At 38.0% G+C, this 288358-nt stretch overlaps 1 protein-coding gene across 1 annotated transcript; it reads right to left on the bottom strand.

Moving 5' to 3' along the window:
* Window positions 1–26781: 26781 nt before the first annotated feature.
* PARP8 (poly(ADP-ribose) polymerase family member 8) lies at window positions 26782–205587 on the bottom strand. Its single transcript, XM_047092789.1, has 27 exons — window positions 205393–205587; window positions 205204–205305; window positions 204173–204227; window positions 109711–109748; window positions 102100–102189; window positions 101436–101506; window positions 99192–99269; window positions 97326–97420; window positions 87511–87571; window positions 86920–87010; window positions 81273–81339; window positions 75005–75130; window positions 73911–74475; window positions 71896–71946; window positions 71698–71793; window positions 61778–61870; window positions 54746–54871; window positions 53408–53473; window positions 50811–50878; window positions 49035–49083; window positions 47831–47943; window positions 47523–47595; window positions 45978–46047; window positions 45357–45430; window positions 44127–44196; window positions 42946–43030; window positions 26782–31456 (listed from the first exon to the last, which is right to left on the bottom strand). Exons 1-27 carry the CDS (start codon window positions 205496–205498, stop codon window positions 31354–31356), a joined length of 2682 nt encoding a protein of 893 aa, XP_046948745.1. The 5' UTR covers window positions 205499–205587; the 3' UTR covers window positions 26782–31353.
* Window positions 205588–288358: the final 82771 nt, after the last annotated feature.

Consider the following 288358-nt stretch of genomic DNA (forward strand, 5'->3'; position numbering starts at 1 on the left):
ATTTATTTTGGGACAGAGAGAGAGACAGAGCATGAATGGGGGAGGGGCAGAGAGAGAGGGAGACACAGAATCGGAAACAGGCTCCAGGCTCTGAGCCATCAGCCCAGAGCCTGACGCGGGGCTTGAACTCACGGACCGCGAGATCGTGACCTGGCTGAAGTCGGACGCTTAACCGGCTGCGCCACCCAGGCGCCCCTAAATGTGACTTTTATATGCACTGGGAAACCAAAACCTTCATTTGACTTGCTTTATTGCACTATTTGCTTTATTGCAAGGGTCTGGAACCAAGCCCACAATGATCTTCAAAGTATAACCTGTATACACTTTGCACACTCACGAGCCTCCAGTGGGGTTCAATTAGTCCTATTGGATCAGGAGCCAAACTTGGCCTCAACTTGAGATCCTACATCAATTGACTGTGGTTTCCATTTTTCTGCCCCTCGATGCTGTAACTGCCCGTGAGACACTGTCACTCCGGCTCTGATGGTCCTTTTCAGCCCTTAATTGTACCTTTGTCCTCCAAAGGGGGGGGGGTGAGTAGGGTTTAGCTGTTTCTGCTCCTGTAAGGCTTCCTGTCCTTTAACTACCTATCCACCTGCATTGCTCCCTCAATGACAAAGACCCACTTTGTTCACACAGCTTTTCTCTGGATGCCTATGACTCCAGGTCCTTGAGTACCTAAGCTGGACTTTGTTGCCAGACTGCCTGTGTGTTAATACTGTCTCTGCAAGTATGAGCAGTGCCATCTTGAATTACTGAACTTCCTGTGATGGTGTCTCCTTAGCTGCAAAATAAGCAGAATGTCACCTACCTCAGAGGGAGGTTAAAGCATCTCTTACTGGACACTGCTTAGATCAGTGTCTGATGCAGAAGCATTTAGTGACTGTAGCTCTGGCTATCATTGGTGTTTTCTTTATTTTAATGACAGATTATCCCATTTAACTGTGTTTCTGTAACTACGGTGAAAGATCCTCCTCAAAAGCAAGTGCCACATACAGTGTTTCAAATTCTGAAATTGAGCTTAACTGAGAAAAGGGTGTACTTTCATAGATTATTATAAAACGGTCATGGTTATATAATCAGCATTCTTAGAGTTTGATGCAAATGAAGTTCTTTAAACTGACTTTTCCCATAAGGGCGCCAAAACTTGTAAAAAAAACAATGGTAATCAATCTATTGGGAAGCTTTCTAAAATACTCTTCTAAAGTATTTCCAGAATACTCTCCAAATACTTCTCTAAAATACTTGCTAACATGCTCAACCGCTCTCTAAAAGAGAGGCTACTAAATATAAATTAAATGAGTTTGACTCATTATTACTAATACAGACATCCCTCGCTGTGCAGTAATTCTGTTTTGGGACCTCTACACCTCTGTCTTGTCTGTCATTTCTCTTCTAATTGCATGTTCCTGGAACTATATCTCCCCGTAAGTCAGAAGGAGAAGATCTAAAGTCTATCCACTGGATAGAATCAACTTCCAAGTAAGAAGCTTGCTCACCAACACCATACTGAATGTGGTGGCCTTAGAAAGCACATAATTGGGTTTAGTGAAGAATGGAAAAATAGGTTGAGACCAATGAGGTTACGCATGAAGGATGAAACAATAAAGTGCTAGTTAGAGGGCAGAGGATTTGCAATAGCTGTTTCAAGTTATCACAGAGTAGTTTAGCTTTATTTTCTTGTTTTGGAACTGTGTTCTGAAGACTTGATATTGGCTGTGTGTGAACTATGTAATTCCTTACATTTACATTATGATATCAGTGTAATGACATCACATTACAGGTTGAGGTTGAGATTGGGGTGAGTAGTGAAGAAGCCACTTACACCCAAGAACTGTTATCGTTCCTTGTCATTGATCATTGTTTATGCTTCCAAACTTCATTCAAAGAAAGGGTTCAGAAACCCTCTACCTCCAAAATACGAACCATTGCTATAAAATTATGGGGTGGAAATCATGTCTTCTATGATATACAGGAGATTCAACATGTAGTACGGTTCTGTGCCTCAGGCAGTTGAACACTCACAATGCATACTCTTTCTTTGGGAGTGCCTTCTTGCACTCATTAGGTAGTTGTCCGTGGGGAAGAGATCGTTCCAGCACTGATCATTTCCACATTAAGATGGCTGTATTACAGATCAGTTGACATCACTACCTTCATTCGATGCCTAAGAGAGGTTAACTTACAGCAAAAACGTAAGCCATGGTCTTGGACATGGTGTCCACAATGAGCTGTCATCAATGTAGCCACCTGTGATGTTTAATTTTATGTGTCAACTTGGCTAGGCTATGGTACATGGTTGTTTGTTCAAACACCATGTGGCTAGGTGTGGCTGTGAAGGAATTTTTTTAGATGTGATAAACATTTAATTCAGTATACTTTGAGCAAGGCAGATTATCCTCCATAATGAGTGTGGCCCTCTTCCAAACAGTTGAAGGTTTTAAGAGAAAAGACTGAGGTCCCCAGTAAAGCAAGGAATTCTGTCTTGGACTGACCTTAAATCTAAGATGGCAATGTCAACTTTTCTCTGGATCTCAAGCTTACCAGCCTGCCCTGCAGACTTTAGACTTACCAGCCTGGCAATCATGTGAGCCAATTCCTTAAAATAAATAAAGGTAAATGACAGATGGATACATAGATGATACATAGATAGATACATAAATACCTAGATTTTCTATTAGTTCTTATTTCTCTGGAAGGCCCTAACACAGTCTAATATACAACCAAATCTAGCAGATAGCTGTTTCTAATCTGGCTTCTCGCTCTGGTTAAGTGTAGATCTTCCTTTACAAATATAGAAGTCTGTAAACTGGTGTGTTGCAAATAGCTAGAAGACCAAGTCTTCAATATCTGACCTTAAACAGTCCTCCCTGCTGGGGACACTCCCTTCCAAAAGTACAGCGTATCACTTGAAGTAAATCAAAATAAATCAGAACAGTAACACTATAGGGGTGCCTGGGTAGCTCAGTCCGTTAAGCGTCTGACCCTTGATCTCAGCTCAGGTCATGATCTCATGGTTGGCAAGTTCGAGCCCCCCATTGGGCTCTCCGCTGACAGTGTGGAGCCTGCTTGGGATTCTCTGTCTCCTCTCTCTGCCCCTCCTTCACTCGCGTGCTCTCTCTTTCTCAAAATAAATAAGTAAACTTAAAAAAAAAAAAAAAGAACAGTAACACTATACCTACAGGGTCCTCTAGGATACCTAAAGATATTAACCCATGCTAGGACAAAGAGGAAAGCTCTTCTAATTTCCAATGATAATGCCCCTCTTATCACAGATATGATAGAAAGGCTAATAGGCATTTTAATGTTTATATGAAGAGAAAATCAGGTCCTACTGATCTACTGTGGCTACTTGAAGAGGGCTCTACCAAAACACAGGTGTTACAGGCTGAACTGTGTTTCCCCAAAATTTATATGTTGAAACACTACCTCTAGTATCTCAGAATCTGACTTTATTTAGTGATAGGGCCTTTAAAGAATTAAGTAAAAATGAGGTTGTTAGGGTGGGCCTTAATCCAACATGACTTGTAAGAAGACGAGGTTTGGACACACAGAGAAACATTAGGGTACACACACCCTGAGGAGAAACCAGGAAAGAACACGGCGAGAAGACCAGCTGCAAGCCAAGGAGAAAATCCTCAGAATATACCAAACCTGCCGACATCTTGATCTCGGGCGTCTGGTCTCTACAACAGTAAGAAAGTAAATTTCTGTGGTTGAAGCCAGCCATTCTGTGGTATTTTGTAACGGCAGCCTTAGCAAACTAATGCAACAGGAAATCAAAAGTCTTATTTAAAACTCTACCTCTATAGAGCATGAAATACTTCTCTTGCTTTTGGTTTTTGGTTTTCACAAAGAGTTGCAATGTCCTTCTGATAGAATCCTGAGAATCTTTTCAAATGATGGAATATTTTGTTAGATAAGTGTCAACTTTTTAGATTGTATCTTCTTAGAATAAGGTGGAAGAACAATGTGGAAAGAAGTTATAATGCCCTGTTCCAAAAAGCTTGAGGTCTCCTCCAGAAATAGTGTACATTTGGACATGGAGGAGCAAATTGACCAAAGAAAGGTAGAGATTATGTGGTAGGGGAGGACAGGAGAAAAGAGAAAATAAAAGTAAGAAATTAAGATAAAGCTGGAGCAGAAAAGCAATCATTCATATCCATTCTAAATCTATATGCCTGTAAGCACTTAAAGTGGGTTGTTTTGTTTTGTGTCAGACCAGCCATCGAGACCATATTTCTTCTTCCCAAAATATGACCATCAGTTTTGTTACAAATCTCCAAACTATGCAAGTAAATGGTTGGGTGAATTTCATTTAATCATTTAAGGGTTTACGCTGAAATTCACTTCAGGCAGATAAGTTCGAAGCATAAGGATATGTCAAATTCTCCAGTGACTTATGATAAATTCTTAGAGTGTGAAACCACTCCTCTCTGTTGTTTGTAGATAAGGACTTTTCAAAGTGGTCTGTGCATTTGAGAAATAAAGTGAATGGAAAATTTCTCTAAGTAGGACATATTTCTGATGACTAAGATTGGTACATTATGTCTACTCCAAACTAAGTCAATAATGGATTGTTCCCAGATAAGCACACAAAAATGAATTATATGTAACTTAGAGCTGAAATAGCAGACATAAATTAACTAATTTAGTTCACCATAGAACTGGTCCAAAGAAACAAACAAACAAACAAACAAAAAAGCCTCCCAGAAGAACCAAAAAAATCACAAAGATAGCATGACTTTCATCAAGTGATCACATTAAGGTCATTAATAATTGCAGGAAATGACTAACACATTCATAGTTTCTGCGAAACAGCAAATGGTGTAGAATCTGAATTTTATAATGTCACTTATATTTTCAAGTTTTTTTTTTCATGATCCAGGTGAAAAATTGAGCACTCTTATGTGAGAGGAAAATCAACCTAGAGAATGTCATAAATTTATAGAGAGCTATATTGAAAAACACATCTTGAAAGTGACACAGGTATGATTGATGGGAAAAATCTCAAATTCGCTTGCAGACTGTATTCCATTAGAGATTTTTAAATCTTGTGACTTTGTTTTTAACAAAAGTGCTACTGTTTGTTTTAAAAAGCTCTCAGAGAATAAGAGTTTAAACAGCAACTTCAGAGAAATTGAATTCAAACCCAATTTTATCTGGCCTTGAAATCAGCATGGGATGTCTCCTGGGGAGCCCAAGACTGTGGGATCATGCATTTCTTTACATTTTCAACTATACGCATCCGCAAGTGCTAGGGCTTTTCAAAGTGCGCTTAAAATTATAAAATGGAAGCGGAAAAGCACAACCTTTGTCTTGTGCAAACAGCAGTCACAGCTTATTTGAAACTACGTCACTTAGAATGTCTAGGATGCTTGTTGACAAGAAAAGAGGGAGCTAGATTTTGGGGGCAGAAGGTGGGCAGAGATGAAAATAAGCGGTCTCTCTGCCCAAGAGAATAGTGCCTTCAGGAAACACCTCATGTTGTAAAAACCTGTTTCTAGGCCACCTCCTAGCATTGGCATAATTAGTAATCTAGAGAAGACCCATTCTCCTGAACACAAAACAGAGAAGTCAGGGGAGGTGTTCAAATTCTTGTATCCTAGCTCTGTCTTCTTTATTGTGCTCTTCCTAGGGAACCCACACCAGTGACTCCACATTTCTGTGGCTCCATATTTACATTGTCAAGGCAGACAGTATCCTGTCTAAATATTTTATTGAGGAAAAAAATTGAGATAACATATAACGTTAAAAAAACAGGTTACTTCACTGCAATATTTTATTGCTCTAATTTGTTATTCTAAAAACTTCCTGCATTTCAACAGTTATTTTGATCTTACAGTTTTTTGTTTTTGTTTTTGTTTTTTTCCTCACCTCAACAGCAAAGCAAATGCTCCAGGGGCTCCAATGAAGTACAGAAACTTCTCTGACAAGTTCCTGAATTTTCTACTCAATCATGTTCTATCAAACCAAGGTTGGGGCTCTCCGGGTGGCTCAGTTAAGTGTCCAGCATCAGCTCAGGTCATGATCTCACGGTTCATGAGTTTGAGCCCCGCATTGGGCTCTCTGCTGTCAGCACAGAGCCTGCTGCAGATCCTCTGTCTCCCTCTCTTTCTTTCTCTCTCTCTCAAAAATAAATAAACGTTTTTTAAAAATCCAGGTAAAATTGCTTCTGTGAAGTTAGCGGCACAATTAAGGAGGGTGTAGCCAAGTGTTGGAGTGAGATTCCGGATGGAGGGTTGTGCTCAGATGTCAAAGCAGCACAGGTCACCAGCAGAGCACAGGAAAATTCTCTCCACGGCCTCTTCACTTAGGACCTGTGTACAGCCGCCATGTCTAATTCATTCAAATCTCCTCAATGCATGAAGTTTAGGATGAGAAACAAAATTACATTGTCTTAGTCAAGGTTGACATATTTTCTAATGGGAAGCCACTGCTCGTCAAGGTGGGGCTGTGAGGGCTGGCGGAAATCTTCCAGTCCTGTCGTTTCCAAATGTTGTCAGTGCAAACTCTTCTTTTGTCAGATGAAGTCTTATCCCAAATCCTGTTATGTCAGACGGTCTGGAAGTGGCTCTGTGTTGGTGGAAGCCGGGAAGGAGGAGGTCTACGCACCCAGTTCCCTGCTTTGGAAACATTGTCCCATCTTCAGAAACATGAGGTCTGGGGAATGTACCTCGAAAATAACTAATCTCCTCTTTCATTTTACAGACAAGGAACGCTAACACGCTCTCCCGGTAGGAGGATTAGAGCCCCCCACCCCCACCCCCCCACGGACTGCATCCTGTGCTCTTTTTTATTACACTAGCCTTTTTTCTTCATTTCTTCTGGTTTCTTATTTCCTTCGGGGCACAACTGAGTGGGTTACCTTTGTGGGTATGTTCCACATACCTGGGGAACCTGGGTTGGGTGCAGGGAGAAAGACGGGGTTTGTGGATGAAATAGGAAAGGAGAATGTGATGTGTACCTCATAACTAAGAGTCAGCTACCCGAAGGTTCTTTACAGAAAGAGAGGATTAAATGAATGCAGAAGAAACTCAGAACAGTTCTTCAGATTCTTGGTTTCACTTCAATGTATTCAAAGCTACTGAGGGCTCCGAAAACCTTTAAGTCATATGGGCTTCATGTCTTGTAGTAACAAATACAACTGAGAAATTTCAAAATAAGAATGCAGTCATGTATTTAAAATCATGTTAACCATTACATAAATCATAATTAGTAAATTTTTAAGAAAAATAACTGTATTTTCCAAGTGAAAATAGCCATGGTAGGCTTGAACGGCTACGAGAGTACTGAAGGAAAGTGACATCTTAGTATCATTATGAAAATAGTTTTGACCTAACAGAGCTCACAAAAGGTCTCTGGGACCTGAAAGGTCTTCTCTGTCGATCTTCCACGCAGTGAGATCTCTCCCTAGAAACGGATGTGAAGCTTGAATCAGAACCTAGAATAACAATATCCGAAATGGTGTTTGAAATTCCAGATGGCCCAGGTGATCTGTACTGAGAAAGGGGGAGCTATGTTTGCCTTATTTGCTTCAGACTGTGTAAAGAGAGTGAGGAGTAGATAGCATAGAAAAATATCATTGCACTTAAACACAAACTAGGGCAAAGAGATATAGTTTATTATCACCAGTCTACTTGCAAAGTACAAGAAAAGGTTGTTATTACAAGGAAGTAAAAGTAGCAGTACATCTTACTGAAAGGCTTCATATTCCTTGAACGTCTCGGTTTCCTAGACCAGGCTAGGTTGCTATGATCCCAACATGGAATTGCTGTGAGCAGCTACTGAATTGATAAGAAATCTACTTTACTCAGGGAGACACTGAACTCTTTAAAGGGTTTTGTATTTTGTTATAACACGTAATCATTTTTCTGTGCTCTGTGCCTAGTACGTAAAATTCGATAAAATTCAAAATTCATTTCAGAGTGATCTGGAGGTCTGTCCGTGGGGACACAATAGACTGGACGCTATACATTCTGCCATTCTCTTCCCTTTCAAAAATGGGGTGCATGCTGAGCCGATCTACTGTCACCATTCTCTTAATGTTTCCTGCGTGTGCTCCCCACATCCAGACTCTCAAAGCTATACAGAGACAGGTGCCCACACAACAATCTAGAGAGCTCTGTGCGGGAGTACAGGTTGTGAACAACTCAGCCCAGGAATGCTGAACGCATCCCTAAACACACACACATAGACACAGGCTGGTCTTAGCCGCCTTAGGATGTTTTTATGTTTTGCGGAAAGAGTACTTTCAAAGTCCCGCTCAGTTCAAGAGAACAACTATAATGTGTTTTTTTTTATTATTATTTGATTTATTTATTTTTCAGAGCAGGGAAGGGGCAGAGAGAGAAGGAGAGAGAGAATCCCAAGCAGGCCCTATGCTGTCAGCCCGAGACAGGGCTCACTCTCAAGAACACTGAGATCATGACCACTGAGCCACCCAGGAGCCCCAACCACAATGCATTTTAAAATGAGAAACGTAGCCATGCTTTTTTTTTCTGAGCTAATGGCTAAAATGATACATATAGGGAATGACACTGTATTAGAAATTCAACTCATGCAACCCCAGGTAAGAAAAAAATCAATCTTATGAAACCATACCTATTTTTCAGCTTTTCCTTTACAAAGCACTGCAAAAAATATATCTCCAACATACTACAAATAATACCTTAAGGCAAATAAAAATAAAGGAAGAAAGAAAGGTGTGAGTGGGAGAAAAGTGCATATAGATAAAAACTTTCAAAACGATTTTTTTCTCTTGCTTCTACCTTTTTTCTTTGTAAAACCCACTTCAGCCAACAAAACAGTGAATGCTTTTAAAGTTGAAAGGTTGTAAGAGAAGTATCTCAATGGTTACTTCTGAAGCTTGAAGCCTCGAATACTTATTTTTACAATTTGAATGTTATTGTGACAGTTGCGACATTAACATTTGTTGAATCTGATGGAAGCACCAACAGTGGCATGATGCAAGTTCCTGCGAACGGAATGTCCCCTCCCAAGAAACATGTCAGGTGAACAGTGACACACAGCAGAATACCACTGGCATTTAGGGATTAGTGTAAATGGAAAAATAGTGAGGCAAGCAGAAAAAAAAAAAAAAAAAAAAAAAAAAGAAAGAAAAAAAAGGTTAGGTAAATGTGTCCTAGAGAAATGCTAGTCTGGAAAATTTACATTACCCTTTTCATTTTTCTAAACTAAAAATACATAGCGGAGTTTTACTGGAAAAATGTGCGTGCCTATTTTTAACAGGAGGCACTGGTGTGCCATGTAAATGACCCATCAGGGAACATGGATGAAAGGACTGGCTACAGAGTTAAAGTGACCTCAGTGGAAGCTGACACAACACAGAGGTGAGAATTCGCTGTGTTCTGTCATAGGTGCCCACTGATCACCACCAGAGGACTGTCCCCCTCCTGGGTAGTGCCTGGGGCAATGGCCCCTGAGTGGTCTTTCTTGGGGGGGGGTGTTTAAACAACTGGGAAAATCAGAGAGAATGATTAATGTTCTCTATCCAGAGGCATGGGGTCATGACCAGGACCTACTGTGGACCTAGTTTCTCCCTACTTCCTGTTCTGTTTTCTTTTTATACCTTGTTTGTCCCTCTTCTGGCTCCAGAGAGCTTTTTTCTTCTTTTTGCCAAATACTTTTAACATCACCCCTCCCTTCAGCTGTGCATCTTTGTGTATGTGGGTGTGTGTGTTTGGGTCGGCACCTGAATTCTCTCTTATTTTTCGTGTTCTACTTACGAAGCGTCAATCTTTGTCTTGTAACTATTTACATGTTTCTGTTCCCAGCTTGCAATAACTCCGGGACTTTGCTACCTGTTTCTCTTGTGAAGCATGAAACTCTCTTGCCGTTGAGTCACACACACGCACATTGCCCCAAGCCTGCACCAAAATCTGCCGTCCGGAGAATGGAATGCTTCTGGGGTGTGTGTGTGTGTGTGTGTGTGTGTGTGTGTGTTTCCCAAGTAATTCTTGGCATAGCTGAAGGCTCTAGTTGGCTCTAAAAAAATAAATAAATAAATACAGTCACCTGGGCTTCTTAGCAAGAGGCCTCTTTGAAAAGTACACCCAAAAGAAACAAACCTGTTCTGCTGATACTTTCTGGTTTCATCGTTTTAAACATCCCTCTCATATCTCAGACAGAACAGCTAAAGGGCTACTCTGGGAAGTAGCAGACACTCTTTACCTTGCACTCTCTTCTATCTGGGCACTCCTTATGAAATAGCAAAGAAACTTATAAAGTGCTATAACATTTGAGTTACTTTTAATCCACCTTTGGGTTGTGTAGCAATAAAAATGGAGGCAGTGATGAGGCAACGTTCAATACAACAATATTTCACTGCTATAGGAGGAGCCTATGTAAACCTTCATCCAAAGTCACTATGTCGGTAACCCCAGGGAACGAGCCACAAAGTACATCAAAGAAACTCCTGCTTTTTTATATCTTATATATAATATAATAACCCTTCCCTCAGTAATAAAAATTATGAAAAAATAAAATAAAAGTTATGATATAATGTGAGGATATCTCATATGTATGCAACATTATAAACGGTGTAGAAAAGAGAGAAAAACCCCCTCAAAGCTACTACCGCCATAATTCGAATTTATTCCCTAACATGGTGAGCAAACTATGTGCTTCTCATCTTGCTTTTTGCACTTAATGTCGCCCCAGAAATATCTTCTATGCTTCTATGAAGCCTTTATAATTGTCATGTTTAATAGCAGCGCTGATTTTTTTCTCACTTCGGCAATGAGATTCCTTTTATTTTTACTCTATTTCTGAGTTACCCTTGTTCAATAGAATTACGAGTTCTTTCTCTATAATTTGATGCATTAAGCAAAGAAAAAATCATTGTTTTATTCAGTCTATGGCTTTGGTGAAGACATAGAAGCACATACAAAAAAAGGAAAAAAAGACAAAGGCAATGAGCACTGAGGGATTTATTTTCAGTGGTGTAAGCACCACCACAGAATCTCTTCCTGATTTTTCCAGATGGTAACACCACACTGGCCCATTTGTACTCTGGGAGATGATTATAAAGATCCCCAGCCTCCAAAAGAGTGGCAAGAAATAACCTTGGGTTAGCCCTAGAATTCTTTTCTTTTTCTTCTTCTTCTTCTGGAAGACAGACAGAGAGAGAGCACACACGCAAAGCAGGGGAAAGGGGCAGAGGGAGAGAGAGAAAGAGAGAGAGAGAGAAAGAGAATCTTAAGCAGGCTTTATGCTCAGCCAACACAGGGCTCAATTCCATGACCCTGGGATCATGACTTGAGCCAAAATCAAGAGTTGGTTGCTCAACTGACTGAGCCACCCAGGTGCCCCAGCCCTGGAGTTAACAAAGACTAACATTTGTGAAGGAAAATGAAGGAGGTATAGTGCACACCTGCTCATCTTTCAAAGCATCCTTAATTTCAAGTCAAGATGCTTGAAGTAAATCACTTCATTAATATCTCAGTAGAGGTCATTTGTGTTGCTGGGCTTAGAATGCTATGTGGGGTGTTAGGAGACTTCGCAACATGGTTCAACCAGGATCCTCAGACCCACCAGCTCAAGACATCCACCATCATCCACACAGGGTTTCCGCATGGCCATCTTTCTGAGGGCGACATCTCAGGCAAAGTCCCCTTGCCCATCATCCTCAACATGAACTGAGATGAATGCAGACACACGGTGGAGAAGCACTGGAGCTGCTAACGCATGAAATACATCAATGATACCGTCTGTAGTTATTGTAGCAAGATTTTGTACTCGAATTGAGGATAATTGGGAACATTTTCAAGTCTCCAACACAATCAAGAATTCTTCCTCTGAAACCATAGTTCAAGGAATTTCTCTTCTCACGCTATAGAACAATATGAATTTTAGGTGGATGAAAGTGTGAAAAGTAAAAACAAAAAAAAGATATAAAGTTTTAAAAATTACAAATAGTCATCTACAAAATATCTACAAATGTTTATCTTATATTTGGATAGAGAAAGACTTTGTAAGCTTTATGTAAAGAAAACTTCACATGAAAAACTACCATATGGATTTGACTATCTAAAGATTAAAATTTCCACATGTCAACATTATAAACAAAATAAAGTCCATCAGAATATGGTAAAATATCTACAACCATTATGACATCGTTCATAATTTTAAACTATAACTAGGTAAGAAATAAAAAATAGCAATGATCATTCAATAGTTCAATATGTAGAAATCATAAGCAGAAAATTTATGGAAGAATAAAAACAAAAATCTCACAAAAACTGGAGAAGTGGACTTCTACTTCCCAAGAGATGAGGTAGACTTATTTTTCCTATTCTTCCACTATGTACAGCTGTAAACCTTGGCAGTCTATATAAAATAAACATAAGAAGTCTATGGAACATGGAGAGGAGGCAGCTAGACTGGCTAAGGACCTGGGGATTCAAGGGACAAAATACTGGTGAGTTCTCTGGGGGATTTTTTTCCTTGTATATTCTAGGCTTGGATCTGAGGAAGCCAGAAACCCCGGTATGTTAACAGATAAAAAGCCCCAAATAAAGCCTGCTCTCTCTAACCAAAGGACCAGGAAAGGGGCGGCCTAGCCAAGAGAAGTTTTAGACAATGATCACTGTATTGTATCCAAGCACCACAGAAAACAAAACACGCACACAAAACAACCAACCAACCGACCAAAAAAACCCCACAACTGGCTCCACCCTTGCCCACACCCGCAAAGGCCCAGTGGTTTTCTCACGGCCTGGTGGTAATGAGGGCAACCTCCTTCTGTGGTTTTCATGGAGGTCATGTAGGGAGCAAGTTACAAGGCACTCCTACTCCTGCTGACCTGCTAGACATCCATGGGGACCCATGGGGAACCATAACTCTCATTTGCACCCAACCGTAAGGAGGGATCCACTTGGTCAGAAATCTACAGAGGCTGAGTGGCGAACCAAGATTTCAACCCCTATCTGGCAACAAGGAGATGGCAGTCCAACATTTTTATCAGAGTCTCAAGGGAGCCAGGACCTAATGATGTTTAAACCACAGCAGTAACCTTAATGCTAAGATCACTTATGTTGATCCCTTACGCTGGCTTAACTTCTTTAAGCAGTTTCTTCCTTGTTACTGTTAGGATGACAGTTGGTGGATAAACTAGAATAAAAGACAATCATATAAGAAGTTGGAAAATTTTATCATGCAAATTTCTTGGTGAGGAAGCTGAAATACAATGGCACGAGTAGCCCGTGAAGAGCCAGTGAGAAAACCCCAGGGGGAGACAGCTGAAAGAACTGAACTACTAGTTTTCAATTTTTTTTCTTAATGCTTATTTATTTTTGAGAGAGAGAGAGAGAGAGAGAGACAGAGCGCAAGCAGGGGAGGGGCAGAGAGAGAGGGAGACACAGAATCCGAAGCAGGCTCCAGGCTCTGAGCCGTCAGCACAGAGCCCAACACAGGGCTTGAACTCAGGAACTGTGAGATCATGGCCTGAGCCAAAATCGGACGCTTAGCCGACTGAACCACCCAGATGCCCCAGAACCGGACAACTTGTTAGTGCTGAGGGAGAAATCATTGGTGATGCAGTGCAGTACTGCCCCAATGTGTGTGTGGCAAGGGAGGGAACGTCTGAGCTCCGTCTCTGACTCTAAACACGGACGATGCAGAAATAGCACCTGTCAGGAACCAGGAGGCGAAGGTGACCTGTTCCCATGAGCAATCTACAGTTAGGTTTTGAATTCCCATAAGGTATCGACCTAGGCATTTAAGCCAATTGTATCTAAAGTTCGAGGAGCAAGGAAGTAAGAAAATAATTGTAAAAATCCTTTCAAAGTTGGTGGTACACAGAAGCTATGGGCTTCGGAGATCCAAGCCATCACGACTTGCCCTTCCTTACTCCTCTGTGCGCACAGGTAATGGCTCAGGCGTTGCTTCCAGCATTTGGGGCTGTATCTATATATTAGCATACTTAGCAAAGGTTCCATACCAATATGGTTGTAAAAACACAGCATCCTGATACTCTGTAGTCTTCTCTTCTCATTTTTGGATAGTTCTTGATGTAGATGACATTTTTTGTGGGGTTTTAGGCAACTGGCACATGGCAGCCATCTGGCAGCCGGTAAGGAGGCACACCTCTGACATTGTAAGGTGATGCATCAGTGGTTAAAAACAAAACAAAGCGTGGTTGATGTTTATTCTAATGGAGCAGCGTAGACCCTGAGGTTCTTAACTCATCAGTATTCATGAAGGCATCTTCACATGAAGCATCCACTGTCATTGAAAATCATCTTTAACTAGACACAATATGTCAGCAACTGTTGCTTTTTGTGACAAAAATAAGCAATGGGCAAACAAAGAAAGGTAAAAATTAAGTAATCTGAAATGCTTGCTTTGTTTTTGAAATGGGCATATCAGGGATATCGAATTTTGGGGGGTGTTCTTGTAATTTCCTTGCTTGAAACTTGTTCAATGATTTTGCAGGATAAATCCAAAGTCTTTAGTTTGGACATGAGGTCTTTTGTGGTCTAGAGCTGATCATTTTTAATTTGATTTCCATAATTCTCAGTCACTTCACATCTCACGCTTGAAGAAATACTCCATAGATCCCTTCTCCTTACTATCTCTTTATCTCTCTTCCTGTAGATTCTGACTCTTGGAAAGTGCCTTACCTGTTGTTCACCTGAAAACTCCTCCTTCAAAACTCAGTTTCCCTAGATTCTCAAAACATGCCAAGCACTTCTTTTTCTGTTCTTGTGCATGTCCATCTTATCATACTTACGGTATATATTATAAACATCTGTACACTGGTGTCTCCCCCCACTAATCAGTTTGTTCATTTAACAAATACCGACCAATAAATATGTGTACTGCTCTGTTCTGAGCACAGGGAAGATAGCAGTTGTGTTAGTCAGGGGCTAAAATAGAAAGCACTGTGAGTATTTACAACAGAAGAGATTTAATTCAGGGTATTGGTTACTCGGGTGGTAGAGAAGATAAGAATCCAAACAAGGCAAGGGGACACAGTCCAGAAGTTAATAATACCAGGAAGGCACCATCCTGGGACTGGAGAGGCTAAAAGAGGGAGAGACCTACAAGATTCCGGGGGTGGAGGTCACCTTTCAGAAACTGGAACCACACAGCCTGGCCTGCAGCTGCTAGCTGGAGCCACGGGGGAGAGACAGCTTCTGCTAGAGAGGCCACCAGGGAAACAAATGGAAGGAGAAATTCCTGTCTCCTCCCTTCTGTTCCCCAGTCTCCTGCTAGTGCTTCCCATTGTCAAGACTGTCTGGAAGCCAGTCAAAACAGGAGCATGAGAAATCTAGGAGGTTTGGCTCCCACTGTGACACACAGCCGAGCAGTGGAAGGGTGCAAAATGAATCTGAGGGCAAAAACGCATAGGATTGGCACAGCAATGAACAAATTAAAAAATTTTTTTCCTGCCCTCATGAGTATAGGAGCATTTCATTGTATTTCACCTCTGCATTCCCAACTGTTTGCCTGGGGATTGCATGTAATACGTGGCCAACATCCATCCTCGATGACTTCATTGATGGATAAAAGATCATATAGATAAATAATCTTTATAATCTCATGGCTCCCTCCACAACTCTGACACACTGCTCCGTGAGAAAATACTTTGGATGGCAGCTCAATCTCTTGATAACCAAATACAGAGTATAGCCTCCACTTCCCATAGAGGTATCTATGAGTCCTATATACGTATTGAGTTTTCTGTGATGTTTTGCTTTGGACCTCATAAGTCTGATATTATTCCAAAGCTTCATAGTGCAAAGGATGATGAAGGTCACTGCACCCCAGGCCATGTGAGTTGGTACGACAATTTCTGGGTTTTATTCTGCTGCATTTTGCAGAACCTAGCCTGTTCCAGTGGCCCCTCGTGGAGATGCTCATTCAACATTCTGTGAACGGAGCATTTGATTTGCCAGCAGCAGCCTGGGCAGAGGATAGGGCACCGGAATTGATCTCAAGGCCTTCTAGAGCAGACATTCCCAGGATTCTGCTGAACTTGTTGGCAAAACTCTCTAAGTGTTGTGAGTAGCATTTATATTAGCAGCTGTTCTTTTCATTCCTGTGAGGTCCTCTCACTGGCCAAGGTCTTTTTCTGGGCCATTATAAATGCCAAAATTAATTCAAAAGGCATGGATAAAAACTTTTTATAAACACTGCATAAAAGTGATTCAGTTCAGCAAACCCTTTGGCATGTGGATTCTGTGCTTAGCATTGTGCTGATCAGAGAGAGGGAGACAAAATCACAGGGCAGATAAGTGTGAAGTCAAGTTGGATGGCCTTGGTTCCACGATTCAGTGAATTTGTGACCTTGGCCAAATCCCCGTGCCCTTTTGCCTCATTGTTCTAATATGTAAAATGGGATAATAATGGGATCAACCACAAAGCTTATTGTAAGTATTGAGAACAATGCCTTGTACGTAGCATTAATAATCATCATTATCATTCTTATCGATAAGGACCTCACAGACTGTATAGCCCTTCAAGGTGACCTCCTTCGTATCCACCCTGTGTCCAGCAGAGAACCTGAAGCATAGTTAGCTACTTACTTATTTTTTTTAGTTCTACTCAGTACTGAAATGCATCAAGTTGCTTATTATGTCCTATTAAAAAATTGCCTTATTTTCAGCCCTGATTCATTTTGCTGGGGAAAATCTATACCTTATGTACCACATAAGCATCTAGGGTGGTTAGATGGGTAGATACCCATCTAGGGTATCTCCTGGTTCTTTGGCTCTCTGTCTACCCTCAGTTTGCATTTCAGGATTATTGGAGTTTAAGAGGGAGAGTGGAGAAGATAAGGAAAGCAAACAGAGATGAGAAAGGCAAAGTCAAGGTAAAAGGAGGGGAGGCCAAAAGAAGACACAGCTCCAAGCACCAAAAGGGAATAAAATTAATGGAAAGCTATTCCCTTCCCCTGCACACTCACTCTGTTTCACTCTCGTGTGGCCCTCGTGCAGTTCCCCTGCTTAGAAGGCCTGCCTCCTCCTTCCCCCCCGCACCTGAATCCTTGGTCCAAGGATGTGTTTCTACTGGGCCCACTGGAGTATTTTCATCACAGGGCAGACTTCCCTGATCGGTGTGAGAGGCGTTGCTCAGAGGCCCAATGTGACCTTGCTGCTTTCACTCATGAATTCATGAAAGGCCCTGGGAAGTCGGCACGTTCACGAAGGCATACTGAGTGCCTACTCTGTAGCAGGCATTGGACTAGAGCTAATGAGGCAAATGAATAACATCAGGGCCTCAGTCTCAGAAGACATAAGGAGACATCAGTGTGAATGAATAGTTGGATCAGGGAGATAACTTTAGACGGAAGGACATATGGGTGCTGGGTAGACAAAGTAGGAACGACTAAGTAATGCTATATAGGACTTTTCTTGGCTACATATCCAGTCTTCCTCAAACCTCATTCTTTTCTCACAACACTCAATTATCATGGTCAATTATATTCAATAATTGTTTATTGAGTACCTACTGTATGTTAAACTTCGCAGAAAGCTAAAGTATACATGATATTTCCTTTCTTCTTGGGTCTTTACAGAATATTAGGCAGAACAAACCAAACCAAATCAAAACCAAAACAACCTCACGATGTATCTCTAAACAATACAGATCACAGCGTGGAAGGAGTTTATGGAGGAGACAGAGCTTAGCTTGGGCTTGCAGATATAGATTGGGATTGGTACCCAGGGCCTTCTGAGCAAGGATGGAAACTTGGGGCCTGAGAGCAGACAGGCTCATGGTCCGAGTGCCGGGAAAGGACAGCTAGTGGGCAATAAGGTTGGATTGATGGGAACAGTCAAATTATGCAGAGCCTAAAAATCCCAGGGTGAACAAGTCTAATTAATTAGAGTCTCCACTATGTATTCTGTGCTCAGGACCCCATTCTGCACTTTCTGGGAAAACAAAGGGTTGATGAAGGAATTACAGGCTTTTTTTTTTTTTTCCAATTAAACACACTAGATAGTTCTGTTGTGAAGAACAATTGATATCTTACAGCCTGGGCTTAATATTTAACTTCTTGCCTTTGCCAATCTTATTAAATGTCAGTCCCTGTCACTGCTTTTAAACCTCTTCACTTTGATCTCTCTGCTGTTGTGAGGTCTGCTGGTGGTTACGTGGAAAATGGTGGTTTCCTAGATTCCTAAATCGTGCTCACTTCGCTCACCGTTTGTCTGCAAGCTCCAAGAGGATGACAGCTTGTCAGCAGTGTCACAACCCAGTGTGGGCCAGCCTTTCACCTTCTCGCCTTCCAGACTGACGTTTCTGAAAATATGTCAGCACACATGGCTTGGAGGACGCTTGTGGAGGTGTGGGTAAAAGCTCAGCTGCAGTCAGGCTGAGGAAAGCACTTGCATACATAAATAAAATGAAAAACAGCAGATAGATATTATATATAACATATATTTATATTTACAATATAATTATAATATATAATGTTTATAATAATATAATTTGTAACATATAATATATATTTATAATATTTATAAATGAGATATATATATATCCATCTGAATAGCTAGACGACTTGAAAGAGGTGATGGTGACATTGCTACAAGCAAAACCCAACTAAGTGGGCATTTAAACAAGCTGAATATCATTTCTAAAAAGTAGCACGGGAAATAAGAGTCAGGGTTAACATGAGGCTTCTAGCTAGGGGGCTGGGAAATCAATTTCTCTTGAGACTCGTCTTGGGATCAGAGGGCTCCAAGATTGTTACCCCACTTTCCCTGCTGCTTTTGACCTGGACTCCTTTGCCCTGTTGGCTATGAAAGGAATGAAAGGCAGCTTCCTACCTTCCCTCCTGGTGCCCAACTCCTCAACCCACATCAACAGAGGAAAACACATGCCTAATCTTCCCAGATTCTCTGAGGACTCTCCCAACTGGGAAAGAGGACTTTAGCTTATTTGGGATCCCCTCCCAATCCTCTTTCTTTTTTGCCCATAGGAAAAAAAAAAAAGGAGTCCCAAGGATAATCAAAGGAATCAAGTATCTTCATCTAATATGGCAAAGGAAATTTCACTGTGTGTCTCCTGGGAATTTCATAAATGAAGCCAAAACAGTAAGTTTATCCCTACAGAGAATGAGAGGAGAGACAGCAGAGCCTGGGGGCTACAGTTCAGAGAGAAAGGAGAGTCTTATGGGTTTACCCTCCCTTTTTGTTTCATTTCTCTAGCCAACAACCACACTAATCCTGACCCCGCCTGGACGGGCTTTGATGCAAAAAAACAGGTGGTGAGGAAGGTATCAAGATAGCTTGTATTTTCAAGACAGAATAGGAAACAGAGAACCAGGATCCCAAGTTGAGGTTTAACTATTTTCCTTTTTCCTAGAGGGGATTTCTAGTTGTTAGGGGCACAAATAGCATCTTGTTGTATTGAATTTGTAAAACGAGATTTAGACATACTAATTTATCCTCAGTTCGTGGTTTGGTGCTATTGGGATGGATGGGCAGAAACTAGTTAAGGAAGTGCCCTTGGCATACAATACTGCTCTGCCACAGAATCTTCAAATTGTATGTTGTTATTCATTCAAAAATATTTGCTAACTTATTCAGGTCTTGGAGGATGCCAAAAAATAAACAGGGTGTGTGTGTGTGTGTGTGTGTGTGTGTGTGTGTGTGTGTGTGTGTTTTAATCTGGAGGAGCTTCCAGTCCAGTGGCAGAAATGAGGCAAGGCTATTGCTCTTAACTATAGCAGAATATGACGAGAAATGTTCAAACTAATGGCTGTAACATTATTTAGAAGAAAAAAGATTCATTGCATCTGGAGACAGGCTTCAGAGAAGAGGTAGGATTTCCTTTGAGATTTTTTTTAAAGTTTGCTTATTTACTTTGAAAGAGGAGGGGCAGAGAGAATTCCAAGCACTGACGGTGCAGAGTCCAACTGGGGGCTCGAACCCACAAACCATGAGATGATGACCTGAGCCTAAACCAAGATTTGGATGCTTAACCAACTGAGCCACCCAGGTACCCCTGCTTTGAGATTTTTAGAGATTAAAACCAACTGATGGGATGGTTGTAATGGGTAGAATGATTTGAGTCACAGGGAAATGGGGGTGAGGAAAGACATAGAATTAACAAAGTCCAAGGTGTGCTGGATTCAGGGATTAATGGGGATCCTGGTTTGATTGGAAATAAAAGTCATCTGAAGTGATACATATGTCCAGGTGGAAAACTGTTCCGTCTCTTCAGAGCTTGGATGCTGTGTTAGAATGTGTGGTCCATGCAGTAATGAGAAACTACAACATCTGGACAGGGCAGGGCAAGGGCAGGACAGGACCTTGACGAGGAGGTCTATGAGTCGATGAGAGGTTTCCTTCCATGTCCCCACCTGTCACATCGTGCAGCATCCTGAATTGTAACTGCCCCAATCTGTACTCTCTTAGTGATTGTGGACTCTTAAGGCAGGAACCACCTCTTGAAGATAAAAACAAGCATCTGGAGAACATGTGTCACAGAAACTGGCGTCCACACTGGGCTAAAAAATACGCGTTTTGAATAGATAAAGTATTAGAACTGATGAATATTGTTGCATTCCAGGGGAGCAGAGATATTTTGCATGGAGATTTGACAGTTCTTGGAGACTGAGTGGATGTAGTGGGCAAGGGAAATTGTTTTCGACGTGGTCACTTCGGGAATGGAGGCGCCTTGGACAGAAATAAGGTAGTCAGTGAGCCATCGGCACTGCTATCTCGATGGGAAAATGTGCTGGTGCACCATTCCAAACCCTCATTCTTAGAATTATGCAAGCTGAACTAGCATTCTTGATCTCTGGAAACAGATGTCACTCACACAATAGTAGAAAACAAAAATCACTGTTTATGAAATTTACTATCCGCTTACATACTTTTTAAAAACTTGTTTACTAAAAAGCAAATCATGCATTTGTCTGATGATTTTTGAATGTCTATATGTAGCTTGGTATCTTGCCTCATGCGTAACGTGTGACCAGTCCCTTTCACCCTCTACAAATTAAGGAAACTCCCATAAGGAGAATGGAAAGTGGTCGATCAATATTGTTCATTGTTATATTACGTAGCTAAATGGTAACACTGTGCTGTTCCTTCTCCCAAATCATCCCGGTTAGGTAGCAGAAGTGGAAAAGGTCTGATAGAAGTGGGGAGGGACTGCGGTCACCTTCCATCCAAAGTGGTGGGCCTCACTCTGTCACTTTCTTCAATAATGCTAGCAGAAATTTTAAAATGCTATTTAATTACAAGGCTTTATAAAATTAAACACTGAATGTTTACTAGATTAAAGTTAGGAAATTAACCTAACATTAGCAAAGAGGGACTAATGGTGGTGGTACCTAGAGTATGATGTTCAGGAATGCAGTTTTTTTTTTACACAAAAAGCACCAAAAACAGTGTTAACTATGTCAGTGCTCCAAGAAAACTATAAAGCATTGCAGGAATTTGGAGCAGGGAGACATCATTTATGGCTGGGTGATCCAGAAAGTATTCATGTACTTGAGGGTACATGAGTTTGGCCTTGAATTATGGATAGATTTGCAATAGGCATATACTCAGGGGAAAAGATTCCAAATAATAATAAATTGCAGAAAGCTACACTGCTTTACGGCTGCTGGAGCTCAGCACTAGAATATTGATTATGCTATAAGCCTACAACTATTAAGAAATACGTATCCCAGAAGTTAACCCAGAAACACATAAAGAATAGAAATGTTCCCAATTACACAGCTGCAAAAATTTAGTTAGATGTCACAAAGTAGTAAGTATAATAAAATTCAGGTTTGTTACAATTTATACCATGTTAGAAGCAAGCAATTCCTTTAGAAGGAACCTTATTTCACCATTGCCTTATAATTATAGATGTACTTAATTCCATCACTGATTTATTTTTATTGGTAATGAGGATTAGTACTTTAGCTTAAAGTATCTCTCTTCTATGTATGTCAAGTAGTTAATGACCTGTAAATGAACTCTTAAATATGCTAAAGAAGCTCATTATTTAAGGTAATTATTTAGCAAAGCAATGATCCTTTGATTATGCAAATTACTGACATTAAATTATAAATCTGCAAGTATCTGGTCTTCTGTTTCATTCTGGGGCCTCTAAATGACCTTCCAATCCAGGTATTGCTTGGTCCAAGGGTCTTGTCAAGGGTGACAAGAGAGAGTAGATGTTAGCAACATCCAGGGGTTTCTAGATTTTCTTCAGCTGATGGAGTTGGAGCGGGCGCCCATGATGACGATGATGACGATGATAACGATGACGGTGATGGTGATGTGGCTTGTTAGATTCCTCCTGCTGAGTAGCTGTTTAGACTTATGAATATATTATGTGCCAACTATAAGACATATTCTAAAGATTTTTGGCTTTAAGGTCACTGTATTTGAAGACGATCTTCATCAGATAGACATTTGTAAGTTAGTTTTTATGTACATACTAAGGCACCGAAAATAATCTGTGCCTGGTACCAAGGAAGAGGGGCGACTAGGGGGAAGAAGCAGGCAGTCAATAAACCTTTTCATTGTGTGCTAAGTGAGATAGATGAGCTCTGGTCAGATACTCGGAGATTTAGAAGAATCATCTGGTCCAGTCTGGGAGTAAGAGGGAAGGTGTTGAAAGAAGTGAGAAGAGATTAAAGCTAAGAGGGTAAAAATTGGAAATGGGGAATGTGGCTGTCTTGGGCAAAGAGAAAGCACGTGAGAGGAAGTGAGTAGCAATGGGCTGTTCTCTGGACTGCGTATAATTCAGTGTGGCTCCAGTGCTGAGTATAAGCATCGCAGGGGTGGTGGTGAAAAATGAGGCTGGAGAGGGAATAAAAAGAAGGGGTCAGTTTTATTTTGAAAGATATGTTAGGAGACGTTGAAAGATTTTAAGTAAAGGGCTTACAAAATCAAGTGTGCATTTTAGAAAGATCACTTTAGGGGCACCTTGGGTGGCTCAGTCGGTTGAGCGTCCGACTTCGGCTCAGGTCATGATCTTGCAGTTCGTGATTTCGAGCCCTGCGTCGGGCTCTGTGCTGACGGCTCAGAGCCTGGAGCCTGCTTCGGATTCTGTGTCTCCCTCTCTCTCTGCCCCTAACCCGCTTGCATTTTGTCTCCGTCTCTCTCAAAAATAAATAAACATTAAAAAAATTAGAAAGATCACTTTAACTAGAGCCAGTTGTGATATTAAAAGTATCTAGTAGCCTATTTAGCGGGGATCTAAGGGCAGGAGGGTCTGATGTTTCCCAAGTTAACTCTTCAGTTGCTTTCTCCAGACATGTGCCACTGGAGTCAGTGTCTATTTACTAACATACAGAGGTATTCAGTATCCTAGCAATCATAAGGCTGTACTCATATGTGCTGGCTGGATATCTGTTCTGGGTAGAAGGCACCAGATTCAGCGAAGGAGAGCCACTGGAAGTTACTGATATAACCCATGTAAAAGTGAACAAAGGAAGTCACAGGAGAGATCAAGATACTTGAACGCACTCAAGACACTTACAAAGAGAAATTAAATGGCTTGGCTATTAATTGGTGGGGATTGAGTGAAAGGGAGGGTAACAGGAAACGACTTGTCTCCCGGCTTGAGTAAACAGGTGGATGGGGTGGCCATTCATTGGTTCACTGAGGGAAGTCTGAAAGGAGAGGAGAATGGCTGGGGGGTGGGGACACCCGTGAGTTATCTCTGGAACACTGAGGAAGAGATGTTTGTTTACCATCATTTGATCCTACCAATTTGAAGCCCGGGAGAGAGACAGGACCAAGAGGTGCAGCTTAGGAATCATCATTACAGGTGGGAGTTGGAGCCATTCACGGTGGACAGTGTCTTCCAAGTGGAGCATGTAGAGGAAGGTACCATCATCTTGGGCAGTGAATCTTAAGTGAATTTCCTAGGATATAGTGCTTTGTACACACACACACACACACACACACACACGCAATTTGACAACATGCACACAATTCAATGGATCCAGGAAATGACATATCATACCAAACCAGATATGGGATTTATTAACCTACTGCAACTACTTACAAATCTCAGTATTTATAGGTTTCATAGGTGAAGGGTGAAGGGTGAAGTGCATTCACAAACATGCCCTCTTGTGGATCAGAACATCCTCCACACACACACACACACACACACACACACACACACCCTTCTTCACATGCAGGATATGTGTTTACAGACTTGATGTAGAGAGACGCTCTTGAGTTAGCTCTTCTCTCTTTCCCCAATACTAAAAGGAGTAGGAGAATCTTGGTATCTCCAATAAAAAATTCAGAGGAAAATGATTCTCAAGTTATATTAAGGTATGCTAACATGGAAACTGAACCTCTTGTTTACCAATTTACTGTTTTTTCCTAAGTCTTATCTCTTGTCTACCAATTCTTTCTCTCAGTTCCTCCTCTCAGGCCCTTGTACCTGTGAGAATTACTAAAACCAATTTAAAGCTTCTTGCTTTCTGCCTCTCTCAGAGAGCCTTCCGAACATGGCTGCCAGCATACTTCCAAAACCCCATTTCCATGATGTCACTCACCCAGAGCTGACAATGATTTTTCCATTTGCAATTACATTCAAGGGCAGACTTCTTTCCCTCCAGGCTCTCCAGAATAGGATCACACCTAGCCGATGAATGGTTTTAATGATTGCCTGGTAGAGTTCTTTAAGGCAATCAGAACTAAATCTTCATTGACTCACCCCCCCTGGTCTACTGAAATTCTTACACTTGTTTTCTGTTTTGCGGATCTGGGATCTCAGAAATAATAAACAAGGTTTATTAGAAAGAAAGAGCACAGAGAGGAAGACTCAGAAACTCTGATCCTAGGTTTGGAGCCTAGTGACCCATTTGATAGGCTATTTAATTTCTTATCTATAAGAGTTAAATCTGCTAACACATTTCATAGTTACTCTGAAGGGTAAGTGAGACAATCTACGTGAACGTGCTTTCTAAATTATAAAGTGCTAAAGCAAATCCTATTTAATCAAAATTTCTCTTAGCTGAAATTCAAGAATACATGATTTTTAAACTATGTATGTTTGATAGCTTTGAAATCTTCAGTGCTCTTAGATACAAGTTAGAAGTCACTACTATCTGAAATAATTAAAAAGAGAGACCTGGAGGTTGGGAACAGAAATAGAGGCCAAATAAATACTCAACAATCCTCAGGGACCCTCAACGTTGACTTTCCAAAAGAGCAGGCTTAAAGGGACTTTAAGTTAACCTAGGATGTAGAAATATACTCTTGCCAACTATATTCCTGTGACGAGGAATGCAGGTATGTGTCAGAGGGAATGGAAGCTCCAGAAGTCAGTAAGACTGAGAAGTCACAAGGAGATTATCAAAAATGTGAAGAATCGAAAGCTAAAATTTAAAAAAATGAAGTGCTTTCTAATACATGTATTAATTACAACAAAGAAGAAACAGACATGCAAGTAAATTATTATAACTTTGTTGCAAAAGGATTACAAAGAGTATCCGATGAATAAGTAAACAGAAATTAGTAATACACTACTCGTTAACACTAATGAAAGGATTCAAAACGTCACTTGCATTGCAGTTTTTAGTTGAATGGATTCAAGTTATTTGGGAGTTTTTGTAGGTTCACTCAAGACCCTTGCATCTGTAAGCCAACTTCTCATCATGTGTCAGTGTTCCTCTCCTTTTTGTTTTGAAAGGCTTGGCTTCGGGTTGGGGAAGGCCAATGGGATACTGAGGGGCCAGCTAACACCATGGGTCTCCCATGGTGGTTCCCCCGTAGCTATGATGTCGTTCATCTGTTCTTCTAAGTGGTGTTTGCATTTTGGTCTTTTTCATTCAATAGTGTTGTTTTTATGTGATTTGTGAATTATTTCCAAACATGTTTTTGCTTTTCACAAACAGACTGAAGGCTCCTTAAGGCCAACACAAATTCTAACGCTATTTCTTATAAGAATATTGTGACTGTGGGGGCGCCTGGGTGGCTCAGTCAGTTGAGTGTCTGACTTCGGCTCAGGTCATGATCTCATGGTCCATGAGTTCAAGCCCCACGGTCGGGCTCTGTGCTGACAGCTTGGAGCATGAAGCCTCTTTCAGATTCTGTGTCTCCCTCTCTCTCTACCCCTCCCCCACTCACGCTGTCTCTGTCCCTCAAAAATAAATAAACGTTAAAAATATATATATATATATATATATAAAAGAATATCGTGACTGTGAATATGCATCACAGACTCTTAACAAGTATTTCTAGAGTAACTGACATAAACAGAAGTTTGCTATCTATGGTTTCTCAGCTATAAATGTAACAGGAGTAAAAAAAATTACTTTATCTCTTATGAGAATATAAACTGAGTTCCTCATATTTACTATTAATGTGTTTAGAAAACCAAATTTGTTTATGGACTAAGGTCTTACTCAGTTAATGAGATGTATGTTACAAAAAGTAGTGGTTTAAAAATCATTTTCCAATTACTAATCAAGTCAGGTTAGAAAATTCAAGATAGTTCACGTGAAGTGCTCCTTTTGACAGTATGCTGAGGTGTTTACAAAGCATATATACAAAACGTATAAAACTCTTTTGTTTCAATCCTCTCTGTTTCTTGACAGAATTTGAAATTAACATGACCAATTAAATCTATCACGACTATCTGGGGCAATGCTGACAAGATGGGTTTTTTCTTTTATTCCCTCCTATTTTAGAAGTACTTTACAAGTGAAAAGGGCAACATCATTTTTAGAGTTTGTTGAGAACTTCAAATATCTAGTCCCCAGAAGCAAGATTCATCGTGAGGAGTAGCTAAGGTCTCACCGAGTTTTCAAAATAGTGCCCACATATACCGTACTTGTTGAACAAATTCAGATTTATTGAAAGTAAACATTTACATTGGCTACAATGTTAGAACTATTACAAAGCTGGATAAAAGAGGCTTAAGTAGCAATAGAAAGCAAGTGCAATAAAAAGTGAATAGAGAAAATATTTGGCCTTAGTGATCTCTTGGCAGTATTTACATTATGTACATATTGTTAAATATTTATAATAACTCTAAGGCACCAAAGGCTAAATAGCAGGTTGCAATACTATTTTGTGCACAGAAGTCAAGAAATTTATTGTAAAGAAGGCTGGATAGTTAAAGAAACATAGGCATATCTTAATGTTTACATAAAGGAGTGGCTGCATTTTTAAAAATCTCAAATGATACATTAAATATTGGGCAGATTGAAGAAAATATTTTTAGAACATTAAATTATGTTGACTATGTAAATAAGCACTATTTTTTTACTGACTTGCTGGTAAATGTGTAATGTAATCTATTCTTCAACACAGCTTTTTCACACTCATGGATATGTTTTGTCTAAAAACTACTTGAAATTCTTTCAACCTACAAAAACTTATCCTAATATATCATAGTGTATACAAAATCTCCAGGAAAAATTGACTGGACAATAATATACATCAAATTTATATTTCATCTGACAAAAATTTAGCAGGCATTCAATGCGAAAATAATTGAATATTCAGTCTGCCACTCTGGCAAAGCAGTTGAGTATGTTAATCCTTTAACTGTAAGTGGGCAATTGTTTGTAGCTTAGGTGAATGGACATAAAATTGGCCCATGGAGAAAACCAATCTTAAAGGGGACTACTTATATTCAGATTTTGCAGCTTGAAACCCCTTCACATAACTCACTGGGTGTTAGTTAGCTATGTCGTTCATCACCAGTGACTGAAATATCCGTATTACTGCACTGTCAAGAGGTAACTGACAATATCTATGTCCAGCACAGTCTTGACTGTTGAATTACTTGATAACTTCCATTTGCAAAATTTTATGCGTTCCTTATACTGGAAACCCAGTTTACCTTAACAAACGGTCTGTCAATTGTCTTGAGGTAGTGTTAGAATGAAGAATTCAGCGGAACAATCGAATAACATCCTAGTATTTTTTAAATGTGCTTCAAGTGCTACTATGAAATCCACATATTTAAGTGGTAGACAGTCCAAGGTTGAGTGGCCCTTCATGACATATTAAATCACTATCTGATGAAAGGCATCCAGACATTTACAAAGATGATGATTTTTCCTTAAAACTTTCTTCGACACCATGCCCTCTGGCAAGTTATGATACTACGGTATAAAGTAGTGCTAGAATTCTTTCAATGATATTAAAAATTTATACTGCGTATTAAAAGTTTCCCTTCTTTTAGCAAAGTGGAGAATAACTGAGAGATTTCTTTTTTAAACTCTTAAATTTTTCAATGAAAAATATTCAGAGCATTAGCAATAGTTTTTGGGTTGGTTTCTTACACCACATTAATGATACTAAGTTTAAGGAGGTGGCACTCATTTAAATTTTAAATTTAAAAACCACCTTCAAATCCAACATTTGACTGAGATTTGCTGAAGAAAAAATAAAAATAAAAATCATTTCAACATAATGCAATCTAAGGCACCCAAGGTACCTTACCATAATGTATTCTATAGCACTAGGTTTTAAGTATATTATTACTTTTTTCTCTTCTCAAATGTTCACACATTTTCTTGTTTTTTTCCCATACAGTGGACAATGAAAAGGACAAATCACTCATAGTGAAATGTTTACAAAAATCAGTAATGTAGGAAAAAGCAGAACTAATAAATTAAGGTTCTTCTTTCCCTACTTCAAGAATGAAAATAAATGATTACCTTTGCTCAGTGGGTTAATGCTAAGTAGTAATGACTACACAATTAATACAACTGTTACAAAGCATCAGTGAACAGACTTCAAATATTATATAAATACAATACAATATCACATGTTTGGAATCATCAAATATGTCAATAGGTAATATCTTAATGGGGTGACTGAATCAAGGCATGATAATGTTTAAACTTCTAAATCTTACAGACCTACTTGGAAGCGTGATTCATTTATTGATGAATATTAATGAATATTATTAATTAATTAATACTGAAATTGGATTATTTAAAAATAAAGGTAAGTACCAGTATAGTATAGTAACCCCAATATCAAAAACGTTCAATTAAAAGATTGGCTCTCATACTTCGAATATTTGCTTACAGAGATTCTGACACTTAATTTTTCAAAACAAACTTAAAATCTGTCATTTTGCACTGCAATAGCATTCAATTAGTTACTATTTGGAGACATCTTATTATCATAACAGATGTCCATTGTCTGTAATAGTTAGTGGGCATTAAAACTATCAACTGCTTCCCCTGCTCTAAGAGGTGAATCTACTTTTATTGTTTTCTTTTCATTTTTTTAAAAATTTACATCCAAGTTATATTCTTAAACTGGTGGTAGAGGTTTGCATTCTTCCAGTTTTTCCTCCCTAAAATACTCTCCCCTGAGTCCTCCAAGCCACCCATTCCAGTTCAGATTCTGATACTACACTCCTCGTAGATCACTCAACTGTTAAGTAAAACCTTAATGGATTAGGTCCGTGGTTCGAAAACTATGCTTGGTGGGGGGCGCTACAGGGCGTTTTTGGAGTTGCCTCAGTGCTGCCAGTGGCCACACAGGTGGGGTTCCAAGACCTCAACTTCCAAATCCTGCCATTACGTCTTCACAACTATATTATATATAGAACGTGCCACAAAATTAATTTGAAAATAGTAATTTTGACGCTTAAAAATGTTTTTAAAACGCAGTCAAAGGGATTTGGGAGACTTGGGGAGTCTTGGCAGAAAGAAGCAAGTCGTCCACTTGTCCCATGGAAAGTCTTCAAATATCTGGTCACAGAGTACTAAGTGACATGCTAGATCTATGCCCTCCTATGCCTCAGTCTGGCTTTGAGTTTGGAGGCCCAAGTCGGAATGGATCAATGTTTTAAGTGGATCCTATCACAATGATTAATATCTCAACCGCTTCAAGTCTATTTTTGCAGAAATAAGTGGCATTATCAATTATTTACAATATAAGGAAACAACCAATAGGTAAATACTTAAGTAGCAACCCTTAGCGATGCGTGTGACCTTTTTGCTCACCTTGTGTGCCAAAGGAAATAAACACAGAAGTTATAACATTATACTTGCAAATGACTATACATTTTTACTTTTTTTTTTCTTTCTAAATAAATTAGAATCAGATATGAGCCTTGATTCAGGGTCTGAATAGAGTGGCAGACTTGTTAATTAAACTGCTCTCATGAATGGCCTTATTCCAAAGATATCACGTAGGAAATAAAACACTGTCAATTAAAACTTATAATGAGCAAGAATAACTTCAGGACCCAAAGAAATAGAAATGATTTTGATGAGCACATGACTCTTGAAAGGAAAATGCTGAGAGCTGGTGCTATTATTCTCTATAAATCTATTTGTGTTCTTTTAATATAAAAGAAACTTCAAAGTTTGTCTTCTTTCTCAATACGAAAAAACATAAGCAGAGGTATTAGATGAAAAAATATAAAAATGCTGGTGTGGTATAAATAAATTGTAAAAATGTTCCATTGTAGTAAATAAAAAATATACACTGTTTGTTTAAATTCTGAGGCCCTTCTTTTAAACATATAATCATTTGAATATAGATTTAGTCCACCTGGGGCACCTGTGTTCCCCAAATTATAATTGTTAGAGAACATTATAAAAGAGTTGAATTTTAACTGAAGGAAAAATTATTTAAACAAATAGAAAAATTGTTTGTAAATATTTTCAGTGAATGAATGGTGATAAATTTGACTCATATCTTGGTTTATGTCCAGATTTCCTGCTTACTGAATATTATTTTCTTTTCATTAAATGGGAATGGAATCATGGAGCCATGCCATCTCTGTTGTCAATACACATATATGTGTATACACACACATATATGCACCATCACACACATTTTGATGCATGAATCTATAGATATGTACATTACATACTCTTGGGCAAAGCACTGCATCTAAGACCTAATTGTTTTTGTTTAAGAAAAAAGTAACAGGAGAATAGGAAACATCCCCTCCCCAAACATTTGAATGTTCATACCACTAATTAAATAGCACATCGGAATGTGCAAACAGACTTATTGCAAAGTATTGTATAGATTTAGACGTCATTATAAAATGTTCTCAGTTCTATTTTGGTAACCTAAAATGTCGGTATATAATACCAAATTTCCAATTAAAGAGTTTAATATAAAAATATCAGCACAAAACTGTTTTTTCAATCTGTTTATTGTGTGAGCAACCCAAACTTAAGTTTAAGTGCTGTTGTAATTTTATTACTAGATTCCATAACCCTACAATTGATAAATTGTATACCATTTTAGGTATGTTTAATGAGATACTTAGAAATACTAAGAAAAAAATCAGTATTCAAAGGGTTACTTTTGTTTATAATAACAATAAATTATTTTATCATCTTCTTCAGTTCAAAATCCAGCTTTGAACCCGAGGAAGGCTTTCAAATCACGTTAATTAAATGGTGGTCCTTTACCCAGTAGCGGTTTGATTACCAATTACTCGAAGGATCTCTTTGTGAATGCCTCCTTCTTGCGTGTTAATATTTGCATCTCCGACTTGGCCATCCTCATAGCTGAAATGCAAAAAAGAAACATAAGACATTTAAAAAGACGAAACATTCAAAAATCACTTAAGCCACCTTAGAAATGCTATTTGGCACCCAAAGTACAGCTGAAGGGAATCAATAGCGAAGGAGTCATTTCTCTGCTGGATTTAATAATGTGTCTGCATTACTAAACACATGATTATGCTCAATCGTGCCCCGATTTCCCCTTCCTTCCTTTCTTAATTTCAACTTTTTCACCCCCACATAAAGCACGGCTTGTGATGCCAGAAGCACCCGTGTCTCTGGCCTTGCAAGCATTTTCCCAAAGTGGCTGTTACACGAAGCCTACCGTGGAGGAAACACCAGCTTCGGCTTTACGTTCTTTAGCTTCTAAACTTCCCAGCCCCACTCCAGCCTCAATCATTTATTTATTTTCTCATCTGCGACACTCTTAGAAATGACTTCACTCTCTGCCACTGCTCTTTTGCCATGCCTGCCCTCTCATCATCACTCTGTTGTGATCAGTGCTGCATTTTCTCTCTTATCTCTGCCTGCTCTACGTAGTCTGACTATACAAGACGTTCTTACTCAATGCTGGTACTTCACATTAGAACGCAAGGGCGCCAAGTGTAGCTAAGCTGTAGAAGTGAAAATAGAACATTAAAGGACAGCAGTTGCAAAGTCCTTTAAAAAGAAATAATTGCGTTTTAGATGATTCTTCATTTCCTCAAATAAACTTACTTGGGCAATAAGAATTTTCCAAGAATGAATTTTTAAACTTCCATGATAACGGTCAGAAGTAGAATAGGTGATGAATTAATTTTATTTCATAAAAATGACTTCAAGACAGAAGCCTTAGAGAAGTGGTAATTACTTTAAAATAGATAACCAGGGCTGTAAGCAGTCTCAAAGATTTATGCGCACCACTGTCTTTTCCTAACCACATAAAAATTCTCCTGAAATAGCACAATACAGGGAAATGAAATGGAGGGCATACAGCAATGAGAACCCAGGTCCTTACATAACCCACTGCTTAAACACCTAGTGATAACTGTATTTATATCGAATGTAGACTCATAAGAACTGACCCACGGTTGCCTATCAACTTGTTTAATTCTTTCCGTATAAATATGTGTGTGCGCGCATGTGCGCGCGCACACACACACACACACACACACACACTCATAGTGAAACATCACCGTAAAGAAAAGAAAGGGGTATGTGGTATATAGCCAGTTATAATTATTTCGTCAGGAGATCAAACTGTAAGTGTTCTGTTAATTAAGTGGAAAATGCTCAAGTGAAATGCTTTAAGTACTGTCCAAATCAAATTTGGTGCGTTGTGGCAAACTATGTAAAAGATATATTTTACAGGGCAAGTAAAATACATTTTACTGGCTTTTACACAAATCCCGGCTACCCACAGGACTAAGGGTAAATTAAGCCATCCATAATACTGAGCCAAGGCTGGAGAGGCAAACTGGCTGGCAGGCTCGTTCCGAGGGAGATAATAGTGTTTACCAAGTCAATCCAGCTAGTTCCTCCAGGATCTGGATTTTGGAAAGCAAAGACACTGCCAAAAGGACAGTGGGAAGACACAAAGAAAACCATGGTACCAGTTACACATACAGTCCACATGTAGCTCTTCTCATTTTCCCAATATGCACTTATGTTTATTCTGGCTCTATGGCACCTGTAGTAGGGTCTAGACACCTACTGTGTCCTCTGTACACAGGACACAAAGTTGAATAGGGTATTCTTGGCTTAACTGAGACCCAGTCTACCTACTACAATCTCTATTCCTTTCAACTTAATGCTGACCTTTGAGATTTGTCTGTAATACCTTCTAACTTCTCATGTCTTCAAGCCACTGCAGTCATTCTTCTGATCCTACCACTCTACTGAGCGTACTGACAATGGTTGCCCACGGCCTCCTAGGTGAGGAATTCACAAGACTTTACCTGCTATGTGTGCAGTATGTGATACAGTGGACTGCTCTTTTTCCTAAAGTGATACTATCTCTTCACTTCCTCGTTGGCCCTGTGACTATTATTATTTAAAAAAATTTTTTTTCAATGTTTATTTATTTTTTGAGATAGACAGAGACAGAATGCAAGTGGGTTAGGAGCAGAGAGAGAGGGAGACACAGAATCCGAAGCAGGCTCCAGGCTCTGAGCCATCAGCACAGAGCCCGACGCAGGGCTCGAACCCATGAGCTGTGAGATCATGACCTGAGCCGAAGTCGGACGTTCAACCGACTGAGCCACCTAGGCGCCCCGGCCCTGTGATTATTAATTCTCAATTTCCTTCACCGCATCCTCTTCCGTGGCCTCCCATTTCAATGCTGATTTTATCCACAATTCACTCTCAGTGTTTTCTCTTCTCATGATCTGCAAAATCTCAATTATTTCAATCCCTCCCACTGCTTTAATTGTCACCCACATGCTGATTCCTAAACTATATCTCTAATCCTTACATCTTTCCCTAACTGTAATTTTCCCACAGAAATCACAAATCGAGTGTATTCAAAACTGAACTTAACTTTTTTACCCTGAAACTGCTTTTTTTTTACCCTAACAAAATCTCAATTTGGAGTACCATTGTCTACCCACTCTCCCAACAAGGTAACTTCAGTCCTTCTTGGTTCTTCCATGTGCCTGATTCCGGTAAGTCACCAAGTTATCTTGCTTCTGTTTTCTTAATTATCCCCAGTTGCATCTTCTCTCCATTTGATGCCATTACCTTCATTTAGTCCTTCATTATCATTAATCTAAATAAGGGATTTTCAAGTTTCAGGTTATGTACAATTAGCGGGTTCCGAAATTAACTTAGATTGTTCAGGCTAGCATTTTTCAATGAGATTATGATAGAATAAGATACAGAACACTGAATGCACCACACAAAGGACACATTGTTTTTTCCCAAGTCACGATGTCAAACACATTTTCTTCTGTAGTGAGAAACACTGACCTAGATGATTGTAATAACATTATAGCTGATCTCTCTGTCTCCACACTTACCCCATCATCTCTCCCCTAAGACTATTTTCTGCTCTGCTACAGTGATACAAATGGCCTCCACTTTACTTGCAGGACAAAATCCAATGAGACTGGCATGGCACACCAGGTCCTGCGGGACTCACACCAAAACTTTGTCTCCAGTCATGTCCCACTCCCCCGACACCCTATGTCCAAATGGAAGGGTCTGCTACCCCCAATACTATGTGTTCATCAACACTTTAAAAGCATATGTAGTTAGTGGAAAGGAGACGAGACTCACATTCTTTAAATAAATGCTAATAATTTAAGACACAAAGAGCACAGGGTGAGGGGAGAGCAAGAGTGAGGGACTGAGACTGAAAGTATTAAGAAAAATGCATGTTTTCCCACTGTCTGTGAATCCCACAAGAAAGCATAACCGCTGTGGGTTGGAAGGATAAAACTGGCCCAGGCATCCAGGTGTCTTAAACTATGAAGCATATATAATAATAAAGGAAAGACAAACTACCATTTGATTGGGTCAACTGGCAGAATTCATATCTATGTAATACTAGTAGCATTTGGGCACTTATTACAATATGGCATACAGAATACTTTGCAACTATTTATTAGTATTACAGACAAACACTCAGTTGCTAACAGTGAAGTTCATTTATGCCCAGAAAGCAACAAATTAAAAAAAAAAAAAAAGAAATGGAGCAAGAATAATATCATAGGGAAATGATATACTTGACTAGGGTTTTCTGAAGAAGGAAAAATGAAACCACCTAAAAGAAGTCTAAAATTACTTATGTTCCCAGGAATATAAGAAGATTGCTAAAATTTTAATAAAAAATAAACCAATCTGCCTAAAAAGCTATGAGAAGGAAAATAAGACAACAGATGGAATTTAGCTGTCTGGAACTCTCTGGGTATGTTACAAAATTTTGTGGATAAAAACTTTTGAATGTATTGACATGTTCTATTCTCAAACTGATGTAGCAGCCTTTGTGACAGCTTTAAAGAATGGAACACGTAAATTTGTTTTCGGGCTCCCTGAATCTGGAATACAGAAATGATAGCACTATTTTTCATTAGCAATAAAAAGAAGAAATTCACTGTGAATCGAATGATATCCAGCACTTCCCCAAAGTTCCTGAAGATACCTGATGCTGTAACAGCATTGTCTATGTCACAACTCATGTACAATTTCTTCATTACATTGGAACATGCAGTCTTTTGTCATTGCTTTCATTTGCTATGTGTTGTTTCTTGTGAACAGAATCTGCACTTTACGAGGGGAGATAATAAAGTTATGCAAATAACTGTAAGGCAGGCATCAAGGACAAGCAAATTTTATGACGAGCAAGAACGAGTAAAGGGGCACTTGGGTGGCTCAGTCGGTTAAGCATTCGACTTCAGCTCAGGTCATAATCTGGCGGTCTGTGGGTTCAAGCTCTGCGTCAGGCTCTGGCTGACAGCTCGGAGCCTGGAGTCTGCTTCTGATTCTGTGTCTCCCTCTGTCTCTGCCCCTCCCTTGCTCACACTCTGTCTCTCTCTCAAAAATAAATAAATATTAAAAAAAAAAAAAGAGTGAGTAAAACTTAGAGTAAAGACAGAAATCATGTCTGACTGGGATGTCAAGAAGACCCCTTGGAAAAGACCATGCAGTTAGGCTTGGAAGATTAGAGAAGGCTAAGCTGGGGAGAAGGCCCATCATTTGGACTGACGGAACAAAGGCACAGTAGTGGGAAAAATAATTCCAAGCTGCTCTCAAGAAACACCTTGGATAATAATTTTATTCAATCAGTGTTTTGTATGGATAATTGAGGGAAAGTAAAATGGTCCCTATGTTGCAGAATACCATGTTTTTGTTTGTTAAAAACGACCAGTCTGTATGAACAAGGTATAATCAAAACTCTGCTTTAGGAATATTAATGTGATATAAATAGTATGACCTTAAAATTTTATATGCATAGAAATGGAGACTATACACCAAAAGATTAGCTGTACTTAACTCCAAGTGGGGATATTACAGGTGATTTTCTTCTTTTTGCTTGCCTTTGATTTCAGTTTCTATACAATGAAGAGGTATCACTAGTCTAATCATCTTAATGTTTAATAAATCTGGCATTGTACAAGATAGATTAGGGGTAATGAGAAGCATGGAGAATAACTAGTAATCTTTTGGTGGACTCTGGGGCAGAGAATGATATATCCATGGAAACAAAGGTATTGAAAGAAGAAAACGGTAAAGGTATACTGGGAGCTGATGACTATAGCGCACAAGGAGAAAGAAATTAAGAACAAGAGCTCGGATTTCAAGTCTCTTTGATGTAAAATGACTGCAGAGATTGAGAAAGCCGAGAACTTGATTAGGGGATTTAGCAATAATGGGGTCCACTTTGTACACACTGATTTTAAGGTATGAGCAGACTTTTCGAGGGGAAATACCTAGCGAGCAGTTAAATGTGGGCATTTCATTCATTCCTTCTTTTCTGCTAAGCACTGTGCTGGGCACAGAAAGACAAATGAGCCATACAGTCCACAACCTCAAGAAGTATACAGAATAATGGAGAAGACCATGCATAAGGAAGAATAACCCAATGACAAAAACATGCCCACGGCATCACACAGTAACACTAAGGAGCGGTACAAAGGAGTCTAGGAAAGTTCTAGGAAGAACGGAAGGCATATGTTGAAATTTAAAGGATGAGTAGGAATTAGATAAATTACTTTGAGGGTAGAGAGGAAGAGAGAATCCAAGCTCAACGGAGAAAGGAAAGAAGAAAAGCATGAAGGTGTGGGAATTGTAGTGCACAGTTCAGGTTGTGACGCAGAACATCTGGAGGGGAGAAATTGTGGGCAATGAGATGTGGGGGGCATGAAGCTGGGGACTGGATCTCCTTGACTTTCTAAGGCGGTGGCGCTGAAGGAGGAACAAAGGGCTGGGGAGTTGTGTGGTTCCCTTTGTAAAAGGACATGGGATTTCGTCTTATAAGAAGCAAGCAGCTCTGAAAGAATCTTAAGCAGGAGAGTGATGTGGCAGTTTAAATCTTGGAAAGGGATCCGGGTTGCAGACAGAGAAATTGGATTTATTATAGGCTGGGGATAAAGCAAAGTTCCCGATCTTATCAGCTTGATGTCGCACAGCTTATGTCACACAGTGTCACTGAGCCATGACCAAATGGTTTGTCTTCCAACTTTATAAATAAGTTGTCTGTCTACTCACTATGTTCCCATTCAAACACTGTTTGTGGGTTTTGTTTGTTTTGTTTTGTTTTGTTTTGCAAAATCATGATGCAAGTTCTCTTTCTTTTCATTTAATGGCCATTATACAGTTCTTATTTTACAAATTTTTCTTGTATCTTCTTCTTTAGATATATTTCAAACTTTGACCAAAAGTAAAAACCATACATTAGTAATCCAAAATATTGTCCTTTTCAGCTTTGTTTTTGTTCATTCATTAAAAATGTACTGACAGGCGTCTCCGCATTGGGTACCTTGGGAAGTGCTTCAGGGCATGTAGGAGAGTAAAAGAAAAGCAAGAGTAGGGGTGCCTGGGGGGCTCAGTCAGTTAAGCTTTCAGAGTCTCGATTTTGACTAAGGTCTTGATCTCTCACGGTTGAGCTGCGTGTGGAAGCCTGCTTGGGAATCTCAACCTCTCCCTCTCTCTCTCTGCCCCTCCTCTTGTGCATGCAGGCATCTCTCGCTCTCCCCCTCTCTCTCTCCCTCTCTCTCTCTCTCTCTCTCTCAAAACAAAGTATAAAAAAAAATCTTAAAGAAAAAAGAAAAGCAAGAGCAGGGTCCGCCCTTTGGCAGTTGATAGCCTCATGGAAAAGCCAGATACAATGAAAAAACTGAATTTTAAATGGAAGTTCTGCAATGTGGGGTGTAAGAACACCAGGAAGGAAGATTAATTTTGACTGGGAGCTGCATGCAAGAGGTGATATTTGTGCTAGACCTTAGAAGATAGATTTTGCATAAGAATTCCTGAAACGTATTTAGCCCTGAGATCTGCTTGACTCAGAAACCTGAAAATACCCAATCCCTTCTCTGCAGACTTACCTGATTTGGTCCTTCCCGTTCTTAAGTTTCTGAACTTATTGGTATGTCTTGAAAAATAGGAGGGAGTGTATGTACCTTAACTTTATCTAATAGACAACATATGGAAACAATTCATTTGAAGATCTACCTGCTCTAAATCAAAGAAACACTAAAGCATGAAACAGGTTGTAACATCAAATAAGCAGGATATACAAACCTAGCAGTTCTTAACCTTTCCTGGGTCCCAGAGAGCGGAGGGAGAAGACATATACTCTTACCTCTAACAGCTGTCACTATGGCAGGATGGGGTGGGGGTGAGGGTTAGCCGGAGGGGGGGCCATGGCACTGGACACACCTGTTTACTTGCCAAATTATCACTTACCTTCTCCTCAATTTTATTATTTAATAATCCTAGTAATGGGAAATACCAATAGTAAATCTTCCTTCTCTTGCTCTAAAATTCCCCATTCACTGTGAAGCAGGCATGTTTGTTGCATATAACTAGAGTACAATACATCCATTTGGTTTTTGCATCTTCTGCTTCAGCGAGCCCAGCTTCTAGCCCCTTTTAAAAACTGCTGCCATATTTCTAAATATTGGCCTTAATGCCTTTGTGTACATGTGTCTCAAGCCCAATCAGAAATCAAACTTTATCAGGAATCCTTAGACACTTAAAATTGGTTACAATCTGTTCAAAACATCTAATTATTACTTTTTGCCTAAAGCATTAAAATTTGATTAAGTTCATTCACTTTGAAATTATCCAACAAAATTTTTTTGAACTTATTTTTTTTTTCTAAGTGATGTCTTCTTTTAAATTTTACTTTCAAAATTTTTTTTGATGTAGCAGTCTGTTCCCTAAAATATCCCCACAATTCTTCCTTCATTCTGTGTTGTTGTTTACTTGTTGGAAAGAGTATGAATAGGATATTAAATTAGTGTTTTATTATCTCCATTCTAGAAATCAGATTAGCATGGAAATTACTGAAATATTTTAGTAGTTTCACTTAATAATAGATAAAAAAGAAGGAACATTAATTTATATCCTACTATCAGGTCAGACTTCTAAATAAGGAATCAGATAATGTTAATAAAAAACCAGAATAAAATAATAAGAAAATAAGATTTTCTGTCCGATAACCGTATATTTGTGATAACTCACTTCTTTCTCCTCAATTTATCTTTTCCTAGATGTTACCACTCACTGGGGAGGCACATCACTCACAGAACTCTGTGATTATATCCTTTATAAAGAAGCTGATGGTCGTAATTAGAATGTACATTAATTAGTGAATGGATTCTCCTTTTGATGTGTTTGAATCTTATCAATTTTCCTTAATTAGTCCCTTCTTTCCTGAGGGTGCAGAAAAAAATGATGAAATCACATTTGCATTTATAAAGAAATGAAAATAGGGGGCACCTGGGTGGCTCAGTGGGTCAAGTGTCTGACTTCAGCTCAGGTCATGATCTCACAGTCTGTGAGTTCGAACCCCACGTCGGGCTCTGTGCTGACAGCTCAGAGCCTGGAGCCTGCTTGAGGTTCTGTGTCTCCCTCTCTCTCTGCTCCTCCTCCACTCATGCTCTCTCTCTCTCTCTCTCTCTGTCTCTGTCTCTCAAAAAATGAATAAACATTAAAAAAAATTATAAAGAAATTAAAATCATTATCTTAAGAGAATTTTTTTCTTTCTACTATTTGTAAAGTATCTAAATATACTAGAAGAATTTTGTTCTCTTTTCTTCAGGTGGTCTTTCCTCAAATTTTTCTTTTTTTTTTTTTTTTAATTTTTTTTCAACGTTTTTTATTTATTTTTGGGACAGAGAGAGACAGAGCATGAACGAGGGAGGGGCAGAGAGAGAGGGAGACACAGAATCGGAAACGCTCCAGGCTCTGAGCCATCAGCCCAGAGCCTGACGTGGGGCTCGAACTCACGGACCGCGAGATCGTGACCTGGCTGAAGTTGGACGCTTAACTGACTGCGCCACCCAGGCGCCCCCTCAAATTTTTCTTCTAAAAAATACAGATATCCTTCTCTCCAGACACACACATAATACACACCCAACACATATATCCCTACAGATTTATTTTACATATAATTTATGTAAAATTTCAAAGAAATAATGCTAGAATGCATACTTAAATATCTAAAGTTGTTTATTTGGCTCAATACATTTGACTTTTAGCAAGTTACTAAAAGGGATAAATTAACTAACATCAGGCTAAGGAGAGGACTTTGGAGTTACTTTCTAAATCCTAAGGCCACTCAATGAAACAACTTCGGGACTGGATGTGTCTTTGGGAAAGCCAATCTTCTAACAGAAGGTAACAGTCATAATGGTAAAGAAAGAAGAGGGGAGGGGCACCTAGGTGGCTCGGTGGGTTAGGCATCCCACTCTTGATTACTGCTCACGTCATGATCTCAGTTGTGAGACTGAGCCCTGAGTCGGGCTTCGCACTGAGCATGGAGCCCGCTTTGGGATTCTCTCTCCCTCTCTCTCTGCCCCTCCCCTGCTCATGTGCACACGCTCTCTCTCTCTCTCAAAAAAAAAAAAAAAAAAAAAAAGGGAAAATAAGTATTTAATGAGTGCCTTTCAATGGAGATCTGCATAGCACCAACTTTGTGCTCATAATAACCTTAAGCTAGCATGCAGATAGCTTCTCTAGGAACCTCCAGACCCACATGGCATCCTTGTCTACCTTGCATTCTGACCCAGGAGACCGATTTGTACGAACTCTATCAGTATGCTCCCTGACCCTCTACTTTCTGGTAGAGGAAATGGGGAGTCCCAGCAGGACCTTGGCAGGAGGGCAAAGTCCAGGTTTCCCTTAGCTCCAGATCCACAAGGGCACCTCGGGCTATGTGTAGACTTTCAAAGCTGCTGAACTAGAAAGGGTTCTCCTGCCAGGTCTGATAATTGTTTCTTGTTCTTGTCCTTTGGCCCTAAGTATATGTAGTAACAACAGCTGTGGTGTTACTAGATCCTGGTTACTACACTAGACCATGGTTCCCCTATAAACCACACCTTTTTAAGTAACTTACTTGTGGATGATAGAAATTATGGTATTTTGGGGGTGCCCGGGTGGCTCAGTCAGTTAAGCGTCCGACTTCGGCTCAGGTCATGATCTCAGGGTTTGTGAGTTTGAGCCCCGTGTCAGACTCTGTGCTGACAGCTCAAATCCTGGAGCCTGATTCAGATTCTGTGTCTCCCTCTCTCTCTCTCTCTCTCTGATCCTCCCCTGCTCAGGCTCTGTCTGTCTCTTTCTCTCTCTCAAAAATAAATAAATATTATTATTAAAAAAAGAAAAGAAATTACAGTATTTTTCATGGGCCACGGGTTTCCTGTTGGGATTCTGCCCCTTAAGGTAGATATATTGTGCTACCATATCTACTGATGATACTCTACTGTACCCACTGATGAAACTTAGGAAGGTTATGCAGCATGGTTAACACCATCTAACTGGTGAGCCTGGACACAAACTGTCTAACCAAAGCAGGCTTTTTCTACAACACTTATGGCTGCTTTGCCATTAAGAAAAAAATCTATAGATATATATATGTCTCACAATACATAACTTATGTATTAATGTCTATCAAAAATACAGAAGATATATAAATACATAATATGTAAATCAGTATCATAAGAAAGTCAGTTTTCATATTATCCAAAAGAAAACCAGGCAGTTCATAAAATTTCCATTGTCACCTGTCCATTAGGTAAGAGATCAAATGCTGTAGGCATAGCATCCTACAGATACATTATACATCGAAGCAATCTTGCTGCAGTCATTTTGACATGGCTTATAAAGCGACCCAGTGCATTTTTCCATCTTTTGTTTAGAAGACTACATAAAAGTATAAAACAGATATGCTCAATTCTTTCCCGAGGGGTCTCTTGTGATAGGACCATGGATGAGGAAGAAACAGGCAGGGGAAGGGGTTGGGAGTCAAACAAAGATGGGTGAAAATCAGACAGGTTTACTGGACTCATCATTTATTTAGGGCTGAAAACTAATGCTATTACATTTTCATACAGCTCTTTTGATACAGCTGTGTCAAAAACTCCACATCAGTATGTCCTGCATCAACTTTTCATAGGGACAGGGCATTCTCATTATTGTTTTCTTCATTCCCAGTTATCATATTTTTAAGTCCATAGATAAAGATATGTGTGTATGTGCGTGTATATCTATGTTACATCTATCTGTGTGTATGTATATATACACATATATACACGTGTACATACATGCACACATAGATGGTTAAAGAGACAGGATGTTTTCCTTCAGTTCTTCTAAATTAACATTTAAATATCACTCTGTTTTTTAGAGCTCATTAAAATAAAACAAACATTAATATAATGAGAAATTAGCTGTCTGTTATATATTGGCAGCTAAAATGACCAAAAAAAAAAAAAAAAAAGAAAGAAATGTAGTCACTACTATCTCATTCATGGAGAAGACAGTAAGACACAAATGTGAACCTTTACACTTACACAAAGAAGAATCGTGTGCAGACATGATCAGTATTGGGGACGACCCATATCTCTCCATGTTTGTGCAGGTCAGGTGAGGTGATCACTGTAAGTGGAAGATAAAAGTAAAGAACTATTTATTCTAAGTTACTATACCCCTGGCTCTTAGAATCTAAAAGCAAAAAGAACATGCACAGACCAGCATATGAAAAATTGTTTAACCTAATTAGCTGTCAAAAATGTAGTAAAAACAATGAAATGTCATGTAACAATTTTATGTTTTTTTTTTTTTTTTAAAGAAATCAACGTTTATTTATTTTTGGGACAGAGAGAGACAGAGCATGAACGGGAGAGGGGCAGAGAGAGAGGGAGACACAGAATCGGAAACAGGCTCCAGGCTCTGAGCCGTCAGCCCAGAGCCTGACGCGGGGCTCGAACTCACGGACCGCGAGATCGTGACCTGGCTGAAGCCGGACGCTTAACCGACTGCGCCACCCAGGCGCCCCATCAATTTTATGTTTTAAACACCATCAGCGTAACAACAGGAAAGCAATCACTTGTGTATTATCAAAAGCAAACAGTCCTGACTCGGGAACTATGTGGAAAACAACTTGGTCTCCCATATAACTATCAAGGGTTGAAAACTTAAAAGGCAGTTAAGAGTGGCTACTGAAAACTCTCAACACAAGGAAAAAATGCTTTTCTAGTCAAGGTCAGATTTTATAGCAAGAACAAAGAAAAGTGTATGATTTTCCAAATCACCTATCAATTTTTCTATCCCAAGTTCAGAAGAAATGAATAATTTCAGCGTAGAAACAGAAGACCTATTTGGGTTCTCTTGTTGGTGCTTGGTTCATCTTTCCAATTTTCCATGGCATTATACATTCAAAAGCCAACTTAAAGAGGAAGGTGGCATATTAACAGAAGAGATTAGTAATACTTGATCAGGAAAATATAATTACCATTCTGAGATATCTGCCAAGAATAAAATATAGCACTGTTTGAACTCTTGCCAGTGACACTTTGTTTTTCACCTTTAACGCTCTATATTGTACCTGTTTCCCATCTGTGCCCTTAGAGAAGGTCACGAGGAATAATGCTGTCACTAATGCATTATGAGCATTCTGTAAATATACTCAAATTCCTAAATACATATAACATAGAGAATTAATGCTACAAGGTTTGTAGAACTTTCAACGTACCTTCACATAAGGCGATGCATTTTAGGTTACGGCTTTGCAGGAATTGGGATTGTTGTCCTTTTTTCTGTGACTAAATTCCAAAAGAATTTAAAAATTAGACTGAAAATGGGGCAGTTGCTCAAGTGAAAAGAGAACTCATCATCGTTAAAAAATAATAGCCCCTGAGATAGCTCCAGATTAAAAAAAAAAGTGGGGGGGGGTGCTATCTAGACTAGCAGTAATACCCTTGAATTCTTTCTTAATGTCAAGCTATATTTGTTGTATCATTTAATTTCTGTACATAATCATTATCAAATCACTCTCAAGATAAGTGAACTAAAAAGGCTAAATTAAAGTTTAACAGCATCACATCATAGAATTAGAACTCAAATTTATTTTTACTGGAAGCCTGGCATCCTTGTTTCAAGGGAAACAAAATTAAAATTGCATGGTCTTTTTAAACATTAAAATCAGTTATTCCAGATCATCTAACTAACCTAAAACCAACCCATTTTTACAGCACCATTAACTTAAGCTGCAGGCGTTTCAGAAAAATCTCATGTAGAAAATCTGTAGTTTTGCTTTTGTTTTTAGATACTAAGTTAGCTATCCTTTTTTTTTTTTTTTTCAATTTAAAGTCACATTATTCATTGAGTAGATTTTTAATTGGTCCAGAATGGTTGTTTCCTCTGAAACAACAAGGGATCTGTGCTTGCTCTTTTCTCTGCCTGGAATGTTCTTCCTCCCATAGGGCTCATGGACTCACTGACTATAGGTCTCCACACAATAACCTGAGAAAGAGCACCCTTTCCTGACCAGCCCAGGGACAGTCACTCTGGTCCCATCTTCTATCTCACAGTATTAAACATCTCTGTTCCCTGATTTTTCTCCATTTTTCTCCACCACCTAGCATTCTATCTAAATATATATTTAATTCATTCACAGCCATTCAACAGAATGTAAGCTCCCAAAGGAATTCTCTATTGTTTTGTGATCTATTTTTTATCATCACTATAGCCCAATGCTTAGCAGTCTCTAAAACATTACAGGAGAAGCTTAATAAATACTTGCTGAATGTTTACTGAATAAAGGAGCTCTGATTATTACACGTGAGGGTAAGTTTTGTTCCTTCATGCGTAATGACTATTTACAATGACTCTGAAGACTTAAAAAGCCAGACTTATTGGTGTCCTGCTGGCTAATGAGGCTAACGTTCACTCATCACATCAGCCACTCGAGTCACTACAACACCTGTGATGTGCTGCTGCTTTTACTGCTTGAGGCCGGCTCGTCTTTGGCTGTCACCTTCTGCTTCTTGTTCATCCCTGAGGACACCAAGAAAAGAGTAATTCAGGAACAAAGCTGTATCATGCCCCTCAAATACAATCCCTTGACACTTTGCCTAAGATTTCATTGCATGGGGCACCAATGATCACGATGGGCTCCTGAAGGACCAGCTCCTGTGACTTGGGGTGGAAAGTCAGTGGGTTTAGAAGTCCTGACAGTGTTAGGAAGTAGAAAATACAGCTTTTTAAAAAAATTTGCATGGAAAATAGGGACAGGAAATTCTCTTGCTATATTTAGAAATCGATATATTTAGAAAATTCGTAAATTGGTTTTAAGGGGCGCCTGGGTGGCTCATTCAGTAAGTGTCTGATTCTTGATTTTGGCTCAGGTCAGATCTCAAGGTTGGTGAGATCGAGACCCGTGTGAGGCTCTGCCACTGACAGCATGGAGCCTGCTTGGGATTCTTTCTCCCTCCCTCTCTCCCTGCCCCTTCCCTGCTCACCTGCATGCTTGCACGCTCTCTCTCTCAAATTAAATAAATAAACTCAAAAAAATTTAAAAAGTAAAAATGAAACACACGCTTACCTGAGTAACCAAAAGATATGCTTGACATTGGACTAAGATAGATTCCACTTCCATACATTGCACCGTGGAGCTAAAAGGGGAAGAAGTGGGAGAGAAAGTGGGCAGCCAATGGTTTCAAAGGTTAATACTTTACATAAGAAAAATTAGTCTCTTGGGGTGCCTGGGTGGCTCAGTCAGTTAAGCGGCCGACTTCGGCTCAGGTCATGATCTCGCGGTCCGTGAGTTCGAGCCCTGCGTCGGGCTCTGTGCTGACAGTTCAGAGCCTGGAACCTGTTTCAGATTCTGTGTCTCCCTCTCTCTGACCCTCCCCTGTTCATGCTCTGTCTCTCTCTGTCTCAAAAATAAATAAACGTTAAAAAAAAATTAAAAAAAAAAAGAAAAATTAGTCTCATGTTGGAGCATAAATTCTTAGAAAATGATAAAGCTATTTCCTAAAGGACTAATTTGAAAATAGGACTACTAATATCTTTGTCCTCAAAATTCAGTGAGTTGATACATAAAAAGTGATGGCCAGAGAAAAAAAATCTTTAAAGTTTTCCACCTGATCTATGACAAAGTCAGTGAATTATTATAAAGTAACGTTTTTACCCAAAATATTCAACTCCAAAATACCGAAAACAAACCAGACTGCATTATATATGGTGAGGGTTTTGATTAGGACTCACATGCTAGTATAGCCACAAAGCAGCCTGTTGACATTTTCATTACACAACACTGTAATCCCGTTCTTATCTCCTCTAACCTTGCAGGTTACAGTTTCATTAACTGAAACTCTTCCACTGTTCTAAGAAACTACTCAGAACAATTAAAATTCTCTCTCATTATCCCTGTCTTCTAGAACCCCTGTGCCCTATTTAGTATGAACTGAATACTAATCGAATAAGTGTGTGTTTATGGACATTTACATTTAACTGTATCATCTCAACTGTCATCAGAGCGTGAGATCTGGCACAGGTGATGGGATTGAGCCTCTCATTTCCTGACCTCTTTCCATCCTCAGATGAAAATCAGCTGAATGAGAGTGAGGTAGGGTATTGGAGATGAAGGGAATAAATAAAGATGAGCACTATACCCGCGATATCCTGCTAACTCCCAGTGCTGCCCCAGAGACGGTAAAGCAGGCAACAGATAGCTCTTTGGTATCCAATCTCCATTTTGCTAACTCTTAGCCCTACTTTTTCTTAAAGTATTCACACGTGGGCAGTGCTCAAGAAATCTGTGTTGAATTAGCAACAGAATGCTTGTACACTTTTACTTTCTGCATGATAATTTTTCTTCTACTTAAGCTCAAAGTGACTTTACTGTTTTCTCATAGGGAATTCAATTTCTTTTCCTTTCCATCCCTATATGATGTATAGGTCAATTCTGCTTCAGTTATTTTGTGAACATTACTTACGCCTTTTAAAAATCCTATGTAATTTTTTGAATTTGTATATTTTTGAATCCTATGTAATTTTTTTCACATAAGAACAAAACACCAGGACTGCTTATTGAACTCTAACACAGAAGTATATATGGTCTTGGTAAAGCATCCAGAAAACTTACCTGCAGTCTAGTATTAGAAGCAACGACCAGACCATTCCTCAGAATAGAGTGCCAGTTTTCAATATGTGAGCCACTAAAGCACAGAGGAGGGGAAGGACAAAGTAAAACCAAACATTAATAATCCTCTAAAGTAGCCACAGTATGATAAATCATGTACCTTCAGAAAGTCCTGAATTTCCAAGTCAAGTATCAGGCACTGGACTACTTAGTGCTCACAGCCAACTACTACAAGTGAATGTTTTCCTCCCCACACATTTCTGGAAGACCGAGGTGAAGCTATATCCCCATCAGCGTTAAACCATACTCACTGAAATGCAAAGGTGCTTCCAAAGAGTTTTTTAGCAGCTCTAAAATTAGATTCTTTGGCTGGTGGACTGCTGAGAAGAAGGAACTGATGTGGAGTATGCATAAATTTCAGTTGCTGCCATTTAAAATAATGACAAATGAAAACATGTCAAAATTAACATAGAATCAGACTGATGACAATTTCAAATTTTACTGGCTTAAGAAATATCTAGATTCAAGCCACACGAATTTACACTAACAGGACCATTCATTAAAAAAAAAAAACCCTGCATAAATGATAAATCATATGGAGTTGCTGATAGGAAGGGTAATTCTTTAGGCTAGTGGAAAAGGAACAGGAGACAGACAATCCAAAGTCATTTATATTTAGCTTTGGAATACATTGTGTAATCGTGTCCAAGCAGATCTGCCTTCCTAATTATGTTTCTTTTTGAGGCTTTTATTACTGAATTCCCTAAGTATCCACTAGCTATTCAACTGGGGAAATATCTGAGTTTGCTAAGCAGAAAAGAAAAGTTAGTTCAAGATTTTAAAACTGCAAAAATTACCATCGTCATGCTTTATTTGCATATGCTTATAAATCTGGAAATTGCCTACATTCACATAGAGTTTCCCCTTTGTTCATGGAAAGAAATTAAAACAGAATCTTTTGAATTAGTTGCCTGACAAATTTTCTAATTGCTGCCCTTTCACTTAGGAATGTATTTGTATAGGAATACAATATAAAGGAACCTTGCAGTTTAGAGACTCACAGACAGGAGAGCTGAGATTCTGGATACTGATCTCCTTAGGTAATGATCAGAACTGAAATCAGTCCATTGGCTTTTCATTTATTTTGTAAGCATATTGAGCTGATAAGGCAGTATCCTTCTTGACAAGAAGAAACTGACAATGATAAAAATAAAAAGCACAATACCTTTCTCTGGTCAATCTCCAGATTCCTCCTATCACTTGCGGAATAACTAAATGATTTCATATTGACCCTTTTACTCACTTAAAAGTTCAGGGCAGCAGCCTGAATTTGAATTTGATTTCTTGGGAAAACCTAGAGCTTGTGCCCATATGGTCATTTCAAACTGAAGAATGAGGCCTAACCTGAGATTACTTCCATTTCCTGGAGAGGCTGCCTAAACATCACAAGGTCAGTTCTCCCAACTAGTCAGGACTGTTCCCATTTCTGTATGTATATGTGAAAAAACAACTTACCCTGTTAACTGGCAGTTTCACAATATGTGACCTATTACTTGAAATAACCCTGAAATTAATTAAAATAATCCATCAGTCACAAATACATGCCAAATATATTTAAAGTTTTCTTCTTTAGTTGGCAAGTGAATGGAACTAATGTTTGCTGTGACATTAACTAAACTGAGTGATCCTTGTACTTAGTTACATCAGTTTGCTTTGTTCCTAAAACAACTAAAAGAGCTCATGTAACAAAAAAGATAATATTTTATATCTGAGAACACAGAAGTAGTTCCTTACACCCTAAAAGGGTGATCTTTAATCATTACCCCCCTCAGACATCAGCAAAATGAACATTTCTAAATATATTTTCACATGACGATCACGTAAATACAAAGATTAGAAGCTGATTCCTACAACCGCTCCTTTGGCTCTTCCCTACATTGTCTAAGAATGAGTTTTTACGAGATCTTTTTCTTTCTTTAAATATTTGAGGATCTTTGTGCTGATATATACAGTGGTTTACACACAAGCTGTTATTCACCATATTTAGACACTGAGGTTGAAAAAAATTAAATTCAGGTATCTGAAAGAACTGATGATTTCATGCTTTTCAGTACAGAAAATAATAATAGGGAAAACTCTAAAACATTTTGGTAGATTTTCTTCTCCTTGAAAGATGAGTGACTAACAAACTGAAGAAAATGATCACAAATAAAAGTTGACAATCAGAGGCTGACTACAGGGGGTGGAAAAAAAAGATTCAATATTTGAGATTTTTACCTTCATTTTGAATATGACTTAATGTGAGAATTTGAAAAGTTAAAATGAAAACTATGTGTTATTCTACTTGATCCATCAGAATTTTAATAATAAGATCAAAAAAGGTACAAAGAAGAAAGACTTCCAAATCTAATTTTTAAAGTCTTATTAGAGTAAGTGCTCACTGTAAGATTCTAAGTGAAAGCTAAGTAATCAGACTCATTTTTTCTCCTTTGCTCATCTTTTCATTTTTTTAAAAAGGTTGTAGCATAGAATCAATCTCATGCAAATCAATCTCTTATAATCTTCACATTTGTGTTACCGCACGATGGTCGTGATGAATTCCAGTCTTTAAGTTTTTAGTGATTTCAAAGAGACTTGTACATAAAACCCTTGTAGGTATGGGGAGTAGATACTATTGTTTTCATCTTGCAAGTAAGAAACCGGAGGGCAAAGGGTTTTGTGGCAGGCATGGTAGGAGGGGAGCTCTCAAGCCACGCTCCTGTTCTCGCTCAGCCCTCCTAGGATCCCTGTGGGACTACGGCCTTGCCCCTCACCACGCTCGCTCTGAGCAGCCGGCAAACAAAGAGCTCATCAAGTTTATGCTGTCCTTGTTAAGGGAGTGAACCGTACGAGACACACATTTTAGAAAGGTTTTCAGTAAGTGTTTGAAACAGTGAGTATTGTCACTCAGTCCTCAGTTAACGAGAAAATTAAATGAACCAAAACGGCTTCACCATTAGAATACAGCTAATCACATTTTTTTTAAAATAACAGACAAACTGCCATCAAATACACTGTATACCTGTGTAGCGCGTAGGACAGCATTTTCTTCCCCTTGTGATATACAAGTTTTAATTAAAGTGAGAGTCATTACGGACTCTGATTATAAAACCACCAGGCCTCACAGGCTTGTAGAACTGTAGCATTGCAGGCCTCGTAAAATGGGGCCCTCCCCCTCCCCCCCCTCCCCGCTTAAAGCAGGCAGTAGAAAACGATGCCGTTTTAATGAAGAGGAAAACTAAAATTGTATACCATTGCAGCAGGGGATGAGCAAGGGGGTCCTGTTTATCCATCTGCTTCTTGATTTCGAGATACGGTGCCTGAAAAAAAGTCATTATACTTCGTGATTTCTCTCATAAATTCCTTTCTTCCTTTTTGTTTTTCCTTTTTGCAACAGGAAAATCAGGTTGAACAGGTGTACCTAATCTAGTTAAACCCGGAAGCCCATGGCTGTGAAGTGGCAACAAACAGCAACAATCTACCCTTCTTGTTCCCCCCACAAGGCCAGGTGAACTCGGAAATTCCACATAGCACAATGGACTTGAGCCAACATTTTGTTACACAGAGAGGTTTCATCAAGCTTTAGCCTGGCTTCCTGGTACTAGGCCATGTCCCTAAAGGTGATCCCGGGCATCATGCTGAGTCTCTGTTCAAAGTAATATAATGCCGCCCAACCACAAGAGGTATCTTGTCCCAACTACACTGCCAACCTTCCGGTAATTCTCTAGTTATCCCCCTGCTGCAATTTTCCTGTTCCCCACAGCTTCCTAGTTTCACTACTCCATGAGCCCCTCTTGGTCCCTTGCTGTTCTCACTTTAAAAACCTCAGTCACCTTGGTCCTACTCGGAGGTTACCTCGCTCGAGCTGCAAGTCTCTCTTTCCCACTCCAGTCCTCAAATAAAATCTATCTCGCCACGTTTAGCAAGTGTCGGGTGCCATTTCTCTTCGAAAATGACTGTTTTTAACTTTTAACTAACATCAAAGCAAACCTTGTATCATAGCTACTACTCATGCTCCTATCATAGGGTCCTGACTTAGGTGTAGAGCTTTACAGGTAAAAACTGGACAAAATTTACATAGGAAGAGCCCTTCTTTTGAAAGTATTTCCTGGAATTTACCCAGACAATTAACCTTTTCAGAGAACAAGAGGCAATCTGTCTGTGGCAATTTAGGTCTATCTATAAGGTCAGTACATTCTAGAAAATAGGACGGTATTATGTTATATTTATTGGGAGAGGTTTAAAGATATGATGCAGTGAACCCTGACGGCATCCCTACGAAGCGCACACTGGAAGGCGATGCCACATTGCTATTTACTATTTACCACCTTGACAGTGAAGAGGCTGAGGCCTCGAGCAATTACGCAACTTGCCCAAGGTCACAGGCCACATCATCGATGAGTGAATTATACAACACACGCCTCTGACTTCCTAGGCTGACTCTTGATCGTCTCCACTGCCTTCTATTTAAAATAGCTTACACATGACCCAGAATAAAGGAAGCAAATTTTGGCAGAGAGCTGATCCCAGAGTCAGAATTTTGTAGCTATTTTTATCCAAGAATGATCCTGGTCTAGGGTATCGTATAAATACCCTATTACCACCAAAGTTTTTGGTGACACAAAAATGTTTACTGAACTTTGTGTAAGATATTGGAACAGGTCCTTTTTTCTCCCTAAATGGAAATGTGTTTTATTGTTTTCTTTGCCTTATACAAATAATAAATATTTGTTTGAAAAGGAATTCAGGTAACACAGAAAATTATGGACATAGAAAAACAACTAGAAAGCATGATGGCTTTACAGCAAATACTATAACGGGTGAATTGAAGATCTCCTCATTTACCATCGTCAGACACACACTGTTTGTTGATGCCTATTTGACTACATGGAATAAATACTATCAAAAGAATGAAATCTCAAATCTGGGAATGTTACGATGTACTCTGGGAGCATATTTTCAAGGAGAGTAAGGGTGATGGGGGAGAAGGGAGCAGTGACACAGAAGTTTTGCGGGCCTCAAGACTGAAGGAATCTAATACTCTTTCCCCAAAGATAGCAAATGACCCAGGGTAGTATTTATTGTAAGCCTCCAAGGCCTCCAGGGCAGTGCAAGCCTTGAAACCACCATACGCAAACCAAACCCATAATGTGTGCTGATGTCAATTATGGATTATTAATTTCTACTTATAATAATGAGTTGTAAGCCTCTCTCCAAATCTTTGGCAGTGGAAAGGCCTCAATAATTCAACGGTATGTGCTTTTCCAAGAGCTGGACTACAGCCCAGTGATCTGTTAGACTTTCATAATAAGCCACAATCCTTGCTCATCAAACTTCACCAAAGGCTCTCTAATGACCAAAAACATAAACTCATACTCTCTGGGAGTCTTGTGTCTTCCGAAGTTGTTCTGAGAATCTGTGTTCTTTCTAAAATATTTATGCACAATTTACACTTGATAGAATATTTGTTTTTATTTTGACATTAAATATGTGTTAAAATTGCTACTGTTAATGAAAATTGACAGTCAGGAAGATGGTACCAGATTTAACCTTTGCCTTAAGATATTCTGACACACTTCCATATGCTCAAACTCCTGCAGAGAGAATGAGGATTCTAATTATGCAATTACCCTCCAAAAGTCACTGTGGTAGCCCACCAATACACTGGTGTAATTTAATTAAAACATCCTAATACAACACAATTTTAATCTGTAAATTATTTTAATTATACTCCCATCTAATAGAAAAGTCTACATTTCACTACACAGCCAATACTCTCAGACATTTGTAAAATATGATTTTACTCTAGCAAAACTGAACTGCATAAAACCACAAGGTGATATACTTACTTGTGTCATTTCTCTAATAGAAGTTATGCTATCCAGTGCTTTCATTACTCGATCATAGTTCTTCTTCTGTTTGAACAGACAAAAAAAATAGTATTCACTATAAGCCTTTGCAAGTCTGCACATTACTAGAGAAGCATATTATTTCTGTATGTGGATTTTCCATCAGAGTCAATTTGAAAGCAATGTCTGTTGTGTACATAAAAGAGAAGACTTTAACAAGATGGTTTTGGGATGTAGGATATATAACTGAGTTAGAGAGAAGAAAAAAGAAAACAATGCCAATCCTACTTAAACAATACAATCCTATTTATGTGTAAGTACATAAAATCATGTTTAGCCTGCAGGGGGAAAACTATAAATACAAAAAAGATATTGGGCTCCTGATTCTTACTTTCACTAAAAAAATTAAGCCATGATGTGTAAAGTAAGCATAGAGTCCTTCTAAAATCCAAAATCCACTTTAAATATTACAAAATCATTTTGTTTTTATTTCCTTTTGATTGAAAGATTATTACCAAAAGAGTATGACTAGCAGGTGTATAAATGACACCACTTAACTGATGATTCATCTTCAAGCACACTGTAACTATGTGTACCGTTGTCACTTATGAAGGAAGGAAAGCTTTTCCAAGGACATTTTTTTATAGCCATTGTTTCTGGAAAATGATTTCAAGATGAACAGTGATAGAAACTAAGGCAATTTTAGCTCTCATGCAATTTGAAGATTTTGCTATTTTAGAAGGATTCCACCAAATCTCCACGAATATTTATGAAATTGTTTTCTGAAGAAATGTTAGTTGATCACATGAATTAAACTTCCACTAACCTTCATATAACAGGGGAGGAAGGGGGGGAAGGCAAGGGATGAGGAAGCAAAAAATACAAAAGAAAAACAAGTCGGTCCTTTTACCCATGACCCTGAAAATGAGGTTACACTAAGCTAGAATCTCAAAAAATATAAAATGAAATTAATCATATCAGCCATTACAAACCAGTTTATTATAGAGCTGTTTACCTGCCTTCCATGCAGATGGGATGTGTAAAGATCGCAATTTGAGAGGATGAAATGGGTCTAGGTTCATAAAGATGAAGTTCTAAAAAATGATTTTCAGAGACGGAAAGACAGGGAAAGTAACAGGGTATGGGAAAGACCGAAGGAGGCCGGAAACCAAGTTTGTGTTAGAAGAACCGTATTTACTAAATGGATCCAGAGTCCACAGCAGGTCAGGGATGTGCCTGCCAAGGGAGGGATTTAGATAGAAAGAGGAAAGCTAAGGAGATTAGAATTTCAGCTGCTGTTACCGGAAATGGGAGGGGCGCGCGAGGGTAAGTACTCACCCTGGGGTTGAAGGCCAGCATCTGAGGATCGTTAGGATCTACCACAGAAGGATATGGCTCGAAAATGACAACTTTTCTAGGAGATTCCAATGCAGACCTACACATGGACACTAGTAGATCTACCACCTTGAAATACATACATAAGATAGTTACCATCCTTTGGGTTTCATCAAGTGCTCTGCCATTGTTTCTTCCTGTCATGGTACCTAGCATAAGTTAATCAGGAAAGCCTCAGCACTGCTATCAACTTCTCAGATCTGTAACTTACGGCTTTAGATCAAGTTTGAACAAACTTGACCACTAACTTAAAATAGCTGACATGTGTTGGAGTGCCTGGGTGGCTCCATCTGTTGAGCACCCGACTCTTGATTTCAGCTCAGGTCATGATCTCATGGTTTGTGGGACTGAGCCCCACAATGGGCTCTGTGCTGTTAGCTTGGGATTCTCTCTCCTTCTCTGTCTCTCTGCCTCTCCCCTGCTCTATCCTTCTCTCTCAAAATAAATACATAAACATTTAAATAAAATAAAATAAAATAAGTTGCTCCCAATTACGTCCTAATATCCCTTTGTCATGAACACATATTATGCTCTAACATTGTTCTAGGCTCTGTGCACAAGACAGGTCCTTTCTCTCGTGGAATTTACACTCTAATGGAGAAGATGCATAATAAAACAAATCAGTTAAACAAATACATGTTTAAATACATTTCTGGTAATGTTGAATGCTGTAAAAATTAAGCAGGCATTAGAGACTAAGGCAATAGAGGGTGCTGTTTCTGAGTGGCTAGGAAGGTGTGATGTTTCAACAGAGACTAGAATAAAGATAGAGAGGGAGACCTAACTCTGGGGAGAAACCGTTCCGGGTGATGGAAACTGCAGATGCAGGAAATGAGTCTGACATGCTCTAAGAACAGTGAAGCTCCTGACATCATCTTACTTCTTCCAGCTCTTTGCCTCAGGCCATTAATGACCTTCGTATGCTAAATATGATGGTTTTATTCCTATGTTCTTCTATGGCCTTTTCACACAATTTACTAAGAGGCAGTGTTATTTAACAGTTAAGGGCAAGGCCCCCTCTCCAGTCCCCAAACCAATAAGCTTCTGGCAACGGAATTAAGAAAACAGATACTGTCTAAATGGAGACAGTGTGCCAGTGTGAAGACAGGGATATCATAAGGAAAGCAATGGGCTTAATCTTTATAGAGAAAAAATACTTCGAGAAAGTTTTTAAACAGGCATTTAAAAAATGCACACAAAGAGTAAAACAAATTTTGATTCTTGTGGTTAATGAAAGGAGCACTGTGACCTAACAATAGCAGGGCTCACTCTGTTGTGTGTATACTCACAAAACACAGCCACCCAGTCACAGCATCCAGAAATGCCAGGGACCTAAAATAATTAGCAACACTCAAACCATTCCATTGGGTATATGATCTATTAGTAATACTTCTCAAAGTACATAGACATACATACCCACAGGACTCACTCAGAGAACAGTAGGACTGAAACTGTTAGTATGTTTTTAACACACTATTCTATTTATAGGTGTGTGTATATATAGGATTTCCGAGCAATAGATATAATAAAGACATAATAAAATCCTTTTTGTCTTCCATACCCACATTCACATTCCTTCTACCCCAGAGAGATGCACTTTAACCCAGATACAAATTGTTTTCAGCATTATCTGGTCTCCCAATAAAAGAAAAACAAGTAAAAACTCCTGAAAAAGAATAATCAGTAAAATAAAATAGCCTCTTCTGAAACTCTGGCAGTGGAGAGGGAATTGGCACTGTCTTATAAAAATTTTCGAGAATTACGTGACACGGTCTGCAACTGAAGCTTTATAAAAGTACACGCCCTTTGCATATAGGGTCAAATGATCTTTGACAAGGGTACTAAGACCACTCAATGGAAAAGGGTACTTTTTTCTACAATGATAGTGGGAAAACTACATCCACAAAAAACTGGAGTGGACCCCTATACCATACATAAAAATTAACTCAAAATGTAATAAAGACCTAAACCTAAGACCTTAAACTATAAAATTCCCACAAGAGAACATAGGAGATAAGCTTCATGACATTGAACTTGGCAACGATTACTTGGATTGACAACAAAAGCAAATACAGACAAGTGGGTGTGCATCTAACTTAAAAACTTTGGTGCATCAAAGGACACAATCAATAGAGTGAAACGGCATAGGATGGGAGAAAATATTTGTAAATAAGATATCCGAAAGGGCGTTAATATCCAGAATATATAAAGAGTTCTTACAACTCAATAAGAAATCACATAATTTAAAAATAGGAAAAAACCCAGATAGACGTTTCATTAAAGAAGACATACAGATGGCCAACAAGCATATGAAAAAATGCTCAACATCACTAATCATCAGAAAAATGCAAATCAAAACCATAATGAGATATCACCTCACAACCATTAGGATGGCTACTATCGAACAAACAAACAAACAAACAAACCCAGAAAATAATAAGTGTTAAGCACATGAAGAAATTGGAGTCTTTGTGTGCTGCTGATGGAATTATAAAATGGTGCAGCCACCATGGAATAGAGTATGGAGGCCTCTCAAGAAGTTAATAACAGAACTTCCATATGATCCTGCTGGCAGTGAGAATCCCACTTCTGGATATATTGCTAAAGTAATTCAAAGAAGGATTTTAAACACATTTGCATATGCATGCTCACAGCAGCATTATTCATAATAGCCAAGAGATGGAAGCAACCAAAATGTCCATTGACAGTTGAATGTATAAACAAAATGTGGAATATACATACAGGAAATATTATTCAGCCTAAAAGAAGAAAATTCTGTCACATACTACAGCATGGGTGAACCTTGAGGATATTATGTTAAGTGAAATTACAAAAAGACAAATATTTTAAGATCCACTTATGAGGTATTTAAAGTAGTCAAACTCATAGAAACAGAAAGTAGAATGGTGGTTACCAGAGTTGGACGAAGGGGGTTTACATAAGGGGAGTTGTTTTAATGGATATAGTTTCGAGTTCTGCAAGATGAAAAGTTATGGAAATCGGTTTCACAACAAGTTGAATATACTTAACACTACTGAACTGTATGCTTAAAAAATGGTTATGATAGTAAATTTTATGTTATGTGTTTTTTACCACAAGAATAAAGATACAAACAGATACAATAATTAATAACCTGAACAATGTTCCTTCTTTCAATCAAATATTTATTAAACATCTTGTGCTGAAAGCTTCAAAACAATCAAAACTACCAAAAATTATATGCATTCTTTTGCCAATAATTTCACCAGTGGAGTCAAGCAAACTCTAATGAAATAATGGATGTCGGGGTAGAGAATTTAATTAGAATTATTTCTGTTAATATATGTCCTAAGCTAACTTCAAAGAAATAGCATAACTACCATAGCAAAATCACATGCGGTCTATCAAAGCCTCCTACTCCTGGCTTCCTGGGTATAGAGCTATTGACTGGGGGCAGTTGCTCTGCGTGGGACATTTCTGCCCCTTTTGTCCAGGTCAGGCTGTATGACTAGCTTCATTCACCTCAATCAATGGACTGGCAGCAGGAAGGGGTGGAGCTGAAGAAGCAACAGGTGCACCTTCTCAACTTTTCTCTCCACTCTACTATCGGACAGGTACTTTAGACAGCAGAGCAGACGGTCCAGTTCCCTCAATCATCACACAGAAAGCTGCCTAACAAACATTCTAATTGGGCAGCAGCATAAGCCAGAAATAAAAATGTCTATCATCCTAAACCACTGTAATTTTATGATTTATCTGTTGCAGAAGTTAGCATTCAGAATTTTTGAACAAGGAAAGGTTTGTATAACACTGGATTTATATTCGTCTGCATGTGTTAATTTTTCAATGAAGGAAAGTGTCTACTTTAAAAAATAAACATTAACAAATGACTATGATTTCTTCTACCACAAATCATGTATTTCCCCACTCTCAGCATTTAAAATGAGAGATTCTTAATAGGACCTCAGCACATATGGTGAGTGGCGTAGCCATCAGGTTACACACATCTTTCCTCTTAGCGCAAATAATATAATTGAAGAGGCAATCTGGAGGCTAAGATACTTAGGATAGACAAATACAGAATTCAGGCAATGGGAATTAGGCCATTTGTTGAGTGAACAAAGGTCTGTGGGCTTACAGAATCACATGCTGCCACAGGCCATTACATACAACCCAGCTGGCAGAGCAAGACTCTGCACCCTCCCCCGCAGGTAAAGGCGGCCTAAGAGCACTTGCAAATGAGAAAGTTCAAGTCCAGGTGAGCAAGAAAGGCATGTACAGGAGTGGCCTACGGATATATAATGTATTCTGTAAAAGAGGCGTATTGAAAATTGAAGATCGATGGCCTTCAAACATTTCAATATGGATTCCTTTTTTCTTAATCATTTATATGAGAGCCCAGGACACACACACAAAGTGGAGCTGTTTTTGTTGAAACAGTATTTGAGTGTTTGGAATCCTAGCTGCTGAAACACACTCGTTCCAGGATAGCCTCCTTCAGTGTCCCCCTAAGGAATGTTCTTGCAGCCTCACAGAACCATTTAAAATGCAGGCGCCAACTGATGCAGCAGGACTACTGAGATATACTAGAAAGAGAATCTGTTTCCACCTAATCTTTAGAATTATAAACAGAATATTGGGTACTTGCTTTAAAGTAGTGAAAAGAATATTCCACTTTGGAGGAGAACCACTAAGTTGATACGGCCGAGTAATTGTGTTTTATAACTATCATGTATAATCCAAAATTAATCTCTCTTTAGCAAACATTATTTTTTGAGATGTATGTATAAGGGGGAGAAAGCACCTAATCTAATATTTTATCGGCCTAGCCTACTTGTTAGCATGATGTTAATTTTCTTTCTAATCCATTATTTCTTATTTCCAGGCTTTAAATCCTTCCCTTTTCAAATTGTCTGAGGGACAATTTACATCCACTAAAATGCACAAATGTTAATTTTACCACTCAAATAATTTAATATACATACATACATACATACATACATACATATACCTATTATATATATACGTATATAAATACACACACACATGCACACACACTATTCATGTAAAATACATGTATGTATATTCACAAACACACACACACACACCTGTGTAAAGCTTAATCATCTTTACCTAGCTATAAATAGCATATATTAAACTATCTTTTCTTTGAGCAATATTAGTTCCAGTTGGTAAGAAAAACTTTCACATTAAAAAAAATAATAAGGAAAGAAAACAAAAGAGCCACATGGTCAGACACATTCAAGAAACCCTTAAAGTAGTGGCTACTCATTTTCTTAGTTTCGGTTTTTCTGAGAGCCTTTAATATGCAAACATGTGCATTTTGGGTGTAGGGGCAATATCAATCTGTATTTCTGAAATTTAATCATGGAATCTTTTTTGCCACATGACATACAATCACTGTTATACTGGTTGTATTTTTATCTCTCATTTGTAACTCATTACATCACAACTGTTTTCCTTAATATTTCTTCAGGTGGATATATCTCAGTTTAGTTAATCAGTGAAATAATCAGGTTAACAGAATGTACGTAAATCCATGAGGCCTGCGCTCTCCATATTTACTGTTGTACCTCCATCTGGCGCAATGCCTGTTACCTAGCAGGCATTCAGTACTTGTTGAAAGAATGTCTGTTATATGATCATTTGTTCCCACTCATCTTTGCAAATTTTAAAAATGACAGATTGGCAATTCTTTTCACATTTAGTTTCCTGTTGATTTCAAATACAGCTGAATATTTTCTTATGTTTCTTTACTAACTATAGGTCCATATTTGTGAATCGTGCGTTCATTGCCTCTAATAATCCGTTATGATCTTCATGGTTTTCTATTTTTATGTGCTTTTATACATTTATGTTTGAGGGAAAATAAACTTTTTCATAATTCTCTCTTAATGTTCACTATTCTTTCAAGTAGAAAACGTAAAATATGTATGGACTCGATGCTGGTGTCTTCCTTTATGCTTTCCTGAAACTGCATAAACGAATAAACCTGACACACTGTTTACTCTCCTCTAGTATGTATACGGTATTTTCAAACAAAACTCTTTAGGCCATTGGGAATTTGTTTTTACCAACAGTGCAAAGAGCTAATCTGTTCCCCCCACCCCACATTGCAGGCCATTTGTACCCACTTACTAAATCATTTTTACTTTACAACTTTATATGATGCCTTCTTTAAAGTATATTAAGTATATTTTTAACAAGATCTGTTTTGGGGATCATTTGACATTCTATTCTTTCCCAGTACTGTACTTTTTTTTTAAATATAAGATTGCAAATATGTTTTTGTATGTGCTTGGTTTAGCCTCCCTTAAATAACATTCATAATTTTTTTTATGTTTTGTCTGACTTTTTTTTCTTATAGATTTATTAGAAAGTTAGGTTCCATGAATAAATTTTAAAAATCAATTGAAATTTTGATAGAATTGCAACAAGTAAATTCTATCATCTTTATAATATTTTTTTTTCCTTCTGGAAACATGGAATGCTTCTCTACTTCCAAGTTGTTTCATTTGTTTTTTTATATTTATTTGCCTTCCTATGTCGTAAACACTGCTATTGTAAAATTGGATGCTTTTTCTCATATGTTCTGCCCTTTATCTTTTCACCTAAGTTTCAGGAATAAATTAGATTCCATTTTATGGTACCATAACTTTACAAATAAATTTTACAGAATACATGTGCAAGTGTTTCGATATTTCAACTTCACCGTGAAAGAATCACAATTATTTTTTAAACAACAGAATGTGGGTTTAATTTCTTCCCTTGGCAATGGCAAAATGACAAAACACTCACTAGATAAAGATAGCAAAATTGAGTTTCTATCTATTAAAAAAAAAAAATCAAATGTGGTTTGTTTTTTAGTCTAACGTCAAACTATCAAATATTTGTCCAAAAGACTGAAGGAAACTAGTAGGTCAGAACAAGTTTTTCAAATCAGAGTAAGGAATAATTAGTATTGCGTGTTACTACCTGAGCTCCAGTTGCTATCTCATCAGCAGCTTCATTCATTACTCCCAGGGTTTGAAAAGCAAATACACAAAGCTCTCGTTCACACACAGTGGGCTACAAAAGAAAGGGGAATGAGTTACACCGCTGTTTTCCATTGCCCAATTCCTAAATTAAATTTATGGCATTCCATGTAATAAATAATGCAAAAGTTTCAGAATGTTAAAAAGAAAGGAATCCTACGACTTGGTTTAATACATTTCTAAATTTAGGTAACAATTGGTAAATAATCACCTAGTGATACAGAGTCACCAATATAAGAAATCCATTTCAAATAGTTGTAGGCACTTGCACTCAGAACTTTTTAGCAGTAGATGGAAAATACATCTCTCCTGCTTAATACACATTTGTATCTGAGATGTATAAAAAAAGGCAGACACCTAAGCTGGTGATATCCTAAAAAATGAGGTTAAACCGAACAGCTATGTAAAACAAATATACAGAGAAGATTTCCACTTTTCCCTAGGTAGTTTTCTTTGGAAGAAATAAGCATGACTCTGCTTACTTGTTACCCAGCTCTTGAAAGATTGGTTTTGGTGCAAAGACTTGTGACTTCAATAAACTCCTGAAGTCAACAGCACTGAAATATACACTCTGCAATTGCTTTGGAAAAGTTCTCATCTTTCAAATCTAATATAGTGTCATCTGTTTGATTTATCTTATCTCCCGAGTTACATTGCATTAGGTAGCTGATGAAGCCTAACGATACAATCCATGGTGCCGCTGCCTAGCAGACAAAAGGCATTTGTTAGTGCCACTGCTTCTAAGCTCACTCATTTCTGAGGACCACTTGGGCTAGTGCTTATCCAGTGGGAAGTATGGTCCTTTGTGGTCCACCCTTTATATTCAAAAAGGGCCCAAGTGGTGGCTTTGTGTACATAAGCATGACTGATCACAAACATTTCTGGTTGACGTTCCTCAAAGAATTTTAGGGAAAAAGGAACTGATATATTTCCTTCGTCCTCCTTAAAAGTCCAGTTTGATTACATTTCAGAAACAGCAGGAAAAACTACCTATGAGAGCAAATTAATTGGAGAAAGTTCTTCATCCATACTCAAGCTATATACACACTGCTATACATAGATGGATATACTTAGAGCAGACTGTTCAATTTCTGCAATTTTTTGTTTACCTAAGTGTTTAACCTATTTTTTATCTTCTATTTTTTTTGTGTGTTTATCTATGTGTATGTATGTCTCACACTCAATTTTTCCCAGAGACATTGGATTGTTTCTTCTCTTCACTTTCTAGGAGCATGATATGGTCTGAAACAGTAACAGAAACTACTGATTGTACATTTAGTGTAGTGCCAAACACTATACCGTTTGAGTATAGTGGAACAGTATACCACCGAGGGTCCAGGGGGAAGATAAAACTGTGGCAATCATAAAGAGCCCTAGGAATTTATTCATGTAACAGCCTCCCAACAGTGTTCTCTGAGGAAGTAGACAGGGACACAGATGGTGTTTTTAATACTACTCTTGTCAAATAACCATACATTTTTATGAATAAAATCCATCAATCCCAAAGCTAAAAATAGGATAAAGCTTATTTAGTGTATATAAGTAACAATTGGCTTTATTTTGTCGTTTGAACTTTTGGTAATCAATTACACTTACTTTGTGATCATCCAAATATGTATGTATGTATGTATGTATGTATGCATGTACATGGGTATTCACACACAGATTCCAGGAAATGTTTTAAAACAAAAGAAACTACCTTTTTCAGTACCTGATTATTGCTTGAAACAACAGAAATAAAGATGAAAGAAAATACTTCGTCCTATATTAGATTGGATGGATAAATTTTTATAATTTTAACTTAGGAAAAATTTCAAAGACTTAAGGAAAAAATATAATAGTTGTTGTTACATATCTCTATCAGCCCACGCTGTCCCCAATCCTAGATATTCATGCGCCACCCTGGTTTGTGTCTCAAATAATTTTCACCAGTTCCACCCCTGATCTCTTATTTTTTTTTATCTTGGGTAACATACAAACATTTCAATGTTTTCTTTTGCATTTCCTTTTCAACCCCCTCCCAGACATGATTATATCCAAATCTCCTAATCACGTGGACTTACCAATGGACCCATTACTTTAAATAATAAACCTACAATCCTAATGATAAAGCTATGGCTTGATTACTTTATGGACACTTCTTTTCCTTTCTTGCATCTTTTTGATTAAAATGTATAAAGCTGATTTATAGGAATATCTTGTTTCTGCAACTGTCTGAAGAAGGAAATCAGGTACCCTAGAAAATTTGGGGGGAAAAAAGAAATTTTGCTACCATACTAAAAAATTAAAACTGCACATTATATAGTCTTACAAAAATAATTTGATCTTCCCTTTTTGTAAAATGGCAAATATAGAGGTAGTAATATGGCGATTAACATATATATAGGTTAACACTGACCTAAGTAAATACTAGTGAATTGTTAAACTAACACTTCTGTATTTATTGCTCATTTTACTAGAAAGTTCAAGACAGTATTTGAGACATAAATCAGTTTCATTTTGAGATAAACATTTACAAACTAGGTTTTGTAAGCCTTTGACTTTCCCTTCTCCCATGTTTATCCACATTTTATTTGAGAAATTCAAAATGTCAACACAACATAGCACCCTAAAAGAAAGTTCTCAAGTCATATTAAGTAAATCAAGATTAGGCATCTCCTTGCTCACAGAAAGGATATCTTATTCAAGAAAGAGAAACCAAATCATTCTTCCCTATTGAAACATAAGATTTACATAGTGGATTAGCGATCTTTCACGTTAGCGGACTCTCAGCTAATCCCCTGCCCCCAACAAATTCTATTACTATACTATTTATACAAAAAACTCTAGCATTAATTAAAAATAGAACATAGTTGGGGCATCTGGCTGGCTCAGTCAGTAGAGGATGCAACTCTTGATCTCGAAGTTGTGCGTTCAAGCCCCACACTGAGTTTAGAGATTACTTAAATGAATGAATGAATGAATGAGCCCCCAAATTTACAAAAATATATTTAAAAAAATAGAACATGATCATTTAATAGCTATTACTACACATACACTTTAATACAAAGTGTATAAGCCTAAACATAACCAAATGTGTACAACATTTATGAGTTTATTTTTGAGTTTACAATCAATAAGTTTCCAATTGCAAAATATTGCCTATTCTTCATGTTATTATATTGCCCTCCAGCAGTTAGTTCTTATAATTTAAACTATAAAACCATGCCAAGTCCTTCTTGCCATTGCACATACATAATTTTTTTTGCAATATAATATTCATTACGCACCATTTAAACACATGGAGAACTTTATGTGTCCCTGAGATTTATTTTAGAAGTTTTTAACATACATTTTAAATTTTGTTTGAATCAAAACAATTTAAATGTGAGCAGTGAAAACATATTTCAAGAATGGTTAAGCCCTAAAGAATATTTTAGAACCTAACTGCATTGTAGAAACTTTGTGTTTTCAATGAATTTAAATCACTTCCCACTGAAAATAGAAATGATAAACCTCAAGAGAATCTAGCTACGTATTTATACTTGGCATGGTGTTGGTGAGTGGTTTTCAAACCCTTTTTTGCCATCCTCTTTCTGTTTAAACAAAGGTTTTCATGTAAGCCCAATATACAGAACAGTAACCAGAAACTGGTTACTATTCCAGTTGAGGCACATGTGCACAGTTCAGTGTTCCTATCTGTAAACGGGGATTTAAAAAAAAAAAAAAAATCACACCTAGCGCATCAAGTAGAGCAGAGGACCGAGAAAGAGAACCAAGTAAGATAAGGTTCATAAACTCCCCATGAGGTATACAGAGCTGTTTCACTATTAACAGCATTAGGGAACTTGGATAAGCCGTGTCTTCTGTGTGTTGTAACCCAGTGTGTGTACAAAAATAGGTTTTTAATGAAAATTTTCATTGAGGCTTATTATGAAGTAGTGTTTTTATTTTTATATCCATAGTTTATCCAAACCCTTAACTTATTGTTAAAACTGTTCTTGCTAAAAAAGAAATGAGCAGCGCAAATAAAAATTCAAAATTAAAAAACTAGTATTGAACACATATGAGAATAATGAAGAATATCTACTGGAAACTCAAAACCTACAAGCCTTCAGCTCTTTGTATTTCTGACTTTATAGTTTATGCTTCAGGTTCTTTTCATGGTTTGGAAGAGAGACACATTCCAAGGCGGGGTGGGGGGCTGGGGGGGTGAGGTACTGTCCATTAAGAAAGACAGGGATCCCACAGAGATCAAGACAGATTTATAGTAAGATAGGCCCATGCATGTTTAAGCTTCTCCACTGTCTCATATAACTTAAGTTGTTGTTTGAGCTTTAAAATCAATTTCTTCTACTCAATTTGGATGTTAAAAAAAGTCATATTTCTGAATTAAAGGGTTTTTTTGGTATAATTGTTATTTATCTTAGGTTGTATTTCAAAACTTGAAATCTTATTTCTGAGACATGGAGCGGGGGAGGGGAGGATGGGGTGAGGAGGGAACAGGATGTGCTTTTTCATTCATTCTGAAAATAAGAACTTAAGCTACAAACATTTGTCTAAGGTCCACAGCAAGGCTGGATACACAAAAATACAGATTGTCGGGTTTCTCAGCTGACTTTGCTTTAACAGGATTGGGCGTTGTTCTCGAATAATGAAGCGGGATCTCGGGCCCAATCAGTCCATCCAGAGCAAGCAATGTGGAACGTTTTCACATGACAGGAGAAGAGAATGAGATCCTACTTTTCATATCCCATGTTGATCAGGGAAATGGGAAAGTCTAGTAGCAGGGACGCACAGAATGATTGCCAAGTACCAGTGATAAAAACTTCTAACTGTAGGGACACTAACCCACACAACCACGTACGTGGTTTTTTCCCACCGGGTTCAGCAGCCCTTATGCAGGGTTCAAAGAAGACCAACAGTTGCACTGATTCATGGTGTTCAGAGTGAGTATAACAAAAAGACAAGGGCACTGGGAAGTTAGAGGCTGATAAAACACTGGTGAGGCTGGCAGTAAGTTCTTGTTTTCGCATTTTCCAAAAACTCTTGATGAAGTGTTTTTAAAGCATTTTAAAGCATCTCCCAGTTTGCTGCATTAACATTGCAATTGATTTCAAAATGTAGAGAACCAATGATTTGGTTTGGGTTGGGTTTTCTGATCATAATCCAATCTGCATTGCCAAATGGAAAAACCCAGGAAAATCTAGGACTAGACAGTCCTTGTGATGTTAATATGAATTTTAAGCAGATTCAAAGTATTACAAGTCAGGTCTCATGCCTGGGAGTGATATTTATAACCTTTGTGAACAAAAGCGTTAAGTGGAGCCTTGTGGTATTTCTAAATAAGTAAACAGTGTAGTTACCTGTGTTGCAGAAGGTATGACATGCTTACCCAGACCTCTGAGTAAAGTGACAGAACAGTACAAATAGTGACCGAAATGTTAGGACTTCTGGGGAATAGTAGTAAAAGAGGACTTATATAATCCGATAAATAATCATGCTTAGAGAAAAGAGAAAAAATATAAGACACAGTTTGGCTTCGGAAAGAGAAAAGTCTAACAAACATAATGAACATTAGGCACAGAATTCTACGGAAGCCTGAGTTTTATCTAACCTGTTTCATCACCAAATGGGATATAACTTATCCTCTTTACATCTCTGGGAGCCACTGCAGCTTGTAATGCGTCCTTTAAGCTGAATAAATGGTCAATGAGTCATTTTAACAATTTATACCCCATAAGAAATTTTATTTGTAATAATTTTACACATTTCTATTAAAATTACAGTAGAACATACTGCAATGTAAATATAAGAAAGATACAGAATAAATGAGGATGCCTGATTGAGGTTCAACATCTGTTTTCAAACAATCAAGAGGCAGTTCTTTCTGTTTACTTCTCTTCCTTTGAAGATCAGATATTCCTTTGACTTTCATTTCCTGACCTGATTTCATCTGTCATTTATCTAACTATTTAAAAAACCCAAGTAAGTTTTCTGATTTCCTTAGTATCAGTCTGAATCACAGCAAAAGAAAACCAGCTGATAGCTAGCTATACTTATTTAGAAAACATCGTTATTTCCAAAGCCCTTCCACTTCTACAAAGAAACAGCCAACTTCACTGGTGCAGAATAAAATAGGTAAAACAAAACTGGGAGCAAGGTGCAGAAAATACCAATAGCAATTAGGATATTTCTCTCACTTACTATAGGAATGAGCTGCCATTAACTGAACCATAAAGAGCAAACTTCCAGTGAAATGTGTAGTAAATTTCCAGGATGTAAAAGTAGTCAGTTCAAATACGTGAGTCAAGAATAGCATTACGGTTAAGAACCATGGCTTGGTGCCATTGTCCCAGGGCTCGAAACTTGTGTATATCACTTACCAGCAGTGTTGATATTAAATAAATTACTGGTTTCTTCATCTGTGAAGCAGGGGTAATAATAATACCCACCTCATAGGGTTATGATGAGGATTCAATTAAATAATCCATGTAAAACACATTCAACACACGATCACATAAAAAGCACTCAAAAGCATGTGCCATTAATAACATTACTATTATCTTCTGGAGTGAAGATTGCATTGTCCTAGATCAAGCAATAGACCAGGATCCACAGAGGAACATTAACAAAGTAAAAATGGACCTCCTGAATGGGATAAACTAACGTGACCAAAGCATTCTCCTTATTTTCGTTGTAACTACACATTTCCATGTATCATACAAAAATAACAAACTTGCACAAATATTTAATAAACAAATGCTAATTTAGTTAATTTTAGGTTTCAGAATAACATTGTATCTCTTCAAGAGAAAAGCTAACTGATAAAAAATAGTGTATGAGTAGCAAGAAAAACTTTTTATATAGGTTTCCCATAAATAAGTAAAATAAAACAAATATATCATACAATTTGACAGATGATTATGATCATAAATGGCTATTCTATGTTTTTTTAGAGTCTAAATCTTGAAATGCAAACAAGTTCTAATAGAATTGTCTCTTTCTACGTTTTGTAATTTGTCTTTTCAAACATATTCCCAAGAACAGGACAAATTTCTCTTAAAAAGTACAGCAGAATCTAGCATGGTGCCTTATACTTAGGAAGTTTTCATTAAGCATTTATGATGCAGTTTTGAAATGAGGCAGAAGCAGGTTCAAAGTCCAGCTTTTACCCATACTTGCTGAGTGATGCTGAACAAACTGCTTAACCTCCTTCAATCTTAATCCCCTTATTTGTACCATGAGCACAAAAATACACAAACCACAAGAGTTCTGTGAAAATCAAATAAGGAAGCAATATGCAAAATATGTACACACAGTGCCTAGCACACAGCGCTCATGTCATCCGCAAACAGAGATCATTTTTGTTCTTCCTTTACAGCCTGGATACCTTGGAATAATTTTGCTTACCTAACGGCCCTGGCTATAACCTCTAGCACAATGTTGATGAGAAGTGCAAGAGCATCACAAAGAATGAACTAACTTAAAAATAAACTTATCCAAGGTTGTGCAAGACCCGAACACTGAAAACTACAAAATAGGGTATAATTTAAATAAATGGAAAAATTTCCTGTGTTCCTTATGGACTGGAAGGGTTACAATTTTTGTTAACTCAGGAATACTTCCCAAATTGACCTACAGAGCCAGTGCAAAGCCATTCCAACTGCCTTTTTTGGCAGAGATGGACAAGCTGACCTTAGAATTCATACAGAAATGCAAGGGACTCCAAATAGTGAAATCCAATTTTATAAAAGAAATACAAAGTTGGAGGACTCGTACTTCTTGCTGACAAACTTAATGCAAAGCTACAGTAAACAAGATAGTGTAGTACAGGTGCAAGGACACACATACAAGTCAGTGGAATAAAATTAAGAGTCCAACAAGAGACCAATACATCTACAGTGAAATGATTTTCACAAGGGTGTCAATATCATTCAATGGCGAAAGAAGGTCTTTTCCACAAACTGTGTGGAGGCATTTGGATACTACATACAAAAGCATGAAGTTAAAATCCAATCTCACGACACACAAAAATTAACTCAAACAGGATCAATGACTTAACTGTAACATAGAAACTATAAAACACTTAAAAGGAATTAGGCAACAGTTCAATTGATAAATATGGACTACATAAAAATTAAAAATTTTTGTGTGTCACAGGACACTATCAAGAAAGTGAAAAGGAAACCCATAAAATAGGAGAAAATATCTTCAAATCACATATCTAACAAAAATCTAGTATTCAGAATATACAAAGAACTCTTAAAGCGCCTGGATGGCTCAGTTGGTTGAATTCTGACTCTGGATTTCAGCTCTGGATCTCACGGTCATGGGATTGAGCCCTGCGTTGGGCTTCACGCAGAGCATGGAGCTCGCGTGGGATTGATTCTCTCTCTCCCTCTCTCTCTCTGCTCCTCTCCTGAATGACTGCATGCTCTCTCTCTCTCAAAATAAATCAATAAATTTTAAAAATAAAAAAGAACTCTAAAAACAACAACAAAAAAGAAATAGTCCAATTAAAAATGGGTGACAGATATAAACAGACATTTCTCCAAAAAGATGTATAAATGGCCAATAAGCACAAGAAAAGATGCTTGAAATCACTAATCATTAGGGAAAGCGCAAATCCAAACCACAATGAGATACCACTTCACGCACCACTTCATGGCTATTAGGGGGGATTAAAAAGGAGAATCGCAAGTGCTGGAGAAGATGTGGAGAAACTGGAGCCACCTTATACCGCTGGTGGAAATACAAATGGTATAGCCACTGTCAAAAATAGTTTGGCAGTCCCTCAAACAGTCAGAATTAACAGATATCCCAGCAATTCCATGAAATGATGAAAAGATCATTTAATGATATCCATTAAATGTCATACATCCATACAATGTAAAATTATTACACCATAAAAAGAAATATAGTATTGATACACACTACATGGATGAATCTTGAAAGCATTATATTAAGTGAAAGAAGACAAAAACAAAAGGCCACATAATGTATGGTTCCATTTATATGAAATGTCCAGAGGAGGCAAATTCATAGGAACAGAAAATAGTTTAACAGTTGTCAGGGGAGGAGGGGAGTAAAAAATTCGGAATGACAGCTAACAGTTACGGATTTCTTTTGTGGGGGGGGGGAATGGAATGTTCTGGAATTAGACAGTGATAATAGCTGCACAACACATGTGAACACACCAAAACCTACTGAACTGTATACATTAAAATAGTGAATTGCATGTTATATGATTTTATCTCAATTTAAAAATTGCAAAAAAAAAAAACAAAAACAGTTGAGATTGGATAATTCCTCCCAAAATGCACATACGCACATTGATTCTTATTTCTATACTCCTTCAATAACACCCCAAATGTGTCAGTGATCTGGCATTTCTTGAAATCTTTATTCTGACTCTATGCATACTACTGCATACCTCTCCTAACTTCTACCCTTCAAGCATCTTGAAATTGTGTGGTTTGAAGAAACACTGTTTTCAAACTTACCCCTGTATATATACACCTGTATATATACACCTGTATCTATATGTATCTCTCTATCCATCTAGATCTATGTCTATTGATATTAATAAAGATACAGATAGATAAAAAATAGATGGAAGGAAAGAAAGATGATAGATAGGCACATATAAGAAATACAGTAAGAATTATTTTACTAATATGAAACTACTTGCTGTTTCACAGACTCCTTCAGAAATAGTGATTCACTTGTTCAAAATTATACCATTATGTGTATTAAATAATTTCCTCAGTAGGAGAGCATTTGCTATAAATAAAGTTATTTACTTATTTATTTTTATGTCTCAACTTTTTTTCATTTATATTCTGTATCAACAATGGTATTCTATCAATGAGAACTTACCCTAAGCATGGGGCCATTTTGAAACACGTGTGGCTCATCACAAACCACACAGTATTCATTCAATACAGGGATCCGCTGCTCAGCAAACTCAATTGTCTGGATAAAACAATAAAGAGAAATAATGAAGTCAAGTTCATAAATAATTTGGAAACCCATCAAAAGCTAAAATATTTCTGCAATGGATGGCTTGGCTCCTACCTGCACTAGGAAGCCACGATCTCGTATTGGAATGCATTTGGCACCATTTGGCTATAAAAAGAAAAGTAAAAGAAGAAAATAATTCTTTAACTTGGAGCATATATAAATTACGCCTTTGACTTTTTGCAACAGTGTATACAAGTGTTATCTAAGATCACCTGTTACAGGAATTAAATCAGTGATTACGACATCAAGACTTTAGGATTTCTTTATTATAATATACTTTCTGCCATTACTACTGCAAGTCTTGTCTAAGCCAAATGAATAGTATTCTTAATTTCTGATCTCTAGTAAAAATGGTATTTTTAAATGTACACAAAAGCTCGTTTCCTCTGGTACTCATCGTCAAATGCTCCCACCTCCTCATTTAGACTACTTTAATCTCATTTTACAATGAGAATTATTCTTCCAAGGAAAAATTAGACAGTTGCTGAAGGGGTACAACATTAAACTATTGTACTGTATTAGGCTTAATCATACAGGAAGACAGGAAGACATTTTCTTTTACAGAATATGTGAAATTCTCTTTCTTAGGTGAAACTACCATGGGAAGAAACTTTCTAGTATGCACCACTCTGACATTATTTTCTATATGCCCTTACTGTCTACTTCTGTTAAGAAATGGGCTTTTAGGGGCGCCTGGGTGGCGCAGTCGATTAAGCGTCCGACTTCAGCCAGGTCACGATCTCACGGTCCGTGAGTTCGAGCCCTGCATCAGGCTCTGGGCTGATGGCTCGGAGCCTGGAGCCTGTTTCCGATTCTGTGTCTCCCTCTCTCTCTGCCCCTCCCCCATTCATGCTCTGTCTCTCTCTGTCCCAAAAATAAATAAAAACGTTGAAAAAAAAAATGAAAAAAAAAAAAAAAGAAATGGGCTTTTAAGGATGTCCACCTAAAATTATCAGCATACTTAAATACATTTTCTTAACACAAATATAATTTTACGGTATAAGTTACAATGTAATTTTAGAAATAAATCTATATGAGAGCAGCACAACTTTCTGAAAACGTATCTTATTTGTTTTCAATTTCATCTATGGCTAGCTGTATCCATATTAATGGTTAAGAGTTAGATATACCCTTGCCCCAACATACACACATGTTTACTAAAAGAAAACATTTTTAATCAACTATGTTATGTAATTAATATACATAAAATAGGTTTGTTTCTTTATCTGAAATCAGCTGTAATGTTGATCACTCTAGAGGTAAATTTCATGTAAGACTGACTCCCAATAAATTCCACACCAAAGGGCTTAAGTGTTAATACAGTTACCTTCTGGCCCCATCTCCCCCAGAAAAACTTCAGGATAAAGTGACTTCAGTTTTACAAAGCAGACACTGAGAGCAGCTTTAAGTGAAGCTCTGGGATACGGATGCAAGTGTTTCTTTTCTTTAGAAGTTACGATTCACAGGTGAAGTTTTCCTAATATATATATTTATATCCCTATAATATTTATATATATATGCAAATTTACTTATATACAAATAATTTAAATATAAATATATTATATACTATTATATACTATATAATTATATAATATGTTATATATTATATATAACAGGAAGGACACTACTCTGAATTTAATTATTAGTCAAACTCTGTCCTCCATCACTTATGTAAGAAAATGAGAGAACAGATAAACCTACTTGATAAAACATTAAAATGCTATGTTTGCTTAAAAGGATAGGCTTTGTGGATCCAACGGGCTTCCTTCCATTTTTAGCAGCATTCATGACCATAATAGGAATTTGGACTAGACCTTAAATCAACAGCTACATTTATTTTTTCAGAATCAAAACGAACATTCCAGCACCAGTTGCACGTGTCTGGTATGCCAAATGATTTCCAAAAAGGAAAAGGAGGAAATTAAAAAAAAAAAAAAAAAAAAAAAAAAAAAAAAAAAAAAAAAAGAACGACAAAACATCTTCTTTCCTCTACCAGATCTTACAAAAACAAAAATCTCTCCTGCACCCTAGCTAACGTTTACGAACTGAAGATGAAAGTATTTACGCACAGCAGGCTGGGAAGATGACGACGAAGAGGGTGTTAAGATACCAATAAGCCCTGAGGTAAGAGAGAGCCTCCTGCCCTCTGCGTTAGGTTCCTTGAAAAGCTCCGTCTTGGATGACTTGGGAGCGCTGGAGTAAGACTTGCTGAGCAATTTGTGGTTTTTCAGTCCGTACAACTCTTCCATTCTGAGATTACTGGAGTAAGACCTGCTCAACAGTTTGTGGGGCTTCAGGTTGGCGTTGTGCTCGCATCGCGGATCTCCAGAACAAGACCGAGTCAACAGTTTATGCGACTTCAGCGCCAGGCAGTCCTCTTGCTTGACAGCTGCAGGGCAGGGCCGGTTCAAGAGTTTGTGTGACTTAATTGTCGCCACCGCCTGCTCAGCCCTGGGGTCGCTGGACAGGGAGCGACCAAAGGTCCTGTGCGACTTGCTGGAGCACACGTCGTCAGCCTTGACCGTACTGGAACAAGTCCTCCGCAGCAGCTTATGTGTTTTGGAGATTCCATCTTGCTCAGATTTAAGCTTGGATTTGCTTTTACCACAACCAGGGGGAGGATAACTTGGCGACCTTCAAAATTGAACAACAATTAGTACAGGGCAAATCACGAGTAAAACACACCATGGAAAAGACCTGTGAGGCTTTATCACCTCAACTCTGCTACCAACACCGCCTTGCTTTAAATACAGCCCATCCAGCTCAAACTGAAACCAACAGTATGTGTAGAGGGATCACGTGGACTGAACTGAATTATATTTTTTCCTGGAAAGCAAAACAAGATTATCAGGGTTTTTTTTTTCCCCCTCCTATCTATCTCAGAGCTCTATACAGAAGCAATTTTGGTACAGAAAACTCTATGTGACTAGAAAACGAAGAATGCCACTTTAGTATATTTAACTCACATTAAGAGAACAAAAACTCTAAATGTAGAAATGAATATATGTTTTTGATGGAACGGATGTAACAGTCTGTACTCTGAAGTCACACAGAAAATAAACAGACGCCACAGCTATACAAAGAATGCTTGAAGTACAATAATCATGGAGCATCACACGCCCAGAATTCAGTTAAGACCATGGTGAAGTCATCTGTTACCTACCTGCGCAAGGTAGTAAATAAATGCAGGGGGGACTTCACCTTCTTGTCAGACAGCTTCTTACTGTGCAGGCAATTGGATTTTTCTTTGCTCTGTTTCCACTGCTGTGTAACAAATGTCTGCATGATTCTGTCAATCCAAAGTAAGTCTGTTATCACAGTTCCAAGGTGATTTAATACGAGATTTCTGTATTACGTACAGCATGTATTTCTCAAAGGAAAATAAATGCACAGTAATTGGTGAGATTCTAATTTAGAATCATACAAGATGTCTCCAAATGTAGGAAAGCATTATACAGAAAATTTCTATGATTTGACTGCCATTTTAGTTAATAACTCATTAATTACTGTGATAGGATTAATAACATAAATGATAAAAGGATGTTCTTTTAAAGAAATTTAGGGGTTCCTGGACAGCTCAGTCGGGTAAGCATCCAATTCTTGATTTTGCCCCAGGTCATGATCTCGTGATTCTTGGGATCGAGCCCCGCACCAGACTCTGCACTGTGAGTGCAGAGCCTGCTTGGGATTCTCTCTCTCCCTCTCTCTCTCTGCCCCTCCCTCTATCTCTCTCTCAAAAAGAGAGAGAGAGAGAGAGAGAGAGAGATTTAGAATGCAAGCCTTTAAGACCAACTTTAGCCGAAGTTCTTCAGCCAAAAGAAAATTCACAATTCTTTTGTTGGTGCCAGAAACACAGTCTTAAAAAAATGTTTGATAGTAATTATGCTTTTATCTATTAAGATACAAGTAAAGTCAGTTTCTTTTCACTTGATTTGCTTATGCAATTTTCTTCATAAAAAGGGAAATAAAATGAAACTGCAAAAACCATAAGTAAAAATAAACCATGCAAAACTGACTCTATGGAGAAATACATAATCAGCAAATCTTATTTTTCAGCACAGCCCATTCACCTTTAAATACAGTGTGGTTTAAAAAAAAAAATGTGTGTGTCTCTAAAAGCTTTTAGTTACTATCATAAAGCAGGAATTTGCTAACTCTGATCTCAGTATTTTCTAAGTTGAGACCACTGCACATCACTGTTTTATGGCAAAGAATTCTGGAACGTCCATTGTGGACGTGGACACAGCACTGTTTTCTGAGGCTCCCAGGCTGCGACAACTTCTCAGTATCTCACCTTTCAGGTGGAAATGGTGGAGGGTCCCTTAAGGCTGATACTAAAGTAGACATAATATTTTAAACATTATGTATACAATAAACATTTTGATTTTCTTTCAAAAGTCAATTCAGTATTGCCTACTTTTCATGTTCCTCTCAGCTGTCAGGGTTTATTATTATTATTATTTTTTTTTATTTTTTTTAGTGTTTCTCTATTTTTGAGAGACAGAGTATGAGTGGGAAAGGGGCAAAGAGAGAGGGAGACACAGAATCCAAAGCAGGCTCCAGGCCCTGAGCTGTCAGCACAGAGCCTGACACAGGGCTCGAACTCACAAACCCTGAGATCACGACCTGAGCCGAAGTTGGACGCTTAACCGACTGAGCCACCCAGGCGCCCCTCCTCTCAGTTATTTCTAACACAGATTGCTTTTGGAGCAAAAAATGGTACCAATATTTACCATTTATAATATACCAAGGAGTAATTTATACACAGATTATTTTTCTCTTTTAACTCTTAACACCCCCAGACAGTAGCTACTATTCACAAATAAGCCTAATGGTTGAAATCTGCCCAATTTCACCTGGTTAATGAGTGGCAGAGCTGATCCAATATGGACTGACCCATGTTAGCAACTCACTCAAAAGGGACAGGTGTGACCCTTAGCACTAAGACAATTTCTCAAGACCTTTCGGGTTTTATCAAATTAACTCAGATCATCAGCATGTATAACCTCAGACTTCCTACACCGATCTTTAGAAGAAACAGCCATTATGGAGTAAGTTGGGGTCTTCCTAAGCCACAGAGGTGGTGAGGAAGAAGGGGACAGAACTGCAGTCAATGATGCAGGATTCCAAATTTGCAGTAAATTCACCTTAGAGTTCAGACCAATGGAAATCTTTATTTTGCACTTAATTTTTGAAGATTTTTTTTCACTCAAGATTTCAGCAAGATTTAAACGTAATAGTAATATTAGGGTCTTCGGTTTTCCCTGTACCTAACCTGCAATCCCCAGTGACCCCACCCTCTGTACCAGAGAGATTCAGATTCTTTTCCTCGTATGGGAAATTGCCATTCCTGTGTACCATTCCCTAAGAAACCTAGTCCATGTTTCTTTTTTACTTGATAGACTAACTGGAACAAAAATATAACAAGTCAGTAGCTAAAGTTCCAATTTTCACATTACATTAGCATTTCTAAAGTGTGACTTCAACATCTAAAACGAGTTAATTCTTAAACTTGGACACCCAGATCCCTAGATGCTCTTGGATTCAAAAGGCGGGAATTAACTGTTCTACAGGAAAGTTAATGCTGTGTTTAAAGTTAATGGTAGTGCAAAATGTACGCATGAGCACGTCTGGTGTAAGGACCACCTCCGCATAATGGAGAGCCGCCATGAGATTTTAGTCCTGGCACTGGTGTTTGTGTTTACTATTATGCTGGCACCACGGAAGGCTGCTACAGTTGCCACTGGCTGATAATAAAAGAGAAAAAGACTTCAAAGCTCAATTACACCAGATGATGTCATAGTCAGCTACATCAACAAAAGTTGCAAGGTAGTTCAAATAGAGCATAGAGATGCACAAGGGCAACACTGTTGCTTTCTTCGTGCTGATTTCAAAAGGAATAGGCACTCAAGGAGCCCGCACTACATGCAGACGGTGGTGGTGAGAACAACTTCGGCAAAACAGTATCATGCATCAGATTAAATTAACGTACTGATTTTACAATCCAAATCTGAGCACTTTATTTTGATTTGCACCTCAGTTATAAATTGAATTTGGTTTACGGATGAACATAAGGGAAGGGAAGCAAAAAGAATATAAAAACAGGGAGGGTGACAAAAACACAAGAGACTCTTAAATATGGAGAACAAACAGAGGGTTACTGGAGGGTTTGTGAGAGGGGAGATGGGCTAAATGGGTAAGGGGCATTAAGGAATCGACTCCTGAAATCATTGTTGCACTATATGCTAACTTGGATGTAAATTTAAAAAATAAATTAAATAAAAATTTTAAAAAAAATTGAATTTTGTTTTAAGTGAAAACTCAACATATGAAGAATCTGAACCTAATTTTATGTTTGTATGTATTTAAATTTAAAGATTTGCAACACTTTTTTTCCTTTTAAAAACAACTTAAGTTTGATCAATGGAAATTCAGTATAAAGTCATACACAGTTTAAAGTCATTTCCATGGTCTCTGTTACACTTAGCCTTTGCATGATAGAGATTCTAATGAGGCTGATCACTATACTATATCTCTTAGATATAGTGTAGTATATCTGTTAGATATAGTATAGTATCAGAGCAGAGCCTGATACTGGGTTTGATCCCATGACCCTAGGATCAAAACCTGAGCTGAAATCAAGAGTCAGAAGATCAGCCAACTGAGCCACCCAAGCGCCCCTCTTCCAGGGGCCCCTCTTTTAATGCCTTCACATTCTCCCTATATTCATTCTGTGCTGAAAATATATCCCAAGTCTAATATAAAGCGAAGGGACAGCTACGAATATATGAAAACCAGATTAGTGGATGGGTCAAAAATACTGATCCGATGTCAAACTCTGACTCTACTGCTGTGACACAAGTACCTTGCTTAATCTCTCTGGGTCTCGGTTTCATTATCTAGGAAGTGTGGATAGTGACAGTACCTGCTGGACAGGGGTGTGGTGAAGATCAAGTGAGTTAATGTAGGTAAAGTACTTACTACAGTGCCTGACATACATTAAGCATTGCATTAGCATTGCTGCTGCAATTGTTAAGCTGGTCTAGTTGCCAGAAACAAACCAGATAAAGAATCACAGAAAAAGTTTGATGTGTTCCTTATCTGCCGAGAACAAACCAGAGCAATAATGAGAAAGGGGCTAGATTTTGAATCTGCCTTCCTAACTTGCTATATGTTTCTGGAAAACATATTTCAGTTTCCTCTTTTACTTTATGGTGAAGATGAGTTCAGATGTTTTGAAATCATGTAATTTTAGACCAGAAGGGATCACAGTCAAACTCAGTTATTTACAATGAAGGAAAAGTACGTTAGATTAAAATTTATCAGGAATCATTAAAAAAAAGTTCTAGTCCATATACTAAACTGTCCATACAACTAAAATTTATCCACAGAGTAACCTTTTTTTAAAATGTTAACCACTTAGATGGAAATATTAATAAAATGTTACATATTCTACAAAGTGATTAAACAGCAAACATAGAACATAGCTTTCCTTAATTTTTCAGAGTTGGAATTTACACATCACTTCTTTTTCTGAGCCCAAACGATATACTCAGACATCATTAAGGGGCAGAAAGTTATATATTCTGCATTTTTATAATTCTTGTCTTATTTGGATCAACATTTCACTAAAAAAAAAAAAAAAAAAGGTTAGGTGCATAACAAAAGTGCATAAAGTTAAGAACATGGACTTTGGATAATCAGGTGTCAATACAGGTTCATCAGCTGTAACACACCTATCACTCCACTAGGACACCCTGATAGCAGAAAGGCTATGCACCTGTGGGGGCAGGAGGCATATGGAAAATCTCTGTATCTTGTCCTCAGTTTTGCCGTGAACCTAAAACTGCTCTATGAAAATAAATTCATCAAAATAGAAAAAAAAAATTAACAACAGGAAGAAAATTGGGTGAGAGGGAAGAAAATCAGAGGAGGGGGAATAAAATTATGTGCCATCTTGGATGGCGTAACACAGGGGCAGGCTCCATGCTCATTAGCTCCAAGACCTGTAGGATACTGGCTCAACACAGAAAACAAAATCTAACTGAAAAAACAAAACCAGTTCCACTGGAAAAGCATACCTCATCCCCGTCCAGGAAACTGAGAAAATTCCTCAGTCTTATATTTCTTTTTATAAGGACTCAAAAGCCCTTATAGAGATCACATTCTATGTGCTAACCGTATGTTGTAAGTTGAATTTAGTTTTAGAGATGTACGATTCAAAATGTTAAGGGTTTATTATCCAATTTTTATATGATCATATTTAAACCTAAACAGTAGGAATCTGCAAGAATTTGCAAGAATACTCCCTTATCTTAATTTCCTTTCACATGTAACCCACACATAACTCACATTTGAGCAATGTAAACTCATAAAAACTTAGATGATTCTAGAGCTCTATAATATGTACAACCCTTAATACCTACCCCACATAAGCTTCCTTTTACATCTGTAATGGTCAGGTAAAATGACCACAATAAATTCCCTATTTAATCAATGAAATAAAGTTTTTGAAAGTACTTTCTCTTAGAACATTGCTCAATTAAAATCCATTAAAATATAGATGAACACGTCAACTGCATCATTATGAAGGGTGTGAGCCATGTGTTTAAACGTGACAATAATCTAATGATCTCTCTTAATATAAATTGAGGTAAAATTTGTATATTCAGAAGAATAAATAATCTTTTGGGAATTCTCCAGTAATACAAATTCTTAAAGCTGACGTATAGGATAGGATTTAACAAATTTGTATTGTGACTATATGCTAGTATGTTTTAAAAGTCAGTTTGACTGGATAATTTTGTTTATACACTATAAATTCATTGCTTTAGTCAAGGTCCAAAGAGAAACTAAAGGGTTTATTTAAAGATGGAATGTTTCAAGAATGTAGGTATAGGAACTAAGGACAGTACAATAGCCCAGGGCAGGTGGCTACTAATTGTTACCACCTCTAGGCCCCAGGAGCAAGCACGGGGAACTAGTAGTAGAATCCAGTAAGAGAGAGAGTCAGTCATGCAAAGGCTGTGGCCTAGAGTAGAAAAGAAAGCTTCAGTTGAAGGACTAGTCAACTCAAGGGGACCTCTTAGGGTGGAAACCAAAGGCAATAAATACTTCCTTCTTATACTTGCTTCTTCCTCTATTGGTCACATTTGAGACACGGCAACACATTAGAACCTGCCGCCCCACAGATCAGCCTCCACAGGAGAGGGCAGGGTGTTGGAGGGCGAAGAGTGGACCTGGGTGGGCAAACAGAAGGAATGCAGCCTTGTTCTAAAGGTGAGCTCTGCCAGCTAAATTATTGAAGCAGCTCTTGGTAATGGATGAACTCCTCTCCTGAGGCACTCACTTCAAAAAGCTCTTATTAAATAAGAATGGGGGGAGAGGGTTGAGCAAAATAGAAATTTATTTTTTATTCTTGGGAAACTTACTTTTTTAGCTGATGTCCCAATCCAAATCGCTCTTTTGTAGAAATCTGAAAGACATCAACAGTGGGCACTGCAAAGGAAAAAATAATCAGTCAAAATGTTGAGTTAAAACTGAACCATCAGCCAGGAATGACTGCAAAGTAATATATATGATAAACTATAGTATGTACACAAACATATATGTTTATATATTATATAATACACAATACATAGTGATATACACATACATATTTAAAAATAGCATACACACACTCCTACATACATTGCTATTTATTTTGGACATCATTCATGGTCATTACATATCATGTACTAATGCATAAAATATATGTGTATAATGATGAAGAATGGCCAAAAAATACAGCAGTGTAAATGGCAATGTGTAGGACAGTTTATGCATGATTCTTTAAGTGGAGGAGAGACATATTTATACATACACAACTTTTTTTGTTTTTACAACAAAACAATGTATGACGAGGCATAGGAGACTTTCTTTTCACTGGGTAGCCTGTCATATGCTTCATATTTTTACCAGGTATATGCATTTCTGTAAGCTAGTAACTATGTTTGTGAATTTAATAAACTGTCAAAAAAAGTCACTCACCATTCATTATTCACAGGTTTTAAAGAATATCTGAGTGTCCACTGTGCCAATCACTATAGATAGAATAGTAAAAAAACAAAAAAACAAACAAAACAAACAAACAAACAAAAAAACACGCACACAAGTCTCCTTGCCCCATGAAGCCTTGGTCCAGTGGAAGGAGACAGACAAAGGCTAGATAGACGGAATGCCCCATGGTGGTAAAGGTTCTAAAGGAAAAGAAAAAAGGGAAAGGGTCTTGGAGTAAAGGTTGTATGGGCATAGTAGGTTCCAACACTAGATAGGATAGAGTGTCCTAGCCAGAGGAAATCACCAGGGCACTGTCCCTGAGAAAGAAATGTGCTTCAATATTCTAGGAACAGCAAGGAGACCAGTGGAGCCAGAGAGAAGTGAACGAGGTACCACATTAGGAGAGGGGATCTGAGAAGGACTGTGGGTTGGCAGTGTAGGATCTTTGTAAAGAACACAGTACAAGTAGCAAGATCGCTCAGGAACTTATCAGAGTAACTGACAAGAGATGCTGTCGTTTGGATCAGTGGAGGTGGTGAACTGTCTTGTTAAAAGGACATTCCCAGACTATGCACGTTCGACAGTGTAAACCAAACTGGTACCCCCAATTGCTTCACCCCCGTGTTGGCTGTTATTCTGGGACACAAACACTCTACTGATCAAAGAAAACTGGTGTTAGTATCATCTATCAGTTCCTTTCCTGAAAGCATTCTAATCCTTATATATAGAGTGAGGAACAGAGTGGACACTCTAATCGCCCCTGTTCCAAACCCAGGACTACAGAAATTCAACAATGAATAAAAAACCCTAACATCTTGAAAGTTTGGTGGAATTATTTTTTTAAGAGAAAGATAACAAAATTGGAACATGCTGTGCTCTCTCTTAAAAGATTTAAGAAGGGAGGGCGCGTGGGTGGCTCAGTCAGTTGAGTGTCCAACTTCGGCTCAGGTCATGATCTCACAGTCTGTGAGTTTGAGCCCCGCGTCGGGCTCTGTGCTGACAGCTCAGAGCCTGGAGCCTGGAGCCGACTTTGGATTCTGTCTCCATCTCTCTCTGACCCTCCCCCGCTCATGCTCTGTCTCCCTCTGTGTCAAAAATATATAAACATTAAAAAAATTTATAAAAAAATATTTAAGAAGGCACAATCTCTTCACAGGCAGATGAAAAAAGTGGGGAGATGGAGGCAGACAAACAAAAGGGACCTGGTTAAAAATAAAATGTAGAAAAATCTAAAATGCACTAGAAGAACTGAAATACTCACTGGAAGAAATTGTGTAAGATACACAGATAGAGAAAAGAGAGATGATAGATACAAATGTTCATCCAGAATATATAAATTAATCCTACAAACTAATGACACAAAGACCCAAACTTATTCATACCATGAACGCTTAGAAAATAAGCATCAACATTGTACCAAAATGATAAATCTTATAGGGAAATGTAAGTTACAAACATTGGCTCAATTGATATAAATCTGAATGACCCAAATTTTAGAATATACTGAAAGAGAGAGTAACAACAGGATGTTACTTCCAAAAATGTTCCGAGATTCAAGTGATAAAACTTACATTACTATTACAATTAATTGCATTTAATGTGTTCAGTAGGTGTTAATAAACCGTGAAACTAGATGTGGAGTGGATTGGGATGCTGTACTACCTTTGCAATTTTTTGGTAAATCTAAAATTGTTTTTAGATTAATATTTATAAAAAATTTTAAATAGCCTTCTGATAACTAAAAGTGGAATATAAAAGTCCCATTAAGCCAACAATTAGCAAACAAGTACTCATGATTAAATTTAGCTAAACTTAGTGACCTCAGGCAGAAAAAAAAAAACAAAAAACAAAAAGCACAGAACTATACTGATATATAAAACTAAAAACAACAAACAAATCTTCCTTTAACGGAAAAGTAAATATTACATTGGAAAGGCAGTAAGTGAGGGCTGCTTAAGATATTTGGAAATTATTCTAACGCTCTGATCATGTAAACATAGAGGTACTATTGATGAGATGATGTGCACAGAAAAACAGTTTTAATAATGTTGGCTGTTTATCACTTTAAACTAAAAGCAGTCTTGTGCTTCAGATCAGAAACTAGACTTAGACACTAATAACTGTGAAGAAAATACATAATATAAGAATTATAACACTCATGTCTTTTTATTTCAAGTGTATTTCTTCATGTACAATGAAAATAATCCTTATCCTTAATATTAGAGTGGATTAGGAGGTGTAAGAACAGATATACTGTCAGATTAGCCCTGGCCAAATATTACGGCTCAAGTATTATTCATACATTTCCAAAACCTAGGAATAAATGCTTTCAAAAAGAACTGTTAACTAGGTCAGTCTACATGTTGGATTAGTCATAAAACTTGCTTGAGGTAAGTTAAGACTGAAGTGCACCAATCAAAAAGAAATACATAAAAGATACCATTAAGGAAAAAAAGAAAAAAATAGCCCAATAAGTACACATAACAAAACACAAACTTAACACCAAAACCGGTGTCTTACAAACGAACAAAATTGAAACACTTCAGACACAAACTGGCAGAGGTCTCTGAAGTATTTTTACCTCTTTTAGGGCAACTATTATGACCCCATCAACTTCTACCAGGTCAAATTTGTCTTGTTCACAAAACAGAGTCATTCGCAGGTATGAAAAAAGGAAGCATCACCCTCATGTCTCTTTGGTTTACAAACTATTAAATAGGCAAATCAACTGACAAAAATGAAAAAAGGAAGACTAAATTATAGATGAGTTGTAATACCAAAGAATGGGTACTGAACAATAAAATCATCTAAATAGGAATTAGAATATAATTGTTAGAACATTTATAAAACCATGCAAACATAACAAAGAGATACTGAGAAGGAAAAATCTCTGCCTAAAATTCAAGATTATATTTAAAAATTGAGTAACACTGGTAAGATTACATAAAAGTATGCCACATTTTCATCTCACACAGACGGAATAGGGTGAGCAGAGATGAACTGACCCAATTTTGTTTCTAACTCTGATAATTAAAAAAAAAAAAAAAGGTCAGACATGAGAGTTTCTTTTTCTTCTAATCCCCATCAGAATAAAATCGAGTGGCCACGTATCAAATCCCTAAAGAAAGAAAAAAACAGCCATACAGCAGAGTATCTAGGAAAACCGCAAAAACACATACACCTGGAAGGTGGAATGTTATGCAGAGATTACAAATTATTCTATTTTAGAAATTCAATGAGTTGAAGACAGTTTCATGACACTACATTAAGGTGCGTAATTCTACAATTCAATGTTAACTTTATGAAAACAAACCATGTGTGCACAGAAAAGAGAAACACCAAACTATTTACAGTGTTCTCAGTATAGAGGAATTATGAGTAATTCCTTTTCTTCCTTATTACATTTTTATACATTTTTAAATAATCACAATAAAAATATGTAACATCTATTTGTCTTTGCCTGGTGTTAAATCATGTCATGTTATTTACATGAAGCGTTGACTACTGAAGTAGAAATCATTGTCTCATTATGCAAAAATAGAAAAGAACTGACTCAACAGAAACTTTTTCAAAATGAGAGACCTTCCTATATATTCATCAACTTGAAAGGTCAGATATTTTTCTTATGTAAGAACTAACAGTAGATATAAGTTCTTTAATACGCCTAAGGAAAACGTGCCAACATCACAGTAAAGTACACGTGAAGATGGCCATGACTTTAAGAAGTGATTCTAGGTGCGTTTTCAACTGCTTTGATCAATACAATCCAGTGGAAGATTCACTGTGCTTCTTTCCAGGTAACATCCGCATCCTGTCTCTGGGAACATTTGCTTTTGGACAACGGCCAATCATCATGCTACAAGAAGCCTAAACCACATGAAGAAGCCATGTGGATGCAAGGTCAACACTCAAGTCAAGAGGCCCCAGCTGATATCCAAGATGATACATGCATCAATTACTAGATATCTCAAAGTCCAGCATCTTGGGCATCCAACCCAGCAGAGCCTTTCAACGGATATATGCTCCACCTACCATCTGACTTCAAAAGCATGGGGGACTCCAGTTGAGTTCAAACAACAGAGAGAGACAGTAAATTGTTTTAAGCCACTAAGTTTTGGGGTGGTTTGTTGTGCGGCAGTATATAACTGGAAGACACGAGTAGATACAGTGTATGTGTGTGCATGCATGTGTAGACACGTGCACGCCCATCTGAATACATGCACAGGTATGTGTATTTGCATGGGAAATATATCTTAATCTAGTAAGTCTTGTCAAGATTTAATAACAGCATCCTTTGTTGTAAATAGTTATCACTTGAGAAAGAACAAAATCATCCCTTAAGACAGTGGAAAACAGAGGCGCCTGGGTGGTTAGGTGTCTGACTTTGGCTCAAGTCATGATCTCACGGTTCATGGGTTCAAGCCCCATGGTGGGCTCTGTGCTGACAGCTCAGAGGTTAGAGGCTGCTTCTGATTCTGTGTGTGTGTGTGTGTGTGTGTGTGTGTGTGTGTGTGTGTGTGTGTCTGCCCCTCCCCTGCTCATGCTTGGCCTCTCTCTCTCTCTCTCTCTCAAAAATAAACATTAAAAAAAATTTAAAAAAAGATAATGGAAAACAAAAATATTACTAAGATCTCTATTTTCAAAAACAGAAGTAGGTTATATTTATAGTTATACTAAATTCATCAGTAATCAGAGGTGGGATAAGTAAACATTAAAATTAAATCTCAGAATCAGGGGCAAAAATAATTAAATCTAAGAGCAATCCAAAATACACTTACTGAGCTTGTATGCAAAGTTCTCTTTTAGGTTTTACTGTTTGTTTCACAGCAACTTGTCAACTTCTGAAATCTAAAACTAAAACGTTACATGTTTCTGTTTCCATTAAATTACAAAAGCAATAAACCACCTCTGTCAGGATGCAAGTATACTTAAATACCATTATCAAGATAGCTGCCAATTATGTTCATAATTACCAGATGAACATTTTGCTTAATGCACAATTAATTCATATTTAAAATAATACATAGAAGGAAAACTAACCTGGACCATTTAAATACTGTGTAAGTGAACAGTGTAGTCGGACAATTATAGGTTCTGTTCGAATTACTTCCCAAGCCACAGCAATCTCCTCCTGTGCAAATATGTCAAAAGACGAATTAGTCATCTTTTAAAATTCTTAATTGTTTTCCCAAAATGAAAAAAAATCTTGATTTATTTTGAAGAAATACATAAATCTTAAGGCTCACAAATTACCTCAAAACCTATTGGTTTGGAAAAGAAAGTCAAAGTATTCTTAATTTTTGCCTCCTACATTTGAAAATCAAAGTGAAAATTTAAGATATAATGAAATATTATAATAAGAGCCCATAAGTTTCAGAATATATTAAAAGAAACAATGAAATATATATGTATGTATTTATATCTATATAAAACATATTTATTTATTTATTTATTTATTTATTTATTTATTTATGTGTATGCCAAATCTGTTTCTTCAGCCATAGTATTTCTTTATAATCACTTTAACAAAATCAGTATGTAACTAATAAGAGAAACAAATATTAAATTTCTTCCGGACAGTAAAAATAAGTGTTTAAATGTACCAATCATATTGTATAAAGTGATACTTACGTCAAGAAAGCTAACATCAATATGCAGGTCAATATCTACATCATCAATGGCTCCATATTCCCTGAAAGCAAAGATTCACACTAATTTTTACCTTGTCCTTAAAAGATAATGTGTGCAAGGTTAAGTCAAAAATTCAATTAAGAACTCATATCCTTCATCTCTGCCAACAGCTCAGAAGTGACCAGGGACATGAATTAACTAACTCCATGGATTGGGACTGCTGTCTTCTGTGACTATACCATCTAGACATCTTTCTATTTATATGTACAAACACTTGCATACATAAATTCAAGAATTGTTTGCTTCATAAATTCAAACATCCCCATTTCTCTGTGGCAAATTAAGCAATCTTCTCATATGACCACTTGGTTTTCATTGTGCTCTCTGAAGAGCTGCTTCGAAGGCACTTCAAAAAGGAGTTTCTGAAGGGGTGGGGAAATAATTTACTGTCACAACAGCGTGTCCACAATTTTTTCCTTCCATGCTAAACATCAGTGGTTCTGAAACGGACCCAGGTGTTCTGCCACTTAAATGTCATTACGTTCTGACAGGCAGCTCTAAAAGTCTGATACATCAAAATGAAAGCAAGTAACAATAGTATGTGTCACATGAAGACATTCTGAAAACTACCTTTTCTCCAGCCCAGGTAGTGCAGAAACCAGCAGAGTTTTTTTTAAGTTAATTAAAGAATGTATAAAAACAATAGCTTTTCCATATTCTCTATACACGTATCTGTATTTTTTATATTTTTACAAAATTACAAAGTCACAAAGGTTATACACAGTGCGGGATAGAATTATACAGATAACTGAAATGATAAACGTTAAGCACTTATGTGCCAGAAATTAACCTAAGGATTTTACCTACATGTGATCATAGCGCACTACAGATACTACCTACCACCTCTAACTCCTATATGCATTAACTGAGTCCCTAACTTACCCATCATCACTTTGTAGATAGCCAAGGTTTAAACACATATATTCTATTTATTTATGCAGGTGATCAATCAGTTCAATATTCAATACACTATCACTCTGTTGGAAACCAAGTCAATTATTAATGGATGTTCTCATTAGGTCCTCAAAGCCTTATGACAAGGATACGATTATTATCCTCATTGGTAAATGAAGAAATTGAGGTTTAGAGTCTTGAAATCAGATACCAAGGAGCAGATAAGGAGTCAGTGGGGAAGTCAGGCATTGAATTCATGTCCAATTTCAAAGCTGTGTATAGTATCTGGCACATAGTAAGTACTCAATGACAATTTCTGTGTATTATATATTCAAGTAAAGCTAACATAATACACAACTGTGGCACTTGTATGGGGTTCAGAGAAGACATCTTTAATGATTAAATGTTTTTTTGTAATTTGACGGATAAAGGAATCAAAGGGGTTTGTGATGTTTGATGTCTGTGACACACAAAAAGCAGCAGATTACAATATAAAAACTTAGCCTCTGTAGTTTCTCCATTGCCCCCTTAAAAATATATCAAAACCCTAGGGGCGCCTGGGTGGCGCAGTCGGTTAAGCGTCCGACTTCAGCCAGGTCACGATCTCGCGGTCCGTGAGTTCGAGCCCCGCGTCGGGCTCTGGGCTGATGGCTCAGAGCCTGGAGCCTGTTTCCGATTCTGTGTCTCCCTCTCTCTCTGCCCCTCCCCCGTTCATGCTTTGTCTCTCTGTGTCCCAAAAATAAATAAAAATGTTGAAAAAAAAATTTTTTTTAAAAATATATCAAAACCCTGACCACGTTTTCATTGTTTATGAAATTATACTTTTTGTTCTTTCATATAATATTTTTAGATTACATAAAGAACAAAAGGGATAAAAATGATTCACATAGGAATTAATTTTTCAAAAACACTGCATGGATCAAAACATCTGTGTTATTCATAAAGGATAAGAATATAACCTTATGCAAATTAGGACATGATTTGACATGCACACTTAGATACAAAGATCTACCCTTTTATTTATGAAATTACACAGACACTATGGCAAGAATAAGGACCAAGGAGGGATGCCTGGGTGGCTCAGTTGGTTAAGCGTCCGACTTCGGCTCAGGTCATGATCTCACGGTCTGTGAGTTCCAGCCCCACGTCGGGCTCTGTGCTGACAGCTCAGAGCCTGGAGCCCATTTCAGATTCTGTGTCTCTCTCTCTCTCTGTCCCTCCCCTGTTCATGCTCTGTCTCTCTCTGTCTCAAAAATAAATAAACATTAAAATTTTTTTTTTTTTTAAAAAGAATAAAGACCAAGGAAATAAACCATCTCTTTAATGCCTCTGGTTCAGGAGTCAGTAAAGTTTCTGTGCAAAGGTCATAACAGTATTTTAGTTTTCAGGCCTTTTCTGGTCTCTGTCACATATTCCTCTTTGTTTTTGTTCTTTAAACCTTTTAAAAAGCAAACACTATCTATGGCTCACAGGCTATTCAAAAACAGGACCCTTGACCCAGTGGTCATAATTTGCGGACCCTAAACGTCAGCAAATTATTCATAAACATAAAAGTCCAGTACCTTTTGTTAGGTAAGTTAAAAGGAAGAACCACTAAATGTAATGATGAGGATCAATTATTAATGATGTTCAATAGATGTTTAAGTGGGGTGAAAATTGTAACAAATATGTGGGAACCTTTGCCCAGGAGGATATTTGTTAGGTGCAGAAATTGGGGAAAGAAATGAATATTGAATAATAAGGAAAGAAATAAACTATAGCACACTGGTATGATTAAAACAATTTTTTTACCCAATATTCAAGAAGTTGATATAAAAATATTTACTACCCTGAGGCAAATGTTCCAAAATGGACTATTTGGAGCAAGCAGATTACCAAAAATACATCAAAATGAAAAAATGTTTTTTAAGTAAAATAGAAATACCAAAAGAGTAAAAAAAAAAAAAAGAAAGAAAGAAAAAAGAAAAAAGAAAAGAAAAAAAGTATTTACATGTTAACTATAGATTGTGGGTAAAACTTATTTTGTAAAAAATGTTATGTTTTCTAAAAACATATCTATTTTTTCTGATTATAAAGGTAGTATAGGCTCATTTCATAAAATGTCAGAAACAGAAAAACAAACAAAAAACAATGTGTCATACTACGACTCAGAGACAGTTATTTTTACATCTCATTCCATAAAGATATATATGGAAATATATGTACAAGGATAATGTGGTATACAAAAATTTTTGTCCTTCTCTATCACTTCTTCTAAAATGAGTGTTTTTCTATATGATAAAATCCTCTTCAAAATTATTAAAAAAAATGGTTGTATTTGTATAAATACAATTGTATAATAAAACAATTATACAATTATTCGGTTACTGTTGATGTTTTTTACACTATAAATATGGATAAAAAAAAGTCTCTAGATAAAAATCTATGTGCATCTGTCTTCTCATAGAATAATTTCTAGAATTACTGGGTGAAATAAATAATAGAAGTATATTCAAATAGAACTATATATATAATAACTATATAGAATAGAATGGAAAACAGAATACAATTGCATAGAAAGCTATGCAATTATATATACATACACTATGTATAACAATATATATATATAACTATATATATATAACTATGTATGTTATTTAACATACTAACTATATGTTATTTAACTATATCTGTTAAGTATATGTGTTTTTTAGTACTATACACACTAACTGTATATGTTATTTAATTACTATTTTAAAAAGTTATGGCCATCTGCAATCACAGCAGGTTATCACAGTGACCATTTCCCACATCCTCATCATCACCAGGCATTTGTTTCCTCTCATCATTGCCATCTTCACAAGGGAGAATAACTTCTGTCTGGATTTAGTTACAATGGTAAGACTCTGGTGCACTCAGAGGCAGAGAAGGGAATCACAGACAACAAACACCAGGAAGAACCTTACCCACAGCTGCTTTCTTCAGAGTTTTCCAGACTTCAGCAGAATTTATCACATAGTTATGATGAGACAGTGGCATGTATTCTTTTAAAACCTTTAATATGTGAATTTTAAAATATTCTTTATATGATTTCTTCCATACTTTTGTGGTTAGTATCTTCCCAATGTCTAATACTATCAATTTATTTCAACAACAACAAAAAGAAGGAAATAAAGGTTTACAAGTGCTTTCCCTCACCACCACAGAGCACAAATACAGAATTCTAAGGAGGCAGAGGCATTAAAGGTTTGCAATTAAGTGGATTCTGCAGGTGTAGATCTGTAAATAGTTACACTTTTTGTTTTTAAGCCACACTTCAGAGAATTCACAACAGCTCTGCATATATGCAAACCAATTTCCGTTGTGATGCCCTCTTTATATAATGCCAGTAATTTCACATTTCCCGCTGTGAGATGACAAAGCGTGATTACAGTTTGTCCAGATGCAGCGACCCAGTCATCAGGATTGCTTCTATATCTGAATAACTTTCAGTTGCCCCGGATCTCATGAATAGCAAATGCAGAATCAAGTCAAAAGCCTGAAATATGAATGCAACTTGAATTGTGAAGCCAGATATCTGATTGTGTTCTGAATGCTGTATTGGGTTTATAATAACTCAAAATAATTTCATGCACTGCCTATATTTATTCACTGTGAAAAGATCACATCAAATTGAACCTGAATACTTTTTCAAGATAAGGGGAACAACACAGAAATGATCTGATGTAGTTGTTACACCCTGGAGCTGAGAAAGGACTATTCCACAATTTTTTTCAGACCTCTGAGCTACTCTTTCGGCAGAAATCTGGTCATTTGATGTTAGGTACTTAACACATGACAGTTCATTTAAGAACATATGTATGAAATATATTTTTCTATGAATGTGTACTTTTGAGGGCACTACATGAAATCTTGGCAATTCGTCCTTTTATTTTTTAATGGAACTAACCAAGACAGCATCCTTTTTAATGAGATACAACATACATTACATAATCAATATATTAAATGTCAGACCGTCTATGCTGGTCCTTCATTCTCTGTAAAACTATATATAGCTTATTCATTATACTGTCGTGATGTTTTATAATACTATTTGATCAAAATTAGTGATTGTGCAGGTTATAAAAATATATTCTAGATATCTTAGCCTTCCCTTATTAGCTGTCAAGGGAATTACATGTACACATGCATACACGAAACTTCACCACAGGTCCTTGGGAAATAAAACTCTATCACTATTTAGTTAATTCTTGTAGCCAATGACTGGTCAGTTATATTTTGAGAAGAAAATATTTTGTGAAGAAACATACACCTTCTTATGACATCTGAAACTCAACAGCTTGCGTGTCTGTCTCCGCATGCCTACTCAATGTGTGTTTTTTGCTCAGTGTGGGAGAGATGTTTGTGAATGGGCCAAGAAATATGCAAACTCAGTAGTCAGAAAGAAATCTTGGCAGATGAAAGCATTTGCAAGATTGTATCCAAAGTGTTCTGAAGTTTCTCTAAAAGGCAACAGGACTGAGAGAATTTAAAAACTAGCTCCAGATTAAAAAAGGAAGCCCATATAAAGTGATAGTGTGTAAGAGGTTACAGTTGCTACAACTCCCCCTCAGCTTAAAAAAATCTTGGTTTTGCTTGAAGAAAGTACAAGTGACTGTCTGGGAGGTGACATTCTGAAGCTTTTCATCTAGATTATGGCCAGCGTTTTTGGAAAATACTCTCCTCTTTGTTTCTTCTATGTGCCTCCTGTCATCACTTTCCCTGCTTTTCAGTCAGACCATTTTTCTGAAGGCTCTAGAGGTGGGGCTGGGAGAATTAACATTCTGGAAAGGACACTGCAAACGTCCACGCCAGACCTTTTGATGAATGACGTACTTCAACGTAGGTTAAGTATGTTGTAGTAACAAACTTCTTCAAATGGCAGTGGTTTAATGCAAAAAAAGATTTGTATCTCACTCACACTACATAGTTACTATGGAACCAGAGGGCGGAGAAGAGATGCTACTTCACTGTGGTCACCAAGGAGCCCGGAGTGATGGAGTCAGGGGGGAAACAGGAAACCCTGCTTTGGTACCTCTGCTCACACTTCACTAGCCAAAACTAGCTGTGCCCACACATAGTATTAAAAGGGGCAGGGAAATAAAATTCTGCCATATGCCGGAGGGCAGGAACCAGATCAGTAAGTGGTCTTACTGGTCACTACAAATGGAAATACATAAACCCAGAGAAAGTGGTCTGTACCAATTTATGTGGGGTTTTTTCCCCTTCCCTCCCCCTCTCCTCTCCTTTCTCTGTCTCCCTCTTTTTCCCTTAAGGAGGCATGTGAGCCTGAATACTGTAGTGTCATCACCTCAAACCTTAAAAACTCCTCAGAACGCCCTGTCCTCTAGAAGCTCAATTCCCAAAGGCCCTGTTACAACGGTCCATCCCCAGAAAGTAATCAAAACACAGAAGAGTCACAGTCTTGCAATCTTCCAACCTTCATTAAGCATCAGGCACAATCAAAAGATTTTATTTTTAAAAGGTTTTATATTACTCCTGTGGCTTCACCTTTTAAAGCAGAAGATGGTATAATTATAAAGCAAAGGTTATTTCACAGGGGCTGGAAGTCTGAAGCGCCCTAAGCAAATTGTCAGAATCATTTCATTCCTGACTAAATGAGAATTTTGTGACTTGTAATTCGCTTCACCTTTCTAAAAATATTAATCTCAAAGTGTTTTCAGATGGCACTGATCAAATCCTTTTTTTTTTTTTGTAAATACAGGACTATAGGAGAAAATTTATAATGAAAAACATAAATATATCTTCATTTTGCTGAATTATTCAAGATGAGACATGTTCATTCAGGCTGATAAACTAATAGTTCTTCATGCTTTTCCCAGAGACCTAACTCACTTCCAATACAAGAGCCTATGGATTGGAATTGTCACCAATGGTTAGAATCACAGTTTGATATAGCCAGGATTCTGCTTTTGAATGATATGGCCATGTACAGCAGAAATTACTTACTTAAGTAATAAACTGGTCATTAGTTTCTGTTTCTATATCCTCCTTCAACTGACTTTAAGAGGTTTTGTCTCAAGTGAAGCAATCCTAGTTATTTCCATCTCTTGAAGAGAACTTAGATGTGGTTAGCTGCCTTTCTCATTAGGTGTCACATAAAAAAAAAATGACACCAAATAGCCTATTATGTATATAGAGGTACTTTTGTTCTTCAAACTCCATTAAGTTCTTATAAACCTCAATTAAGTAAAAGAACAGCTAATTAGAACAGTCTGTTTTCAACAGACTAAGAACTTTGCAAGGAAGAAGATTCCAGGACCTTATGCCTAACTACTGCCTTTGCCATGTGCCCAAGCCTTAGTATTTGATCCTACACAGTAAATTCATTCGTGTTTATTTCAAGTAAATCAGACTAGTCCTGCTGTGATTCATACTTTATACCATGAGGCCTCTGGGAGGTTATATATTCGGGAAATATCCTCTGTAGATAGAGTAAGTCTACAGCAGGCAGGAACATGGCTTATATTCATGAAGATTCAAATTGAATCAAAACTTGTAAGTGAAATACGGAAGAGGGAAACAAAATCAAACTCTGTGACTTTAGATATTTCATTTGAATGAAATTCCAAATATTTATCCAATTTCAAGAGTTGATAAATTATCAATAATTTTATTAATAATGGAAAATACTAATAGAGATGATCATTGGTACTTAAATTCTTGCTGAAGAAACAAATTCATATATATATATATATATATATATATATATATACACACATACACACACACACATAACAGTATAGTTAGAGCTTAGACAGCATGGAAATATGTATTTAAAAAATCCTTCACTATATGAGCAATCAACATGTGCTAAGGTAATCCTCCCCCAAAATACGTATTTCAAATGAAAAGAAATCGAATTGCATGTTGTATTCTATGATTAATTGTATCCATTTTTTTAGTGGGGGAGGGGATTAAATCACTGTGATCAAAGTTTTAAGCTGTTAAGCAAATTCTGACTCAAGTTAGAAAATTAGTCATTGTTTTGGATTATTTTTTGATTAAATCCCTAATGCCTTCTTCATTTATTCGTTCTAACACACTTACTGAATATCCACATTCCCTAGCCTGGAGCCATAGCAGAGATCAACTGAGATATAATTGCAGCTCATTTGCTAAAACCTGGAAAATTGCAAATATTTGCTTTTCCAAATATAATCCCAATCATTCTCACTCAACTGCAACCTATCAGAGCTCTGGGAGTGGGAAAGAGTGGATCTGTGCATACAACCCCAGCTTATTTAGGCTGCAGGTGGTGGTGAGTTTGTTTCTGAAGTTAAAATGAAACACTTGACAATTATAAATTTTAGTTGTGTGGTACTTTCCAACAAAGTATTTGTTTGCTCTCTCAAAATCTGGGTATGTCCATGGAAGAGAATGCAACCAGATAATGTGAACGTCTTTCATGGATGTCACTGGAACCGATCAAGAATCCATCAGCCCATATTTCACATAGTCCCCTGTGCTATATTAAGTACCAAAATACAAGCATGGTTAAAAACCAAAACAAAACAAAATAAAGCGAACAACAAAAAGTGCACTGTCCCAGGGGCACCTGGGTGGCTTAGTCAGTTGAGTGTCTGACTCTTGGTTTCGGCTCAGGTCATGACTTCACGGTTTGTGGGATCGAGCCCTGGGCCAAACTCGGAGCCGACAGCAAGGAGCCTGCTTGGGATTCTCTCCCCCCACCCCACCTCCCATGCACCGGCGCATACACTCTCTCTCTCAAAATAAATAAACTTTAAAAACCAACTGCACTGTGCCAGCAGTCACATAAGTTAGGATGAGGAGGGGAAGTAAAGCAGTAATGACAGGATATGAGAAGTATAATAAATGAGGATAAAGCCAAATGTGATGGGAGTCTGAAGGACAGAACAACTAACCTGCAGTGGAGATTCAAAGAAGGCTCAAGGAGTAGGTGGCCTTTGGACTGTGGCTTGAATAACAACAGCAGTGGGGTTGAGAGTGAAGCACCTCTTGGTAAGAAACAAGTCCAGATAAATTCCCAGGGTCAAGCGGGATCACAGAGAACTGGAGGACGGGGACATTTGTGGTTTGGGTGGGCAAGGTGGGAACCCAGGGCAGGCTGGGATAGGGCTCTGGAATTCCACTGCACGTAGAAGGCTGCTCTTTCGGCAAAGAGAAAGAATCTGAAATAATCTGATCTGATTCATGGAGGGAAACTAAGATAGTGGCAGGAAAGAGCTTCTTTTTTAAATGAAGGAGAAAAAAAAAAGTAAGGATAGTGGGGTCTTCTGAATAATTAAAAGCAATAAATAATGGTCCAAAATTTATCACCAAATTATATATTAAGTAACTGAAAGATAAACTACATTATCATTCAAACAAACACTCTGCAAATTTATGTCCCTTTTTTCCTTTCTTTTTTTGGGGTCAGATCACATCACAGTGTGATCTCTGGACCTCAGTGGTTAATGCATTATTGACTTTTATTGTTCACGTGCACGTGCCCTTGATTTATGATTAACAGCACAGACCCAGCTGGCTAAATCTATTACAGGATTTGATTACGACGCTATTTAAGACTGATATTTTATCGAACTAACTCTCCAAATTAACTAATTTTTTAATGCACCAATGTACCCTTAAACCACATGTACCCAAAACAAAACAAAACAAAACTCCTTACAGCCATAAACATACTATCTTGTGTAAGTAAAAACACAGCAGAATGTCCTCAGAACTTTCATATATAATTAAGCCCAAGAATACTTCCACTTAAACAACGCAACAGAAAAATCCCAATGACTGGCTTACCAAATTGTTTCGATTTTTATTCACGAGAGGTATTTATTTACCTGAGAGAAACTGCATGTGGCCCATATATCTCTCTCACTGCTGACAAATCAGCTTCAAGCTGTGGGTGCTTGTGCAGTTCCCCGTCATAGTTCACCTGATGGAAAGGGATGGTTTAGAAATGACTTAGGGATGGTGAAGAGAATCAAAAGAATCAAATACAAACCATCTCTTGGACAGGTGTTACCCTGCAGGTTGTGCCATAGACATTTCTCACCGAAAAATACAGAGAATACAGCAGTATATTCGCTAAAGTTCATAGGTTCACCTATGTCTAGTATAACTTACTATGCTTGAAAGGAAAATTAGACTACCTTGATATGGGGAAAAGATCAATGTTAAAAAGAACCAAGTAGTGGCTAGCAGATAATCTGAAAACTTCTAGACTGAATATCTATACTGAGAAAAAGCATTTACTTCCCCTCTGCAAATACTAGCTGTGTAAACAAAAATCCAAACTGGAAGGATTATTTTGCATAATGTTGAAGTGCAACACTGGTTAGAGAATCATTAGGAAAAGTATCCCATTGCTGGACGGGCATTCTTGGAGAGAAGAAGCCCAGTTGTATGTATATGTTCACGCCTCTGCAGCCTTGTTTATGCTCCATTGATAAATTACTGGTTTTTTGATTCCAGAAAAGTAAACTGACTTGCATTCTTTTACACAATAATAAATTTGGCTTTAAAACACCACTCTAACATACTACCTTCCCATTATACTATCCAAGTTACAAAGCTATTTGATCAAGGGGTGCCAGGGTGGCTCAGTCGATTAAGTGTCCAATTTTGGCTCAGGTCATGATCTCACAATTCATAGGTTCGAGTCCCGCATCAGGCTCTGTGCTGACAGCTCGGAGCCTGGAGCCTGCTTCAAATTCTGTGTCTCCCTCTCTCTCTGCCCCTCCCCTGCTCACAAGAGAGCTCTCTCTCTCTCTCTCTCTTAAAAAATGAATAAACATTAAAAAACACTTTTTTTTAATTAAAAAAAAACAAACAAACATAACAAAGCTTTTTGATTAAGGAATTTACAGAAACATGGAGCACCTGGGTGGCTCAGTCAGTTAAGGGTCTGACCCCTGGTTTTGGCTCAGGTCATTATCTCATGGTTTGTGAGATGGAGCCTGCCTGGGATTCTCGCTCTCCCTCTCTCTCTGCCCTTCCCCCACTAGCTCAATCTCTCTCTCTCTCTCTCTCAAAATAAATAAACTTAAAAATAATTTTTTAAAAAAGTTTACAGAAACGAACAAGATGCCTTATATAGCCAAATCCTAAAATCAACTCCACGGTTTAAAATTTTAACATGATCCTGGAAAAATAGTGAATTCTTTTATATATGCGGCTATGCCATTCTCATATATATATAAATTATGATGTTTCTTCATCAACATTTTTCAACAAACACTTTACAACAGTGTAAGAGGAAAAGACAATGAATACAAACATTAAGGATGCTCGGTAATGAGGGACCATCAACATTGATAAAGGTTAATCATCTTCTATTTAAAACTAACCATCCATCCATGCTTTTGTTAGAAGTGTCATCATTTCAAAATAATGACTGAGCCCAATATGCTTAAGAAATATAAAAGTCAAAAAACTTTTATTTTATGATACAATGCTGCTGCCTGCAAAATCTTAGTGATGAAGCAAGACAACTTCAGTGTGAGTGATTACAGTCAAAGAGTTGCAAAAGTAACCTTGATTTCTGAAAATATGTAGAAATGAGAAACGGAGTAATTATATAGGTTTCCAAGTTAGCTCCAGAACTAACACACAGGTCTCTCAGATCACAAGCACAGATTTCCACTAGGGCGTAAGGGCTACTGCGAACTCTGTGAGTGGGTATTTGACGGGTCTGATGTGCTTACCTGTCCTCCATAATAAAATTCTTCCGAATCATTATCACCTTCAGAATCTTCTTCCACTGTACTATTTTGTCTTGACTCCTTAAATAACAGATTAAGAAAAGAATTTTAATGGTCAGATTACCTTACCTTCTTTTGAAAAGAAAGTACCAAGTGGCCATAATAGATAGGTCTTGTGCTTGCTTATCACATGGATTTTATATAAAAAACGTGTGTGGTGTAGTACAAGCCAAAAACAAAAGGCAGTAAGAGACAGTTTTGTCAGTGTAGTAAGCTCTATTGTACATCTTTTTTAAAAGTTCTATTTCATTGATTTTGAGTTGTACAATTTACTATTTGATGTTTACATAAAACTACGTGTCATCAACTACAACTTTGGTTTTGTTCTGATAAAAACATCTGACAAGTTCATACTGATTCGATTGTTTATTAAAAAGTTCCTCAGCATTGGGACGCCTGGGTGGCTCTGTCAGTTAAGACTCAGAGTTCGGCTCAGGTCATGATCTCGTAGTTTCTGAGTTCATACTGATTCAATTGTTTATTAAAAAGTTCCTCAGCACTGGGGCGACTGGGAGGCTCAGTCAGTTAAGACTCAGAGTTTGGATCGGGTCGTGATCTCGTGGTTTTCAAGTTCGAGCCATGCATCGGGCCCTGTGCTGACAGCTCAGAGCCTGGAGCCTGCTTTGGATTCTGTGTGTGTGTCTCTCTCTCTGCCCCTGCCCCAATCATGCTCTGTCTCTCTCTCTCTCTCTCTCTCCCTCTCCCTCAAAAATAAATAAACATTAAAAAAAAAAAGTTCCTCAGCATTATTTATTTATCCCTGACCGTTCTCACTTCCACTGCCAACTCTATACAATGGTATGAAATAAAAGACACTCTAACTCCAATAATATAAAAATCAAATTATGAAAATAAATATGAATTACATTATGAAGAGAACTTTCTACATACAGAAATTATTTACTTTAGATTTCAGATTTCAAAAGGATGTTTAATTAAATATGCTTGAACTTGAAGTCTGAGTTTCTAATTAATGGAACCACATATGCTTTGTGTCTGAAGTTCAAACAGTAAAATTTTACCTAAAGTAACTAATGATGATATTCCCATACCCGGCCGGCTCTGTTAAAATAATTAGGAGAAAGGCAAATCCCATTAGACACAGGAATCTATCAACCCAATATTTTGGAATCGTTTCTAAATTTCCAGACCAAATTTCAAATTCTTAAGGAAAACGAAAAACCTACAAAAGGGAATTTGGGTTTTATAAAATGCTAACAGATTTGGGTTTGGGGGCCAGTATTGCTAAATCTGTGGTTCTCACTGTGGATGAAGGAGAGTAGAGGGAACGATACAATACTAAGGGGCGGGGTGGGGGGGGGGGTTTGTTCCAGGTGCGTAGTTTGAAAAGCAAAAAATTGTCAGTCCCGTTGCACTCATCTTGTTTTTTTAACACCCCAGTGTTTATTGACTGATTCTAGCAGATTTTTTAAAGGTGAGGAAGGGGTAGCAGGAATTTGTCGTTGATGTTGTTTTAACATTGGCCACTAATAATAAGATTATATACCCATTCTCTTTGCTACCTTAGGTAAAGAGATCACCTTTTACAAATGAAATGGTAAGGGTTCCACATGCAGCTGTTAGAACTGTAAGTTACAGAAGATGCTCCTCAGTCAACTACATTACTTGACCAAATACAGAGAATAAGTTAAGCTTTGTGTGCACTTGATTTAGATTTAAGCCAGACATTCTTTCTGTTAAAGGCAGCTTCCTTCTCAAGGTTAATTCTAGGTCACTACCCTTCCCCATACTTAAGTCTCTTGGCCACAAGCCTGTGCTTCATACTCTATATGCAGTCTTTTTTTTTTAAATTTTTTTAAATGTTAATTTATTTTTGAGACAGAGAGAGACAGAGCATGAATGGGGGAGGGGCAGAGAGAGAGGGAGACACAGAATCCGAAGCAGGCTCCAACTCCGAGCTGTCAGCAAAGAGCCCAATGCAGAGCTCGAACTCATAGACCGTGAGATCATGACCTGAGCCGAAGTCCGAAGTTCAACCGACGGAGCCACCCAGGCGCCCCTACAGTCTTAACCTAAATAGCAATGATATTAACTATAAATAGGAGCCACCCAGGCGCCCCTACAGTCTTAACCTAAATAGCAATGATATTAACTATAAATACAAGGTAAGTTTAAAATGTATTCTGTTTTGAATAAAGTATAAAATACGAAATGTAACCTCCATACCTCTCCATTTTCCTTCTGTAACTTTGATTTTATGGATAAGCAACAGTTAATGTCATTTGTCTTCCTTAATTCTGAAAGAAAGTTATAAAACATCATTTATAAAACATCACTTTAGTTTTCAGCAGGCTATTTATCAAATATTTATAAGTTTCAGTATAAAAACACGCCTCCGGTGATTCTCTCTTTGCCAAAAGATTAAGGAATGTCTTATAATTATATTATGTTAGGAAGTTACATGATATATAAGCTATTCTGATTTTTTCATTGCCCATCAAAATACGGTCAAACCAAAGTGCCACTATACAGACCCCTTCAGCTCTCGTTTATGTATTTCGTGGGGTCTACATTGCCTTAAGTAAGCTTTTTAAATATTCATTTTGTCTACCAGTGTCATTACGCATGGAATATTTTCATAAGAGCGAATATCAACACAATGCATTTAAACAGGGCTTTTTTAAAGTAGCGTAAATTTATGTGTTTAAAAAACTGTTGAAAAACAAACTAATGCAAGTTAGACAGAAAATTTGTATGGGACACCAGATTTATACACGCTAAAGATAAATATCTGTTACATGGGCTAAAAGAACAAAAATAAATAAATAAAGCTACCTATAGCCAAGAAAACATTAATCTAGAGTTTAAAAAAACAGTATATTCCTATTACCTGTTGCTATCCGGTGGAAAATTATTGGAATTGGCTCCGTAGTAACTAATACGTCTTCATCATTTTCTGAACTTGACACATACGTATTATCTGCAAAGAAATATGGACAATTAAAGGCATGGTAAACAAAAAAAAATACACCCTTTATTAAAAAAAAAAGTTAAATTATATCCACATCGCTTCCATCACTCAGGAAGCACATACTACTGCTCTGGTTAATCTCAGACAAAATTAAGTAGACGTGATTTATCACAGATTTACATGTGATTTAATTTTAAATGGCGTCTTCAAAGACACTTGTGTCTCCTAGAGAAATACAGACTGCGGATAGAGACTGTTCCCCAAACAGGAAGCAGATACTGGGAGAAAGCTAAAACAAGAACATTTGGTGCAATAAAAAAATTCAATATCAAGTCATTAAAAAAACCGAACCAAAGCCTTGGTTGAAAATCATACCTCCATATTACTCTAATGTATATTTTTAAATGATATTAAGTCTCACAATTCTTCTTCTTCCATAAATTAATTCCATTAAATAATACTAAGCAAGTTGAATGCACAGAAAACATTAAATTATTCCACAGCTTTTTTATTCATTATTTGTTTTCTCCAGAAAAAAATATTTTAATAAATTTGGGATTTTTCCCTAAAAATACAGATCTTTGTGTATATAATATAACACACAGCCATTTATTCTACTTTGTTCATTGACAATTACTGGGCATCTGTGAGACCGCTGTTGGTTACCAAACGCTTCACCAATTCATTAATTATGGTCCTATAATACGCTCATTGACACTGTATAAAATAAAAAAAGTGTAAAATATTCCCAACAAATAACAGAAACCTGTTATCAATTTCTGCAAAAGGAAATGAGCATTCTGACAACTGGCTGAGTACACGATAAAAGATCTTGAGCCAAGTTTTCATAATATTGTGTCAGTACAGTGAGAACACGATCTTTAACTGATAGATATCAAAGTCACTACTTTATTTGCAAAGAAACATCTGCACTGTGTTTAGACCTTGAGTGCAGTGAGTCGAGAGTTATATGTGTTCCCAGCATAGTCTCAAAGACTCTCAATAGACATAAGGCTTTACTAATAATTCTGGAAGGTGAGAGGAGAGGAATGTGGATTAGATTTGAAACAAAACAGGTTTGCCTCATTACTTTGTTTTAATTACAAATTTTGCCTTGTTTCACTTTCAAGTAGCATTGAGGAGGGTGTGAGATTTTTGTGTTTATCAAGTGGGACCACAGATTAAGAAACAGGTTTAATATAAATTTGTTTTAATTACTGTTTCATCACATTGGTTGAGACTTTGACCGTTTATCTGGAGTCTCTTCTGTCAATAACCTCATACTCTGAGGTGAAGAGTAAACCCCTCTATTAAAGCCAGTATTTCAATTTCTTAAACCCTCATTCAGAGGGTTACTGATCCAAAGTTATTTGCTACTGAATCAATTCAATTAGTTTTTCCCTGTAGATAATGTATTCCTTGAAGCAAACTTATGGAGAAAAGAAGTATTAAAAATAAAAGTGAGCATTAAAGCAAAAAAGTAATAGCTAACCACCACCTAGAAGGGGAGATCCCCAAAAATCCACAAAGTGCACACAGTATCATGCAGTATCTCAGTGTCATGGACGGGAGCATTTTACTAAATCTTTAAGAGGAAAGTAAATTAGGGCATTCTGTTTATGAAAATAAGGACGTGAATAACTCAATTTAATGGATCCAATGGCTTAGGTGGTGTTGACACTACAAGGCAGTCAGCTTTGATTCAAGAGAATGTAATTTTAATTGAATGAATGAACACACGTTGCATAATGCTTTAAGACAGGATTATGCAGTCAAACACATCATTTTCTAAGAGATTTTTTTTTTTTTTTTTTTTTTTTTTTTTTTTACCAGTTTGTATCTTGATTGGTGTTTAGGCATTTGAACACTTTCAATTTCTGTTTCTGGCTAAATTTACCCAAGCCAAAATGTTTTCAGGTTTCATGCCAATATCTATTAAATCATCATTACAACATTACAGGCCCGATCAAAGAGATATATATACCCGAGTGAAAAACAGGACAGTAGACAAAGCACATAAAATCTAGACCCAACTACCAACTAGCTATCGATCCCTTTTAACTAACCCATGGTTGCATTAGTTCTAAAGTGAAGGTCTGCAGATGCTCTTTGAGGATCATCCCAGCTGTATGAATGAATTCTGTTTTCTCTTTTCGTTGTTCTTTAAATAATCATTTCTAAACCTTCCTCAAACTATTTTGACATCTGTAATAATAAAATCATCTTTGTTTAGACATGAGAAAGTAGGACATAAAAAGGATAAGGAATGCATTTAAGGTAACAGAATGAGTCAGTGACTGAATAGAATGTTTTCAAACTCAAATTCCTTCTCTGGAATTCTCCCACTTGACTCCAGAGGTGCCAAATTTTTTTTTTTTTTTTTTTTTTTGCCCCCAAAAATTCCGAGGACAGCTAGGTTCCTTAACGTGTAAGTTTTGTAGGGACCTATAGATCGTTATTAAAGGCTGTTAACAATGTGACTATTTTCTCTTCCCTGCCCTACCAGACTATGCAAGCCATTACTGGGACTTCCATGGACAACTGGGGCAAGATGGGTAGAGAGCTATGAGAAAGCATCTGTGAAACTATTGTTTCCATTCTATTTCAAAGGCAACATAATTTAAGCCAAGTCATTCCATTATTCATTACTATGTACCTTCAGAAAAATAATACAATTATAATAATAATTATATTGGCTTTGTAATATAAACTGGATATCTCCCCTGAGTGTTATATTATATAATATTTATACACTTCATATCAACCTTCAAACCAATCAACTATTATCCCTATTTTAAAGATGGGGAAGCCAAAGCTAAGAGAAATCAAACAATTTGCCCAAATTATTTAAGTAATTAAGGGGCGGCTGGGTGGCACAGTCAGTTGAGTGTCCAACTTGGGCTCAGGTCTTGATCTCGTGGTTCATGAGTTTGAGCCCCATATCGGCTCTCTGCTGTCACGCAGAGCCCCCACTTCAGGTCCTGTCTCCCTCTCTCTGTCTCTCCCCTGCTTTCTTGTTCTCTCTCTCTGTCTCTCAAAAATAAATAAACAAAAAAAATTACACATGGCAAGTAAGTGGTAAAACTGTCTGAATTCAAACATCAGTTCTTTGCTACGCTTTTTTTAATATTAAAAAGCTATCACTCAACAATTGCAATATCTTGTAAAACATAAAAAGGGATGAGAAAATTCACACCCACCAGTAGGTGAGCCTCCTAATTAAAGGTGGGAACTGATGAGAAACAATTCTGCTGTTCTGTTCCAGTGGAGCCAATTATCTGTGACTTGTAATATATTTGCCTTCAAAAAGCAAAAATCTGTCTACAGTATAAATTCCATAAGGAAGCACAAGTAAACCAGAAGGTTGCTCTATTTCTTCCCTGCATTTAAAAAAGCCCACATATCATTTAACATTGCATTTATGAACATGTTACTTAAAGTATACTTAATACTCAATAAAGACCTTCTTTGTTCACACAAAACAAAACTATGACATGAATTTCAATAGGTGGCACAGGTTACTTAATACATTAAAATTATGAAGTGATAAATCTGTTCCTAAGGAAATAAACAAAGTGCCATAATCCTGAATCTGGAGGATTATGCTCATATATTTCCACAGGGCAAAGCAAATTCCAAATTTTCAAAGCTAGATGATGAGCTAATCATTCAACCATATAATCCAGAGAAAGTAGGGAGGGAAAAGACTGAGGAACATTAGCAGAAGGAACTAATGAAGTACTACCAAGATTACTGAGAGTAATTACTATCAAGACTTAGAAATTTTCAAAAACAACATAAAAAGCTATCTGTTTGAGTTGATTTTTACAATAAGTAAACTTTGGGGGAGAAAAACCAAAAGGAGAAAAAGACAAGAACAAATGTAAAACAATAGGTACGAGACAGGAGAAATAACCACAAAGAGGCAGATTTTCAGATGTACAGGCCGAATACGATAAAAAACTTTTTGCTACAGAAGTTGGGACATTTCACCAACACAGTGAGCTTTCATGTTTAAAAGTGACTAAGAAACAGAAAAACAAAACAGACAATAATCACGGCAGAAAAATAACAACTGCCCCAGAACCATCCCTGAAGAGATGCCAGGCTCAGAGAGATTTGCTGGCATGTTCTAGCAAATGACAAAGAATAGCTGCATTTCTTCAGCAATGCCAACTCTTTAACAGCAAAATATATGGCAAGATGCGTACGGTTCTTACAGATCAACATTAAGATGCCTGCTAAACAACCTTGTTGTTCAAAGGAGAAAGCGTACGTGATACCTCAATAGATGTTAAGCAAGAATTTGATCAAGACTTACAACTCATTCTTAAAAAAAAAAAAAAAAAAAAGACTTGGTAAAACGAGAAAACTAGTTTTCTGAAAGTAGATGGAAACACGCTCACTAATTTTGGAAAAGAAGGACAAAGCTGCCAACTTTCACAATCATCATTAAAAATTATTCTGAAAGTTCTAGCAGTGTAATGGCAGAAAAGACACAAGGATGAATACCGGAAAGGGAGAGCAAACATAATTTGTATGCAATATTAGCTACCTGAGAAATCAAGTGTATTAACTGAACTTTTAATACAAATAAATGTAGATTAAAATTTAATCAAATGGATAAAATATTGTCATAGTAACACTTTGAATTTTTTTTCTTTTTTTTTTTTTAATTTTTTTTTTCAACGTTTATTTATTTTTGGGACAGAGAGAGACAGAGCATGAACGGGGGAGGGGCAGAGAGAGAGGGAGACACAGAATCGGAAACAGGCTCCAGGCTCCGAGCCATCAGCCCAGAGCCCGACGCGGGGCTCGAACTCACGGACCGCGAGATCGTGACCTGGCTGAAGTCGGACGCTTAACCGACTGCGCCACCCAGGTGCCCCGAATTTTTTTTTAATGTAGTAATACGAAGAACACTCCATAAAAATAACTCCCACTGCTTCTTTCATACAAGTGACAGGAATCAGAACTAAATTACAGACTTGGTTTTACCACCAATCTGCATGTCCTTGGGAAATACTCTTTACCCTCTCTTGACACATTGCTTCAATTATAAATGGTCACGATAGCCTCTGTTCTGCTTATACACAGACTGGCATTTAGAGTCTATTCTATTATGTGTATGAAAATACTTGGTATACAGTGTACTGGTTACATCAGCCAATTCAAAATTCTACCCCCAAATGCATTAATCTCTCTCACACCAAAACTTGTGTTTCATTTACACTCCTTTTATTTTTAGAAATGAAATTATAGTGGAAATTCGCTACAGACTTTCTCCAAGAAGGGAACTTATTTTTAAAAAGCACAAATGATAACTAGTGTTTTAAGTTTCAATTTTTGTATATTGCATTTCCTAAAGGGGCTACCTCCCGCACAGAGAGAAAAAGCCAGTGATACCTCTTGGCCACAAGAGGGAGCTAAACATTTGGCTCCCTTCGTTATTACTAAGGGCATCTTCTGCCCTATTTCCTGTGCTACAGAATAATTCACTTACTGTCTTCAACGTGGCTTTGATTTGTGGCATTACCTCTATCACTCTGACTTCAAGTCCTCTCATGACTGACATCTCTAGGAGCTGCCTCAGATGAGAAGCACAATAATTATAATATTCACAACACTGGAGCTTTTATTTTCCTAACACACTTAGCAAACATTCAGTATCAAAAACATCCTATACCATAAGGGAGAGAGCTGATTACAAAATCTTCTACAAAAAAATTTTTCTTTGTAAATACTTCTTGTGTTCCTTCTTCCAATGAAATCTGTTTAGAACTCTTTTTATACTACTATTAAAAAAAAAGGCCATCTCTTTAATAATGAATAATTCCCCTTGTAAAACTGTACAAAAGTTTTAAAGACTAATATGCTTAACATATATGGAGATCATAGCAAAGTAACTGAAACTTACAAAATTATTTTTAAATGTAACATCTGATCTTATAAAAAGATTAAATGCATGATGCAAACAACCACAAAAAATACTAGCATGAATGCTAAAGAAATAAGTTTTACATCTTCATACTATCTTATGAACTAACCATTTTTAAAAGTACTCAAAGTATGTATCATCAAAGTTGCCTATAGCAATCTCGTCATTTTACACAGAAAAATATGATCCAAATCATGCAGAGTATGTGAATAAAACGGCTAGATTTTAATAAGAATTGGAATTAGGTTTCTAATTTATGACACTGACAGATCACGACAGTTAGTTTGGTGACCATCTGATTTTATTAAGTCAGAATGCTGGAGTAAAACATATATGAAATACAGGCAGTTAAAATTTGCTATTCTGTGGGGCGCCTGGGTGGCTCAGTCGGTTGAGTGACTGACTTCGGCTCAGGTCATGATCTCACGGTTTGTGAGTTCAAGCCCCGCATCAGGCTCTGTGCGTACAGCTAGGAGCCTGGAGCCTGCTTTGGATTCTGTGTCTCCCTCTCTCTCTGCCCTTCCCCACTCATGCTCTGTCTCTCTCTGTCTCAGAAATAAATAAACATTAAAAAAAAATTGCTGTTCTTTGCCACAAAATATGATAAACAATAGATGCTTGCATTATACTCTTTTCTCTGAGGTAAAGTAATCAGGTTGTATTTTTTTCTGCATTAAGTCTACAATACTTATGTTCTTATTCAAGATAAAATTATAGATATCACTTGTGAGGAAAATACTAAAGAGAAACATCTTGTTTATGTATCTGAAAATTGTCATGACTAAAATGTTGGCATACACAGCTTGGGCTCTGATGAGATTACATGTGTCTAGAAAACAGGACTGACCATGGCCTAGAAGAAAAACCCTTGTTTGGCTGATACAAAAATGGATCTGCAGTGGTCTTACATTCTGTTTTCTAGGGAGAAGCGTTTGTGGGCGTAGTAATATATTTCAAGTAACAGACACTCAGTGAGACTACATAAACAAGATACCTAGCCTAGTCCAGTGGTACAGTCCATAGACTCTGGACTCCTGGGTTCAAAACCCAGCTCTTCCTCTTACTAGCTGTGTCATCATTCATGAGGAAAAAAGTGATGCTATGGTAACAATGTCATAGGATCATTGTCAGAATTGTTTAATGAGACATATACTTAGAGAAATGAAGACAGGACTATTTTTTGCTATTACTCTTATTTTTACCTATTATTTTAGCTGCTATCCTTACCTATTATTTTTACATTATGAGAATTCAAATGATGTTTCAAAGCCAACGACTGAACCAGTTCAGAGAATCTTTTTTTTTTTTACTTGCAATGAGAAAAATATATATAGGCTGAAGCTATACATGGGCTCAAGTAAACTATTTTTCATCAGGAAACTATTTTGATTCTGGACTGCATCTCAGGGTAAGACATGTATCTCACAGGCAACCAACAGAATTTTTCTGGATCTTTAAGTCTTCCCCTGCCAACGCTTCACTCCCAGATATATTTATATACATTTTCCATCTCCAAAAGAAAAAAAAAATATTCAAAGAAACCACGACACAAGTATTTGTAATAAAAACAGAAAGAAAAAAAAAAAGCATACCTGGGTAATCTTCAGATACATGTACTGAATAGGATACACTGTTAAAACAGGAAAAAAGAGAAAAGAAAGGCTCAAGTTACTGCTAAGGAATATATGTTTTTACAAAATAAAAACCGTCATATTACCCATTCATTTTTATAGATGAACAACTAACATCCAAAACAGATTAGAAAGAATATTTTGATTTTTGACATCGGAAACTTACAGAGTTTTAAGATATATTTTCTGTGAGTGTAAATGATTTTTGAAGTATCGTTCTTCCCACAGTGGTACTTTGAGTACAGACAGGTCTTTTTAATCTCAGCAATATCTAATATTCCCTAATCTATGATCACTTGTGTCATCTGCTCAGATTTTATCAAATCACCTTCTTTTAACCCAAAATAAAGTATTCTTTCTGTTTGGTACGGCAGTCCAGAATTTAAACATTTGTTTTTGATACTGCTTCTCCACAATCTACTGTGATTCTGAAACACGTCCTTTTCTTCAAAGACTTAACAAAAGGATGACAGCGTAACTCATAGTTGTTCATCAGCCAATCTCTCATCGTCACGACATAGAATAAACGAACTATCTCCAGACCTCAGGAGGACTGGGTTGCCTTAAAAACAATTTTTAAATTGCATTTTAACCATTTCACAACTCCTTCCCCAGTAACCCTACTGCCTTCAAGTATTACCTCAATGACACATGGGAAGCTATCACGATTACTTCTCCACTTTCCTCTCTCTATCAGCTAGACTGTGAGTCTCTTGAGGTTAGGGTCAGTGTCTATTTTATTTTTAGCACAGTCCTCTATTTTACTGCATGACACACAGAACATATTCAATATTAGCTTTCTGAAGAGATTGGTGGAACTGCCACCTGCCAGAGAAAAGTCAAAATTTAGTTTAAGTTCAGCCAAATTAACTGCCTGTTAACACAAATCAATTCTCTTTGAAGGAACAAAAAAAATAGAATCTCTGCAAAGTATCATTCACAAAGTGAAACCTGTAAGATTCAAATTACTTGACATATGAACAAACAGGAAAATCTAACCTATATTCAAGGGAAAGTTTGACCCAAGTGCTGGAATCAGCCCACAATGATGTTAAAAAAGTTCTTATAAGTATGTTTACGGAAGTAAAAATGAAAAATCCAATCCAAAGAAGAAAAAACAGATCATCAGGGTCTTTTGGACACTAGTAAAAGAGCAAACATTTTGTAGAACTAAAGTTTCAGGAGGTAAAGAGAGAGAAAACACTGCAGGAAAAAAAAAGGGCTGGCAATTTCCCAGTTTGAGTCAAAGACTGATGTACAGACTGAAGAAGCCAAGAAAACCCCAAACAGGTTACATGCAGAGAAAGCTACATCCAGGTGCACGTGGGCAAACTGCTGAAAACCAAATATAAGGAAACATTTTTAAAAGAGAAAAAACTGACACTATACACATAGGAAAACAATAAGAATCAATGTTTCATAAGAAACTGTGGAGGACAGAGGACAGTAGAGTGATGAAAAGCTGGGGGAGAACTGTGAACCCCGAATTCTACATCCAGGCCACGGATCTTTAAAAATGAAGATAAATTTAAAAACTTACAGATGAAAGAAAATTGTGGATGTCTGTGCCAGCAAACCTAAGGCAGAAAAAATCCCAAAGTTCTCCAGGTGAATGATATCAGAAAATCAAATATCCAGAGAGAATGAAGAGTACCAGAAATTGTAAATATAAAAGACTATTTTTCTCTTACTGTTTTAAAAATACATGACTTGTTTAAAGTAAAAATTCTAACACTTCATTGTGGGATTTATAACATATGTAAATGTAATACACATGACAATTATAGCATAATGTCTGGGAGGGATTAAATGCTCTTATGTAGTTTCAAGGTTCTTCTATCTTATTCAAAATGGGATAATACTAACCCTAAACAATAACTTCTAAGAAAAGTTAAGGATATACACTGTAATCTCTAGAACAACCACAAAACAAAGAAACAAACAAGCAAACAAACAAACAAGCAAACCTTAAAAAACAATAGCAAGGATTGCATTAAATGTGAATGGACTAAAAGGCAAAGCCAGCCAGAATGGATTTAAAAAAGCAAGATCCAATTCTATGCTGTCTTTCAGAGATCCAAATTAAATACAAAGGCACAGATTCAAAGTAAAGGAGGGAAAAGTTATACCAATGCAAATGGTAAGCATAAGACTCACATGTTTAAATTAATAATGAAGACTTCAAGACAAAGATACAAAGAGACCATCATAATGATAAAAGGGTCAATTCATCAGGATGAAGGCACAACAATCATAAATGTGTATGCACCTAATAACTTCAAAATACATGAGGCAAAACTTGACAGAATTAAAAGGAGAAAAGCACAACTCCACAATCACAATTTGAGTAACTGATAGAACTAGTCACCCCCCCACCCAAATCACTGAAGACCGAAGATCCGAAATAGACTTTAATTACTGTAGAATATCCTTTTCCTTTCAGATACACATGGATGGAACGTTCACCAGAAAAGATCATTCACTGTGCTATAAAACTAGTCTTAGTAAATCTGAATGAATGGATGGTTGTGGTTCACCATAGTCCATATCCTGGGTTTCCTGACTCATCTAGCCCTTATAACTAAGTCGTAAGCCCTCAAAGACCCACTGCCTTTTAGAATTTGTGACTGGACTTTGGGCAATGTGACTATGGCCACAGGCAATGCAACTCCTCTAGGCAAGCCCAAGTCTCCACCAATCAAATCCCTGGCCTGCTGCTTAGTCCCTGTAAAGAGATTAGGCAGAGACAAAAATGAATAAGGAAGTGAGAAGGAAAACAAGATGGTTTGTAATGAGACCAAATACTGACACACGTTCTTTCATAAAGCATACTTAATTGTTCAATGAATTCAAAAAGCATTTCTTGGTAACCTGATAAAAGACAAACACTATGTTAACGTCAACTACGATTTGGTAGAAAAAAAATCAGGAGATGATTTTGAATGATTAATTCAGGAGGAAACAAAGAATATAAAACAAGGAATATGATAGACATGGGAACTTAAACATTTTAAAGCACAACAGTATTTTTTCCTTCTCATTTTTATATAATTATAGGTTCATATGAAGTTGCACAGATAGTTGAGAGAATTCCTGTAGCCTTCATCCAGGTTACCACATTAATGACATGTTATATACATACAGTACAATATCAAAAGCAGGATATCAACATTAGGTAAAGGGAGCATAGCTCTATGTTATTGTATCACATGGTACCATGTACCTTGTACCATGCATCATGTACTACCATACATCAAGCTACGGAACTATTCGATCATTCAAGGATTTGCCTCGTGCTACCCTCATTAGAGTCAAATCCATCTCCCTTCACCTCAACATCCTTAACCCCAGGCAGCCACTAATCAATTCTCCATCTCTATAATTTTGTCATTTCAAGAACATTATATAAATGGAATCACAGAGTGTGCCATGAAGCACAATAGTATTTTGAGGCCAAATGAGTATTGTGAAAAAAACTGCTATGATTGGCAATATGTAGGATAGACTGAAGAAGAGGGAGACTGGATTCAAAAGCTACCGTAGTGGCAAAATATGAGCAACGATCAGTGGGGAGGTATGTAACGGGGAGGAGAAAACGCAGGAACAAATGGCAGATGTTGGAGCCCAGCCAAGAGACCAGCTTTGGAAATCATGGCCCTGAATCAAATGCCAAGAATTAAAAGATAAAATAACCATGCCAGTGATGCCTCAAACAAGCTGGGGGAAATATACACTATGACCTCAATGAATTTATTTGCCCCACAATTCATCTCCTTAGATAATGAAACTATACTATGTAGAAATGAAATTATTGACGATCAAGGTAACCCTTCATCTGGCAGTACTATGTGACAGAAGACTGGAATCTTGCCAGAGATTATACTCAGTACTAAACTGAATTAATTCCCAACAGCCTACCATCTCAACCAACAACAGTTGGCTTCATTTCTAATCCAAATGAATGTATAAATCCAAAATGAAACCTTAATACGTTCCCATGTCTATCTCCAATCAGGAAGCCTGTTGCAGTCATAGCCACAGAGATCCTGGATACCAGCCTTACTAGCTGAGTGGCATAAGAAAAGTTATTTCAACACGCTCAGATTCAACCTCTTTTCAGTAAAATGGGAGAATCCAGACCTACCATATAAACCTGCTGTGATGATTTAATGGCTTAACAGGTGTGAGGCCCCCAGGACAACGCCAGACACATAGCAGCAGGTGCCGAGTAATTCTAGTCAGCTTCCAGTACAAGCAATGAAAATTTAGAGAAACGAAATTTTACATGAATGAATGTTTTATGGGGGAACTCAATTTACTTGAAATCACAATGTATTCCATTTATCGGAGACCAAAACTAACACTGACGCTTTTACTTTATGGTAGCGTTACCCTCATGATGTTAGGAGACATTTCCACGTTCATGATCATACCTGATTTTTCAAAGACAAAATAGAAAGCAAAATCCCAGCAAAATGACTCATCAGCTCCTGTGCTATAGCACTTTCTTGGTAGTACACCAGAAGGAAAATCACCAGGGCTGTAAAATCCAAATCAGTTTCACTCTGTGGCTTACAGAGTTCTTAGGGAAACAATCTAGTACAAGCAGACACGGATGATTAAACTAAAGGACCTAATACACAGGGCCAGAAAAAGAGAAAAAAGGCAAAGAACCAAGCTTAAATAGATATAGGAGTAAGGGTATAATAGTATATGTATAGGCTTACATAGCATGTGCTGCACATGCTAAATACTAAAGCAGCCAAAATTATCATGAGGAAAAGAAAGGGGAAGGCGAACAGGAGAAGGAAGAAAACCGTGGAGCAAGCTCTGAATTCTGATTCAGGAAAAAATGGCTTCAAAATTTTAGAATATGTTGAATTACGATTACACCAAGGTGCTTTGCCAGAGAAATTTAAGGTGGTCGTTATGCGGTCAATACTACATGCAACATAAATAAAATGGCGGCTTCCATCCCTTATTCCTCTGAAAGCAACTGTCCCAACTAAAGACCTCTCTCTATTGCCACAAGCCTGTAAGGGAGCTCCTGGGGGAGCCCTCAGATGTGTGTGTTCACTATCTACCTAATCCTGTATTTTGTTTCTCTATTTGTTTACTCCTGTAATTACAAGCATTCGTAAGGTCATTCTTCTATCTAAACTCACCACTCACTCCATTACCATCCTATTTCTCCTGAAATACCTGCAAAGAACTAAGAATAGGAGTTTATATCTAGTCCCCAAGTTCACAGATATAAGGAAATTCTTTAAGAACAGTAGGGAGATGATGAAAAGGGCAGTTTTAACATAACAGGGAAGGGAATTTGGGTGTGAAGACAAAATGACTTTAGATTCCGAAGACCTCTCAGAGGTACTGGATTCAGTGGCTGTATTTTAATTGTTGGCCCCATAACGTTTCTGATACCTCAAACTCAAGAATCTTGCATCCCGAGCTTATACTTTCTCAACTACACCTGGAGGTTTTGACAGAGCAAGCAAAACCCAGAATCTCACCAGGTCTTTTACCTTACTCTCTAAAACAGTTTCTCTGGGAAGCCAGTCCTTACAGCTCCTTTTCCTCCCAGTTAGGTCACTTTTAAAATTTACGTGGAAAAAAGAAAAAAAGCAAAATCAGAAACTCACAAAAAACTGCAGCTACTGGCAAGCAACCCTCCATCCTGGCTACAATGCTTACGAGTACAGGCCTCAACTCTGTATGTTCACTTGTAAGACAACAGCTTAGACCTGAGGGTGTATGTTCCCTACCCCACTCACAGACCCACTGCGAGCTCACCAGAAGAAAATTCACTCCAGCACCTGTCTTCACCAATGTCCCAGTGTTACAGGGTGAAAAAGACACCATCCAGCTATCCATCTCCTCAACCAACTCCTGCATCTCAAGCTAGACGGTGACTTTTGGCATGCTAGAAGCTCATTTTGCTCCTTGGATGCCATTTGCTTCCCAAAAGATTCATTATCGCATTTATTATCAGTTTTACCTTCCATAAATATTTTCTAAATATCCAGGCCAACCAGCTATAGCACCTTCGTTATTTACCATTATTTGCTACCAATTGTTTTGTCATTTATCCAGGATTAGGAATTTCTAGGGCACTCTTTCCTTTTTACTTAAAAATCCTCACATCACCCACATCCATATGGACAACGTTGAGCTGCATATGGTTCCATGACCTCATCTTCCCTTAATTTTAGCTCACCAGATCCATGGCTACCCCTTGGACCTTGACTTGGAGTGTAATTGCTCTCCTTCTAAAATCTCAACTCGGTGTCCCACTTTTTGGCCACAATTTTATAACTTTTCGGGCCTCAGTCCTTTATTCCTGCTCACTGACACCCGCCAATCCCCATGCTTTCTTTCACTCTTTGTGCTCTTTATGGTCCCTTCAAGCTTCTTTTTCTTCTTCATGTGACTGTAGAGACCCAACTGCTCTCTCCACACCATCTTCAACTCCTTCATGGTGTACCCCTATTTTGCCCATGCCGACCACCTACCAGAGCTGTAACCACCAAACCATAGATAAGTCATGTCTGGCCTTCTCAACTCCCTAGACCTGGGCTCTGAATGCCCCTGGAGAGGACAGTGGAACCAAGGCATCTGGAACCCCTGCAGACATGGAGTGCTCAATGCCAGTTCTGCACAACTTTGCCCAGTAACCCTTCATATACTCTTGTGCTTTTTCTTTTTGGTAGTTTTTTTCAAACCTTCACAACTTTCCAAAGTCCTGTAACAACGTGCCCTTTCAACTATCTGCATGAAGATAAAACAGAGCATCATATGGCTACTCCCGCAGGGCATTTTCATCCTTTCTCCTACTAACCACCTATAAGCTAATACTTTTCTCCTCCCACCCAGGAAGATGGAAATGTCTGTGCTTTTATCTAAGACTGGTCCATCTACTTGATTTATAGATCCCGTAAATGAAGGCTCCATCTGGGACCTTGTTCCACAATTTGAAATTAATAAAAAATCTATAATTATGAAAGTGTTAACAATTTACCCACAAAGATATTAATGGTAGCACTGTTAAAATGAAGAAGTACCCAGAGAAGCAAAAATGTCAAAAATTGGATTATGTAAACTATTCTATACATACAATGCAACACCAGGCAACTCTGAAAAGGTAATGGTGTAAAATAACATGTAATGAAAGAGATATGTGTTTCCAGTACATTAAGGTACATATGAAAATTTAGACAGCTACAACATATTTTTGTTAAAAACACATAGATACATATTTACTACAAATATATATTCATAGAAGCATGGCTTGAAAAATAATGACAAATTTCAACATTTCTTATCTCTTGGTGTTTGAATGAAAGGGAGCTTTACCTTTTGTATCTGTATTGTTTCAATCTTATAAAAAGTATTAAATAAAAAGAGGGAAAAGCTGGTAATTTTTACCTTGTAGCCTTTTCTTATTATCACTCTACTTTCCTTCTTAAAATCAAGTTTTTGCAAAGAGTCATCTAAGCCCTTTTTACTACCTACCTACTGGCAAGTGTACACTCCAATCTGGCTTCCACCCCACCAAAATTCTGCTTCTTCACAACATCCCTGGTCTTTTTTTTCCCCCTAGTCCTTTTCTTACACAAATTCTCTGATGCATTTAATAAAAATAAAGATATCGTGAAACCCTCCTTCCTTAGCTCCCCAACTCCATCTCTCCCCGGGTTCCCTCCGGTATTTGAAGATGCTCTTCTTAATTTTTTCATTTACAATATTTCAAATTTCATGCTGCTTTCATATTTCAATGCTTTCTATCCATGCTGACTGCTCTATTTTCTCACATGAGTAATCTCAACTATATCCATGAGTATCTCCTACCAGCCATACATGAGACTAAAAAATTCCCTATCTCCAAATCAGGCAGGCAGCTTTTTATTTTTCACATTTTTAATAGGATATTCTGCAAGCAAATTAAACCCAAGTCATACAAAATAGGATTTATTGCATTCTCTACCTTACTTTTCAACTCAACAAACGAAATACCAAGAAACCTGGGGCAAATAATAGCAGCACTTGCTGTTTGAAACTATAGATCTACTCACTATTTGACTATATCAGGGCACAAAACCCTTGGATACTTTCTGGAGCAGGGAAATTCTGATTCAGTAGATGTGAGGTAGGACCTGGTATGTGCATTTCTAATTTACTTCTAAATTTTAATTCTTTAGCATGTCTTCCAAGGCTGTTCACAATGTAACCCATAACAATCTGACCAGCCAAAACTCTGTCAAATACCCAGCGACCTGAACTTCTAACCATTTCAAGTTCTACCATTACCAAACAGGTCATTTTATTCACACAAAGCAAAGTTGCCCTAGACTCTGGATGTGAAATCTGGTTCCGTCATTATTAACTGTGTGACTGCATGCTAGACTGACTGTGAGCTAGAGAATTACTTCTTTTTGACTCAGTTTCCTATCTATAGTCTACTATCTCTTAGGGTTGCTATGAAGAGTAAACAGGTTAATACACGTGAAACGCTTTGAAGAAAGGAAAAGAAAAGAAAAGAAAAGAAAAGAAAAGAAAAGAAAAGAAAAAAGAAAAAAAACAATCACAAAATTTTCAATAAACCTTAGCTGTTTCATTAATAATATCCTTTTTTAATTTTTTTTTAATTTAAAAAAAATGTTTAGTTATTTATTTTTGAGAGGGGAGAGGGGGAGGGAAGGAGAGGGAGAAAGAACAAGCAGGGGAGGGGCAGAGAGAGAGACAGACAGAATCTGAAGCAGGCTCCAGGCTCTGAGCTGTGAGCACAGAGTCCAATGCTGGGCTTGAATCCACAAACTGTGAGATCATGACCTGAGCCGAAGTGGATGCTCAACCGACTGAGCCACCCAGGTGACCCTCTTCTAATAATATTGTCATTATTATTACTCCCACACATAGACTTAATTTCTGGAACACATTCCCCTCTCTCCTCAAGGCTCAATCTCAGGGACAACTTCCTATGAAACTTCTCCAACAATCCAGGAAGATTGGGCATTTCTTCCCCTATGTCCCACTTCATCGTGGCATTAACTATCCAATAGACTGAAGGTATGGACCAAGCATTTTCATCCTCAAATTCCTAGAGCTTTGACACAGTCTTACCACTCAATAAATAATTTCTGAATAAATGAACAAATCATATATTTTTCCAAAAGTACTAGATATTCCATGACAGTCCTTGATAGAAAACATATCGCTTCAGCAAGTGTTGAAATATTTGATGAAAATCAACAAATGCTGGTACCCAACAGTTCATCCTGGGGGTCCACACCACCATGCATGTGAGTGTCCAGCTCTTCCTCACATTCTCTTCACAGGCTTTTCGTGATGCACAGAATAGAGTGGGTTCTGAATGCCCAGATCATATGTGTTCTCCGTATTTGCCATTTTCAAATCTACATACTAAAGGTGATACTTGCATTATTATCAGTCCTGATAGCATGAGTTGAAATTCAATGGCCCAGAATAAGGGAAGATCCCTCAGATGCCCCCTCTCCCCCACCAAAAAGGAAGTACCTACTTTCAATACAAACAAGTAGAAATGTTAGCATTTCAAACTGATCAGTAGTTTACTAGTTTTTTACTTGTCAGGAAAGAACTACACGGGAAAGTAAGTATAGACAGTTCTAGACAGAAGAGGAAAATGGACTAGAAAATGTTTGAGCAGGAATTTGTTGCAACATCATATATTCCATGCCAGGAGCAAGCACGCTTTAGTCAAAGACTTTAACAACAACCACGCACATATATCTGCCCTGCCCTTCTTCTAGAGCTTTCAACACGGAGACAAGAGAACTAAGCTCACATTCCAGAAGAGAAGACACATCTTTCCCAACGATGAAATAAACTGTTGGTATAACACAATTTACATTATCCTTTACAAAGATAAAAGGATGATGATGTTTGCCCACTAAACATTCAGTTAGTTTCTCAATAATACATATGTTCCTACTCTCAAGTCTTATTTTGATAATTTTTAAAGCTTTACTTTCAGCAAGTGATGTAAGAAGATTAAAGTAATGGCGTTCGTTTGTGTGACATTTAGGGAACTGGTTGAGTCAGCAGCTTCAGGCTTAAATATTATACTATAGGTCAAGTGCTCAGAATTCTAAGTAAACCATCTTGTCAACAGACATGAACTTGAAGGACCTAAGTTCAACTTTGATTATAACCCAGATGCATGCTTTATTTATGATATTAATACACCATATGGTATGAGCAAAATTTTTCTTTTATACTGCCTTAGTCTAATGAAAAGAGCCAACTGCATATTTAAATAAATTCTTATTTCTCTCTTACTCTTTAATTGTAACCAAAAATAAAAGGGAGGTCACAAGTGCAATTCCAACAAGACCTTAACAGTGAACAGAGAACACCAAGTCACCAACATTAAATCAGTTATATATATTATTTCTATATTTCCTCCCCAAAGTTTAATGTCTAGACTTTTGTTCTCTGAGCAGTTTGCAACTAATTCAATACTATTTGATAAACATTCATTCGATAAATGTAGATACCTTTACCTTCACTGTTTTTTTGTGTTTTTTTTTAAGCAAGCTGCACACCCAGCACGGAGGCTTCACCCACTGAGCCACCCAGGCACCCCCACCTTCACTGTTTTCTATCTAGGTTCAAGTTATAAACAGTTATAAAAAGTTTAAAGTGGTTACAAATGATTTACACAACATGCCAGGACTGGAAAGCTGAATACGATAGAAGAATTCTAAAAATGAAGTATGGCTTTGTTGAGGCAAGAAAACATGTTTAAAGAAAACACTATAAATTATTCAGAGAGATAACGACAATAAATACTAAAATACCACCTCACCAACTTTCTCAAAGACTTAAGATCTCCAAGATCGGTTCTTTCCAAGATAATTTCTTGTGGAATATCCAGCACAATTCTTTTTTTTTTTTTTTTTTTTTTTTTCAACGTTTATTTATTTTTGGGACAGAGAGAGACAGAGCATGAACGGGGGAGGGGTAGAGAGAGAGGGAGACACAGAATCGGAAACAGGCTCCAGGCTCTGAGCCATCAGCCCAGAGCCTGACGCGGGGCTCGAACTCACGGACCGCGAGATCGTGACCTGGCTGAAGTCGGACGCTTAACCGACTGCGCCACCCAGGCGCCCCTCCAGCACAATTCTTAATACCACCTGAAGACCCTTGCAAGATCCGATCTATCTACTTGCCTCATCCTAGCCTTGCCCTGTGTTCTCTCTGTGCTCAAACAAAAAGGACTCGCTTTATTTTCTATGCATGCATCAGACACGAACACCACCCAACCACCCAACCGAGGTGAGATGTGCCTGACACTCCTCAGGCACTCCTGGTTGCTCAAGAACAAAGGAAAGCACAGAAAACAAATGGTTACATTGATAGAACCTCCATCAGTTTACAAATATCTTAGTAATATCACAAGAAAAAGGCAATGTTATCAACAGCCTAATCTCCAGAACTCCCTACTATCTTAAGGATAATGCTTTGCGAAAGGGAAAAACCACCTTAGCTTAACAATAGCTAGGCCTCCAACAATCTGTAAATCCTCTTTAGCATAGGGAAAGCCCTTTAAGAAACTTCCTCTTGACTTTACCTCCCCCAATTCCACAGTATTTAAGCAGTCACTCTGCACAGCCCCGTGTAGCTCTTCTGCCCATGGGTCCTGTTCCCAAGCTTTAATAAAATCACCTTTTTGCTGGGGCGCCTGGGTGGCGCAGTCGGTTAAGCGTCCGACTTCAGCCAGGTCACGATCTCGCGGTCCGGGAGTTCGAGCCCCGCGTCAGGCTCTGGGCTGATGGCTCAGAGCCTGGAGCCTGTTTCTGATTCTGTGTCTCCCTCTCTCTCTGCCCCTCCCCCGTTCATGCTCTGTCTCTCTCTGTCCCAAAAATAAATAAACGTTGAAAAAAAAAAAAATCACCTTTTTGCACCAAAGACGTCTTCAAGAATTCTATCTTGGCTGTTGGCTCTGAACCCCACCATCACTCCAAAAACCCATTACTCCCACTCCTCTTTTGTCTTGTTAATTCATTCTCATCCTGCAGATCTCAACTGAAATGTCACCTCCTAGAAAGAAACATTGTGATCACCTCTCCCAGACTCAGATCTTACGATAGAGCAGTTAGAGTTTGTAATTATATACTTATTTGCATGACATTAACATCTGTTTCTCCTACTAAATCTGTACGGTTTGAAGGCACTTCTAACCATAATATCCCAGCAACTACATACACCTAGTACACAGTAGGAACACTGTAAATGTGGAATGAATGGATATTGATAAATGTTTAAATCCTTTGGGATCTTCCAACTTGGAGTAACATTCCTCACAAAATTACTTAGCAAATGTGATTTAGTTTACAATCTGAAGAGCACAGAAGAACATGGACTTTAGAATATACCTTCACAAGCCATGTGAGCCTGAGAAAAAGAATTGGCTAACCTTCTGCTTATTTGTGAAGTGAGATAACATCTACTTCCTAGTATTGTCAAGAGGATTACATGGAAGATGATAAGTGTAAGAAAGCAGCTTGTGTAATAAGAGGAGACAATCAGTGAAAATATTTCTCAACTTCCTCTCCTTTCCCAAAACTCAAGCATGAGAATATACAAAATAATTCTGTAGTAGAGCTCTTCACTATCCATTCTACCCCTTCCCCTCCCGGCTGGATATGGAAGCCCTTGGGTTTGCAAGAGGAGAATCCCTTCACCCAGGGTAGAAAAGAGCTGAGCAAATGGATAAGCCAATCAGATAAGCCTAGTTTCCCTGGTAGCCTAACACCCGTGGTAAACAGAGAAAGGCAGCAGAGCTTAGGTAATTTCAGAGATAGAGGCAGAGCCCTGATCAAACTAAACCTAAATTCCTTATCAATGAACTTCTCAATGAACAAATAACTTTCCTTTTGCTCTTTTAAACCAGCATAAAATATTTTTGTTCCTTACAACCAAAATCATCTTACCTGATACATAGACCTATTAGGCTTGTTGAGACGCTTTAATGTGAACATCTGCAAGCTATTTAAACTAAAAAACAACGGACATATAGGCTTAATTTAATTTTGTGATTTTTGCCTAATCGTTACAAAGTATATACTTTAGTGATTTATTTAGGATTTTAAGTAATATTCATACATTTTATAGAATTGATGACCCAAAAACAACTGTAATAAATTAGATACTATACAACAAAATTTGTGAGTGCAAAGGTCTTGTTATTTTATGGTCATTTTCTTTAAGGTACAGTATTTTTGTCCCTTATGGATAAATGATTTTTTTAGTCCTTCATATGCATTTGGTTTGTTATTTTGTTTCAATATATATTCTAGAAAGTGGGATTTGAAAAGCTATAGTCCTAACCATTGTTTTTCTTGTTTGTTTCTAGACTACAGCCTTTAGGGAAGTTAGCAACTCAACAGGAGAGTGGGAATACTTGTAGACTGTAGAACAGTACTTCTAAGTTCTTGCTACAATCAATTAGCCTTTCACTCTTCATTAAGCTTTTGAAAAATGATTTGTTCTCACAAGATTAATGTGGAAAGTATAATTATTTGAAAACAAGGGTACTGTATTTAAATCTGACATATTTTGGCCACAAAGTTAATTGATTACTAGATATTCAATTAACAAATGCAATTCATTCTTAAGCCAGTGAATATGTAACTAAAAGCCAGCCTCAAAGTAACAAATACATAACACAAAAATAGCCACGCAAATGGTTTTACCAAAGGAAAACGGCAGTTTAACAAAGTAGTTACAATAATAATACCGGTTTTGAATATATGTCTAAATTAAACACTAAATTAGTCTCTGGATTTTTCCTATGGGAGAAGACTTCATCAAGGCAGACTCCACTGACCCTAGATACAAGGAAATAAGAATTCCATAAGATTGAATTAATGGATGGGTACCATTTAATTGCAGGTATTTTTTCAGATACTGTTGTTGCTTTTAATATTCTGTCTTCTAATGACATATGAGTAAGACTTTCATCTTTTTTTTTTCCTTTTAAGCTATACCTTTCAATTTGGTGGACACTGCTGTTTCAAATTGAAACAAAACACTTAAAAATGTTTATTTATTTTTGAAAGAGACAGAGCAAGTGGGGGAGGAGCAGAGAGACAGAGAGAGAGAGAGAGAGAGAAAGAGAATCCCAAGCAGGCTCCACACTGCCAGCACACAGCCCGACATTAGGCTCGATCTCACAAACCATGAGATCATGACCTGAGCCGAGATCAAGAGTAGGCCACTTAACCAAGTGAGCCACCCAGGCACCCCAGAAACAAAACACTTTAAAAGAGCATCTAATTCTCACTGATCTCTACAGATTTCAGAAATGAATAATGGGCATCCTTACTTGCCATGGCCATATAGTTCTTCCCATAGGTTTAGTAAGAATTTGCCCTCTCTTTTTGGCAGAATACTTTGGACAAATCAATTGTGTAACCAGAGCTGCCCCGAGAATATCATATTTGAAAATGATTTTCGCATAATCAGGAGTGACAACTACTGAAAGACAAGGGTTCAGTTTTTAACAAGGGTTAAGTTTACAAATCTCACCCAAGACAACTGGCCTAACACACCTGGCTGGCAGATAGGTTCCCGAAGTTAGAAGAAGGTAAGAAAGGTCACTGTCAGTCAGAACAGGAACCTTAGCAAATGTTGGGAGCCTCAACCAGACGGAAATTCACCCAGTTACACACGTACTAAAGATGAAATCTCTTGGAGAGCGTTTCTTGCTTTTGTCTTCCTAGCCTCAGAGAAGCAAATAATAGAGGCTTTTAAAAGTCCAATCCAAGGTTTATAATAAAAATTTCTGGAGAGAAATTAATTCTATCACCTCAACAGCTCATGGTTCTACATTTGCAAATCTAGAGGAGGCCTCTATGGCCAATTAACACTCTAGCTGCAGTTTTTGGGTTTTTTTTTGGATGAAGAATTACCTTTGTAAATTACTTGTGATCTCAGGAGGAAGACTCTAAAGAAAACTGTCAAAAACTTGAAAATGGGCATAAAAGATCCTGAATGTTTTCCACTGGCACACTGGGCATTCATTCTACAGTAGACCCTGAAGATTCTGATTCTAAAGGGGTTTCTGATTAATTCAGCGATCTTCATACCCTGCAGGGATAAAAGCTAAGCGGTAAAAGACTGATCATAATGCAAATTACTTCCATTTATGGCATTACAAGTGAGTTTTCTTTCAGTAAAGAATATATATCTCAATAAGTTAAATGTGTGTGTACCCAGTTCTCATTTGAGCCATCTTTAGTGTGCAAATTTACACAAAAAAGCCCTGGTATTGACAAATGAATGCCTTCTTTACTTCATATTAATATACGCATTAAGCTGACCAAACCAAGTTTATAAATAGAGTAGACTTTGCTTCAAGTATTTTTGGGATTGTGAGAAAGTTAAAGGTAACTAAAAGGTTCACAAGTAGGGGCTGGTTAAATAAATAATGGTATGTCTCTTGCAAAGGTGCTGGAGCCACTAAAAGTAAAATCTAGAAAAAGTAAAACTGCAATCTAATAATACTGTGACCCCATTTTTGGTCAAAAAAAAACAAAACAAAACTTGGATTTAAATACCTTTATTAATACATCTATTCCGAGTTGTATAGGACTTTTGAGGCGGGGAGAAGGGTATTAGGCTATGCTTTCTGGGGAGGTTCGTTGGATCACTGATGGTTGTTATTGCTGATGACGTCTGCTTTCTTTTCTTCCAAATTTTCCTGGAATAAACTTTACTAGCAGTAATCAAGTATAATCATAGAGGAAAACTACTAGAATTAATTTATAAATTATATTTCACAATGCAAGTAAAAGTACATTCATTAATAAAGTGGGAGCAATACCTCTGTATCTGTTGGCTAGATCTTACACATCCTTCAGGGAGCAGTTCACATTTTTACCTTCAAGAGCCCTTCCTCTCAACTTCACCCCACTCTGTCCAATCTGATGCAGACAAGATATAAGACTCCTTACTAGACACTGTCATAGGGCCCTAGATGAACCCCTTCTAAAACTTTTCATAGCTATAACAGGGGTGAATATGAAATCAATGCTTCTTTCCCCTACTAGACCTAATTTCTCTGTCTTATCCACTGTTGTGAGCCTGATACTCAATATATGCATATTGCATCCTAAGAGGTACTCTTAGGATGTACCTCTTATATATATATATATATATATATATATATATATATATAATATACACATATTATATATACATATGTATATGTATGTATACATATTACATATGTAATTGTATATGTATATATACATATTACATAGGTAATATATACACATATATATGTATATATATAAATATACATAAAGCTCCCTTGCCATGGACAATGAATGACTCTTAAAATATGGTAGAGTAACAAGTATGTTGTATCAAAGATAAACCACCTAAATCCAATGAACTTGAGTCTCTTTATAAGCCGGATTTTATGAGAGTTGAGTAACATTTGCCACTCACTCGTGGAAAAGATTTTTTACGTATGTAATATTTTAAGGGATATAATTTGGTCTACAATGTGTCTGCATTAAGCAAATCACGGTAATGGAATTTTATCATACTGTATCATGTTGTGAAGTGAAAACAAAGAAGTCATACTGTCTGTGTGTATACATTATATGCAGAGGGTTCAAGGACATTCATCTGTAATTCAACATGTTCAAAAATCACGAAAATATGACGCTTGGTATTTGCAACATTGATGATAAAATCTGAACAAACAATAAAGGGTACTTGAAGGTCTTGAAATTTCAATATTTGCAGGCCATGCAAATATGTTTAAATAAATTACAGAAAATATTCTGTTCAGATAGTTCCCCAGGCACCAAACAAATGTACACTGAATCCTATTATAGCACTACCACATGAGAGAAGCAGCCATCAATCTGGTTTATAAAAATGTTCTTCCAGTCACAACCAACCTTTTTGTTCATGATTAATTTCTATTATAGCAATACATTATAGTGATACTAATAATATTAAGGCTCTAGAACATAGGTTTGTCCAACACTGGCTTCTTCATACATAATCTTGTTATAGTCTGAATTTAGGGTGGGCATAAATATCACGCTGTCTCAGCTTCCCTTTCTAGGCAATGCATGGTTAATTCTGTGTCTAGGTGTCCTTGATTTTGGCACTATGAATTTCACGGAAGAAAATGGGAAAACTCCAGCACCCGTGGAAAAGTCACTTCTCTGTTTCTAAAAATAGGTAAACCTCTTAGCTTCATTTAAGTCAATGAAGAAATTTCTCAGGTTACAGAGAAAAGCAAAGAGAGAGAACAAGAGAGACAGAGCATTAACTGTTTTTGTTCAGTCAATCCGAGATGGAAATTTATACTAGGCATCCTGGGGACATTTGCAATATGGTTGAGAATTACACATTTCTAAGGACATGAAATAAGAAAAAAATCAATTTTACCTAATTTTATATAACAGTAAATACACTACTGACAAATTGTGACTTTTTAAAATGATCATGTAATTTTCAGCAAATAATTCACGTACATGCTGCCCTCTGTTATCACGTACAGGCTGACTATAGATGATTATCATCGTTATAATCATCCAGTGATAGCCCAAAGCAAATGGAGAACTGGATACTCTATTTCTGCACCATCACAAGGATCTTTTCTTCTCTTCACTCTTTCTTTTCCTTCAGAGGGACAGTAAGAAGGAAAATGATAAAATTTCCGTCATGAGATTTCCAAACCCCCATCTCTACCCTCAAGAAATCCTTGATAGGGGCGCCTGGGTGGCTCAGTCGGTTAAGCATCCGGCTTCGGCTCAGGTCATGATCTCACAGTCTGTGAGTTCGAGCCCTGCGTCGGGCTCTGTGCTGACAGCTCAGAGCCTGGAGCCTGCTTCGGATTCTGTGTCTCCCTCTCTCTGGCCCTCCCCCGTTCATGCTCTGTCCCTCTCTGTCTTAAAAATAAATAAATGTTTAAAAAATTAAAAAAAAAAAAAAAGAAATCCTTCATAAATTCTTAAGAATTTCACACATACCAATCGAAAAAAAACATAAATATCCTTATGGGATCTTAAATAAAACCTCCATTTAAAAAAGAAAGGAAGATAGGGGCGCCTGGATGGCTCAGTCGGTTAAGCGTCGTACTTCAGCTCAGGTCATGGTCTCATGGTTTGTGAGATAGAGCCCTGCACTGCCTCTGCTGTCAGCCCAGAGCCTGCTTTGGATCCTCGTCTTTCTCTCTCTCTGCCCCTCCCTCGCGCGCGCGCGCGCGCGCGCGCGCTCTCTCTCTCTCTCTCTCTCTCTCTCAAAAATAAATAAACATTAAAAATTTCTTTAAGGAAGATAAAATTCAATGTTAAAAGCCTCTGTGTCACTTGTATCTGTCTTTTTATATTTAATACCATTATATGATAGGTTCCCTCACAACTTTCCGAATGCTTCCAAAATTACTTTTCATAACAAAGTTCACTTAAGTTCATTTTACTCATTAGAAGAGTTAATGTACAGTTAATCAGTTAATGTACAGAGTGTGAGGAAAATAAGGAAATGCCCCAAACAGGACAAGGCCATTTAAGGATGGCTTTTGGAGGTTGAGTGTATAATACTTGAGAACATACTAGAAATTGAAGAGGACTATAGATTTAAAGAAAAGATAAACAAGTGTGAGAACCAGATCTGTAGAGAACTGTAGGGCACCCGATCTGGTAGGAAAACAAGTTATCATGCTGAATATTAAAATAAAGCCTCCAGGCACCTGGCAGGCTCAATGGGAAGAGCATGAGAATCTTGATCTTGGGGTCCTGAGTTCGAGCCTCAACATTGGGTGTAGAGATTACTTAAATAAAACTTAAAAAAATAAAATAAAATGAAGCCTCACATGGTAAGAAGTGATGGAAAATGATAGTAAGGATATTAGATTCTACAATAGATATTGACAAAATACCCTTTTTTGTGAGTAACAAATAACAAATTGTGAGGCTGTGAGTCAATAAATGATGAGTTGTTTTCTAAATTATTTAACCCCATTATTTCTATCCCTGAATACAGTTCAACTAAAATTTAAGCATAAATACTACTATTAAAGCTTAATATAATCTTTCAAATATTGACTAATTATAAAATATTACATTCAAGTCAATCAGTCACAGAATCGTTTAAAAGCTTTTTAAAAAACTGCTTCATCATGAATTATTAAAAGAGACTTTTTCAAGCAAAAGAAAATAATTTTCATAAAGTACGGATATTAGCAATTTGAATTTTCAGGTCTTTTTTAAAAGTCAAGTTGCCCACCAGAGAGTACAAGACACCATCTGTTAGGTCAGAAGCAAGTTTTTCGTCCATTTTAAATCAGTCTTCTATGACCACAGGTCACAGATAAAAAAAAAGCATCGCTATGAGAGAATCATTCAGTTTCATTTCCACAGTTACCAAAAAAGAAAAAAGATGCTATCTGCTGAGTAAAAACTATTGTATGTTGTTTGCATTTGTCATTGAAAGAAAAAATTTTTTCACTACTTCGCCCTCAAAGCCAATTTACCCAACAATATATCCAATGTTTCCAAAGCATCTGTTAAATTTGTTTTCATGCAAATATCAGTCTGCATATCAACTGTTTCTATTCAGAATTTCTTTTTAACCCTGTTTAGCAAATCTTATAAAACCCTGTTTGCATTTATAGCAAGCACAAAGCTGGTTTTAAAAATTGTAAGTACTATGTACTAATCTTTATGGATAAGTACTATCGTATGTTTTCTATTTGTTAAGATTCTCTCCCATATTGTATGCAGTTTATTTTTCCAGATTCTAGTTCCAACCTTTTCCAGGGGCAAGAACTTAATTATTGTCTATTTGCTGTATTGTATTTCCACTGCCAGCAACAATAGGAAACCAATATTCTTACGCTCGCATGCTAATAGTCCCTTGAGAATGATGACAAAGATCAGTCTCTTCTCTGAACCCCCAGTGGCCAGGTGTATTTTGAAATTCAGAGTTATGCATATTTTAGAAAGGTAACAGTGCACATTTTACACCTTATCATCAAAAACAATACTATATCTGGAGAAATGCATGAACATTCCCACTATAAATAATGTCGTGTCAGTTCAGATCAGTTTGCCACTAATGGGCCAAACTTACAAAGTAATTTTGTTTCAATAATCAGAGTCTTGTGGATTCAAAAATTCTGGATAATAAATTGTGTGTACACACACACACATATTTTAACTTTTAATATCTAAAAGGATGACTCATGAGGCCACATTCTGTAATTAAGCAAATACCTAACTGATTATAGTAGAAAATCTATACCTAAATACCTAAGCATTGAAGCCTATACTTTACGCTTTCCTAATGACTGTATCCAAAAAACAAAAGAAAAGAAAAATATCTGTAGGAGACAACAAACATTTCCCATCATAGTAAGACCAGATGAAAACAACTTCACAATGGAAAGAATAAAAAGCTGTCTAGTGATCCTTTATTCAGGGTTCAACAAGCACATCTTCTTTAGCATATAAATAAATTTTAAGAACTCTACCAGAATTCTCGGATTTACATAAGCCAGATCTGTGCAAGCAAAGGCACAACGCTATGATTTTCCTACTTTACATTTTCATTTGACTCAAGTCCAACAGACAAACATGATCATTCCTTTGGACAGACAAACAAAAGAGAAATCAATTGAAAAAAAGAAATTCAAAATGGAGAGACTTTGTTTTGATTTTACTCCCTAAAGGCCAAAGGAAAAAGGTTTTAGAAATAGTGGGGGAGGGAGGGAATGTACATAATGTCTTGATTTCACAGAATATTAGAGAGGAATATAGGTCTTTAATCGCCCAATGCACACCCTCACTTTACAGATGAAGAAACATAAATTTATAAGGATTCGTGCATTTCCATGTGGAACCGAGACAGAGCTAAGTTTTCTGACTTTTTCCTCTTGTGACTTTGTAAGCTCTATGGCAAGAAACTTCAGAGTATTTTGCAACAAGATCTAATCTTCCTTCCTCAAAATATTTTTGAAAATAGAAGCAACAGAGAAACATTACTGCCCCAAAGTAAGTAAAAGCCCACCAGGTATCCTTTCCTCAGATGACAATCTTGTCTTGTAATTAATATGCTTAAGTTTATGCAGTTATTTCTCTTTTTTTTTTAAGTTTGTTTATTTTGAGAGAGAGAGAGAGAAAGCAGAGGAGGGGCAGAGAGACAGAGAGAGAGGGAGAATCCCAAGCAGACTCCATGCTGTCAGCACATATCCCAAAACGGGGCTCGAACTCAAGAACCACGAGATCATCACCGGAGCCAAAAACAAGAGTTGGTGGCTTAACCAACCGAGCCACTCAGGTGATCCCAGTTATTTCTTCATCTATTATATTTCACCTTCGATCATTATTAACAAAAGAAATTATTCATATTCTAAAAGTATGGAGTTGTTTTCAAAGGAAGTCACTTAAGCTATAACAAAAGATATCTCAATGATTTTTGGCACTGAATAAATATTACATCAGCTAAAGTACTGGTTAATAATCAGCACACAGACTCAGTTCTGTCATATCAGCTTTTCAAGAAATAAAAATAGTTTGACATTTATAAAATTCCATAGACTGACAAAGAAAAAAAGGATGAAACTAAGACCAAACAAAATCCAGTTAAAATTCTTATACAATCTGTACTGATGACTCTAAGTTTTATGTTTTTTTTAAAAATATACTTCAATTTAAGAAGAGGAAATATACCCAGATGCTTGCCTTAATTAGCATCAGACAAGCAGTAACGCTTCTTAATACCTTAGTTAATACATTTCCATGTGTTCCCTTTAAGAAGGCTTTTAAAATGTTTGCATGACCATAGTTGCATTCTCAAATGTGTCTAGCTCCTTTCTTCTCCCACTTTCCATCCTAAAATAAATCCTCTTCAGGTAATAGACATTTAATAAAAGACAGGAAATGTTTCAAGGCCAGGCTTAATAGTCCTAATATATACATTTTTTTTTTTGCCTTTTAAAACCAATGAGTATTTTTATGTTTAAAGTCTGCAAGGTGACAAGAAGGATGCTGAAGTTGTCATCGGCGTCAAGAGGGAGTCCAAATTTATCGGTAAGAAAAGGAAAGAAAAACATGTGAGGCAGCTAATCTGGAAGAGCTGGATGGAAGATGCCTGCAGGAGATATTCATACCTAACTGAAAAGAAATAATTCAAACAGGGTTACTTTTCTGAACTGCAAAGAGAAATAAAATTTATTCCCATAACACTCATAAAATTATAGTAATAAAAATGGACCATCCTATCTGGGCCTCTTATTTTATAGTAAGGAAATCAAGGTGCAGGGAAGTCTATCAATTTGTCTTTGGGTACAGAGCAGGAAGTTCTGGTCCAGAACTTAGGTCTCCTTTGATCTAGAGGCCTTCCACTAAATTTTGCCACTTCCACAACTTGTGCAGTACATTTATTAACATGTATATGCAGCAGAACACTAGCTGTTACTCCTAGTCAGAACTCAACCAATTTAAACCAATCATGAAATGTATTTAAAAATGTGAAGAAAGTTATTTTTCCTCTATATTTTGTTTCCTTAGCAAAGCAGCTTTTGTGAGTGAAGACATGTCTAATTCTATTTGGCATCAGTTTTGCAAACTGATATTAGCTATCAGAGGAAAGTTCTTTTAATGATGAGGTGACTGTTTAAACTACTTTTACTTAGGGGCGCCTGGGTGGCTCAGTCAGTTAAGCGTCCGACTTCGGATCGGGTCATGATCTCACGGTTCGTGGGTTCGAGCCCCGCATTGGGCTCTGTGCTGACAGCTCAGAGCCTGGAGCCTGTTTCAGATTCTGTGTCTCCCTCTCTCTCTGCCCCTCCCCCACTTGTGCTCTCTCTCCCTCTGTCTCAAAAATAAATAAACATTAAAAAAAATTTTTTTTTAAATAACTACTTTTACTTAGTTAATAGTTGACAAAGCAATGAAAGCAAAAAACGTGTGTCATTTTGTTTTTTTTTTTAATGAATGAAATTTTCAATTTAATTTTTTAATGTTTCTTCTTTGAGAGAGAGAGCTCATGCACACAATCAGGGGAGGGGCAGAGAAAGAGGGAGACAGAGAACCCGAAGCTGGCCCTGTGCTGACAGCAGAAAGCCCAATGTGGGGCTCAAACTCATGAACTGTGAGATCATGACCTGAGCCAAAGTTGGATGCTTCACTGACTAAGCCACCCAGGCACCCCGAAATTTTCACTTTAGAAGAGGAGCACTGTTCAACAACTACACACTTACATATGTACCATAAGACTGGGCCATAAAATTACTACATACCTAAGTATATTTATGAGAAAAAAAGTTTTAAATCTTCAGTCAATTTTAATAAAAATGAGCTCTTTTTGGTTATCTTTTTCTGTATCATGAAGATCTTCCCTTTCTCTCATCACACTATTAAATATTTTTCAAAGTTCATATATAGATAGCTCCAATATGAGAGGGTATGGAAAAACTCTAAAATACTCCGTATAAAATTTCATTTTGAGTGATCTAAAAAACATACTTTATAAGTTATGAAACATTTTAAATGTTATTGCAGAGGTTATCAATTCAAAAAATATTCAACTTCCTTGACATTGAAGTATTGGTTTTACTTGCTCTTTGAGACACATTTTTATACCAGGCATTCTTAGGAAAAGAAAGGCAACTAATTCTGGGAGGGGAGTAGCCGAAAGTCTCATGTGGGTACCAACAAAGAGAAAGAGAGAAGAGAGAAAGAAGGAAAAGTAAAAAGAGAAGGAAAGAAAACACAGAATAAAAGAAAAAACTCTGTGTGTTTTTTTAAGAACTGAGGAAAACCGCAGGACCTTAATTTTGAAAGTGATTCCTACAAAAACAAGAACCTGACACAAAAATAGTTTGACAAAAAAGCGAAAGTTTTTTGTGGTAAGATTGCCATCAATTAAACTGCACTCAGAATATGAGAGGAAAAAGAATAGGAAAATGATGTCAATTTAAGGATTATATAAACATATCAAATGACAAATGTTTTTCAGAACTCAAAGTGTTAAGATCAACAGAATCATTTTTACCTTTTTTAATGAGCTGATTCATAGATAACTCAAAATTCAGATCATTCTTTGAAGTCAGTCTAATTGTAATAGCATCCATTCATCACTTAGACACAGTGTGATATCTAAAATTGCAAATATCAATACAACTTAACTTGATGTTTTCATTTAATAGAAGAAACAAGATAATGGCTTAGAAATATTCATTAGAATTGGAAGAAAAATACTTTAGCTTTAGTTATTTCCACCCAGAAAAATGACACAGAACTAATGAATGCTGTCAATGGTCGTGTCTGTCCAGCTCTACTCCCCAAGACCTTCCTTCTCAAACACACACCATCTCAACGCACCCCAGCACTTACAAACATGCCTCTGCGGAAACAATTCACAGTGATTATGCTACTGTGACTAAAAATGCTACAAAACAAAAGAGAACTTTTAAAAGCACACCAGAGGTTTTAGGGGCAACTGGGTGGCTCAGTCAGTAGGCATCCAACTCTTGATTTCAGCTCAGGTCCTGATCTCAGGGTTGTGAGATCGAGCCCACATTGGGCTCCTCATGGAGCCTGTTTGGGATCCTCTGTCTCCCTCTTCCTGAGCCCTTCCCCACCGCATGCGCACATGTGCACACTCTCTCTCAATAGGTAGATAACAAAAAAAAAAAAAAAAAAATTTTTTTAAAGCACACAAGAGGTTTTATAAATATGGCAAATATTAAGCCCCTGAAAGAAAGGACATACTTAGAGTGAAAAGAAGAAACTATATTCAATTAATTTGTTCTCACCACTCATTAATAATCAGAACGCATACAATCATTCAGCCAATTATGGAATGAATGATTATTGAAGACCCGCTCTGTGCCAACACAGCTGAATTTTAAAAAGACAGAGCCCCTGGACCCAGGAAGTTTCGAGGCTGGCCAAAGAAAATACAGTAAAAACGTCACCCAAATGAATGAAAACTACAGCCGTGACAAATGCTCTGAAGGAGGATGACACCATAAACTGGAGTATAAAACAAGGGCATGTGACTTGCCATCGGTGCAGGGACACCAAGTTTCCCATAGAAATCTGTAAATGAGTAAGAGGAAAAGGGTGAAGGAGTTAAAACACACCATCCCATTCTTCAAGATTTTCATTTTTTAACCTTATAGCTTCCCAACTAAATGTGGAATGCAGACCTCCTCGTGCGCAGAGATTATATTTTACTCCTCTAGGTATCTGCAGTATCTGTAGCCCGTGGCACAGTGGAAGGTGCAAATCATAATCTGCCTTAACATATTCTGTTGAGAAGAATGGAAAGCAAGCCTACAAGTCATGTAGATTACCTGAAGTATTTAAATTCTTAAAAAAATGGGGCGCCTGGGTGGCTCAGTCGGTTAAGCATCTGACTTTGGCACAGGTCATGATCTCACAGTTCCTGAGTTCAAGCCCCACATCAGGCTGTCTGCTGTCAGCCCAAAGTCCACTTTGGATCCTCTGTCCCCCTCTCTGGCTCTCCCCCAGTAGCGCTCTCTCAAAAATAAATAATCATTAAATATATATATATATATATATATATATATATATATATATATATATTGCCACAAGTTTGACCAAAACACCTGCCACAAGTTTGATCAAAGCACAGTATGCACACACAAAAGGCCATGAAAAGAGGGATACAGCTTGAGGGGATCAGTGTCCATCTTTTCCAGAGGAAGCCAAACCCCATAGGAAACAGGAGCCGTAGGCCTGGGCACTGGGCACTCTCCAACAGAAGGGAGTATTGGCACACAAGAGCCATGGCTGACTCACAGCATGTCCAAATGTGCCTACAGCTCTTTGTACAACAAAGTAGCTCAGATGTGTATTAAAAGAAGGGGAGGTGATCATAAAAATACTACAGCCCAGCTGATAAGGAGCTAAGGACAAAATGATTACCAAAACTGCTATCAGTGCGATCCTCTGTCACTCACAAAGCACGAGTACAAAGAACGTGGCTGTGGTTTTCTTACCAACTTAAAAGGCCCTGAGAAATTCCAGATTATTTTGATTTATGACTATAAATGTCATCCTTAACATATAACATGGGAATGCCTTATCTTTATATGGAAGAGTAGTTTCTAATGACCACTCTTTTGTTTATTTCCACAAAAAGAAATATAAAACACAGAGTGATGTATTATTCTAAGATGTGAATTCCCTCCCTAGTACATTTCTGCCCTTCCCCTCCAGATAAAGAAGTCTCGCCCTTTTGGGCAAACAGAGGTGCCTGGCATCTGCCCTTTGAGAAAGGTCTACAGCAAGGGGACAAAGACGATCCACAGTGACAAGCCCTGAGCTGTGCCTCTCAGGCTTGCACATGACTTGTCTGTACAATCCTTGGTGGTCTTGCCCTTCTGAGAGAATATTCAGGAGCCAGCAAGTCTAAATGAGACCAGCATACAAAGCAGCTCCCTTGTGAGTTTTCCCGCACTAGGAAAAGGAACTTTCTGAATCATCTCTGAGCCTATGCCAACTTTATTAAATGGTGCTTTGTTCCCGAGGGAATTTTTAATTGAGAAAGCATTGGCAATATACAACATGCTTTACAGTGGTTGGTGATGCTAATCAATGTGGTTAAATGAGAAGAAACAGCCTCCCCTCTCAGATTTTGAAATCAAATCTGAGGTACTCCTATCAGTACAAACGTATTTATAAAATGAAAAAAAAGAATAAAGCTTGGAAGATAGCTAATGAAAGTTTCTGCATACGTTATTCAACAGATTTTTATTGAACACCTTTTAAGTAACACACACATAGTCACATCATCTTTTAAGATGCCATGAATCCACCATTACTATGTAGTTGAGGAAACAGGGACGCTCAAGCTTTGAAACAGTCCCAATGCCACATCCTACTAAGAGAAAAAGTGACTTGTCTGATACACCACAAAAAGAACATTTTTAAATAAAAAAGTAGGGAGGGAGACAACTTGAAACAACATAGTAAGCTGTAAAATAAACACATGTAAAGCAATCAAACTTCCAGGTTTCCCCAAAGAGGCATGGAAACACCATAGGAATAGGTGGCATAACCAGAAACCACTCAGGCTCTAAAGGGTGCTTCAATTTGAAGGAATGTATATATGCACCAAGTTATATAAACTATCTAAGCAGACTGATAAGGCCAACATTAGCAGAGCTGTTTTGAAACACAACCACCAATAGAATGGAACATACTGATCATCTATCAGAAAGACTGGCTTAAGACCTAACCGACCTTCTACCGCTATCGTGACTTAGCTGTAAACCCTTGTTTTACGACCAGCGCTGTATGCCATGTAAACAATTGAAAATGTCTGCCGTGGAAAAAACATTTAGTGAATTAAATAAATTACTCCCTAATTTGTGTTATGTAGACCACTAATTTGTTTTAATTAACAGCCATTATTAACAGTAAACACATGAAATTACATTTGAAATTTACAGACAGGCCCTCACTGAACACGTGCTCCCATTAGGGTACAAGAGTTGGCCAATACTTTTCCAGATTGATAGTGATGACTCAAATATAAGACTGTTGTTTGAACCTACGTGTAAGTATCTTGTTAAAAGTATAAATAAGGTAAATAATTCACTGATCGTTTTTCTTACTTTAGACATTAGTGGGCATTTACCTCTAGCTAATATGCACATACATAAATGATGTAAAATGCCTTATGAAGAGCAAATACATTTATTTAAATGGTATTAAGCTACTATTCCAATCAAAGAGCTTCAGACATTCTACCTACAATGATAACAATGAAAATTTTAAATAAAAGTATCATATACAGCCAAAATTGTAATATGTATTGCTTTTACCAAAAAAAAAAAATTTAGAAAAAAAGCACCTAATTCCATTTTCCATTCATAACAGATTAAATTGTAGGCAGATGAATAGAAGAGGGAATAATGATCTAACATTTCACTACATATCATAGACAGTCATTTCTGATGGACACATCTGTGATTCTTACCCACCTAACATATCAAATCATCAATATCAATTCATGTAGCTGCAAATTCTTTTCTGAATCAATCAACTTCTGTTTTCAGTAAAGGATAACTAAACCAATTTTTTTCCTTGGCTGTGCTGGCTCATGTACTGTGTCATTTAAAAGGGAACAAAAAAAACAAAACCCATTTGATTGACTGTAATTCACTTTAACATTTGATTAGCTATAATATATTTTAAATGCATCTACTGAAAAGTTAGCAATCTGTGCGCTTATTAAGGTAGGTAAAAGTAAAGAATCAATTTTCACACATACAATAGAATTTCACCATGGTATAAATTTGTTTGTTCATTCCAAAGCAGAAAGGAAAGGCATGTGATCTGAATAGACAATCACATTTTGGAGAATTTTTACACCTGGTCTTGAAGAATATTTATTGGTTGTCATTGTGCATATGGAGATTGACCCAAAGAGATAAGTTCTTCTGGAGAAACTGAAATCCTCTACTTAAAATTTAAAAGGGGAACTAAGTTCCTCACAAATATATTTTTTAAAATATTTCAATGTCTCTAGGACTTAAACCTCTCAAATCTTTTAAAAATTTCCCTTCCCTCCTCCTAAAAGAAGGGTTTGCTTTGTTTAAAATTTTTTAACGCTTATTTATTTTTGAGAGAAAGGGACAGAACGTGAGCAGGAAAGGGGCAGAGAGAGAGGGAGACACAGAATCTGAAGCAGGCTCCAGGCTCTGAGCTATCAGCACAGAGCCCGATGCAGGGCTCCAACTCAAGAGTCATGAGATCACGACCTGAGCTGAAGTCGGACACTTAACCGATTGAGCCACCCAGGTGCCTCATGTTTTGTTTTGCTTTTTAATCTAATAAGGAATAGAAATAAACCTGTTTAGGGAAATCTGGAAATATTCTTCAACAATGCATATTTTTTCTCATGTTTCCTTTATTTTTCTCATTCAGTTTTCTCTGTTTTTTTTTCCTTCTTTTTTTTTTTTAAATTTTTTAACGTTAATTTATTTTTGAGACAGAGAGAGACAGAGCATGAACGGGGGAGGGTCACAGAGAGGGGGAGACACAGAATCCGAAGCAGGCTCCAGGCTCTGACCTGTCAGCACAGAGCCCGACACGGGGCTCAAACTCACGGACTGCGAGATCATGACCTGAGCCGAAGTCAGCCGCTTAACCGACTGAGCCACCCAGGTGCCCCTTTTTTTCCTTCTTCAAGAACTTATTCTTACCTCTAATTGTAGGATTTACCCCCTCCAAGGATAAAGGTACTACCTGCCACAAGTAAATCATAAATTCAATGTATCACACCATCATAGAGCTTTAAAGGGCTTTGTAACTTTCCACATTATAGGTTTGAGTGAACAAGAAAGCAAAGAGAGGTTAACAGATTGATTTGATACCAGATAGCAAGAAAGTGACAGAATGAGCACAAGAGCCCAGTATTCATGCAAACCTAAACTACCTAAATGAAATTAAATACAAATCGGCCAAGAATAAACCATCACCTTTTTCTGAAAAGAAAGACCCCTGGCCTTTGCTATCCAAACACTTAACCCATATTAATGGTAAATCACCATCATCGTCATCATGATTAGCATCATCACCATGGTCTTGAAAAGGCAACCATTTAATCTAAGGAGTGAGACAGAACAATCTATCCCTAGTAGAGGATACACTGAACTCAAAGCCCCTGGGCAGGAGTACAAGGAGAAATTTAGTATCTATCCATTGCTTCCTAACACAGGACTTCACTTCAGGACTCTGAAGTAAATTTTTAAAACAAGCATCTGAGAACCAAATGATAACATTAAAAAAATCATCATCCATTACAGGCATCTGAAAGTTGATTCATAAGGGAAGGGAATTTTTAGCTTATTGCCCATATTTGCATGCAAAGTAAAAGCTATTACCATATTTAAGAGGCAAAAATATACTTTAACATTCACGGTGAAAAGGCTGAGCAAGAAATAATAAGTTATCTCTAATCAGTAAATTATTTCAAATGACATCTGATAGCTGTTGACTGTTGCCAAGCCACATTACAGATCATTCCAGTAAGCTGGCTATAAAACAATACAATTACCAATGTTAATTATCTGTTGCAGAAATATTCATGACTTAAAGTGAAATGAGATGCCTCCTTGATGCTGGACCGTCCCAAACATTTCTAGTGAGTACACAACTCACATTACCCTTCAGGGTTAGGAAAGGTCTGGGATAACATGAGATGTGTACAACCTTTAAATACACAAAACATCCGTATCTGAAAATTCGGGCAAATTCTCTCTGAGAGAGGCAATGTCCTGTGTTCACTAAATCCTATTTCCTCCAGAAGACACAGCTGGATTCCAAGGTCCCAAGAGGGCTGAGAAGCATATACCTTTTGATATCAATTCTTACACCAAATTTCAGTAGCTGAACACAATAGCTGTTGACTTCTCATCCATATCACAGTATATGGAGAAGAGCAGGAGATTCTGTGCCACACAGTCAATGAGGGCCCCAGGCTTATTAAACTATTGTGCCCCACAATCTGCAAAGACTTCATCTTCCTCCGCATTCAATCCACATGCAAGAAACAAAACATGGAAGTCATGACGAAAAGTTTCATGGGCAAAGCCTTGGAGGGACCTACATCATTTCCATCCACACTCCATTCTCTGGAACTCAAGTGTATGATCACAGCTAACTGCCAGGGAGGCGGAAAAATGTAGTCTCACCGTGTGGCCAGGAAGAAAGGAATTTGGTGATCACACAGAAGTCTGTACCACAGCATCCTTTAACATCGTTAACACACTGGGCTTATTGTAAGATTTAATTACTTAGAACTCCAGTTTTCCAATGCCTTTAATTAGAAATTAACGGCAGAGGAAAACAAATACCCACAAAGGCATACCTTGGAGACACTGCATGTTCAGGCCCAGACTACTGCACGAAAGCAAGTACTGCAATAAAGCCAGTCAAATCACGAATTTTTGTTTCCCAGTGCATAAAGTTGTATTTACACTACACGGTAGCCTAGTAAGGGTGCAAAAGCATCATGTCGGAAAGAACAACGTACACACCTTAATTAAAAATATACTTTGTTGTCAAAAAGCACTAGCCATCATCTGAGCTTTCAGCCAGTGGTAATCTTTTGCTGATGGAGGGTCTTGCCTCGATGTTGATGGCTGCTGACAGATCAGGGTGGGGGGTGTCGAAGGCCAGGGTGGCTGTGGCAATTTCTTAAAATAAGACAACCAAGAGTTTGCCATAATGATTGAGTCTTCCTTTCACCAAAGAGTTCTCTGTAGATGAGATGCCGTTTGATAGCATTTTACCAACAGGAGAACTTCTTTCAAAATTGGAATCAGTCCTCTCAAACGGTGCCACTGATTTATCAACTCAGTTTGTGTAATACGCTAAATCCTCTGCTGTCATTTCAACAGTCTTTGCGGCATTTTCACCAGGAACAGATTCCATCTCAGGAAACCACTTTGTTTGCTCATTCAGGAGAACCAGCAACTCATCCATTCAAGTTCTGTCATGAGGTTGCAGCAACTCAGTCACATGTTCAGGCTCCACTTCTCCTTCTAGTTCTCTTACCATTTCCACCACACCTGCAGTGACTTCCTCCATTGAAGTCCCGAACCCCTCACCGTCATCCACGAGGGCTGGAACTTCCACAATCCTATGAATGCTGATATTCTGACCTCTTCCCTTGTATCAGGAATGTTTTTAAAAGCCATCTACAATGATGAATCCTTTCCAGAACGTTTTCAATCTCCTTTGCCCGGGTTCATCAGAGAAATCACTATTTATGGCAGCTAAAGCTTTACGAAATGTATTTCTTAAATAATAAGACTTGAAAGTTGAAATTACTCCTGCAGAATGGATGCTGTGTTAGCAGGCATAAAAATGACATTAATCTTATTGTACGCCTCCATCAGAGCTCTTGGGTGACCAGGTGCCTTGTCAATGAGCAGTCATATTTTGAAAGAAGTCTTTTTTCCTGAGGTCTCAACAGTGGGCTTAAATTATTCAGTAAACCGTGTTATAAACAGATGTGCAGTCATCTGGGCTTTGTTGTTCCATGTATACAGCACAGGCAGAGTAAATTTAGCCTAATTCCTTAGGACCCTAGGATTTTCAGAATGGTAAAAGAGCACTGGCTTCAACTTAGAGTTGCCAGCTGCGTTAATCCCCTACCAAGAGGGTCAGCTGGTCCTTTGAAGCTTTGAATCCAGGCATTGACTTCTCCCGTTCAGCTATGAAAGTCCTAAATGGCATCTTCTTCCAGTATGAGGCTGTTTCATCTACACTGAAAATCTGTCATACAGTGTGGCCACCTTCATCATCTTAGCTAGATGTTCTGGGTGACCTACTGTAGCTTCCACATCAGCACTTGGTGCTTCATTCACCCTTCACTTTTATGTTAGGAAGACAGCTTCTTTCCTTAACTCTCATGAACCAGCCTGTGCTAACTTCAAACTTTTCTTCTGCAGCTCCCTCACCCTCCCCAGCCTTCACAGAACTGACGAGAGTCAGGTCCTTGCTGCGTATAGGCTTTGGCTCAAGGGAATGCTGTGGCTGGTTTGATCCTCTATCCAGACCACTCAAACTTTCTCTACATCAGCAATAAAGCTGTTTTGCTTTCTTATCATTTGTGTGTTCGCTGGAGTAGCACTTTTAATTTCCTTTAGGAACCTTTCCTTTGCATTTACAACCTGGCTAATCGTTGCAAGAAGCAGGCCTAGCTTTTGACCTATCTCGGCTTTCAATGTGCCTTTCTCACCAAGCTTAATAATAATTTTCAGCTTTTGATTTAAAGTGAGAGACATGTGACTCTTCCTTTCACTTAATCATTTAGAGGCCATTGCAGGGTTATTAACTGGCCTAATTTCAATATTGCTGAGTCTCAGAGAATAGGGAGACCCGAGGAGAGGAAGAGAGATGGGGAAGAGTCAGTCCGTGGAGCACTCAGAACACACACATTTATCATAAAGTTTGTCCTCTTATATGGGCACAGTTCAGGGCTCCCCAAAATAATTACAATAACAGCATCAAAGATCACCAATCACAGATCACCATAACAAATATAATAATGCTGGAAAAGTCTGAAACACTGCAACAATTACCAAAATGTGACAGACACAAAGTGAGCAAATGCTGTTCGAAAACTGGTGCCGATCGACTTGGTCAACACCAACTTGCCACAAACCTTCAATATGCAAAAAATGAAATATCTGCAAAGCACCATAAAACAAAGTATGCTTGTAATTTTAATTTTTTTAAGGTATGCCTGTAATTTTCAAGATTTCAGTAATCCCTAAAACTTTCATGAAATCTGTTCAGTCCAGCTGTCCTTCCTCCTCAAATATTACACTGAAACATTCATTATGAAAACTGTTAACATATTTTAATTGGGCACAATGAAAAAGGAAACAGCTTGGACGTGAAAAATAAAAGCTGATTCATCTACTTAGTCACGTTCCTTAATACTATTACAAAGCTACAAAAGTTTTAGAGCATGATACAGATAAACAGAGAACATGAAATAACATAAAAAAGGAAAGCGTATGTTACAAGAACTGCTTGGAAAAGAAAGGCAGAAAAATCAGAATCCAGCTTTAGCACTTTTATTTAATCGCTACATGTTGCATACAAAGCGTGGTTTCTTATCAACCAGTAAGAACTTTTCTTTTCATTAAGGACAAGACGTTTCTATGAATTCACTCACCCCTTCTGGCTAAGACCCTATTGTGTTCAAAAAACATCTACAAAGTTACCAAAGAAGGAGAAAGATTCAGCCACGAGATAGTATCCATCTCATCCCCCTATTAGTACAGGCTATTTCCACTATACTCCTCCCTGTCTGAACTAATTAACCACAGACAAAGAAAGGCACAGAACAATACAACTAGTTAAGAAGTCACAGGTACTTGACTTCAGGATTTCAGGGAAAATGGGAGGATTCAGTGAACTGAATGGTCTCTCAAGAATGTCAGTTCTGGGGGTGCCTAGCTGGCTCAGTCGGTAGAACATGTGACTCTTGATCTCGGGGTCAAACCTCACATTGGGCATAGAGACTCCTTGGGGGAGCAAAACGTCATTTCTCAGACACACTCTGAGATAAATTACTGAATGCAAGGACTGTAACACAAGCCACAATTAGCTTAATGCTTCTTAAACAGCTGGCCAATTTTCATATTTCAAGAAATCATCTATCAGGGTATGACTGCTTCACAAAAGCCAAGACTACCTCTACCACACACACACACACACACACACACACACACACACACAGGTTTAGCCTCCTGCCCCCACTGGTGTGTAAATGGCATGTTTTCTGAAACACGGGAGGCACCCACTGCTGCTAACAAAAGAGACAGACTTCTCTTAAGAGCAGGAAAACCGCTACTGAAAAGTTTTGGACACAGGGATATTAAAGGACCGGAAGAGTTTTTTTCCAAATCAAAAATATTTCATATATAACCCCTGCAGACGGTAAAACACCAATTATTTTTACCTCAGGTGAATTGCTTTATTAGATCATTACACCGCTCTTCTCCCCACAAGACGCTGAGGACACAGAAGAGATGTTAGAGCAAGGAAACAGGACGGCCATGTACCGCTGTGCAAACTGTGTGCAGCAAAAGGGCTCCAGGCTAAGGGCTCCCAAGAGAGCCATGATCTAGCCCGGTCTCTGCCCAGTAAGAGTTGCACCCTAGCACAGCTCGGCTAGGAGGAAGGGAAGCCATTTTCTCAATACCAAAGATCCATGTCAAAGAGCAAGGGTGAGGGGAAGGGAAAAAGGAAAGATGATCTCAAAAGCATGGTCTATTTCATGGAAATACAGACCTTGGTGTGTCAGGGTGTGCCAGATACTGCTTTTTGGCCCCAATATTTATTCAGACCCTTTTCTATAGAAATCTGATGCTTAGCTTTGGAACATGCCTGCCCCAAATCAAGACCCTGTGCTCCAGTTTCTCCCGGAACCAGGAATTATGATATGATCACGTTCTGGCCAATATGGTATACACAAAAGTATCTGGTAACGGGTTCTGGGACCCTCCTGTAAGAGGCAGCTGGTATATGTACCTTTGCTGCTGTCTTTCTCCATTTTTCCCTGTTGTCAGGAACAGGGGTACTACCTTGCGCCATAAGGAAGGGACGAGCCGGAAGGGCCTGAGTCCCAGAGCAGACCAGCCCTGAAAGACCGACGTGAGAAGGAAAAAAAAAAAACTTCTCATGTAAGCCAATGGTATTATGGGCTTTTTGTTAATTGCAGCCAAATTGCCAAGTGAAGACTTTGGAGCCTGAGGAACTGAAAACAAGAGGGGTAAGTGGGGCCCAAAACACGTAACTTCCCTTGACACATGGCCTAGATCCCTACTGAATGCAAAACAACTGCCTGAGTTAGCTTTATGTCTCTCATAATGTAAGCAATGCAAAGTACACTTTTGGAGCAATAAAAGGAAGATTTCCTAAACATGTTCCTTTTGAGAGGTACTCCATTAATGATAATACATGTCTGTTGATGGGATTCATAAAAAGGATAGAAATATGTCAAATATTTTCAAGTAACGTGCCTGATGATTTTATAGTTTGTAACACTTATACCTGAGAAGACACTATAGGGGGCGCCTGGGTGGCTCCATTGGTTAAGTGTCTGACTTCGGCTCCAGTCATGATGTCCTGTTTCATGGGACTGAGCCCCAGGTAGGGCTCTACACTGACAGCACAGAGCCTGCTTGGGACTCTCTCTCCCTCTCTCTTTCTGCCCCTCCCCTACTCACATGTGCACGCGCACTCGCTCTCTCTCTCTCTCTCTCTCAAAATAAAGAAATAAACTTAAAAAAAAAATTAAGACACTACAGGTTAAGTCTCTTAAAAGTTCAGGTGCTGGCATATGAAACTGATCTATAGCAGACTCTGACTTGTGATGAAAATCATTTCTGAGGATGTACTTGCATGTTTGGTTTCCAAGGGGTTTTATTTCTCTGGAGAAGCTGTGACATAATTTCCCTCTTTATCTTTAAACTACTTAACTTCTGAGAGGGAAAAGGATACACATTTTAATATGATTTTTCTTTTTTTTTTTTAAATTTTTTTTTTTTCAACGTTTATTTATTTTTGGGACAGAGAGAGACAGAGTATGAACGGGGGAGGGGCAGAGAGAGAGGGAGACACAGAATCGGAAACAGGCTCCAGGCTCTGAGCCATCAGCCCAGAGCCCGACGCGGGGCTCGAACTCACGGACCGCGAGATCGTGACCTGGCTGAAGTCGGACGCTTAACCGACTGCGCCACCCAGGCGCCCCTTTAATATGATTTTTCTTAAAGTCTACAACAAACAACCAAAATACTAACAATATTCTCTGTCCAAAGTCCTGTTGTCATACTTTAAAGATTAAAAAAATATATAAGCTTTCTCCATGGTTTTCAAAGCATTTTCTATTTATTCAATAATACGTCTCTTGTTTTTTTATCAAGAAGACATAAGGGCACCTGGGTGGCTCAGTTGGTTAAGTGTCTGACTTCGGCTCAGGTCATGATCTTGCGGTTCGTGGGTTCGGACCCCACATCTGGCTCTGTGCTGACAGCTCAGAGCCTGGAGCCTACTTCATATTCTGTGTCTTCCTCTCTCTCTGCCCCTCTCCCACTCATACTCTCTCTTTTTCTCAAAAATGAATAAACATCAAAAAAATTTTTTTAAAGAGCTGTTATCCTTAAAAAAAAAAAAAGACATTACACAAGATTACTTCTTTGGGAGAAAAAAGTAATTAAGGTTAATTTATCTGTGTATCACTATCAAAATTTAGAAAATCCATTAAGTTTTACCAACATTCTTACGATGGTCAAACTCCCAGATGTTAAAATCAATTTCCACTGGTCACAACTATATAATTTCTCAAAAATTATACTCTCAATTTGACAACTTCATGTGTGAAATCGCCCTGTCTGTCATCGTCAAATTCTCCTTACCTCTTGAATCATTTCCATCAGCATCCAAACACACCCTAGTATAATCTACTGTAATTTTTCTGAGCTACTATCAATGTCTTGTTAATATAATCAATGACCTCCATAACCCCAAATCCAATGGTCACTTATATCACTGCTGTATTCTCATGAGCACTGGACAGTCAATGATGTTCCCTTCCGGGCAACACTTTCTTCCGTGGCTTCCATGACACCATACTCTATCTTGGTTTCTATGTCTACACTCCTTCCTTTAGTATCAATTGCTGAATCCATCATCTTGCTTGACCTCTAAATTATAGAATGTTCCAGGGCTCAGTCCTGCATTCTCTTTTCTATCTGCATAAATGTTACATCATCTGTTCCTGGTCTTTAAATATCACCTGTATTTCAATAAACTCCAAATCCATCCTTCTTACCCTGACTTCACACTTAAAACTCCACAGTAAAAATCTAACTTCCTATCTGACCTAGCTGTTGATTCCCTACCCTACTTCCCAAACCTGCTCCTTTCCAGATTTCTCTATCTTTACCATCTAAATACTTGCTCAAGCCAAAAACCAGGCAATCATGATTACTCTTTCCTTCCCTCACCCGCCCCCACATCTGACACCACTTTTGGAAGCTATCCATTGCTCTGCACTTCCTCTTCTCTAACCCCAAGGCAAGCTACCATCATCTTTCCCTTGAACATTGGTAATGCCTCCATCCCATCATCCAACTAACTCTCTTTGCTTCTCCCAAGTTACCCGTTGTGTGCAGAGAAGCCAAAGTGCTCTGTTTATAAATTATGTAAGTCATTTACATATTTACAAATTATGTAACTTTCTTGCTTAAAACTCTCCAATGGCCTCCCTTGTAGTCAGAATAAAATTCGAATTTCTTGAGAAATGCCTGACATGACCTTACCCCTGCCTACTTTGCATTGTTCACTCCTGTGTACACAGCACTAAGGACAGTGGCTGATACGTAGAGCGTATGCAATTGCTACTTGTCAAATGAATTAATAAAGGTAATTAAAACACGCCATAAACTTGCAATATATTTATTAAAACACAGCTTACATTCCCTAGTAGCAAGGAACTGAACATTTTACCCAATTCCTTTAATCTGAGAATCTACTGTTGCAGAGCCTCTTTGATGAGCAAGTAAAAAGCCATGACATTCACTGTATTGACACAACTATTAAATCAGACCCACCCTAAGTCATATTAATTATTATCTCACTTAGAAAGTTCTGTGCAACATCATCAAGCTGTCTTCCTTTGTAACTTCACAGAAGTCTAAATAAAGTAAGGAATAACAGCTTCTTTTCTTCACAAAAGGCTCCAATTTGACAATTCTTGGTCTCCATGTTTCGGAAGCCCAAGGGTCTCATATATAGCCATTTTGAAACATGTCAAAGATTAGGACAGAATTACTCATTTTTATAAGGCATGATAAATTTGAGATTCTTGCTACAATGTCGGTTTCACGCATTCAGCTGTAGTTTCACAAGCAGGAGTTAAAGAGGGATGGAATTACAGGAAGAAAGCTGGGAACCAAAAACTTACAATAAAGATGTAATCTAGTGTTCAGCTTTAAAGAACAGATGAAAAAAACTTGAATCGGTCTCATACATTACATGAGAATGAGAAGGCAACCCTGGTCCTTTCTGTGCCGTGAAGGCCTAACGGTTACAATTTCCACTCACGTGCAGCACAGGAATTTGCTAATATAAGTTAAGAGGTAGATATGTTGTGTATTTTAATTTAAATGCTAGCTTTTTAAAATATTCTCTTATTTCATATTTACTGGGTCCCCTTGTTACATGTAACATGTAACACAGTGGTCTGAATAACTGTTTAAAAAGAAACATTTAAAAATTTTGGTGAATCACATTGTTTTTTCCTCGTTAAGTGACCGATTTTGGTCATCTTTATTTGCAACGTTTCATTTTTAGAAGAGGTCTTGATGAATATGAGGACACTGATATACACACAGCCAGAGAAGTGTGAACTGCAATTTCCTTTTCTCCCCCAGTGGAGAGAGAAGGAATTCGTGGAAGTTATGAGTAAATTCCTAGAAAATACATAAAAATATAAGAGAATTCATAAAAATTTGTCCAAAGTTATGAAATTTATCCATTATGACTATTTTGGCAGGGTGTGTAAGGAGCATTTTCTCTCCTACCCACTGCTCCACCATTAAGATTATATGGAGTTAATTGTATTCGAATAAAAAAAGGCTGCATGGAAAGATTACTAAAGAGAGCAAGAATTGTGGGTGCTTTCATGAAGACTGCGTGAGACATTTTCGACTGTGCTAGTCTTGGCTGAATTCATGCTACTGTTTGCAGTCTTTTGAGGGAGCTGAAAGGAAAGGAGGCCCTGCCACAGGTCAAAAATTAACATGCTGCTCGGGTGGACCGTGCTTGGCTGACCAGTGATTTCGGTTTCCTGATGAACCCTTACCAAAATGAGAGCGAAGGAAGGGGGAGGCGGGGGCATAAATTCACAAGGACAGGAAGAAAAGAAGAGCCATCAGTGGAAAGAAACTTTCCAACACTTTTGAAAAAAGTTAACTAAATTAGGAGAGTGGAAGAGGTAAGTAGTGGGCTACCTGCAGGAATGGACCTCACGAGAAGAAAGGCCGTTTGCCATCTTAAGGCACCGGAGAGGTTCAGGACCTCAGGCACAGTGAGCTGGAGGGAGGCTTAAAACCAGCCGGCTGCAGGCTATACGCAAATGTAGGCCCAAGTCCCTCCCCGGTGACTACTTCCATGGGAAGGCCTATCAGCCTTCAAGCCCTCCTGCTCACACCCCAGAGCCTCCAGGAACCCTGCCAGAAACTTCATTTCCCAGAGCTCGTTTCCTCATCTGTAAAAATCTGCATTTGTTTTCTACTGCTGCCGTAACAAACTACCACAAACTCAGCGGCCTGAACTGATACAGATTTATTATTATCTTGTAGTCCCAGATGCCACAATTTCAAAATGAGTGTGACCAAGCCAAAATGGGGTTGTCAGCAGGGCCACATTCCCCGTAGGGGTTTGAGGCAAAAATCAGGTGCCTGCATTTCCAGCTTCTAGAGGCTGCCTATGTTCCTTGGCTCATAGTGCTTTCTTCCACCCTCACAGTAAGCAGCCCAGCAGCTCCAAACCCCGGGCTCTCCCCTTCTGCCTTTATTACATCGGCTACTCTGACTCTCCTGCTTCTTGTAAGGATCTTTGTAATTACCCTGGGCTCACTACAGTCATCTAGGATAATCTCCCCATCTCAAAATCTTGATCTAATCACATTCTCAAAAGACTTCGTATCATGTAAGGGAACATATTCACTGGCCCAAGGATTAGGATGTGGACATGTGGTAGCCATTACTCCTTCGACCGTATTACCTTGCCAGATTACTGAAAACATTACGTGAGATTATCCCAATAATAGCAATAATAGCTAAAGTTTATTGAGCACTCAAGAAATGCCAAGGACTTTTCTTAATCCCTTAGAGATTTAACAACCTCACAACAGCCCTATGACATACATACTACCATCCTGAGAAACATATAGCACAATTCCTATACCTGACGTCACACAGCACGCATCTTACAGAAGGGGGACTCAAGGGGTGCCTGGGTGGCTCAGTCGGTTATGTGTCTGACTTTGGTTCAGGTCATGATCTCACGGTTCATGGGTTCAAGCCCCGTGTTGGGTTCTGTGCTGACAGCTCAGAGCCTGGAGCCTGCTTCAGATTCTGTGTGTGTGTCTCTCTCTCTCTGCCCCTCTCCCGCCTGCGCTCTCTCTCTCTCTCTCAAAAAATAAACATTAAAGACAAAAAAAAAAAGGGGGGGTATTCAAAATCCCATCCTCGTGCTCTTAACCACTCTGATAAACACTCAGCAAATTTTAGCTGTTGTTATTACTATGATATGACTGCAATGAATTTATTACATAAATCTCTTGCCATGAACATAAAAACATGATAAACATCAAGCCCAATATTAACATAAGAACTTTAGAAACACTTTTTGTGCCTCCCACTTTCCAGTTCTAAATATTCCTTACACCAGTATAAACACTTTCCTTCTTCTCCAACTCTGTATTTGGTCCCCATCCTTTATGCTCCGATGATTCCCTATTTGTCCATATTGTCACTTGTAACATCAGAATACACTGTAACGTCTGCCTCTTTATCTGGCCCTTGACCTGTGAGTGTCTTGAGGCCTGGGATTTCTCCATACTCAGGGTGGCCTGTAGAGCCTGGTCCTCGGTCGGGGCTTATTGAATGAATAAGTGAAGAAGTAACAAACGGCAGTTATTTAAAAACCTGGTAAGCTGTTTTGCCAAGAATCTTTAATTACTGCTACCATTTTGTATGCTTCTTAAAATATCTCCATAGATTAACATAAAATCAATATGAGGTTGAATAGATTCCAAAATGTTCCTGTTTATTTTGTTTCTGCAATCAACAATAATCAGAGAATGAAAAACATGAACATTTTGTTGTTTTATATGTGCTTCACAAATCAGAATATATTCACTGTGGAGAAACAGAAAACCTTTTCCAAAAGTTCTTTGCTTTTAATGAAATGCCAAATATCTATTTCTAAATGTATAGCTCGGATAAGTCTACAAAATGGTAATCAACAGCCAAAGGTGAGCATGCATTGTTTGTTCTTATTGTTTTGGACATAATTTAGTTTTTGCCATTCAACTTTGTAGTCCACTTCAAACCATCTTGCACAAAGTGAAGATTAATACAACTTAGAATTGATAAAGAAAATCATACTGTAGTATATGTATTTGTCAGAGACGGAAGAAGTAATAAGATCCTTCGGGAAGTAGATAAATCAATTTTGCAGAAAAACCCTTTAGATTTTTACTTCTCCAAAGGCTTATCATAATTGCAATGATGCTAGATAAATAATAACCTGGTTATCATTCACTCCACTGGCTTTAAAGCCAAAAGAGGGTTAGCAGGTCTATTAATAATCACTACGGAAAACAGCAATAAAAGGTAAAGCAGTAATAATGTCTCACCAAAGATGCTTTTGGCTGCCAAGTGTCAAAAGTCCAAACTGAACTGACTTTAAAAATAAAACCATGATTATCTTACATTTAAAAAGTATGATTATCTTACATTTAAAAAGTATAGAAATGTATGTTGGGAGTACAGGTGTTGGGGATGGGGGGTATGAGTGAAGTACTCCACCACTGTTTAATTGTTTAATTCAGCAGCTCAACAATGTCATCAAGGACTCAAGTTTTTCCCATCTTTTCTCTCTTAGGATATACCAAGTTTCACCTTTGGGTTAACTTCCTGTGTGGCGCACAAGGTGGCTGCTGCAGTCCCAACATTACATCCAGACATGAGAATCTCTAAAGGCTTCCTGTGTGTTTCCTTCTTAACAGCATAGGAGTCACTTCCAGCAAATTCCTTTTAGAGGCCAGATGTGCATCCTACAGCCAGCCATGAATCAATCAGGACAGGGAGGAAGGGGAAAGTGGGCAAGAGGAACAAGGTACCCGATTGGATTAAGCTAATTTGTTTTTGACTCATGTTCACTAAGGGTGATTTTGTGAACCAAAACTGGTTTTCTCTTTGCATGGAGAAAGGTAGGAATCTATGTCTGATAGACAATAATGTTTGAAATGTGAGAAACAAATGGTGTCAGAAAAGTTAGCTCTGTTATAGGCCAAATTACCAAGCTCTAAGGAGGCAGGATAAGGGAGGAAAGATACATAAATACAGCCATGTTCACCAAAGAAGGAATCAATATGCCATTTTATAGACGATCAATAACAAGAAACCATTCACTTTCTAAAAAGTAGCTACACATACTTATATATTCTGATGCCAGGAAACATTTGAATACATATAGTTGAGTGTACACAAACCACACACGTATACGTGTATGTGAATATATGATATATAGATAGAAACAAGGTAAGAGATAGAGGTGGATACACCAAGGTTCATTCAAACCAGAACATCTCAGATATAATAATTTTCCATCAAATACGTGGGCTACAGACATGTAAACAAAATTATGTTGTTTCAAAAGTCAACAGCAGAGTTACGCTGCTAAATACGTTATACTTGAATATTGACATTCTGAAAAAGATGAAATCCAAGAATCTGTGCGCCATTAAGGAGCACATGAAAACACACAAAAACAAGCTGTTCCTTATCTTTCTCTAAAAAGGTTCTTACCAGAACAAAGGAGTAGTTACAAAAATGAGAATTAGCAGGACTCAATGAGATCTGGATACCACTGGGTGTTGAATCCATTCTAATCTCTGATTCTTCTAAGAGAAAAATCTTTTTAAAAGAATATAAATAAGAAGTATGAGAGCACTTCTCTATTACTATTGCTATTATAAAGTACCAAGGCACCAGCAACTGCTGCCTCATAAATAATCTCAAAATAGAGATAAAAATTAGTAGAAGACAGAATCTAAGCAAAGATCCATGAAATGTAAAAAAAAAATTTCAATTTATACCTCAGGTGCTCATTTGATCACCTGTAAATATCTGAGAAAGGAGTGTTTTAAGAATAATGCTGTAATGAAATAAAAACACAATAAATAATTAACCCCAGAAAATTACTAATGTGACTTTTCCCTCATTGCCATTCTTTTTCTACCAAAATCTGCACACAGCTCATCTCTATTGAAGGGTCATTAAGTTCATTTTACAAACATCCCTGAATATATATTATCATTATCATGTATTCTCTCTCTGTCTCTCTCTGTCTCTCTCTCTCTCTCTCCCACTTCCCTCTCCTCCTGTATACACACTCGTACACAAACCCTTACAACCCATCCACTCATCTTTGACTCTTAGTCTGTCTTCATTTCTCTCTCTTGGTCTCTTGGCCTTTCTATATCTCCATTTTTCCCTTTCTTTTATATTTGGCAACAGTGGTAGGGCTTAATGACACTGTTCTTTCTGGATGAGTCCTGAGATGACAGTCCTTTCAACCATGTGGCTACTGCATGCTGGAGTTACACGGATTATTGTTGCCTCTTCCCATCATGCTTGCTTATAGGATCACTATAGTCTACCCGATGCCTTACTCTTGAATGTCAACAGGCAAAGATCACTAGACATTTGAGAAAAGCCTCCAACAGGAATGTAGGAGACCAAAACAAACAAAAAAGGAAACCTGGAGAAAACAGAAACAGTAAAGGAAGTAGAAGAAACTAAGTTGATATAGAGAAATACAGATTTTAAGTACAAATGGTCTCTGACTTACAATGGTTCTACTTACAATTTTGGGGCTTTACAATGGTGCCAAAGTGATAAGCATTCAGTAGAAACCATACTTGGAATTTTGAACGTGGATCTTTTCCCAGGCTCACCATATGCAGAACGATATTCTCTCGTGATGCCTGGGCAGTAACAGTGAGCCTCGAAGTCCCAGTTAGCCATGCGATCATCTGGGTAAACAACCAATACTTACAACCATCTGTTCTCATTCTGCTTTTCACTTTCAGTACAGACAGTATCCAATAAATTACAGAAGATACTTTATTATAAAATAGAGCATTGTGTTAGATGATTTTGGCCAACTATAGGCTAATGTATGTGTTCTGAGCACATTTAAGGTAGGCAAAGCTAAGTTAATGATGTTCAGCAGGCTAGGTGCATTAAATGTATTTTCCACTTACAATATTTTCAATTCACGATGGGTTTGTTGGGATGTAATCCCACTATAAACTGAGTGTGACCCGTACATAAAATAAGAAGAAAATATTTTAGTATTTTCAAAAGGAAAATAATAAAAAATTAAGAAAGAACCCTGGAAATAAAAACAATATACTGGCAATTAAAATTCAACAAAAGAGCCGGAAGATCAAATTGAGGAAACCTTGAAATGGCAGAATAAAGAGATAAAGACATGGAAAAGATGAAAACATAGAAACACAGAGGCTCATTAAAAAAAGGAGTTGAAGGAGGTGAAGAAATATTATCAAAAACATAAGACAAAACAATTTCCTAGGAAAAAAAAAGGGGCCTCCACATTAAAAACACTGGCTGTGAATTCCAAGTCAGTTTTTTTTTTTTTTTTTAAAGTCTACTCCTAACCACATCATTGGTAATTTCTAAACTTTAAGGGTAAATAAAGTTCTGAAAAGCTTCCAGAAAGATACAAAGACAGGTTACATCTGAAGAAATTACAATCAGGAAGATACTGAATTACACAAATTCAGTGTTACAGTGGCACTGTAACACTATGGAGCAATGTCCACAAAATTATGAGGACCAATGAGTTCTAAGCCAGAATTCCATACCTTCTAAATCTATCAATTAAAATGAAGATCAAATCAAGTTATTTTAGACATTCCCAGACTCAAGAAAATGACTTTCAAAAAAAACTTTTTCTGGCAGCTGAAAGAATATATGTCCTAAAATAACATATCAAATCTACAGAGAATATAGGTCAGACTCAAGAAAAAAGGAGGCCTCAAGAAAAGACAGGAAGTGGGAAGGGATAAGTCACTAATAATTTATTTGATGTTTTTGACCATTTGGGAAAATTACTGACAGCCATGACAAATGTTCTAAAATAGTTTTTTAAAAAAATAATTGATATATAGTCAAATAAAAGCTAGTGGAAAAAAATTCATAGGCAATTTTTAACTCTAGGAAAAATAAAAAATTGTTATATAGTTATATATATATATATATAGTTACAATGATACAGTCACTGTAAATATAATGTTGATTATTCATGCAACCAAAAATTGTGAAATGGCTATATTGAGATTATAGGGTAAAGAGATAAAAGAGAGATAAATACTAATATAACATGTATTCAACAAAAACTGTCTAAAATTAATAAATCCATAAAGAGCAGTTAAAGTGAATTATTTTAAAATATAGTAAACATATTGATCATAAACTCATACTGTCTGATTTTGTAATTAAATATGCATTTACTTCAATGAATATAGAGTTTTAAGAAAACTCCCCACTGATACCAAAAAGAGATAAGAGCAAAGAAAAGCAGGATAAAACCACCATTCATTCAAATCCAAAAGAAGCAGTCAAAAGACTGCTTTCAGAAGACAATCTTGGCAAGTAGTATGGTGTCTACACTTGGCTACTGTTCCCTGAAAAGCAGTAGAATATGTCCCCTAATCAATCAGTCAATCAATCAATCTCTCTTGCTCTCCAAGAATACATTCCAAAGATCAAGTTTTAAAATCATTCAAATATTATATTCAGACATTAAGTAGGTTTTTGATGAATTTTAATAAAGAATTTTAATCAAACCTTCAGCAATTACTGCATTGTTTTTGAGAAAAAATTAGGCATTCTAACGAGCTGTTAAGTCTATTTAATTATTGCGGTGAAATGAGCATCAAAAAATCTAAATTTAAAACACTACAAAAAATACAAAAACACACTAAGAGCATCACCAAATGAACAACAACTGTAACTTCTATATATCAAAGAAAGTTTCTTTCCTGCAGGATTTGGGCCATGGGAGGTAAATACTGACTACTCATATATTTATGTTAATTGAATGATGAATTATGTACTCTAAGGCACATGCTTACATTATACATAAACGACAATTTACACTGATGCCTGGTTGACAAGTGTCTGATTTATTAAATCAATAAATGCTCTTATAAATGTGTATAAAGAGATTTTATATATCCGTTCACAAAGAACATACTGACTTAGTGAACTACATAAATACATGCAAATCTAACACTTAGAAAAGACTACCCAATAAAAAAAGCAGCTATATAGATTTCTGTGTAAATTATGAAACCCTTGAGTAATGATTTCATAAGTAAGACATATACATTCCAGTATATGGAAACTGCAGAAATCAATCACTCTATGCTACTGGGAGCACAATGGACTAGTAAAATATGAATTAGGAAATGCTCAGATTAACCACATTTTATTTAAATAAAAGCACTCTGAAAGCATAAAGCATTTGACAAAATGGAAAGTACTGATGGGCGCGCCTGGGTGGCTCAGTCGGTTGAGCGTCCAACTTTGGCTCAGGTCATGATCTCACGGTTTGTGATTTCCAGCCCCGAGTCGGGCTCTGTGCTGACAGTTCAGAGCCTGGAGCCTGCCTCGGATTTTGTGTCTCCTCCTCTCTCTGCCCCTCCCCTGCTCATGCTCTGTCTCTCTGTCTCTCAATAATAAATAAACGTTAAAAAAATTTTTTTTAAAGTACTGATGTTGTTTTTCCTTATTATCGCATCCATTTATTGCGGGTACAGTTCTGAGCTCTGAATTAAGGATTTGTGTTTGTGTGACTTTACTACAGCAGGTTATTGTTTCTACGTAGAAATCGGAGAGATTAACTACTCAAGATCATGAGGAGCCTATATTCAAACTGAAACTTTTCGACTCGAAACCCTGGTCCTAACCACTGAAATTATCAAGCAGGTTTGTTTCTGACATTAACCACCACAAGAAGTTTACAATCAAAAGACTCCAGACATAACCAAATGGGATAGGAAGAGGATTAAAAGATTTTTCAGGGAAATGAAAATTGATACCAGACGTGAAAAGTTTTCCATCCCATAAACCAACTATTCAGAACAAAATTTCTAAAGATAATTAAGAAAATACTTAAAACCAATAAAAGATATGTAAAATAACATAAAACTTCACAGAAATAAAGTTTTAAACTTTCAACAAACTTAAGAAATGTTCCAACTTGGGGTGCCTGGGTGGCTCAGTCGATTGAGCAAGTGACTCTTGATTTAGGCTTGGGTCATGATCTCACAGGCCGAGGGATCGAGCACCTCGTCAAGCTCCTGCATGGGAGTGTGGAACCTGCTTGGGATTCTCTCTCTCCTTCTCTCTCTGCCCCTCCTTTGCTCACTCTCTCCCTCTCTCAAAACAAATAAATGAACTTGAAAACAAATGTTCCAACTCAGTAATAATTAGTATATGCAAGTTAAAATAACAATGGAATATGATTTAACACTCCTTTTTTTTTTTTTATTTTTATTTTGAGAGAGAGAGAGAGACAGAGAGAGAGAGAGAGCACAAATGGGAGGGGGAGAGAGGCAGAGGGGAAAGAGAGAATCTTAAGCCCTATGCACAGCTCGATCTCACAACTGTTAGATCATGACCTGAGCTGAAATCAAAAGTCGGCTGCCTAACTGACTGAGCCACTCAGGCACCTCAACACAATAATATTGATATGGACTTTAAAATGTAACATAAACTACTGGCAAGAGTGAGGGAAATGGTGACTTTCATTCTACCTGAAGTATAAATTAAATACAACCAATTTAGAAAGCAATTTTTGAGTATCAGCCTATCTTAACCCAACAATTCCACTTTTAAAATATACCCAAGAGAGAATCTAGTTCAAGTATATAAAGAGACATACAAAGATGCTCAATAAAATTAATACCTTTACTAATCTGAAACAACCACATGACACTGGAATACAATAATTCCACTACAACAAAATTGATATAGGGTAATCCAAGGGTTTAAAAGTAAATATAGGGGCGCCTGGGTGGCTCAGTCGGCTAAGCATCCGACTTTGGCTCAGGTCCTGGTCTCACAGTTCATGGGTTCGAACCCCAGTCAGGCTATGTGCTGACAGCTTGGAGCCTGAAGTCTGCTTCGAATTCTGTGTCTCCCTCTCTCTCTGTCCACTCTCTGCTTGTGCTCTGTCTCTCAAAAATAAATAAACATTAAATTTTTTTTTAAATAAATATATATCATGTCTTCTGGAAAAGAAATTTCTGGTATGCTGTAATCAAAATATATGTGTAAAGTGAATAATTCAGGGTCTTCATTCTGAACATAAAATTATTAATGATTTTCTTTAAATAACACACTTCTTCAGTACTTTGAAACACATCCAATATTAAAGAATTCTTTTACTTGCATGCAGTGAAGACATGACAATATGGCTAACAATCCCAAATTTATCTGTTCTACCAAATATCAGTGGTCTTGAACGAACAAAGATTCTAAATCTAAACTAAAAATCAAGAAGTTAAAGGTGTTTTTACACTTTCTGAGCCCAAACCACAAACAAGTGTATCTTGAAGATTTAATTATTTGTTTGCTTATTTATTTATTTAATTTCAGAGAGAGGGAGAGCGCGTGCACGTGCGCAAGCGTATTAAGCAGGCTCCATGCTCAGCGTGGAGCCCAACTCGGGGCTCGATCCCACAACCTGGGATCATGACCTGAGCCGAAATCAAGAGTCAGACGCTCAACTGAGCCATCCAGGTGCCCAATCTTAAAGATTTAAAATTCAATGAATCTTGGGGCACCTGGGTGGTTTAGTCGGTTGAGTGTCCAACTCTTGAATTCTGCTCACTCAGGTCATGATCCCAGGTCATGGGAAGCAGCTCCATGCTGGGCTCTGAGCTGAATGCGGAGCTTGCTCAAGATTCTCTCTTTCTCCCTCTGCCCCTCTCCCTCACTCACACAAACTCTTTCCTTCTAAAAAAATAAAAAATAAAAATAAATGAAATAAAATTCAATGAATCTTAAAAATTTCAACATTCCAAAAATACTTGTCTAACCTAAACTCCTACAACCTTCCTCTCAATCCTTTTTTCAGAACCTAACAGTGCGCTTCACTTATATTTACCAAACATATAAGTTCTTTGGTTTGGGTCACCTGGGTGGCTCAATCAGTTAAGCATCCAGCTCTTGGTTTCAGCTCAGGTCAAGATCTCATGGTTTGTGAGTTCAAGCCCTGAGTTCAAGCTCTGTGCTGTGGGATTCTCTCTCCCTCTCTCTACCCCTCCCTGGCTCATGGTCTCTCTCTCTCTCTCTCTCTCAAAATAAATAAACTTCAAAAAATTAATAAGAAGCTCTTCAGTTCCCAGTGCCGTTGTAAATGCTCTTCACTTAAATGCTTTTTTCTAATCCTCCTAATTGGGTCCACCCACTTCATCTTCCAGAATCTTTTTTTGTCCAAGAACATTTCCAAACTTTTGACATTTCCCAACAACCTGCAGACCTCTTGTCTCTGTGATAGCTTCTCCATTCTTTTACTTCAGTAATCTTTACTCTTAGATCTATGTGTTTACCTGTTGTTTTTCTTTAATCAGACCATCAATTTTTTAAAAGCAAAGTTGCTATGTCTATTTATCCTTGAAATCACTGTTACATAGACAATTATACTTAGGAGAAACGCACATGTTGGTTGACTAAATGAATACCATGCTTAATGAATGCAAAGGTGGGAGAAATGAACGCATGGTTTTAGGAAATTTAACAGTCACCTATCCTAGATAATGGTGAAATCATAAAGATAAGTTCACCGTGACGGGTTTATATTTGAAACATAGGCTAATTTATTATTATCATCATCATTATCATTACTTTATTGCTACTATTATTACCTCTGGTTTGAATAATCACTCTATTTCAATTTGAAATTATTGTAACACCTACAGGAGCAAGCTGTTCTGCTCATCAGCAACCTAAAGAGTTGTAACAATAACCTGGATTCAGGGGCTCCTGGGTGGCTCAGTCGGTTAAGCGTCCATCCGACTCTTGATTTCAGCTCAGGTCATGATCTCACGGTTCGTGAGTTCGAGCCCTGAGTGGGGCTCTGCACTGGTAGCACAGAGCCTGCTTGGGATTCTCTCTCTCTTTCTCTCTCTAAAAATAAATAAGTAAAAACTTTAAAAAAAGATAATAACCTTGATTCATGAATACCATAACTCTTCAGCTCTCAAAGACCATATTCAATGCAAGCTGACTGACATCATCCAGCACCTGTTCTGACAGCCATATGGTAGCAGGTAGGAGAGTTAGCTCGAGCCAGTCTGAAAGTTCAAATCCCTACCTGCTGCTTCCTCCTTAAGTTACCTGGGACAAGTCACTTAATTTCCCTATGTCCCAGTTTCCTGATCCATTAAATAGATATACCAGTAGTATTTCATTTAGCAGACTGCTCTCAGTATTAAATCAGTTAATATATTAAAAGTATTTAGAATGGTGCCCAACATACAGGTAGTGTTCATCAACTATTACATATCATCACATTTATACTGTCTTATCTGTAAAGTTTGCATTACCAACTTTACAAGTTACCAGTAATAGTTGTCATGAAATATACTGAAATGTCTATATAACAGGCAATGTTAGTTGCTTACAGTGTCCCTTCTTCGTGGAGAAAAAAAAATCCTAATTTTTTTCAAGTATCCACTTCTCTTGCTTCCAAGACGTTGAGTAAAATGGCCCCATCCTTAGCTCCAAATTGGCCCAGTAAGAATGCGAGAAAAGGATCTGAATTCCTGGTTTAAATGACAGATGTCCCCCTCACTCCTTCTGTTGAATCTGAACAAGTAAGCAAGCAAAATACCAATTGTTAATGGCAGCCATCCTGAAAACAGTTGGAAAACCAGCCTTAGGATGAAGCCTATATAACTGGTTCCTTGATGAGATCACTTAATGCCTGAGTACAGCTTACTGTAGTGCTGGTATTTCATAATAAAGTTCCTTCATATTTAAGCCAGTTGAGTCCCAGCATTTTGCTATTTGCTGTAAAAATATTGTAAGTGCAGCAGAAGCAGTGTGTATGATGTTCCTTTGTAACACAGGTAACCCCGGCTGAGACAAGGATACCATCCCTGACATGGTCACAACAGACAACCACCACGGTAAAGAGCCATACTTTGCTTAGGATTAATGCCCCATATGCTGGCCACTGTGTTACAATTATAAAATACTGTACCAACAAAAGACTTGTTTAGCCCCAAGAATTGGTATACAATCTGAAGAGAAATCAGAGTATTCTTAGCCCCCAGAAGTAGGAAACAGAGCACTGACATGTCACCACTGATACAGACTACGGATCCCCAATCACATTATCAAAGAGTACTTTGTAAATCCCAGTATTATGCTGCTCAGGGCTAGCTAGAGTTATATATTATACCAATTCCAACACATTTGTGGTGCACGCTCATTTTAGTTATTGCTGAATACTTCACGTGTCAGGAAAACGTTCGCCAAGTATATATACTCTGACACCTCACAGAAGTTATCGCACCTTAATCTTCAGTGATCTCAGGATGCTCCTGGGATTCAAGCTAAAACAGATTTCCCGGCATCACACCCAGCAAAATGGATTCAATTGTTCAGAAGTGGGACTCAGAAATCCACATTTTGCATGCGCTTCAATAATTCTGATGCAGCTAAACCCTGAACCACATTGTAAGACCCACTGCCTGAGACCAAATTAAAAATATATACTAAGGAAATGCAGACAAATGACAACACATAACAAGGTACGTGCAGCTACTTTATGATGACAATCGAGTCCCAGCCCTGTCCCGCTGACTCTTTGGAAACATATGCCTTTTTAGTTCCTCAGCTAGTAATCTCCATATGTCTTATATCTTATTTTATCACCTATACTTTTTTCTATATTGTATCTACAGAAACTCTATTATGTTTATCTTCCAATTAGTTTGCATCCTGGTGCCTTGAAATAATATACCTAGATGATCACTTTATTTCATCCATTTGTCAGTAAACGAACTCCCCTTTACCCTTCACAGCTGAGCCAGATAATACAGAAAATCGTCCCTAAATGTTTGGCCAGAGGCATCACCAATGTTCTTTTCATGCTTTACTTTTAAAATCACACATTCTCCTGAGCCATGATGAGACAGAGCAACTGTCTTAATCAGTGAACTATTTCTGAAAGTAATAAAGTACTTGCTTTAAAAACTTCATTTTCAATAATTTATCTCAACGTAATTACGTTTCCAATTCTTATATGGTTTATTGCAGCTTTCTGATTTTAAAAAGAAAATGAGCCCAGTTAACTAAAAATAAGTCAGTCATCTTTATCAAATTATTATTTTTCTTTTCTCACTTGTGTCACACATTAGGAAATGGCAATTAAATGAGAAGCAAGCTAATTAGCTATCGTGGTTGCTCTCCTATAATCAAGTGAGGCACGTAGATGCAGAAAAACTACGTCTCACTCACATGTAGAAAACCCCTCGATTTACTCTGGTGTCTAGAAACTCATCAAAGCATTAAAAAAAAAAAAAAAAAAAAAAAAAAAAAAACAGAGCAAAGTTTCATTACAGTACCAGTCATGACAATAATTACAAAGTATACATTTTTCAGTTTTTAAAACAAAAATTTTTACCGAAACATTTCCACTGTGTGCATTAGTGTCAATCTGTGTGTTGAGAAGATAATCCGAATGGCAATAAAGGGACTGTACTGGCCATCTGTGGTCTGCCCGATTATAATATTGGCAATACTAAAGCTTTCACTTGCTTTAGAAGGAAGCAAGTTATCCATTAAGTAATTATAAATTTAAAAATTACACTGCTCTAAAATAATCCCACAACTCTACAAACAGATCAACAGATGCAGCATCCCCAAACCATTTTAAAAAACAATTCTTCTTGTATTCCTATTTTAAAGCAGCACTGTCCCAAAGAAATAATATTACAAGCCACAGATGTAACTTTAAACTGTCATGTTAAAAAGAAAAAAAAATAGATAAAAATCCATTTTAATAATATACTTAGCCCAATATATCCAAAATAATGTCATTCCAGTATATGATCAATGGAAGATTATTTGTGAGGTATTTCACATTCCTTTTATTACACTAAATCTTTGAAATTTGGTGCATAGTTTATACTTCGAGCACATCTCTATTCCACTACATTTCAAGTGCTCAAAAGCCACTTCTGGCTGTTAGCTACCTTTAGAGGTGAGCATTTAGGGAGTAAAGATTAAAATAAAGTAAGGGGTGCCTGAGTGGCTCAGTTGGTTAAGTGTTTGACTCTTGATTTCGGCTCAGGTCATGATCTCTCGGTTCATGAGTTCAAGCCCCACATCAGGCTCTGCACTGACAGTGTGGAGCCTGCTTGGGATTCTCTCTCCCTCTCTCTGCCCCTCTCCTGCTCACACACACACTCTCTCTCTCTCAAAATAAATAAATAAACTTTAAAATAAAGTAAATGGCTCTGTGCTCACTTAGGTCAGGGTAGTTTTTCAAAGATGGACAAAAATAGGCAATATTTTCTGATTATGATCTGAAAAAAGACAGTTAAAATGGCCTTTTTTTGATAGTCAGTTGGTGATCAGAATCTATATATGCCAAGGAGAATTACTGGGATATATACACATAAGAACTGGCTGCAGGAATCAATTAATATCAGATCTCCCATCTAGAATGAGAAGGACTTTGAGGTACCTGGAGTCTCAAAGGCTGAAGTAGGCCAGCCTCTTCGGCCTAAGGCAGATTTGACACCCTGTCTGTGGAATGCACCCGTAACACAACTTCTGGCTACAGGAAAAGTTTTAATGTAAGTTTAAGAGGGCAAATTAGATAAACGTTAAATAAGGTTCAAAATAACAACAACAAAATCATTTCATTCAATACATAATCAACTAAATCTTAAATCCTGCTTTATATAGTAGATACTTTCTCCCATAATTCATGTCTTAATATGGAAACTTAATGCTCAAAGAATCAATGTTCAGGGGCGCCTGGCTGGCTCAGTCGGTAGAGTATGCAGTTCTTCATCTCGGGGTTGTTAAGTCACGTTGGGCACAGATATTACTTTAAAAAAGTGCAAAGAATAAAACTGAGGGGACCTCACATAATCTAACACAGAAACTCTCATACAAGAAAAGCCTAAGTTGTGAAATACTGAGGCGTTAATCCGTGGACATCAACAAAGTTACTGCAAATTTGTTATCTGTTATTGAAAATTTATTACAAAGTACTGTGAATTTACTCTTACCGTGACTGGATTGTTTCTCACTGAGCTAGATCCCCAGCACTGTGATAGGGGCTGAAAACCGTAAGTGTTTTTACCATGCCAGCTTTTGGGCACATACCGTCTTAGCAAGCCACGTAACGTACCCGGTGACATCCACCCAACCAGCTTTTAGGCTGAGTACCTGAAAGCCAACACAGCCGCTGTTGGAGAACATCCTTGCAAATGCGACCCTTCTTATCTAAGTAGCAGTGGATGGGCCATCTTCCTCCCTCTACTTCCTCACTCCCACTTTACTCAAAAAACAAACGAACTAATTCAAATGGCTTCATCTAGACTCTTCTCAGATTTCAGTATTCTAATAGGTCCGAGTCAGATGTGGAGAAAAAGTAAGAAATGTAATGAAACAATCAGATTATTTAAAAACTGGGAAGCACGCATGCAGGCCGAATCGGTACAATGCCACCAATAAGGTCCTACTCTCTGAATAGTCAAGAGAGTGCTGAAGAACGCAGAATTCCAAAGATGCTGTCCAAGATAACAGTGTGTTTGACTCGGATGGCCATGGACGAGGCACTGTAAATATAAGGCTTAGGCAGTTAGTAGACTTTGAACTCAGGATAAAATCTGGGGAAGCTGAAAATGAGTACTATATTCCCTAGGAAGAAATTTCCTGAGCTGAAATGCAAAACCAAATAAGCTTTTCCTTATTCTACTCTTCTACTAGTCTTTGGACACTGGTCTTTTGGCAATAAAGGGAAGTCCAAGCTCTCTGCATATTTAGCCACAGTTTTGTATTCACCAAGTCCACCACTAAAACAAGCAGACTACGATTTTAATTCATTCCCACCTTTTAATGGTTTCCAACATGAAAGATTAGGAAACCTAAGTCCATTTCTTCAGACCTGTTTTTTTACAATAAGCAAAAAAGATTGGATTCTAAAAATCAGAAGTGGGGAGAGGAGGGCTTGCCTTCTAAATTTGTTTTCCCGGGGCGCCTGGGTGGCTCAGTCGGTTGAGCGTCCGACTTCAGCCAGGTCACGATCTCGCGGTCCGGGAGTTCGAGCCCCGCGTCAGGCTCAGGGCTGATGGCTCAGAGCCTGGAGCCTGTTTCCGATTCTGTGTCTTCCTCTCTCTCTGCCCCTCCCCCGTTCATGCTCTGTCTCTCTCTGTCCCAAAAATAAATAAACGAAAAAAAAATAAATTAAAAAAAAATAAAAAATAAAAAAAAAAAAATTTGTTTTCCCCACCAAGAAAAATCATGTGCTGTGAACAAGTCATGAGAACGGAGTAAGAAAGGGTGGCTTTGCACACCATGTGTGGGCCCTGCGTGGGCAGGGGGGCTGTGTAACCTGGGGTAAGTTCTTTCTCTAAATCTCAGGTTCCCCACCTATGTGACATGGAAGACTGCTCCAGCTCAGACACTGAATCTGGGACGCTTGTGCCTTCTCCCTAAGAATAAACGGGAATAGAAAAGGCACCAAATGCCTTACTTCCTCAGCACTGCAAACTCTCAAAGAGAGATGAGAGAAATGAAAAGTTGGAACCGCACTTGGAACAATGAGGGATCTAGGGATTATCTGACACGAAAGGCCAACAATATTAAAATACCTACCACAAGCTTTTTGCCTTTTTTAAATTCCAGTATAATTAGCATAGTGTTATGTTAGTTTCAGGTGTACATGACATTGATTCAGTACGTTACTCAGTGCTCATCATGTACACTCTTTTTTTTAAAATGTTTATTCATTTTTGAAAGACAGAGAGAGACAGAGCACAAGCAGGGGTGGGGCAGAGAGAGAGGGAGACACAGAATCTAAAGCAGGCTCCAGGCTCTGAGCTGTCAGCACAGAGCCCGATGCAGGGCTTGAACTCATGAACCACGAGATCATAACCTGAGCTGAAGTCAGATGCTCAACCGACTGAGCCACCCAGGCACCCCATTCATCATGTGCACTCTTCATCCTCTTCACACTCTTCTGTTTCACCCATCCCCCCACCCACCTCCCTTCTGCAACCTCCAGTTTGTTCTCTGTATTTAATACCAAAAGCTTTTTAAAAGCTCATTCTTTTAAACTCATTTTCTCTTCACTAACTGCTATTAAATGAGGACTTTCTTATATTATATTTATTACACAAAAGTTTCCTATAAGACTTTGTCATTTTTATGTCATATGGCTTCCTAGTCTCTCAAAATATTATCATTACATTTTTGGTATAATTGAGGTGATAAGATAAAGGAGGAAAATACTCCCTACAATGTTTTGGTAAACGATAACACAAGATTTTAAAGAATTAAAGCTCAAAACTGAAAATGTTAACTCAAAGTGTGTACGAGACGTGTGTGTGAGTGTGTGTGTGTGTGTGTGTGTAACTGGAACATGTAAGTGCCCGATAAATGCTAACCATTTTTAGTGTCACTGTTCACTTTCTTGATTTTTTTCTCAACTATAGTCAACTTTAAAAATACAAGGCATCACTCAGGGCCATGCAGCTTCTCCTTTCTTTGAGATACTACTATACGTATAAGTCAATATCATACAATACCTTACTTATATCAAATTTCTTCATTAAACTAAGTTTTATCAACTCCGCTTCATTAGTTTTGTTGAAAACAGGGATCTTGTTAACTATTATATCACATTTTCTATAAGAGTACTTAGAAACTTCATTGACTATCTTTTGCCAGACTGCATAATGAAACCTAGCCATTCATTGTGCTTGCTGTTACATTCCCAGCTGCCAGCAAAGTGCCTGCCACAGAGATGCTAATAAAAACTTACAGAATCAATAAATTAGAGACGCGGTCCATTATTCTTTTCTAGTAAGCGCCCCCAAATGACAGTATCTTTCCTTAAAAAATAAAAACAAACTTCAATCCTTACATTAAGAATATTTTGAAAGTTCAAAGTCTTTTTTTTTAATGTTTGTTTATTTTTGAGAGAGAGAGAAACAGAGAGAGAGGGAGACACAGAATCCGAAGCAGGCTCCAGACTCCCAGCCGTTAGCACAGAGCCCGACTCGGGGCTCGAACTCACGAACAGCAAGACCATGACCTGAGCCGAAGTCGGACGCTCAACTGACTAAGTCGCCCAGGTGCCCCTGAAAGTTCAAAGCCTTAAGGCAAAAAATTTTTTAAAAAATTTTAAACAAAGTCTTAAGTCAAATATAAACTAATTAGTAAAATGTAAAAACAGAAATGGCCTCCCCTATTTGACATAAAATCTTCAAAAGAAAATTTCATGAGGTCTCCAGATGAGTATCTTTTCAAGGCAACAGTAATCCTCCACTGAAAAGGCCTATGATTCAAACGCTAATGTCCAGCATAAAGATAAAGCCCCTCAAAGGCTTGCAACACATAAGCTGCTAGATCAATGGGCTGATCATTGGGTAGTCGTTCCTGAATATCCACCAACATCTCACTGGTGAAGAGCACCATGTGAGGTGCTATGGCAACTACCATAAAATGAACCAGGTAAGACACGCTCTGTTCTTAAGACAGGGGAACCCTATGATCCCATAAGATTTTCAACCTCTCCTCTTTACCCTTCAATCCAATTAAGATCAACACAGTAACAATAATTGAGTAAGCACACTCATTTCCCATATTTACAAGTTCACACCAACATAGTCAGATATTCCTCCTCTTCCCCTAGTTAAGAAAGTTATTACTGCCATCCTGTCATAGTCTAGATATGAGCCTAAGGAAGTGAAAGATTAAGTAACAGGCTAAAGTCTGAAGGGTAGAAAAACAGGAAGACAGATTTTGAAATTTCGAAGCCAGACATGAGTAATTCCAAGATCCTACTGTTTGACCATGCCTTTGTTTCACTTTCCCAATCCTAAGGGAGTGTACAAATGTCAATGTCGCCCTAACGTCACACCACACCGGAGGGCATCTTCCCCTTGAGGCTTTCTTCAGAGAGGACACTTCCAGGAGGATGTCCCCAAGGTGAGACACATCAAAGGAACAGAGAACAAAGAGCAAGCTCACTGAGATCAAGGTATTTGACAGTTTTGTTCTCAGCAGTGAGAACTGAGCCTGAGATGCACTTAGCATTATTTGGTGCCTCAATTACTTCTACAGAACTACAGTCTCAACAACAACAACAACACTTCCTACTACTTTTGTTGAGTACAGCGGAGAGAAAGTGGGTGGGGGGAAAGAGCAGTGCTGTAACAATGATGTTGGGGGTTTTATACTTTTTTTTTTCTTTTTCTTTTTACAGAGGTTAGAAATGTCAGAAAGAAGGGTGTCATTTACTAGCTTCTTAGTTTGGAGTGAACCAGGGTTTTCTGACATAGAATGAATTTAAAATACTTTTTAGAAATAAAAATGTGTTAAAGAATGAAATAACAAAATGAGAAGTCTTGAAATTTGTCACTTCAAAATGCTTTCATTTCAACAGACAGCTGTGAACTATAAATGTGGTTCTGTTCTACGGGCTGCCAATAAAGTAGGACTTTATTGAGTTAAATGATTATTTTACTTTCATGTTTTATCAGTGTTCACAAATCAAGTTATTTATTGTCCTAGAAGACTAGGTCTGATTACGGCAGTTATATGATTATGTACACTACCTACTTTTTTAAAACTTTAATGTCCTTTCTTAGAGATATTAAATAAGATTTAATTAAAAATCAACAGAAGATGATTTTATTTCTGATAGGACAACATTTAAGAACAGTTACATAAATTGTACAACTAAAGATGAACAGATCCTCATTAGATTTCAAATCATATATGCTGCAAATTCATCTCCAAAAGCAGGAAAACTGAATGGTGTTTTATTCAAAACATTAGTTGGCAAAACAAAAAACAAACTAAAACAATCACAGCTCCATAATTACACCCATTATTCTCATGAGTTAGAGCTATAAAAACAAGGTCAAATTGCTGAATTTAAAAAAAAAAAATAACATTAGTGGGAGCCTGGGTGGCTCAGTCGGTTGAACATTCATCCAACTCTTGGTTTTGGCTCAGGCTATGATCTCACGGTTTGTGAGTTCAAGCCCCACATTGGTCTCTGTGCTGACAGCACGGAGCCTGCTTGGGATTCTCTCTCTCCCTCTCTCGCGGCCCCTCCCTTGCTCTGTCTCTCAAAATAAATAAATAAAGTTAAAAAAAAATAAAATTAAAAAAATAAAAATAAAATTAGGACATAAAAAGGTACCAACTTTCTAAACAAGAAGAGAAGAAGTTCTAAATGTTGTGTATAACTGTGTTACTGAACAAAAACAAAAACAGAAACAAAAATTCTCAATATGTACCCTATCTGTAGTCTCTTGAGCAACACAAGATCTTCCCACATGTGGTTATCTATCTCTATCCGCATATTGCAGAAGAGTAAACAGTTTATTCTGCAGTCACTAATCAACATGTGCTTTAGATGGTCTTTCCAAGCAAACTTCTATCACTTTAGTGACCTTACAAATTTTCCAGATTTCAAAAAACCCAACTGTAGTAGCCAGTCACTTCAAATCTGATTATTCAAGCCGTAAGTGGAATCACATAATCAGAATGTCATATATGATATATGCCACTCATGGAAACTATGCCAAAGAAAAGGAAATAAGTATTTATAAAAAGGACTGAGATAAAAAGTGTAGTCTTTTGGTTAGAAAAACTAAAGGCTTTATCCCCAAATAAGCAAATCACTACCCTTAGGAGTGTATTTGAATGGCTTCCCCCAGTCCACACCTCTCACATCCAATCAACACACCCCACCCAACACCTACTATCAACATCAATCCCACTATTCTGCCACTGAGATTCACTTCAGTTCATCCACTTATCCTCATCCTTGGAGCCACTACTATTAACTGCATCCACTATTAAAGATAATTATATAAAACATTTTCTATCTTACCTTTCTACTGAGGGAAAAAATAGATGAGAAAAGGGATAACAACAGAGGCTGGAGTCAACTGAACTCCAAAAGTTACAATCTGTGACTTGCATCCATGTCAGTCAGTAAAAATAAATCACATTTAAAATGAGAATGAGGGTATTCAAACAATGTCAGACTTGGATATGAATTAAACTGTGAAAACTTCTCCATTGCATATTCTGGGGAATTTCCATTGTCTCATAGATACAGAAATTCAGAAACTCCAATGCCATTAAAAAAAAATGTTCAAATGATACTTAGATGGGTTTGGAGTACTATTCGGAGGATTGTCTAGTAACGACTTCAAGCATGAGAGTGAGAACTGCTAGAGGGTAATGATTATCCTGAGAGAAGGCTTTTGCCAGATTAAAAAAGGACATGGAAGTTTATGAAACAGTAGTGAATTAGCATTACTACATGAATTTAATATTGTATCCACAGGGGGAAAATACAATTTTGAGAAATGATGTCCTGACACAAATATTCAGTTACTAAGTATGAGCAACACTCAAGAGATTACAAACACTGCTAAAATGGGAGAAAAACAAACATATATTCCAATTCTTGCTAATTTAAATACTTGCCTTAAAGCATTGTTTAGTAAATTTAGGTCATGTTATGTTTTATTTCCTTCCAGTTGATCAAATTAAGTCTCTTAATTTCACCGTGTTACAAAAAAGCAAAAAAAAAAAAACTTTATGTTTGGAAACCACAGGCCTCCCAAGGAAACAAGTTTTTTATGTGCAAACTTATCTACCAACTCTGAATGAAGTAATGTACAGAATAATCAATAGTTTGATAGAACTTGGTTTTCACTGTAAAGAAGCTTTACCGTCTTGAAGAATTCTAAAGAGGGGAACTATATAAAGATTTTTTTTTTCAGCATGGTGGCAAAAGATAAAAAAAATGTCAGCTTTTTTCACTCCTAAGCCAGTGTAATTCTTTTTTTCTGGAAGCTGATTCCAGCACATCTGGCCCTTGGTAGAGCAGAAAGAGGACATATGCTGATGATTTAAGACTTAGTTCATTTTTTTGACCTTAAACCAGTAACCACATCTGAAAGCCTCATTTTTCTCACCAGAGTGCCTACAGCTAGACTTTCAGAAATGTCTGGTTTCAGAAATTTAGTCTGATTTAATTCACTAAATTTCAATGAAGATAGGTTCCATAAGCCATTGATGTCTCTTTACGGTACTTTCACTCACTTTAACTCAGTGGCGTTACCCTATCAAGAATGTTATCAGCCAGAGAAAGACAAGGGGCATCAAAAGTGCCCTAAGCAACTTGCCACTACTCAGAATATGGTCCCTACACAGTCCAGAAGAATCTGTTCACCTAGAAGATTGTTTAATATCACATCTTAGCCCACCTCAGACCTACTGAATCTGAACCTACATTCAACAGATGTTCAAGTGGTTCCTACAACACTCCAGGTTAAGATTTAGTTCAAAGCACACTTGGTTTTTTGTCGTATTGACAGTGGAAATGGAAGTATAAGTAATTTGGCTGACCTACAAGGGTCTCCCTAGGACCAAATTTAGGAGGAATCCTGAGCAGGTGCTGATGTCTTAATGAAGAGGGTAAACATATGCTTTCTCCGACCCAAACACCTTTTTAACCTTGTGCTCAAGTCCACTAGGAAACTGGGAGGCAGCTATGGAAATGATTATATGGAAAATGTATCAACAGACACTCTGAAATTGGTAAAGTCTTAATAAACCATTGGTACAGTGATATTTTCTTAAGATTCCAATCCTGCCAAGATCCATGTTCTTTAGGTAATGGGCTTGGCCAGGGAAGGATCCAAAGGGTCAACAACCGATCCTTCCCATGTTTCGGCACTGCAGGCCCTTCTCAATCTTTCGTTCATTTGGTCAGCCATTTAACACATACTTACACAACGCTACTCATGTCCTGCCATGTTACGGGCAAGAGTACAGTCAGCAAAGAATACAACTGACATGACTCTATGAAACCGACATGATCATGGTTCTAGAGGAGGTTAATCACCCGCTTCCAGAAACACACACAGGATCCAATGACACCACAGTGTCCTCATTTCTTGAACACAGGGATGTGGAAAAACCTTTCCACTATAGTTCCAAGGAGGCGAAGTTGGAAGACTTTTTTCAAAGAAACTTTTTTTTTTTCTGTGAAACTAAGTAAAATCTTTTTCTAAGTCTTCCTAGCAGGAGGAAATGTCTTGAGTAGATTCACTTGGTTTTTAACTTACTAGATAGAAGCTGACAATCACCTGAACTAGCACATATTACATATCACCTAGTCTTCTTTGTCCTTCCCTAAGTCCTTTCAAAGAACCCCTGACCCCATGGCTTCTTTTCAAGTTTTTTTTTTTGTTTTTTTTTTGCTTCCTTTTTATCTCCTCTAATGGCTTTTCCTTCCATTCAGAGAGGAAGAGGGTAAAGCAAAAATCTCATCAGGATAAGAGGCTGATGGAATGGTCTTTGAGAAATGGTCTCTGGCCTCTTTCCTGTCCTCCATTGTGCTGTAGGGGGAAGAATCTCATTTCTAGTGAGATTCTCCTGCATGTAAAACTCTCAGGTATAATTTTTAAAGTTTATTTATTTTTGAGAGAGTGAAAGCACGTGGGCGTGAGGGTGCACACATGTGAGCAGGGGAGGGGCAGAGAGAGAGGGAGAGAGAATCCCAAGTAGGCTCTGCAATGTCAGCACAGAGCCCAATGTGGGGCCTGAATGCACGAACCAAGAGATCATGACCTGAAATGAAATCGAGAATCAGACGCTTAACCGACTGAGCCACCCAGGTGCCCCAAAACTCTCAGGTATAATTTTGGCTTCATCTAAGGCAAAGGGTCATTTTATCACAGTGATAAGAAGCAAAAAGATGCTGGGGTGCCTGGGTGGCTCAGTCAGTTGGGTATCCGACTTCAGCTCAGATCATGATCTCACGTTCGTGAGTTTGAGCCCCGCGTTGGGCTCTGTGCAGACAGCTCAGAGCCTGGAGCCTGCTTCGGATTCTGTGTCTCCCTCTCTGCCCCTACCCCGCTCATGCTCTGTCTCTCTCTCTCTCTCTCTCAAAAATAAATGAACACTAAAAAAAATTTTTTTTAAGTGAAAAGATGCTAAGGAATAAAAAGGAGATATGAACAACCTTCTAGAAGGTAATTCATTTCAGAGTATTTCAGTTATAATGCTCATAGACATTCTAGGATTCCCAGAAAGCCCTCTATATAGGAGAAGCTTTTAGATTAGTATAGACACCTGAAGTGCAGGAGTCATGTTGAATTCATCTGTGTTTCCCTGGTGCCTATGTCTGCTGGAGTGGCGGATGAGTAAATCAATTGGCCATTTACACATTTATATATTTTGTTCTCAGAGGTTTTCTTATCTACATCTCTAATTTAATCATGAATGACTAACTCCTTCAATTATTGAGAAATAAGTAACTGACATAAATAACTAAGAAAAGAGCCACTGGGCACCTACTGTGTACCAGGCATTATGCTGCCCTGGGAAAGCTGAGGCAAACATGACCCCAAAACCCCTTGTAGATTCATGGTCCAGACAAAGAAATTAAATTTTGATCAAATAATCATGCACAAATATGTGAAACTGCAGTTTCAATGCACTGAGAAATCTCTAGTAGAATTAACCTAATTATGAGAAAGAGAGGGAGAGAGAGGGAAACAGAGGGGTTTTTCTGTGTGATACTTAAAGCAGTGACCAGAAGCATACAAAGGAGATTTAAAAAAAAAAGAAAAGCAGTGCCAGTGATCCCACACAGTGATTATTTTCCTTATTAGTAAAATTAGTTATAGTTAATAAGCCGTACACTAAACTATATTATGGGTAACAAACGAGAATATTTACTTAAAAGATACAGCTCTGAGTATCCACCAACATCTATAACCACCAACATGTTCACGAAGAAAATTTCGGTTTTTAACTTTTTCTAGAATAAGTCTTTTTAATTTACTAACACCTTGACTTAAAGTACTGATTTTCTTCTTTCAGATACTGTTGGCCAGGATTTCAAATAAAAAAGAGGATTTCCGGGTAAGATTCTGCCATCTTGTTTAATAGCTTTCCAAAAACCCTTCAGTTTTTGACTCAGAAGGAGATGACCCATTCTTTTTAATGTCCTATCTGAGTGACAGTTGTAGTGGCAAACTGGGCGTCACTATTATAAGTGAGAACAAGAACTCCCAAGGCCAGAGCAGTAAATCCAAGAGCACAGAGATAAGAACGTTGACTGCTCCGGGGCAGATAGCCAACTAAGTTTGCAAAAGTATATGGAACTGCAACAGATACAGAGTCAGTTATGAAAGGGGCACGCAGATGAAGTATAAATGTAGAAATGCTGAAGCCTGAGAAGTGATTAAAGAAACAAACAAACAAACAAACAAGGAGTAACACTGTAAAATCAAGAGGAAAAACATTTTACATAAAGAAGACACAAAGGAGACAGATAAGTGAGGGCAGAGACAAATAACAAAGGGTTAATGAGTAAATGAGAATAATATAACATTATTCCAGGGGGAAAGAGAAAGGGAAATAGCTAATGGGTAGAAAGAATTGCTACTTTGTTTTTAGATAATATAATCAGAGCTGCCTTCCGGTTTTCATCCTTTCAAATTGAAGCTTATGGGCTAATCATTCAAGAAATTTAAGGATGGTGTTCCACATACATTAAAATATGGTACCTTGGATGCCCAAATTGAATTTAAAATTTGGGACAATTTTTCAGTTACGCAAGTTTAAACTAACCTTAAAACTTTTAAGCTTTCAGACCATAAAGTTTAAAAGAATTCCAATTTAATTTTTGTATTATTATTTGTCAGGCAACTCAAATGATGACTATAAAGTAATAAAAGCTTAACCCACAGAAGGAGCTATGGTATAGTTTGATTCTACTCATTCCTTTGCTACATTACCTGTGTGAAATTAATTCAAAGTAACTTTTTCTTTATCCTCATTTAAAAGAAAATCTTCCATCTCCTCTGTGTAAGCATCAAATTATGTCTTCTAAGTACTGATGTACAGACTTAACTTATAAGATCTACATAATTCGTAACAATAAACAGCATGCATTTCTTTCACCTGAATCATGTCTTTGTTCAAAAATAAACAGTATATTCAGCTGAAATATATCAAAATAATGTCATGGTAGGGAATAATTTAGAATTCACCCAAGTGAAAATTTCTGAAATTTATATTTCTCATAGCAGCTCTAAATCACAAAAACATTGCTCAAGTACACTAAAGCCTGAATTTTGCATATTCAAAAGTAAATCAACTTTCAGTCCTTCTGAGAATAATGATCCCATATCTGCTGAGTAATTCTTAAATCAAAATAATTTATTATTAGGAAAAGAGTTTAGAAAATAATCCATTTCTGAACTCTACAATGAAGCAAGGATACAAAAATTAAAAAGAACAAAATTGAACACTAACAAAGGAAACAAGTGACCACATTTTTTAAAAGAGCCATAAAAGAAAAGCTTATTGAAATATTTTGCTTTTTTATTGACAATAGTAATCATTAATTAATTAGTGCATATTACTAGAACAGATTACAGAATCTATCCATTTGCTTTTATGAAGTGTGTCCAATAAATACCCAATTAGCTAAACTAGTCAGACTCCAATAGTCATTTACAACCTAGGTTAATACTTCAAGAGTTCTGAATGACTGAACATGAACCTGGACTCGGTTGTGACTTTTTTCATTTTCTAAGCATTGCAGGCACCGCACGGTCGCACATAAATCTCAGGCCTGCCCAACACTGACAGTTCAGTATTGTCAAGTTACATTTCTACACTAGGGAGCTGATTATTCTAGAGAGTCTATATAACCAGGTCAACATGGTCCCAGTTTCTAGAAGGAGATAATCTCAAGCCGTACTGTCATACTCATAGTTAATAAGGTTCCTGAAGCCACCCTGAGGAAATGCCTCAAGGACACAAAATTTCTATAAGCAGAGCTAAAATCACTCCACCAGATATGTGGTTCTGAGACCCTTCAAGTGGACCTTGATCAAACCTAGCAGAATAAACTAAACATGAAAATATATTCACCACTGGGACGCCTGGAGGGCTCAGTCAGTTAAGCATCTGCTGACAGCATAGACCCTGCTTGGAATTCTCTCTCTCCCTCTCTCTCTCTGCCCTTCCCCTGCTCATGCTCTCTCTCTCAAAATAAATAAATGAACATTAAAAAAAATCTTTTAAAGAAAATATATTTACTATCAAATAAATGCAAATTAAAATTATAATGAGATTCAACTGCGTGTGTGTGTGTGTGTGTGTGTGTGTGTGTGTGTGTGTGTAACTGGCAAAACCAAAAAAGAATTCGAGCATGCTGCATGAGCTAAGTCATGAGAGTGCTGCCAGGCGTGTAAATTGGTGTCACATTCATGAGGGCAATTTCACAACATGCATCAAAAGACTCAGAATTTTCACTCTAGGAATAAGACAAGTGCAAGAAAATAGAAGTCCAAGGATCCTTGTTCACAGCAGGCTACTGAAAGCAACAAAAATGTTGCCTCAAACAAAGTATGGTAAATAAATGGTTATAAACAGTGATTTAGGTTATTACAAAAAAAGGCTACTTGCAAAATACCACTTCAGAATTTAGGATACTCCTTCCTTATAATTAAAGATGAGAATGAGAGGAGCAAGTTGCACCATGTGTGCCACATGGTATGGGTACAGAAAAAAAAATGTTGAAAGGAGATATATCAAACTGCTAACACATTAACTTTGGGTGCAGAGATTATAAGCAACTTTTCTTTCCTTTTCATACCTTTCTGCATGGTCAAGTTTTTAGAGTAAGTACGGCATAACTCTAAAATCATGGGCAATATAGATGTGAACATAACAAAACAAACAAGCTTAGAATTCTATCATATCACTTCAGACTCTGAACATGTTCTTCTATAAATGTAGTTATGTTCTATCCCGAGAGCGGTTCTGACCTCCTGAGACCGTCAAAACAATCAGAACACCTGGACAGACTTAATTTCCTAATGGCTTCAGAAAAAGGCTCAGATTCAAAATGCTGGCTACATGTAATCCATTCTATGCCTGGGGGATACTTTCAACTGTAGTGTTGAATTAATAAAAGATGAGAAAACACCGAGGCCATAATAGCTACTTCCTGTGCTTATTCACACTTTATTTGAGATAGGCCACTGGTAGTAGCATCTACAGTCAGTTGTGATAAACAAAGGCTACGAAAACAATTTTTAAATACCTCTTTCATTTATTATCAACCGATAATTTGGCTGAAAATCTGCCAATGGCATTTTAGTTTGGTAATCATCTTGAAAACTCCTAGGTTTAATTTAAGTGAAAAACTCCTACGAGCGGTCTCCAATACCCTTACAATAAAAATTTTAAGAGCTACTCTTTTCCTGGGCCAGTCATTTAGAGACACAGGCAAGAACAATATAAAGCGTTGCTTCAGGGGCACCTGGGTGGGTCAGTCAGTTAAATGTCGGACTTCAGCTCAAGTCAGTGGGTTTGAGACCCACGTCGGGTTCTAAGCTGACAGCTCAGAGCCTGGAGCCTGCTTCAGATTCTGTGTCTCCCTTTCTCTCTGCCCCTCCCCCACTCTTGTTCTGTGTGTGTGTGTGTGTGTGTGTGTGTGTGTGTGTGTGTGTGTCTCCCAAAAATAAATAAACATTAAAAAAACTTCAAACTGTTGCTTCAAAGAATTTAAAGAAGGAAATACAGGCAGAAAAAAACAGTAATTATATATCATTGTTTTAAGTGCTAAAACAAACAAGCACAGGGTACCACATGAGTACAAAGTAAGTGCCTCTAGGACAGGGTGACGACTGATCAGGTGTGACTAGGTAAGCTGAATCTTGAAAGGTAATTAAGATTTAGTCAAATAATTAGAGGGTAAAGAGTATTAATTTTTACCATCCTATGGAAGTAAGAAAAAGCAACCAAGAGAATTTCCCATCAATAGGCCTGTCTAATTATGTCCCAACAGCATTCATTCCTTCAATGAAAAGTTTTGATTATCTACTTTAACTCGGGCACTGTGCTTGGTGAAAAAGAAACTATTCCTGCCCTTAAGGAATGTAAAGATAGAGTCATAAACAGAGAATTTTAATTATGTGATCACTATCCCCATGTGGCAGAGTATCATCTAGGAGAGACATATAATCTAATTCTGAGTGCCTCAGGGAAAACTTCTTGGAGGAAATGACACCTAAATTGAAATCAAAGCAAACAGGAAAATAAAATAAAAGATGCAAAATAAAAAGAACTATCAAAAATAAGTAAAGTGGTAGGGACTAGGGAGTTATGGCCAGGTGAGATACCTACTCACAAAGGGGCTTTTAAATACCATGACAAGGAGGGGCACCTGGGTGGCTCAGTCAGTTAAACATCTGACTTCAGCTCAGGTTATGATCTAGCTGTTCCTGAGTTCAAGCCCTGTGTCGGGCTTTGTGCTGACAGCTCAGAGCCTGGAGCCTGTTTCAGATTCTGTGTCTCCCCCACTCTCTCTCTCTCTCTCTCTCTCTCTCTCTCTCTCTCTGCCCCTCCCCTGCTCACTCTCTCTCTCTCTCTCAAAAATAAACACTAAAAAACTAGTAATAAATAAATACCATGATGAAGAGTTTAGATTTCACTCTGTGGTCAGTGGAGAAATTAGAAAGGGCTTTAGGAGGAGGAAGTAATATGATCAGATATATACCTAAGAAAGATTATTTTGCTATGGGTGCAATGGAATGGAATGGAATAAAGCAAGACTGGATTTGGAAAAGGCTTTTGGAATGATGAAAGTAAGAACTGTGGGCAGTGGTCACAGCTAAGGTAGAGGAGTTGTGGTGGAAAGTACTAGCCATTCAATATCAGCCATTTGACAGATACTAAGGAGTTAAAAACCAATATGAATATGGTGATTAATTATATATGTAGGATATATGGAAGACAAAGGAACTTGGATGGCACCCAAGTTTTTCACATGGGAAAATATGGGCACGAAGTGGAGTCAATCAATGGCATGAGGACTTGGGAGGGAGTGGAAGATGAGGTTCATTTTTTATATACTTAGCTTGGAGATTCTTAAAATGTCCAAGTTGTGAGAGGGGGGATATACACAAGAGAGATCTGGGCTGAAAAACAGATCATAGTGTTTAAAAACAAAGAGTCAAGGATTTGGGAGATGTGGGACATGAAAATACAGAGACTAACCGAATGCAAGGGGGTTAATGGAGATTTCCCAGAATGTCTGGAGTGGACAAAGGTGGGAGAACAGGCAGGAAACATTCAGTTACGCTGACATTTATGGAATTGAAACAGGAAGAAGAGTCCCTAGAAGGATGCAGAAGTCAGAGACATGGGGCAGAATGGGGGGTTCATCACCGAGGCCTGGACAGGAGAGCACTTCCAAATGGAAGGCATGATTAATCTTGTGGAAGGCCATAGCTGCACAAGTCAAGTAATAGCTGCCACCTATATAGACTGCTGTTAGGGTGAGGAGACAAGCTGAGGATGTAAAGAAAAGAACACAAACACTTCCATCAGAAAACTGGCTTTGGGTGGGAGGAAGCCAGGAGCAAAAACAGAATTGGAAGTAAGGCAGGTTTTCTTTGTAAACTTGTTTTAAACTTTTTTTTTTTTTTTTAAGTTGAAACGAGCCACTGAGAAGATGTGAGAGAGGGATAAGTCATGGAATGGGTGTGTTCCAGAGCACAACTGGGACCGGGGGGGGGGGGGGGGGGGGGGTAGTGGAGAAGGGGCGGGCACTGGCATATTAGCCACAGGTTTATTCCAATGGGAGCAACGGATGCTCAAGAGCACAGTGGGGTTGTAGACACCTGGCAATAAATAAGTAAAAAGTACTGCTCCCTTTTGGTTATCGATTTTAATGTGAAGTTTGATGGAATGTGTTCTGGAAGAGGTGGAGGAATAAGAGTTTTGAGAAGAGTAGTAAAAAGAGGAAGAGGAACTACTATGGAAAACAGGAAAACAGACCATGCTTGTTTCTCACTATTCACCATTCTTTCTACGATTTATGCAATACTTGATTTGTGAGGGCCCACTGAGGTCAGAGATTGCACGTTAGTGGTCGCTCCTGAGTCTCTACCTGAAGAAATGTTTTCTTTTGTTTTGTTTAACATTTATTCAGTTTTGAGAGCCAGAGCGTGAGCAGGACGGGAGGGAGAGAGGGAGACACAGAATCCGAAGCAGGCTGGGCTGGTCAGCACAGAGCCTGATGCGGGGCTTGAACCCAAGAACCATGAGATCATGACCTGAGCCGAGGTCAGATGCTTAACCGACTGAGCCACCCCGGCGCCCCATCTACCTGAAGAAATGTTAACCAGCCCAGGCACAGGAGTGGAATGAGGAGGTAGATCAGTCTTTAGAAGTAGTTTAGCTAGATGTAGTTTCCCACAGAAACATAAAAAGAGGAGAGGATATTGCCAAATGTGTCTTTGGAAATGATGAAACATGGCTAAAAAGGGAAGGGGGGAATTAGGAGGAATTTACTAGAAACTAAGTGGACCATAAGATCAAAGGTCTCAATTAAGGGGTAGTAATAATATGAGAGCAGGAAAGATGGAACACTGACAATATCAGAGAATGAGGTGTGTGGGTTAAATACACCAGAGGCTAAGCAGTTCCAGAGTGTGACCATGAAGTAGGTGGCTAACACGGGGAGAATTTGAAAATACCAGTGTTGAGATCATCAAAGAATTACGAGACCTGTGGATATCAAGTAGATCATAGATACGGATCCTTGGAGTCACTCATGTGCTGGCTGAATCTGGAGTTGACAGGAAAAGGGCAAACCGTGTGTCAAAGTCCTCAGTAAATAAGAGAGAATAACCAGGCATTTGGTAGAGACCAGCAAAAGGGGAAAAAAGGGGGTACAGCAAAAACAGTCAACTTTACAAAAGCCAAAGGATGGAAAAGAAAGCAGTGGGGATCTCTCTTCCCTTCTCCACACCTTTTCACAGTGACCATTCCAACCTTCTTAATTTCTCTTCCTCTACCTCTACCTTCTGAAAGATTGGAAGGCATCAAATGAAAATTCTTTTATCTTCTTGCCATCATCACACATAATTCACTGGCCCCAGCTCCCAACTGTAAAGCAAAAGGGCATGAGACTATGAGGAGAAGATGACCTCAGGGAAAGTCCAATCCCCACTAAGGCTAGAAACTGGTAAGCCTTATTGAGTCTGCAACAGCAGCCGCTGGCTAGAACGTTTCCAAAAGAATCTTCCAATAAGAAGTAACTACAATCCAGGTGCATGGTGGGACACATGCCTCATTTAGGAATTATCTAGGTCTATGGACTCCAAGACACCTTTCTACCAAGTGAGGCAGGAGGTGAAGGGATAAATTAGTCCCCAGGAACCTCACCAAGTATGCAGAAATTGAAACATTTTCTAGGTCATAGAAAAATACAACAGGTACAGCAATGTTCACCAATATTCCTTTTGCTTCTCTTCACTGTAACCATTATAGGTGGGTAGGTCTACATGATTAATGTGAGCCATGATATGCAATGGAAGTGATGTGTATCACTTCTAGGTAGAGTTAATGAAAGGCCCATGTAGAATTCTCCAGGTTCTTTCTTTACCTGAAATGTACAATAAGCAGGGTGTATTTCCAGATAATGCAATTCAAGAAGGAAGCTCTTCAATCTGGCTCCCCAGGTAATGATATGGAGCTTCCATGAGCCAAAGATGAACATAGAGAGTAACAGGAAAATAAATCTTGGCAGAATTAAGTGGTTCATATTTCACAAGTATTTGGTTACTGCAACATAAGAAGGCTATGCTCACTGAAAGTAGAAAACTTTCATATTGACCAAGAATATCAAATGCTGTGATTGATGGCTGACAGGAGTGGATAGGGTGGGAAAAATGACAAGAGTAGCCAGCTTAAAGTTTCAAGCAAGTCAGCCTCCTAGGAAATCTGACCTCGGATATCTAGTACGCTAAAGAATCTCTTCCCTAGAAGGCCAGAGGGTCAAACAGTAGCTTAGCCCAAAGGAACCAATGTAGCGTACCTTGAAGAACTCAGCAAGAAAAATTATTCCTATCTAAACATCTTCCCAAAACCAACCCAATTCCTTTGGCCCAAACAAGGAAGCAGCTCTGAATGATATTTGTCCGAGATCAAGAATACCAATGTGATCATTTTCTTGTTCTTGATCATTTTCTTGGACCATAGCTCAACCAGTAATGTACCATGATGTTCTTAATTTTCTTAACTGACAAGGCTATAATAAAAGGAATAAAATGTATTTAGTCACACATCATATATAATGGTTTTAATTCTGTAAAGAATTTAAATGTCACTTGATGAGTACTTGAAGAGTAAAGCTAGAATTAACTTCTAGGCGTTATATAAATATTAATTGAGAACTTTCATAATTACATTTTATAGAGAGGTGAGAATTACCTGATTTTTATTCCTATCATTATTGGTTTAAAGTATTAATACATACTTTATGTCACATTATGTGGGTTTGCAATCACATCAAGTTCAAATGAATTGTGGAAAATTATCTAAAAGAATAAAATATTTACACACGATCTCTACCACCTGCACAGGAATGGGGTGGATCATTATGACATGTTCTGATCTATTTCCCAGTAAATCTCTATCTCCTGAGAGGCCTCTTCTTATGTAATGCACTCTCAACAGGGTTCTTTGGGGTTCATGGCAAAAATAGTGGTTACAGAAGTCTGCCCTTGGCACACTCAAATCCAGGAGGGTATTTCATTTGTGCTACAGACGCTGTGTGTCAGACTGGCCTATCCTCACATCACACAGCACACTTATTTGCCTAAGATAAGTCCAACTGCTCCCTAGATTTTCCAAGGCCCAACAGAAAAATAAACTGTGAAATGGAGGTGGAAAAACTCTCTCCGGCAGACTTCGGGGTTGTCACACCAACATCTAATCCCTTTTTCTTAGAAATGTTCCTATTATTCATCATCATATCCTATCTTCCTCAGGGTAGCTAATTTGAGGACAGCTAATTTTACCCCTGACTCTAGCAATGGGAATGGAATTGAGGCCTAAAATAATCAGCTTTTGAAAGCATTTCCCCTCTCTGGATATGGAAGAGGAAAAAGCACTGGAGTTTTCAGCAGCTGTCTCGCAATCCCACGAGGAAGGGATACTAGCCGACATGGAAGGCAAGAGTCGACCTCTGGAAAGAAACCAAGTTGCTGAAGACACCGTTAAGCTCTAAACCAGTCAACTCGGAAACCCAGTTTACCACCCAATCTAGAGCTAGATAAACAAGAAAATTCTTTTTTATTTCAGCCAATCTGAGTTGAGTATTTTGTCATTAGCAAATAAACACATCCTGACACACACAGATTTCAAGACAAACAGCTCTCCTGTGGTGCTCCATGCCCTGAAAGACTGCTGTGCATTCCGGAATTCCTGGATTGCTGATCCCCATTCTTTAATCAACTTTTTTTAAATACAAAAAGAATGATTAGGAATATCAGAAAACCTGCATTCCTGAAAAAGAAACATACAGATAACTAGTCTGGAGCAATTGCTATAAATGGACCAGCTGAAGCAACAGAAATGCTAAGATTTGATCTTCACTGGATGGAAATGCAAAAGAACCACGAGTCCCCGGATTGACCAGCAAGCACACCACCTACAAAGAGACCTCATGCCATACCCTGCTTCTGGGGAAGGAACAGCAGGCAGGAAGAGAAATATCTGCCATTTGTGACACTTACTAAACTGGCTTTCAAAGTGGCCATACGGATATAATCATTTTTAAAAGTCTATGCTATAAAGATGAAGTCAAATGAGTCCTAGAAGTCACTCCTGACCGTGGTTCACAAATAACAGTAAGTTATCCCTAAAATACTGTCATAACGTTTCTGACAGGCTCATGTGATTTAAGCAGCAGTTGGATGCTGGTTCTCTGTCAAGTCTACACTTAGGCACTTTATCAGTTTTATGACATTATGTAAATTGAAGAGAAACAGAATCAATGAATATATACATATAACTTTAGTTACCACTTATTATTCTCAATCCACTGTTTTTCCAACCCATAATTTTCATGTTAGCTCAGCATTCGTACATCTTTACAGATATTCATCTGAGACTACACGCTTAATTATGGTTTTATACAACTAGTTCAAAACATCAACGTATCTACGTCATTTGGCAGTGACAAAGGTTACTGACATCAGCACTATTATTTTCCTTTTCCAAAAACACAATTCCAAATTGAGAAATAATCAAGGAGAGAAATACTCCTCGCTTCTATCCTAATTTAGGAGGTAGAGTCTTTATTTCTTTTCATACCCAAAATAGAGAATCGGGCACACATTATTAATTTATCTGCTTTCACTTGCTCTGATTGAAATTAAAGATTAACATTTTCAGGCTGGTAGTCAAAACTGTTCACTCATTATTCAATGAACTTCAAGAACCAACCAGCTAACAACTCACCTAAAGGACTCCTGGGTGGCTGAGTCAGTTAAGTGTCCAACTCTGGATTTCAGCTCAGGTCATGATCTCACTCTTATGAGATGGAGCCCCACGATCAGGACTCTGGAGTGCGGGCGTGGAGCCTGCTTAAGACTCTCTCTTCCTCTGCCCCTGCCCCCCCTCTCATAAATAAGTAAATAAATAAATAAATAAATAAATATCACCTAAGCTAGGAAATCTTCACTAGCCTTCCCAAAAAAGGCATGCATTCTTGTACTAGAACATCCTATCAATATTCATTGGAAATATCTTAAGTTCATATCCCTGATAATTAACATATTTTAATTCAAACTATGGATTAACACATGCTTTGTAACGCTAGTTAAAGAATATAAATATTAGAGAGGTACCTGGGTGGCTCATTTGGTTGAGAGTCCGACTCTTGATTTCAGCTCAGGCCATGATCTCACACTTCGTGAGTTCAAGTCTCTCATCAGGCTCTGCACTGCTAGTGCTGAGCCTGCTTGAGATGATCTCCTTTGCACTCTCTCTGCCCCTCCCCGGCTCACTCTCTCTCTCTCTCTCTCTCTCTCTGAAAATAAATGAACTTTAAAAATTTTTTAAAAAGAATATAAATATTAGAAACTTTTTTAAGCTTCTACCTAGTAATATTTTCATTAAGTAACAAACAATTCTAGGTGTGCTATGTAAAATAAGACACATGTAAAAATAAATAAATAAAAATATGATAGATGTATCTTAAATGGAAGAAGTGAAGTGTAAGGAGCTGTTTTTCTTGTTTGTTTACTATTATTACTTGTGTTTTTTTTTTAAATAAGAAAAAATAGTTCTTATAGCACAGATTATAATTTAGGAAAAAAACATGAAGTTATGTTGTACATCTTTTACAGTAGAAGTTAGAGTAGTTCTAAAATCGGAAAGGAAAAATGAACTTACAAAGTAAATATATATGTCAGTGATATTGGTCAAAGATCAACCATTGCTGAGATTGGCAATGTTATATCCTAGCACAATTACACATATTGGGAATTTTAAAAATAAAATATGAACACATAATATAAAGAGGGCAGAAGTCACCCTAATCATTCATCTTTGTATTCCCATTTAGGGCACCTGTTATAGTGTCTTCAGTGTAATTGGTATTCAACAAATATTTGTTAAATGAATGAATATAGAATGAATGATGAGAAAATGATAAACAGCTCCTCATCTCCTGGGAGTTCCATGCCGGAGTTCAAGAGCTACTTTCTTTTAAATACAATTAATCCTCAATGTCCTTGTAAAATAGCCAAAGGGAAAATGTATTTACACTACATCTGAAATTGATGGAATCTACTGAGGGGTCAAATATCTTCCTCAAAGTAAATAAAGCATTCACCTTCCAGCTAGAAACAGGGTGTTTAAATCATTTCCTAGGTGGATGGCTCTCAGTCTGAGCCCTGCAGCAGGGAGTGACCACAGGAACTCTCCTCAACCTTTTAGGAGAAATCCCTGCCCCTGCCCCGCTACCCCAGTTCTGCTGCTAAACCTTTCGGTCTACTGGTCACTGCTTTTCCAGTTCCTTTTTGGTCCCTCCCCCTCCTAATCCACAAATACTGGGACCAAGTCTTTTCCAGGTCAATCCTGATTTCTGTCCTGCCTTCCCCAAATGTACTCATATGTATCAGACCATATGTTCTAATATTAGCTGGGGCGGGGGGGGGAAGGGGGCGGCAGGGAGCCATTACACTTGTATATGAGATCACAGAAAAACAGTTTACTAACATTTGAAAACACCATCATTATTCTAAGTTCACCTCTGGTCCACAGTTAAGCAATTAGGATATAAATATATCCTATATTCCTATTCGTAAGGATACTACTTATGAATTGGAAGTCTGACACAACATTTATGTAACCTAATTTTGAAAATTTAAAATAGTATAAGGCCTCTAGGCTTAATTTTATAAGGGAAAGATTAAAGGGACACAAGCAGGCACAGATATCTCTCCGTGCTACAGGACACTGGCAATTTTTTTTAACTTGAAACATCCGATATTTAAAATGCCAAACTTCTACATTTCTCTAGTAACAAGGTGGTTATCAGACTGAATAACATTTTCTGTACTTTCTCTCCAGTAAGTAGAATTAATATTAACACATGAACTGAAAATGTTAAGTGACTATAAATAAGCCAAAATGATTTCATTAAATTTTAGCTTAGCAAATGTTACTTTCATATTCTTGGTGGTAACTCTTTTTGTTCATATTTAAAGGCAACGAACAATTGACAAGCAAAGAAGCTGACATCAAATGTTAGCCCCACCCCGGTGTGTATTCAATCAGCCTCACCTCACATCTAGGTTTCTCCACTCAGCAGAAGAGGAGGATGTACTGACATTTGGGAAAACAAGTTTCTAATGACACAGCCTTGACCAAACAGCAATACCCCACCATCAGTACTGCCATTTGCCCATATGACCAAGGGTACCATGAGCAACAGTTACACTGCTTTGCAGCCAAAGCACTAATCAGAGGATGTGAAATAATAACTACGAAATCAAGCACAGAAGAAAACAAAACACAAAGAAAGGTTTTAAACCACCAAAGTAAGTCACAAAGCCATGTCTTTACACTCCCTCTCGTCCCTGAACAAAGTCTGTGCCATTTTAGAAACGATTCTAACAAGCTCGGTTATTTGGTTTCCAATCACAGTAACCACTGAATTAATTAGTTCCCCCTTAATGACCAAACTAAACAGTTTGCTTCTTCACTCAGGCCTTCTCACAGACTCTAAAGAACTTCAGGATGAAAGAAACTTCTGTTTTGATTCTGGAGTCATCAAAGACTTTTATTTTGGGTTAAGTGCTTCACAACTAGTTGAAACTGAAATTAAGTTTTATATGAAGCTCTCAGACTATCTGAAGCTATAAGAATAATAAACTTGTTACTATAGATGATCAAAGAGGAATGTTCACTATCGCTTTTTTCCAGCTTCCCAAAGCCAACCCCCGCCCCCCTCACCATTTTAGGGACAAGAAATAAAAGATGCTTAAAAGTCACCATCTACCCACATCCAGGATGATTAAATGATGTTTGCCTCATAGATCAGTGACCTGACAGACCTTCAAGAATGGAAGAACTGGATTCAAAGCCAAACACACTTAAAGCCAAAAAGAAAAAAAAAAAAGCTTGTAGATATTGGGAAAACAAATTTCAATTGCTCAATTGTATTTCACTGGAACATTTTTGTTTGTTTAAGTTTACTTATGTATTTATTTATTTTGAGAGAGAGAGAGAGAGAGAGAGAAAGAGCTAGAACAAGCGGGTGAGGGGCAGAGGGAGGGGGAGAGAGAGAAAATCCCAAGCAGGCTCCGCACTGTCAGCATAGAGCCCGTTGTGGGGCCTGAACTCATAAACCAAGGGATCAAGACCTGAGCCTACAGGAAACTAAAAGCCAGATACTTAACCAACTTGAGCCCCCAGGCGTCCCCTAAAAACAATTGTTTTTAATAAAACAAGAAATAGTTAAGACATTAAGTTCTTTTAAGATTTTAGGAAAAAGTAGGATTTTTAATGGAATCAGACAGATTTGATTGTTCTAGTATACCTATGGTAATACATATTCTTTTGAGTTGGAACTAAGACTCACTAATGTCCTATTATTAGGGAAAGTATCTACGTAAATTCATTATTAAGAAAACAAGGTCTGTTTTAATGCATGAAAAAAGGTAAAACTCAGCATTTTATACAATTTCAACCATCTGTGAAATTTTTAATACACTTAAAGTATTCATGCACCCTTTCAAGTAGGGTATCAAAAATAATTTTTGCTTGTTTGTTTGAATGCTAATGCATTGCTTTTATGAAAATCAGGCATGCCCTTAGGTCATAAAAACATACAGGGCTGATGGATCTGTGCCAGACAGATGAAGATTTTACTCTTTTAATTTAAATCTGATTTTCTAATTCTGTCTTCTTACACATGGCCTCCCACATTACTGAAAGGCTAACCCTTCAAGCAGGGCGGCCTTAGTTTCTAGCAGAGGAAAGGCACATGAAAGTGAAACATACTTTATGAGACAACAGTGTTTTTCTTTTCTGAGTGTGCGGCACTTAAGCAAGTTTTCTGGGGGGTGTGGGGGAAATCAATTCATGTATTTGCCAGGTGGTATGCTTTAATTCTGATAATAGTTGCTCCACAGAAATCGTACACAGACTTCCACAAAGACAGACACACACAGAGTCAATGGAGGAGCAATGGGAACACGGCTGGTTCATAGATGACCTCTATGCTCAGCCACACTGTTTCCCACCTTATGTGTCACAGCAACTCCAAGAGCCCTGAGAGTCACTGTGGAAAAAGATAAAACACCGGGAGCTTATAGAGAACGTGGAGGGGGTGTGAAGTAGAGGGGAGGGGGCTACAGAAAGTAAGGCTACAGACCACGGGTGCAGGGTAAGGAAGGAGGCAGAAGCGGTGAGCCTACGGTAAATATCTGGTCCCGAACACCTTCTCCCAGAGAATCTGAGGATCTTTCCCTTTACAACACGGCTTAACATTAACTTTTTTTTTTTTTAATATTTATTTATTTTTGAGAGAGAGCGCACGCGGGAGAGGAGCAGGAAGATAAGAAGACACAGAATCTCAAGCAGGCTCCAGGCTCTAAACTGTCAGCACAGAGCCCGACGCGGGGCTCAAACCCACAGGCTGAGAGATCATGACCCAAGCCGAAGTCAGACGCTGAACCGACTGAGCCAGCCAGATGCCCCTAAAATTAATTTAAATTATCAACCAGATACTTTAATTAAAAATGTAAATGCTGTTGGGACCCCGGGTGACTCAGTCGGTTAAGGATCTGACTCTTGATTTCCACTCAGGTCATGATTTCACAGTCATGGGATTGAGTCCCACATCAGGCTCCTCGCTGAGCATGGAGCCTGTTAAGATTTTCTCTCCCTTTCTCTCTGCCCCTCGCTCCCGCTAGCAATGTCCCCCTCTGTCTCTCAAAAATAAATACACATTTAGGGGCGCCTGGGTGGCTCAGTCGGTTAAGCGTCCGACTTCGGCTCAGGTCACGATCTCGCGGTATGTGAGTTCGAGCCCCGCGTCGGGCTCTGTGCTGACTGCTCAGAGTCTGGAGCCTGTTTCAGATTCTGTGTCTCCCTCTCTCTCTGACCCTCCCCCATTCATGCTCTGTCTCTCTCTGTCTCAAAAATAAATAAATGTTAAAAAAAAATTTAAAAAAATAAATAAATACACATTTAAAAAAATGTAAATGTTGAGGCAATCCAGTGTATAAAGTTGCTTTAGCCACCTTTTCCTTCCAACAGCTTCTCATTTACCCTTTCCATGGAATAAATGAGAAATTTGCTTGGGACAAAAACGTGACAGTAACTTAGAAGCAAGAATTAGGATCTGTTTATCCCGTATCAGTTGTTTAGTGAGCCTTTGTTCAGTTATTTCTTGATAACAAAATTCATGCTTTTCACTTACGTATACATACATACATATATTGAAAGAAACTTTTTAGCTAACTGCTGTGTAGGAGGAAGTTGTGACATTTATCTGCCAGCATCAGCAAAAGTGAGAGCTTGACCCTCAACAGACTATTGCACTTCATCTCATGGTTACCCTGTGTCACTCGGCCCTGGAACCACCACTTGCCTATTGGGCAAAGCGATGATGCAGCCGTGAAATTAAAAGTTGTTCCCTATAAAAACGACAGCAACAACAGAAAAACGTTTTTCCCTACAGAGGAAATAAGCTCTGAGCCCTTAGAATATTCTGCCTGGTAAGAGTGCTTCCGTATGCCCTAAGTCTTGGGCCATGCAATACCACTTTGCTCAGTTTATGCTAACAAATGTGATGTATGGTGAAACCATTTTTGCTCTGGGAGGCTGGATTCTGAGTAGCTGAGGTCAATTCATAAAGGTGCAACATGCCTTTGTAACTGATCCCTCATAAAAACCCTGAACACCCAGGCTCAGGTGAGCTTCCCTGGTTGGCAACACTTTGCCTGTGCTGTCCCACATCACTGCTGGGAAAATTAAGTGTGTCCATAGGACTCTACTGACAAGACACCTGCAAACTTGTGCCCGTCTCCTGGACTTTGCCCGATGAGCCTTTGCCATTTGGTGATTTTATTCTGTACCCTTTTGCTATAATAAACTATAACTGTGAGTATAACAGCTTTCTGAGCCCTGTGATTCCTTCTAGCAAACCACTGAGCCTGACAGTAGTCCTCAGGACCCAAGCATATTATCAAGTTCAATCCTGAAAACCTTGCAATATTACCGCCATCTCACAGATGATAAAATCAAGACTTTTCAAAGAGGTTAAGTCATTTGGTTATCTAAAAGGAAACCAAATCAATCTGTCCATTCTGTTATACTGCACTGTAATGTTAGGAGTTACAAAGAATGTTTAAAATAATCTTATAACTTTGGGGTGCCTGGGTGGCTCAGTCGGTTATGCATCAACTTCGACTCAAGTCGTGATCTCATGGTTCATGAGTTCGAGCCCCCACATCAGGATCTCTGCTGTTGTCTCCCTCTCTCTCTGCCCCTCCTCAGCTCGTGCACTGTCTCTCTCTCTCTCAAAAATAAACATTTAAAAAAATAATAATCTTATAACTCAACCAACACTGGAAATATTTCCTTTGGAAACTATAAAATGCAATTTCATAAACCCTGAAAAATATTTAGACTACAATTAACCTGTAAACATGGTCCAATTTAAAGCTGGACTTACAAGAATTGTATGTATATCTGTGGTGGTTCTAAAAGCCATAATCATTAGTTTTTTAAACTATGAGGTGTCCCTCACCTGCCTACTCCTCCTGCCCACAAAAACTTTCCAGTGCGATGAAGTTCTCATTACTTTCTATCTTTGAGAACTGTGTGCCTGTGCATGTGTATGTGCATGTTGTGGGTGGGGAGGTGGTTAGGGAGAAAGAAATAGGTATATTATTATTTTCTTAATGTCTGCAAATGCAGTTTAGGTTATTTTTGCATGTTTAGGAGGAAAACTTAAAACGCATTGTAACTTCAACGTGTTGCAGGTATGTGCACACAAATGTCTGTGGGGGCGTCCGTGCATCATGTGTGCAAGAGAGACAACATACACATTTCAAATATGTTTTGTGTTTACGCTCAGTATTCAGCCACAGAAGTATCTGATGGCACCAACTCCTACTTGATTTTATTTGAAAAGTTCACCGGCATTATGTATTTCTACGGCAACTAAAAAATTAACAGGCATAGAATTTCTGTAACAGGTGTTAGTATTTCTTGGAATACTGATTATTTATTGCTTAGTATACTTAGAAAAAACTGATAGAAACATAATTTAAAATGGTGACTGTCTGCTATGTAATTAGCTGCATACTAAATCCATAATATAGGCTATGCATTTTAGTTTTATGCCAAGGCACTTTTATTTAATAAAAATCGTTAATTTTATATTTTCCTAATTCAAATTTACATGCCTGTATCATGTAAAAAGAAGTTCTTAAACTTTCTACAGATCAGAATCCTTATTTAGAAGTTGAAAAAGTCTTGGCAAGCACCTGACTTTTTTTTTTTTTCTGGCTATTTAATAGACTTTCATTTTTAGAGCAGTTTGGAGACAGCACAATTGAGCAAAGTGTACAGAGATTTCCCATATACCCTCTATCCCCCATATGCAGAGCCTCCCCCATGATCAACAGCCCCCACCAGAGTGGTACATTTGTTACTAACGATGAACCCACAGTGACAGATCATTATCACCAAGAGTCCATAGTTTACCCTTGGGCTCACTCTTGGTGTTGTACATTCTATGCATTTGTAAAAATGTATAATGACATGTATGCACCATTGTTATTTTTCGTGCCCTAAAAACACTCTGTTCCGCCTATTCATTATTTCCTGTAACCCCTGGCAACCGCTGATATTTTCACTGTCTCCATATTTTTGCCTTTTCAAGCATGTCATGTAGATGGAATCATACAGTATGCAGCCTTTCGGACTGGTCTTGTTCACTTAGTCATAGGAATTATTTCCTCCATGTCTTGTCAAGGCTTGGTAGCTCATTCCTTTTTAGTGCTAAATAATATTCCATTGTCTGTATGTATCACAGTTGATTTATCCATTCACCAACTGAAGGACACCTTAGATGTTTCCGGGTTTTGGCAGTTTTGAATAAAGCTGCTATAAATATCCATGTGAGGGTTTTGTGTAAACTTAAGTTTTCAACTCCTTTGGGTAAATACAGAGGAGTGTGACTGCTGGACACTGTGGTAAGAACATCTTTATTCTTGTAAGAAACTGCCCAACTGTCTTCTTTTTTTTATTATTATTATTTTTAATGGCTATTTATTTTTGAGACCCAGAGCACGAACTCGGGAGGGGCAGAGAGAGAGGGAGTCACAGAATCCGAAGCAGGCTCCAGGCTCTGAGCTGTCGGCACAGAGCCCGAGACGGGGCTCGAACTCACAAACCAAGAGATCATGGCCTGAACTGAAGTCAAGAGTTGGATGCTTAACTAACTGAGCCACCCAGGCACCCCTGACAAAATGTCTTCTAATGACAGGACAATTCTGCATTTCCACTGTCAATGAATCAAGGCTTCCTGTTGCTTCACATCTTCACCAGCATCTGGTGTTTTCACTGTTCTGAATTTTGGCCATTCTAATAGGTATGTAATGGTAAGTACCTGTATTTTCATTTAAAAGTGCGTCTGAAATGTAACATTTCTGAGAATGTACCCCAAAGACAGGAAATGTCACACTTCTGTTTTAAAAAAAAGCTTCTGCAAAACTCCTGCCCTAAGTAGATTTTTCCATGCCGATTACCTACAGCTGGAAAGGATTTCGTGTATGTTGGACATCAAGAATTGAGAATACTGGAAATTTAACTCTTTTTTAAATGTTTACTTATTATCGAGAGACAGAGAGAGACAGAGCATCAACATGGGAGGGTCAGAGAGAGGGCGAGACACAGAATCTGAAGCAGGGTCCATCCGGGCTCCAAGCTGTCAGCGCAGAGCCCGACGCAGAGCTCAAACTTACAAACCGTGAGATCATGACCTGAGCCGAAGTCGGACACTTAACCGACTGAGCCACCCAGGCGCCCCGAGAACACTGGAAACTTTAAATCAATGACATAGGAAGTCAACACAGAAAGCTCATATTAAATCAAAATGGGGATGGTGATAAAAGAAATGGGTGAAGGGGATCAAAAGGTACAAATTTCTAGTTCTAATTAAGTCATGGGGACATAATGTACAGCATGATGACTACAGTTAATAACACTGTATTGCATATTTAAAAGTTGCTAGGAGAGTAGATCTTAAAAGTGCTTCTCACAAGAAAGAAAATTTTGTAACTATGTGTGGTGACAGATGTTCATCAGGCATATTGTGGTGATCATTCCATACTACATGCAAATATCGAATCATTATGCTGTACACCTGAAGCTAATATGATGCTATATGTCAATTATACTTCATTTTAAAAAGAAAACCAAACTAGTATGATTTTTAAAAAATGAAGTTTAAAATCTTTCTTGGTTGGGGTGCCTGGGTGGCTCAATTGGTTAAGTGGCCGACTTTGGCTCAGGTCACGATCTCAAGTTGGTGAGCTCGAGCCCTGCATTGGGCTCTTTGCTATCAGCACAAAACCCACTTTGGATCCTCTGTCCTCCTCTCTCTCTGCCCCTCCCCTACTTGTGTTCTGTCTCTCTCAAAATAAATAAATAAACTTTTTAAAAAATAAAATAAAATAAAATCTTTCTTGGTCCAAATTTTATCATTTGGGCGTCACATTCAGCCAAGAATATGCAATTCTCATATTAATTGAATTAATTAAATCACCATTCTAGGCTGGTTTTCCCATAAGGATGGACTGCTCCAAAAAGAATCAGGAAAGATTCTGGCTCACAGTGAATTATTCAAACTTTTTTCCTAGCTAACTAAAAATGAATTTGACCATTCACTAGAGAAATCATATCAAATTCTGTGGTGATAATAAAGTGATGACTGCTTGACAGCTAGAGGGCCTTTTTTTTTTTTTTTTTTTTTTTTTCAGATCTAGCTGTGGTGCATTTTAATGAGAAATGATGACAGCACCAGCTTCTACCTTATGAAGTGGATCTTAACATCCTGCTTAGATCTTCACCATAACAATATCTAAGACTTTGTTCTTAAGAAGATCAATGCCACAGAAACATACAGACTGACAAACGTATTATCACAACCATGAATTCACTCAGTTGAGATTCTGCGCACTGACTTCAAACGAAAAACCTACTAGAATTTACTGGATTCTCAGTATCTGTGAGGTTCCACTGGCTTCCCTGAATCACCACAGCTATGGACTATTCATGTGAGAATGGGTCTACTGTTAACATGCATCATTTAAAATATACACCTGGCCCTGAGTCCACAGGAGTACACTTTAAAGCACTGGCTTCATTCTCCATTCATGCGTTACCAAAAGTAAGGTGACTTCCTAAAGTTTAATGGCTGACGCTGTCTGAAAAATTAAAAGAGTCTGCTTTGCTTCCTGACTAATGCTGGAAAAACTCTGAGAAAGATTTTAAAACCCCTTCAGTAAATTTCTCATTTGGTCGCTGGGTGGAAATTGTATAAAATACTTTCATTGATTTCTAGATGTAATTTATCAAAAAAAAAGAAAAACATTGAAATAAATTCCAGATTTCCCTTACCATGAATTTCTCCAAAAGTATATACTCCACCAAAGACTGCTCACTAAGATGCCCTACTGCAGTCAAAGCGGCAGAATTCAAGAGGACATAATGAGTACTTCTGCTACACAAAAATCATTATTTATCTCAAACACTTCCTTATGAGGCTGACTTCTAATCCTGCACCAGACTGGGTCCTGCTGGCTTCAAGGCTGTGAAGAAGAATAGTTGAAAGCCCTCATAAATGGATTCAACACGACTGAGGACAAAGTGACAGACACAGAGAAATAAACCCTCGTACAAAACAGTGAGTGGCACGAAATGCCAAATGCCTTTAACCAAAACTTTCCTGGTCGTAAAGCAAGTTTTATAAAAATCACCAAAAATAAATTCTTCAGGGCTCAATGTGAATCGGCAATTTCTATTTCTACTATACTGCTGTTTACTCAAAAACTATTCTTAATGACTAAGACTCAGAGTTTGCCAAAGTGTTTTCCACAAAACAACTCTCTCAAGACGTTCCAGATCTGTGCTCAAATAAGTCTGAAAAGCCTGAATATTTCATTCACCTCTTGGATATGCATAACGTACAGTAATATATAAAAAGCTCTAAAATGCCAACCATTAGAAAGGTTTAATATTGTTTATCTCAGCATTTCCCAGACATATTTGGCCATACACCTAACACCTAATTAAACAGTTTGGGAATGTTATCACATAATGTAAGAAAAATATGACTGTCGTTTAAGAAGTAGTAGGAAAGGGGCGCCTGGGTGGCTCAGTTGGTTAAGCGTCTGACTCTTGATTTCAGCTCAGGTCATGACCTCATGGTTCGTGGGATCAAGCCCCACGTCGGGCTCTGTGCTGACAGCTCAGATCTGCTTGGGATTCTTTCACTCCCTTTCTTTCTGTCTCTCCCCTCCCCTCAAAATAAGTAACATTTTTTTTTTAATGAAATAATAGGAAATATTTATTGTATTCTAGGCACTCTGCTGGGAACCAGAATTCTAGTCTTTAAACAGAATATTGATTTTTTGTGACTTTTTTTATTTGACTTACATTCGCTCTTTGACACAGCTCTGTCCTTAACAGCATTTTTGTTGTTTTCCAATTCTGTCTGAACTTTTTTCTTCATAGCTGTGAAAGCCTAACAAATGTAAAGTAGTTACATTGAGTCTCTGGCTCCAATCTACACTTTGTGTACAGTAAATATTCTATAAGTGATTCTTGGATTCCTGGAATAATGACCTATACTTGTTTTTTAAACAAAACAATGATGAAAACCCAAATAACTACAGCACTTCTGAGTTGGTTGACAAATCCTAAGGACACTTGCAGGCCATGAGTAAGATCTTTTCCATCTACATTTCAAAATGTTCAGAAAGAAACCCTCTTGGGGAAAGTCTGTTAGCAGCTAGCTTTCTGCTACTTCCTATACAGAGAAAACTGATCTGACTGCACAAAGGTTTAAGTGGATGATTCCCTTTTAAATTTAACATTCTGCTTTAGCATCCCTCCCCCTCCCACCACCATTAATACCAAGAAGGTGTCAGCCATAAACTGGGATGTCACTGACATGCAAATGAACTACACCCAAAACTTGTTGTTGCCATTACTCTGTAATGAACCGAGAACTACCCAGAACTATTCACATTCTCATCCCATCCTCCTCAGATCTCACTTTGTCTTATTCTGTTTGTCCTACTCATGATCTTACTCTATCCCCTTCTTGACCATAAATTCGTCATATATTTTCACAGAGATGCCACCTGTGGTCAAAGAAAAGATTAAATGAACTGGCATTGGTGATAATAAAAATCATGAACATGATACCCAAAGCAAGCGTATTTTGTGACACAGAATCTATCAATCAATAAACCTTCAACAGCTGTGCATGCTTAATGCACTAAATACAACCTGCTGTTGAATGAAGAGACCAGGTCAATAAACAAACAGTGGAAGCCTAAGAAATGCATACGACTGGATAGGAAGGTTGCCCTAGAAAGCCAAGAATGGGGGCTTAAATTTGATATGGAGAAAACTGTGGTCATATTTGAAGGCTTCCATGCAGAAAAAATGCTACGGTTAAATTCATACTTAAAAGAGTTCAGGTATCAATGAACTGGATGGGTGAGGGGCTGTTAATCTAGAATTTTTAAACACTGGGTTAAAGTGACTGACGTAAGTCAAGGTGATCACGGCCGGGACCAAATGTGGACCCTGGGAAGGATGAAGATGCCCACAGTGATTTCAAAGGAAGAGTCAGCAGAGGAGCATATGAAGCGGAAAGAAATGAAGAGGGAGGTGAGACACATGAGACCTGAGGTTCAGATGATGCGATATCAGGGAAAGGCTGGGAAGGGAAGCTTCTTTTAACGAGGAGATCACGAGTTGTTCTGATAGGCTGGGTTGAGTGTCCACCATTTAAGTGAGACAACTGAACAGAAAACCTAAATTATGTCACAATAAAATAGGAATGACAAGCCTTATTTTGTTAATAAAAACCTATTTCTTATTAGCGTTTCCTGAGGGTACATGGAAAATAAGATTTCAAAAATTTAGAGAATGAAAAAGAAAGATTACACGCCAATAACTTTACAATTCCACACTAAGTCAGTGGCAGCTGTCTTAAAGCAAGATTTATCAACTACAGCACAATCTATCCAACAGTAAATCTGTGCAGAGAATTACAAAATATTTTTAGGACTGATAAATTTTCACTTATATGTATTTTTCAAAATGCTGCCGAGAGAAATGATGGGGAATTTAAACGGATCAGCCCAATATTTGTGTAAGGATTCCACAGCCAATGTACATAATTTTCTCACTGTTAATGCTCAGCGCTGGGCTCGGGCACTTTCCTTGCCAACCAGTGGAATGTTCAGTACTGCCCCTGGCTGACATCCCACTAAGCAATCCTTCCCCAACCTCAAACATTCCCAACTATCCTAGTCATGCCAATTCAACCAATGCCCCTCAACCTTACATAAACATTGACTTACACTGAAATATATCCCTACCCTGCTTCATACTAACTGTAGGCTATTTAAATGGCCTAAGCCTAAGTTTCTTTAGCTATAAAATGTAAAATAGCTGACAAATAGCTGACCTACTCGTCTTTGTTGCAAACACAGGATGTACGGTAGGCAAAAGGCATAGCAGAGACTGTGACCAAAAAGATGATTAAGAGTATTATCTTGACCCGTGAAGTAAATGGGGTTTAAATATTTTAGTATGTAAGTTTCAATGAAGTTAAATTTGTGTTAAAAATTGGTGGCTATTTTAGGTCAGTGGTTTTGAAATTCATTTAACAATGAAACCTTTTTTCAAAAAAACCGTACACAGAAAAGAGCCAAAGCAGCTATAGTCTACAAAGGGATGAGAGAGCCCAGATCTCATTCCCTCACTCGGCTTCCTTTGCACTCCCTTCCACCAGGCACCCCAATTTCCAATGTCTGTTCTCAGGGCTCCAAGGAACACACTATAAAAAATAGCAACTGATACAGTATAAGATTATGGGAAGCAAGTCCCCATTGCCAAGAGGAATGCGGTAATTTCTGATTTTAAAAAATGATCATTCTTTCCCTTATGACATCTTAAGGAGCACTTGATAGTTTCAAAATAATTGTGTATTTCAAGATTTCTAGAGTGAGTATGTAATTCTTTCACAATGAAAATTGATTCATCTTTTTCAGATGATCTTTTTCTACTTTGCCACCCTCCCGATGTCCCCATTCCTGCACACCTTTGTACACTCCTCCTTTCTAAGAAAGTCAAAACAAATGCATTTTTGCAATCAAGTAGCTTGTCTCTCTCCATGACATCCCATGAGTAAGAAATTCAACACTGGGAGCCCAGGTGATTTAGGGCCCCCAGAAAATTTGCTTGATCACCAAAGTGCTATTGATTTTTTAAACTGAAATTAAATACTTTTAAGAGTCCAAACTCTCCAGTGTGCCATAGTCTTCATAACTCTCTTCAAATGTTAAGCCACTGCATTATCTTCCTGTCCCCTGAAAGCATTTGAGCATGCCACAGGGCTTATAACTTGGCAAGGCAACTTTTAGATTCTTAAGAGAGTCCACTGCAAGTGACATTACCAGATTTGGGGCTTTTTGAAGTATGTGATCATCTCTATACCTAGTCATTTAGTTAGGAAATTGCTCCCCACCTGCCAAAAGACCTTTTAGCATTCCTATAATGATTGATTCAATATCTACTTATTCAGAAAACATAGTGTACTAAGCAGTGAGCTAGGGGCAAGGGAAAAATGCAGTGAATAGGACAGGCCCTACCTCCCAGAGGCTCAAGGTCAGACAGACGATCAAGTCAAGAGCTTGACTTCGGCTCAGGTCATGATCTCACTGTTCATGAAATCGAGTCCCATGTCGGGCTCTACTCTGACAGCGCAGAACTTGCTGAAGATTCTGTCCCTCCTCTCTCTCGCTGTCCCTCCCCTGTTCATTCAAGCACTCACTCTCTCTCTCTCAAAATAAATAAATAAATAAATAAATAAATAAATAAATAAATAAATATTAAAACAAAAAAACTAAAAGAATAATACAGGGACAGGCAAGGGGATGCCAGGAAAGGCTTCTCAGAGGGGAATTTGGCTTAGCAAAGATCCAACAATGAATGCGGGGAAGGGGTGGGAAGACAGGGTGTAGATGCGTGTTCTGCAGCACGTGCAAAGGCACAGGAGAAAGAAGAGGTAGCATGTGATTGGAGGGATTGCTGACACTATTGTTAGTGTTACACGTGATGTTCTAAAACATTTACATGAACAGAAAATCCTAAAAGATGGGGCGGGGGGCGGGACACACTTCCAAAGATGCCACTCTACCAATGACCACGTGAAAGAGTGTCTGTCCCTACAATAAAAGGTATATGGGTATATATATATATACATATATACACTATATATATGTATATACACTCTGCACATTCTGCCAGATACTAAGTTTCTAACTCATTAGTAATTTCTAACATTAGATTTCTTGTCCTGCAGTCATACTCCTTGATTAGAAAACTCCGTTTAACAAACATTTCCGTATTCTCATATCCTTTCTAAAAGGAAGACATTGTTACATTCTTGGGTGAAAAAAACAGTGAGGTCTCAAAAGAGTATAATACAATCTGGATGTATATACTTTATATGAATACAGACATAAAAACTTCTGAAAGAATAAACTCTACTACTTTAATAGAAGATGGAAAAATCGTGTGTTTCTTTTTGTTTTTTGTTGGCTTATCTCTTCTTTTCAATTTTTTTTTTTTTACTATCAACACTATTTGTGTATTTTTAAAATCTCAGTTGTATCCTCACAATACTTTCCTTGCTAGAAGCTCACAATCAGGGAACCCCCCAGGGTCCCCGGCCAGGCCCATCGCGCTCCCTTGCCCAATCCTCGTCTTTCTTGACTCAGCCTGCTCTCCCATCTCTAGTAGCTGTCACTACCCACTTTACCCTTTCTGTGTCTCCTACCACTAACTGCGTGACCGACGGCAAGTGAGATGAAGGACCAGAAGAACCCCAAACCTTTGTGGGTCTTAAGGATTTTACTGTCCATCGATAAGGGAGAAAGGAGGAGGCAGGAGATCAGAAGCATGACAAGTATGGGGAAGGAATGACTTTTGCATAAACTTCCAAACTGTCTAGAGTTGAGGCCAGACGCTGGCACACCCCTGAAACCAGCAGCAGTGCCGAGAAGGTGCCCATGGCAGGCCCTGAACCACTGACGGCTGTGAAGTTACTCTAAGGAACCCGGGAATCAGAGGTGTTACAAGGAGCATTGCTAGAATAAAGTGATCTAGGCTGCATACATACCATATGTTTTCAAGCACTTGAAGATGGTACTAATAACCAAATTCATAACATTTAACACCTCCTTTCTCATTATTTCTCAATGAAATGACACTAAAACTATCACTCGCAAATAAGTATCCACAGAATCTTTCAATGTTAAAGTGTCCCCATGGTCAAGGAGGCTGAGAAACCTACTGTAGCGCAGGTTTTGGTGTGACAGAACAGGGTTTACTCCATAGCTTCTTCACCAAACTGAGTACATCTCAGCATGTTTCTTAAACTCTCTAAGCCTCAGTTTGTACATCTGAAAGTGAGAAGAAGAATTCCTTGTACCTTCCCATGAGGCAAAACTAACTGAACTCGGTCTCCCAGCTGACCGTCGGCTCTCCCTCATTCCTCACCAAAAGTCGACCGACGCAGCAGAATGGCAAATGTTAACGGGCACTTCAACCTCCACACGAAAGGCCAATTCACTAGGCCACTGGCCAGCCCAGACACAGCTGCCTCTGGGCATTTCCTCTTATCCACAGAAACATAAAACATACACATGTAACAAAAATTCTCAATATTATTTCTTTATTTGAACAGTAGCATGTAAGGTCAACCTTTGCCTTTAGAACAAAGTGTAACTTGTTCTCAGAATGTGTGACACAGAGACAATGGCTTAATTTATCTACAACCTGAACTGAAAATTATTCTTTAAATATGTCCTCAATGGTTTAGAGAAAATGATAGTTAAAGAATTCAAGATAATCATGTACTATCTCTCCTTAAGATTCCCACCTCCTTTCACGGTGAAGTAAGTCTAGCTTACCTGAAAGGACACTCTTAATGGAATATCAGAAGTTGATAAGCACTTTAAATCAAAACAGTGAGATTTAAAAAATTTTAAATGCCCAACTGACATGCCACAATGAGAAATACATAGTATCAGATTCTAATGTAGTTAATGAAAACAATGCATTTTTCTCTTCAGAAAAAAAATGTCTTCTTTGCAATTAGCTATAAATCCATAAAGGATTATCATGAAAGGGATTATGATTATTATACTAAAGCAACCTTTTATATATTGTTTTGGAGAACAAGCTTTTGGGGAGACAAAGCAATCACACCAACAGTCCCAAAGAGTTATTTTTCTTCTTTAACAGACGGTATGTTCTGCAATACAGACACAAGTCCCAGGTATTTAAATCAGAGACAGAAGAAAATACTATCCCTTAATAGGATTACATAGAAAAGGAAACCTCTCTTACTTGAAGAGCAACCGTGGTACTGGTTGCCTACAGTGAAAACTGATGTTATCTTAATTAGTTAATTATTCATCCCAACCCCCCTGGCTTTGCTCCTGGAGGCATTCATACCTTTTCCACCTCTTGCTGTGTTAACACCAGTTCAATAATTTGCTGATAAAGAATCTTACTGCAGCATCTAACAGATCTTAGAGATTAAGTGTCTGGCTCACTCCCTCATTGTACAGATAAGTAAACTGAGCCCAAAAGAACTCAAGTATCTTACTGAAAATAAGCTAGTTATTTGAAAAACCGACCCACAACATTCCCCAGGCCGCACCTCTCACTGGGTGAACAACCTAACTGTGAAACTGACTACTCAAGTAGATATCTACCTGAATAGATATCTGGGAGAGAATGGGAGAGAATGGGAGAGAATGTGTTCAATGGGCCACACAGCGTATTTTAACTGCTAAAATAATCCAAAAGGATATACACCAACCTCCTTGGGAAAGTGAGTGCAGGAGCAGCGTTAATTCAGCTGAATCTCCTCTCGATTATTCTTTTTATTCATAATTACAAAGATGACAGCACCCCAATAAATTAAGAAGTATGGTAATTTCATTCTCTCTCAGTAAGTACACATGTTATATGTGTTATATTTGCAACTAGTTAATCAAATCAATACACCAATCCTGAGGCTTAGGCTGTACATATGGGAAATGTGATAACCGTCTTAATTAAAGCTTTTTTGATATCTAGACTTCAGCACAGATCCTAAGCATTTTAAAGATTCTCACATTAATTCCAACCTTAAAAAATGTATTTACAGAGGAAAGCTTCTTTTGCAATTTGTATGTTCATAAACATTTCCATTAGCTAACCGATATTTTGGAATGTGATCAAATGATACTGCGTGTCATGTCCTAACAGCAAGGCTAAATCTCTGATAGTTCTCACATGTGGCCACTGCTCTTTTAAACCTGTGTCCCAGAAAATCCTAACTTAACAAGTGAAGACAGCAAGTCCTATTTTAATGGCTACCTTTCATTGTAACTCTACTTCCTAAATACAAAATTGGAATTGGACTTCTCTCACACTGTTAACAATCTAGTACTAATATAGGCATCTGTCCTACCTCCCCCTCAAGAGAGAAGTGATACACTCCAGCTACACAGAACTTCCAAATTCTTTCCAAAACTAAATGTGAAAAACAAAATACCACTCCTTAAAAAAAAAAAGTATGGAGAATTGGGAGACTGAATATTTATGTCAACCTTCAGAAAATATGGAAACGTGCAGCCCCAACTCACCAGGAAAATTATTGTGATCGAACTACTTTGTGACATCTTTCATCTTGTATGTATTTCACTTCATACCTAGTATTCCGGTTCTGCACCCGCTTAACTCCATCAACCCCCAAACGTCTCAAGAAGCTACTACAGCAGAACATGAACAGTTCAAGAGTTCTGCTCATTGCCTGTGGCGTGATCTTAGACACACTTGAATCAGGCACATTTATTTCCCCTCTGTTATTCAAAACGGAGGGACCTCAAGTTCGGGATGTGGCTAAAGGACAGCAACAAGAAAAAAAAAAAAAATACCCAAACAAGGAACATGCTAAGAACAAAGGAAACACAAGCCTGTGAACAGGAAATGAAGCAACTCTATACACACAAATACCTTTTGGGGCCGCCAACGTAGGTGAAAGTAAAGGTGGAGTCTGAGTATCTGAAATCTGAAACGGAAAAGTCCTGTTAAAAGCTACCCCTTAACTGGGTTATTAACCCCGGTCAGGACTTGGGCCCCCTATTTAGTGGAGCCAAGGGAAGGCCTGGCGGGGCGGCAGGCGTGGGCAGGAGAGCCGCGCGGTCCCCTCTCCGCGCCACGCCGAAGGGGATGCTGCGCACCCCGGGCCAGGTGCCGCGGGAGGCCGCCCCCCGCAACAAGTGCCGGGTGCCATGGCAACGGCGGGAATTTCCCGGTAGGGGCGGCCGGAAGCTGCCCCCGCGGAGCTCGCGGCTGAGAAAGCAAAATCCGATCCCTCTCCCGGGGGAGCAAAATGGACGAAAGGCGACCCCCAGGCAGGGGAGCAGGGCGCCTCGGAAACCCCGGGAGTCCCTTCTCTTTCCGGGGCAACGCGCTGCCAGTCGGTGGGGACTAGCTGGAGCTGAAGGCGGGGAGACCCGGCCAGCGCTGCCCCCCGGGGGCCTCGGCGCCGGGCGCAGCCAGCCAGCGCAGCGTAGCGCAGCGCAGCGGGCTCCATTCCCGGCCGCCGCCGCTCAGCCCATTGCGCAAACCCGCGGGTCCTCCCCTCCCGGCTCGGCCGCCGCTGCCGAAAGCCCGGAGGCGGGCTGGGACGCTCCGGGCATCCACAAGGGGCTGAAAAGACCACGCACGGCCCCTCCGGCTAGACCCCGGCTCGGGCCACGGTGGTTCTGCCCCCAGAGCTGGTGGCCGCCCCAGACTGGGGGGGAGGGGGAGGGGGGAGCGGGGAAGGGGGAGGGGAGTAGGGGAGAGGCTGGCGCCCCCTCCCCCTTTTGGCTCCCGCTCCCGCTGCAGCAGCTGTTGCCAAATGAACCCCGGAACGGGGACGTGCAACCCACCCCCAGCCCGAGCCACACACGTCGCGGTCAGAAAACTGGGAAGGGGGGCGGCGGGCGGGCAAGGGAAGCTGGCTCTGGGTCGGAGCCTCCGGAAAGGCGAGAACTCACCTGCAAACAGGCAGTCCTTCTCGGCTCTGGACTTCTGGATCACGACGTCGATATCCTTCTGAATTCGCTCTTGCCTTGAACACATCCCCATTAAATAAATCCCTGGAAAAGAAGCAGCCGCTATTTCCACCCCACCCCACCCCCCTCGCACGCTTCCAGCTTTCGCAAATATTCAGTTAAAAATGAAACCTCTGGCCGAGGCAGGGGCTGAAGGCGAAGTGGTTTCGGAAGTGATCCTGGGTGAGAGAGGAGGAGGTGGTGGAGGAGGAGGAGGAGGGGGAGGTCGGCTTTGCATTCCCAGATGTGACCGCCCAGCTGCTGCTCGCCACTGCTGGATTCCAATTTCCTCCCCTCCTGACAATGGATGGTGATGACACCGAGTCTCACTTTCTCCCTCCCCCGCCCGGACCAACGGCCGTGGGGGGCCGAAGGTGCCGGAGACGGCCGGAGTGCGATCACCGGCGGGGCGGCGGGCGCCGGCGAGGGGCGAGCCCCGCTCCGCCTCACGCGCGCACACCCCTCGCGGCCCGCACGCCGGCCTTCCACACCCGCGCACACTCGCGCCCGCGGGCGGCGGCGGCCGTGCCGAGGCTGCTGCTGCAGCGCCGCCCGCTGCAGACCCTCCCGCGCCCAGTCACCGGGTCCCGGCCGCCGGGGTGTGAATAGTATCCGCCATCCCCGGCGCAGGCTAGGCGTCCCCGCCCCGGCCGCCGCTCGCGCCGGGGGCTGAGTGGGAATGTAGGTAGTGAAGACTCCCCGGGGCTCCCAGCCTGCCCCCCCCCTTCCACCACTTTTATGAATTCGACTCCACTTTCGGAAGGGATTATGAGTCATATGGAAAACCCAAACCGGAGTGGCTGGGAGGGAGGGGAAAGGGAAAAGAAAAATCTTTAAAAATCGAAAATAAATAAATAAAACGAACAAATCTTTCCTTCTTGCCCCATCAGGCAAGATGGAAAAAGCCTTGACACGCCTCCAGACATACACCTTCCCGTGCCCTCCCTGCCGGAGTCTTTTTCTCCCAGATGGAAATAGTCCAGCCCCTTTGGGACACCCTTTAGGAAATGCAGCCCCTTTCGAGGGACTTCCTCTACTTCCAAACACTCACCAGCTCTTCCCGCCTAGGGATTTCCGTCCACAAAAAATTGGCAGAGGCAACGAGCACGTGCCAGGGTCTCCCTAGAAGATGGATGTCTGGCTTGTTTTAAAAAGCCACTCCTTTGCCGGTCAGGGGAAAGCTCCTACAATCTTGTTGTCTGGTTTAGAAGTGAGATACTGCTCTGATCCTTACTCCCTGTTCTACCTAAGGACACGGCAGGGCTGATGTAGCCGTCCTGCCTCTATATTGCCACATGCCCTAGGACGAGCCTCCAATGGCACTTTTCTTGTTGTTTTGTCCTCCAGCGAGAAGGCTTCCCTGAGCAGACCATGTCTCAGCTGGTTCTGCATTCCCAGGGCCTGGTGCAGTGCCTGAAATACAGGAGGCAGGCCTAAGTGTTGGTTGAATGCATGAACGGTGGTGCCTTGCAGCCTCTTTTCTTTACGTGTAACACAATCTTAGCCAACTTCCTTATCAGCATAAGTATGCAGGAGTTGACAAACTGCCTCAGACCCTTAATCAGTCCAATTTGAATTCTGATTAAGCGGCAACACGATGTTTAGGAGAATTAGAAACCGCTATCACCCCTGACAGAACCTTAAGATTCCAGAGACAAATGCAGTGAGAAATCATATGTTCCAGTGTTGCAAATCCTTTATCCTGCAGAAAAGAAAACATGAAATGATTTGTCAAACAGCCTAGAACACATCACATTCATCATGAATTATGAGAGGAAATGTTCCTCTGCACTCAGGACCACTGCCATCTTTGATGTCAAAGTCACAATGCAGTACATTTTCTGCTCAGACCTGTCCTGAAACTTCCTGCGTAGGACAGGGTAGGGCAGGGCAGGTTCATGTTCTTCCTGGGCGTGTAGGCCCCTTGGCTACCAAAAGCACTTCCTTCTCTTCCACAGGGTATCACTTGTACTTCCCCCTATCATTCTGTGCTCTCACTTCTCTACAAAGCTTGAGATCTATCAACTCCCCCAAATTTATTTGATGGTTATCTCTTTATCCACGAAGCTCGCATTCTCCAAGGAAAACCCTTACTACAAATAAATTTGAAATACTCTTAAACCTACCTGATGTTTTTTTGTCTGGATCACTTCTTGGTTTACTACTCCCTTCAAAAAATAGGGCTTCTTATGATTTGTCCTATATTTGATTTTCTTTTCAAGCCTCACAGGCTGCCCTGTTTTTGTTAAACAAAACTGACCTCACTCTGTTCATGCCCTTAAGGTGTGATATATTTAAATATTTTTAAATGTTAAGGGATAAGATTAAAAAAAAAGCCTTTCTTTTGTGGCATGCATTTTTGCAAGAGAAGTTTCTCTAATAAAAACCATGCAAAGCATCAGTGTTCCATACTAGATCTTTATGGCATAATTATTTCAGACTCTGCCCACAGCCAATATCTCATTTACCTGACCTCATCTCAGACTCTCGTTTAAAATTTAGCTTATTTTACAGTGATTAAAAACTATATGCATGTTTGAGATGAGGAGGTTATATCCCTGCCTTAACCACTCCTGTGTGCACACACATACTCACATGCATTCAGGAACACATCACATAATAGAGCCCTTAATCAGTTTATTAAATAAATAAAAATCATTCACAATGAGAGAGAACTCTGGTAGTGTGCTATAGTAAATTCAAGATAATAATCAATATGTTGGATGATTGGGTCTAGTCAAAAAAGTCCCACCAGGTTAGAAAAACAATCCCAAGCCAAAAAGCAAAATTTATTAGAGGAAAAATGTAAATTTTTCACCTATACTAAAAGACCCAGAAGCATAAGGCAATGGAAATGTAGCATTAAGTTCAATCGTTATGACATAGTTACTAATAAGTCACACGTATCCAGAGGTTATGAGAACAGCCTGACATTGCTCTATATGCTCTACATAGATTAACTCATTTAATATTCACAATAATCCTAGATGGTAGCTGTTCCTATAATCCTTCACATTTTACAAAAGAGGAAACTGAGGCACAAAGGAGTTGATTAACTTCTCGAAGCAGGGACATAGACTGCAATTAACTTTTTCCTTTCTCCAAAACGTTCAGCAGTTGAGCTGAACTTTGAGAAAAATAAATGTTCAGAAGTCTCACTTCAGAGTAAACTGGCTTCACCAATGGCAGCAGGCCAGGAGTTAAGCCAACAAGAAGCCCTTTAATGGATTCTGAAACAGGCCTGGAGCCTACAGGCTCTCAAAATAGCCTCTACTAGTGGCAGTTATCTTTCCCTTTCCTGCCTTGAACTTCCTTTCCCAAAGGAATCCCAGTCCTCAGTTACATCTGAAGAAAAGTCAAAGCCTGACCTCTGTTATTTCTTAGGAATTAAGAAAAGAGGTTGGGAGGCAGAATTAGCAAGAGAACAGCCCCCTTTCCCAAATGCATGACGGTGTCATCAGTAGCAAATGCCCCTGGGGACGCAAAGCAGCCTTGGTCAGCCCTGGAAACTGCACTGTGATAATTTGCTTTTGAGGTAGAATGAGAGTGAAAAAGGGAGAGAGAGAGCATGAGGGATCGCGATGGGAAGACATCACCAAGAGCCTTTAAGCGAACGGGAGGAAGTGGGATTTTATATGAGAGAAATGGGAAGTCACTGGGATCTCAAAATTCTTTCCTACGATCTATAAGGCCTTCTTGCAGTGGCTCTGTAATGGACAGAAATCCATAAAATTCAAAATGCCTGCTAGGCCCAACTGGCCTTTCCTAAATAAAGTGGATTTGGGCAATTCTTTCTGCAGTATTGCTTTGGGAGAAACTGATCCTGCTACCCTAACCTCATTTGGTAGGTCTAGCAATCAAAGTATGAGCAAAACAAAGTCACCCTTGAATAAACTCGACAAAATGGGAGTGAGTTTTAGGTAGTTCGATGTGGAATTTGTCTCAATTTGGTCTTTACCATATCGCCTAACCTAAGGTCAAATGGAGCATCGTGTTGGTTTCGTTGAGATTTGATAGCCCTTTCTAGCAACTTTAAGACACTTAACTAACACCAAAGCTGTAACAGAAAAACTGAACTGCTCTTTCTAGTTCCAGACTTCTCTTTAATTTCGTCCCATTTGTCTCTCCATAAACTTTAATTCCCGTTTCTACCATAGAAGCATCCTTGGCCCTCATTAAATTAGATGTCTCATCATCCCATTAAAACAAACTCCCACTTCTCAGCTTGTACTCACTTATTCATTCTACTTTGTTGTATACCTATCCCTTGGTTTATTTTTAAAAGTGCGTAAATACTGCGTGGATATATTCTCAGTGCAAACTACTTAAGCATATATTAATACAGAGAGTAAAATTTGAAAATTCCTACATATCTAAACCCCTAAATCCACTCCTGATCCCAAAGATAATTAGTATTAATAGTTACAAGAGAATCTTTTCATTCTTGCATTTATATATCCACATATATATGTTCATCGGCTTATACATATACATCTTAATTTAAAAGGAACCACATAATACGTGTTGTTTTGTAACACGTAAACGTGTTGTTTTTCCACTGTCTTGGAGAACTTTCTATGTCAGTGCAAAGAGATCTAGCTCATTTCTCTCAGCTACCGTACAGAATTTTATTGAACCGACAGGCCATAATATACTTTAACCATGCCTCTGCAGTCATGATAGGCTTTTCAAAATGTTTTCTGATTAAAACAATTTGCAATAAATGTATATCTTTATGCACAATTTCAGCAGTTTCTTTGGAATATATTGGTATAAGTGGACTGACTGGATCACAGGGAACTGACAATTTAAAAATTTGATAGGTATAAACAAATTACTCTCAAAATAACCCTATTTTATATTCCACCAACTGTTTTTGAGATTACTAATTCTTGCATCATTCCCAGTAATAGGTACTACAAATCTTTATCTTTTTTAGCAGGGAGGATGAAAAATATTCATCTTATTTTGTTGGTATTCCCCTGATTATTAGTGATATTGGGCATCTTTTCAAGTGTTTTTTGGTAAATGGTATAGTCTTTTGAGTGTACAAGTATAATTGAGTATGACTGTCATAGTCTTTCTCTATTTTCTTATTGAGTTTTCTGGCTTTTTATTATTGATTTATAGGAGACCTTTATATATTCCAGATGGCAATCACTTTTCTGCCATAGATATGCTTTAGTCAGACAGAAACTTTAAATTTTTATTTATTAAAAATAATAAACAATTTAGGGGCACCTGGGTGACTCACTCAGTTGAGCATCAGACTCTTGATTTTGGCTCAGGTCATGATCCTAGGGTGATGGGATCCAGCCTTTCATTGGGCTTCACGATGAGCATGAAGCCTGCTTGGGATTCTCTCTGTCTCTCTAAAAAACAAACAAACAAACAAACAAACAAACAAAACTTAAAGCTAACTCTTTCAAGGGTGCCTGGGTGGCTCAGTCAGTCAAGCGTCCCACTTCGGCTCAGGTCATGATCTCACGGTTCATGAATTCGAGCCAGAGTCAGGCTCTGTAACTGACAGCTCAGAGCCTAGAGCCTGCTTGGGATTCTGTATCTCCCTCTCTCTCTGCCCCTCCCCTGCTCATGCTCTATCTCTCTCTCTCTCTTCTCTCTCTCTCTCTCAAAAATAAATAAACATTAAAAAAAAATTAAAGCTAACTCCTTCAGACCAAAACTACTTCCTCAAAAAAATCTTTCCTAACTTCACCAGTTCACTAATATTTCTTCTTCCCTGAATTCCCCATTTCTAGACTGTAAGTTCCTTGAAGGCAGGAACTGGTTTTACTCATCTTAGTAACTTCAGAAGAACTTTTGATGGAAATTATTTTAATAGGATGCAAAGGAAGTAGTTTAGTGAATAATTGTTCAATGACATGAAATCTTAATTACTCTGTTTTATTGTTGTTGTTTTAAGTTTCTTGAATATTTGATTGCCCTGTTACTCTATGTTTCCACTGCTCCTAAATAACCTTTGGCACAGTGCTGAGTATATACTAGTGACACTCAGTACATATGCATTGATTAATTGATTTTCTTTTTGTTATTATCTTGAATATTCCATGCTATCTCCACAAAAGAGAAGCATTTCTATAAGAGTGTGCCATTGGATATTAATTTCATATTATATAATGATATTTCCCTCCAAATTGTTCCAGATTCAAGTAAATTTGGGGAAAGTGGATTAAATAAATTTAAATAGGTTTCTCTCCAACTAATTTGAGCTTGTAATGTACCTAACTAAGAAGGATATATGGAATTTCCAAAGAGTTTTAGCTGGCTAACCATGTGGAGTTTTTGTTGATTGGTTGGTTTCTTGGCAGTGAATTGTGTTTCATGTAATTTCAATAATTTATCTGTTTCAAGTCAGGTAAAAACTTCCACTATATGCATTCATTCTCTTCTTTGTGGTATCAGTTGTGAAGCATTTTTAACACTCATCCCAGGAAAGGCTTGTGATGATTGAAGTAGATTTTGAAGTAGAAGAGTTTGGATCAAACTCTGACACTCCAACTTACTAGCGATGTAAATTTGGACAAGGTATATAACCACAATTTGTTATTACTTAAACTCTCAGTTTTCTCATCTAAAAACTGAGAACAATGGCTCCTGTCTCTTTATGATTGAAGAAAAGGATGAGATAAGCACATGCAAAGAAAAATAAAGAATTTGCTTAGTAAGAATTAATTACTCTTAAGGAGCCACTTTTCAAAAATGTTCTCCCTCACTTCCATATACAATTGACTAATTCCTCCTTTGTTTCCCCAATTTACCTGGGAATTTCTATTGTATTGTTGGGGTGCATTTGTTATAAGTAAGTTATAAGTCTCTGTGTGGGGCCTTCCTCTTCCTCATATTTGTAACCCCCTCATGCTTGGTGGCAACTGGGAACCCGCACAGATTTGAGGTAGTAGAAGAGGATGGAGGAATTCTAGAACAAGTGCTTCCCTGGAGGAACATTTCTCTTCCTTTACTTTCAACTGTTCAAGATCCATATTTCTTTGTTCTGAAATAAAGTTATAAAAAATTGGAAGTAGAGAACACATAACTTTGTTTTGCCTGAAATATTTAAGAGAAATCTGCCAACCTGATGCTCCATTACCTCCAAATCATTGAGTGTGATAGGCAAGTCAACTACTGGCCTTCAAGGTATGAGGTCCAAATCTCTGGGACCTGTAAATAATACCTTCTAAGGAAAAAGGTTCTTTATATATGTGATTAAGTTAAGGATTTGGGGATGAAGAGATTTATCCTAGATTCTTGGGCTCCAAATGCCTTCACAAATGTCCTTACGAGCAAGAGGCAGAGGAGATTAGAGAGACGTGTAGATGGAAGAAGAGGAAGCAATGTGACCACGGAAGCAGAGATTGTAGTGATGGAAGAGGAAAGGAAGAGGAGGAGGAGCTATATTTTACTTTTGATTGCTTAAATAGAGTTCTATTTCTAGTCCTATCATGTCTAGCAGACAAAAAATTTATCTTTAGTTTTTGTGAATTCTACTCCAGTTCTCCTGGGATTGTACTGAAGTCTAAAAGAGCTTACATTGTGTTAAGGTATGCGTGGGAAGCCAGTCTGCTCCTTGGCCGGTGGACCACTCAGAACAATGCTAGAAGCCCTGTCTCTCACAGCCTCTCCCAACTGAGAGAACATTGCTTATTTGCTGTGTTAGGGACCACATGGCTCTCTCTGTTGCTTCTGAGTCCCACTTTGGCGGTAAGTCCCATCCCCAATTCCTCCATTTCTTTTGCTCTTCACTAAAGGGAACATGCTGTTAATATTTTTATTTTTTTTTTAATGTTTATTTCTGAGAGAGAGAGAGACAGAGTGTAATCTGGGGAAGGGCAGAGAGAGAAAGAGACACAGAATCTGAAGCAGGCTCCAGGCTCTGAGTTGTCAGCGCAGACCCTGATGTGGAATTTGGACTTAGAAACTGCGAGATCATGACCGGAGCCGAAGTCAGACGCTTAATCCACTGAGCCACCCAGGTGCCCCCGTGCTGCTAATATTGAATGGGACAGTCTGGGGAAGCCCCATACTCTTCTTGTTATTCCCAAACGTTTTATTTATGCCCTGATCTTTTAAGTTCTCCTCAAGTGCTTCAACCTTGTGGAAGTACATTTCTGGTACTTCCATTGCTATAATCCAGTCTTGCCTCTTTGAGATCACATCCAAGGTCACTATTGATGGTATAAGAGAACTCCAACTCAAACTAGCAGAGGCAGGATTTGGTTTGTTGGCTCAAATAACTGGAAAAGGTGCTTGGTTCGCTTACCAGACCAAAACAAGAACCAGAAGAACTAGTTAGTGACTTAGGGAATCAAACTGGGGACTCAACTTGAATTTTCTCTCTTTCCATTTCCATTTCTGCTTGTCATTTTCTTACTTTCCAATAACAAGGAAAATGGCCCTGTGGTAATCCCAAATCTATAACATAGCAGCATAGTAAACCCAGTGGAGGAAGGATCACTTCTTCCCTCCAGGACCTATATATTAACCTCATAATAAAAACAATATAATTACCTTCCCAGCTTGGATCAAGGGTCTATCTTTTGTTGCTAAGTGGATGATGTACTATGATATGTTAGGCCAGGTCAAATACTGATTCCATGTTCAGGGACAGCACTTGGGGAGGACTGAAGGCAGTGTCACTTAAGATCTCTTGCTAGTCTGATAAAAAAAAATCACCTACTGCGTCAGTTCACTGCATTTCTCTAGATGGATCTGTAGTGTTCACTCATCTTTCGGGGTTGAATTATATCAAGAAATGGATTATTTTCTTCTTCACCGTTTGGATTTCTTCTCATTTTATTCACTAAGTCAGTGCCCCCTCCTCTGTGCTTACCCCAGTAATAGTACTTAGCACACCTACTGTTCATCTTCCTTTTTTGAGAGGATGAACAAATGTGCTCAGAGCGTAATTTGCTATGTTCAACAGTGTTTCTCTTCTACTTAAGCTAATATGTAAAACACAGAAAACACTCACTGAATACTCGCTAAAGGGAAGAAGGGCAGTGCACTTCCATGATGCAAAATAGAAACACAGACAGAGGGCATATAACTCAGATTGAAGCAGGGGAAAACGTTTGTAGGCACCAATGATACCGAATACTGAATAAATAGGAGTAAAGAAAGTGAAACGGGACCCTCTAGGCAGTGGGAAGTCCTGGAGCCCGTGATGTGCTGAGTTGGTTCGCAGAAGCTTGCAAGACCCATCGTACACATCTCTTCCTCACTCCATAAGCAGTGACTTATCGGTAGCTTGAAACAAGTCATAGTGGGGGGTATTTACCACGGAAATCAGAAATCTTAAACACTGAAATCTTAGACACTTTCCTTCGAAAAGGAAAGCACATGACATGACTTGCTCGATATCTGCTGGCGAGAGCCCTTCCACAGCGGTTTTGCATGGCAAAACTGGCAGAGGGTGACATAAACAGTCACCCTGCATGGAGTGCGTGCAGTTCTAGGGAAGTTATTCCCTGTCCTATCAAATCAGTCTCAGCCAATTGCTTAGCCTAGAACTAGGCCAGGCCCAACCTAAACTTGATTCCATCGGGACCAGGTGTGGCCCCAACAGCAGCCCCACTTCACATCTATTACAGTTGCTCATATGCCCCACAGAATACAAGTCTGTTTCCTCCTGCCTCCTGGCGCACCAGCCTCCTGAAGCGTTGACATCGGCAAGCTTCCAACAAAAAAGGTTGCCAAGTCTAGTTGTATTTGTCTTTTCTGTCTAGATTATTTCAGGTGTGGTCTTGTCTAATGGTAGAGACTTGACCTAAGTGGGTTTTTGCATTTCTTTGAAATCTAGGAATATGTAGAGAAAGGAAAGTTTATTGAAGAAAGACACACACAGATACATACACACATACAGAGATTGGAAGGAAAAAGTTTTCTTTTGGGGTGGTTGAGATGGACGCTTTGTTTTTTCTTTCCAAATTTTTATTTAAATTCTAGTTATTTAACAGATAGGGTAATATTGGTGTAGGAGTAGAATTTAGTGGTTCCTCACTTACATACAACAGCCAGTGCTCATCCCAACAAGTGCCTCTTTAATGCCCATCTCCCACCCACCGCCCCTCCAGCAACCATCAGTTCGTTCTGTATAGTTAAGAGCCTCTTATGGTTTGCCTCCCTCTCTCTTTTTTTTCCCCCTTGAGATAGACACTTATAAAAGGGTGGCATCTCACGTGCAAGCGGGATGAAATGAGGAAGTACGTTGGAGCACTCCCCTTTCAAAGTTACTTGGTTGTTATTTATTTATGATTTTGCTATAATGAAAGCATGAGGTGTTCTCAGTGGACAGACTTTTGCAAATTTCTTTCTTGACATCACAGCAAAGTGCCTTCTTCCTTTTCCCCTAGCTTCTCATCCCTGAAATCAGTCCACAGAGTCTTAGTTCCCTGAATCTGACCTTCTCTTCCCTTGGGGTCTCTGGCCTTTCTACTGCCCCATGTGGGAAATACTGTGTGTTTAAAATGATTGCTCTACCTGTTTAAAATTCTTATAGTTTACAAAGAAAGTTTATAACAGAACCAGGGATTAGAATTAGCATTGCTATCACTAGTTACCATCATGGAAAAGTGGTCACAACACAACCTAGTAAGAATAAATTCTAAAAATGGATTTTTCTTCTTCTGTCTTATGAAATTAAGTCATCCGTGAAAAAGTTGTCCTGGGCAAATTTGAGTAAATCAAAATGTAAGTATCATTCACATTAATAGTATACAATTACTTCAAGAATTAACAAAGCGAGCTTATGATTTCCAATGTTTGTATTGAAATCTAACAGGATAGATTCCATTTTTTACTCAAAAACCCTTCTGCCCTCTAATCTGCAGGGGAGAGGTCTACTTACTGTGTTGGATGGGTGACTCTCTTTGGCTTCCTGCCAAGTGGAGTACATGTACATTGCTGCCTTTGCCTTTGGACTTGTCTACTGACATGTGTTGGTTAATAGGTTGTTCATAGGTATGAAACCAGCAGGAGCTGGAAATGTGCTAGTGTTTGGACTTGCTCTCTTACACTTCTGCCATCACCATGAGAAGATAAACCTAGATACTCTGCTGGTTCCCAGAAGGATAAGAAACATGTAAGAAACATGGATTCATCTTGCCATTTGGAGCTAAGCCCAGTCTACCCCAGCCTAGATCGGGCACAGACACATGAATGAGAACAAACAATTTTTGTTTTAAACCACAGAGTCTTGGGGTGCCTGGGTGGCTCAGTCGGTTAAGCGTCTGACTTCAGCTCAGGTCATGATCTCATGGTCTGTGAGTTCGAGCCCCGCGTTGGGCTCTGTGCTGACAGCTCAGAGCCTGGAGCCTGCTTCAGATTTTGTGTCTCCCTCTCTCTCTGACCCTCCCCCGTTCATGCTCTGTCTCTCTCTGTCTCAAAAATAAATAAACATTAAAAAAAAAAATTTAAACCACAGAGTCTGGAGTGCCTTTGTTACTCAGCATTATTGTGTTAATTGTTGACTGACCGAAACAATAAAGACAAAATAAATCAATAAAAATGAGGCAAACACTCCACCAGGCCATTGCTGGGATGACCTAGACAATGACAGGTTTCTTGAAAAGAAAACCTAATCCAACAATCACCAATTTTAAGCATACAAAAATGTCTTCATGCCTTCCTGGTGGCTCCCATTTCGTCATGCTCAGCTCATTCCCTTTAAGTTGAAGGGACAGTTTGAAAGCAAACTTTTGAAAAGTCAGATTCTTTAAATCTGAATGGTTATGTTTCATAGTGTGCCTGGAAATCACAGAAAAATGTTACGAGCGATTATTTCTGAATGGTGGTATTATGAATATTTAAACACTTTTTAATGACATAGCTTATTGGCATAATTTCAAAACATGTTGTTTTATTTTTAAGGGAACAAATTTAGCCTCGTTTCAAATTACAGGTTTTGAAACAATCACTTGTTTCTCAGAGGGAGTTTCGAAACTAACAACAACAAAAAAAGGGGAAAAGCAAACATTGCTACACTTCAATAAGTGGGGGTCTTTATTTTACTTTATTTTTCTCAATTCTAAAAGAAAATGTTTCTTTTTAAAACAAACTTCTCCAGTAAAACCCAATTTTCTAGGGATGCGTCTAGATATCGTTTCCCTGAATTCGGTAGATAGGCTCTGTCATCGAGGTGTGTCTTACCAGGGTTCAGGAAGAAGACTTTCCCTTCCATACCTTCCACACCCTCCATCCAGTGGCATCGTAGAGATGTGATTATCCACCTCGTGGGTACTGATAGGGGTCACCGGTGATCTCAGGCACAACACTACCAAAGGGTGGACTCTGCACCAGGGGTCACAGAGGGGTAAAGTTCAGCCAACTGTCCTTAGGCAACTAGTCTGCTAATGCAAGTGAAGGCCAAGCCTGCCGGCTCAGCTTCCACTTCCTGGGTCCCCAGCGACCCCTCTGCCCCTTTGCAGGTCTTTGCTGTAACATTCCTCTTTCCCATCAGGGTGACTCTACAGGAATGGCTCTCTCTTTTTAGGTTTTTTTTTTTAATTTATTTTTGAGACAGAGGCAGAATGCGAGTGGGGATGGCCAGAGTGAGAGGGAGACACAGAATCGGAAGCAGGCTCCAGCTGTCGGCATAGAGCCTGATGCAGGGCTCAGACTCACAAACGGCAAGACCATGAGCTGAGCTGAAGTCGGGCGCTTAACTAACTGAGCCACCCAGGTGCCCCATCTCTCTTTTTAGGTCTTAACACTTCTTTCCACTTTCATTATCTTCCCTTCTCTTTCTTCCAGTTTGAACCCAAAGTATTTTGGGTTTTGTTTTTGTTTTAACGAGAAGTTGGGGTAAGTTCTGCTCTGTCTCTAAACATCTTGTTAAGTCCAGAATCCTCTCCATCCAGAATCCTTCTCTAGCAGGAAACTACCCCGAGTGCTTCTGACTTAGGAAACCAAAGCCAGGAAAACATTTTTCTCTGCTTTATCTTTTCACGTCCCTCCCCAGCAGCAAGGAGCACACAGAGGTCTAGAAAGTACTCGAAAGGGTTGGGTGGGAAGGAGAGAAAAAAAAGTAAAATGAAATAATGGTAATAGAGATAGAGAGGTAGATAGATAGAGATGTATGTTTAATAAATTAATGGACGTGGCAAGACCTCATAATTACTGTTTTTCTGTACTAGCTTTTAAAAGACAGCACCGAGCTTTTTTCTTCCAGAAAGGTCTTCCATCCACTAGTCTGCTATTTCCTCAGCTGGCAAAGACCAAGGGATTGCTGGAATTAACTATTTTGGAAAACATGCAGCCAACAAGTTCCACCAAGTTTCACACCCTTCCTTTCCCCGCAGCCTTAACTGATCAAAGCCTCCGCCCTCCTGCATGCTATCGTTTCTTCGTGACTCACTGGGTTTTCTTCCCACATCCTTCCTCCACAGCAACTCTTCTTTCTCCGACAGGTTTTCTGAGAGGCCCCTCTACCCCGTCTGTGATGAAGAAATCCTGCTCTCTGTTGTTTCCCCACTCAAAATCCCTTCTTCTTCCTTATCTTAACGCCAACCCAGCTTTCCTGGAAAGGCACCACAAGCCTTCTGCAGCACCTGGAATCTCCTTTTCCCTTCCCTACCGCTTTCAGATCCACACTGTCTCACGCCCATCCAGAAAGTCCAGTTTCTTCAACGGGCTCTGTCTTGTCATATAATGTAACTTTAACTTTTTGTAAGAAGTTACTGTGGTGTGCCAGACACTGAGTGAGGAAAAAGAGCATCTCATGATGCCCTACTCATTCCACAATCAGGAATTCTTGTTCTATAAATGTAAGATTTATCTACACTCAGGCTTTTCTCACATTCCCCACACCACACATTTCTCTTTCTCAGCACCAGTTTTTAAGAAATAATCATTTCCCCCCCCCCGAATATTATTTGCCCTTCATGGGCTATCCCATTTACCATCCGAAAGTATGATTAAAATAGTTATATTTATGGGGGTGCCTGGATGGCTCAGTCAGTTGGGCGACTGACTGGCTCAGGTCATGATCTCATGGTTCGCGGGTTCGAGTCCTGAGTCGGGCTCTGTGCTGACAGCTCAGAGTCTGGAGCCTGCTTGGGATTCTGTGTCTCCCTCCCTCTCTGCCCCTCCCCTGCTTGCACTCTGTCCCTTTCTCTCGAAAATAAGTAAACCTTAAAATATTTTTTAAATTACATTTATGAATACTTTTATTTTGGCTAGTTTGTTTGCTGAAGGAGGAGTTAACAGTCATTGTGTCTAAGTGTTCAGAAACTACCAAAGAAAATATTCTCTTAGTTTGAGTGTAGCTAGGGCTCCCCATCTAAATATAATATAATATAATATAATATAATATAATATAATATAATATAATATATATAATATATAATATATTTTATAAAGAAAGGTGTCAACCAAATAACTATCACACAGTCAGTACAGCTAACCAAGTTAACTAGCACAAGTCTACATGGATGGTGAGACTATAATGATTTTTCGAAAGAGATGGTCTCTGGAATTAAGTAACTAAAAGAGAAGCCCGAGTGTAACGCGAATATGCATATTCATAAGCAGGGAACAGAGACCAAAAATAAAACCCTCACTTCTTACACTTACACTTGGGGGAGTGAAGTTGCAGAGATTTCTTTGGAGACGAAACGGAATCGCTTCTACATCAAGTGCAAAGCTCCACGTGTTCAAGGAGGACACGCGACATCAGCTTTGAAGAGCTTTGAACTATTCCCAAGAAGCTTATCAGGTGTCCATTTACTACATTTCAACAGTCAAATTATATTGACATTTGTGAGTTAAATCTCTCTATATACATTTGGTAATATCTTTAATTCCTATCCATCTAATGATGGTTTACTCGGTTGTCAAACTCTAGGTTGACAATTATTTTCTCTCCCAACTTAGAAGATACTATTCCTCTATTGCCTGTTCTTACTAACTAAACCCTACCCTTTAGCATCCGATTTCTTTTTGAGAACATTTAGAGCTTCATCTTACAGACTTCAGTAATTCTTTGGTATTTTATTTGTCTCTTTTACAGTCAAAACTGCTAATTCTTTTCTCTGGAAGGTTAAACGTTTCCTCTTGAAAAAGTTTAATAATTTTTTTCCCAGTGTATGTCATAGGGTTTTTGTACTATATTCGGTTCTTTGTTGTCTGATTACTCTTTATCCTTTTGAGATGATTAGTTCTGATAAATCTCTTTCTTCAAAATTTGTCTCAATTCTTTGGCTCTTTGCTTTTTGGCTTACAATCAAAGATCAGTTTCCAATTTTTTTTGTCTTGGGGAAGCTCAATGGAAATTTTACCAAGCCGAATAGGATATTAATTAAAAATATAAGCCTTCCGAAACCCTAATATAGAGGCTCTAACCAAAGACACTTCTAGTAGTTGATGTGGCTATTCGTTTTTTAAAACCAGCTATTTTTCTTCTGAATTGCATTACCTTTAATTCTGTGAATTGAATGTTATATCGCACCAGGCAAACTGCTGTGAATAATTATAATACTCACTGCCGAGTGATGTGACTTCTTCCTCAAAGCTAGGTGGTTTAGGGAAATTGCATGATTAGGTCCCTAGGTGTCTTGGCTTATTCGGGGAGGCATGTGGGCCCTCCAGGGAGCTAATGCGTCTTTAATTATTTACAGGCTCACATGAGACCCCTTATAGATATAAGCACATTAGCTCAGTAGCTAAGTAACAGTGACATGAAACATGTCAGATACAGAAGAAAGAACTAGTAGAAGCTAATGCAAACACGGGTGCTACCATCTCTCAGTAACACCCTGTTGTTCTCTCTGTCGGTTGGTCGATAATTGTAGACCATTGTGTGTGTGTGCAATTACCCATGTTAGGTACATTCTGAAATACAGGGGCCTTTTAAGTTTCTGTACAGGATCCTGAGAAACAAATTGCATCTCGAATATATTTTTATATCTTGTAGTTGACCAGATTTAAGGGAAAGCATTTGTTTGTTTCAAAGTAGTGTTTAAAATGACGGAAGATGACCATGTGAAGACACAGACCCATAAAGGGAGAAGAAGGCCATGTGATGACAGGGCCAGAGATGAGAGTGGAATGTCTTTAGTTAAGGAACTTAAAGGATCGCCAGCAAACACCAGAAGGTGAAAGACATGAGGATTTTCCCCCATGGGTTTCAGAGGGGGTATGGCCATGCTCACATCTTGATATCAGACTTCTGTCCTCCAGAACTATCAGAAAATAAATTTCTATTATTTTAAGCCATAAACAAACAAAATTATGAAAAAAATAAACAAAATCATGAAGATATTAATTCATCCAGAATGCAAAATATTTTTTTATTTATTTCCAGAGAAAGAGAGAGCAGAGAGGGACAGACAGAGAGAAAGAGAGAGAGAATCCCAAGCAGGCTCCGCACTGTCAACACACAGCCCAATATGGGGCTTGATCTCATGATCATGAGATCATGACCTGCGCCAAAATCAAGAGTCAGTTGCTTAACTGACTGAGCCACCCAGGCGTCCCTTTTTTTTCACTCTTTAGGGAAAACAGTATAATGTGAAGCCCTCCAAACTATATGTAGGAGTGTGTGTGCATGTGCATGTTAAATATAAATATAAATACAAATACAAATATAAATATAAATATCTTATATCTCATACAAAATATATACATATATAGACCAACAAGCAGAATATGCTAAACATAGGGGTCTGGAAATTGTTTAATGTAAATTTGGACTGAGGCATAAAAGTACATGTGAGATTCAAAACTATCCAGTTGAAAGCAGCCTCATTTTGTTCAGATCAACAAAACTTGGGGGCTCTAGGCTCTGCTCTTCTGATTTTTGTTAGAGCAGTATCCTAATGGCAAAGTTTGCTGAAATGGAAATATATGAGGTGGACATCGTTGGGAGTGGCCTCCCAAGCATTCAATATGCTCCTTCCCCCATGCACACACTCCTAACCAGACGATGAATTTTTCAGCCACGGCAACATCTGAGTGGGATGACACTCGTGCTGAATTCTTGGTCATGACAATTGGCACAGGAAGGGGCATGTGCTTTCAGCTCATCGAATCAGAAAGGAGCACAGTTTTTTTCATTCAGTGATTGAGGGGGAAATAGCTTCTCTCCAAACATATCAGAGGAAGCATGAGGTAGTTACCCTGTGATGATATGGAATTTCAATCAATAAATAAGATGGGTACTAATAAGGTAGAGTGGAGATACGGAAAGGACAAGAAGCATTTATTTTGTGTCATCATTAAACTTTGGCATTAAATTAGTAAGAGTTTTTACTATTTTCCAAATTCTCTTTATTATATGAGCCAGTTTGAATTATGCCTTTGTTCCTTGTGACCAAATTATCAGAATCCATTAGCACTAAAATGTTAGATCATAATTGATCTATACTAGTATTTGCCATTGTCTAGCAGTGCACTTGCATGCTAACTTAGTAAATAAAATAGCCCATGTTCAAATACATTTGGAAAATACCGAGGTTTATATTTCACATTTTCAAGGATTTGCAACATAGTCAACATTTTAACAAGTGAAAAAAGTCTAGAGTAAAAATTCTAGTACAAAAATCCATAATGAGAATGTTAATTTATTATTTGTGTTTTACTTAAAGTATTTTCTACTTACTTAAAAGCCTAAGTTTCATCCACTTACATTTTTAAGACCAAACAGGCTTGGATATTTTTGGTCTCTCCTCAGTTCAACTTGCTGATTTCTGCTCATTCTACCTTCTGTGACATAGGTTGTATTTTAACTTAAAAAGACAAATGTTGTCAGAGCATCTGTTACATTTGTAGATCTTGGACTTCTAAAAATATAAACCACAGTCGCCTAATATTTCTGACTTCAACAGTAAATAAGTTGATCAGAAATATCACGGTGTTTGTGGTACTGTTGAAAGGCTGTACAACCAGACTCAAAGCTAACGAGCCACAAAACATGCCCCAACCATGCTGTAGAACTTGACCAGAGTTCTACTGGCACACCTCTAGGAACTCATGCTGCAGTTCACAGACACCACGATTGTACCTGTTGCTCAATCCCAGGCCACCTGTTTAACCACCCTTCCCGCTCGCTCCCACTGTGCGCTATACAACAGATGCTTTAGCAGCTGCTGCATTGCCTCCACTAGAAACAGAGAAAGCTTAACTAAAGCTGTTTCTTTTTTATGAATTCCTGTGTCAAAATTCAGCGCAGGCAAACAGATTGGCAGAAGTTAAATCATATGCTGCTACCCTAGCTGCAAAGGAGGCTGGGAAAGCGAGGATTTGACATTTCAGCTTCTAAAGCAGGAGGTGGTCTCTTGCTCCCATCAAGACTGAGAGGCTAAGGAATTTCTACAATAGCTACAAATAATACAACAGCTTCAAATAATAAGAACATCCATGCTTTCAACCCAAGTGTCCACTGATAGATGAATGGACGAAGAAGATGTGGTCTATTCAATGGAGTATTACTCAGCCATTAAAAAATGAGATCTTGTCATTTGTGACAATACTGATGGACCTAGAAGGTATTCTGCTAAGTGAAATAAGTCAGGCAAAGACAAATGCTATCTAATTTCACTTACATGAGGAATCTAAAAAACAGCAACAAAAACCAGACAAACAAACAAAAAACCCAGACTCTTAAACACAAAGAACAAACTAGTAGTTTCCAGAGAAAAAGTGGGTGGGGGGATGGATGAAATAGATAAAGAGGGTTAAGAGGTACAAACTTCTAGTTATAAAATAAATAAGTCAGAGATGAGAAGGACAGCATAGGGAATATAGTCAATAATATTTTAATAATGTTGTAAGATGACAGATGGTGACTATACCTAACATGGTGACCATTGAGTAATGTGTAGGATTGTCGAATTAATATGTAGTACACCTAGAATGAATATAACATTGTATGTCAATTATACTTTAATAATAGTAACAAATTAAAACTTCATGCTTTGTTCATCATCAACATAAACTTTTCTCTTTTTTAGACACTAAAACTCATGCTTCATACTAAGAGATGCAACTATTTTTTCACCAACTGAATATTTAGCTACACTCTCTTCAACAAGGGAACAAACAAAAAATCTCATCGGTCACAGCAACGATTCCAAATCCAAGAATTCTGGGTGATGTCCATTCCTCTTCTAAGCCAATCACTATACTATCTTGATATCTTGTCATATGTGGTTTTAAAAATAAGCTAACCACCTCCCAAATATCCTACACAAAAAAGAGGGAGAAAGAGAGAAGAAAGAAGAGGGAAATTTTGTTAAGATATATAAATATAAAATACATATAAAATAGAAATATACCAGACAACGCAAGAAATGTGGGTGGATGTTAAGGCCTTTGTTTCTGTGGATGATCATCAGGTCATTATTGGCAGCTGTGACCGTGTGCCCTCTGCCAACATCTCTATAGTCAGAGCTTTCCACTGTAGAGTGACCAATTTTCATTCTTTTCCTTTTCTCTCTCTTTTTTTTTTTTTTAACGAAGAGACTCCTTTTTTTTTTTTTAAATTTTATTTATTTTGAGAGAGAGAGAACCAGCAGGGGAGGGGCAGAGAGAGAGAGAGAGAGAGAGAGAAAGAAAATCCCAAGCAGGCTCCATATGGTTAACACAGAGCCTGACACAGGGCTCCATCCCAAGACCCATGAGATCATGACCTAAGCCAAGATCAAAGTCCAACAGTTAATTGCCAGAGCCACCCAGGTGCCCGCAAATCTTCATTCTTAACATAAATATCCTTTATAATCTACTTGCATGATTTTGCTGTGGGCATTTGTTTTAACAAAATTGATACACTTTATTCTTTACAGCAGTTTTAGGTTTATAGAAAAGTTGAGTAGAACGCACAGAATTTCTGTGTATTCTCTTTCTGTTCATCTCCCTCAATCCCCAGTTTCTGTTATTTTTAGCATCTTGTGCTGGTATGGCACATTTGTTAAAACTGGTGAACCAATATTGATACATTATTATTAACTAAAGTTCCTACTTTACATTAAGCTTTCCTCTTTGTGTTGTGTAGATCCGTGGGTTTTGCCAAACGTCTAATGTCATGCATCTACCATTACAACGTCATGCAGAATAGTTTCAGTGCCCTAAAATCTCCTCTGTTCCGCTTATCTAACCCCCTCCCCCAACTCCTGGCAACCACTAATACTTTTACTTTACTCTGTGGTTTCCAGAATGTCATATAGTTGAAATATTACAGTATATAAGCTTTTCAAACTGACCTCTTTCACTCAGTAAAATGCATTTGTTTCCTTCAAGAATTTTTTGTGGCTTGATAGCTCATTTTATAGAAATCACTGAACAATATTCCATTGTGTGTTTGGACCACCGTTTATTTACACATTCACTAATTAAAGGACATCTGGGTTGCTTCCAAGTTTCGACCATTAGGTCTTCATTGATTTTTCTCATAGGACTTGGCAGAATTAGGAGCTATCCAAGGAGATCCCCTGTGTTATTTTTTTTTCTTATGTTTATTTATTTTGAGAGAGAGAGAGAGAGAGAGAGAGAGAGAACCCCAAGCAGGCTCCACACTTTCAGTGCAGAGCCTGATGCAGGGCTGGATCTCACAAACCATGAGATCATGACGTGAGCTGAAACCAAGAGTCAGTGGCTTAACGGAATGAGCCACCTTGGCACCATCCTGCCCCTGTGTTCTTTTAATTTTTCTCAGAAATTGCCATTTCAATTCCCTTCTAGAGTCAAATTTTATTCCCCAGCCAACAATGTAACTGCCTCTTAAACTTTTGATTGTTTGTCCAGAAGCATGAAGAACCCTAAAAGGCTTTCATCCTCAAATTCAAAGGAATCTTGCTGCATATTTTCCCTCGGGTACTAATTCAGTAAAGCCTAAAATCTCAGGAGTAAGAGACAAAAGTTTTAAAACAATTTAAACAATTTAAAACAAATTAAAAAGGTGTCACTCTGACATCCAGAACACAAATCAAAGATTCTTGTATTTGCTCTATGGGGAACCCACATAAGCTCACACTCGATCACTAGTTTAGAACATACACCACATCCTCTAACATCAGCCCAACTTTTCAAGCCATTGTCTCTCAGCTGGAATTAGAATTGAGTTTTTAACAGAATATTCACCAGACAGTGGTAAGAGTTATTCTGGGGTCATAGGGTAAATGGTGAGACTGGCATGTTCAATGCATATCTACTATTTTGTTATAAAGAGAGTTCCTGGCATACAAGCAGTGTAGAAACACAGACTGTGGCAGCATTTAAGGCATTTAATATGCCCATGGCGGGGGGGGGGGGGGTGGTCAGAGAAGCATGGTGTGCAGATAAAGACAATGTAATCTCAGAAGAGTTATCTATGCCAGTTATGAAACTCCCTGTTGCCACCGTGACAGAGGAATTAAATATTATCAATGATCCTGCCAAAAGGTAAGTAGTTTGTTTGCCCAAGATACACTGTTGAGTGCTTAGCCTTGCTCACTATTGCTTGCATGTTGGACATGTAATAGTCTTGCCAGATAAATTGGCTTTGGTGAGGGACAAGGTATGTTGTTGAGCCTATGAATGTTTTCTGTTGCCTTTGTTGCTAAGCTTTCTTTGGCTAAGGTTGCTTTGTTCATAAGCTTTCTGAACAAGCAATGTGCCTGGTGAAAGAGGTTGTTTCACACCTACATATCTGATTGATAATCTTCTTGACAGTTTGGTAAGCATTCATATTAAGCATAAATGTTCTCATACTGTAGCTCATTCTCAGTGGTTCATCCACATATTTCTTCCCTCAAATTCATTACTACCAGTCCTCCCATCTTGTTCCTTCCAAGTCCCTAATCATTTAGCTAAATTATTAGCTACCATGCATAAATCAATAACTCATCTTGCAGGAATAGTGGACAACCAAATATACAGCTTGAAGTATCTCTTAAGATTACACTCAAGTGGGCTATAATGCCTAAGCTGTCAACTTTGGGCTGGCACTGATATATTGAGCAGTGCTTCTATAAAACAGGCTCAATTTTTCCCTCATTCATGAGCTGGACATAGAGAACTTCCCGTGAAGACAGAGATGAGGATCAAGGAGGGGCAGCAGATCAGAGAATAAGTTCATGCAGCTTTCTGTGCCTTTAGGAGCTGCTTTGGCTCAAGTCCATCTATATTATTCCTAGTTGATACTAGTTAACTGGGTAGCACTAATTTCATGACAAGCAGTTCATGTTGTCATGTTTTGTTCCATTGATAAGACTTCCGTCTCTATAGTGGCCCAGGATCAAATCAAGAGTTATTTCTTTAAAAAATAAAAAAATAAAAAAATTTTATTGTATATATTTTTTGTATATATAGTTATATATGTTATTTTGCCATGTTATTATATATATATACACACACATACATACATGTTATTTTGCCAAAAAAAGAAACATTTTACTACAAGCTTTTGTGAACTTCTATAGAGCACTCTAGACCATTAGCATAAAGGAAATATTTTTTTATGTTTCTAACAAAGTATGTTAGGAGATTATACTATGCAAGCAAAGGCAACCATAGGGAATTAAATCAATGGGAATGTCAATAAAAACATCATAATAGAAATCAACAGAATGCAATTATAATGCAAAAGAGATAGGCTACTCAGCATGAAGCTAAGAACAAGAAAGAACTTTTGAAAAATAAAGACAAATCCATACATTATCATATATAACTAATTATGTTAGATCATGCCAGTTAGGTTGTGCTTGGTTGAAACCAGTAAAAAACCTTATTAACAGAGCAACATTTAATTTTTACTTAACAGGAATTCTTAAGGTAGCTGGTCCCCAGGGTTGGTTTGGTGGCCCAGTGGGATCTTAAAAAACTAGTTTCTTTCCATCCTTTAACTGACTTCTTCAGAATATTGAATTTCTTCATCAGGCTTGTCCCCTCACATTTGTAAACAGTGGCTGCAGCTCTAGATAGCCTATATTTATTTGAAGTTTCCAAAATAGGAAGGTAGAGAAAGGAGGAAAAGATACCTCCCACCCTTTTTTTTTAAAATTAAGGGTAAAATCTTTCCAAGAATCCTCAAAATATTCCCTCTTACACCCCAGAGGTCAAAAATACATCCCAAACTTGCCTCTAAAATAATAACATGCAAAGGAGAGATGATATTACATATTATCTCAAAATCCTTCATGATTCATCATTTGAGACCAAAGTCCTAAATAATAACAGGATCCATTATGAAGGAGAAAAGAGAAATAGCTGTTGGATATGCAGTAAGAGATTTTGCCTCAATTGTATTTTTTTGGTTTTTTAGTGGATACAACTTTCCTTATAAGCATCTGAGAAGGCAGGGAGTCAACCTGTCCTCTAACTCTGGAATCTGGTTAATGATTTTGATGTTACAATATGGAAAAATTTCACCAGTATCTTTTCTAAAAATTGGACTGATGGAAGATAAATTCATCTTTAATAGATAGGTACTGTGAGCTAATCTATTACTTGTCTCCAGATCTTACCGGGACAGGCAAGAGGAAAGCATGAACTGGTCAGGAAATTGAGTATACAAGAGAAAGTTAAAGAGGTCGTGAGAAACACCCCTGCTCACCTCTGCTCTTATAACAATAACCACACACACAAACCAGAAGAGCACATGAAGAAGAAATAGTAGGAGATTATAGAACATTGTAAAAAAGTCATTTTCATTATTATTTCCCAGTCAAAATTCTAACATTCTGTGAGTGACTTTGTATTACTCAGTGTTCTCTAGAGAAATAGAACTAATGACATATGTAAGATATACATATATCGGCTCACATGATTATGAAGGCTGGCAAATCCCAAGATCTGCAGAATGAGTCCACAAGCTGGGAGACTCAATGGTGTAGTTTCCGTTAGAAGGTCGGCAGGCTCAAGAACCAAAAAGAGCTGATGTTTCAGTTCAAGGTTGAAAGCAGAAGAAAAGCTGATCCTCTCTTACTTGGAGGAGGGTCTGTTTTTTTGTTCCATTCAGGCCTTCAACAGATTAGATGAGGCTTCATGTTTGGGAAGACCATTTGCTTTACTTGATCTACCAATTTGAATCTAATCTCATCCAAAAACACTCTCATAGAAACAGCCGGAGCAATGTCTCACCAAATATTTGGGCACCCTGTAGTCCCATCAAGTTACATATCAAATAAGCCATCACAGACCTGGTAAATATTCAAAAAATATTGATTCCTATGAACTTTGAAATAATTAGTGTAATTGCACAGAAGGTTACTGGACCCACACACGTTCTTAAATTTGTTTTCTGTTATGGTGTCTGGTTTGTGAAAAGAACAAAAAAACACCATGGTTCTTTGGCAGTTTGTCCATCCTCCACTCTACTCGTTGGCATATGAGTTAATGTATGTTTACTGTAACATAAAAAGAAGATACAGAGTTAAAGAAATCTAAATGGGTCAAATTAGTAAAAACTAGACCCAAGCATGGGTCTTCATTCAGCAATGTTACCAGAAAGGTAGACCGTGATTACGGGGTGAATCCAAACACGAGTGGAGGTTGTTCAAAAGCTAAGGGAATCCTTACAATTTAGATACTGTTCCTGTAGGTAGCAGACTAAACCATACTGGTGTATTTTTCTCTTCATATGCTATTTACATTCCCTGAATATCTCATAGGTCTTAGGAGCAGTCACTTTTTTTTTTTTTTTTTGAGAGAGTTCACGTGTTTAATTTTTTTAATTAATGTTTTTATTTATTTTTGAAGGAGAGAGAGAGAGAGACAGAGTATGAGTGGGGGAGGAACAGAGAGGGAGAAACAGAATTCAAAGCAGGCTCCAGGCTCCAAGCTGTCAGCACAGAGCCCGATTCGCGGCACAAACCCACGAACTGTGAGATCATGACCTGAGCCGAAGTCAGACGCTTAAACGACTGAGCCACCCAGGCGCCACGGAGCAGTCACTTTTTAACTATAAACTATATATCATATTGTTATTGTGTGGTGATAACCCTGACTCATCAAGTATTCATTATGTTCTGTGTGTTCTGCTTATTTGTTACTGAAGTTTAATACAAAGTTATGGAAATAAAAATGCATCTTGCTTAAAGTACTTAGCTCTTCAGGCAATTTGGGTTTCTAGATCTGTCCATTCTTTCGTTATCACACACAATTTGTTTACTTATCAATTATTTTGTTTCTAATTAAAGAGAAGTCCTGGAATTTATAAATATAATAGAATACGGATGCTCCTAATTTGTATACTATTGAAGCAGGATTACTAGTTAGAACTGTCATCTTCTTTCATTTCATTTAATTTGCTATGGAAAAACACATGGTTTGTATAATGATTGGCTTTGGTCACTAAGCACATTTCATCCAAGAGCATTTAAATATTATCTAAACTGTCTTAAGTACTTTCTGTAGTGCAAGAGGAAAGTAACTTCAGTTTGAAAATATAAAATCTCAGGATCAAAAAGTTAAATATACTTTCCAGACTCTCATTTTCTAAGGTTAATAGGAAAAAAAAATGCTGATCAGAAAAAGAGACGTTATTGATTGTTAATAAAGTGGAAGTTTTTAGATATTGTTAATCAGATTTTAATGAAGCAAAAAGAAAAGCATTGTAAATAGTATTTGATAAAAATTCTGAAATAAAATCACAGTGGGTCTTTTAAATTTTTTTAGAACTGGGAGGCTTGACTTTTTGAATGCTAACTGCTCTGTACAATGTTTACAAGAAAGCAACGTGGTGGGGTGAAAGCTGGGTGGTATCTTTTTTATTTCTGTAAGTTTATTGTTTCCTCCCTTCTTTTCAGAGAGAAGAGAGAAGAAGCCTGCATCCAACTGTTGAAGCCGTTTCCTTTGGCAAATGTAACTGCATCACAGGCACATCTTAAATTAAAAATCTTGGTCTCAGTCTCTGTCGTCTCTATTTTTAATTGGGACTGAATAACCCATTTCACCACTGAAAATAATAGCCAGTATCTGCTCCTTCTCATTAAGAAAGGTGGTGCTTTTACTTGATTGACTAATTTTGTCACATACAACTTATATGAAGGAGGGAGAAGATATGATATAGAAGATTTGATATAATCATTTGTTTCCAAGATTAGTGCAGTTTGTTTGTTTGTTTGTTTGTTTGTTTGTTTGTTTTTGCTGAATAAGGACAAGTAAGGGCTACAGTTGTTGCTTGGAGAAATGAATTAGAGGGTAAAATGCTTGAAGAAGTTATATTACTGAAAAAAAAATTGAATGAGAATAAGGAAGACCAATTTGAAAGAAGGAATGAGTCAGTTGGATATGGACAGTTACATCTTTGATGAGATTTCCTAGGTATTGACATACCGGTAGCAGGAAATAAGAAGAATGGGAGAAAAGGTCAATTTGAATCCTTAAAGTGTTGTGGGAGGTTGTAAGAAATAATATATCACAAAATCTGAAACTAGAATTTTTATTTACCTTATGAAAGAAAAAGGAGAGAGCAGCAGACCAGAAGAAATAGGAAATGGAAGAAATGTTTATCTGCAAATATTAAAACTAGAGGAAATTCTGCAGAGTTGTTCAAAGGAAGATTTATGGAAACTTAGATTTACAGAGAAAATTTCCCAAATGAAGATATTATTCCTGATCAATCATTCATAATTAATATATATTTTAACAGATTTTACAGGATATAAATATAAGGGAGAATAATAGAAAACATACGTATAAGGCATGTATAATTTGCTTAGGAAATAATTTTGGACGAAGAAAGTGGTGATTTAGCGTTTGCATTAACATAGAAAACAATAAGAAAAAATCTTTATGTTGTGTTTGAAAGTGGATGATAAAGTAAGTGCTGAGTAATTTAGTAATCAAATAAATACAAATTGAAATAATAAGATGCCTGCTAAAGTCCTTGTCAGATTTATAGGTATAAAAATAGTGATAGTTTTTCTTGGTAAGAGTGCAGTGAAATGGGCACTTTCACATCCAGCTTATCAGAGTATAAACTGGTACTGTAATTTCTGGGATGTAATTTGGAAATAGGTATCTCAGACATCAAAACTGTTCATGTAACCATGATTCACTAATTACTCCCTAGGAAATAATCATAAATGCTATAGGGAGTGATATTTATTGCAACATTATTTAAAATGGAGAGTTGAATACAACCTTCACTTCCACAGCACAAAGGGAAGAGGGGCACATTAGTTAAATACATACCAAAAAGATCTAACAAAATGCTGGGCGGGCATTTAAAAGCACAGTTCTAAAAAAATATGAGTGACAATAAAAATTATTTTACATAATGTTTTCAAAGTGCAGGGGATTTTTTTTCTGTACCACAATCCTACAAATACCAGGTAAAATGCACATGACATTTTTAAAAGTGTATTGATAACTTGCCAAGGTATTAAGGTATACCTTATAGGAAGATCATGAAGAGAATACATGAATCCAGAGAGGTATGAAAGCACGATAACCAGAGACTTCCATGAAACAGTGCTATCCTTAAAACCCTGACTTTCCATTTTTATGATTATCAAGATATGGGAAAGTGGGAGACAAAGCTTAGAGCCTGCTCAGGGTAACAGTCTTATAGAGAAACCTATTTAAAGCCAGAATCTAAAGGACTATATTTTCAGTGAAAGAATGAAGTAGAAAAAATAACTGCCCCTCAGAAGGGCATTAGGAAATGTTTCTGCCCCAAACTTGGTGCAAGGTTGAGGGGGCAGAAATCATAAGTACATCTTGACATGAATTTGTAGTTTAAATTCTCATGGTCTCCGTGATTCAAAAAAAAAAAAAATCAACTGAAATGTATTTTATAATTGTCCCTGTTTGGTATTATCTTTAAGAACTTAGCCAAAACACTATGCTGATGGCTCAGAGCCTGGAGCCTGCTTCAGATTCTGTGTCTCTCTCTCTCTCTGCCCCTCCCCCGCTCATGCTCTGTCTCTGTCTCAAAAATAAATAAAAAACATTAAGAAAAAAAAAAAAGAACTTAGCCAAAACAAAAGCAAAATATCTTTGGAGAAATCCATGTATTCCAGGTCTCAGAGAATTACTACACCCAAAATTCCATTAAATATGGAATGAAACATAAACTATCACAAAACTCATGAGGAAGGGAGCCTGGGTGGCTCAGTCAGTTCAGCGTCAGAATCTTGATTTAGGCTGTCATAATCTCACGGTGCGTGGATTTGAGCCCTGCATTGGGCTCTGTGCTGACAGTCTGAAGCCTGCTTGGGATTCTCTCTCTCCCCCTCTCTCTGCTCCTTCCCTGCTCATACTCTCTCTCTCTCTCTCTCTCTCTCTCTCTCAAAAATAAATAAACTTAAAAAAGAAAAAACTCATAAGGAAATAGGCATCCTGAGCAGAAACATATAAAGGAACTCTACTCAGATTTCAGATATTAGGATTATTATGTAACCATAAAACCCACATTTAATATGTTTAAAGAAATCAATGAAATGTGTCGGTAACAGAAGTTAGAAACAGTATATATATCATGTATTAAGCAAGTTTGGAACTGTATTTAAGAGAACTTTTAGAAATAAAAAATATAATGAACATCAAAACCTTAATGGAGAGGTTAAGTACTAGATTAGATAGAGCCAAAGATAAAATAATGAATTGGAAGTTAGATATGAGGAAATTATCCTGAATACAGCACAGGGAGGGGAGACGGATATGTGAAGTAGAGATTAAGAACTAAATAGAGGCAATATCTGATAAGATGTACAAAAGAAAAATAAAGAAAATTAGGAAAGTTTATAGTCAAGGAAATAATATCTAAGGACTTTTCATAGTCCAAATTTATTAATGTTCAAGATGAAATAAAGCACTTGAAAATTTTTCTTACCAGTAAAGATATTTGATTTAGAAGTTAAAAATTCTTCTCACAAAAAGAGAGCCATAAGGCCCAGACATATTTACTGATGAGCTCTACAAATGTCAATGGAATGTATTATTCTTGTCATACGAAAACTATACCAGAATGGGAAAAGAAGGAACTCTTTTTAGTTAATTTTATGAGGTCCCTATAATCTTGATACCAACATTATACAATAAGTGTACAATAAAGAGAAATTATAACCAATCTCCCTCATGAATCTAATGGTAAAAATTCTAAATTAGAACTTAGCAAATTTTCTTTCTTATAGTGACCTAGAAAATTCATAGTGTAGTATGAAAACTTGGTCTATGTAGGATTTTTAACAATAGAAAAAACCTATAGATGTAATTTATCACATTAACAAGTTAAAGAAGGAAAAGCAAATCATTATCTCTGGAAATGCTGAAAGTGAATTCAATAAAATTAAGTAATAAATCTTAATAATTTTTTTTTCTAGCAAACTAGAAATGGAAGAGCTTTTAGCATCCACTTACAAATCAGAAATTTCTTGGTCTTCCAAGCAGAGGTGATTACAACAGGTAATTTGGTTACTCAGATTATGAAAGTCAAACCAGGCATTTTGAGTCAGCTACTGGGGACAGGAAGCCAGTCATGCCCCTAGGGCTAGAAGAGTAGTGGGAGAAGTGTTCTCAGACTCAAGAGACTGGAATCTCTGGCAGCCACTAGAGCTAAGATCAGCATTGTCTAAGAGAGCAGGCTTCATGTAAGGAGAGGGTATCTGTCAGGAATTAGACCAGCAAAAGAGGGACAAATTTTGCTGGAGACACCATAGGAGACAGGGAGATCATACCCTGCCTTTTCCCAGTACCTCCCACTGGCTAACCTAATGAAGAATTGGAGGTCAAATATACCTGCAAATGTTTTTTCCTTAAATACAGAATAGACCAGGTGAGTAGATTGGAAGGGGTCTGAGAACAAACCAGTTTAGGACCCATTAAGTGACTGAGAAGAGGAGGAAGAGAGGGGCTAGTCAAAGCAGATATATTATTGTTTTATTACTTATGTGTGTATCTTATCTGTATTTTATAAATATTAGTTTATATATATTCAGTATTCAATTACTTTTCAAAATAGAAGTATAAAAACTTGCATATACTGTATAACCTCACTGTTTTACACATTTTTCCATACAATGTTCAAATACATAAATATGGAAGTATACATCAACTTTGGGAGAGAGAGAATATAAATATGAGAAGAAAAGTACCCCCAAATTATACTGATGTTCCAAGAATTGAATTTATTTTTTTTTCAACGTTTTATTTTATTTTTGGGACAGAGAGAGACAGAGCATGAACGGGGGAGGGGCAGAGAGAGAGGGAGACACAGAATTGGAAGCAGGCTCCAGGCTCTGAGCCATCAGCCCAGAGCCCGACGCGGGGCTCGAACTCATGGACCGCGAGATCGTGACCTGGCTGAAGTCGGACGCTTAACCGACTGTGCCACCCAGGCGCCCCTCCAAGAATTGAATTTAAAAAGGAAGAAGCAAATTGCAAAAGAAATAATCAACCATCTTTAGAAATTATTCAAGACATGTTCTGTGATCATTCAAAATCCAACTGCTACAAAGTCAGGGAAGCATAACTGAATTGTGGTTTAACTAAGAAAGCTTGCATGTTAGTAACTATATTTATTCTATCTCAAATGATGTCTTAGCAGAAGAGGGTTAATCTGCATGGAGTCTGGCTAGAATTGAGCTTCATGTTTGTCTTACACTGTCAAATGTCTTACACTTACAGCCAGTTCACAGGACTGAATCTCCGATCTTTTCGTTTGACATTAATAGGTGTCAATATCAATCAGAGAGACAAATTGAAAGGGAGTGGGTTAAGATTTTCATCGAGACTATTTCTGTCAGTGATTCTTGTTTCATTCTTTACTATTTTCTCTGCATTTCTAATGTTTCTTAGTGCATACAAACTATTTAAAAATGCAGAAACAGCATTGAGTAATGCATTAAAATACAATTAAAAAAAACAACAACACTGTGACCTTCACCATTACTTAGTCTACTCAGGCTGCTATAGCAAATCACTATACAGTGTGTGGTTTATAAACAGCAGAAATTTATTTCTCACCATTCTGGAGGCTAAGAAGTCCAAGATCAAGATGCTGGTAGATGCAGTGTCTGGAGAGAGATTACTTCCTCAATCACAGATTGCTGTCTTTTCCCTGTGTCCTTACATGGTAGAAAAGGTGAGGGATGGCTGAGGTCTCTTTGCTATGGTCACTGGTTCCATTCCTGAGGGTTTGGTCCTCATGACCTAATCATCTCCCAAAGTGCCACCTCCTTATACCGTCACCTTGGGGGTTAGTATTTCAACAGACAAATTTTGGGGGATACAAACGTTCAGACCAAAGCAGCCATGGTTATGAGCCAGTCATGAAAGGGAGAGATACAGGAAAAGAGGTGATCGATATTCCCATTTACCCAGAATTTTTGTTGCTATAATCAAGACAATACTGAGCATACTAGAGCTGTAGAAAAGTCATATAGGAATTTATTTTTTAACAGTAAATTTCAATCTTGGTCTAGAAACCTGATTATTCTGATGAATAGGGTGAGAAGATGTAGTGTTCCTGGAAAGAATTAAAATCTTTCCATACTGTCCTATTAAATACAGATACTCTACATCTTTGTGAGAAAACATCTTATACTTTTGAAAGCTAATGTCTTAGCTAATTAGCTGAGAGCAAAGCCCTCAGAGACTGTGATGTAAGAAAAGTTCCTGGGTAGGGAAATGAGGAGAATTGATAAAAGAAGCTAAGAGAAGGCCATGGAAAATATATTTTCTAGTCTCATTTTTTTCCCCTAGGACTGTCCCTGTATAGAGTTCTAGAAATGAACTCCAACACAGATATTTCCAAGCCAAAGTTCAAAGAAGAATATGTGTGTATATATATAATAGTTGTGGATTATTTCCTGTGGTCATTATCCCATGGTTAAGTTATCCCCTGGGAATCTCTCTGGGAAAGAGGGAAACTGCATTTGACAAGGCAGGACTTGAATTTTCTTAAGTATCTTGGCCCTATATGGTCATTCTCAACCTTGGCTGCACATTAGTATCACTTGGGAAAAATTTAAAGAATCTCAATGCCCAGGTCAGACTTTAGACTTTGGGAGTGGTACAAGCATTATTATTTTTTAAAGCTCTCAAAAAAACCCCAAACCCAAAAAACCAAAACAAAATGCTCTGAGGCCTAAGAACCGTTAATCTTTAGAACACTGGAATTCCTATGAACGACATAGATGTTGTGAGTAGATTTGTTACAGCCATGTTATCACTCAGGGCAGATCAGCGTACAGAAATCTATCAGCTGTAAGGACCTGGATTAAGTTTAAGAGACCTATCATTAACATAGAGTAATATTTGACCCTGCTTGAGGGCCAGGATGTACGGGCACAACAGAATCACATTTGGAGCTCTAAAAAATTGCCCTGGCCCCACTCTGGCCCAGTTAAATCTGAATCACCACCTGATTGCGTCTAGAATAGTAGTATAAAGAAATAGTCATTCTGATATGTAGCAAGGGTTAAGAACTAGCATCTGAAAGAGGCATTATGTGAAACAGCTGTTCCAAACAGGCATTTCCCAGACTTTGAATTCGGAAGAAGAGACAAGGCAAAGCAACAAACAATCGAGCCAAAGGTATCAAAGAGCCATGAGATAAAACAGGCCATCAACCTAAATTAATTCAGCTATCTGGGTAATATCGGTTGGAGCAAAATTTCACTTCAACAAATTCCAGTTAGCCAAATAAAATGAAAATATTGAGTATCCTTTTATAGAATCCATATTGTGTTTTCTGAATGATTTGAGAGAGGCTGGAAAAATTAGATCTGAAGTACATCCATTTGCTCAATGGGCAAAGGTTTTGTTTTATTTTATTTACGTAATGTGAAATGTTTGGCCACCTGGAGTAGTGCCTGAAAGTAGATGTAAAATGGAAAATGTAGTCAGTGAGACTGATTAATAACCATGGGCAGAAAAATAGGCCAAGTGGAAAAACTTATTCATGTAATTGCTTCATTTTGCTGACTGCAAAAGGATTTGTTTTGGAAGTGATTTCAGCTATTTAACTCGGTAGATTGATAGATCATATAAAGGTCCTATAATTTGATATTACACAATTTTGTTCATTACATGAAATTAGTTTGACCCAGAAGATGCATGCCACATTTTGTATCTACCTTATAAGATTTGTCTTGAGCAAATAGTTATTGTACAACATAAACAGTCTTTGTGAAAGGATGTTAGCAGAGGACTAAACTTTACGAAGTTAGAGGATTTCATAAAAATTACAGACTTAGAATGATCAAATTTAAAAAAGACAAGCCTCGGTTTTCTTCATTTATACACAAAAGTGGGAAATGACAAAAATGGCTCATAATTTTATTTAGTTAATACCTCACAGGCTGACATAAAAATATAATTCATGCACTTGGTAAAAGAAATCCAAGAACTGGGGCGCCTGGGTGGCTCAGTTGGTTAAGCATCTGGCTTTGGCTCAGGTCATGATCTCACGGTTTATGAGTTCAAGCCCCGCGTCGGGCTCTGTGCTGACAGCCTGGAGCCTGCTTCAGATTCTGTGTCTCCTTCTCTCTCTGCCCCTCCCCGGCTTGTGCTCACTCTCTCTCAAAAATAAACATTAAAAAAAATTTTTTTTTAAATCCAAGAAAGAGAGAGAGAGCGCAAGAGAAGGGAGGAGCAGAGAGATAGGGAGAGAAAGAAACGCACGTACAATCTGCACTGTCCACGCAGAGACTGATGCAGGGATGACCCCACGAACCGTGAGATCACAACCTGAGCTGAAATCAAGAGTCTGACATTTAACCCACTGAGCCACCCAGGTGCCCTGAAATATAACTTACTCTTTTGGAATTATACAAAAGGATGTTCGGAATCTAGGCTTTACATTTTTTCCCCAGCTTTATTGAGATATAATTAACAAATAACATTATCTAACTTTAAGGTACACATAATAATTTCATAGGCATATATATTATGAAAGCTTGGTTGAGTTATTCAATTTATTTTCAAGATATTACTTTTAAAAACTGCACTGTATGAATGTTATAATTTATTTAAATAATCTTCTACCAGTAACATTAATAACATATCTTGGCTTCTGTACTTTTTCAAGATTATCTCTGTGATAAATTCCTCAATGAAACTGCTGTGGAATATACGAATAATATTTTTTGTTGTGACCAAATATGCTTCCAAAACAAGGCCCAAGTTTGTATTCCTGCCAATACCATGTCTATGGGATATGAGAATGTCTAATACTCACACACTTGCTAACAGTGAATATTATTGCATTTAAAAAAATTTTTTTTTCAACGTTTATTTATTTTTGGGACAGAGAGAGACAGAGCATGAACGGGGGAGGGGCAGAGAGAGAGGGAGACACAGAATTGGAAACAGGCTCCAGGCTCTGAGCCATCAGCCCAGAGCCCGACACGGGGCTCGAACTCACGGACCGCGAGATCGTGACCTGGCTGAAGTTGGACGCTTAACCGACTGCGCCACCCAGGCGCCCCTATTATTGCATTTTTTAAAGTTTAGCTCTTCTGATTGGACTGACTTTGGCCATCTCTTATTTCTCTTGGCCATTTGTGTTTCCTTCTCTATCTATTCATCTGCCTTGAATATTTTTTGACTGGATTTCTTTTCTGTCTCAGAGACTGGAAAAAATTAAAATGATTGGCTCTAGAGAAAGTGAAGGAAAGAAACTCAAAAATACAGTTCTGTACAATATTTTGAAGGACAGTTAGTCCCAATATCTTGAAATTTGAATTGTTACAAATCTTTGATCTAGCAATTCTCTTTCTAGTAATTTTCCTACACAAATAACATAGAAAAAATTTTTGCAAAGATTACTTTTTAAAAAAATTTTTAAAAAATGTTTATTTATTTTTGACAGAGAGAGAGACAGAGCACGAGCAGGGGAGGGGCAGAGAGAGAGAGGGAGACACAGAATCTGAAGCAGGCTTCAGGCTCTGAGCTGTCAGCACAGAGCCTGACGCGGGGCTTGAACCCACAGACCACGAGATCATGACCTGAGCCCAAGTCGGACGTCCAACAGACTGAGCCACCCAGGTGCCCCATCAAAGATTACTTTTATAATGTTTATTTGTAATAGGAAAATTATAAGCAACTTAAATTCCCCTCCTGAGGCCTCAGTGAATACATTATGATATATTACATATATTATACAATGAAATGTACCTTGCTGTTTAAAACAATAGATTAGGGGGGCGCCTGGGAGGCTCAGTTGGTTGAGCGACCGACTTCAGCTCAGGTCATGATCTCGTGGTTTGTGAGGTGGAGCCCCCGCGACAGGCTCTGTGCTGACAGCATAGAGCTTGGAGCCTGCTTCGAATTCTGTGTCTCCCTCTCTCTGTGCTCCTCCCCTGCTCATGCTCTGTCTCTCTCTCTCCCTAAAAAAAAAAAAAAAAAAAAAAAAAAAAAAAAAAAAAAAAAAATTAAAATAAAAAAAATAATAATAGATTAGGGGTGCCTGGGTGGCCCAGTGGGTTAAGCATCCGACTCGTGGTTCGTGAGTTCAAGCCCCAATTCAGACTCTGTGCTGATGTTGTGGAGCCTGCTTGGGATTCTCTCTTTCCCTCTCCCTCTGCTCCTCCTCTACTCTCTCTCTCTCTCTCTCTCTCTCTCTCCAAATAAAGGAATAGACATAAAAAAAAAAAGAATAGGTTAGTTTATATTGTCAAGTGATGACATTTATTTTATGCTCTATACAATTAGAAAAATAGGTTATGCAAAATAATGTCTAGTATTTTTTTTTGAAAAAATAATTTTATCTATTTTATCCAAATGGATATTTCACATCTGTATGTTAACAGTGATTGTCTCTGGGATGTAGGACAGCTGGTAATTCTGGTATTTTTTTTTCCCTTTTTCTTTGTACTTTTTAAAAATGATGAGTACATTTACTTTTATAATAAAAATAGTGGTTAAGTTTTTCCATTTTGAAAAATTAATTCTAATTGAAAAATATATCATTTTATTTGATACAACTGTACTTCTTATTCTTGGCACTTGTATAAGGTACGAGTGAAATCATACATTGTCAGATGTGTTTGGTTTCATGCTTGAAAATGAGTTTAGAGAGTACTACTACCCATGTTATGGGCTTGTCATCTGAGGCTTGGTATACAGGAAGGGTCACACCAGCTTTAAGGAGAATAGTTTGACTCTTTGCACTGTGTTCTCTAGTCTTGATCATATTATACAGTAGCACCAGAATGCCATGACTATTTCCCAAACAATAAGAGAGAAAACGATCAAGGAAAGTGAGAAATAATGAAACTAGACTCAGTTAATACTCTGGGTTGTCAGCAGCCTTCACGAAAGATTTGTTTGTTGAAGACGTTGAACCCATTAGCTTAAACAGAGATTAACTGCTGGCTCTAACAGAGCATGGACAATTACGAGTTTATTGGGAATTAATTGAAAAGAATGCAATGTTGTGAAATGGGAGGAGATGATTTCAAGGAAATTATACCAAGTGCTTTGAACCAACCAAGGATAAACAAATGCAAACTACCATTCGATCAAGTGTATTATAAATTGATAGAAATGGCTCAGAGTGTGAGAACGTAACATCGGAAAGAATTAGTGAATTCACAGAGACAAAGAGCAAAGATGTAAAAATAGTGAGTGAATGGGTGAACCAATAACATGGTTTCACAGGGGCTACCTATTCACTTATGAAGGCATTGTAATACTCAAAACATTGCCATCTCACCATTAAGAATTTAATTAACTCACTATTAAGGTTTATGTGCTTTCTTGTGTTTTGCTTCATTCTGTTTGGGTTTTGGTTTTTGTTTCTTTGATGCTGCCGATCTCACTGTAATATTGTTGCATATGTAATTTAAAGAAAGCGTCAGTGCCAACTTAAGACGGCAGATGTCTTTTGTGTTGCCAGAAAAATATTTTAAGGTATTTCAAATGTGAATACACTGAGGTCGTCAAGTTGACATCATTCCGCTTTGTTCTTTAACCACGTTTCACTCAAGATCCTAGAGAGAAAAAGAGTGAAAGCATATCAGAAGGTGGTAAGCATCCTTGTAATACTAACCAACGTCTATTAACTGCTCTCTAGGTGCCGGGAATCGTGCTAACCACTTCACATCATCACATTATCCACATTATCACAATGCCTCAAGAAGTAGGAGAGGTGATTTAGTCCAATTTAGATACTGTAGGAACTAAAACTTAGAAAAGTTAAACAACTTACCCACACTTACAATGTGGTAGATGGAAGAGCTAGGATTTATATAGGAATTTTCCAGCTCCACATCCAGTGCTGTGTTCGCTTAGGAATTCTGATGTATAATTTACCAGGATCTTGGCTATTCGACTCTTGACATTGATTGTAGTTATACATATTTTCAGCATTTGAATTTTAAAGGAATAACGTTGATGTTTAATTTCAGTAGGATCAGGGAATTTCAAATTGAAAGGGAAAATATGTTTTTTTTTAATTCCATTAGATTATATTTAAAAAAATCAGTGCTGGTGAGGATTCAGGGATACGAACATTATACATTGTTGGTGGAAATGTGAATTGAAAACTTTTTGTAAAGTCATCTGGTAGTAATTATTATTATTATTTTTAAAGACAAAAACCATGTTGACTTCGCAGTTCCATTTTTGGGACTTGAGCCTATGGAGATTAAAGAACCAGTGTGAAAGAATACATCTTCTGGAAAGTTAGAATGTTTATTGCTGCTTTTTTTATGGCAGCAAAATATATGGGACCACGGTAAATTTCCATCAATAGGAGAATGATTACATTACTTGTAGAATTTAGTTATATGCACATATATACATTCATATACCCATACGCATATACACACATATACATTATTTATATCTACATGTAAAAATTACACAGTTATGCAACAATTGTAACTTTTTGTTTCTTGACCTGGGGGAACATTCTTATCATATAATATGTAAAGCGATTTGTTTATATGAGTTGAAGTGGCAAAGTCAAATTACATTTATAAAATTCATCACAGTTTTTATGAAGGGCAAAGATTTAACCATAAATTCCTTGAAAATTGCTAAATTCCTTGAAAATTGTTAACAAACCATGGTGAACCACTCTGCACAGCCTATTTTTGTGACCCCGGAGACTGGTTCCAATTTATCCTCCATTATACCACTGATAGGGTCAGCCTGTGTTGAGGCAATTAAAGAACTCACGACCATTCATCCTTATTTTCACACCACTAGGTAACAAAGGTTGGAAAGTAAAGGATTCTTTTACTCTGGAGTTCTTTTTTTTTTTTCTCTCTTTCAAGTTTTTATTTAAATACCAGTTAGTTAACATACAGTGTAACATTAGTTTCAGGTGTGGAATCTAGGGATTTATCATTTACATTCATCACCCAGTGCTCATCCCAAGTACAGTCCTTCCTCCCCACCACCTATTGAACCCATCCCCCTGCCCACCTCCCTTCCAGTAACCCTCAGTTTATTCTACTCTGAAATTCTTAATAAAATTTCAAGGAAGCAGGAATGACAAATTATACTGTGTTCATGTATTTATGTCTTCCTAGGAGAAATGGAAGAAATTCAAAAATATTAGAATTCTTAGATAGCAAAGACAGAAAACAATGAGACTGGAATGGTCTGGAGCTTCGGGACTGGGCTGCAGAAAACCCATATCTAAGCCTTAATAATCTAGATATTCTGATTTGGGGCCTCCATGTCCAAGACTCCTGTTGGGAATTTTTCGTCAGGCCACAATTCTTTGACTTTGTTGGGTAATATTAGGAGAGACATTCTTTCTTGAGTGAAAGTGTTGGGGAATCTAGCAGAGATAGTCTTTCATACCTTTTGTTAATCTTTTTTTTTTTTTAAGTTTTTTCATTTTTGAGAGACAAAGAGAGACAGAGCATGAGTCGGGGAGGGGCAGAGAGAGAGTGGGACAATCTGAAGGAGACTCCAGGCTCTGAGCTCTTAGCACAGACTCGAACTTATGGATCACGAGATCATGACCTGAGCTGAAGTTGGACGCCCACTGACTGAGCCACCCAGGACTTTTCTAATCTTTTTTTTTGGTCTGCTTATATACAAAATTTTGATAACTTCCAGCATCCTCCTTGTTTTTAATTTTTGCTCAAAATTTTTGTGCTCATTGGAATGGAGAGCCTCTGAGCCTCTGATCTTCCTTTGAGATCTGGGTCGGTATATTTTGCATTCTATGCTTCCTTCTGACATATGAATTAGATTTTAAAGCTTTTTGTGGGTGTGAAACGAAATACAATTTTCCCCCATTCTTACGAAGAAAGATTAATTAGCCTTTATAGCGGTTTGTCTATTTTTAAGTGTTACTACTCTTCATTTCTTTTTCCCCCTCTCAGGAAATTTTGGCAGATTAATTGGGCACAGAAATTGGTCATTTAGCAAACATTCTAGAACATTGGACTCAAAATGGTCCCCAGTCCAGCTTTACCAGCATTACCTGGGAACTTAGAAATGCAACTTCCCAGACCTTTCCTACTGAAGCACATACTGCCCAGCAAGGGCCAAGAAATGTGCATTTTAATAAGCCTTCCAGGTGATTCTTATGCTCTTGCAATTCAAATTACTGTTGTAGCAACAGCTAAGGAAGGCAGAGAGAGAGAGAGAGAGAGAGAGAGAGAGAGAATCCCAAGCAGGCTCCGTGCCCAATACAGAGCCTGGCTCGATGGGGGGTTCAACAGGGGTGGGGAGCTCCTCGGAAAGCTTGACTCAGGGCTTGATCCCATGACCCTGGGATGACCCCGGATGACCTGAGCCAAAACCAAGTGTCAGATGCTTAATCAACTAAGCCACCCAGGCACCCTGGAGAGTTCTAACTTTTGAGAGGGTTTTGCTTAATTTTCCTAAACCAAACATTAGTGAGCCTAAATACAATTTGTAGTGGAAATTGTTGCTTTTGATTAATCTGGAGTTGCATGCCCGTCTGAAAACTCTAGAAATTCAAGTGTGCAAATTTTTCTCTCCTCACACAAAAAATACAAAAACCAAAAAACCCAAAAACCAGGAAAATCTCACAGTTTTATAAAAAGTGAGTCACAAGAAGATGCAAGGAATGTTCTGTATGCCAACTATAAGGTATTACTTAACCTCAATAATTATGTCCCTAACTTGACCCACAATCTGACTGGATGAGGACTATAAATAAACAGCGCATAAAAGCATATAATAAAATAGGGAGAAAATCATTGCTGGCCCAGAATTTAATAATGACCTCCTGTTGTATGATATAAATATTTTTTGAACAAATTCTTCTATATATTTTACTATGTCTAGAGAAAATGAAAGAAGTGAGTTAAACAAGTCTTGAATTTAATAGAGCTGTTTTCATTTGCTTACTTACATAAACACAGGTGATTTGCTGAACTGAGTTCAGAAGAACAAAAATTGCGAGGTTTAATTCCGAGTTGAATTAATGAATTTGGTTGCTACGCTAAAGGATAAGAAACAAGGAAAGGCAGGTGCCTGAGAAGAGCCACAAAATTCTAAAGACTTTGTTATTTTATTTTATTTTATTTTATTTTATTTTATTTTATTTTATTTTATTTATTTTGAGAGACAGAGACAGAGAATGTGCCTATCAAGGAGTGGCAGAGAGGGAGACGGAGAATCCCAAGCAGGATCCACACCATCAGTGCAGAGCCCAATGCAGGGCTCGATCTCACAAGCCTGAGATCATGACCTAAGCCAAAATCACGAGTTGGACACTCAACCAACCGAGCCACCCAGGCATCCCATGACTTTGTTACTTTAAAACAAAATTTGAAAGATTTTTCTATTTGATTAAAATAAAGTTCAGTAAGATTCCTAATAAGGGGAAATCCTTGGATAAATGTATATGGTTTAATAATTTCGGTTTAAGTAAATTATGTTTTCTTCCAGACTTTATCACAATGTTAGAATTAATGTAAGCATATTTTTTTTCTAATTTATAAAATACCCTAATTAATCAGTGCTCTCAAAGTGTCCCACACTGGCTTTATGGTTCAATTAAATTGAATTATAATAACTACTGTCTTTTAAGAGATTTTGTTCCTGTAACTTGAGACAGGGCTACAAATCATTATACTGTGTAGGTAAAATCACTCTTACCTTGTTGGGGGACAACTTTTCAAATTTAATATTTGACAAAATTTTCATATAAATTTTTGTTTCTATGTAATATGTCAGCTTACATGGAATTTTGTTATACTAGTTAACTTTGAGAACTTTGATAAATATTATACTGAGATCATTAATAAATAATCTCTGTATATGCAAACAAAACCTTTAACATATCCATGCCCCTTATTTTTATACATTATAGAATGACTATCAGATAAGAAAATGAACAGTATGTACAAATACCTTTAGCACCTATTATTACACATGTTTGTTCTTTAAAATTTTTTTTTCAACGTTTTTTATTTATTTTTGGGACAGAGAGAGACAGAGCATGAACGGGGGAGGGGCAGAGAGAGAGGGAGACACAGAATCGGAAACAGGCTCCAGACTCCGAGCCATCAGCCCAGAGCCTGACGCGGGGCTCGAACTCACAGACCGCGAGATCATGACCTGGCTGAAGTCGGACGCTTAACCGACTGCGCCACCCAGGCGCCCCTCGTTCTTTAATTCTTTAAGAATTTAAGTCCGTGTGAATGAATGGAAAAGTGCATGCAAGATCTTAATATGTTCTGTTTATCAGGGCAAAATGGGAGTAATTTTTTCTAAAAGCAAAATTGTTATTGTTGTGCCAGAATATGCAATTAGACTTTAGAATACAAATTTAGGGAGTGCCAGGGTGGCTCAGTCTGTTAAGCATCCGATGTTGGCTCAGGTCATGATCTCACAGTTCATGAGTTCAAGCCCTGCATCGGGCTCTGCACTGGCAGCCCAAAGCCTGCTTGGGATTCTGTCCCTCTCTCTCCCTCTCTCTGCCCCTCTCCCAGTTTCTCTCTTTCACTCTCTAAATAAATAAATAAATAAATAAGAATACAGATTTGGGGGGTGTGTAATAATTATAGAATATCTGAGGGAGATAAACTTTACTTACTATAGTTTATAATACCTGTAAAAAATGAGTTTAAATGAGCAATAAAATATTTATAATTTTCCCAGTAAGTTGATCCAATATTAATGAGTTTATGTATAAAACATAAAAAAGTCTTTTGAACCTTTTACTGCAATTTCTTATATAGATCTAAAAAAAGCAATAGTTTTGGGTTTTCTTTTTGATAAAATGATAAATCAACCTTTATATACCAGCCTGCTGTTAGTAAAAGTAGTAAAAAATTATTCTCTTCCAGATAGTGAAGGATTTTCATTTAGTCATGGTACTTATAATGTTTTTGCTTTTGCTATAAATGTGAATAACTCTTTAATCAAGTATTCTACACTTTTAATAATCAGTTTATCTTATTGTATCTGATGATCAGGGTTTCTTATTGCTATGCTTATTTTATGCTTCTATCATCCATTGTCCTTAGGGACTTATAACTTATGTTCATATTTCTATCCTCTGATACTTCTTTTGAAATCTATTATTTTTCCTCCAGGTTTAGAATTTTTTGGAGTTTACTTATTTATTTTATTTTTTTTTTTTAATTTTTTTTTTTTCAACGTTTATTTATTTTTGGGACAGAGAGAGACAGAGCATGAATGGGGGAGGGGCAGAGAGAGAGGGAGACACAGAACTGGAAACAGGCTCCAGGCTCTGAGCCATCAGCCCAGAGCCCGACCCGGGGCTCGAACTCACGGACCACGAGATCGTGACCTGGCTGAAGTCGGACGCTTAACCGACTGCGCCACCCAGGCGCCCCTGCTTATTTATTTTTGAGAGAGTAAGCATGAGAGGGAGAGCGGAAGAGAGAGAGGGAGAGAGAGAATCAGAAGCAGGCTCCATGCACTGTCAGTGTAGAGCCCAATGTGGGGCTTGACCCCACAAACCATGAGATCATGACTGGAGCTGAAACCAAGAGTTTGTCGCTTAACCAACTGAGCCAGTCAGGTGCCCCATTTTTTCCTTAGGTTTAGAGTCTTAGACAGCAAGCCTGAGTCAAGACAGTTATGGCTTCTTGACCAACTAAAAATCTAATTACTTTTTCAGAACACTAGAGCAATTAGACAGTTTGAAATCATAAGTATGCTTAACATGCACCATGTACTTTGTTTTCTAGTGTTTTTTTACAGTGTCCTGACAGATTAGAAATAGTCCTTCTGGAGTCAATTCTTTCACACGCAAAGCAGTATTGCCATCTGAGGGAATAGGGATTATCCTCTAACTCCTTTCAAGAAATGTTAAATGTTAAATATGCATTTTTGTGGTAAAATAGTCAGGTTTCTGTATAAGAGTGAGATAGAGAATGGTGAACCAGCTTTAAACATCAACATGACCATCCTCTCTAATATCATTTTTAGTCATTCTAAAGAGGAGTTTAGAAAGCCTTAATTATAGGTAAATAGAGTGTTGCACTTAATATAAATATAGAAAAATTTCCTGTATCCACTATACAAGTAACTACTAACTTCTAGATTGGTTTGTCATCATATAGATTATTTTCCACCATTAAATAGAAAATAAACATTTTAAAGTCAGAATATTATGTCCTGGGTTCTGAAAGACATCAACAAAAATACCTCTGGGTTGACAGGTTTATAATTGATTTGGAAATTTAAAATTTTTAGATTAATATACCAAAGGTATAAATTAGTTACAATGGTCAAACATATAAATTTACTGTTAATAAAAACTTCTTTTTGATGGAAGATAACAGTTTTTAAATATTTATTTATTTATTTTGAAAGAGTGAGGGAGAGAGAGAATCCCAAGCAGGCCCCAGGCTGTCAGCACAGAACTCAACATGGGGGCTCAATCCCATGAATGGTGAGATCATGACCTGAGCCAAAACAGTCAACACTTAACCGACTGAGCCACCCAGATGCCCTTAAAAACTTTTACTTTAAATGAGAGTATAGTTATTTGTATTGCTTCAATAAGAATCTGTCCTCTTTTCTACCATCATATGATGGGAAAAATAAAATTTTAACATAATCAGGCTGCAAATTACACTCAAGTAGATGAGACAAATTCAGTAATAAAAACAACTCTTTGTTTTGCATATAGAGTGATGCCTATAGCATGCTTCGGGAAACTCACCTGGTACTTGCCCTGATGGACTAGGGAATCTCAGCTCTATAGGTGGGAAAGAATGTCACTTTTTGGCAGGGTGTGGATTCTGAGAAATCTGAGTATCTTTTGGGAAAAGGGCAGCCTTACAATTACAGGTACTGTTAATCGGGTGGAGGTGAACTGGGTGGTATAGTCTGCTCTCAACTGAGCTAATAAACACATAGAAATAAATTAAAACCAGAAAGACTTTATAAACCTACAACCAGAAGTGAAATCTTGGGTCTTAGTATCGTATTGTTTCATTAAGAAAAATTACAAGGAGGTAATTATATGTGAATCAACATTTCTCATTATATTTACACAAATAAAATGGGTCAAAGTAAAATATGAAATCAATAATAACAACTGAGAAAATTGCTAAGCAAATGTAGGCAGACAAATGTGTCCTATGGGGGGCAGGGAATCATGACCACAGGAAGCACTGCAAAAACAGAAAGTGACACCTGGCACTGTCACCAGTGTAAGCATGTGCCCCATGTCTCACCACTAACGAAAGAAAAAAAATCCCTCACCATTCCACTCTTACATAAATAAAAACTAAAAGAATCTCTCTGCCTAGTTCTGTCCTCCAAATGAAACCTTGAGTATTCCCTGCAAGTTGCTAACTCCTAAGTGAAAATGACTTTATCCTTGACGTTCGCAATGCTGTTGTCTGAATATAGGTTATGAACTTGGTGAATATGGTAGCCATGATAAAATTGCTGTCTTCCACCATGAACAGACTGATGAGAACTTGAGCTTTCATAATACTGTTTGTTTGTTTAAAAATACTTGTCCTATTTTTTAATTTGTTGGGCCAGTTCTTCTGAAGTCTGACTTCCTCACATTTCTTTGCGAGTAAATGCTGCCTTCTATTTTTTTCCTACAGACTTTTGTTTCTGAGCCTTCCTTTCATGTTCCATACACACAAATCAGCAGGTGATGGAACCTGCAGCTAAATTTGGGGTTTTATGCTTCACTGTTCCCTTTCAGTGGAAAAGAATATTTTTGTTCTAGCCTTCTTTACAAAAGACCTGAAATTCACCCTGAACCAATACATGCCCTTTATATTTACCTTTGGCAAGGATTTAAATATTTCTAGCTCAGTGTTTTAAGACTCAATATTAGTTTACCCTACTGCTAATCTTGACTTAAGCTACGTTCTTGTGTTGTCTTATGCTCTTATAATTGATTCAGTGATTTAGTAATAGCCTTAAGTTCTCAACAACTTAGGCGATGTGTTAGTCTTGCTATCTCTCTCTCTCTCTTTTTTTTTTAATGTTTATTTCCTTTTGAGAGAGAGGGAGAGAGACAGAGTGCAAGCAGGGGAGGAGCACAGAGAGAGATGGAGACAGAGAATCTGAAGCAGACTCCGGGCTCTGAGCTGTCAGCACACAGCCCAACGCAGGGCTTGAACTCACAAGCCATGAGATCATGTCCTGAGCCAAAGTCGGACGCTCAACTGACCGAGCCACCCAGGCACCCCTCGTCTTGCTATCTCTGAGCCATTTTCCCTCAATAGTCTTGCACTGCACCCCTGACTGCCCTTCCTCTATTTACTGACACAATTCTCCAAGCTGATTTGTCCATTCATTCAAATACCTAGTTTTAGGACCAGCACTGGCAGCTTGTCTGGGCTCACACTGGTTTTTTGGTTGTTACCATCTTCAGATCCTGAAAACATCATCTAGACTGTACATCACCTCCAGCCAGGCCTGCTTCCCCACGGCCTACCTTAAAAGAGCAGATTTCCTTTCAAGTTCCATCTTCTCTCATCTGTTCCAATTCATGATAGTTAGAGATGCCATGCACTAATATATGACAAATGGTAATTTAGCAGAAAAAAATGTTATTTCAGGATGAGTTCGAGGAAAGTTTTTTGGTGGAGAGTCAGCTAAGAGCAGTTCTGATGATGGATAGTCCCGAGAGCATATGGATGGTGGAATGATGAGGTGGAAAATGAAGTAGATGCGTATGGACTTTCCACGTAGAAACCGTGTGAGCAAAAACACAAAGATGGGAAATGAGATGACTTTGACAAGGCCAGGCAGACAACTGAGATTATTTGGACCATCAGCGTTGGAAGCAGCTGGGCCTATGGGAGTCAGTGGTCAATGTATCAAGCGCGAGCACTATTGGGAAACGTGACACAGGCTGGGTGACTTCTGTAGAGGGTGATCATTCCACAGGGGGAGTGGCTTTTTGGTTATAAACATGCCTGAAGTTCACTGAACGTTAAGGGCACCTTTCAGTTAAAACCTTACTGAAATTAAAAAAAAAAAAACAAAACACCTTATTGAAAGTATGTTGACCTTTGATGACCCTCAGAGAGCACCAGCTAGATTGATGGTACAAGAATGTGAGAGGGCACTAGAGCAAATCTGTGCACGAATCCCTGCCATGTCATTTATCTATGGCTTCAGCTATATCCAGTGATTTGTTTGTTTTGACTGTGGTCAAAACTCCAGGTACAACACTATTGAAACAATAAATCCAGTTATAATAAATGACAGAGGGCATTCAAGCAGAGGCAAGAAGCAAAATCTTCTAAAAGTGTAAAGGTAAACTATATTAGGTCTTGCCCTTCCAACAAACTTCTCCAATATTTTCATGCTATAGCCCTGTCTGACTTCCTTCCAGCTGGATAGGACTCTTCGATTTGCTGATTTCCTCAATGGTGATTACCTGATTCTCTGTTTTCCAAGTTAATGCATCCTGTTCATTGAGAAATGGCATTTTTAGACTACTGCTAATATTTACATATAAAAAAGCTGGGTTTTTATCAAATAAAAGATTAAAATCAGGGAATGATAAACAAAAGATTAAAATCAGGGAATGATAAACAACAGACAAATTAGAGTTTCTCTACCTGGAGATTAGTTACATACAGTATTAGAGAGGGCTGAAAGATAACAACCATCTCACAAAAGAATATAAAAATAGTTGGTGACTAGGAATCATAAGACTACTAACTAATTCAGGGTTTTGGCTGTTTTTATCCTCACCTGAAAACAGTCTTTTAAAAAAAAAAAGTATTTTGATTTACATCGCAGGAAAAAAGATTAGAGAAAAACATTAGAGAAAGCTGATGGCAGTCATTTCGAGTTTCAATTTCTATTTTCTTAACCATCCTTTTTGTAAACAACTTTTTAATGTCTTTGTAAAAGCATTTTTAATCCTATAGGTTTAACTATTGTATCTAGGAAATAGCCATTTCCACTGGGGAAGGATTAGGGTCTCACAAATGAGAATCAATATTTCATTTGAATAATGTCTCCAAAAAAATCCCAACTGTCAAAATAAAGGAGAGATTAAAGCCATGATAATAACTTAGAAGACAGAGTGAGGCAGATGTGTGAACTAAGGGAAATGACTCAACACATTCAACAACATAAAATCGTGGCCTCAATTCATTCTGACAGCTGTTGTGCTACCTGCCTGCTGCCCAAGTCAAGTCAGTACATAAACAAAAGATACGAGGGGGACCAGGAGGATGCAAGGCCAAGTGCTTCCTGTGCTATATCTTGGTCTCCATACTAGCTTATCTGTCACACTGCACTATGCAAGTTTTATTACTAAGGTTGACCTACTTTTAAGAAGCTGTGTGGTTCCAATGAAAAGAGCATTGAACTCTCAGCCAGAGACTTGAGTTCAAGCTCATTCAGGCTTTGTCACCAGCTTGTTAGGTGATTTTGAACAAATGGCTTAATTTCTCTCTTTCTTAACCACTTTCTTTGTAAAGTTCCCTGCTTTCCTTAAGGGGCTGTATTGAGGGTCAATATGCAGCAAGGTGAAGACAACGTGGTCTCAGTGATAAACTGTCTATCAGCAACTGGTTAATTTCTTAAATGGGTGGAACAAATTCTGGAGATAGTTGGGCTGCGTGAGAAATTGTGCAAAGTGGGTATGCCACGAAAGTCCCATCAAGATCTTTCCTTTCTTCATTGATCTGCACATGCTAAGCGCATCCGTACAAGGTGCTCCTTAGCAGGTGCCCGGGTGAAAATTGCTGTTCCTGCCTGTGTTGACTGGGGAGCAGAATGAAAGAGGTTTCTTTTCCTCCCATCCTTTTGGATGTATGCTATAGGCAAAAAACAAAAACAAAAAGCACTACCTGTTTGGAAGAAAAGGACATAACTAACTTCTAGAAAAAAGAATCACGTGTCGGCTAGAATGGGGCACCCCAGAGAAGGAAAAAAGAGATAACAAACAAACAAAAGAGATCTACCTGTGAAAAGGTTTAGAAAACCTTAGTGCTACAGAAAGGTTACATCTAAGAATATCTTTCTCAGTTGCTTTGCTTTTGGTGTTGAAGTGAACCTACTTCATCTGGATTGTTGTCTGAGTTCTTTTCAGGAGGTTCTTGGTGGGCTTGTTTGGGAGGAAGCAAACCCTTCTTTTATTCATCTATCTCTCCTCCACCACAAGTGATGTTTATTAAGATAAGATCTAAAAGGATATATATTATGCACATTTTTAATGCTTCTAGATAGGACTAAAGGCAAATATTACTACAATGATGGAGCACATAACAAAATTTGTTCTCCAGACAGTGAGAAAGTATTTGAGAAAACACAGTGCAGGATTCTGTGCTCTTACCCAAGGGCCCAGAACAGACGTGTGAAGTCACGGGGCAGAAACATCCCAAGGTTGTGGCTGCTGTCATTAGAAATAGGTGGTCAGAAGTGCCTTTTAAACTACAGGCAAATGAGAAGATAGATGTGAAAGCCCATCGCAAGGACAAAAGTATTACGCAAATATAAAATATGACTGTTTAAATGGATGATGAATTGAGGTGTCATGAAAAGAATTCCAGTACTGGACCAGAAATCAGGAAGCATGAGCTTCTGGTTTCTCATCATTAAAATGAAGGAGTTGGATTTACAATCCCCCAGGGTCCCTTTGTGGGCTCTATGGGTTCTAAGTAACTGGTCATAACAAAATTGAGAGGGACATAATCAGGCCAGTCTGAAGCCAATAAATAAAACGGGAGTCTAAAGAAATAAATTGACTACTTCCGCTGCCACAGCTGTTAAAAGGCCACATGAAACTATGTAGCAGAGTGAGTCAAGGCTCCAGAAATGAAACAGAAAACAAAGAAGGTGGGTTTCTGGTGATAGAGGTGACATGAAGAAAGACAGCATGGCTGCAAATGAAACAGTATGCACAGAGCAAACAGCAACCAAACAATAGGCCATTTTTAGTAAAGAAGTTTTGTCTAATGCCAACAGTAGAAAGGCAGAGAGAGAAAAGAAGTATATGGATGGATAATTCAATAGAGGAAAAGGGTCCAAGAAATAAGACTAACATTCCCCATGGAATGAACCATGAGTCCTGGAAGAATGAGGATCATAGGAGCCAGGCAATCACAATAGGGCCCGACACAAATGGAAGAAGCAGAAAGAGAGAAATTGAACAGAGTGGAAATGGCTACTATTGTTGTTATGATTAATTATTATTATCACCTCAGTATTTCCCATGCTCCAAAATATCTTACATCTATTTACCTCTTGAGAACGTGGTGCTTTATATTGAGAGGAGAACATGAGAATTTCTAACGGGCATACTCTTAAGAGAAATACGAAGAGTTACCCGAGGATAATTACCCTGCACACAGCAATTATTCAAAGGAGATTTAAGTTGCATCCTGGGAAAAGAGAATAGAACCAGAAGTAAGTAAAACAACTTCTGAAGCCAAATAATAGCGGACAACATGCTGGAATATAAAATGAAAGTCCACGTGCTTGTATATGTGTGCTAACAGTCTGGATTGTAATAACAAAAAAGGAAAGACAAAAAAAGAAAAGGAAAAGAAAGAGGCAAGTTGATAACAAATTATAGTACATTTGTATAACACTGTGATGGCTATACTGTATTTTCAGAAATGTGATCTCAATTGAACTTTAAAACTCCCTTGTGATGGAAGATGGCACCTTTCCTGAAAATGTCAAAATTCATTTCTCAAAACTTGAAAAATTGGCAGCACGTAAAGGATGAACAAATTGCATTAGAAATAGGAATACATTTAAAATGTAAGACATACTTTTTAAATATTTTAAACTTTTCTTGTGCAACTAACACATCATTGTAGTAAAAAATTAGAAAATATTGAGAAGGAAAGATTAGTCATCTATAAACTCATCACCTTTTTATGGAAATTTTCAACATTTAAAAAATAGAGAGCATTAACATATCTCCTTGTTCCCATCATCGATGTGCAACAATCATCAACATTCTGTCAATCTTGCCATCTATGGTCGCCCCCTCAGCTCAACACACAGTTTTGACAAGTGATACTGGAATATTTTAAATCAAATTTCACCCATCATAACATTTTACCAGAAAATACTTCGGTGCACATCTCTCACAGATAGGTTTTAAAAAAATACAGTGAGATATCATCTCACACCTTTACAATGGCTAAAATCAACAACACAAGAAACAACAAATGTTGGCAAGGATGTAGAGAAAAGGAACACTTATGCCCTACTGGTGGGAATGCAAACTGGTGCGGCCACTCTGGAAAACGATCTGGAGGTTCCTCAAAAAGTTAAAAATAGAACTATCCTATGATCCAGCAATGGCACTACAGTAGGATATTTACCCAAAGAATACAAAAAAAAAAAAACAAAACCTATTTCAAAGGGATACATGAACCCCTTATTTTATAGCAGCATTATTTACGATAGCCAAATTATGGAAGCAGCCACATTATGGAAGATTTTAAACTGTCTATTGATTGATGAATGGATAAAGGAGATGTGATATATATGCATATATGTGTATGTATATACATGTATGTGTGTCTGTATATATATATATATATATATACACACACACACATATATGTGATGGAATATTATTCAGCCATAAAAAAGAATGAAATGTTGCTATTTGCAATGACATGGATGGAGCTAGGGAGCATAATGCCAAGCAAAATAGTCAGAGAAAGACAAACACCATATGATTTCACTCATATGTGGAATTTAAGAAACAAACAAATGAGCAAAGGGGAAAAATAGAGCGACAAATCAGACCCTTAATTACAGAGAGTCTAGAAACAGACTCTTAATTATAGAGAACAAACTGATGGTTGCCAGAGGGAAGGTGGCCGGGGGAGGGGAGGGGTGGGTTAAATAGGTGATGGGGATTAAGGACTGCGCTGGTTGTGATGAGCACCGGGTGATGTATGGAAGTGTTGAGCCACTATACAGTACACCCGAAACTAATATAACACTGTATATTAACAAACTAGAATTAAAATAAAAACTTAAAATTAAAAAACAATAAAATAAAATTTAAAAATACAACCACAATGCCATTATCACACATAGCAATGTTAATAATTATTTAATATGATTTCCCTGATTTTCTCAAAAATGTATTTTAATAGTTACTGTTTTTTACAAATGGGGATACCTATGAGGATTTTGTGACAAACCAAAATTTTTTTATATATATTTTAGAGAGAGCTCAAGAGAGAGAGAAAGAGAATCTTAAGCACACTCTGCATGGAACCCAATGCAGTGCTCGAATCACACAATGCTAGGATCATGACCTGAGCGGAAATCAAGAATCAGACATTCAACCAACTAAGCCACCCAGGCACCCCTGTGAAAACCAAATTTTTAAGTCTATAATCGATTATTTCTCCCTCCACCAATTTTTATGACATTTATTGTTGAAGAAATTAGGTTCATTCTTCTGAACAATTTCCCATATTCTGACTTTGGTTAATTACTTCTTTGTGATGTCACTTGACTTATCTGTTCTTCTTTCCTTCACATGTTTTGCAAACTGGTATTTAAATGTAGATCTTGGTGTATAAATTTATTATATATACACACTATTTTTATAAAAATAAGAGGTACTCACCCTACTTTTTGTAACTTACTTTTACATCTCACCTATCATGTATATAAAGGACAGATAACAACAGAGAAGAACCTATTGATACTTGTTAACCTTAATAATTTTGAAGAATAATAAAATAATTTAAAATATGATAAAAACTTTAAGAGAAAAAAACTAAGTGAAAGATTTCTTTTTCAAAAGTATAGAATGCAATTGAATGACATTAGACATAGAGAAAAATAAAAGGGAGAGAATGAAAATCAAAGAGTAATGTAGTTTACATGGAAAAAAAGGAAATCTAAGGACGGAAAAAGGAAACATTGAAACTAGAAAGTGTTACAGACATGAGAGCCCTGTGGTAGGATTGTTCTTCTAAAGCCTTTCACAGTTATTTCTCACATATTTAAATCCGTAGTTTTGTGAATTAAATTAAACTTGTGGTAGAACTACAGAAGGAAGGTACATGAACTCCAGCTCTCCAGCTGTTCAGTTTCTCTAAGCTATCCTGGTTTCTGACATTTTTATGATGAGATATTCCAATCTTTCCTGAGATTATCACAGATGCCTGAGTAACATTTCAAAAAAAAATTGTTTTATTCTCCCTTCATGATGAATGAAGTTGTATATCCTTTGCTTTCCTGTCTCTGAAACTTTTCTACCATAGATTAATCTCGGTAAAAGGGATTTACAACTCAGATTTATAAATGTTCATGGGGGGGGGGCAAGACAGTGATTGTGTTCTAATGGTTCAGAGAGAGGCTCTTCTGTCAAAAAGAACTCAAAGTAACAGATCCACTATAAATCTAATTTATTTCCTAATGTCTATCACTTAGCATGTCTGATGCCAATATGTCATTCTGGCCTTTTCCCCTAGGGCTGCCCTCATTGTCACTCATTTCCTTGCCATTGGATGTCTTGGCCTTGTCTGCCACGTAGACTATTAAGCTACATCATGCGGAAGTCACCCTCACTTATATGTCACCATTCAGCACTCAAGGACTGGAGTGAGTTGACATAGACGTGGCTGCTACAGCCTTTTTCTTTAATTTGAGAGTTGCATAGGACTGCCTTGGGAAAGGTTTGCTGACATCCTTACTGTAAAATAGGAAGCAAAAGATATACCACTCCATTAATCTCACTCCAACCCCCATTGAGCAGTCTCTTACTCTGGGAGGAAACAGGAGTTCATTGGAAGGCACATTTGGTAACACTGGAGTCACTGTGGAGATCCTACTAGAATCTCTTCTTATTCTAATGCCTTAGTTGACATATTCTCTACTTAGTTGACATATTTTCTTCCTTCTTGTTATTTCCAGTCTTACACCAGAACCAAAGATTCTTAACTAAGATAGCATTCAAAAGAAGGGGGCGCCTGGGTGGCTCAGTCGGTTGAGCTTCCAACTTTGGCTCAGGTCTTGATCTGGCAGTTTGTGAGTTCCACCCCCGCCTCCGGCTCTGTGCTGACAGCTCAGAGCCTGGAGCTTGCTTCAGATTCTGTGTCTCCCTCTCTCTCTGCTCCTCCCTTGCTCACGCTCTGTCACTCTCTCAAAAATAAATAAAGGTTAAAAAGAATTAAAAGACAAAACGAAACGAAACACTTTTGCAATAATCCATTACATCCAGAAATAGGTGTCAGTGTTATATATCATCTTCCCTGACGTCGTCCGGGTTATCAGTTGGAGGTCTTTGGTTGAAAACATTAGAAAATACCTCTGGTAAAAATAAATAAAGGTATTTAAAAGGATATTGCTTAGCTTACACAATAGAAGGAAAAACAGGATAACCAAGCCTCAGAAAAAAAATAGAACTACAACAGCTTTCGGCATCTCAGTTGGAAACTGAGGTTTTTTTTGAGTGCCAGTAACTCAACTTCAAGAATGCCATGGTATTCTATTCAAGATTCAGATTCCCAGGAGAAACGGAATCTTGCTTTATTTACTCCTGTTAGTTCAGAAGGGGTGGGCCACTGTGGTTTACATAGCAGTGTGCTATTCCAAAAAGGAAGAGGAAGGGCTACTGAGAAGACGGTACCCTACTCATTGCATCCATGACTTGGGAATCTGTAGAGAAAGAAATTGAGGATGATGGGGCAAAGTTATTAGCTATAGGTACTGTTTATGGATTCCAACTTTAGAAACAGCTTAAATGTGAGAGATGTTAAGACGTGAAAGTGAGAATATGTACATTACATGTGACTCTTGTCATAGTAAATATAGAGAGACACGATAATCAAAGTACCAGAAGGGGCCAATATTTCATGTATATCACATAAAAACCCACTGGAGAAGATTCCAACAAAAAGTTTCTTAAAAATGAATGAAGAAAACTCTTGTATAATCCTTTGAAAATGGTACTTCAAGAAATTAATGCAAAAAATAAATGAAGTAAACCAGAGAGATGAAATATGAAGCATAAAATGTTTCATTAAAAGCCAGATCAATAAAACTAGGTTAGAAATTTAATTAAATTTAATGAAGTAGAAGAGAATTCTTAGATCATTTGTTGCTGAGAGAGGACAGCCTCATTTGTTCTTTTCAACTTTAATATCTTTCTCTACCCCAAATTTGACATTATTATTTAACATTGTTCAGATCAATGTAAGAAGACATGTGTATTAGTTTCCTATTGCTTCAGTAACAAATGATCACAAACTTAGTAGCATAAAGCATATAAATGTATTATCTTACAGTTCCATAGATCAGAAGCCTGACGGATCTTTCTGTGTGAAATCAAGGTGTTGTGAAGGCTGCAGTCCTTTCTGGAGGCTCCAGGGCAGAAGGCTTTTCCAGCTTTTAGAGGCCACCCTCACACTTAGGCTCAGGGCTCCCTTCCTCCTTCTCCACAAACAGCAATGGCTGGTGGAATCCTTTGAATGACTCATCTCTTTGACCTACTGTCACCACATCCTTCTCAGACTAAAGCTGAGAAAGATTTTTTTTTTTTCCTTTAAGGACTCATGATTAGATTGGGACCATCAGGATAATTTCCTTATTTTAAGGTCAGCTGATTAGGAACCTTAATTCCATCTGTAACCTTAATCTCCTTTTGCCACCTACATAACATATTCACAGGTTCCAGTGATTAGGACATAGACATCTTTGGAAGGCCATTATTCTGCTCACCACAACATGACATAGGAATAGAAAATAGAATTTTTTAAGAAGCTGGGATATAATTATTAATCTTTTTAGATAATAATATGATCAGCTAGAAAGCTTAAGAAAATTTGTAAATACTAATGAAATTAATAACTGAATAAAATGGTCAAACACGAATTTAATACAAATGTGAAAATATATATAAATTTAAACACTGAATAATGTTGATACTTTGGCCAAGTAGGAGCATGAGGAGTATGACCATATATTTTTTGTACTTTCCAACTTCTATCATGTACATTACCTTTATTAGAGAAAAAGAATAAATTTTGTATTTAAAATAGCAAAGGGCACCTGGGTGGCTCAGTCCGTTAAGCATCCAACTTGGACTCAGGTCATGATCTCATGGGTTCTGTGCTGACACTCAGAGCCTGGAACCTGTTTCAGATTCTGTGTCTCCCTCTCTCACTCTGAAGCAGGCTCCGGAGACAGCTCAGAGCTCCTGCTGACAGCTCAGAGCCTGATGCTGGGCTTGAACTTACCATCTGCAAGATCATGACCTGAGCCTAAGTCAGAGGCTTAACTGACGGAGCCACCCAGACACCCCTAAAAAAATTCTTTTTTGATATTTATTTATTTTTGAGGGGTGGGGGAGGGGCACAGAAAGAGGGAGACACAGAATCTGCAGCAGGCTCCAGGCTCTGAGTTGTCAGCAGGGAGCCTGATGCGGGACTTGAACTACTCACAGACTGCAATATCATGACCTGAGCCGAGGTCCAACACTTAAACGACTGAGGTACCCAGGCGTTCCCCAATTGTTTTAAAAATAAAATAAAATAGTAAAAATATTGTATACATATCTTTAAAAACGGAAATTTGCTGAGAAACAAAATAATATTTGGAAAAGAGAAGTCCTGGGACTGTTCAATTATTCAAGAATTCAATTATCTCAGAATTAATTTAGAAGTTTAATGTCATTTTTGATCATTACAATGGGGAACATTTCTAACATAATTTTCTTTTGGAATTCAACCAAGTTTTAACAAAATGTATTTGTTAGAATGGGAGGGAGGGACAGGTTTTTCCATCAGATATAAAATGTATTCTGAATTTACAGTGTATAATGCTGAGGCAGAACTTATGGAACATGATAGATACATCAGAAATAGGCCATACACAGAACATACATCTGAATCAAATATATACAACATGGGACCTATTTGAAGAGTAAAGGCAAATAAATGTTTATTTTGGGTGCTTCCTAAGCTCCTAAGCTTTCCACAGAAGAGAAACCTCAGAGTTAACTTGTTAAAAAATTAAATCAAACACTAGATGGAAATTTATTTCCTCTTAACCAAACTGTCAAGTCTTTTAGAAAAGTTATGTCTCTATTATGGAAAATTTTTATTACTTATTATTGAAAGTTGTCAGTTTTGGATGAAGTTACGAAGCCTCAGATACTTATTTGATTATGTCTAAAAGGGTTTTGATTGTTTTAAAAGACATTTTTTTCTGACAATTTATATGCCATCCCCCCAAAAAAATTCTAGGGGGAGAGGATGGCACTGTCTTTGGAAAGGCTTAGATTCCTGCTGAAGGATTCTGAGGAAGCTTGAAGGGAAGGAAGACCTTGGAGTCTCCCTTAGATGCTGTTTCTGAAGCAGGATTAGGAGAAGGAGGAATTAACTAGGGCTTGGGTGCTGTCATGATGCAAGGGCGTTTAGCAATTGGGTGTCCCCAGTAATAGTGGGTGGGGATAGCAAAGCAAGTCCGAGAGCCTCATTGGTAACAAAGCAGCGGTCACAGAAAGAAGAGATCATGATAGCAGTTTATAGGGACTGCTTGACCTTGGAAAAAAGTTTCCTGTTCTTTGCAGGAAGCAGGGCTTCATCTGTGTCCTCCCAGCTTGATTAACAGCAAGGATACTTTTTTTTTTTTTTCCAATCTAAGCTAATTTTCAGTTTTTCTGTTCCAGACAGATTTTACTCTTTCACGTCTACAGACCCTATTCGAATTTAATTCTCCTGTTTGTTATATAGCTCTTAAAAATAGCTATATAACTGTTGATATCCAACTTTATTTTGACAATCCAACAGAAAACTAGTGTGAATTTATGTGGCTGTTATCCAAAATTATGCTATTGAGGACGTGGATTAATGACAAGAATATTCAGTGTAAGAATGTTATCAATTTTCGTGTTGAGTTTCAATGTAAAGGATATGAGTTTCAGTATGAAGAGAATATGAAAACATTGGAGGTGAATTCCAAGAGCTGATCAGATTATGCAGCGAGGGTATTTGCATTAGTTGGAGCTGGGCCATGGGGGAGTGGGCGAGAAAGAACCCCTAAAAGGGTGAAGAACTAAACATTTAATATCATGTTCTTCTTTCACTACCTCATTTCCACAGCTCGTTGTTGGAGCAGCACTGATCTTTCTGTCACCACTGTCACAATGCTTCCTTGGCCTTAAGAACATTTGGAAAGGGGGCACTCCTTGTAAGTAACAAACTCAGAGGAAGCAATTAACTCTCTACTTTTGTCCCACTGTCCTCTCTCTCATCCTTCCACTCTGGCCTCCCCTTCTCAGCCCTCTGCCCCTCCCTCTTCCCTGCTCTAAGCTACATTCCCACTTACTCTCCCCCGTCCCCCTTCCCTTGGGGGAAAGAGTGGGAAGTAAATACATGCAAAGAAATATCAAGGGTGATTTGGCTATGTAAGAGAGAAATGGTTAGATCTGTGGACGAGCATCCATAAGCAGCTGCTGACATTAGAACTAGGGCCATGCAGAACTGCATGTTTCAAGTGTCAGCATAGCTGTTAGATAAAGTCCACATAAAACTCCTAGGGAAGGAAAAACATTTGCCCAAGAGGAGAGTAGGGAGAATGAAGAAACAATCTCTAAGTATGTCTAAACCAAAACTAAAGGGCAGAAAATTGGACAGGGAGGAGTGGGCTCATGATATTGGCAAAGAATCTTTAGTAAATGTAAAGGGAAAGCACTAGAATTACCCTCTGGGAAATACAGGCTGTCTAGGATATCAGCATTTTGAAAGCATAATTTGGTAGACAAATGGTCTTAGAATGTGAACTACACAATAGAACATAGAATGGAAAAGGCAGTGGAGGGAAAGCAAGGACAATTTGAACGTACATCTTTGTAATGTTTTCCTGTTTAGTGTTTGGGGAGGTTCTGTTGGTTTGATGGTGAGAAGAAAATCATGAAAGTTGAACTAATCCATGATGAAAGATGCTCAAAGACCTTAAGTATATCTTTGTTAGACATTATTAAAACCTCTGTGATTTCTGGTAGTGACTGAAAGGAAAATCCATATATTTCTTATTGTGAAATAAACATTTTCCAATATTTTTTTTTCTGTTGTGGGGGGAGGGGAAGGAAAAGAGTAGGATTGACTAACTGAATGGTAAAAATACTTGACTAAGCACCTGTTGTAGTGTGAAATTAGGAAATTTGCTTTTTCAAGTTTGCATGAACAGGGTTGGAAAATGAGATTAGAGAATTAAGAATGTTGTTAGCTAATTTGTGACTTACATGTGTATAGATTATATATGGAATCCAAGAAAAAAGTAAATCTGAAACATTCTGGTTCAATTTACCTATCTTCAAGATATTTCTCTTTAACATCAAAGGACTGTAATTAAAATCAACAGGTTGTAAAGAAGAGTATTAAGACTTATAAGGAAAAAAATTTAATTATAAAAGAAAAAAATTTTAAATACTTGAAATAGTCATTGAAATAGTCATGAAGAAATATTACTTAATTGCCATATAGTACAAATGTCTACTCTAAGCAGAGAGAAGAAAAAAAACTTAGCTAAACTTTTGACATAGATGAGAAAACATTTTTTAGATATTTAAGTTAAATGCAAACAACCTGATATTTGAAAAAGTGGTTGACAAGAGTTAGTCTGTAGGAGATTAGGCATATAAGATTCCTGCTACTGAATTATATTTGACTTATGAAAATGGTAATTTCATGTGATTCAAATGAGTAGGTGATTTACAAGTATTTATTGAGTGCATATAGAATAATGTGCAATTTTACCTTTAAGGAGGAAAGTTTTCATTGATCTTTATAAACACTCATCCAAAGTTAATCATAAAAGTAAAATCATATAGTATTGAGTAATTTCATAAATGTTGGGGGCAAACAGAATAGAGGAGGGACCATGATAGGAATTAATGGAACACAATTTTTCCTGGTGGCTTTGGAACACATTTTCCCTTGTGTATTATTTTCTTGTTTGTGATGAAAGCCTTAGATATTTATAAAACATTTTACAATCTTCCTGGTCTGTTATGAGGTCGATTTCTTTAGCAGTAAGTAATTTCTGATACAGAATTTTAATACTATTGATCACTTGGAAAACACGTTTTTGAAAAATTATTCTGTGAATAAAGTTATTCTGTGTATAAATATCTGAAATGAGCAGTATCTCAGGGGAAGTATCTCAGGGGAAGTTTGAGATCTTTTTCTCCAAAGCAGCCAAACAGCTATTCAGCAGCACGTCCCAGGGGCAATGCCAAGGAGCTAAAATTTCCCTGGAGAATGTAATAAAGATAAAGACTGAGTTTTTATTTTGGCTTAAGAAGCGACAAAAGTTCCTTCTGGAGTTTTGAGAATTCAATTTAAATTAAATGTCAGCCATTTCTTCCCTAAACAATGCTTAGGTTGCTAAGGGGAGAACAGGTACATTTCAGCAGGAGAAATATTTTGTCTTATTGTAAATAAGGCAAAATAAAAAAAGAGTTTCTCCTGCCCTCAAATTTTCATTGTCATCACAAATACTCAGGATGTCTTTCTTTTCTTTTCCTATAAAGCAATTTATTATTTTTGTTTTCATTGGGTTCGTATCATTAAATGTACTGCAATGAGCCTTTTTTTTCCTCATTTTTACTTTTTAAATTCCATTGAGTCTCAAAAGTTGGCAAAAAATAGAACAACATGGCTAAATTCATCATTCATAAATAATCACAGTGATACAAATCACTTTTTTGGTTTGAATTGTACTTAGGAGTTTTTCCAGCACTTAGCCATATGATTGTCTCATTTCCCAAAAACCTTTGAGGTACATATGGCACTTGATCCCCCCTCCCTTTGACCTGTGAGGAAATGGAGGCACATATCGGTTAGTGATGTGCTCAAAATAAAGAGCAATGTTAGGAGTAGCTTCCTGGTGCCAAATCCCCAATTCTGAACCATAGGCTACCTCATGAGGTTCCTATGCCAGGGCCTCTGGGGCAGGGGTTTATCTAGAGATTCTGGGCCCTTGATTAATAAACCTGAAAAGGACATCTTTACCCTGAAAAGTTCAGGGGCCATGTGAATGACAGACACCTATAACTGAGGTGTGCCTCATCCTGCTCTTCTCCTCACAGCCTTCTTGCAGACCTGAGAAACACAAGTCATTGATCTTCAATCAACTAAAAGATTGATTCTGAGCGAAAGGTACTTCCTCCAGGCTGACAAGATTTAGCTGAAATGAGGAATATAAATACAGTATCTAGTAGCTGAGTAAATACCCTTGGTTGAATTATGTCTTCCAATTCTGTGACTTTCCAATTTTTCTCTTGGGAGCCCTCCAACATCGAGGCCTTCAAACACTTCTAGGGCTAAACCTTTAGCTAAACCTATGCCCTGAGGCTGTTTTTTGTTTGTTTCGCTTTTGTGTTTTGGGGGGAAAAGAAGGGACATTTTTGAATTAATGTATGATCTAAAGTAGCAATTCTCAATCTTGATATTTAAAAATAAACTCATACTCGGTCCCACCCCAGAGATTCTGATTGAATTAGGCCCAAGCAACAATATTTTTTTTAAGCTCTCAAAAGATTCCAATGTGTAGCTAGAGCTGAGAATCACTGTTCCCAGGCAATCATCATAGACATATTTTAGAGAAGGTCTAAAGAAAAGATCAGAGGGCAATGCAATACTATATGCTTTTAAAACATTAAAACAATATATATTAAGAGAACATACATACTGAGGAAATGCCAATTATGAAAAGGGATTCAGGATTGTGATAGGACTATTAATGCATGGATCTTAAACTGGGTGTACTCGACTCTCCTGTTCAGCAAAGCTGAAAGGAAACAAACTTTACAAACTGTGCTCTGATAGAAGGGAGATCTGATCCAGTCAAGGCAGATAAGTGACACAAGAGAAACTTTGAAAAGGCAGAAGTAGGAGAGAAAGATCTAGAGGAAAGGTGATGTTCAGTTTTAAAAATCTGAGTTGGGCCAAAAATATTATGAACCAAGAAGTTGGAGATGAAATGGAACCAGTGGTGAGACCTTCGTAGCTCAAGGTAAAGATGTTGCTCTGGTTATGGCACTGTATTTCCTCCTAATGTTTCAAGGTATATTTCTCGGGAGACGAAATATAGGCTCCTATTTCTTCCCTTTCTTAGAAAAGGAAAAGCAAAAGTTATTATTAATTTAATTGCTTTTTCCTAGATAGCTTGCAATGCTTGGCAGCAGGGCATAGTAGGAATAATAAATAAGTACTTGGGACTCAGTCAGTCCTAGAATCACACCCTGACTCAGGCCATTTGTTGTAGTGAGACAGGACCCTGAAATATTAAACTGTGTGCATCTCTTTCTTGTCTACACCTCTGGGGAATTTTAACTGCCTTACAGGATTTAGGTTGAACAGAGAGGTAAAGAGGAAACACAGCTAATTTAAAAACATCTTTTACTTTCAACCTAGACTTTTGAGAATAAAAAGAGAAGGCTGTCAGGGGAGCAGAGGGCAGGATATCGGCCATAACCATTTGCCTCTTCCCTGAGAGATAGGACAAGAAGATGGCCAGCCTTGAGGAGGAGAACTGGTGAAGGAAAAGAATGGTGGTCTCCTCATAGGAGTTTTGGGGAGAAGTCTGGTGGGCGAACTGGTATACCTGTCATGAGAAAGAGAGGCTGTAAAGAGCATTTAAAAAGATTTGCTTGGACCTTCCTGCAGAGATTCTGGTGAGAAATGAGACTGAACGTGTACACATACATTCTGAAAGTCTCCCACATGGTTTTCCATACAGCCAGCGTCCTGTAGAGCATGTTGCCTGGTTGACAGTAGGCACTCAATATCTGTTGGCCTCTCGTTTTCCACATTTTCATTATTTCCACCATTAACCTCCACGCCTTATCAAGTCTAGTCCCTATTACTGCACAAATGTTTTGGTTTCTAAAACTTTAGTTTCACAGAATGAAATTATTGCTTTTACTTTGTCATTACCATGACAGAAAGCCACTGATAAGTTTACTCTCACTTTTGGAATGAAGTCTCATATCTCTGGAGTTTAATATTTTCTTTTTTATATATTTATTTATTTATACATTGATCGATTGATTGATTGGGGTGGGGAGGGGCAAAGAGAATCCCAAGCAGGCTCCCAACACAGAGCTCGAACTCACAAACCATGAGATCATGACCTGAATTGAAATCAAGAGTCACACACTTAACTAACGGAGCCACCCAGGTGCCCCTAGAGTTTAATGTTTTCAATAAAGTCATACCAACGTGCCCATGCTACCATAACAAACCCTTCAAATTCTCTGCTCTAAGTAAATTCAGCAACATAAAATTCACCATAAAAGATGATGTCTTTGTTTATCCAAGTAATAGGTTTCATTGTTTTTAAACTCTTTTGTGCCAGTTGCTTTACCGATGTAACCTCATTAATCCCCCAAGCACCCATTATAGGATAGAAATGTTCTTTTAGTAATTTCAGTTTTGCAGATTTTTAAAAGAAATAGATGTCTCTTGGACCTTTTGGAGCCTCATTCCTCAAAGTGTGGTCTGGGCCAGTAACATGAGTATCACCCCTAGAATTGCAGAATTTTGGGGTCTGCCCAAGACCTACTGGATCTGAAAATTAGAAAGGGCAGTTTAACAATATCCTCGGTGGGTCAGTTATACGTTATAGGTTAAGAGTATTGCAAGTAGGGATGCCTGGGGGCTCAGTTGGTTAAGCATCCGACTTCGGCTCAGGTCATGATCTCTCAGACTGGTTTGTGAGTTCAAGCCCCGCATTTAGGCTCTCCGCTGTCAGCTCAGAGGCCACTTCAGATCCTCTGTCCCCCTCCCTCTCTTTCTGCCCCTCCCCGCTCGTGTTCTCGCTCTCTCTCTCTCTCTCCCCCCTTCTCTCACTCTCAAAAATAAACAAAAAAATCACTTTAAAAGCACTGCAAATTTAAGTGCTCAGTTAGTTTAGCAAACACTCTACACTCAGCAGTCTGTTGATTGAAGACAAGTAGTATTCATGCTAGGAATAAGGGACTCATGGTCCCACTGTGATATAGAAATAAAAATATTTATAATGTATATTTACTTTACTATGAAGGAAAAACTAGTGTTTTTTTGTTTATCGTATCATCCCATTAGACCCCACCACCACCAACAAAACCACTAGTTAATTCATTGACCTATGTCTGGACAAACAACTTAAAGATCCATTGAATGAAGTCCGAGGAATTTCCAGATGAAGGATCACTACACTTGATTAGTTTTACAACCACTGTATTAAGGACAGTCATTGAAAACTGTCATTATAACCTTTTAAAGAAAATGTTAAGTGGAAAGCTTCATAGCAACCAAACCTTATCCTTATTTGGAGACTGTACTGAAAAACAAATTTGATCCGTAAATTTTGCTCTTTCATTCACTCATCAAACAGTAATATCAATCTCACAATGAAAATGCTTAATACAACTTTTAATCGGACGTTGAGACACATACGTGTTTGATAATAGTAAAGGTTATTTTTGCACTCATTGAGGTCTATAGCATTTTAAAAAATACAGTGAAAACAAAAATCTTTGATTCTTTTTTTTGAGGGGGAGGAGAGATAGAGCATAAGTGCGAAGGGGTAGAGAGAGAGAGGAAGACACAGAATCTAAAGCAGTTTCCAGGCTCTGAGCTGTCAGCACAGAGCCTGAAACAGGGCTGGAACCCACCACCTTGAGATCATGACCTGAGACGAAGTTGGATGCTCAACTGACTGAGCCTCCCAGGCACTCCCAAAATCTTTGATTCTAAAGATTAATTGCAAGCCGTAGTCCTTTCATATCCTTTTTTAAGAGATCCAAAGAAAAGACGTCATTTCTGAGTTTGACTACAAATTTTACCAAATTCACTAAAATAAATAACCATACACATTACTAGTAAAATATTAATAATTATATCATTTAGTTTAATCACCTGTTATGGATATTTGTGTGCCTCCCCCCTCCCAGATTCATACGGTAAAGCCCTAACTCATAAGGAAGTAATTAAGATAATGTGGTCATAAAATGGAGGCCTTTGTATGATAAAATTAGTGTTTTTATAAGAAGAGACCCCAGAGAGCTCATTCCCTCTCTCTGCCATGTGAGGACACAGTGAGAAGGGGCCATCTGCAAACCAGGAAGACAGTTTCCCCAGGACACTGATCCTCTTGGACCTAGATCCTGGACTTTGGGCCAGTGAGAAAATAATTTTTTATTTGGACAGTGAGGAAATAATTTTGTGTTGTGTAAGCTGATCACTCTATGGTATTTTGTTAGGGCAGCTCAAGCAGCCCAGTGACCAATTTTCTCTTCTTCTAACATCTTGCAGAGAATGGAGTTAACTATGGGTAATTTCATTGACAGGAAGCTCTACACTTTAGCAAATATGTGAACCCAAAGTTCTCTTCAAAACACTGAAGAAGTTTCCCAGAGTCCTTGCAAGTGACCAGGTATTTTATAGGGACCTATTTCAGAGTCCCACTTACCAAGAATACAATTTTTAACAAGTTTGCTTATCTGGTTTCATCTTGCATGGATGACTAAAAACTGAAAGAATGGAAAATACTCTGAACTGGGACCTCATCAAAGTAAAAAGCTTCTGTACAGTTAAGGAAACAATCAGCAAAACTAAAAGGCAATTGATGGAATGGGAGAAGATATTTGCAAATGACATATCAGATAAAAGGTTAGTATCCAAAATCTATAAAGAATTTATTAATGTATTTTCCTCTCAGGACTGCCTTCGCTGCATCCCAAAGCGTTTGGATTGTTGTATTTTCATTTTTGTTTGTTTCCATATATTTTTTAATTTCTTCTCTAATTGCCTGGTTGACCCACTCATTCTTTTGTAGGGTGTTCTTTAACCTCCATGCTTTTGGTTTTCCAGACTTTTTCCTGTGGTTGATTTCAAGCTTCATAGCATTGTGGTCTGAAAGTATGCATGGTATGATCTCAATTCTTGTATACTTATGAAGGGCTGTTTTGTGACCCAGTATGTCATCTATCTTGAAGAATGTTCCATGTGCACTCGAGAAAAAAGTATATTCTGTTGCTTTGGGATGCAGAGTTCTAAATATATCTGTCAAGTCCATCTGACCCAATGTATCATTCAGGGCCCTTGTTTTTTTATTGACCATGTGTCTAGATGATCTATCCATTTCTGTAAGTGGAGTGTTAAAGTCCCCTGCAATTACTACATTCTTATCAATAGGTTGCTTACGTTTGTGAGTAATTGTTTTATATATTTGGGGGCTCCCGTATTTGGCGCATAGACATTTATAATTGTTAGCTCTTCCTGATGGATAGACCCTGTGATTATTATATAATGCCCTTCCTCATCTCTAGTTACAGCCTTTAATTTAAAGTCTAGTTTGTCTGATATAAGTATGGCTACTCCAGCTTTCTTTTGACTTCGAATAGCATGATAAATAGTTCTCCATCCCCTCACTTTCAATCTGAAGGTGTCCTCAGGTCTAAAATGAGTCTCTTGTAGACAGCAAATAGATGGGTCTTGTTTTCTTTATCCATTCTGATACCCTATGTCTTTTGGTTGGCACATTTAGTCCATTTACATTCAGTGTTATTATAGAAAGATATGGGTTTAGAGTCATTGTGATGTCCGTAGGTTTCATGCTTGTAGCGATGTCTCTGGTACTTTGTCTCACAGGATCCCCCTTAGGATCTCTTCTGGGGGTGGTTTAGTGGTGACGAATTCCTTCAGTTTTTGTTTGTTGGGGAAGACCTTTATCTTTCCTTCTATTCTAAATGACAGACTTTCTGGATAAAGGATTCTTGGCTGCATATTTTTTCTGTTCATCACATTGAAGATTTCCTGCCATTCCTTTCTGGCCTGCCAACTTTCAGTAGAGAGATCTGTCACGAGTCTTATCGGTCTCCTTTTATATGTTAGAGCACGTTTCTCCCTAGCTGCTTTCAGAATTTTCTCTTTATCCTTGTATTTTGCCAGTTTCACTATGATATGTCGTGCAGAAGATCGATTCAAGTTATGTCTGAAGGGAGTTCTCTGTGCCTCTTGGATTTCAATGCCTTTTTCTTTCCCCAGATCAGGGAAATTCTCAGCTATTATTTCTTCAAGTACACCTTCAGCACCTTTCCCTCTCTCTTCCTCCTCTGGAATACCAATTATGTGTAGATTATTTCTCTTTAGTACATCACTTAGTTCTCTAATTTCCCCTCATACTCCTGGATTTTTTTTAATCTCTTTTTCTCAGCTTCCTCTTTTTCCCTAATTTTATCTTCTAGCTCCCCTATTCTCTCCTCTGCCTCTTCAATCTGAGCTGTGGTTGTCTTCATTTTACTTTGCAGCTCATTTATAGCATTTTTTAGCTCCTCCTGACTGTTCCTTAGTCCCTTGATCTCTGTAGCAATAGATTCTCTGCTGTCCTCTATACTGTTTTCAAGCCCAGCGATTAATTTTGTGACTATTATTCTAAATTCACTTTCCGTTATATTGTTTAAATCCTTTTTGATCAGTTCGTTAGCTGTCATTATTTCCTGGAGATTCTTTTGAGGGGAATTCTTCCGTTTTGTCATTTTTGATAGTCCCTGGAGTGGTGCAGAACTGCGGGGTACTTCCCCTGTGCTGTCTTGAATAACTTGTGTTGGTGGGCGGGGCCGGAGTCAGACCTGATATCTGCCCCCAGCCCACCCCTGGGACCACAGTCAGACTGGTGTGTACCTTCTCTTCCTCTCTCCTAGGGGCGGGATTCACTGTGGAGTGGCGTGGCCCGTCTGGGCTACTTGCACACTGCCAGGCTTGTGGTGCTGGGGATGTGGCGTATTAGCTGGGGTGGATCGGCAAGGTGCACGGGGGCGGAAGGGGCAGGCTCAGCTCGTTTATCGTTTGGTGAACCACTTCGGGAGGGACCCTGCAGCACCGGGAGGGAGTCAGACCCGCCACCCCCGGAGGGATGGATCTGCAGAAGTACAGCAGGTGTTTGCGCGGTGCAAGCAAGTTCCCTGACAGGAACTAGTTTTCTTTGGGATTTTGGCTGGGGGATGGGCGAGGGGGATGGCGCTGGCGAGTGCCTTTGTTCCCCACCAAGCTGAGCTCTATCCTCCGGGGCTCAACAACTCTCTCTCCTGTTGTCCTCCAGCCCTCCTGCTCTCCGAGCAGAGCTGTTAACTTATAACCTTCCAGATGTTAAGTCCCGCTTGCTGTCAGAACACATTCTGTCTGGCCCCTCCGCTTTTGCAAGCCAGACTCGGGGGCTCTGCTTTGCCGGCGGGCCGCCCCTCCGCCCTGGCTCCCTTCTGCTAGTCCGTGTAGCGCGCACTGCCTCGCCACCCTTCCTACCCTCTCCCGTGGGCCTCTTGTCTGCGCTTGGCTCCAGAGAATCTATTCTGCTAGTCTTCTGGTGGTTTTCTGGGTTATTTAGGCAGGTCTAGGTGGAATTTAAGTGATCAGCAGTACGCGGTGAGCCCAGTGTCCTCCTACGCCATCATCTTCCTTTAATCTCCTATAAAGAATTTATCAAACTCAACATCCAAAAAACAAATAATCCAGAAGAAATGGGCAAAAAACGTGAATAGACACTTTTCCAAAGAAGACATCTAGATGGCCAACCGACACACGAAGAAATGCACATCACTAATCATCAGGGAAATACAAATCAAAACCACAATGAGATACCACCTCATACCTGTCAGAATGGCTAACATGAACAACTCAGGCAACAACAGATGTTGGTGAGGATGCGGAGAAAGAGGATCTCTTTTGAACTGTTGGTGGGAATGCAAACTGGTGCAGCCACTCTGGAAACAGTATGGAAGTACCTCAAAAAATTAAAAATAGAACTACCCTACAACCCAGCAATTGCACTACTAGGTATTTATCCAAAGGATACAGGTATGCTGTTTTGAAGGGGCACATGCACCCCAATGTTTATAGCAGCATTATCAACAATAGCCAAAGTATGGAAGGAGCCCAAATGTCCATCAATGGATGAATGGATAAAGAAGATGTGGTATATATATGTGTATATATATATATATATATATACACACATACACACATACACACACACACACACACACGGAGTATTACTCGGCAATCAAAAAGAATGAAATCTTGCCATTTCCAACTACATGGATGGAACTGGAGGGTATTATGCTAAGTGAAATTAGTCAGTCAGAGGAAGACGAATATCATATGACTCCACTCATATGAGGACTTTAAGACACAGAACAGATGAACACAAGGGAAGGGAAGCAAAAATAATATAAAAACAGGGAGGGGGACAAAACATAAGAAACTCTTAAATATGGAGAACAAACAGAGGGTTACTGGAGTGGTTGTGGGAGGGGCGGTGGGCTAAATGGGTAAGGAATCTACTCCTGAAATCATTGTTGTACTATATACTAACTAATTGGGATGTAAATTGAAAAATAAAATAAAATAAAGTAGAAAAAGGAAAAGAAAAAAATTAATAAAAATAAAAAAAATACTACAAGCTTGGTGAGTTTGTATATGGTTGGCACCGTAGAAACTGGCACACTTCTGTTCAGGAGGAAGAGACACAAAGTCTAAAACATAGTCCTAGTACTTTAGTTCAATAATGGATGTTCATCAAAAGCCATCAAGACTATATGAACATACATAGATTACCTTTGGTTGTAGAGACAAAAATATCTTCTGTAATGATCATATCTCACATTACGAAAACTCCATAAGGATGGGGACCATGTTTTCTGTTGTAACACAAGGTTAGCCTAGTGCCTGGTGAACACAGTAGGCTTATATGGAATTTACACTTATAGAACGAATAACAAAATAAACACAGTGATGCACCTTGGAGCTATAAGCCTTAGTTACCTGAAAAATTTGCTTATGTATGATGCAAATCTCAGTTCCTGAGGTTTAATTGTATTTCTAAAAGGAGTAGTTCATTTTGGAATGCCAACCCTAAAATTATTTACAAGGTTTATATGCTTTGTATATTCTTTATTGAGTGCACACAGTAGAAATGTACACAATATAAAAAACCTCTAAGGTGTTCCTTCCTTAAAGTTCACTAGCTATCCAATGCTTTCTCTAGTGACAAATACAATTCCTTGTCTCTTTTGCTTTCTTTCCTAACTACTATTAAATGCAAACAAATTTAATTTTATTTAATTCAGTAGTGTTTAGGGGATGTTGTCTTGAAAAAGCAGGTGTTCTTTCTTTTTTTAATAAGGTAAACTTGTTGTAATTAGAATAATTTGCATCCTACAGATGAGATGCTGTCCAGAATTCAATGATCCAGAAGTGTTCTTTGAACATCAAAGTAAAAATGGGTATTGTTGTTCTTTATTACTCCCTGATGAAATTGGACTTGGCAGGAGCAGAGCCTGGAATAATGCCAAGTTTATTCCCAGAGTTTGCAATCAGAGAGCAGAGTGTACTAGAAACCAGAGAGGCAGTATTGTGTGTAATTATTGGGCCAGTGTTGGGCATTTACTAGGGACTGAAGAGGAGAAAGGGTATGAACATTTATTGATCAGTAATAATCGATACAATGTGGTGAAAGGATTCCTGGACCTGCTTCATGACACCTGAAATAGTTCCCTTTTTTACTCAAGATGCTTTACCTTGGAAAATTGCTTTCACTTCTCTGGGAAATGTGTCCTTATTAATAAAATGAAATTTCAGGGGTGCCTGAGTGGCTCAGTAGGTTAGGTGTCTGACTCTTGATTCTGCTCAGGTCATGATCTCATTGTTTGTGAAATGGAGCCCCTCATAGAACTCTGCACTGACAGTGTGGAGCCTGCTTGCGGTTCTCTCTCTCTCTCTCTCTCTCTCTTTCTCTCTCTCTCTGTCTCTCCCCTGCTTGCACATTCTCTGTCTCTAAATAAATAAACATTAAAAATTAAAATTTCAAAGATGTCTTGCAAAACTAATATTTGATAATTCTCAAAAGGCTGCCATAAGTTGTTTAACCATTATAATATCTTCATTACCTATAAAGTGTCATAGAACCTAAGGTACTATTATTGCGGTTAGACACGGGATCAATGAGGTTTTAAACTTGTGTTGAACATGAGCACAGCTATAAACTTACAGCCAGGTTGAACTGGCTTCCAGTTAACCTCCAAGGAATTTAGGGTTTCTCAGTTTAGGCTTTTAGGATTTCTATATCTAGGTTTTCACCAGAGCAGGCTAATTTTTTTTGTCCTGAAAAATGTTTATTGTACTTTGCATGACTTTGAGTGTGCATATCTGCATGTGTGGAGTTTTGGGCCACAATCTACAGCAATGGAATAGTCTTGAATGTTAAGCTCTAACATTAGGAAGCAATGGATCCAAAACAATTCCATCAGACAAATCTGAAGTTTCAGTCTTGAATCTTCCAGTTACTTGCTTTGATTTAAATATCAGTTTTTTCATCTACAAAGATATGTAATAAAGAACTGTAGGGGCGCCTGGGTGGCGCAGTCGGTTAAGCGTCCGACTTCAGCCAGGTCACGATCTCGCGGTCCGTGAGTTCGAGCCCCGCGTCAGGCTCTGGGCTGATGGCTCGGAGCCTGGAGCCTGTTTCCGATTCTGTGTCTCCCTCTCTCTCTGCCCCTCCCCCGTTCATGCTCTGTCTCTCTCTGTCCCAAAAATAAATAAACGTTGAAAAAAAAAAAAAAAGAACTGTAACTCTTGAGGGTTCATACAAAGATCAAATGAGATAATTCATTTAAAATGTGTAGCTCAGTGCCTGACTTCAATTAAAAATGTATTTCATTCTTGTTATATTTATTATGATAATGTTCTGGTAGATCAGATTTTTTTTTCTTTTTTCAGTGCCCCATAAAGTCGATTTTCATTTTCAGTTGGGTAAGAATTCAGTTGTTGGAGACATATCATAGAAGCTTCATTGACATTCATATTTCATTCCCTTATTTCATTTTTAAATAACAGCTTTATTGTGATAACATCCTTATACCAGATAATTCACCCATGTAAAGTGTACAATTCAGTGATTTTTATCATATTCAGAGTTGTGCAACATACCACACAATCAATTTGAGAAAACTTTAATCACTCCAAAAAGAAACCCCATACTCATTATCAGTTACTCTCAGTTATTTCATTTTGTCTGTAGAAGTGAAGGAAAGGTCATTCTCTAAGACTGCTCCTGAATAAATGAGTGTTAAATAGATGAGGGGAGAGTGTATAATGCAAATAAGCTTGAGAGCAAGATACAAATATTTTAACAAAGTGAATGCAGTAAAATTCGATGAGTCCTGTTTCAAATCTGTAATGTGAGAAAAAGTAATTGTGAAAAAGAGAGCACAATTTTCTTTTGATAAATAATACTCATCATACTATCATTATTTTGACAATTGTCACAAAAATATTTATTATCCTTCACTTAATAATGTTCTTCTGGGAATATATCCTTAGAAAATCATTGAAATCAGTTAAAAAAAAAAAGTAAGAGCTCTGCTTACAGTTAGGATATAAAAAAATCATGAAAGACCTTGATTCCCACTGACACAAGTGACCCAATAGAACAAAAATTTAAACTTCTGTTCAAAACCACCATTTGAACAGAAATGGAAAATCCTGTTTCATAGGCACAAATAAATCTAAAAGAACTAAACTTTCCAGAGAAACAAACTCTTCATGGGTGAGAACGCGATGGAGAGCCCTTTTACTTGGCGTACTTGCTGTGGTTGGGATCAAGATAGATGGAGCAACAAGCCTCCAGCTCAAGAACAATCTTGGCTTTGACTAACAGAACTTTGCCAAACCTTATCAACTTTTGAGCCAATGTGAGTCTGAGTCTGAGGAAACTTCAAATGCAAAGAAAATGCTCTTCCCTCGTTTATGGTCTTACATGAATATTTCACTGAATAGTCAAATCTTGGACCAGGAAATTGAAAGATTGCATTCCTTTACAATCTCACAGTCTAAAAGTCTTGTATTTTCATTGTTTCCCAATCTCAGAAATCCTGCAGTCTCCAGACATGAAGCTGTGTGGTCTCATTGTCCTATAGTCCTAGAATGACTGGAGTGATAAATGTCGGCAAGAATATGGCGCAGCTGGCACACATATATTGCTGGTTGGAATGTGAAATGGTACACCTACTTTGGAAAATGGTTGAATACTTTCTTTAAAAATAAACATACACCTACTCTATGTCTCAGAAATTCTACTCTTAGGTATTTTTCCAAGAGAGAGAAAAAAAACTATGTCCACAAAAAGACTTGTATAAGAATGTTGACAAAGGTTTATTCATAATCTCCTAAACTGGAGGCAACCCAAATGTCCTTCAACACATGAAGGCATGAGCAAATTCAAACAGTGGAATACTACTCAGCAATACAGACAAATAAGCTACTGGTACAGATAATGACATGGATGAACTTCAAAAATATTATGCTGAACCCAAAGAGCCAGACACTCAAATAAATACTGTATGATTATTTATATCTCATCCTAGAATATGCCAAACTAACATGTGGTGACAGAAAGCTGATAAGTGGCCTTGGGATGGGGAATTTGTGGGGAGGATGGGATTGACTGCAAGAGGCTCGAGGGAACTGTCCGAGGTGATGAAAATATTCTATGTCCTTATTGATGGTCATGGAAGTGTACATTTGTCAAAACTCATTGATCTGTATAAATTGTGCATTTTATTATATTTAAATTATATCTCCATAAAATTGATTTTTAAAAAGGAAATGTACTTGAAAATTCAAATAAATCTTCTAAACAATTATTTGCTGGAAAATACTCATTTTAGTGTTTGTTATACAGTAAAACAAAGACATTGAAACAAATTATGTAACTAGAAGTTAAGCAATGGCATAGTGAAATTAAGGTATCTCAGTGCTGAGTAACATTATTTAGGGTGGTTAAATTTCTGATTTTATTACGATATTTAATAATATTTCCAATATTATTATTTAGAACGACATTATTTGGGGCAGTTACATTCCTAATCATTAAGATTGTGTAGCAGCATGGCAGAAGTTTAGATACATACATAAACATTCAACTAGAAAACAGACTGAAAAACTGGAGTTACAGATTGCTGACATCGAGATTAATGGGACTTGTAAATCTAAGCTCTACAATCTTGACAAAAATCACAGTTATCATTTTTAGCTGAGTCTATACTTTACTGATAATGTGCAAGCAAAATAACCGTAATAATAAGAAATAACACTGTTAGCAAGAGTAAGGCAATAGAATAGATGAAACATGTCTAGCTTAAATGATTACATTTGTGAAAATTTATCATCATTCTTTCTCAATAAGAATTATGAAAGCTTTTGTGAAAAATTTCACATGTTAAAATTTTTCATTTCTAACCTTGCAAGTATTAATGTTTGTTAAATATTTCCCCAGTTCATTATATTAATTACTAAGCAAAGCAAACGTAAAGTTTATATCTCTATGCTTTATTATTTGTGTAAGTAATAATATCGTTAAAGTTTAGCAAATTCTTCAGATTATGCATTTTATTAATATATCAGTTTTTTTTTCAAGTTTAGCACAAGCAAATCTTGTGAAGAAGTGTCTTAATATATTACTATTCCTCAAGTTCTATAAATATCTAAAATAAAACTTTAGTGAGAATGGGCCAACAATCTAAAACTTAAAATAAATTCATGTCTCAATTATGCTATCTCTAGGTAGAAAATTTCAAAATTCCAAAACATTCTTTTAAGGAAAATTTAGAAAATATATGTTAGGTTATGGTTTCTAGAAACCATTGCTTTAATGGCATAAAATCTGCACTTCCTTGTACAAAAATGTAAATTAAAAAAAAAAAACACCCTGCATTTCAAGCCTATTTGGTATGGGATAAAACAATAGGGAAGATGGGGCACCTGGGTGGCTGTCAGCTAAACATCAGACTCTTGATACTAGTTTGTGAGATCAACCCCTACATTGGGCTCTGTGCTGAATGTGGAGCCTGCCTGGGATTCTCTCTCCTGCTCTCTCTCTCTCTATGCCCCTCCTCTGCTTGTGTGTTCTCGTTCTCTCTCTCTCTCTCCCTTTCTCTCTCTCTCTCCCTGTCTCTCTCTTTCTAAAAATAAAGAAACTTAAAAAGCAATAGGAAAGCAAACAGCAATATTTGGATACATTTTAGCATAGAAAAATACTCATAGCAGCAATTCACCATTCAGTGTTCTTAGCACTCTCAGAAAAATAATTGATAATTATTTCGGTTATATTCGTACCTGTAACTTATACTGTTCAAGTAGTCCATGCTGTGCTTGCAAAGCAATGACATGCAGTAGGTGAGATAAGTAATACACATGAGTTTGATTTACATTTTGGAATTCAAGGGCACAGGGTAAAGAATAATCAGGACTGGAGCTATTGAGGGAAGCCTCTAGAGTAGTTAGCAATCAAATAAAGGAAGGCTCAAGATCGTTCTTTTACAAGGTGGGATATGTAGCTGGATTGTGTCACTGCAGGAGAATTTATCTGGTAAAGGTAGTCATTCAGTGAAATATAAGCTGTCAAGGTGTATCTAATATGGCCACTCCTTTGAAGAAAGAGAGAAAGGTAATATTTCTTCCCGTGAAGAATATTGAGCTTTCTCAAATCTAAGGTTGTTTCCTAAATGTATCCATTGATAAATCTAAATGGTTTATAGTTTAAAAAAACAGATGGTAGCCAGTTTCTCTATTTCTTCCAATATATTTATTGTCTACAAAGTTTAGGAACATTGGAAGTCCTTCTAATGTCTCACATAATTAATGCCTTTGCAACTGAAGAATCACTACTGTCTGAATGACTTAAACATCTTTCCTTAGTTACAACTTCCCCAGACACAACCTTCTACTTTACTTTCATAGAATAGATGTTTTCTATTGGATATATTTACTTTGAAAGTGAAAGAAAGTGGTCCATAATAAGATGTATGTAGTAAAGTACATAGGCTTTTTTTTTTTTTAAGTATAGTAGACCTTTCTAAAGAGCTGAGGATTTAAAGTTAAGTTTTCAAAGAGGGTCTTGAAAACCCTGTCTTTATTGTTATATATGACTGTTAATAGAGAGTATATAGTTTATAGAAATGCGGAAAAAAATTTTAAACATGATAGGTTTGTCTGCAATGGCAAAGTTCCTATACAGGGCAGGGTGGACAGAGTTTCATACTAAAATCAAGACCCAGACTATTCATATACTTAATAAAGAGTAACTATTCACATCTGACTACATTCCAGGGACCAAGGACCTTCTAATTAATAACCTTGCTAAGAACCGTATGAGAAAGCTGAATATTGTTCTAAGAATGTAGAAGAAAAATTGGATGGTCAGGTAAGGGTTTTATGGGAACTAATCATTTGAACTGAAGTCTAGATCATGAGTTGGAGGATCTAGGCAAGAAGAGGTGTTCTAAGATGAGATAAATGCTAGTGCAAAGGACTGGAGAAGCAGAACATAAGAGATTCAAAAACCTAGAAGGCTAGAGTGGTTGGAGCTCCACGTGAGAGAAAAAGGGATATCAGATGAGGCTGAAGAGCTAGGCAAGGAAAAGAACTTTGCAGGCCTTGTGGATGCAAGATGACTCTTCAGTTTCTGGCTTGTGAAATTGGGTAGATGGTGATGCCATTAACTGAGTTAACAAGTCCTAAAAGAAGACAAGGTCATGAATTTAGCTTTAGTCTTTTGTTTAGTTTGAGTAAAAGGATGACTTTAAGCCAGGTAAGTGGAAATATCTAGAAGAAAAACAGGATTCATTGATCTAAAGCAAAAAGAGATGTCTATACTATAGGTGTAAATTGGGGAGTCAATACATGAAGATAGTAATTGAAATCTTTGGCAGGAATGAAATTACTGAGAGAAAGCATATAGAGGAGAAAGAAAGTTCCAGCCTTGAAACATTTAATGTGTAGGTAGGTAAGATAAACTTAACACAGAATTGAGTAGTTGCAGCCAGAATATAAGAAGAAATCTGGGAATAAATAGTACCAATGAAGCCAAGGGAAGAGAGAAGTGGCCGACAGGTATAAATGTTACAAGTGGATTAAATAAAATCAGAAAAATCTTTTGGATTAATTATTTAATGGGGCAAAGAATGGAGATTGAGAAGTAAATGGTTGGGAAGGAAATGAAGACAGTGAACATGGACAACTTAGTCAAGGAGTTTGCCTGTGAAGGGCTACATGGAGAGGGATTTAAGGGTGAGGTTTATCTGTTTTGTGTTTCTTTGCTTTGATTGGTTTTAAATATAGTCAGGACATGAAGATATTTAAAGCTGGTGTGGCTGAGGCAAGGAAGAAGGATAATTAAGGTAGTGTCAATTCCTTAAGAAGGCAAAAGAAGAGTTGATTTAGAGCACCAGTGAAGGGCCTCGGCTCAGCTCCCTTATTCTACTTTGAAGGGAGAGAAGATGAAATATAAAGAGACGAGATTGTTGGATTTATTTGGGGGAAATTGAAGTAGGTTCAATCCAATGACTTGTGTGTGTAGGTTCAATCCAATGACGTGTGTGTGTGTGTGTGTGTGTGTGTGTGTGTATGTGAAGGAGGGAGACAAGATCATAACTAGTTAATATTTAGTGTTATACTGAGTTTCCTAACTTTAAAATGGAATGTTTTGAGGATTGGTTGAATTAATGAATGTAAAAGCACAATGACAAACTGAAAGTGTTTTTATACTGATTATTTTCATTACAGAAATTCCCCTGTAAATTTGGATACTTTTACATATTTTCTTAATAATCCATGAGGTCTTTTTCCTTTGTGGCATTGTTTCCAATTCCTTTATCAGATAAATAATATTTATTATTTCAAAATATTGTGAGAGTAATAGATATGTATAAAATAGGAATGCCTGGGTGGCTCAGCCAGGTAAGCATCCAACTGACTCTTCATTTCGGCTCAGGTCATGATCTCATGGTTCATGAGTTCAAGCTCTGCATTGAGCTCTGTGCTGGTGGTGCAGAGCCTGCTTGGGATTCTCTCTCTCCTCTCTCTCTCTCTGCCTCTACCCCACTGGCATTCTCTCTCTCTCAAAATAAATAAACTTTAAAAATGTATAAAATATTTTATTTATTAAAAATCACAACATAAATTCAGTATTTTATTTTACTTACATGAAGTGTGTTTGCTATTCATTCAGTAGGCATTAATCAGCCTCTTATTGTATTTTATTTTTTGGATGGAAAGTTAATGGTATCATGTAAAGTGTCTAAGAGTAACTCCAGTACAATAATTTCAAGTTCTATCATACATCCATTGCTTATGTGAAAACGTCACAAAATGACCGATATCTTTATTTTTATTTTTCTTCCATTTCAGTTCTTTTAATCTCCTTAGGACCCAAATGCTTATTTGGTTTTCCATTTTGCTTCTACCACTTGGAGAACACACTTGAGCAATTCCAACATGTAAGGTAAAACAGAAAAGAAAAGAAAAGAAAAGGTCCACTGTTTGCCAAATTATTTTTCTAATTGTGTTCACATATATCTGGAACAACTTTTATAAACTATTTTTTGATTAAACCTTAAAACAATGCGCTAATTTCTCTACCCAAGTGTTTTTAAGGGCTACCTGCTTTGGTACAGTTTCAGCAATGCTACAAGTTGCTATAGTCTATACTTGCCCACTCCTATTATGGTTTTTAAGTTATTACATTTTATTTTTTTTTTTATAATTTTTTTTTTCAACGTTTATTTATTTTTGGGACAGAGAGAGACAGAGCATGAACGGGGGAGGGGCAGAGAGAGAGGGAGACACAGAATCGGAAACAGGCTCCAGGCTCTGAGCCATCAGCCCAGAGCCCGACGCGGGGCTCGAACTCACGGACCGCGAGATCGTGACCTGGCTGAAGTCGGACGCTTAACCGACTGCGCCACCCAGGCGCCCCAAGTTATTACATTTTAAAATGCACCACCAAAAATTTTAACACTTTATTCAAAAATATGATTAAATCATGATTAAAACAAGATTATAGACTTTGAGATCATAAAATACAGTATAGTGTAAACAAATCTGGAAAGAACACAAATACATGGAGGGTAAATAACATGCTGCTGAACAATAAATGGATCAACCAAAAAATCAAAGAGGAAATAAAAACATATGTGGAAACAAATGAAAATAAAAACACAATGGCCCCAAATCTTTGGGATCCAGTAAAAACTGTTCTAAAAGGGAAGTTTAGAGCAATACAGACCTTACTCAAGACACAAGAAAAATCTCAAATACGCAATCAGCCTTACACTTAAAGGAGCTAGATAAAGAAGAGCAAAGCCCAAAGCCAATAGAAGGAAGGGAATAATAAAGATTAAAGCAGAAATAAATGAAATAGAGACTAAAAGAAAAGATAAATAAAACCAGGAACTGGTTCTTTAAAAAGATAAAATTGATAAACCTTTAGCCAGACTCATCAAGAAAAAATAGAGAGGACTCCAATAAAATCAGAAATAAGGGACAAGAAATAACAACTGACACAACAGAAATAAAAAGGATTATAAGAGAATATTATGGAAAATTAGATGCCAACTAGAAGAAATGGATAAATCCCTAGAAATATATAAGCTCCCAAAATTGAATCAGGAAGAAGTAGAAAATTTGAACAGACCAATTACTAGCAATGAAATTGAATCAGTAATCAAAAAACTCCCCACAAATAAAAACCCAGGACAGTAGGGATTCATAGTGAATTCCACCAAACATTTGAGAAAGAGTTAATGTTTATTTTTCTCAAAGTATTTCAAAAAAATAGAAGAGGAAAGAAAGCTTCCAAGTTCACTTTACAAGGATAGTATTACCTTTATACCAAAGCCAGAAAAAGATGCTACAAATAAACTATAGGGCAGGATCTCTAATGAACACAGATGCAAAAGTCCTCAACAAAATATTCGCAAACCACATTCAGTTATACATTTAAAACAATCATTCACCGAGATCAAATGGGATTTATTCCAGGGATGCAAGGTTGGCTCAAAACTCACAAATCAATCAACATGATACACTGCATTAAGAAGGAAATGATAGGGGCGCCTGGGTGGCACAGTCGGTTAAGCGTCCGACTTCAGCCAGGTCACGATCTCGCGGTCCGTGAGTTCGAGCCCCGCGTCGGGCTCTGGGCTGATGGCTCAGAGCCTGGAGCCTGGTTCCGATTCTGTGTCTCCCTCTCTCTCTGCCCCTCCCCTGTTCATGCTCTGTCTCTCTCTGTCCCAAAAATAAATAAACGTTGAAAAAAAAAAAAGAAGGAAATGATAAAATGATAAAATGATAAAAGCTATATGATCATCTCAATAAATATATAAAAAGGTTTTGACAAAGTATAATAGCCATTCATGATAAGAATTCTCAACAAAACAGGTTTTAAAGGGAACATACCTCAACATAATAAAGGCCATATATGAAAAACCCAGAGCTGAATTCATACTCAATGGTGAAAAGCTAAAAGCTTTTCCTCTAAGATCAGGAACAAGACAAAGATGCCCACTCTTCTTCAACATAGCACTGGAAGTCCCAGCCAACAACAATCAGGAAAGAAAAAGACAAAAAAAAAAAAAAAAAGGCATTCAAATTGGTAAGAAAAAAGTAAAATCATGAATTTTTGCAGAATGCATGAATACTATATATAGAAAACCTAAAGACTCCATCAAAAAAATCTACTAGAACTGATAAATGAATTCAGTAAAGCTGTGGGATATAAAATTAATATACAGTAATCCACTGCATTTCAATACACTAGTCATTATGTTGCACAAAGGGAAATTAAGAAAACAATCCCACTTACAATTGCATCAAAAAGAATAAAATACCTAGGAATAAACTCAACCAACGAGGTGAAAGACTCTGAAAACTATAAAATGTTGATGAAAGAAATTGAAGATGACTCAGATAAAGGGAGGGACATTCCATGCTTATTCATCAGAAGAACCAATATTGTTAAAATGTCCATACTCCCCAAAGCAATCTACAGATTTAATGCAATCCTTATCGAAATACCAACAGCATTTTTCACAGAACTAGAATAATACTAAAATTTGAAAAAAATATCATACAGTATACTGAGAAATATTTATGAAGCCTATTGTGGGCAAACTCTGTGCCGTGCCATATCCCCTAGGTTCTTAGCATTGTCACACACACCAGTAGACTTCCAAAGACAGCATGTATATCTGTCTGAAGGTTTTCTCTGGCAGTCTGAGGCTGTTCTGCGGGTGCACAGTAGCAGTCTGAAAGCCTCAGGAAATTTACAACCCCCCAAGCAGCCACAACTGATGGAAGACAGTGTTTAAATACTCCAGATTCCTTGTCCTTCAGTCTGAATAAGGTACACGTTCTACATTAGCTCCCAACGTCTACAATGGTAATTTGCCTAATAAAACACTCTTGTTATTTTGTTAAATTATTTTTTTTTAATTTTTTTTTCAACATTTATTTATTTTTGGGACAGAGAGAGACAGAGCATGAACGGGGGAGGGGCAGAGAGAGAGGGAGACACAGAATCGGAAACAGGCTCCAGGCTCCGAGCCATCAGCCCAGAGCCCGACGCGGGGCTCGAACTCATGGACCGCGAGATCGTGACCTGGCTGAAGTCGGATGCTTAACCGACTGCGCCACCCAGGCGCCCCGTTATTTTGTTAAATTATTATGTCATATGCTATTTAAGTTTGTCTCTATTCCCTCTTTCACTTCCTCACTCTGCTACCAGTGTTTCCCATCTAAATTATTTACACTTGAATCCTCTTTTTTAAGGTTTACTTGTGGTGAAACTCAAACTAAGATACGATCACATTTTCTCATTATGTATTTTCTAAGATACTTAAAAATTCTAAACATGGTGGAGAGAAAAGAGAATAAGAAGGGCACATGCTGCCACCACAGTGGGGAATGTGTTCCAAGACTCCCAGCGTATGCCTGAAACAGCAGATAGCATAGAACCCTAATTATACTGTGCTTTTTTCCTGTACTTATGTATCTATGATAAGGTTTAATTTATAGATTAGGCACAATAAGAGATTAACAAAGACTAATACTTAAGTAGAACAATAACAATATACCTAAAATTATGTGAATGTGGTCTCTCTCTCAACATATCTTATGTAATGTACTTACCCTTATGATTATGTGGGATGATAAAATGCCCGATAAGATGAAGCCAGGTGAATGATGTAGGCATTGTGACAGCTTTAAGCTGACACTGACCTGAGGATACTTCAGAAGGAGGATCATCTGTTTCCAGACCATGGCTGACTGCAGGTAACTGAAACTGCGGATAGTGAAACTGTGGATAAAAGGGAACTACTGTATTTTCAGAAAAACTACTCTTGTGTCCATTGCAAACATAATAGCACTCTTGGACTATCTGAATTCACCTATATAAATTACAAAACAATGCAAATTCTATTTGTGCTTTTTCATCAACATAAAAAAAAAGTTATAATGACCATGTGTCATATCTGTTCGGTCAAAATTATTTATTATGCACCTACTAGATCCTAAGTACACTACTACATTGTGAAGATAAAATGGTGAGTAAAATCAATAACGTCGATTTTTACTCAGGGACCTTATAGTGCAATTTGTAACAGTGGTTATAAATTTGTCCTCACTCAATGTCAAACTGTGAGAAGTGGTATGAAAGGAAATATTGAGACCTAAATGTGCATGTGACAGAGGGGATTGATCTAATGTGGGAGTCCAAGGAGTAAAGGTTTTTACTCACACATGACGTAGGGCTTAGCTAGAAGGGTGGTGGACACAGTTCAGCAAAAAGCAGGCAACATAAAGGTGAGAACCTGGGGACTGTGGAACTTTGGAAGAACTAGAAGATGCTCACTGTGGCTGCCACGCAGGAACAAGGGAGGGTCACAGGGTTGAACCTTTCTTTTAGTCTCCAGTAAGGTTTTGTTAAGGAATGTGACCTTGGGAAATCATTTTTGAAGATTTAAGCTGGGAGGTCAAATAAGGTATATATTTTTCAACAATCTCGACACTATTGGAAGACATACATAGATGGTATCAATGTCCAAATAACTTGTGCTAAAGCCTAAAGCTCAAGTCCATATCGTGAAAAATGTGAAATTATTTAAAGTATTTTGCACCAACCTGACTATTTAATAATATACTGAGATTGCACAATGTTTCCAATGTTTACTTGAGAGTAGTTATGAAAGTGTAATATGAGTGGCCTGTCACAATGTCAGCACTATTCTCTCTTTCAAATTCAAAGGCACCCTCATTTACATACAAGTATTTATAGACAGACTGCCAGGCAACAGCTTTTCTATTAACAAAAAATAAAGCAAAGTAAAAGCTTAATGGCCGAGTCGTATCGAGTGCACAGTGGTGTTCATATTTGCCACAGTCTGTGTCGCCTGTTCTTAATGTTGAAAACAATTTGGAATAGATGAAGTATGAAGTCTTTCCCTTTACTTGTGAATTACGAAGCTATCACTTCGTCAAATTTATGACTGTATTTATGCTGAGACAGAGCCTGAGAAACTAAAATAAATTCAGCAATATAATTTTAAAAATTTATATGGAATTACCAGTTACCTTTCTAGTTTCCCCTTCTTCTTCTCCTCCGTTTCCTCCTTCATTCTTTAGGCACTTTCCTTGTGTGATTTCCACACTGAGCCAAAAAGAGCAGATAGAGCCAGACTTTCAGAACTCTTCAGTGGAGCTCTATGTTTAAAGATATCTATATGCTCATGGTCTTTTCTTCAACTTTGACCCACTGTCTCACTTTGAGTGTTCTTACCCCCTAGACAATTATGTTCTGTTACAGAGGGTGCTTCATGAGTCACTACTCTCTCAGTTGTCAAGAGAAAACCATTTGGAAGTATGGAACTCCAATAAAGAAAATAGCACCATGATATTTTCACGCAACTGTGAATACATTGGTATAACGA

The sequence above is a fragment of the Lynx rufus genome, unplaced genomic scaffold (assembly GCF_022079265.1).
Source record: "Lynx rufus isolate CCGP_SWC_20201006 ecotype Redwood Valley unplaced genomic scaffold, mLynRuf1.p SCAF_1, whole genome shotgun sequence".
NCBI classification, from domain to species: Eukaryota; Metazoa; Chordata; class Mammalia; order Carnivora; family Felidae; genus Lynx; species Lynx rufus.

Excerpts from the sequence above, each read along its gene's own strand:
- PARP8 (XM_047092789.1), bottom strand. The coding sequence starts at position 205,498 with ATGCAAAGCCGACCTCCCCCTCCTCCTCCTCCTCCACCACCTCCTCCT. Across the intron at positions 74,476-75,004 it reads TTATTTACTACCTTGCGCAG|GTCGCCAAGTTATCCTCCCC; the intron begins GTAGGTAACAGA and ends TCAATTTTGAAG. Across the intron at positions 31,457-42,945 it reads TGCACACGATTCTTCTTTGT|CTATGAGGATGGCCAAGTCG; the intron begins GTAAGTGTAAAG and ends TTTGCATTTCAG.